General features: G+C 45.6%; 9 protein-coding genes across 22 annotated transcripts; 5 read left to right on the top strand and 4 right to left on the bottom strand.

Annotated features, from left to right (window-relative positions):
- Window positions 1-17636: 17636 nt before the first annotated feature.
- Window positions 17637-40620, bottom strand: LOC126543981 (uncharacterized). Its single transcript, XM_050191158.3, has 4 exons — window positions 39937-40620; window positions 24218-24446; window positions 20995-21459; window positions 17637-18839 (listed from the first exon to the last, which is right to left on the bottom strand). Exons 1-4 carry the CDS (start codon window positions 40374-40376, stop codon window positions 18324-18326), a joined length of 1650 nt encoding a protein of 549 aa, XP_050047115.1. The 5' UTR covers window positions 40377-40620; the 3' UTR covers window positions 17637-18323.
- Window positions 40621-47027: 6407 nt separating this feature from the next.
- On the top strand, window positions 47028-90823 carry nSMase (neutral sphingomyelinase). 2 transcript variants are annotated; one of them, XM_050191161.3, is made up of 10 exons: window positions 47028-47348; window positions 47431-47476; window positions 51670-51766; window positions 53685-53761; window positions 56256-56439; window positions 75498-75716; window positions 80340-80460; window positions 83101-83217; window positions 85294-85544; window positions 88085-90823. In XM_050191161.3, the coding sequence occupies exons 2-10, from the start codon at window positions 47433-47435 to the stop codon at window positions 88325-88327; spliced, it is 1353 nt and encodes a 450-aa protein (XP_050047118.1). In that variant the 5' UTR covers window positions 47028-47348; window positions 47431-47432; the 3' UTR covers window positions 88328-90823. The 2 variants fall into 2 exon arrangements, with proteins under 2 accessions (XP_050047118.1, XP_050047117.1); XM_050191160.3 differs by having other exon boundaries at window positions 47029-47476.
- Window positions 90824-97835: 7012 nt separating this feature from the next.
- On the bottom strand, window positions 97836-118335 carry LOC126543984 (very-long-chain 3-oxoacyl-CoA reductase-like). The gene is made up of 10 exons (XM_050191162.3): window positions 117910-118335; window positions 107910-107956; window positions 107745-107820; window positions 106440-106550; window positions 105870-105934; window positions 105333-105377; window positions 105106-105222; window positions 101877-101942; window positions 99960-100109; window positions 97836-98429 (listed from the first exon to the last, which is right to left on the bottom strand). The coding sequence occupies exons 1-10, from the start codon at window positions 118106-118108 to the stop codon at window positions 98241-98243; spliced, it is 1065 nt and encodes a 354-aa protein (XP_050047119.1). The 5' UTR covers window positions 118109-118335; the 3' UTR covers window positions 97836-98240.
- A 605-nt stretch (window positions 118336-118940) lies between these two features.
- On the top strand, window positions 118941-125552 carry kud (oligosaccharyltransferase subunit 5 kud). Of its 2 annotated transcripts, none has more exons than XM_072284889.1 (4): window positions 118941-119010; window positions 119545-119657; window positions 121751-121905; window positions 125373-125552. In XM_072284889.1, exons 1-3 carry the CDS (start codon window positions 118993-118995, stop codon window positions 121875-121877), a joined length of 258 nt encoding a protein of 85 aa, XP_072140990.1. In that variant the 5' UTR covers window positions 118941-118992; the 3' UTR covers window positions 121878-121905; window positions 125373-125552. The 2 variants fall into 2 exon arrangements, with proteins under 2 accessions (XP_072140990.1, XP_072140991.1); XM_072284890.1 differs by having other exon boundaries at window positions 121751-121915.
- A 2520-nt stretch (window positions 125553-128072) lies between these two features.
- On the top strand, window positions 128073-160758 carry LOC126543982 (putative E3 ubiquitin-protein ligase UBR7). Its single transcript, XM_050191159.3, has 11 exons — window positions 128073-128287; window positions 132653-132786; window positions 133471-133534; window positions 136841-136936; window positions 139824-139877; window positions 140656-140791; window positions 140860-140976; window positions 153051-153328; window positions 153574-153739; window positions 155895-155956; window positions 160396-160758. The coding sequence occupies exons 1-11, from the start codon at window positions 128093-128095 to the stop codon at window positions 160486-160488; spliced, it is 1395 nt and encodes a 464-aa protein (XP_050047116.1). The 5' UTR covers window positions 128073-128092; the 3' UTR covers window positions 160489-160758.
- Window positions 160759-164784: 4026 nt separating this feature from the next.
- On the bottom strand, window positions 164785-182054 carry LOC126543980 (zinc finger protein-like 1 homolog). Its single transcript, XM_050191156.2, has 6 exons — window positions 181757-182054; window positions 181375-181486; window positions 180402-180607; window positions 172476-172653; window positions 168446-168572; window positions 164785-166704 (listed from the first exon to the last, which is right to left on the bottom strand). The coding sequence occupies exons 1-6, from the start codon at window positions 181856-181858 to the stop codon at window positions 166485-166487; spliced, it is 945 nt and encodes a 314-aa protein (XP_050047113.1). The 5' UTR covers window positions 181859-182054; the 3' UTR covers window positions 164785-166484.
- A 159-nt stretch (window positions 182055-182213) lies between these two features.
- On the top strand, window positions 182214-189126 carry LOC126543978 (UPF0415 protein C7orf25 homolog). 4 transcript variants are annotated; one of them, XM_055062424.1, is made up of 4 exons: window positions 182214-182290; window positions 183096-183393; window positions 185233-185526; window positions 187114-189126. In XM_055062424.1, exons 1-4 carry the CDS (start codon window positions 182229-182231, stop codon window positions 187747-187749), a joined length of 1290 nt encoding a protein of 429 aa, XP_054918399.1. In that variant the 5' UTR covers window positions 182214-182228; the 3' UTR covers window positions 187750-189126. The 4 variants fall into 4 exon arrangements, with proteins under 4 accessions (XP_054918399.1, XP_050047109.1, XP_050047112.1 ...); XM_050191152.2 differs by having other exon boundaries at window positions 182220-182312; XM_050191155.2 differs by lacking the exon at window positions 182214-182290 and adding an exon at window positions 182319-182513.
- A 1862-nt stretch (window positions 189127-190988) lies between these two features.
- Window positions 190989-209124, bottom strand: LOC126543977 (selenoprotein N-like). Of its 2 annotated transcripts, none has more exons than XM_050191151.3 (7): window positions 208636-209124; window positions 207478-207818; window positions 205164-205315; window positions 203365-203561; window positions 199336-199545; window positions 196837-197012; window positions 190989-195548 (listed from the first exon to the last, which is right to left on the bottom strand). In XM_050191151.3, the coding sequence occupies exons 1-7, from the start codon at window positions 208951-208953 to the stop codon at window positions 195458-195460; spliced, it is 1485 nt and encodes a 494-aa protein (XP_050047108.1). In that variant the 5' UTR covers window positions 208954-209124; the 3' UTR covers window positions 190989-195457. The 2 variants fall into 2 exon arrangements, with proteins under 2 accessions (XP_050047108.1, XP_054918398.1); XM_055062423.2 differs by having other exon boundaries at window positions 208830-208943.
- Window positions 209125-209341: 217 nt separating this feature from the next.
- frtz (WD repeat-containing and planar cell polarity effector protein fritz) lies at window positions 209342-272878 on the top strand. Of its 8 annotated transcripts, XM_055062414.2 has the most exons (27): window positions 209343-209535; window positions 209717-209789; window positions 209885-209935; window positions 210030-210074; window positions 210164-210234; window positions 213122-213181; window positions 213351-213471; window positions 222818-223017; window positions 225253-225353; window positions 226390-226452; window positions 226570-226669; window positions 228303-228339; window positions 228417-228487; window positions 229787-229837; window positions 232484-232555; window positions 233946-234037; window positions 235573-235677; window positions 238219-238324; window positions 239579-239693; window positions 239996-240119; window positions 247600-247663; window positions 250104-250206; window positions 253934-254079; window positions 257426-257757; window positions 266480-266550; window positions 270134-270159; window positions 270850-272878. In XM_055062414.2, exons 2-27 carry the CDS (start codon window positions 209729-209731, stop codon window positions 270889-270891), a joined length of 2430 nt encoding a protein of 809 aa, XP_054918389.1. In that variant the 5' UTR covers window positions 209343-209535; window positions 209717-209728; the 3' UTR covers window positions 270892-272878. The 8 variants fall into 8 exon arrangements, with proteins under 8 accessions (XP_054918392.1, XP_054918390.1, XP_054918389.1 ...); XM_055062417.2 differs by having other exon boundaries at window positions 209342-209789; window positions 235579-235677; XM_055062415.2 differs by having other exon boundaries at window positions 209342-209789; window positions 270853-272878.
- The last annotated feature ends 13544 nt before the right edge of the window (window positions 272879-286422 follow it).

The following is a 286422-nucleotide window of genomic DNA, read 5'->3' as shown; positions in this document are numbered from 1 at the left end:
CGGGTGCCCCAGAACACCAAGCATACACAGCAGCTAGAGCAAGAGCTACATGCAATTGATCTCCACCGACCTTTCTTAGATACAGCATTTCTGGGTACTTTACCGTCGAGAACAACACAGCGAAAAGCATTGAACGCTTATCAACCTTTCTTCGAATGCACAGGCATACTTAACGTGTACTAAGCTCTGCATGGGATAGGTTACGTGAGCACAATCCGCTTCCATTATTTGTAATTATGTGCGCTTGTATACTACGCGCGTTATAATCAGTCTTGTGCGTCTTGTTCGATGAAACCCGATTTCGCATGTCGTATACCTGTGCGTCTATTATCTCATATACGAGTGTGTATTTTCTTGGCCTGTGCACCTGCTCATTTCAAACCGCATCACGAACTCGTGTGCAGGCTTGCAGCTCTAAATTTGCCTATACGTGGGGACCCAGTGTGATGCATTGGGTCCTATATATGTGCATGCTCCTCTGTGCCTATGACTTTACGTGACTTTCATTTACTTAGTTAACAAACTCAGCTCCCTATGACGCTGCTCCGTCTTTTTTCAAACATATGCCATTGTTTCACATCTTACACTACTTCTTTATATTGTTACCCCTATATGAAAAGGAGTAGCCGTCATTATTACAAAATGACGAATGTTTTCTTTTGTTCTCATTTTAAAAAGAAATAGCGTGTAAAGCCTGGCACCTCCCGATCTCAGAATATTTATGCTTGCAAAAAGATCGTTGCGCCAACATTGCGGATAACCCGCCGTGGTTGCTCAGTGGCTATGGTGTTGGGCTGCTGAACACGAGGTCGCGGGATCGAATCCCGGCCACGGCGGCCGCATTTCGATGGGGGCGAAATGCGAAAACACCTGTGTGCTTAGATTTAGGTGCACGTTAAAGAACCCCAAGTGGTCGAAATTTCCGGAGTCCTCCACTACGGCGTGCCTCATAATCTGGAAGTGGTTTTGGCACGTAAAACCCCATAATTTTTTAACATTGCGGATCACTTTACACCGTAGCAGCTCAACATACCCCCACACTCATGCTACTTTATGGATACACTTAAGCATGTGTGGAACATATTACCATTTACCCGTACTGGGATTTTTCAGTTCAACGCTTTCCTCAACTGTATATTGCGTGTCGTCCTTTTTAGTGGTTGTGGCTCTAACACAGGAAACCATCTTCACGTCCACTAGTCCGGCCGAAATTTTCTTCAAATCGAACGGAACGTTCACCTGTAAAAACTAGAAAAAAAACACGCTAGTCTGCATTTCAATGTACAGAGAACGGGCTGCAATGCAAAATACGAAAAGTACTTCATTTATACAAGCGGTCATGTAGGTTCGCTATCAATCTACCCATGCGTGTTATATAAGAAATTCGTGGGAACGTGAGTTTAATACCCCATTCAGATGGACAAATTTAGTGACACATTGAGTAAATGCACTTCGGCAGCATGGTGCTAGATGGTAAAATGATGTGTGATTCGTGATTGATTACAATGACGGTCCATGAAACAAATAGAACCTGATATGATTCTTGGCATCTTTAGTGTTAGGAAGGGTTACGGCTTTGTTAAAAAAAGAAAGGCTTACTTGCAAGAACATTAGCAACAAAAATATTTCTGTACTCATTTTGAGCCAAAAGAAGCCGAGAGCGTATCCAAAATCCTGAAAGTCAAAAGGGCGCACTCCCAGTCGCGTGACATGACGGGTGCCGAAAATGAATGTTTCCAGCTTGCTTTGGCTTCCTTGATGCGAGAAAGAGGCTCAAACAGCAACCATGATCCACTGATTGTCATCCTATGTCATTCGAAGAGGGCCGTAAAGATCAATTCAGACGTGATCGAAGGGTTTGGTAGGGCAGGCAAGCGGTCGCAAGGTGCGAGACGTGCGTAAAGGTGGCGAATTGTGACGTTGACAGTCGGGGCAGCACTGAACGAAACTTGCGTACAAGTGCACATTCCGCACCAGTAGTAGCGACGGCGAATACGTTCGTACGTTTTAAATACCCCGGTGTGGCCACATTAAGGATAGTCATGAAAAGAGGCACAGCTTTGCGATGTTAAGTGGCGGGGAATAACCAGCAGGCATCTACGGCCTTCGGGAGCGTAGTTAAGTCGCTGGAGCAGCCGATCGCGTATGGCGAAATGAACAACTTGGCGTCGGAGGGACCCCAATACAGGGATGGTCGATGATCCAGAGAGATAGGCGAGAAGAGAGGCGATCCCCTGGTCACGGCGTTGTTCCGTGCCAGTGGAATCAAGGTCGAGAGATGGCATGAAGTGTGTGCAAGTGGTTCCACAGGCCGAGTCTGGTGGTAGAGGTGAACGGGGACAGGGCGTCTGCGTCAGAGTGCTTGCGTCCGCAGCGGTAGACAACGCAAATATCGTGCTTCCGGATTCGGAGTGTCCAGCGTGCTAGGCGGCCAGATGGATCTTTCAACGGGGTGAGTCAACAAAGCGCGTGGGGATCGGTTACTAGGCCGAATGGGCGGCCGTATAGGTATGGGTGGAACTTGCCAAGCGCCCACGCTAGAGCCAAGCTCCCCTTTTCAGTCACGCTGTAACTGGTTTCTGCTTTTGTCGCCCCACGACTCACATAGGCAGCGACGTGTTCGGGGCAACCGGGCTTTCGCTACGCGAGGACGGCGCCAAGACCGACCCCGCTGGCGTCTGTATGTACTTCAGTTGCAGCGGTCGGGTTGAAATGGCGAATATGCTGGGGTGTTGGGGAGTTAAGACGACGCAGCGTAGCAAATGCGACGTCCCGTGCAGGAAAGCAGGAGGAGAGGTGCGCACCACCACGTAGGAGTTGGGTCAAGGGTGACATGACCGATGCGAAAGTGTGAACAAATTGCCGGAAATATGAGCATACACCCACAAAACTGCGAAGTTTTTAGCGAAATGACCGATTGCACGAAGTTTCGCAGGGTCGGGTTCAACGCCGTGCTTGGATACGATGTGACTTAAGATGGTCAGCTCCCGCGTGGCAAAGCGGCACATTTGAGGTTGAGTTGCAGGCCAACGTCGGTTCAACGCGCCAAACATGCCTAAGGCGAAGTAAGTGGGTCGGAAAATCAGGAGGTAAAACTACGACATCGTCGAGGTAACATGGATACATAGACCACTTGAGGCCACGCAGCATATTTTCCATGAGTCGTTCAAACTTGGCAGGCGCGTTGCAAAGTCTAAAGGGCATGACATTGAAGTCATATGGGCCGTCAGATGTAGTAAATGCAGTTTTCTGGCGATTGGCTTCAGCAATTGGTAATTGCCAGTTACTGGAACGAAAATAATTCTGCTCCTTGAAAGCTGTTAATGGCATCATCGATGCGCGGCAAAGGATAGACGTCTTTGCACGTCACCTTATTTAATCGATGGCAGTCAGCGCAAAAACGAATAGACCCGTCCTTCGTGCGAATAAGAATGACAGAAGTTGCTCAGGCACAGTAGGATGGTTGGATCCCGCCACAGCGTAGCGTATCTTCGACTTCGTCTTAATGACGCGACGCTCTCCGCCAGAGACGCGGTACGGTCTTTGACGCAACAGCTGGTGTAAACCAGTTTCAATGCAGTGATGCACTTCTGACGTGCGGCCCAGTTGCGGCTGAAAAACATCGAACGAATTTCTAAAGTTCTGCAAAAGCTGCAGAAGCTCGGAGTGTTCGGCAGTGCTTATGGTACCGCCGATGTCCCTCGACGACTCTTCAAGCGTGGAAAGGGCATGCAGTTCGTTGAAGTCAATATGGCGAGATTTCTCCTGGCACATTAACAAATAACTAAGGGCCAATGTGTTCCACGCGGCCGACACATTATCCGACAAGCAACGTAACAGACGCAGAAAGGGGATTGTACACATATACATTGCTCAGGCCGGCGACAATGTCGATTGTTGCGAAAGGCATCGGAATGCCACTTCGACTCAAGAAGATGGCAAACGGTGTGACAAACACCGTAGCATCGGTGACGGCATCGCAGAAGACTGAGACAAAGGCAAAAGAGCCAGGCATAGTGTACGTATCATCGAGCCCGACCAGTTTAGGTAGCCAATCAAGGGCTTCGTGGTATGGTGTGTCACACAGCGGCGAAAATTCAACTCCAGCGCGTGCACAATTAATGACGACATTATGACGAAATAGGAAGACCAACCTGAATATTACGTCATGCGAGTAGGCAGAACGAACAAGAAACTCGACAATGCGCATAATGCCTCGCGTAAGTACACGAGCAGTACAGGCTGCGAGAGGTGTAAGGTGCTGCGCGCTTGCTTTGTGCAGCGACAGTCCGGAGAGCGGCGTGGTCATCTTGCACGGTGAATAGCAAAGTTTAGCTGCTATAACAGAAACGGCTGCGCCGGTAACCACAAGCGCAAACGTAGAAACATCATATTGCGACCATGTTAGCCGGGGAGGAGCGATGATTGCGAAAATGGTGCAGTTGTCTCGTGAACTGCGGCGCTTAGGTTTCCTGGTCGTAGGGTGCGGGTCGGCGACGTATTCGGGAAAGCGATCGTTGACGAGATGTTCAGTGGTAAGACGGAAATTCAGGGAGGTCATTACAAGCATACCACTGTGAGGGACCAGGAGTTACTGTGATCGAGAGATCGCCGAAAGCCACATGGTTCGTCAACTAGTCGTGCTGCGGTTTGTCCCGGAGTTCAAGTAGTAGATCCCCACTGGCTATCTTGGTGGCGTTATAGCCACGCCCAATGGTCTCTGTGAGGCACTTTGAAACCAGGAAAGTGAAACCAACCTGGCTGTTTTGTCGGCTTTTTAACCATGAATGAGGTCGAACTTGGGAAAAGTCTCTATGTTCTTTGGGAAAAATTAAAATGGCGCATCGGTGCACCCCTTTTTGAGGGACGATCAGTCGACAAGGAATTCGAGGTTCCCATGAAGTGTGTATGTAGTCTATTCGGTGACAACGCCAGTCACCTGCCACCCAACAAGGGGACACGGCAGGGTATATGGTTAAGCGAGCCCTGCCATGCCAACCGTTATTTAACACTGCAATCATATATGGCAGAACCACAGGGTTGATTATACCATACCAGGTTAACCCAGACCGCCCGGGGAAAAATAAAGGAAACGAGGAAGGCAGGAGTCGGCCGGATAGACTATATAAAGAGAATAGGAAAGTGAAGTGTCAATTAAAAGATAGGAAATGGAGACCAGCCGATTTCCCCCGGGTGGGTCAGTCCGGTGGTGCCGTCTACGTGAAGCCGAGGCCAAAAAGGTCTGTTGCGTCTGCCGAGACGCCATAAAGGTCCATGCACTCAGCGTCGGCTCAACTCCCCGGGATGCCAATTTCCGCGGGCAGGCCTAAGTCACGCACGGCTACACCGGAGAGGGTCCAACCCACATGTGTTTGGGTCCGTGGTGTCGCAGCACACCAAATGCTTGCTGACGCAGACGCCCCTGAAGGTTTTGACGCTCAATCATATACAACTCGAGTTTTCATCAGCCTTCCAGAGGAATGTATTTTTATTGCGTTGTCTAAATAGCTTGAGATATTCTATCATTCTATTTCCACATTATGCGTTAGCAAACCGCGTCGAAGTAACATTAAGAATCCTCCATGCCACCCCTGTCGTTGAAATGTCATAGGCCCATAAAGCACGGCGGTTTCTCAAGATAAGTGCTGTATCCTCCCTGTAGGTGTTCTCTCTGGCATTTGTGCGTCACCCGCCATACGGCCATTTTGCTGCCTCAGCAATTAAAATGAGTTTAGCGCCATATGTTAGAGTCAGCGCCGTTATCTTGCCACAGCGCCTCCACAACCTGTCAAACAATTCCCGAAAGCGCCTCCTGCTATTAAAGCAATTATGAGCTAAAATCAGATGTGGCTGTCTGTTTTCTCCGTGGCGTGGCTTCTTAGAAGATGAATTCAGCGGCTAATATCGCAAGTGTAGATCAGCGCAGCAATGGGGACGCTGCGAGGAAACGAGTGGTCAGGGCACTGTAAGAAGGATAACTGGATAACTGCAAAACTAGATAACTTATAAAAAATCTCTTGCATTTAATAGCTACAGAGTGTCCAAGACATTTGCAAAGGAAGCTCCAATAGGTCACAAGAAATAATAGGTGATGCAATATTTGGTGTAGATTTCTCAAATAATGGCGGGCACCAATAAGAATTTATGGACATTCGTAGTATAGCGAAATACTCTGAGAGTTATATCTTACAGAGGGTGGTGAAAAGATAATGGAACCTTGCCAAATGTTAATTGGCTATGTGGTTACTCCCTTGTTTATACAAGATAATGTATTGTTGTATTAATGTTGACACGCGTACATTGCTGATTACCTGTTTACCCTTTATTCCGGGGATTTCTTTTCACCCACTCACAACTTTAAGGTTATCCCTCTGCAGAAGACGCGTCCGCATGCAGTGAAAATTTTTCGAGCATTATCGGTGATTCTATCTGCTGTGTGTGTTGTAACCGAACTTTGGGTAATCAGATTGTATGAGCGAAGGGATTAGTGTAGTACTTTCTGGAAGGCGCGCGGGCACGAGCGATTACACTAGAAGTTTCGACATATTATGTGTAGATAACCGACGCGCTTGACCCGCAGTGTACGTGTTCGGAAAGCTGATGTTCGGTTTTGCCATACGCGATTGTCCAGATCGCGCCGATGTCGCTGCACAGGCCAATCTAGGTCAATCGCGTGAGACGAAACCGAACGTCGGCTTTTCGAACGCGTGCAAGATAGCGACCCAGCCTTCGACGATTGCCGTCTGTGCTCGCCGCTATTGTTGAGATTTGAGTGGCGCTAGTTTTTCAGAGGATAGGTTCGCCTAAGAATGACTTAACGCTTCGAAGCCATGGTTTTTCGCAGCTGCTTATTCACGCCCTCACGACAGCGCGACAATATAACAGTAGGGGTGCCTAATCAGCCGTTTACTAAAATACAGCCACTTAGTGTGTTTAACGCTTTTCACGTGAACTAATAAATGCATACCCACTGCACGCACCTGGTAACCGTCCATTCTCTGTCCGTCGGTGCCCGCCGAACGAGCGGAAACTTCACATGTTTCAAGATTTCCAGCTGCGAACGAGCTAAGAATGCTTGCGCACAAAATGACGAACTCGACAGCAGCCATCCCGACTTCCGAGGCTTTGCTGTTTGAACAAACTCCAATTTTAGCGGCCTCCTCCACTAAAGAAGTAATTGCTATTACGACCTTTATGAACCCAGAGCATATTGTGAGATAACGTAATTGAATTATTCATTATTCAGTGCTCCGACAGCTCAGTGCCGCAAAGCGTTTTATTTATTTATTGCTGTAGCTAATATAAATTAAGATATAATAAACGAAATTATCAAATGCAGATTAGTGAGCTTTTACGAAAATTCTGCATTAATTCTCTGAACAGATGGTTCGACTTCAGCCAACAGTCCTGCCCGAGCTTGTAACTGTCATCCATAATGCGCCATACGTCATGTGACACGCGCCTGCCTCTTATGGTTTCCTGATCACATCATAGTAGACATTTTTTTAATTACCACAAATCTTGAGAGCGGTATTTCGGGCTCTCCTTAGGAGCAGCCAATTATCCGTATTGGCGGCAATGCTAATCCGTGTCACATGCTTGATATTTCAAAACGCGCTTATTTTGGCTCCTCTCGCATGTGACCTATGAGGTAAAGATCGATTATTTCTTCTGTACGCCTAAAGGACGCTGTACCGTATCCTGACTATTTCTCGTCTGACGCTGTTCGCTGCATTGCTACACGTATGCGTTAGTTAAATTGGCACAATACATTCTGTTGCACGCTTATACGAAATCACATTCATTATGCAATTCATGCACGCCTGATCAAGTCTCCGAAATTGTACTTCTTTTTTGAGCGTTTGGTGGGCTGTATCAAACGGTGGTTACTCTACATAGGCTTACCTTAACTCGTTTTCGAGCTTTTTGGCAGTCTCCCAGTTTCTGCCCCGCATTTCAGCCCCGTAGCATGCATTGATTGTAATTATAACGGTAAGCTTCCAGTCAGGATCTGACAATGACTGCCGAATGCTCTCCAACCCATTTTTATTCTTCTGTGAATTTCCTTCTCACGATCAGGGTCCCCCGTGAGCAATTGACCTAGATAAACGTACTCCTTCACAGACTCTAGAGGCTGACTGGCGATCCTGAACTCATGTTTCCTTGCTCGGCTATTGATCATTATCTTTGTCTTCGCTATATTGATATTCAACCCCACTCTTATACTCTCTCTGGTAAGGTCATCAATCATTTGTAGTAACTCTTCCCCAGTGTTGCTGAACAGGACAATGTCATCTGCAAACTGGAGGTTGCTGATATACTCGCCGTTGATCATTACTCCTAAGTGTTCCCAGTTTAATAGCCTCAATGCTTCTTCCAAGCATGCAGTCAATAGCATAGGAGAGAATGTGTCTCCTTGTCTGACTCCTTTCTTTATATTTATCTTCCTACTTTTCTTGTGGAGAATTAAGGTAGTTGTGGAATCTCTGTAGGTACTTTCCAAGATATTTACGTAAGCGTCCTGCGCTCCTTGATTACGTAATGCCTCTATGACTGCTGGTATCTCTATTGAATCAAATGCCCTTTCGTATTCTATGAAAGCCATATAGAGAGGTTGATTGTACTCTGCGGACTTCTCGATTTCCTGATTGATGACATGGGTCTGATCCATTGTAGAGTGTCCCTTCCTGAAACCTCTGTTCCCTTGGTTCCCTTGGTCCAGTTTTTCCCTTATTCTGTTGGAGATTATCTTGGGGAATATTTTACACGATACTGGAAGTAAACCAATTGGTCTATTTTTCAATCCTTCAACGTCTCCCTTTTTGTTGATTTCTATAAACGTGGCATTCTTCCAGTTCTCTGGGACCCTTTAAGCCGATAGACAGTTCCTATAAATGGCCGCTAGTTTTTCAAGCATTGTCTCCCCTCCATCTTTCATTAAATCAACTGGCAGTCCATCTTCTCCTGTCGCTTTTCCCCGTTTCATATCTTGCAAGACCCTTCAAACTTCATTGCTAATTATAGAAGGAGCCTCTGTAACCTGTTCATTAATACTTCGAATGGAGGTATCGTGGCTGCTTTGGTTACTGTACAGGCAGTATAGAATTCTTCCACTGCTTTCGCTAATATTGCTGAGATTCCACTAAGATTCCACCTCGAGATTGCTGATGATATTAAACTGATTATCTTTCAGCGCATATTTCTTGGTTTGCCCGATGTCAAGTTTCCTTCTCACTGTTTTCAGGTCGTGTTCATCTTTTACTGCTTCCTCAGTCTTTCTCCCATTATAATTTCGAATATACCTTATTTTCTCCTTGTTGATGAGTTTTGACATTCCTGCCAATTCTATCTAATCTCTTAAGTTGGACACTTTCATTCTTTGTAGTCTTTTTATTAGGTCCTTTGTTACTTGGGAGAGCTTACCTCCCTGGTTGCCCTGGTGCTTTACCTTTCCTTTCAACTGTTGCTTCTAAAGCCTGCCTAGTTATGGTTTCATTCATTGCCTCTGTGTCATCTTCATCTCTCTATTCTAAGGCTACATATTTGTTTGCAACTGCCAACATGAATCAGTCTGCTTTTACGCTTACTGCGTCTAACTTGGCCTGCTGCTCCTTGACCAATTTTACTCTCTCTCTCTCTCTCTTCAAATTGAGATAAACCCTAGCCCTCACTAACCTATGATCACTGCACTTTACCCTACCTAAGTTTTCCACATCCTGAATTATGCTGGGATCGGCAGAAAGTATGAAATCAGTTTCATTTCTTGTTTCGCCACTAGGGCTTTTCCAGGTCCACTTTTTGTCCCAACGCCTCCTGAAGGAGGTGTTCATTATTTGCAGCTCATTCCTTTTCACGAATTCTACCATCTCTCCTCTAGTGTTTCTAGAATCCACGCCATACTTGCCAATTGCTTGTTCACCAGCCTGCTTTTCACCACTTTTGCATTGAAGTCGCCCATGACTACACTATACAAAGTTTGCGCTTTTCGCATCGCCAATTCAACCTCTTCATAAAACTATTCCATTTCTTCATCCTTGTGACTGGAGGTTGGAGCGTAGGTTTGTACTACCTTTATTCTAAATCTCCCATTCAGCTTTATTACTACTGCTACCCTCTCATTAATGCTGTAGAATTCATCAATGTTGCCCGCTATGTCCTTATGGATTCGGAATCCTACTCCAAACTGCTTCTTATCTGGTAATCCTCTATAGCAGAGGAGGGGGCCATTTATCAGCACTGTATAAGCCTCACCCGTTCTTCTAACCTCACTAAAGCCAATGATATCCCAAACAATGCCTTATAGTTCCTCAAAGAGTCCTGCTAGGCTAGCTTCACTCTAGAGGGCTCGGGTGTTGAACGTCGCAAAGGTCAGTTTTCATTGGCAGCCTGTCCGGGTCCAGATATTCTTAGCCCCCTCTGCTGCGTTAGAGGTCTGACCGCTGCCTTGACCAGATGCTCCGCAGCTGCTGGGTAATGAGCACCATTAATTAATCGAATGAGTCGTGCAGAGCGCGCGATTTTGCGCGCTGTGCACGAGGACATCTGACTAGCGGTACAAGTCAGTGCTACACGAATACTCAGGCAGACACAAGCGGATAACAGAGCGTGATCCCGCGCTGGAACACAGTAGCAAACGACATTGTTTCGGTGTCTGCGTGCGCGGCTACACGACGTGGGAATGAGCAGACCAAACGGAAGTACATCTCTCTTGCTGCGGTGCGAAGTAAAACAAAAAACTTAGTGCCCTTCCACTCTGTTATGAAGGATGACCAGCCAAGCCGTGTACGTGGGCTCCTTGATGGCGAACTGCACGTCCGCCGCGGGTCGCCCCGGCATTGCACTATCTTCGGGTTCGGCCCACTTATGGGGGGTGCTTAACGCCTGCCTCACCTCCGCCGGGGGTCGGCCCGGCATTGCACTATGTTCGGGATCGGCCCACGTTTGAGGAATGCTTAACACCTGCTTCACCTCCGCCGCGGGTCGGCCCAACATTCCAGAGAGAGAGAGAGAGAGAAAACTTTATTTGCCACTGCAGGGTAGGAAGTTAGGGCAGGTAGGCCTAGTGTGGCTCCCAGGTGGGGGTGACGTCTTGGGCCCACGAGACGAGTGCGAGTTGCGTTTTCTTGTCTGCTCTTGTCAGCAGCTGCTTCCAACCCTCCTCGGAGGGAGCTGGCAATAATGATTGTAGGGGAGGGTTACTCTCTCATCCCCAGAGAATGTGTGCCCGAGTGGCGAAAACTCCATGGTCGCACTTAGTACAGACGAGATCGTAATCCCCGCCAGTGATTAAATACAGCCTAGAATGACTGAGAATGGAATCTGTCTCCAGTCTGCGAAGCATGGTGGCTTGCGCTCGGTCGAGGTCAGGATGGTTGCACTATCTTCGGGATCGGCCCACGTATCGGGAGTGCTTAACGCCTGTTTCACCTCCGCCGCGGGTCGGGTCGGCATTGCACTATCTCCGGGATCGGCCCACGTAGTTGGTAATAAAATTGGCATAGTGTGACAAGAATGTATGGGGAACATAAATGATAGGTCGTGACATGAATATCACGATATGTGTGTCATGTAGGTCATGAACCAGCCGCCTACGTCTTGGTGGTTTCATGGTCGTTTCGTTAACATGTTGTTCACCACAATCGGCGTGGTAAGACAACAGTGTAGACGAACGTGAATGATGGTCATGACATGAATATCATGACATGTGTGCCATGCAGGTCATGAAACAGCCGCCTACGTCTTGGTGCTCTCATGGTAGTTTCGTTAACTTGGTATGTACCAAAATTGGCATAGTATGACAAGAGTGTATGAGCAGCATAAATGATAGGTCATGGCGTGCATATCATGAGATGTGTTTTATGTACTCATGAAACAGACGCCTTCTTTGCTTGCAAAAATGACACGACAATTTCCTTGGACGGTAGAGGTATACAGCTTCGCTGTAAGACATGGAGACGTTCGCTTTCTGTGTATTATTATTTCTCTAAGCTTTAATTCGTCTATTCAAGCAATATATTTCCCAAATAAAATTTGTTGACTTGAATAATTCTCGAAGTCGCGTTTCACCACGAGCGACGTCAAAGTGCAAACACGTGTACTAGGCGCATTAGCACGTGAACCTCAACCTCCGGCTTGGAGAGCGGTGGCCACGAGGAGAAGGGAAAACAGCGTTCGGTTTGAAATTTTAGATCTTTCTGCGGCGCCTAGCGATGTAATACTTTGCAGACACGATTGTTATAGCGCAATGTATCTTCTGCGCTTGTCAGTTCAAAACAGCCACAACTGGTGAGGGCGCCTTTAAGGGCGTTGCATGGGAGATATTGAACTAAAAGGCTTGCGCTGCTACCCCAGCGGTTCACGAAGACTTTTCTGGTTCTCTTGTTAATCATACAATGACAAAGTATTTATCAGAAGACTACCAAAATTGCCAGAGTGACTGCAGTGGTTATGAGCGATAACGTGTAGGCTTGGGCGTGTACTATTCGGCTCCAATGGCGGCGGGACTCCGCGCACTGATGCCGCGCATAAATGATTGGATCGAAGCCGTGACTGTGCCGGCACAGCAGCGCAATGTCGAAACCGTACGCAGGCTTCTCTCATGCCGACGCCAACTGCAGTCCAGCAACTCTATATAACGTAATAACCTGTATAACGAAGGAACAGCTCCGTCCCTTTTTTTTTTTGCGTGAGCTGTGAGCTGCGCGACCTCTACATTGAAGTGACCTGTATAACAAAGAATTCCGGAGGCCCCAAGTACTTCGTTATACAGGCGTTCGACTGTATCACACTTCTTTGACACGACGAAGACGTATTCGTGTTCTTGTGTTCCCTTGCGTGCTGTGAGCACTCGTGTTCACTCTGGCTTCCTTTCATCGCGTCACGAGCGGGAGCGTGTCAGTTTTACCCATTCTCGCCTCGAGGCAGCTGACACTTTGGGACACTGTGTTAAACTGCACCGCCACCTTCGGGATGGGCTCTCATACCCCAGTCCTCTCCTTGAAGCTGAATGCTATATACGAAGTTGCTGCGAGACGTTGTACCGCCTTCGGGTTCGACCCAGGTTGTACCGTTTCTTTCTGGAGTAAAAAATTCCCGGACGATTACGATACTCTCTAATGGGAAATCTATACGCGTTTTCATTTCGCGATATATTGGCTGGCACGGACAACCTGTCTCGTGCGCACATTGAAAACGGAGCGAAGTGTGGCGCGGCTATCTCACTAGTCGGAAGACCACGAGAGGCAGCGTGTGGCTGACGCGTGGGTGCAATTCGCAGCAGCCGCCGCAGACAGACTTCCGCTCATGCAGTGCTTTGTTTCTACGCTTGGTATCGGTGGACGCGCTCTCCGCGTGCCATTGGTGAACACACAACGGCGCGCTACTCTGGCGCCATCTCGTAGCAGTCGTCGCCGCAGAGCCCGCCTCGTGCGGCACTGTACGCTTTTCTTCTCACGCTTTCGCCATACCTTCCTTCCCCGCTTTCCTCCTCGCGCTCTTTTCGCTATCGCAGTCTTTCGTGCCCCACTGCGCTCCGCGTTCGCCCTTTCATTTATTGCTGTGCTCATTCGATTGGTTACGCCAACGCCGACGCTCAACGCAGGAGCGGGCGCATAAGAGCTCCGGTCTAATATTATGGTTAAAAAAAGGAGACGTACGTCTCCCTTTTTTTTTTTTTTTCTTGAGCTGCCTCGTTGATCGCGCTTGTGTCGATATCTTTTGCAATGCTTCGTCATTCTTAATGTCTTAGAAACAAGCCCGATCTTCAGTCATGGTCTATTTCGCACATCTTAGCACGACGAGAGCCGCCGGTGGCGGCAAGTGCAAGCACGCCGGTGCGTTTGCGCTCGCCGTCGATGCACAGCAAACAACCATATAACGGACGCAACTAGAGTTGGGAAGCGCGAGGAAGGGAAATAAACCCTAAAAGGAAGACTGATGCACCGATAAGGCGGCAAAATGGTGACTACAAATCTCAATGTTCGCCTTCGTAGCCCAAGCTCCGGAGTCGTTACAGCTGCGGAGGCAAAGACAGCCAATTTTCCTGGGACACGAAGCTCTTGCGTATGAACGGCTCCTTTATTAACGTTAGAACTGCTAGACCATAGCAAAGCAGCATCGGAAATGTTCAGTGATCAGCGAGTGAAATGAAATACTCGACGCGCGCAGCTGACACCGTCTTTTTTTTTTTTCCTTTTGCGCCACAGGTGAGCACTAGGTGATCGCCGTGAGACCTAATGCAGTCAGAATGTGTGACAAAAGTTTACTGTATACCATGGTGCACCAGTTTGATGTCTGCAGCACTCGCAGTCGGTGCAAAAATCACCGGTGATCACGTGCTTCGAGTATCGCGTTTCAGATGGTGAGCGCTATACGTACTGTTGCCTGCAGACCGCGCGTATCCAGTCTTTCCGCCGTCCCATCTGGTAAGGCCGCGTTGAAAAACGATTGAAGTGAATGGCCTAACCAGCTTCCGTCATGTTTCAGTAACTGTTTGTGCACCCGAAAACGCAGTACGTTTGATCAGATTTGTTTTCACTTGGTATTTTATTTCGGCAACGCAAAACAGAAAAAAACGACGGAACATATAATATCAACTTAGCTGGCGGCAGCGCCTGCGGAGCCCGGCCCGGCCGTAACATGCTGCCGGCCCGGCCGTAAACTTCTGCCGCGCCTGGTGCCCATAGATTGTATCGAGTATCCGAAGTGACCAGGACTCCTTAGCAAAGCCGATGGGTGCGTGCCCTTGGAAAAAGGTTGTAAGTGGTGCCACGCTTTCTCGCGTTAGTCTCCAGATTTCGGTCTGTGCGTGTGTCCTTCCACTAGGAACCTTCGTCGTCGATGCATGCGCAATGGTCTCTCGCTTCGCCGATAGGGACTCGAGCTAGGAAACACGTCTTAGTCGAGAAAATAACAGGGATCCGACGTGCCTTGTATGCAGACGACATCACGATACGGATGGTCGGAGGTCCGTAACAGAACAAGAGGCATTGCAAGAGGCAGTGGACGTCGCAGCAAGATACGCACAGACATGCAGACTGCAATGCGCGCCGGAGACGTCAGACTCCTCATAATCGGGAAGCGCACACGAGGGCGATCAACAACCCAGCCACCAACAATCCACCTGCGAATACGTCCTAGAGAAATCCCTAAGGTGGACAGGACAGACTTCGTATCCTCAGCCTACACTTTCATAAATACGGGGGTGGAGGATACGCCACACAAAAGCTACAATACACGGCGACGCAGATCTTGCACAGGATGCAACGAATTACCAGTACAGAGAGGCGGCTCAAGGAGCAGGACCTTATCCAACTAGTGCAGGCTCTGATTGTGAGCCGCACTGCGTACTCGGAACCATAGTTAAATTTCAGCAATGTGAAAGGGGATGTACTCGAACGGCTTATACGCAAGACGTATGAGCAAGCGCTCATACTCCCACCCGGAACGGCTACTTCTCGCCTCGAGGAGACAGGGGTGTACAACAACGCACGGGAAATTATAGAGGCCCACCTGGTAAACCAGAAGGAAAGGCTGCAGCGCACAGCAGCTTGATACTGCGTCTTGAAACGCCTTGGGTATTTCGTACGGAAGGCCAGCGCACTGACAAAAAACGAAACACGAACACAGGAAACTATGCACGTCTCACCAATTCCCAGAAACGTGCACACGAACTTCTACATCGGACGGCGACATTCCCGCGCGCGGGCGCTCGCGAGGAAGTGTGAGAACCACCCCAACGTTCTGTACGTAGTCGCGACGAGCACGGCACAAATCATTGCATTTGTCACCAGCGTAGTGGACAATCACGGTACCGAAGTAAATGCGTCGTCGGTTTCCAGAGCGAGCGCTGCAGAGGCAGAGGAACTAGCGATAGCGTTAGCCATCACTACGAGACCACACTGGGAGTCAGTCATAGTTCTGGTGAACACTCGGACGGCATGCAGAATTTTTTCCAGGGCCGCTACGCTCGAGCGCATGCACAGCAGGAGCCGCAAGGGGGTCACGCCGAGCAGTTCCACCCCGAGCCCATACCATTAACCTACACGCACATCCTACAATGCTATCGCCTTTCACTAAGAGCACTACCGCCGCCTCATAATGCTCTGACGCGACAGGAAGCCGTTATATGGCGAAAACTCCAAACGAACACATATCATCACTTGAGTTTCTACCGCGCTGGGGTGCGATTCCTATATATGCCCACACTAGCTGCGATCAATGCGCAACGCTTTACCCCGTGGTATGGGCTTGCGCAGGCCCACCAAAGCTCACGCCCGTAACACACCCCACCACAGGTAATGGGAGGAAGCGCTGTGGGACCAGCTGAACCTGTCCAGCTCAACCTGGTCAAACGAGCGAGAAGGGCTGCGAAGGCCGCTGGGCCCCTGGACGGATGGGACCACCCATTGCACAGCGGAAGAGCTACCTACGCTCGTGTGCCCTTTTCCATAAAGTTTACACTCTCTCTCTCTCTCTCTATCTATCTCTCTCTCTCTCTGTCTTAGTATAATAATAATCTGCCCATTTTGCACAAAGAGTGTATGTGCGTGTATGTGCGTGTATGTGTCTGCTTGGATAGCTTTTGTGAAGAATAAAAAACGGGTTCTTTAGGCCACACTTTCTGCCGATGCACCTGATATTTTGCGACTGGCAACTTATATTATTAATGTGCAAAAAATGAGCAGCTTCGCGCTTACGCAGTTGGTTGACATGGGAAAGCTTTACGAACTGCTCTTGTTTTTAATTTTCTGAGAAATATGTTTTGCTGGAACCGTTGTATGTAGGCTCTCATTTTAGAGCTCTCGCGGCTGATGTATCGGTGCTTTCAGACCACTCTCTGTTGTACACATTACTTTTTTTTTGGCAGTGCACAGATCTGTAACAGAGCTGTGCTTGCCTCTAACATTGGTGCGACTTGGCTTTCATTTGTTCAGAAAGTGTCGGTGGCAGCGGCAGAAACGTTCTGTATCATTCAGGCCTAGGGGCTTATATAGCTATTGACTTTTCCTGTAAACGCCTTCATTCGCCGTTTGAATAAGAACGAGACTATAAAAATAAAGACGTGTGTCTGTGCCTGCTGTGCTCCGTACTGCAATTTACACCGTTAAGGGTGATCGGAATAGCTTAACATCCTCGTGTGACCGTGCGACTCTATACGAAAGGTTTGTACCATTTTGCGCCATCTCAGATTTCTGCACAGAGAGTAATCGTCCTCAATATGTATTATGCGCATTTTTTTTATTTAGCACTGCGGGCGCAGTACTTCCAATTTAAGAAAGACATGACATGGCGTTCAGCACGGCATGGGACCACCTATTGCAGGATAGCAGTGGGCGCAAAGTATTCAGGAAAAGAAACGCAAGCAAGCATGATGACGAGTATTGTTTGGGGCCAAAATAAGCACCAGAGGGTCTAAGCTGTGAGAGAGTGCACAGTAACACACCTAATGTTGTATAAACTGCGCGCCCTCGCAATGTTGAGACAGGGTATCATATTTTTTTAGCAGCATATATAGCAACAGTCGCCAAAGGCTGCCAACAATATTTTCAAACACGCCCTCACAAGATTTTTGAAGCGGTGCTACTGTTCCTGTCTACGTGTTCCACCAAACGCCCGCACTTTTCTGTGCGAGAACACGCACTCCGTTGTGTTTAAGGGGAGTAATTGAACGTCAAACTCGCAGTCCAATAAAATCGCGAATGGGTCACACGATGCTGTTGACTGTAAACACCTTTATTCACGTTTAGGCAAAGGAGAAATGAAAAAAAAAAACATGCTCAACGTGTGCATATAGGTGCTACAATAGCCATGAGGGGTAGCAGCTGCATTCCATCTCAGCACACAGCCTTAGATATGCGCAAGGCATCACGAGACCTTGTGGGTCGCTTTTGACCCGAACCCAATTACCTCGCCCTTTCGTTCAAAAGTCTTCAGCCACCGTTGTTCCTCTGGACCTAAGCTGTGGCAATTCAAGACCTCCTGCAGTACTTTATGTTCAAGTGATTTCAAGTGTTTTCTCGTGTAAACAAAACGAGAAGCCGGCCGGCGAACTGCAGACACTGAGTGACACTCTTCGTGCGAAAACACTGGTCAGACCCACCCACATTCCAAGTTGCGTTTTGTTCGTTGTTCCGGTACGCCAAAGAAAAAAAGAAAAGTACATTCACTGTCGGTCACATTCGCTCCTCGAGCACGGCAACCGCCCACAAGCTAGTGCAGCGAAAACGAAAGCGTTCACCAGTCAGCCGCGGATTAACCGAGGCTTAGCGGTCGCACGTCACCTGCACTGCTTGCTCACTCTTTGAACACCGCATTCGGACACGTCACGTCTGCACCTTGAGCTGGAAGTTGAGCGCGCACGCCGATCCGGTGAGGAAGGCGAGGTCATCCACGCTCAGCGCTGTGCAGTCCTTGAGCGTGAGCGACTCGAGGACTTCGTCGAGCAGCACCAGTTGTTGGATACCCAGGATGCCCACCTTGCGCTGGTTGTGCAACTCGAGACGCGTCAGGCGCCTGAAGAGTCCCCTCTGCAGTGCCTCCATGACGAACACGTCGTCGAAGCTGTCGCAGCAGCCGAGCACGAGCTCCTTGAGGGCGTACGACTCGTTGAAGAGCAGGCCCAGGTCCCGCGGCTTCATGGAGTGCGGGCTCTCGGGGTCGAGGAACAGGGCCTCGAGCTCGCCGAACGGCTGGTCCCTCACCTTGACGCCGTTGCGCTTCCAGCACATGTTGATGGCGATCAGCTGCAGCGTCTTGATGCTCGGACAGGCCGCGTCCACTGCGGCCAAGTCGACGTCAGGCATGACCAACTTCAACGAGGTCAGTCTGAGTCCGGCTTCCTGGAGGAAGAAACGAGGGAGAAACTTCGAGTGTAGCGAACATTTGCGTGCACGGCTGATCACGGGCAAAGACGCAGTTGGACTTCATCTACGTCTCTTGGAGCCTAGACCTAGAGTCCCTGAAGTGTCCACTCAAATATAACTGTAAATATGTACAACAAAGTTGGACTTGCAGAATTCCAACTTGGTACCGTATATATGGCGCACTTAATTCTGGAGTGTTTACGTGCCAAAACCACTATATGATTACGAGGCACGCCGTAGTGGGGGACTACGAATTTATTTTGACCACCAGGGATTGTGTAACATGCACGCAATGCAGGGTACACGGTCGTTTTTGCATTTCGCTCCCATTAAATGGCGGACGCCGCGGCCGGAATTTAATCTCGCGCCCTCGGGTTTAGCAGCGCAACCCAAAAGCCACTACGCCACCACCGCGGGTGATGGCGCATTTAGGATGTGCACTGAAGATAAAATATCATATTCCTGAAGGATATCCAAAACGACACAATCTACGTATTCAAACTTGTATTCACAAATGTTATCTTGCGCGATTGCCTATCCCCTGGGGTCTGCAGTTAGCCAGTATTTTTTCTGACGGGACCGGCTACTGGTGCGACCAGTGGTGTAGGCAGAAATTTGATAGGGCAGGGAGGGGGATAGAAAGGGGAGAGAGGGGCTGGGAACCCGGCATACTGACAAAAATTTCGGGGGTAGGTGGAGGAGGCAAGTTGCCCGGTGTGCCACCCCCTGGCTACGACACTAGGTTTGACCCCAACACCAGCACTCCAATGACCGTATTTCCAATCCTACCTCAAATAATCCGCATTGCAAGTGGTCTATCAAGCGTTCAGACTACTCGTGGATTAGTTTTTCCTTTTTTTTTTATTTTCAGCTTCCTACGAGTCCAAGCACGTCCCCGGCATTCTGATACGTCTGATCGCGTGTCCAACGTATGAAACTGCTGCAGGGCGTCAAAACAATTGAAATTTCAAACGAAAGCCTGTGTGCCCTTTCTCTCCAGGTAGTCGCGCTTAAAAGACATGTTTTTCTTTTTTGCCGCAAGTTAAAACACACACAAAAGGAAGACACATAAAGACAACACGGGCGGCGTATAATCAAGGTCACAAACTCCTCTACACCAGGCGCACCACCTGCAACGTCGCTGATGTATGTCAAGTGGCATTAGTAGTAAATGATTCAGTGAAGAAGGTGCAAAACAGCCCATGGAAGTGTGTCGAGCAGCAATAAAATGGAAAAGGATTAAGGTGCGATTTCAGGCGAAGACCTGACGTAGACCTGGCGTAGGCCTCTGGCTATGTCACTTGCTAACTCTATAGTCGAGGCAAAGAGAGAGAGTGTCTCCGCTACCAGTGATGCTCGCCTCCTGCAGCAGCTTGATGACAGGTGATGTTAATTCCCCTATGGGTAGCAATCCATACCGCAACAGCACTACATCTCTTGTGTTATCTTTGTGTTTCTTCTAATAACGAACCAAATTGAAAACAATATATGTATTATTGCACTAAGACGTTCCCTAGACGGCGCTTCAGAACTTCCCGCGTATAAATAGAATTTCCTATGGGGCTCGACGATGGGTCCTTTAACTAAGGAATGAATGCATAACTCGAACCACGAGGAAGCAAACTCACATGGTCCTCAAACCGTCGACTACGATTGTGAGCGTATATCCGAGCGCTTCTAAAAATCCGTTCGCTCTATTTGAAGGGATGACGCGCTTGAAGGCGTAGTACGTACGCTGCAGTGAGGGTGTATAGGTTGCTTTTGTTGTTCAGTCGCGTCATTCCGTAGAGAACGAAGCGTACGTGTGGAAGAAAACTGCCATTATCCGCTCACACATCTGCCATGTGACGGAAGGAAGGGTGGTTGCAGAAGAGTAGGGACGACCTTACCGATGGCTCTACCGTAACACGTAAGCATTCAGAAGCTCCAAAGCTCTCGCGCGAGCGCACGCGCACTTTGCATCGGCGCTTTTGCAACGCGCTGAAAGTCGGACCACTGACCACCGACCACAAAAGCGGGCGAAAGAGACAAAGAAAGCCCCAATAGCGTGATTCATCAGTATACGTGATACCAACTCGCTCGACACACTGCACTTCAAAGAAAGCCGTTCGCTTTAGAACGGCTTCAGCACCTGGAGGACCGGTTCCAGCTGCGTGTAAAAGAACCACTCGGAGGTGGACTCCGCCGTCCGGATGGACAGCTCGGTCAGGCCGGACAGCAGCCTGAGCGGGGAGATGTCGTCCGAGGTCTTGACCTCGATGTCGATGGCATGCAGTCGGGGGCAGAGCTCGATGCTCTTGGCGAGGAACTCGCGCATGGTGGGCCGTACCGAGGTCTGCACGCTGAACACGTTCACGTCCTTGTACTCGCGCAAGGCCAGCTTGAAGTCCGGAGGCTTGATCTCGTTGAGCACCACGAGCGCCTTGTCCAGCGAGGGCAGGTGGATGGCCTCCAGGTGGGGCAGCTTCTCGAGGAGGTACACGACGCTTCTGACGGTGACGCCGACCGGTGCGCCCTCTATCGAGATGTACACCAGGTGCCGGCAGCCTCTGGTTCCGGTTTCGTCGACCAGGGACCGAAGACCGGCGTCGGTTACCTGCGGGACAGTTCCACGTACGCGGCAAATGAAAAAATCATGTGAAAAAACGGCTTCCGTAGCGCTGCCAGATCTGCTCGAAGGGTTTACTCGTATATACCCTTTCTCTTTTCCGGCAAGCAGAATTACTGTGGGGAAGCAAGGATTCCAGCTGGGAGGCCGCCGGACTCCGCCTGGTGAAATTCATGTCAGCAACATAACCAAACGACAGCCTGTCATATATACAGCTGAGTTATACGGCCGGTCCAGCAGGGACTGTACCCAAAAGAGTATGTTAATTTAATGTGTTACCTAGGCTATTATGCAGATGTCCTTATTTTGATTGCACTATATTTTATTGCCAACCTAGAGAATATATCACTACGTCATGCTTTAAAATGTTCTGCATCCCGAATTGGGCCAACGTTGTCATGCCTGCTATAGTTGCCTCTGATTTATTCTCACCACAGATTCTTAGGCAAAAGTTTGAATTATGGGACTGAAAGAAAAACGTGTGGGTACAATACCAATTCGAGCAAAATACATGCTCTCTTGGAAGTTTTAATGACATGCATTGACAATGGAAGTATCTTCTTTAGTCCCACAATTTAAACATCTGCATAACAATCTGAAGTGACAACAAATCAGTAAACTGGCAGGCATGGCAATATCGGTCCGATTCGAAATGCAAAATATCTTGAAGTAGGACACTGTAAATTTCCTAGGCTGGCTATAAAAATAGAGTGCAATCAAAAAGAAAAAGATCCGCATAAGTAGCTGAAGTAACCCCTGAATTTAACTCGTATATTAGGGGTTACATTTGCTTTTATAGGATGTTACGGCGTAACCACTATACTTTAACTTTTTCAAGGGTAACAATGTAGATTATATATTGTATTAGTTACAATGTACCTTATAAATGCGAATTTGTGCACCTATACTAAGGGTTACCCAGCTAAGGGTGTAAAGCTCGCCTGAATTTCAACCTCTCAAGAATATTCAAAAATACTTTTTCTCTCAAAGGAAGCAAAAGAAGTTTTACTTGAATTAAATTATGAGGTTTTAGACGCCAAAAACACGATCTCATTATGAGGCACGCCAGTTAGTGGGAGAGACTCGAGATTAATTTCCACCACCTGGGCTTCCTTGAAGGGCCCCTCACCAGATCCAATGCAAAGTTTGATTATCTGCCAGAAGTTGTAGGGCGCCAACTAGGGATATTACGGATACCCCGTAAGTCGAAAAACCCAATTCTGTAACTGAGAGTCACGCGTAAGTGCGCTGCCTATAAGTCTAACTGGAGAAGGATTTCGATATTCCGCGCAGGTTTGGATTAGTGATTTTCTTTTCGATCGTCCGTCATCGGCCCTGCTAGGCAAGTGCAATGGTACTACGCCTCACACGCACTTGCTGCAGTGTCAAACACCAGTTTCCAAGAATATCAGCTGTAAATCCAGTAGCGTGTTGTTTTCTCTGTCGCCTATATAGCCGTGTATGCTGGCTTTGAAGGAGCAGCAAGGAGAAAAATAATTTTCGGTGTGTTAGTAAATAACTGTCTCCAATGCCAAAAATATTATCTTAGTACATGAAAGAGGCTTGTTAAGACAGACACGACCCAAAAAACAAATGGTAGGTGGCGACACTGCCTTGGAGTTCTTGAACAAGCTGGCCATAAGGTCATGGATTTCGACAGTCTCTCTTTAGACCTACCTAATTTTTGTCCATAAAGAATGACACTGCACTTTAAGATAGTCAATGACTGAACTTTTTAAATTTAAGGAACGTTTACTGAACCACTGTGCTCAAAAAGAAAAAAGCTTGAAATTCATGACGTATGACACTGAGGCCCCCATTGTGAAAATTACACTTTCACATTTGTTTTCGATTCTACTAGCATTTTCTATTCTACAAATCAACGAAAAATAGTGTTACGAAGAAATATTTTATCAGTCCAGACTGATTTATGGTAGAATCTCGTTAAACTTCAAGGCACCGGAAACGTGCTCTGCATTAAGAGAAATTCCCTTTACTGAGAAATATATGTGCAGAGGCACCGCACTACGGATAACATCAGTTTTTATAGGGAAGCTTTGCTAATCTCGCGGGGTTTTGTGATCGTGACTGCGGCCTGGTTGTTCTCTTGCCAAATAGGTCAACCAATTACAGCGAAGCACTCGCCCCACGTGCGCCCCTGGATCCCTTGCACCATCACCACATGGCGCTCGCCTCCACGCATCCGCGGCAGCGGCGGCGCCAGCCGTGTGAAGGAAACAAAAAAACAGATAGCTCGCGTTCGCGCATCGCGTGTTCGCGCTTAACGAAAGGCTCGGTATAGTGTGTGTGTGTGTGTGTGTGTGTGTGTGTGTGTGTGTGTGTGTGTGTGTGTGAGTGTGTGTGTGTGTGTGTGTGTGTGTGTGTGTGTGTGTGTGTGTGTGTGTGTGTGTGTGTGTGTGTGTGTGTGTGTGTGTGTGTGTGTGTGTGTGTGCGCGTGCGTGCGTGCGTGCGTGCGTGCGTGCGTGCGTGCGTGCGTGCGTGCGTGTGTGTGTGTGTGTGTGTGTGTGTGTGTGTGTGTGTGTGTGTGTGTGTGTGTGTGTGTGTGTGCGTGCGTGCGTGCGTGCGTGCGTGCGTGCGTGCGTGCGTGCGCGCGCTCGTGTTTCGACTCTCTATGCACTCACACAAAGCTTCGCTGCTTATAGATTTCAACTCGTTTGATCTGCTGCAGTTTTTGTTTCCTATTTCAATGTCTCTTTAAGCAATGCGGTCGGCGACCTGTACCGACCTGGGGTGTCTCGCAGAGCGTGAGCTTCTGCAGCTGTGGGCACTTGTCCCCCAGCGTCTCGAGCACGCGGTCCGAGAGGTTCTCGAAGGCGACCAAGAAGTGCCGCAGGTTGGGCAGCGTCGCCAGCATGGCGCACAGCTCGTCGTTGTTGCAGGTCAGGTAGAACTCGAGCGACAGGTCCGTCAGCTCGGCGCCGAACGTGCTGATGCGCCGGAACATGCGGGGGAACCTGCGACACGGGTTTAAGACCTCCTGAAGATGCACAGTATGGGATGTATATCCGATGGCCTACGAGAAGGGTCTCTCGTTTTCGCGCTTTGTACCTCCTTTTTATTTCTGATGAGTCAGCATTAGTAATGTCAAAGTGGAAAAAAGTGTATTTATGTGAAGTGGGGTAGAGGTAAAGAGGTGATGGCAGAGTTTAGAAGAGCGTGTATGTATCTATTTGTATGTATGTATGTATGTATGTATGTAATGTCACGTGATTTATTGACCTGTGGACGTCAAATGCGAGCGTCAAGCGGCCGAAAATCCGGGCAAGCGCAAGCTCGGGTCGCGTGGCTACACCACCAACACTTTGGCTTGCTTGCTTGGATGCTTCGTCGTCGTCTTGCCTTCTTCATTACATTGGCCCCCGTTGAATAGCGTAGCCGTCCTGGCGACTTAAGGAGTCGACAGTATAGCGGGGTCTTAATAGGGCTTGAGGCGACTCACATGAACGATTTCTCGACCACGACGACACAAGTCTTCGCACCGTGTTAAAGACTCAACCTCATGAATGACTGGAGATTAAGCGGTTAAGGCTATGGTATCGGGACAGTAATTTAGACACAGGCACAGGAGCACTCGGACGAATCCAAAGCCAAACGAGCCTGTCGCGAAAGTAGGGAGAGGTCGGTCGGTATCTTGCCTTAGCTGCTGGTGACCTTGGTCCTCGGTTGTCAATGAGCGGGCCAATTGTCGACAATCTTCGGCGTACCTGGCAACATCAGAATAAGGGAGTATTCAGAGCAGTCAGATGCGTACCGAAGCATAGTGTCCAGCGTGCATGATGGCTCGCTGATGGCTCGCGTCCGCACAAGAGAAAGAACGGCGAGAATCCTGTGGTCACTTGCGTAGCAGTGTTGTACGCATACGTGACGAATAGAAGGACAGTGTCCCAATTGGTTTGTTCCGATGCGGTGTACATTGTATAACACCGAGAGTGCGGTTTAATCGTTCAGTTAGCCCATTCGTTTGCGGATGGTTTGCAGATGTCATGCGGTGAACGATGTTGCACTGAACGAGCAAGGCTTGAATAGCAGCAGACAGGAAAACACGTCCTCTGTCGCTGAAGAGTTCACGGGGAGTACCGTGGCGTAAGAGGAAGTTGCGTAAGAAGAAAAACGCAACGTCTCTCGCTGTAGCTGCAGTCTCCGCGTAACGCGTGAGGTGGTCCACGCCGACAATTATCTACTTATTCCCGGAGGTGGTCGAGGGAAGCGGGCCGTATATGTCGATACCGACGCGGTCAGATGGACGGGCTGGTCAAGGGAGAGGCTGAAGTGTACCGGCCGGGTGTTGAGGTGGAACCTTGCGCCGCTGACAGGCAGTGCAAGCACATATGTACTTGCACACAAATGTGTACATTCCGCGCCAGAAATATCACTGGCGCAGACGTTTGTAGGTCTTGAGACCGCCGGCGTGAGCGCTTTGTGAGTCGGTGTGGAAAGCAGTGCAGGCTTCCGTGCGCATGTGGTGGGGTACCACTAGCAGCCACATCCCGCCATCAGACGCGTAATTTCGCCGATAGGGGAGATCGTCTCGAATACTGAAATGGCCGGCTTGGCGATGGGGAGTTCTTGAAGCTGGATAAGCTGATAGATCAGTTAGAAAGTTAAGGAGTTGACAAATCCACGCTTCCTTGCGTTGCTCCGACGACATGCCGGCGACATGTCCGTCGCCGAGCCGCCACGGAAGAGTAGGTAAGCGGCGCAGTGACGGTTGGTTGCGGAGGCATCGGCGGGAGGGCCTCAGCAACCGATGTCCGAATCACGTGCTGAATGTCCGGAACCAAAGGCTGCGCAGGCTCGTGCGTGAGATGTAGTAATTAAAGCTGACGCGCTACCTTTTCACGGATAAAGTCCTTGATTGTGGAGAGTAGCGGCTGTTGATCGGCCGAGCGGGTAGCTAGCTGCATAGTGCGTCGGGCGTCGTGAGGGCGCGGCGGGCTGCCTGCGCGACTCGTCAAAGCTCTGACACACTCAGACGAGTGCAGCGACCGTAGTGGGATTTCTGGCGAGCAGCATCTGGAAAGCGTCGTCCTCGATACCCTCTTCAGGATGTGCTTGATTTGCACCTCCTCAGTCGTGCTGGGGTTGGCGCGATTGCAGAGATTGAGCACATCCTCGATGTGGCCCGTGAAATTCTAGCCGGGATGCTGCGCACGTCGACGCAAGCGCCGCTCAGGGCGAAGCTGTCGGGCCGTAGGCCGACGAAAGACGTCCGTAATGGAAGTCTTAAAAACGGGCAAAATGGGAATGGCCGCCTCGTGGTGGTGATACCACAGTACCGCCATGTCCGCAAAATAAAACATGCCGTGAGTCAATTTCGTTGGATCGTCCCATTGTTGGCGCTGACGCCCTCGTTCGTCGACCACCAATCTTCAACACCTGAATCACCTGAGCCGTTGAAGATGGGCAGATTCCGCTGATGGTACACGGCGCTGCATGCAGGTGGCATGGGCGGCCGAAGGGTCAGTTTGAGTCGAGATGTCGTTGGCCATGATGGGAGCAGGAAGAGAAGTGAGCATCCGGGAACGAATTTCCAGGGTGGTGCGGGAGACCGACGCAACCTCCACCAAATGTCACATGATTTATTGGCGCGTAGACGTGAAGGAACGGCGAGGAGCGTCAAAGGCGAGTGTCAAGAAACGGCGGGCCATATATATATATATATATATATATATATATATATATATATATATATATATATATATATATATATATATATATATATATATATATATATATATATATATATGAGGGCTATGGCAGGAGTGGGTTTAGATGCGAAGAAAACTGATTATGATATGGAGAAACAAGAACATAGAAATATAAAGATGTGAAGGAACTATACATCAGCAATAGCATTTTAAAAATTGAGAAATGGGTAACAAACGAAATATAAAAATTTGAAGGAACTATACATCAGCAATAGCATTTAAAAATTGAGAAATCGGTAACAAACGAACTTCGGCAGGTAACAAATTCCACTGTTCAATCATGCGGGAAAAAAACTGTATTTGAAAGTGTTAGTGCGTGGATGGAGTGGTCTGATATTAGAGGCGTGATAAGCTCTAGTTGAAGTCGGGCAAGCAGGCATTAAAAGGGAGGGATCTGATAGGTGACAAAGAGAGTTCTTATAAGAATAGAAAATCTTCAGAGATTCTATGTGCCGCCGCCTAGAAAGAGACTGGAGGCTTAATTCCGTAAGAGCAGCTGACGGTGAAAAGTCTCGGTCGAAGCGACGGTAAACAAAACGAATAGCCTTCCTCTGGACAGACTCAATACAATTAATTTCACATTGTTTATATGGGCTCCATACGGAGGAAGCATATTCTAAAATTGGGCGAATCAGTGTTTTATATGCTACTAATTTAGTGTCCCTCGGAGCAGGAGACAACGTCCGGCGGATGTAACCAAGTTTTTTTAACGCTTTACTACAAATGTAATCTATATGTTTAGACCAAGACAAGGTGGGTGTAAAAATGACGCCTAAACATTTGTATTGAAAAACTCGTGTTAGTGGTACACCGTTGCATATATAATCATAACATACGGGCATGTGTCTGTGAGTAAAAGACATTAGAACAGTTTTATCAAAATTTATGCTCATTTTCCAAGTCGCACACCAGTCACAAAATGAAACAAAGGAATCTTTAAGGCGCTGATGATCAGCGAGTGAGTCAACTGGGCTGTACATAACACAATCATCTGCATAGAGGCGTATTTTAGAAGTAACATGGTCTGGAAGGTCGTTAATAAACAATAAGAATAGTAGAGGGCCAAGTACGGATCCCTGTGGGACTCCTGAGGTGACATCGGCTACCGACGAATCCGCAGAATCATAGCACACGAATTGGGAACGCAAAGAAAGGAAACTGGAAATCCAAGACACTAACTGAGGGTTATTTAGAATATTATGGAGTTTCAAAAGCAATTTAGAATGTAGTACAGTGTCAAAAGCTTTGCTAAAGTCAATGAATATGGTGTCAATCTGATTACCTAAGTCGATGTAATGGGAAAGGTCATGAGTGAACTCCGTAAGTTGTGTTACAGTACTAAAACCGCGCCTGAAGCCGTGCTGAAAGCTGTTCAATAGGTTATTATTTTCAAGGAACAGTATTATATATATATATATATATATATATATATATATATATATATATATATATATATATATATATATATATATATATATATATATATATATATATATATATATTACAAACACAAATTGTCCGGAGCAGACCGCCGTCAGTTCACTTTGCTCCTCGAAGAGGCATGGTGCGTATCGAGTGAGCTCTTGAACAACGCCTTGCAATGTGGTGAACGTGGTTTAAATCACAGATCCGGGGCCTCAGAGAGGTTCGACGTAATGCTAACGCACTTACCGCTACATCGCCATTGATTTTCTTTAATTCGGGGTGTCCAAACCGGGTGTTGCTTTAAGCGTAGCTTTCTTTGCGAACCCTGCTGGACTTTCACGACAGTGGCTGCTTGGTGCTACCGTTGTCTTGCCGAAAAGCTCACACTTCAAAAAAGAAATCGAATTACCTGCTCGATGACGGAATCGAACCAAGGTCTCCCCCCGGAGCAGCCCGGCGCTCTGACCATCAAGCCGCAATAACAACTGACGTGCCAATGCAAACTATAGCCGTTAGAGATTATCGCCGCAGGTATCACACTATGGCGTTGGTGCGCGAAAGCGCATGCGCGCACGCCAATTTCATTTATGCCGAGGACGCAGGAGTAAAATGGGCCAATTTATAACATTTGATTTACCGCTTCACGAAAGCTTTGCTTCACATGAATTCCAAGATGTGCGTTGGACCTGCGTATATTTTAAAGGGGGATACCGGGTACATATTGTTTTTTTTTGGTCCGGCATTTGTATGGCACAAATTGCACCGGCTGCCCCTGAAAGGCGGTGGTCTGGGGTTTGAGTCCCGGACCAGGACGATTTTTCCTTCAACTGCGAGGCTTTTCTTTCGGGGAACCCGTATGGGTTTCCTCTGTTGCATTTGCTACGAGAGGGTGGATGTCTCATTTTCCCTTTATAAATTGTTCCTTTGTCAAAAATCCGAAGACACCTGAGCACTTTTCGTGAGTTGTGGATGCGAAAGCACGAATGTCCAATCGAACGCCGCTGAGGGGTTTTTCTAGTTATGAACTCCTCGCGCGAGCACGTTGAGAGGCTTGGCGCGTTTTGATTTGTCCTTACCTAGGCGCAGTTAGAACGCAGGCAAGGGCATGCGTGGACAAGGAACGGGCTGATCACAAATTGCGGCCTGGGCCGGAATCGAATCTGAGCCTCCAGGGCGCGAGACGAGCACGCCTCCCTGACGCCGCAGCGGCTCCACGATTCTGGCTGACCAGAGGTGTGCCTGTTGCGTGCGTCGTTGCACACGTCATGTCGCAGTCATCTGGCTGTCTAAACGTGCGGCCTGATGCGTGCCTCATTAGGCACGTGATGGCGGGGCCAATGGGGAGGAGGTCGCGCCAGGTCGTGAGCGTGTACAACGAGCGCGTTCGTGAAGTTCCGAGGTCTACAAATGGTATCATGCTTTCGGATTTCCACACGCAATCAGCCTTAAGTGTCTCTGCATGCCCAATTTCTCTCTTTTTGGGGGGGAAGTGGTTGCAAATGAGCAAATTATTAGGCAAGAAAGAAAAACGACAGCGCCTTGTTTGCCACTTGTATTCATCTAAACAGCAGCGTTTACGAAGCTATAGTGAACAACTTAAACCATTGTGGCATTGATCGTTCGTATTGATAAATTTCTCAATTGCACTTAATGCGTTTTGCACACGCTATATTGCATCTCGAATTACAACACTGTGGCGAAGCTTTGCGCCAGAACTTTGATAGCATAATACAATGAAAAATTATCTCCCCTTCAACCCGATGATCAACTCGGCTTTTATTTTCACTTAAGACATTTTTTAAAGAAATTCGACATCATGGCTTCGTAAGTATACAAGCATTATCAATGGACATTTGTTAATTGTGTTCAGCTTAGAAGCTTATAAGCTTGTTCTGAGCATGAAGAGGCACAATTCTCAACGCGAGATCGTCATGCTGATTCTTGTGCTAGTATTTTTTGCAACTTTGGACAGATTTGAAGATGTGCATCATTCAATATTTTCATTACTTTCATTCTTACCTCCTTCGTTTATTTTTATTTCGTTCCATAGGTTAGGCGCAAATTTGAGCTTTCTCTACTAAAGTTTTAGCTGTTTTACAACCGTTTTGTGTCTGTGCATGCTTGCAGCACTTGATGCACCACTGTGAGCAGCGAAAGCGTAACTTATGTCCCACTGGGACATGCCGGTAGAGTGCAATACAGCCTGTTGCGCACAATTACCATGATGCAATAGGTAATGAAATGAGAATAATTTGAACATACCTCCTGTCACCACTCTGCATCACCGGTGTTCTTTGTAAACTCACTGAGGGGTCTTCGCAGCTCTGTGTTCAGAATAACATCTCACAAGGATCTGCAGGCTTTTGCTTAAGCTTCAGTAACAGCGACCGTCTAGTGAATGGATTATTTTTCAACTTCGGATCTGGCAGATCAGTTAGGTAGACGTAGTCTTTCCTCTGCTGTACATTTCACTGTTCCAAGCCTCAGGGAACATTTCGACGATGCCGCTGCATTCCTACAGTTAACAAACCACCACTTTTCACTTATCTGTTTCTGAGAAACTTTGCTTTACTGAAAAACTGTTCTTTTTGCACGATTGCAAAGCTGAATTTGTTCATCGTACTCATAGTCGTCATGGGGGCGTTGCCATGTTAGTTTCATCTTCCCCCTCATAGAGCAGGCGTGAATATTTAAGCATTGAGGTGAGCAAATGGGAGTCATTATGGCTAGAAATTGAAAATTTGTTTTCCCACTACAACAAATAGAAAACAATATTGAGCACTGTTAAGCGATCCCCTTCGTGCTCAGCTGCTGACTTCTGCAACTCTTTCGCAACAGGGGAAAATATATCGTATGAAAACAAAAACGCACCAATATTACGGGACTTCAATGCCAATTTACTTGATGAGAAATGTCCGGGCTATGAGGAGTTCACTAACGGATCTAATGCATTCGGTTTTGAGTCTCTCGTAAACATAGCGACTCTCTGCGTGCCGGCCAGTACATATTCTCTGCTGGACACTATTCTATCTAACGTCGAGCCGTCCCCAAACGTTGGAGTTGCAGAGATCAACATCACTGACCACTGTCCAGTGTTCTTTTACTTTGGCTTGTGTACCAACGACAACTAAACCAATTATATCACGACGAAACTTGGTATGCAGGCTTACAATGATGAAATAGCACGAGCGGATTTCTCAACTCTTCTTGCTAGTTCGGAGGCTAAACTGGCCTACGTTCGATAAGTTCTCATACGTTATAACAAGTGCAGTAACGTCCTGTTCAAAATATATAACGACCGATACAGCGTGCCTTGCGGTTCCTGGGTTTCTCCAAGCCTACCAAAATTTCTTTTTTATACAACTTGCATAAAAAAACGAAAACCGTTTAATATGCGCCTTTTGCACCGTTACAAGCTTCTATCTGAGAAAGTAAACCAAGCTCTTAAAAATGAAAAAAAAACATGCTTTTTTAAAGAAAACCTATTGAATGTAATGATGATGATGATGATGTGTGGTGTTTTGTGGCGCAAGGGCCAGGTTTGGCCAAAGAGCGCCATGACAAGTGGTAATGTTGAAGATGTATTATGGGAGATGTGACTTGGCTGTAAAGTGGCCTAAAATTAGTCGCAGTAAAGTGCGTAAAATCTACGTGCTATAAAATTATGGCGATGACTATTGAATGTAGTAATGATGCCAAAAGAAAATAGAAATCGATTAATCAATTCTTAAACGGGAAGACTACTCAACAATCTATTAACACTATCATGATGGATGAAGCAACTCTTAAAGATCCCCTAAATATATGGAATGCGTTTTGTGATTTTTTTTCCTCCTCTGAAACAGTTGCGTCCGTTGAAGCTCCTGTACTAATCCGTCAGCCACAGTCATCTTTCATGAGCGCTTGCACGCCCCATGAAGTCCAAGATGTAACAAGCAATCTAAACAATACAGGAGCTGGATTACACAAGATACATTCGTCTCACACTAAAAGCATGAAGCACATTATTTCCAAACCTCTATGTGACATTATCAATCTAACCTTTGAGACAGGAGTATTTCCCAAACCATTAAAACTGGCTAAGGTAGATCCGAAATTTAGATCAAGATATTTGGATATTTTGTGCCGTGATCGTGTTTTATATGAGTGCACGCACTTTTTTCCCTGAAACTTGCATTGGAGTTTTATTGCCTAAAAGCTGTTGGACTTGCATATCAGCACTTTTTTTTCGTCCACAGTCTAGAACAGAACACGGAATAGCTCTGAGTCACGTATATATCTCTGTTGATATAAACTCAGAATGCCAAACAGTACTTAAGCAAGGAAAATATCAGAGCATAGGAGTGCTTATACTTCCAATGCCAACTTTTATCCAGTTTTGAATAAACTATTTTATTCTAAAGCTTACACTGTCCCTTTTACATCTATGTAGATTTCACTCCGGACCTTTTGTAAGATTTGTGTTCTCAATAAAACATTATAAACACATTCCTTGAGACTGGTCGGAGTGCGATCTAATGTTACCGTCGAGATTAATGAGTGCTGCATTTGGCCGGCCTACCTAGCATACTCAGTTCGTTCCTAAGTTATCAGGTCAAAAGTTTCGTGATGCCTCAAACGAGCCCCAAAAAACAACTCATAATATTCGTGCCGCAACTAACGCCGCCCGCTGCGGAGAGCAGCATCTTTTTTTTTTCGATTTTTTTTTTTGGGGGGGGGGGAGACGGTGTGACCTAGTTCGCCGCTTTGATACGCTCTGTTTGCAATTAGGCGGAAAAGCGGTTCACAAGCAGTAGAAAAGTGCCTTGGTCGATTGGCTTAATATGCTATTCATGCCGCTTGCAAAAAAAAAAAAAAACGGAGTGCGGCTTCGCCGCATAGCTTTTGGTTGCTTGACAGGTAAGATGGCGGACCTACGCGCAACTCGCTACCTTTGGCAAGGAGGTTTTTAAACCTCCCCGACCTTTGGTGGCATGTACGTTTGGCAGCACATACAGTAACTGTATGGCTGACATTCAAGTGAGAAGGGGAAGAGACGAGCTAAAAACAAAAAGGAAGCTGAAAAATACGCGTGGCCTAACAGGAAATTACTTCATGTGACGTAGCCATGTGACGTGTGGAGCGCGGGTGTTTTGAAAACGAATGTAACGCGCCGACGAGCGCTAGCTTGTTCCCTGCATGGAGGGCTGCCTGCGAAGTGTCCGGAATAACAACACGTTGTTTTTGCTTTGCATACTGCACACTTGTTGCTCGACGATGGAACGACGACAAAGTGGTGACGAAGGTGGAATCACCGTTACGGCGGCGTGACGACAATGCAATTGCTACGACAAAAATGAGGTCGACGGAACGACCCCGACGTCATGACAACGACTTTGTGATGACGACGCGATGCAGACAATGGCACGACGACGATGACGACGACGATGATGGTATGATGACGATATGACAACGCAGTTACAGCAACAGAGCAAATACGATGGAAAGATTACGATCGCACGACGACGAAAGAAGTATCGCAATGCCATGAAATAGAAATGACGACGATGACAACGTGACACTGACGTCACGTTGGAGAGAGAGAGAGAGAATAAACACTTTTATTAGGTAAATGCAGCTTGGGAGAGACGTCCTCATTCCAGACAGCCTTGAGCTCGGGCCGCGCCCTGGGCCCTCGCAGTGAGGCGTTGCTCATCCTCGAGGTCGGAGCTGGCCAAGGCTCTCTCCCAAAGCTCGTTGGTGTGGTAAGGGTTCGGAGGACTTAATGGTGCCTCTCTGCAACTCCCTACTCTGTGTCTGAGGGACCCGGGTTCTGCGCAGAAGTGGCATTGCGGAGAGAATTGTGTAGGGGCTATGAGATGATTTCTGGTTGGGTGGGGGAATGTATTAACCTGTAGAGCTCAGAGGAATCACTCCTGCTCTCTAGGTAGTGACTTGTGTGGGCGTGCATATGTTCTGCGGGTTAGCTTATAGTGTGGTGTGATGTCTTGGTACGAAACTAGAGGGTGCACGCGCTCGGGTTCAGATTCATCGGCGTCGGCTCGGTGGGTCAAATCTCGAGCCACGTGGTTGGCGACCTCGTTGCCAGGAATGCCGTGATGAGCTGGTTGTAGCCCACGTACATCACTTGACGCCGCCGGGTCGCCTTAATTCGCACTATTTCCGGTGCTCGCTTGCGCAATTTTCGGTGTTTTTCTTTTTTTCGAGCTGCACTATGTCCGGGATGGGCACTACGTCCGGGACGTCCGGGATGGATAGCGGCGACAAAATTGGCGCGTCCTTGCGCATGACCTCGTTCGGACCACCTTGGCTCCCACTATAGGCAGACAAATGCTTCGCATTAAAAAACAAAAACGGGACACGGCTACACAACACGGGTGCCGTTATTTCCGCGCTGTTCACAAGTATTCAAGTAAATACGCGCCAACAAGCTCAGTTCGCAACCCTGCTCCGACAATGCACCCCATTTGATTCCTGTACGGCCCGATACGTTAACTGTAACGACAGAGTATGCTGGCTCTGATTGCACCCAAAATTAATGGGCTTATCAAGAAGCACGATGACTCTCGAAAATAGAGCTAAATGTTACGACCAGTATTTCCGCCAAACGGAGTTGCCCGTATTCGAAAAGGACATTTCGTTATGAGACGTGTATACTGCAAGGCATCTTCCTCGCCTTGCCATAGCGGGTTGCTGGGTGAGCTGGTGAACGAGAGTGATAGTACGTGGAGACGTTGTGATGGCTTGCGCTTCGGTGCGAGTGAGTGTGTGTTTGTGCGCCGTGTTTATTTCTTTAACAGCCCTGTGTGTGTACATTCGTGAAACTGTGCCTGAAGATACAGCACACCAAGTCGCGGTTTGCTGCGAACTGCACCCTTCTCATAATTGGTTCGTACGCCGCGAGGCGACGGGTTTTCTGCAGGCCAAAGTGTCTATAATAATGCGTTTACGCGCAGTGTGTCTTGTTAGCAAAGGTAGTATCTATAAAGTATATACATACGATGATGTCCGCTAAAGCTGTACGTGCCAAAAGCACGATATGATTACGAGGCCCAACGCAGCGGGGGACTCTCCGCATTAATTTCGTCCAGCCAGGGTTCTTTACCGTGCGCCGAAATCAAAGTACAAGGGCACTTTTTTTATATTTCTCTTCAATCCGAATGAGGTCGCCGCGGTGTTAAGAACGGCCCTCTGACGTGCAAGTTTTGCCGGCCAGTTGCGACAGCGGGCGTCAACATTTCCTGGAGCGCCGCCGCAACCCTCTAGCCACGGCGTGACTAAGTCGACTGTGCGTTGAGAACAGTGCGCGCGTCCTCGGCTCTCCGTTGCTGGAGCCAAGATGAGTGCGACGAAGCAGGCTTTGTGCCTGAGCCCGCCACCGCCAACCTGGTCTGCTGTGAACGAGGGAGTCCCCGAGGGAACGTAGTTCAAGACCCCTTCCCACACGCCGTTCGAGACGAAAGACGCGCTGCGGGGGTCAGCTTGGGGAATAAAGGGCACCTTTCCTGACGTGGGCCCCGAGTTCGGCGAAGACCGCCTGACCTCGGCTGAGGACCGTGAACCTCGCGCAAAGAAGTGTGTGTGTGTGTGTGTGTGTGTGTGTGTGTGTGTGTGTGTGTGTGTGTGTGTGTGTGTGTGTGTGTGTGTGTGTGTGTGTGTGTGTGTGTGTGTGTGTGTGTGTAATCCCTCGCGCAGAGAGGCGACTTGTTTACGATGACTGGTCGAACGTTGCCCTCCCCTTGGGATCGAGGGAGGACCGAGTGTTTATAAACCGCTCTTGTGCGGCTGCTCAGAACTTTCTCTCGCAGTCATGATAGACTGATGAACTGCAACGTCCTTATGTAGATACTGTAAATAAACCCATATTCCTCGTTCTCGATGGGAAGCAGTCCTTCCCTTCATCGACGTCCTCAGCGTGGATAAGTTGGACGACGGCATGGGCCAGCTACCATCTAATTCATGCCCGACTCCAATCTTGACAACTGGTTACGAACGGTGGAATTGAGCCCCCAATCCTTACAGCGGCCGGTATCGAACACGGCGTCTTGCGCTGCGCGCGCGGCGGAAACTGCGTGTTGCCGAGAGGCGCACAGCCGTCGTGAGCGTAAGCGGATTGGAGGTTTTTTTTTTTTTTTTAACATACGCGCCTACGCGACGTTCGGTACTGACGCATAGTGCTCACGTGACTATAGTAGTGCCAGACAAGATACGCGGCGAGGTGGAACGAGCGCATGACTATGCGTTGACAACCATTCAATTCTTTTTTTTTTTTTTAAGAGAGCAATTTCGCCCGACAGGTGAATAGAGGTGTGCACCGAGACATCGGCGCCCCGCCGCTGCCGATGTTTCTTGTCGGCGAGATCGGCGCGCCATTGAAATAGGAATAAAGTATTTCCAGCTTCGTTTGAGATGTTGTGTTGTCTTGCTTAATTCTTGCGCCTGTCTCGAGCATAGAATCATGTCCAGCAGGGGAGCAATGCAGCAACGCAATACAAACAAAAGCAACCACGCGTCTGCGCATGCGTGTCGTCACAAGTCAGCGCCAACGTGGAATTCCGAAACTTCCCCTCCAAAAGCGTAATATGGTGCAACGAGAATAAACAGCGGCCTCGGAAAGTCGGAATCCCGGCTTGAGGTTCGTGGGCACTGCAGTTGCGTGCAGAATCGGCGATATGCCCGATAGCGTCATCAATGCGAGAGATGCAACTTGTAGCAAGATAGAAATTCCTGGCGCCGACGTGTTTAAGATGCCAGTTGGAAGTTTTCGCATTAATCCGGCCGTTGCATCGGGAGTTTTTCTAGATTTAAAAAATATTTTACACGTCTAAGGGATGGTACTGTCTCTTTCAAGCATTCATATAAAAAATGAATGAAACTGACACCGATAGCTGCACTCAACTATAAAACAGTTTCGACGTGTAGGTTAAAAATATTTTTTTTTTTTCGAAATAAATGTGCATCCGAGCAATGTTTGCATTGCTACTAATGCACACTTCGTTCATTCAACCTGGTGACAGCGAGTTAAAAAATCGAGCATATTTGTTTTCTACCGCATCATAACATATATCTCAGCTGAAAAAAAGAATGTTTCACCTGATGCGGAAACAAAAAGTATTTTGATTCGTTTTTCTTCAGGGAAAAAGGACGCCATCAGAAAAGTTACATAAGCAAATGGTGATTAATATTCAGAGCAAGTGACTTCACTTATTTTCCAGTCAGTAATGTGCATTATAACATCTGCTCATTGGTTGGCCGCTTAAGGGCTAACCCAGCAAACGTTGGTCACAGAAAATGTTTTTTTTTTTTTCGGAAAGCATACTGCATGAACACAATCTCATTCAGAACATGTGGAAGCAAGGTTAACATATTTAGAGAGTGCCACGTGCGTCAGTCCTCGCTTAGAAATTCTAGACGAATTCACCGACTCTTTGCTCAATGGAAAAACCTGATATAAACCGATCGAGGCATGGCAAAAAAGAAAACAATTGCGACTACGACACAAAAAAAAACAGCATGGCTGTCGCTGCATATTCGTGGAGGAAGGAATATACAAACACACGCAACATAGGCGCTTTCAGACATATGCCTTTTCTTTATATGTAGGCTGAAAAGCAAATGACTTACAAAACGTTTTGCATTTATCTCACTTTCAAAACCTGCGTATTCGGTCCTCTCAGCTCTTAGTATGAAAAAGGCCACAATTTCAACCAATTTAGACAAGAAGGATGTAGCGAAACTTGTGGTTTCGGTTTCCACGCCACCGGCGCCGCTGCCAACGAAAAATGGCCGTGCGCCGCTGCCGATGAATACCGGGTGCCCCACTGACGCCGCCGACGCCTCTCGAAACCGCACGTCGAAACCGCAGCGTCGAATCGCGCTAGTACCCAGGCGTAGGGAGATTTGATAGCACCGCCGTTCCCTATAGTTCCCTAGCGTGACGAGCGCCGCCAGCCTAGGGTGCGCATCGATGACCCCCTTGCCAACGGCGTCGCAGGCACTACACCTCAACGGTGCGCAAGATGAGGCAGACGGAAAACCGTAGGCGTTTGTATCTTGAAGTGCATACTGCCCGTTCCGCTCAAGACCTCTCTATCTTCATGCACCACGATGTGTTACGCACACAGCTTCCCAGCGAGAACGCTACTGTATAAGCACGCACAACGGTAATGCCAGCATGGGTGACGACGCTGCGCTGACTCTGCGGCAGAGCCGATTGAGCGAAGCGCGAGGAGCCGTGCACTCGGCTGCGTCGTTTTTGCACCTAAATTAGCTAGGGGGCACGGCGCCTCTCTGGCGCACCGGAAGACCTTCTAAACCTCCACGCGTGGGCCCCTGATACCGTGACAGCACGGCGGCAACGGCGGTAGCTCGAGCGCGCCTCGAGTGTCGATACGATTGCTATCGCAGTAAAACAGTAGCCGTTCCTGCGGTACTTAGCATGCACGAGTGCACCCCGTCGTGCAAAAAAAGATGCAATTCCGTTGTACCCCTATAACCTTCCTGTCTCTTTACCTCCGATTATTGACAGTTCGCGGCACCGTCACGACGGACAATCCTGAGTTTAATGCGTTAAAGCACGGCCTCTGAGATCGACCGGCGCGCGGCGTGTGATCTCGGAGGCCGTGGCTGAAATCCCGCGTCACACACAGGCCCACCTTGGCGCTGTCAAACAATAGAGCAAGTGACACAGTTCACCTCTTCTCTCCCTTTCTTCGCGATAAGTAACGACTATGTGTTACAAGCAAGGTGACGGGTTGGCGAATGCTAGTTTTCATTTCAGTACAAAAATAAACAGCGCAAGCACAAGCAGACTGGGACGTAAAGTACAGAAAGCCTGTGTCCCTTCCATTGCCCATGCATAAAAAGTAGACTGCGCTATGCTATTGTCATGTCAAGGCTGCTACTGACACGCCTATTCATTTTATACACGTGGGCACTAATGACCATATTTGAAGTAGTAACTTAGGGCGAATAAATACACGGAAACAAGAAAGACGGACAAGGACAAGCGCTTTACCGCCCGTCACAATCGCAAGCGACACGTGGAGTAAAAGGCTGTACAGTGCGGTCCACTGTTAGAGGGAACACGTGAGTGTGATTTTCTTTTCTCTGGCAAGCGTACAATCGCACGGCTTTGCAGCAGACGACTTGTGGCTATGGCACTTTTTTACACACCTGCATCGACACAGCTTCAACAGACTCTGGCAGCTAGATGCGCCAGCAAAGTGGAGAGAGCCGCACGTGACACATCATTAGCGAGTGTACCGCTTAACAGCGGACCGCACTGATACATTCCGCGACCGCAAATCACCTCAGTGCGTCCTTTCGCGCCAGGAACTCGGAGGTGAGGAAGAGGTCGAGCTTCTTGACTCCCGCGCGGCACAGCAGTATCTCGAACTGCAGGCTGGTCAGGTTGAGGTGGCCGCGCTTCTTCTGTAGCTTCTCGATCAGCGACTCAATGATGGCCGGCTTGCAGGTCGCGAACGGGTTGTGGCCCTCGGGCAGGGCGTCGTCTACGCAGCTCCCGTCGGCTTGAGCCAGCACGACGCGCTCTAGCGCAGGTAGCACCCGAGCCACGATAACGTCCGTGGCCAGGGCCTCGAGCGAGGACGGCCTGCACCGGCGCGACATCAACGCGGCCGAGGCGGCGACGGAGGAAGGGACCACTACCGGGGAGGAAGGCTTGTCGTCGACGGCATTGTGCAGGACAGTCGAGTACATTCTCGCCAGCCTTGGCGCGCGGCCGGACATTTGTTTTTTTCTCTTCGGCTGACCGTGCAAGCCGTGTTTGGGACGTCTTCGTCGTCGTCTTTGATTCCTCTCTCTGCACAGTCGCTTCGGTACCGCAATGTTAGTCTGAACGTCGTCAAATTCCGTCGTGTTGTCGAATTCGCCATGTTGTCGTCTGTGATTGGCTCAGAGGGCTGCTACGACTTCTCTGATTGGCTCACAGCGCCGCCATTGCAGAATTGTACAGTCTGGCGGAATTTGACGATGTACACCCCTGTAATGGCACTTATTAGCGCGCGTTGATGAAATTAAATGAACAGTGACAAGAAGCGATAAATGGGTCGACAAAGTGTTCTTTAGAAACTCTGAGTTTCCCTACTTTTTGTGATAAGACGTTGGATATAAAGATAAAGCTGAAGGCCAGACTTTTATATTCCGAATCTCGCGACCGAAACCCAAGCGTCGGTAGGTCAATGTGGTGTCACGGATTTCGCAGTAAATTTTCTCGTATGTTAGCAGTTAACTGTGACGGAGTAAATGTTCTTGAAGAGTGCTAAGTTCAGTATTTGACTTTTTTAGAAAAACAATGCAATCTACCTTTGCCAATAAAAAAGTTAGCTAGGCCCGAGCAGACGCCTTCAAAATCTTTGAAGTCCGGGCAAGCTTGTGTGGGAACTTTTTCAAGGCAGCCTCTCGCCACACTTCCTTTACATTAGCGTCTTTTATTGCGCACAAGTTTGCTCATACGGCAAGAGTATAATTGTTTGGTATTAAAGACAATTTCCTTCACAGGTCGACTTATCATTTTTCGTTAGAGGTCCCTTTAAAGGGAGACACTAAGAGAAATATTATTTCAGCTGTGTTGATAAATAACCTTGCCACAGTTTCCACCTTCCCGCGAGAAGACAGTTCGTTGATGATGATGACGATCATGATGATGATGATGATGATGATGAACCTCTGTTATGGCTCGCACCCACTAAGAGGGATAGGCAAAGAATCAGGGGAGTAACGAGAAATGGCGCGAAAAACAAAAGACGGGTGGCGACACCACCTTTAAATTCCCACACCAGCCCACCGTGACGTCACAGACTTTTATGCCGTATGTCCGGACCTAATTAAGCTTTTGTCGGTAAAGATGGACTACATATTACTCTGAAGGAGCCAAAGAGCGAAATGAACATGGAAAGTTTCAAGGACTAAAACTGAACCACGACGGCCGAAATGAGAAAGAAACGCGTTGCAATACTCGACGTCACAGTGACGCACCGACCCTATTGTTTCGGCGCGAACTTCAAAAAATTTAAACCTTGGACGTCATTTTCTCGTTAATAACCAATTACAGCGAAATCAGCAAAAATCGAATTCTTCAAGAATACGTTATGAGTCTAAACTGAGTCACTGTTTCCTTCAGTGCCCTTTGAATGTGCTTTCGTTGCCGCTCGCGCTGTGGCAATGATAATCATTTCAGTATAGAATTCCTCAGTGCAGATCAACACGTATGTGTATACGTGTGGATCGCAAAGCATTGAATCGTTGCAGCTCAGGTGTGGAGGTCGATCTCTCTGAAGACTTTCCGCTTTTCTGCCGGTGACTGTTCCTGAAGAAGTTTCCCAGGATACTTACTTGTTCATTTTCGTATATTTACATAGATAGATAACACACTCAGTTTACAGCGGCAGCTATTACATGTATTTAGGTAGCTCGTATATGCCTGCAATCGACGTCTGCAACGATGATTATTTAGTAATCGGTTTGCTGAACTATTGACAGCTGGAAAACTCACTCCAAGGTACCTAAAACACCGCAATGCGTGAAGTTTTCCGGGATAAATGAAGCTTAATTTTTGAGGTTTCAACTTTAGAGTGGTATACATGACATGTTGGGCATGACAGGGTATAGGTTCTAGGCGCGACCTTGAAAAGGTAAGAAATTTGTTTTCTCCGCTGATAACATGCCCCTTTTTGCAAAACAAATGCAGATTGAGTTTTGGAACAAATATTTGAACATGCAGGCTAAAAACCAACTTTGTTTTACTCTATATGGAGTGCCTACTGCCGTCACTCCATTTCCGGGACGTGGTGTGGCTGCTAGGAGTGTCAACCCCCCTCCTGCCCACTTTCCCTTGCAACTCCCACCTATTTCTTGACGTCGATTTTGTACATTGAATGTGAAATCATTTAAACGGTCAGCGTTCCTATTTTTGCCTCCAATTTGGCCTTTACTTCTGTGAAAATAAAATATAACGACAATATGGTGGCTGTTTGACGTGTCATATTTTGTAAGAGTTCTAGAATTTGTGGCGCAGGATATGCGAGTCGCGTAGCCAGGATTTTTTTTTTTTTTTCGGGGGTTGGGGGAGGTGGAGGCGGCGCTAACGTTGCATTACTCACTATTAAGTTTGCCATGCTTGGTGCGTAATAATGCAACTATTCCTCGAGCATGGCCCTTGGTCTGCCTAAAAGCCGTGTACCATCTTTTACTTGTCCGGGGCGGGCGTTCGAAGGATATGCGCCGTTGTTCATAGGCGATGTGCGAGGCATAAATAATGTAAGGGAGCAGATCGCCAGTGGGAATAATTCCGCCGGGGGGGGGGGGGGGGAGGGGGGTGCTGAAGCCCGCTCAGCCAGCAGCTTAAATACTATGCGCTAAAACGACATAAGGCTAAATAATTCCCTGCACGATACAAACCATAGTTATAGAAAAATATACGATTCCTTATAATCTGAAACATTTAGTACCGACCGCAGCACAGCCGCTGCTCAGCGGGCTGCACCGTAGGTGGTCCACCTCCCCCCTCTCTCCCCACCCCCTAGTGACGCGAGTACAGTGTGCCCAAGAAAACATTCATTCACCCGCTTGCTTGATGACCAAAAAAAAAAATTCTGGGGTTCTACGTGCCAACACTTTGCTCCGATTATGAAGCACGCCGTCGTGGTGGACTGGTCCGTGTTAATGTTGGCCGCCTGGAGCGTCTTTGCATTTCGTTCCCATCGAAATGCGGGGCGACATCGAATCCGTCCTTGCTGGCATTACGTGTACCGGAGTTGACCTTCCGAACACTCTGAACGCCGCGGGTAAACTTCCCGAATGCGATCGGTTTTCGCCTGCCCTTGATGCTTATACTCGCTCCAAAGCATAACGTCTGACACGTGCGTCGTAATCGAGATGCCTCACCCTTGAATTTCATAAAGTATATGTACAGGACGTCGCGTGTGTAAATCACTGAATTACGGCGTCTGCCGCAAGGATTGCGGAAACTTGCCCCCTTCGCAGTCACTGTGTGTGACTCGGTCACGCAAGCGGATCGAGGCTTAATTCAACCTTGGGCCCAACGGAAGGTCCGCTCAATTCGCATTTCACTCGGACTTCCCCGAGTCGTCAGTATTCTCGAAGGGCACGGTTTTTGCGGGTATCGTCCGTATAAACATGCGTTGACTGTGCGGACACGAAGCTACTGCGCAACATGATGCTGCAGGTTTTCATCCGTAGCTGTAGTCGGATACAACTCAAGTTTGCAGTGAAGCCACGCCCACGCCCTCATAACCGCCAGCCACTGTTCCTCCGCGCGGCTGCAAATAGTTCGCACTTCAAACTTTTCCTGTTACCTAAATAAGGCGTTAAACTCAAAAATAAAATTATAAGCGCGTAATTTTGTACGTTTTCACTCGTCTGTTATAGTGGAACGGTGAAAGCCTAATTCTTTATTAAACTGAAATAAGACGCTTGCTTCGCTGCAACTATTTATTCTCAAGCTTCACTTCAGTTGGCAGTGAAGTTTCATGAGTCAAACGGGAGCAGCAGTGAAATGAACTGTACCGCGGACTTTTGAAGAGTAAAATGCTCACACTCCACACACTTTGTCCATGTCTGTTGCACACCTTATCGCTTCCGCCAGTGAAAAGGCTCTTCAAGAACAGCAGACGCTCCGGAGGTATCAAGTACGACGCCATTTTGAAATGGTCGCATGACGACGATATTGTTTGCCTCTGTGATTGGCTGGCGGAGTAATAACCCCGCGCTATAGTGAAGTTCACTGTACCCGCGCGGTCCATGTGCCTTTGTTGCCAACTACTGTTCTGTTTTGAGTTGTATCCTACCACAGATGACACCGTAGGTCACAAACGTCTACGTTTGAAGAAGCAATCCGGAGCGAAGAACTCGCTCCCCAACTCTGGGCCGTCCAGCAGGTCCACGACGCCGCCAGGAAACTCAACCTCCCGGTTCCGTCGTGGGAGACGCCCACTCCATGAGAGCCCAAAGCTCTCGTGGCCTGCAGGACCTCGAATAAGGTTGATTGCCTTCCTTCCTTCTGCGGGCCAATCAAATTTGCAAAACGAAGAAAAAAAAAGCGACTGCCTTAAATTTTTCATTTCAGTTTGTGCTCTCATAGATCTGCAATATATATTTCAAAGCAGATAATGATACAGAAGAAGGTATCACAAACAAAAGTCTGAGACCTTGAGCTTGCGCATAAAAGATAATGCGATGAACAGTAGCAGTTTTTCAGAAGCTAGAATTGCGCAACACAAAAGAAAACTAGCATGTACAGAACAAACACATTACAATATTAATAAACTGTGGGTAGCATAAATATTACCAAATTACAGTTTTGTATAGTATACATAATCTATATCCAATAAAACATACACACACATATATATATATATATATATATATATATATAGGGTGTTTTATCTTGACCCAAGATTTAAAAATTTTTAAATGCCACCTAATTGGACAGAAGCAAGGTAATATTGTATGCCGTCGCTTGGAATACTCGGATTATTTTTTGCATTCCTCCTAAATACATGTCTTAATCAATCAACTTCTTAAACGGTATAATTAGATGAAAAAGTGTAAATGAGAAAATTCTAGAGCAACATGAAAAACTCCCGAGACAGCTTTCTGTAGGGTGTTTTTCAGAGCGTGAATACACGCTCTGAAGACCGCGAATACACGCAAAGGGCCCCGAGCGGCCAGTCGCGGGGCAACATACGTGTGCCGCATTTTCTGAACCTACCTTTAAAATGTGGATATACGAATGTATATATATATATATATATATACGTTTGAAAGGTAGCCTGAAGAAGCCCCCTTTGCCTACTACTATATATATGTATTTATATATATAATCTCAAACATATAAGTATTTTAAGAGAATTGAGCGTTCATGTATGCACCGTAAAGAGTTGTGAGGAGCTTTGCTGCTGCTTATCGCACATGAGACATTGCAGTTTGTGTTTCCCCATGTGCCATGCGAATTTTCGATCACCACCGTTAACGGTGGTGATCGCGTTTTCCATATCCAAGAGTTGATATGAATTGTACGAAGAGCTCGCTTCAATTTGCCGATTACGATGAGCTGGCTGAACTTCAAAGTGAAATTCAGTTATTTTGTTAATGATGTTAATTTAGTTTTGTTAATTAGCAACTAATTTTCTCGTATAACGCGTCACCTCGTGGTTGCTGCCGCTCGCCGCACGGCTTCAAGGAAACCATCCTAAATTTAAAGAACGAATTTCCAGACGGTTTATGTATATTACTAAAGTCCTCATAGAAACACCATGGGCATGTAGTTTTCGTTTTCTTCCTTCATGCATATATATGATATATGCTCATCCTGTTGTGGTTGTTTTTTCTCCGGCAACAGTGGCGGCAGGGCAGATGTTACTTGTCGACTTTGCTCATGGCCTCCAAGATCGGGCGGCGTAAGCGCGCGTAACCCAATCTCGAAGGCCATACTTTGCTGCACCGCAGCTGCAGTGGAGCACACATGTGCGTGTGCTGCACGTCCGACTGCTGTACGCAGTATGTGTACAGTGTACTAGAAATTCTAGTACACTGTATTGCGTGCGCAAATGCACCTTCGTCGTCTTGTGACGGCTAGCAACTTGTCTGAAATAAAAGATATATCTGCTCAGTGCATGATGCGCGAATTATTGACGCGTTGGGACTTTTATATTAACACGAATATACATATTCTTTTGCCGCCTTTTCCAAGCGACTAGCCTTACAAAGCATTTCCAGCTTCAAACAAAACACTGGACCACAATAATTTCTGCCAGAATGTGCGACTACAGCATAACTTGCAACACCACGCGCAGGAGCGCGTTTGAAAAGCGCAGTGACGGTCACTGGTTCGGAAATGACCTTGGCGCCGTAGAAACACACAGAGCCGCTCGCTGAACATGTGCACAATATCATAAACCAAGTGAGGTCGTTGGAGGACGAATCGCGGCTTAAACGCTGAATATACATTACGGTCGGTCTACACGGGTGTGCTTTCGTGAGTGCCATGAGTAATGAAGCGGAATGGAGCCGACTCCGCGTACGCGCAATCTAAAAGTGTTGGAGAAAAAGCGAACGACTTAAAAACCGTCGCACCGTGCTGCAAAAGACTCCAGAGTGACGCGCACCAGCCGTAGTGGAGTGTCGCGTGGTCGCTCGACGTCGCCTTGTGTGTGAAGCGTGAATTGAGTGGTGTACGCACTTTGAGAGAAGGCTTCAGAGCTATTTCGAGACGTTCTTGCGACGCGTGTGAGCATGCTGTAGTACCACCGCGACAGTGACGAACCAGGACAACGCGCGCGAAGCGTGAAGTGTATTTAGAACAGGCCGCGCGTAGCGGCGGCGTCCCTGTTTTTTTTCTTTCTCTGTCTTTACATGCGCGTCGCCGGGTTTCAGTTTGCCGCGCGTCGCCCGCTCGCCTCTCCTCAGATTCAGTCCCTTTTCCTGCAAGAAGCCTCCTTCGAGTCTCGTGCTGCTGCTGCTGCGTCGACAACACGTTAAAGTGTTACAACCAATGCCGTGAAACGTCAACAAACACAGCGTGAGTCGCGCTGGTGGCAACGGAAGCACGAATTTTGCCAGCCGTGATTCCGCGATCCACATGACTGCGGAAGCGATCACCAGGAGTTCCGCGATCGCTCAGCTGGCGTCGTCGTCTGCTTCTCCTCTGGCTTATCGCCCGCCGCTTGGTGTTTGATCCGTGTAAGCGCCTCGCTTTATTTTCCAGCTCGAAGCGCGCTGTTGCGGCTTCATGACCAGTCCTCTTGTGAAACGCATCTCGCAGGAATGAAGATGGAAGTCGAAGTGCGCGTGATGACTCTCAACTGCTGGTAAGTTGCTTTTTGTCCGTGTTGTAAAGCCCTGCCGTCACGTCTGCTTCCGTAGAGTTAGGCCTAATAAACCCATCGCTCTGTAAGCTGAAAAGAATAGAATTGCGGCGCAACGTGTCTCTTGCTCTTTTTCCGCCGTGCTGTGAGATATCTTTCTGGAGCTCTTTTTCGCTGTTGAGAAGGAACGGGACGCGTAGCAGTTGCAATCGCTGTAGTGGAGGCCGTCGCGTGATCTCGTTGAATGAATGGCTCTTTCGTAGCTTCTCGACTCCGTCAGTTCGAAACCTGTAAAAAAAATATTTATGCGATAATCTGTCGCGCTAAATGCAGTGTTTTCCGCGGCGTTTCTTCGTGTTGTCCATGTAGGAATTTGTGAAAGGTGCCGCAGGACGTTAAAATACGCGCGCGCCATATGACTGATCATTTGCAAACAAATCTCGCCTAATATGACTAATGACTTGGCGATAGCGTGTGGATGCGCCCCTTATAGACACGTTGTCGTTTGTGATCAGCAGCTGATAACGTGTGACTCAGCCCTTGTAGAAGTGTATGTTTGCCGCAAAATAATAAAGAAAGCGCTGGCTTATTTTAACAGTATATAGCGCATGTACTTGTCGGACTTTAATTTTATATCTGCATGTAACCCGTCGTTTACTCAAAATCTCTGGAAACAGACAAAAAAAAAAAAAAAGCCGCTGCGCCGAATCATTGTATCGCTGTATCGCTCGCGGAAGAGAAAGTGAACGGGCGCAACGGATCAAGAAAACGAAAGAGGCGGAGCGCTTCCTCATTGCAACGTCGGGCCGTCCTTTCGCTGCCGGCATCGATTCTCTTTTCTTTTTCTTTCTTTTTCGTTTCCTTTCTCGTTCGTTTGGCGCCCGGTGTGCGCGCCTGGCACACATATCCAGTCAACGCAGTGTACCATTCTCTGGCTTGCTTTCGGCGCTAGCCGCTTTTTTTCTGGGTCAGCTCAGGCCCGCTACTTGCTATATATAGGTCCTTTATTGTATGCGCATATACTTCAATTGACATTGCTGTGCGTATTTGCTGTGGTTGTCGCACGCCGATTAAGGGTTTGGGCCTTCCAGACGAGGGGACAGAAATGCCGAGGGCCCACGTGTGCAAGCTTGCTCGTACGGCGGAAATTGTACGCGTGCACGCTTGAAGAAGAGTGTTGTTTATGGCAGTGGGTCAATGACCTCCCCAAGAGTTTGACTTATGAACACGTTGTTCTCCGCTTGTGGAAGCTGTTTGCATTCGTTATGTAGATGCATGTGTGTCATACGTACGTGCATGATTGGTATTACCTTTGTGAAGCATGTAGGGATGCAGAAGAGGCACTATGTGGTGGCAGAGTGACTAGCTGCCGGCTTTATATAGTAACAGTATTTTTGTCCCGGCAAGCTCTTGTGGGTTTGGTGTTGAGTCATCGTGGCAGAGACAATTACACCGTGCCACTTGGCTGTGGTACTGACTTGATTGCTTGATGGAAGTCACTGTCATGTTTATTTATGCCTGTGGTCAGTCACCCAGAGTGGCTTGCCTCAAAACAAACTCATATGTAACCGTGAGAGCTGGTTGTTTGCACATAAACCAGTCTCCCTGAATTTTCTTCCGCTCTTCGGCATACGCTACTTCAGATAGCGGCAACAAAAAGCTTGCCATGCTTGTCTTCGGACAACCTCATACTGGTATGTTCACTGTGCAGATTTTCACGTGCAACCTCGTCTTATGATTCTTGCGAGTAGAATGTCTTGTCAATGGGCTTGTGTTTGTTTGTCCCATTTGTCTGCGCTGAAGCATGGCCTATTAATAAATTATAATATTCCCGAGACATTGCACATGTGGAGTTTGTTACTGATTGCTTTGACTTTGGACTGATTGAAAATTATCGTAAGAGCTGTAAGTGGGATTGTTTTGAGGTAGCGAATATTGTAGCATGCAGTGTCTATCTGTAAGGATGCCGAATCACTTCACATCTTGTAAATGTCGTCCATGCCAACCTCTCAGTTTATACATGGTATTGATTTGGGCAAGCTGGAATGACAAATCCACTACAGGCAACCAGTGCAAATATGGCACAAGAAGTCGAGAGTCATTGTTATTGTCAAAAAAGTAATGTGTACAAATACATACATGTAGATTTCCATAACTCATGCAACTGCAAGAGTTATAATGGGTGATCGTTTAGTAAGCATCAGTAATAAGCATGCAATGGGTAAATTCATAGTAGCAATAAGATTAAAAGAGTTCCTACGCACATTGAGTTACCATGAAGATACGACAATCAAATATTTTACAAGTATTTCACCAAAGGGGGATATTTTACAAAGTAGACTGGAAAGGTTGTGTGAGCACAGCACTGTCTTTCGACTAATATTTACTTGAATCAAGCATCACACATATGCATATGTTGTATGCATGGAAGGGTAAAATTAACAGGGCACCAAAGAAATGAAAACAAAGTGCACAAAAACGTATGCAGCAGCATATGCAGAGGTGATCTATGGCACAGTGCCACCTATTGTACCTTTGTTATTGTGAAAGGAATTCACGCCCCTTGTCAGTGAAGTTTCCTGATGACATGCACCCAGCTGCACTATCTCTCTCCACTACCTTGATAATTTCGTAAGTAGCCCGATCTGCATTCCTCACTAAAACACATTCCTGGAAAAGCAGTTTGCACCTGTAGTCACATATGTAAATGCCTAGGTGGCCACACACAAAGCTGTAAACATGCATCATCGCATATGTGAATGCCTAGGCAGCCGGCTACAGAGCTGTAGACGTATTGCTTGGTCACTGATTGCGGCCGCAGGTTGTTGTTTCAGGAATCTATTGTTTTGGCAAGAAATGCCTCTCAAACTACGTGTGAAATTATTCAAGGCAGTGGAGATAGGGTGGCTGGGCAAGTTGTGGCCTTTATTCTTTTTATAAATTGCAAAGGCATGATAGGATTACTGCAGAACTGATTTGCTGTTTTCAGTGTGCCATTGCTTTGAGTTGTCGGTTAATTTGGCCTCGCTGTGCGATCTTCTTGCCTCCTAGTTTCTCAGATTGTAGGGTTGACTACACAGGAAAGGCTTTGATCTCAACGTTAATTCTTCGACTAGCATGGATTTTCTTCAAATGTGAAACTTTCTTTTCGAGAAACCTGTGGGGGGGTTTCCATTGTAGCTCTGTGCTCCTTTCTGGTGGATGACACTTATTCCCTTCCCACTGGAGTGCACAGCCTAAATTTACAGGCCAGACAGAGAAGTGGCAGCATGACATATGGCTGACTTGCAACTGAAATTGTCATTAACTTAACTACCATGAGAAATGTCAAAAGATCAGTGAAAAATGCAGATTTTATTAAAACCTATAATTATCTTACCATGTTTTTATTTAAAGTGTCATACCTGGAATACCCATAGCACTTTTAGTGCTATTGTTAAAAAATACAGCAAAAGACATTGTCTATTGTTTATTTATACATAAAAATTGCATGGTAGTACAACCTTTATCATGATAATCTAACTTGTCATCGGCAGTTAAGGAGTTAAGGCAGAGCAAACGCGTATGTGTTGCCTCGCTTATGTTCCATCTGTAAATTCAGGCTTTAAGCTTCAGTAATTGCGAACCAAGCAACTCGGAAGAACGAGTCATTGATTCTCTTCCCAATTACTTTTGCCTTTCCAAACCCATGACAGGGAAGTGTTATTTGTGATTCAAGTAAAGGTTAGTTGGAAGACTGCGTTGTGTTTGTGTCTCTGTTTCAGTGTGCTTTGTGTTGTGTTTGTATTGGTGTCCCTCCATAGATATTCAAATTCTTCTTTTTCTTTTTTTTCTTGTACACCAGGTTCCAAATCTCTTTGACCTTTCTAGGTTATGTCCGATCACTTCGTTTATCTCTTACCAGCTGGATGAACCAGTGTTATTATTCGAACATTATCAGTGCACGGGTGCTTACACACCTATGCCAAACATACATCCCATAAATGACCAATTTCATTATAAGCTGCACCACTTGTCATACTAGTGCAAAAGGTCTTAAGCCAGCAGTGGTTACTGCTGTGTTTAAGAAACGCCAAAGTGTCATTGCCCAGGATAAACAGTCCGGTTATTTTTTGTAGCCCCCCCTCCCCCCTTCGGTTTCTTTTGGTCACCTGCTGCCGGTGGATTCTCCTGACTGTCCTGTTTTTGCTTCACAGGGGCATTGTTGGTATCAGCAAGCACCGCGTCGAACGCATGACGGCCATCGCAAATTACCTCGCCACGACCGAGTACGACTTCGTGTTTCTTCAAGAGGTGAGCATGCGGGACTATGTGCTGCCGCATTCTCCTTGCAGCAGCTACTATCCAAGTTTAACCCTTTGTTTGAGTGCTGGGTGGTTTTCGAAACTGCTTCATAAATAATGTTTTTAAGTAATATATTGCCAGGCCCGAAATTCAAGTGGTGTTTATTGGCTATACCTTGCTGAACTTTTACAAATTCCTAAATCCGAAATTTATATAATTTAGATTTGGGTAATTACTTCATTTAGAATAATTAATGCTCCTCAGGAAAAAGGAACTCTTCATTGCTGTTATTGTCCCTTGAATACACCTGATAATTCACATCAACATCTTGAGTCAAAGTTCATAACTTTCTAAATTTCTACATCAGTCAAAAAAGATGTAAAGGTGCTTGCATTTTGTAACACACACTTTCGAAAAAAATCAGAATGTGAAATTGAAGCTGCCATAAGAAACTTGATGTCATGAAATGCCCAAGACACATTGCATATGTACTGTATTGTGTTAGCTTAGGTTTGTTTCAACCCTACATTAAAGGGCCCCTTACCAGGTTTGAGCATTGAAAACAGACAAGTGTAGCATGTAGACCACGCAGCTACAATGGCATCTGCAAGGTATCGAACACCTGCACATTGCGATAACAACTGCACTTTCAAACAGAAGCCCCCATGCCTTTTCTCTCGGGCGAAGCCCGCTTCCATCCAGAGGATCAAGGTCACACGCACAAATGCTTCTACATAAAACACTGCTTGCAGTGTCACCGATATCGACACGTGACCTCGGTAAATTGGCCAATGCAGGACATGCAATACTGCCACCGGGAATGCCCTGCACAACGAAAAGAGGGAGAAGGAGACAGTGTCTGGGTTGATAGTGAAGCACACGTACTTGCAGCATGGCAATGCCATATTTCGATGTCTCCTGCATCCTCTAACAGTAAACCAGTTAAAAAAAATTCTTCTTGTAAGGCACTCCCAAGACAGCACCCTAAAACTTCTAGTGTATAACCAAAACTTGCAATCGGGCCCGGGTGAAGGGTCCTTTAAGCAACGATATATTGATGTGGGATCCAAGATTGTGCAACTTTTCGCAACTTGCTGTTGTCATGTCGTCTTTCTGGCTTAGGCGGCTTGTTTTATTCGTGTATGAAGGCTTTGGTTATTCATTAAGTGACCAGGTGTTGTTACAGCAGAGACTGTTTTACATCCTCATTGCTGCCCTGTTGGCTTTCTGGCCTACATGCGCTTCCATTTCCCATTTTTCACAACTACCCATTCAATTTCTCACTGTTATGAATTGTTTACCTTCACTATAGTAAAATGTCACCAATTACATAATATCTGTTAGTTGAAGGGGCTTCCAATCATTCTCACTTAATCATTGTTACTGAGAGCAGAGGGGCCAGCATGGTTATAGACACAAAACCAGAGCTCTCGACACACATTTCAACCTAAAATTCGTCTGCTTTGAAACATTTTACAACCATGCAAAAGCTGTGTGGAACTCTCCTTGCTTGACACACTCCAGCACTGAACTGTACCGCAAGGGCGTTGCATTTGCATTGTGCCCACAGCTATCTCACTCTCACAAGGAAAACAGCGCAAACCAGAGAATACCTGCAGAAACTTTTTTTCGCTTTTCGCTTGCATGCGAAAAAACGAAGCCATATGCAAGCTTTGCACATTTTGATTGCAAAGGCTGCCCTTTACTTTGTCACCTGTCAGTGTTTCCAGAGCGCTGTACAATTCAGCTGCAATGTAAAACATTCAATTATAAATTTTCTGCAACACCCATAACATGGCCAAAGTTTGCCAGCTTGCCATGGGGCATGTATGGTTTAACATGCAGCCCATAATTCAAGTGTCGGGGCCCCTTAGAGAGGGCCGACTTGCTCACATCATGAAGTGAGGTCATCTGAAATCTTACGCAGATCTGGAGCCAGGAAGACTTCAAGCGCATCCGCAGGAAGGCCAAGCACAACCTGCCTTACGGTCACTACTTCTTCAGGTGGGTGCTTTGCATGAACGCAACTAAAACCTACAGTGCGAAACCTACAGTACCAGCGATTTTTTTTTCACTGATGCACCTATGCGCACTTTCATATTCCACTGCACTGAAAAAAACAATGGCAGATCGCACACATATGTGGGAATCAAGGATAAGTGGAGGTTTCTTTGATGTTTACTGAAATGTCCTCACTTCTCTGTAGCTCAGTGCTCCTCATTCACTGCACACTCTGGACCCCTTCACTTCTTTCTCCACACTCGGCTGCTCCTGTTCCTGACTTCTCCACTTCACTGCAGCCGAGTCCCTCAGTTTACTGTTGCCAGCTTCTTCAATTCATGTCTCTCGTTCTGCTTGTCTACTCGGGCACCCACACAGTGGCACGTACACATTCCGGGAGATTGGCCAAGAATGCATCATCAGTGACCACGTCATCGTATACCTTTGGGTGCATACCGTGGCACATCAGCAAGACGGGCTCGATGCTTTCTGCATTACTTCCACATCCTACTGAAGAATAGTCATTACTAGCAAGTTCCTCCCTGTAACAGTGCCTTCAAACAGTGGGACACTTTTCCCTTGATTTCATTGTGACAAGTCCTCATCTCGAAGAATTTCCTCTAGCGACTTGTCGGACTACAGTCAAAGACGGCATCTTCGGTTTGTTGTGCGTATTTCGGGCGTCCACATTTGTCTTCTTTTTGTGTTAAATAGCAACTTGGACCTGGGCAACTTTGATTTGTCACTCGGGATAATCAAGCTAATCGACATATGCTGCCTCGTGACATCAAGGCTGCCAAAGTTCAGACCCCCCCTATGCAATGAGTGAGAAGGGTAACAGCAGCCCCTAATTCTTTCCCTAAATGGCATCTGCAAGGTATTGAACACCTTCACATTGCGATAACAACTGCACTTCCACATTACTTCCACATCCTACACAAGAATAGTCATTACTAGCAAATTCCTCCCTGTAACACCTAAATGTTTCCACATTTAGGTGTTGTGTCGATGTACATCTTGCAAGTATTCATTCTTTTTTGTATATGAATGTTGTGAGGTGGAAACAGGCACGAATATTGTTCACAGATGACAGCAGCAAGAACAACACAGATTGTTGAGATTCAGCTTTTAAAAACGTGGCCTGTGCAGTGCTTTGACCTGACCAGGCAGCCTTTCATGAGACAGCCTCGTGAGGTACACTGACATGCCTATAGTCGGTCCACGTGTGATGCCGTCTTGAAACTATGGAAAACGAAGCGAGTTCTTTTTGCACCTAAGTTATCCGCACCATAAGAGGGCACTCGCATCAAAACACTCGCACCATCTCTCATCGTAGCTTCCTAACTGCAACACTGACTTCATCTGCAGCGTGCGTGTTGTGCGGGTAAGCCAAATGGCCAGGAGGCATCATGCGGGAAGAAATGAATGTCTGGGGACGTGAGAGAGGTCGAGTGTCACTGCAAGTTCCAGACGTAGTTTTCAAGAAAAATGTTAAATAATCGGGTAACAAGGGTGCCTGCAATGAAAACAAAGCATGAATCAGACAACCAACAAAAACTTAACTAACCAGAAGTCAACAAACACCTGGCAGTGCAAAACCAAAGTAAAAACCAATAACATAGGAATTGAAGATGGTTGCACTTATACAAAACGAGCAGTGTGTAAGCTAAGGCCTTGTCACAAAATAGAAAACAGAGGTAAAACATTGTGTGTACATTTGTTTGTCAGTATATTTAGGTTTTGCTTAGGCTATCGTCAGGTTTGGTTTGACACTGTCTAACATTGCACATTTTGTGTGATTTAATGTGAAGCAAGTGTTTATGGTAATCCTTGCTTGAACCTCTTGGTAACGTATGCAGTATGGTTGCTTATAAAGTCAGTGACAGTAGTGCTGTAGTTGAGTTCAGTTGCTTATTCATTGTTTCAGATAATGTGCTGTTTTGTATCACAGAAACAATATAGTAAATGAGGTCATAATAGGGGCATACACTTCGCATAACTAATGTATGTTTGTCACTGTGTGTGTGGTGGATATGTACCATTTTGTAGTTGTTTTCTGTAGCTATATAACAGTTTCCACTGTATTGTATGTGTCTCCTGGTCTGGCATGTTTTATTTTTTTTTTTTTCGGAATCATGATATGATTGAGGCACATAGTTGTGGGGATTTCCAGATTTGTCTTGACCATCTGTAGTTCTTTGACGTGTACCTAAATCTCTGAATGGTAATTAATGTGCGCTTTCATTATGTACCTAAATGCTTGGAAGTAGGTCTTCTTTATTGTTATTGTGCCACTAGACAGTGCATTATTGATGCTGTTCGGTGCCTTCTTCGTTTTTTTAAATATATTTAAGAATTAAGTTGTAGGTCTGCACTTCACCACGCTGCTTTTACATTTCCTTGCCTCCGTCTTCACGTTTTCGCTCCACCAGTTAAGCTTCATCTTCGAAAATGCTGATCCGATGGCCTTCCCTCTCTCATTCATGTGCAACTGCAGCGGTGTCATAGGCAGCGGCGTCTGCGTGCTCTCCAAGAGCCCCATCGTGGACACTGGCCTACTCAAGTACAACCTGAACGGCTATGCACACAAGATCTTCCACGGCGACTGGTTCGGCGGCAAGGTGGTCGGCCTCTGCAAGGTCCGCCATCGGGGGCTACACGTCAACCTCTACGTCACGCATGTGAGTGATCACGACCCGAGACGTTTCTGAACTCACTCCACAGTGGTGGCCGCATTCAAAGCTGATCATTTTTAATTCACCCATTTTCTTTTGTGCTTATCAAGTTCATGCCGCATTCTGGCCAAAGAAATTACCCAAGTCAAAGCACGCTGGCAGAACTCGCTGAGGGTAGCCAAATAAGTGCTTACACCTTTGCAGGTAGTCAAATTTTTTTTAAAAACTGTCCCCTGTGGCCAACTTTAATGTGTAAGCATTCTGGGCTATTTCCCTTGGAGATTTGTTTGTCCATCTGTCTTTAATGCATGGCAGGATGTGCTCCTTAGATATACATGGGGTTCTCCGAGGATATATACAAATATCTGAGTAAAAAAACAGACTGAGCAAACATTGCCATCGTACAACTAAACGCGTTCGGATATGTCAGAGACGTGTGTGTAAGATGAGCGACCGAAAAGAATGCTTATGCACTATCTGACAAGTCCCACTAGGAAGTTCCTGCAGTAATATTTTTATATCGCAGTTTCTAGTAGTAGGAAATGATTAAAAGCTAATGAATACACAACAATTTATTGTAAGCAATAGTTTGTTTCAAAAATGCTTTACTCGCACCAACAGTGTACACACGAATACGCTATACAGTTAAAAATGGAGAAAATTGTCTTGCAGTATTTATGCTTATCAATTTGTTGTCCCAAAAACACGTTTTCTCAGAAGAAGAAACTCGTCAGAAATGAGTCAGTAGAAGAAACGTTTGAGCAGTTACACCAGGAAGAGGCGCTGGGTGTGGCCACACTGAAATTATGACTGCGTGCACCCTAACACAGGGAATACGCGAACCCCAACCGAAGGCAAAGAAAGAGAAATCTGATTGCTATCTCTGATCTTTGGCCACGCCAGGCTACTGGAAAAGTGATAGCTGTGGCTGTAAAAAAAAAATAGCATCTCCTCTAGACATGCCTTGGAAGTAGCAGACGATACGCATACCCACGCAATCGAGCACCTGGAGGTAGACAAGTCTAGTTGTGTGCACCGGTGAGTGTAAACACAATTTCAAATCACTGTGGCCAACTCCAGAGAGATGGCAGCACCTCTCAACAACCAGTGATGTTGAATACACACAAAATATCGAATACAAAATCAGTGCCCTACATATACGTCAAAAACAATGCGGGATGGATCAGCAGTGCCGTACATGTATGGTAAACACCCTCAAAGGACTAAACGGGTCATTACGTGGCCGTCCAACTATTCTCAGCTTATCATTGTAACTGATAGTGGAGGCGCCAATATATTTATGCACAAAAAAAACTGGGCTATTGGCATACATTTTAACTATGAAGTTCAGTTTGAAATTTCTGCTCTGAACCCCTTCCAACGACAGTGGCTGCTATTTTGGCATGGCTCGTGCAACATCTAGTAGAAGTGGGGACCGCTGTCGTCTGCTGAAAGCGTTATGCACACATCGTATCGGACCGTCCTTGCTCTGCACGCTTTGGTACCCAACAATGCAGCAGGGGTGTAACTGTTACATTGTTCCTGCAAGACTTTCACAAGTGCAATAGGAACGGCACACACGAGAGAATGCCTGCAGACACTGTCTTGGGCTGACCACCGAAACGCGCACGCGACGCCGATACTGGGCATCAATAATGTCCAGTGTGCCAACATCGAGGATGTTCAGTACATCACCAAACTACTATTATACAATATGTTTTTCAGCCACTAGAAACTAGAAACGACACAATGTGCGTGCGAACTAGAGCAGTAGCTGCCTATGGTGGCAGCTTCTCCACAGTACTCACTCGTGTCGCATAGAAATGCTGACGCGCACTCTGTTCAGAAAATCTCCAGTATCAGCAAATCTTCTCGCGGGACTTACTGTGTTGCATTCGTTGCTGTTGCTACACTTACAACAGTTTGTTCAACAGTTACGATGATGGTGTTGAGAAAACAAAAGCCTTTGTCCCTAAAGAAACATACTGGCGGTTGTTGATTAAAACTTGCAGAGAAAACGCACAGACATTTCCTGTCAACATGTGCAGCATGATACACAGTCAGTTTGCCCCGCGCACTGTGTAGGTGATCACGTGATCTCCTGTGGGTGCGAGGCCAGCAGTGCTGCCGACCTCCGAAGCCAGTTCTCCCTTTACTCGAATGAAAAATTTCCTAGATTTCTGTAAAAAGGTTTCGTTTGTATATGCTTTCTGTAAGCATAATATGTTGTATTATGCAAATGGAGTGCACATTTTATGTTCAAACCTATTTCTAAGCTCAATTTTAAAAATGTGTAATTAATATGTCGCTGTACTCAAGCTGAAATCATGTTGCAGTGCGTGTTGTTAGGCTAACACAGCCTCACCTGAAGCCATATTCGGAGAACACGTCAGCATGTTTACATTTTGCTATCCGCGCCGTGCACGCCGACGGACGCGCCACTGGTGGCGGCCTTGCGCAGAACACGCGAGAGAGAGCCTGGCGCGCGCCGTAGTTTGTTGTGTCGTTCATCGTGCTTCTCTGTCTTATTCACGTTTTCAGAGCAACATAGGCAACACCATTCGCACATGTGGGGTGGCCAAAGCTTCAGGGAATGTCGAAGAATGGTTGCAGGGTGGGGGGCCCAAATACCGGTGAAAACGTGCCAGCGATACGGTTCTAATCATTCCCGGCAAAGCCTCATCAGCGGGAGCAACGGTAGCAAAAGTCACTTCGAAGGGAAATTTCTTGTTCTCATCCTTTCCTTTGTCTCGTCGGTGTTTTTTTTCCACTCGATCATAGTTAGACGCGTGAGCAACAAAGTTCGTTGGCAGTGCAGCATGAGGTTTAAAGGCATTTCGCTAAAGTTCGGAATGCTGTTTGCCGCTTATATTGTTTTCCGCTTCTTTACCGCATTGCGCTAGCTAGGCAGCACGACTGCACGAGCGCATTGCGTTGTATGTTAAAGCTACTGAAGTTTGCAAGAACTGAAATTGTTGGTTTCACGTGGCGCGGTAAATCCTCGCACCAGCTGTCGCACACTTCATGTTTTTACATCTATTTTATGCGTGGCTTCGCACATGTTTAACTGTTGCTACTCGCTCCATGCATAACTCTTGTCGATTCTTTTGAGCTGCAAAGTTTTCACCCTGCCTTGTTTGTAAAGGATATAAAATCGCGCTGTGTCTTATCGGAATGATACCAAGGAAGTGCTTCTTTAACAGCTTTATTCTTTTCGCCTGAGGGCATCTTAGATATCGTTTGCGTTTTTGGAAATGTGTTTAGAAAATAGGTAGTTCAGGGCGAGAATTGCTAATAGCTGCTGCATATGGACTGTTCATCACCGCAGCAACCTCGCATTGACATTTGCAGTTCTTGACATGCCCAGTGGCACTGCATCCTTGTCTGCGACGAATCCGTTGCCAACTCCCTCAACCTTACTTCATGGAGAGTGTATAGGCACAATTCAGGTATTCGACGTATCCTCCATCTTCTGCCTTGACGACACACACAACTTGCTACTCAGTGCCTTGACACCTTCTATTCGTATGCCTGATCACCCACCTTTAAATATGTGTGGCTCCGCCATCGACGATGAACTTGCAGAGGCACATCGCAAGAAACTCCTTGCACTGCTACACCAGTTTTGTTACTCATTTGATTGCCAGAAGGTATCATTAGGCTGAACGCACACTGTTTTCCATCCAATTGGCACTGGCTCCCAAGCGCCTTTGTGACAGTGCCTTCACCGCATATCCCTGCTGAGCGTCGTGTTACCTCCGAACAAGTTGATGACATGCTTCAGTGTGGCCTCATTCAGCTATTCTGCAGTCTGTGGTCATTGCCCGTTGTTCTTGTTAAGAAAAAAGACAGCCCAATCTGTTTCTGCTTCGGTTACCGCGAATTAAACAGTTACACACAAAGATGTATATCCTCTATCACACATTGCCCTGAACTGCTTGCAGGGAGCCGAATTCTTTTCATCACTAGTCTTATGGTCCGGTTATTGGCAGGTCCCTGTGGCACGATCTGATCACCCAAAAACGGCCTTTGCAACTCCCAGTGGGCTGTTCGAATTCAGTGTTATGCCCTTCAGCCTATATAATGCCCCTGCAACATTTGAAAGGATGATGGACAGTGTCTTGCGTGGTTTAAAATGGAAGACATGCCTGTACTGCCTGAATGACACCGTCATTTTCTCCCCGGATTTTCTATGGTCAGCTCCGTCATCTTTACAAAGTATTGATCTGTTCGACGCATGCGGAACTTCAACTTAATATAAAGAGGCGCTTGTTTGAAGCTCACCATCTCACTGTGCTGGGCCACATAGTCTCGAAGGACAGCATCCTTCCCGATCTGCAGAAACTTTGTGCTGTTGCTGAATTCCCTACACCTACCACTGGGAAAGCACTCTGCAGCTTCCTTAGTCTGCGCTCATACTTTCGCCGCCTTGTAAAGAACTTCGCTTCCATAATAGCACCACTGACAAAACTGCTCACCGGTGATTGCTATCTGTCTGGTTGGTTGCTGGCGTGTGCTGAGGCTTTCGCAACATTACGTCGTCTCCCGACTTCACCCATTTTACGTCAATTCGATTCTATCGCTCCAACCAAGGTACACACAAATGCCAATGGGATCGTACTTGGCGAGGTACTTGCCCAATGAAAGCCAGGCTTCTCTCAGTATGTAGTTGCATATTCAAGTTGTGCTCTCTCTAAGCCAGGGTCCAGGTACTCAGTTACCTAAAAGGAATGTTTGACAATTGTTTGGGCATGACAAAAATTTTGCCCTTGTATGGCCATTCATTTCATGTCGTCACTGATCACCATTCACTCTGTTGGCTAGCTTCATTAAAGGATCCATTGGGTCGACTTGGACGCTACATTTACAAGCATTGGATATTCACATCCTTTACCGCTCGGGATGCAAGCATGCCGACACCCACACACTTTCCTGCTCGCCCATGCCTTCTGACATTGCACCTGCTTCCCTTTCTGCAACTTCCTTCGCTGACATCAGTATGACTGACATGCGTTCAGAACAGTGCAGGGATCCTTGGGTAACCTTTTTGATCAACATTCTCTCTATGCCTTCGGCGATACCATCCCCATGGCTCCCTCATGCCCTTCGTTGCCAAGTGCCTCATTATGCACTCCAGGACACCATGTTGTACCACCACAACTATCACCCAGATGGTCGCTAATGGCTTCTTGTTATACCTCGCTATTTGCACTCCAACCTGTGCATGCATGTCCATGTAGACCCATTAAATGCACACACTGGTGTCTTGAATATTTATGATAGACATTGCCAGCAATTCTTCTAGCATGGATTGTACACACACGTCCGCCAGTACATTCGTTCCTGCATTGAATGTCAATGCTGGAAAATAATTTGTCGCATGCCTGGCCCATTACAACCTTTGCCATGTCCAGCTCGCCAGTTTGATAGAATCGGCACATACCTGTACAGGCCCCTTCCTTCCACCCCTGCGGGCAATCAGTGGATTATTATGGCCGTCGACCATCTCACTTGCTATTCCAATACCGCTGCTCTTCCAGCAGCTTCAGCTTGTGCTGTTGCCTTGTTTATCTTGCGCAGCTTCATTCTTTGCCACAACATGCAACGTGAGCTGCTTGGCGACCGAGGCCACAAGTTTCTTTCGCAAGTCGTCCCAAGAGCTTCTGAGTCAGTGCAATACTATTCACACCGCTACAAGCTATCATCCGCAGACTAATGGCTTGACAAAGCACTTTAAGAGGAAGCTCTCGCTCAGGCTGAACTCCGACGTGGCCTATTGAAGTACATGTAAAACGCAAAAACGTTTTTCTGAGATAACCCCTGGACTGATTTTAATGGAATTTGTTGCATTTGAGATAGAAAGTTCAATTCTAGTGACTGTTGAAAGCGGAATTTCAATTTAGGGGCTGAGTGTTTCAAGAATTTCAAAAAATACAGAAGTATGAAAAAAATAGAAGCACAAACTTTACAAATGAATAGCTCTGCATCAAGAACAGATATCGCAGTTCTGTAAATGGTATCCATTAGATCATTGAAATAGGGCAAATTTGATGTGTCCTGTTATTTCTTACGTGAATTTGTTATGTTGTTTACGACAGTTCTGCAAAAGTTGTAGTATTTCCGTATTACTCAACTTTTTTAGATTCATGTGTAACATATCAATTTTGTCTGCTTTAGATGTACTATTAGATGCAATTCACAAAATTGTGGCAACATTTTTCGTTGCTGAGTTAGAGTTGTAAACTTGATAGTTTCGTTTTCTGAAAATGTTCAATTTTTGCCAATTTTAATAAAAAATTGACAACCTAAATCAAAAACTCGAAACCAACAGTCACTAGATTTCAACTAGCGCGCTTATTTTCATCCGTGACACAAGGTCTTCAAAAAGAATGCCTTGACCTGGCTAAACCTGCCCCTACCTTCCCTGTTGGCTCATTCGTCTGGCTTTCAATTCCATGCCAGGCCCCTGGTCTCTCCTGCAAGTTTGCGGCAAAATATCATGGTCCATGGTCCCTACCACATTGTTCAGTGCACATCGCCAGTGAACTTCATTGTCAAGCCTGTGGCACCTCCCACCGACAGACGCTGCCACTGTCATGAAACAGTCCACGTTATCCATTTAAAGCTCTACTATGACCCTCTTGTGCTCACGTCACCTTGAGTCGCCAGAATGGCTCCTCTTAGCTGCCGGGGCCATTGTAGTGCAAAAGAAAGTCGGCAACTATTGAGAGAAGACGACGAAGTCCAGCGGCCTGGAGAGCATGAAATAAGGACTGATACTCTTGGGCCAAGGTTGTTTTTGCATAGCCCTGCTTGTAAATAAACCCCCTTACACTAAAGATGTGTCTTTCAATGTGGAATAGTTTCCACGACTTCGACGAGAAGTGTTGCAGGGCCCCTTTATGTGCCCAGAAATCAGTAGCACAGTGGTGCAATAGCAGTATTTTGTCAAGGAACCCAGAACAGCCACACCCTGTCATTTCCTGGGCACTGTGATGCACTACAGTACAACTTTACTTTGTATGGTAATGCAGAGGTAATTTACTGTACCTGAAATTCAAACGTGCCCTCAGAGCTGTGGTTCCACATAGCAGGTGGGCGTTGTGGCATGCACGAAATTTCTTTAGATTTGGAGAAAATTCCCTATTTCCCTAAACAAATACAAAAATTCCTCGATTTAGAGAAACTTCCCTAAGGTTGGCAGCCGTGGAGGCCATCATATGACAGGGCACTGAGAGGGCTGGTGTGGGCTGGTCGCTTGGTGTACACAGTCTTTCCACATGCCAAATGTTGGAGATCACGCGATTAGCACTACATGGTTGGCACACCATGTGTCGACGATGATGCAACGGGTGCCAGGGTGAATGTTGAGCAGATAAAGCTCGCAGCTTTGTGCACATTGTCTTTCTGTGCTCTCTATGTTGGAAGTCGTGTGATCTGCTGAGTACTCGAGGCACGGCAGAGTTAAAAAAATTCCAGCAGAACCCAGCTGACAATTACTTTTGACGGTAATGCGTTAGCGTTCAATAAATATCACAATGCAATGTATTGCCACTGCCGAAACTAGTTATGTATGAAACGTGTACTGCAGTGCGACTCCCTTTTCACGCTTCCCTAAGAATACTGGCCGCCATTTAGTGCCACTGCCATGAAGCCTGCATGTGGCCTTCGAAATGCATGGTGCCTCCGTGCGTATGAACGCTGAGAAACGCATCATGTGGTAACTGGGCTCCTCTCTTGCGCTTATTTCTGGACACATTGCACCATCTAGTGGCACTACCAAGAAGTCTGCATGTGACCTCTGAGATGAAAAGCGTGGCGTGCTGGTGCTTGTGAAGGCTTAAAATTGTTACCTTGCTTGCTGCACACTGAGGGGCACATACTCAGCGACCCAAGTTTGCGGGACGTTCATTGAAGAGCAGCACACACCCATTGCATTCATGGCACTGCTTGCAAAAGTGCTGGCATGAAAGGCATTCATTGAAAGCAGCACATATCCAGTGTACCTATGCATACATTGACGTATACCCAGTGACCCAAGTTGGTCTGATGGTTGGTTTCAAACCCTGTTTCTTTGGCACAGCAGCCTGATACGCTAACCATTCAACCGCAGACTACCCAGTGACCCACTTGGCGAGAAAACAGTTGGATGCAAACAATATACATGATACATAGATACAAACAACAGGGTGTCTGCCAACCGGGAAAACCGGGAATTCTCGGGGATCTTTAATAGTCAGGAAATACTCAGGAGAAACTCAAGTAACTAGTGCTTCTATCGGGGAAAATTAGCTGTCATTTTATTGTAGGAGAACGAAAGTCGCCCTAATGCTGGCACGAGTAAAAGAGAGGAATCGTAACGAATTGTCTTTGACGCCATGTCGTCGGCTGGAGGAGTTGCCAGTGTACAGTCGACGACCGATTTTTCGTACGCCCTATTTTTGGGACATGCCCGATAATGCAGACGGCTTTGCAGCATCACCACGTACCCCATAGAGTAAATGTATAAAAACGTCTGAAATTCCGGACACAAGAAACCTTCGCCGTCCGGCTTTTCGGACTTCTTGCCGTGACCGCAGGTCCGAAACGGCATTAATCAAAGCCAACACCGCGATGTTGATTATCTTGCCGCCTCGAACCGGCGCTCTCGTACGCAGATCCGCTGGCAGCCGTAGCCACCACCGCGGAAACGCGAGGCGTAGCTGCTTCGACGTTCGCTGTTAAATTCTTGCCGTTCGTTGCCGCGTTTTTTCATTGAAATAATTCGCCGCTATCAGCAACGGCACCGACTCCGCCTCTGTAATCCTTGCGATTGGCTTCGAAGCTTTGAAAGCACGGCGCGTTGCATTATGCCGGTTCCCGAAAGGTAGCTTCGCCTCCGCACAGCGATGTTACGCGGTGAAGCATGCGTGAAGTATTGCGGGGAAGCTTCACAAGCGTGGGAAGGGGCAATTGTCGCGGGATACAGTACACATTCCATAATTACACACGCGTGCACCCGCCGTCTCCTGTCACAGTACAAGCCCCGATGTACCTAATAAGTGTACTGGCAGGCCTTCATAGCTTTTTCGGACGTGCCTGTGGCTATTTAAGTCCTTAAGGGCAGTAAAAGACATGCATTCATCTTTTGGGACTGCCCGATTTTTCGGAAGTTTTAGCAGCCCCTAGCGAGGCCGAAAAATCGGACGTTGACTGTACAACTGACCAAGAAGATGCTTCGAATAGTTCGTGGGGCGAACGCGTGGTGGAAGGAACACGATAACAGAAGGACCTACGCATTGAGGAACGAATGGGAAAGGAAGCGCGCCACTGCCTCTTTGAAGGAGCTTTAGCTCAAAAAACAACATGTTGGCTGATGTTGAATTGCAGGTGTCCCTCATCGAAACCAAAATTAAATCTTTAAAGCAGTGAAACGCAACACTGAGGAATTGTGCATGGGCTGAGAGTATGTCAGGACAGTTGAGGTTGGCTTTCCAGCTGCTGAGAGAATCTCACTTGTGACAAAGTTCGGGCCTGATACCAATGAGCTTGCTATCAGTTGATAGAAATAGCTCATTTTCGAAAATATTTTCTGCTGTATGCATCTCTTTTTATTCGTATTTAAAAATGTTCGACTCGATTTGCAATGGGCTTTACCATTTTTTTTTCAAAGATATTTTATTTGCTGTGCATTTTACTAACCCCTCCCTTCAGTCTTCTATTTTGAATAAAATAAACATTACTCCTTACTATTGAAGCTGGATTAAGTCGTGTTTATTTTAACATGCTTACTAGAGAGTGATAGCATTGGGCGACACGGTGTCAGCCCGTCTTGATATAAAAAAAACTTCTGTGTCGCATTCAGAAGCACTCCTGGAAAACCTGAAAAACTCAGGGAAGTTAAAAATGTCACCTTGGCAGACATCCTGAAACAAAGGTCGATAACATAACCACTTGAAAGTGCTTGAAGTATCCAAAGAATGCGAACACATTAAATTAAGTTGAATTGTGGTAGTAAGTTACCCTTCTGCAGTACTGAAAAGGGCACTCTTTCGGTAAGATAAGGATTGGTAAGCCAGCAAAGAAGCAAAAGTGGAAGATCAGAGTGGCGTCACTGCTAAAGTTCCAGCACTTGCCTGTGGTGATGCCATAGATTTCGACGGTGCCTGATTAGGCCTAGTTAGTCGGTAGAGATTAACAATGTTGTATTCTAAAGGAAGCATAGACTGAACTCTTCAGCAACCTTTTGACAACCTTTACTCAGCCACAAACGCCCATATATGAGAAAAAGAAGCTTAGAACAACAGAAAAATGAGCTAGTTGGTAAGGATTCATTATGCAAGAAAAGGTGAGTGCAGACAGGACACAAGAGAAGTGGACAACACGAACGCCGACTATCAATTGAAGGGAGCACTGAGGCAAAAAAACGAAAGAAGACACAAAACTCAACTGCGCGTTCGTGTTGTCCACTTCCCTCATGTCTTGTCTGCACGCCTCACCTTTTTATGAGAAAAATACTGTAGAAATGAGTGACGTCACACTGACATGTTGGCGGTGAGGTTTCTGACCAGGAAAGGGCCTTCATTTTAATTTTTATAGATCGGCTGATCCTGAAGGTAGTTTAATGCAGAAATGTGGGCTGTTCCCGTGGGTAATGTACAGTGCAAAAATGTAGGCTAATCTGAATCTACCTCTTCCTGCTAAGTTAACGAAAATATACTTTGAAAAGAATACCCTATTGGTCTAAATTGATTTAGTGTTTCTCTTATTAGGAGCCACTTCTCAAGTATGCATGAAATCGAAATGCCTTCATGTTACACAAGTGTTGCCTTCAGGGTTGTCTGTGGCACCTCCAGGAAATGCTAGACATTTGAATGTGCTGTGGAGCCAGGGTGAAGAGCTATGTAGTTTCTTTTTTTATTTATTACACTGTGTATGCCAGTCTGCAAATTATTGGCGGACTTTGTAGATTTGTCGCGCAACCATCAGCATGTTTTGTGGATAGCAACTCGGCTAGCAGGCATTGATCTATGAAAGGTGCAATAAATGCTGTTGCGATTGTTTGCACTACTGTGTTGTCGTTCCTTTGTCCCAAGAGCACAGGTGTGAGAATCCCACATCCTCCAGGTCATCTTCAAGCTGCGCAGGCGCTTTGACAAGCCGCGTTTCTCCAGCAGTTGCTAATGGTGGACGCCTTGAAGTTCCACCAAGCTCCTGTGAGCATTTCCGCTGCCTGACGAATATTGATTGCAGTCAGCTGCTTTAGGCGGAGATTGATAATCAACCACTGCACAAAGCACTTACAAAATTCTGCTTTGACACTCTTTATAATGCCCTGGTCTAGGGGTTGCAGCAAGGACGTGTGCTTTGGCAGCAGAAACTCCGGCAAGCAAACATGCGTTAAGCGAGCATTCACAGTGTGAGCAGAGCAGTTGTCGACAACCAGTAGAATTCTTCGGTCGTCCTTCCTCTTATTTGGTCGACGAGTTTGATGAGCCACTCGGAAAAGATTGCTCTGGTCATCCAGGCTCTTTTGTTGGCACGGTAGTCGTACGGTAATGACATGACGTTTTTCATGCAGCGAGGCTTCACGTACTTGCCGATGACGGGCGGTTTAATTTTCTTCGTGCCTGTTACATTGCAGCAGAGCAGGACTGTCAAGCGAAGATGCGACTTCTTCCCTCCTTTGCACTGCTTCCCTTTGAAGCGCATTGTCCGGTCTCGCAGGAGCTGATAAAAACATGCGGTCTCATCCGCATTGAAAATATTGTCTTCAAAGTACGATTCAGCCACCTCTAGAAAACGATCATTGCGCCAGGAATCCGCGCCTTCTCTGTCAGCAGCCTTTTCCTCGCCCGAGACTACCTGCCAAGTTATTCTGTTCCTTTGGCGGAAACAAAAAAGCCAACCCGCACTGGCGTCAAACCCAATTATTTCAAGTGCATCGGCAAATTTGCGGGCTTTTTCCTGGAGCATTGGACCAGACACAGGAACGTTTTGTAGTCTGGCATCTTTGAACCACGTGAGAACAGCTTAGTCCACATTTTGAAAGTTTCCCAGTCGCAGCCATTTCCTCGCAGGAGCAAGTTGCGACTCCCAGTTAAGCTTGACAATCTTGTCTGTCTTTCGAAATGATTGTGGCGGTCGATGGGGCAGTGCCACGGTGTCTGCACACATCGATTTGCTTTTTCCCTCCGTCGATTTCCTGCAATACGTCCAATTTGTCCTGCAGCGAAAACTGATTTCGCTTCTTCTAGGCGCCGTCGCTAGCTGCATCCATCGCTGGATCTCATGTAAACATCGCCATACCCAGCCATACCATTGTCGTGAAGTTCTTGGCGAAGTTTGTGGTGAAGCAGTTGGCACTCGACATGGTGATGATGATAGCTACTACATTCGCAGTTTCTCTTTCACGCGAGAGTTGTGGCGCTGTTACTTTTAGCCGTATTCGTAATACTGATGTTCCTCGGTTATAAAGGAGAAAAGAAACTACGTCCATTATTCTGAAATATGCGCTGTATTGAAATTCAGTTCTGAAATATTTTTTACATTGAAAATATAGGCAATCTGGCGGAGACATTTAAAATATTCGTAAATTTAAGAAATTCGTTAATGTGGGGTTCATAGTAACGGGATTTGACTGTAGCACTTTATAATGTCAGAAGAGCTGAGCTTTTGCCCACAAGAAAATTATGTAAATGGAGGAATCTATCATCACCATCTTTGTGAAAGTAACCAACCTGTTCCCAATGAGTTTACGATTGACAAATAGTAGTCAACCACTTGTAGTAACAAGGTAATTACGTTGCATTTTGACATTAATGAAAATGTGCTTTGTTTATTTTCTTGTTCTTGCAGAAGAATTCTGATATTAGCCCTTCATGTCGTTATTTGTGGTGTTGTGGTGCTTTCTCTGCATAAAATTCCTGTTCTAGATGTGGATGGCGTATCTTTACATGTGTTTTTCAGTGGTTTAAGTTGAGAAAGAAACCTGCTGTCTGCAGTTAATGGCGATTTTGTCATTGACTTTACGTCATCTCTTTCCGCCAAACAAATGCAGGCTGTGACCTATTTGCATTATTTTGCCAATATATTCCTTTGGGGTTCCCCATAGGAGGTTTCCACGAGAGGTGATCAGGAGACGGATTACTGTTGGCATCTTTTTTGGCGAACTTCCACTCTTCAACCTAAACGTGGCCAGTCATTCTGAAAATAGTGCACACTGGAACTTCTGCTCTCCGCTAGTTGTGTGGAACAGAAATGCTGTTGATTTTGTCCCAAGTAATTACTCTTGGCACCGTGGTCAACTTGGTCTCTCAGTGAAGCTATCGCAGTGTAACAGCTCTTGCACTCTGTTCAGGTAGTGTCTAGGGTATGTTATTGTTACTCCTATTATTAGTGTAACAGCCCGAAAATGCACACTGGGTTATAAGGAATGTGGTAGTGGAAGGCGCTGGATTAGTCTTTGACCACCTGAGATTCAGCATGATAGCATTGCCGACAGGAAATGCTATCATGCTGATAGCGGGCTACAACAATCGTCATCTGTCTTGCTTGCGTTTCCTTTCTTGAAAGCTCTGCGCTTGCTACTTTCCAGTCGAGAACGCTCTGTCATGCTGATAACGCGCATGCTGTTCACGACTTGGAAGTAGCGCGCTCGCAGCATTAAAAAAAAGGAAATGCGGGCAAGACAGATGATGATTATTGTTGTGTGGCAAGATACAACCCAAAGGGTGTCATTTTGCTTAAGAGTGCTGTTGTAGGACAAGATTACACCCAAAAGGGTGCAAAATGTGAGGCACTCCAAAAATAGCAGCGCTTCGCCCAGCATGGGGATTCTATATAGTTGCACGTGTTCGGAATGCATATGGCCATTTCGCGTCTGTTGTTGCAACCCTTACCATACTTGCAAGGTTCCATACGAGCACATATCGAGGCCAACACATATCGAAGTATTCCCGGCAAATCTCGAAAATTCGAACGTCGGATAACGTGCGTGTATATTGGGGGCGAGGACTTACGGGGTCGCCATCTGTCGGAAGCGCCTCCCTTGCGTAGTATGAGGGATAACGAGGCGCGCTCCTCACAGGTTTCGCTTACGGCGCTCAATAAAAACACCACGCGGCAGCCCTCCTAGACAATTCTGTAAGTACTCTCAAAACGAGGGAAGTTTTTTAGTATCGAAATAATAATCTTGGGCAAACTGAAAGCACAGAATCGTTCACAGACTCTATTTTCTTACCGAATACGTACAGTGAACGCCGCTGCGCGGAGTCGCCGCGATGGAGTCTCCCGAACCGGCTTCTTGCACGAAAGGTAGTCAAACACCGAGAGCAAACTATATGAAATATGTTCTTATCGTGGTCTGTCTGTATAACCAAATGGAGCATAACAGAATGAAGCCTCAATGCAGCGATCGCACGGCTTCGCAGTGACCGACTGCGCGCCTGCATGCATATCCGCGCACAATGTTTCGCTTTCGCTGCGTGCGCGTTTTCGCACCGTGCCGTGAGCTTTGGTTCGCAGAATATGAGCATATGACAGTACTCGAGCAACCATTGTTGCGTGAACACTATCAGAACTATTCAAAAATAATTCCGTTATTGAAACTTCGACGGCTACTGTGATGTGCCGTCACGACGATTCAATCTTTTCTTTTTTCGTTTCTACTATATTCTTGGACGTTGCAATACTATTGCTCAAGTTGCGTCGCACTGTATGTTTATCGGTCTTCTCAGCGTGCGACTTCCCCGCTTCTTCTTTTTCGTAATCCAATGCATTAATACATAACACAAACATGACCATATGCCATGCTTTTTTTTATATACTTCCTGCCACTCCCTTTCCATTCCAGTGAACTTGCCAGCATCTAGCATCAACAAGTTCATAGACCAAACCGTCATGACATCAGCCGGGCAGCGGGCGCGGGCGAGCGTCTCAGTGCGCGTTTTCTGCTACTCACCGAATATCGCGCAGTCCCGGCGCCGTAGCAGAAATCTTCCTCGCGTTTGCGCTTGCTGCATAGCCGAGTTGAAGCCGACGGCTGTCTGCCGGTTCTAAGTTTCGCGAGCCAAGCATCACGCATTCTTGTCCTGCGGCTACGTGTGAATAAGGCTGACACCGGGCTCCGTTGCGTACGTCCGGCACTGCGGCACCGAGCAGTAGCCTACCACGCTGCACGCCTCCAAAGGCAGCCACTACCTATTATAGTGCTTTCAAATGTTGTCAAGCGGACACCCAAGGCGGGAAAGCCTCACCACTTAATCAGAACCGCAGTGCAGGTGGGACTTTTAAACTTTCGTTTTCAGCTCGCTTTGGCGCTTCCGAAGCAGCCGACGCGGCCGCTGTGTCCACGTGGTCCCTCATATTACGTCACGCCGACGGTGGCGCCAGCCTTTCCAGTTTAGAACGACAGAAAGCTGAGCTAGTTGGTAAGGAGTCAATATGCGAAATAGAAGTGAGGCGTGCAGACAGGACACAAGAGTCCACTTCTCTACTCTTGTGTCCTGTCTGCACGCCTCACTTCTATTTTGCATAATGAAGCCTTTCCAGTTGTTTCCAGTGGTGGAGCTCGCCCCCAATATCCGTTTGCGTGATCCACAGAGGTAGTGAAAGTGCGCATATATCTTCTTTTTTTTTAATCTCTATTTAAACGTCATTTCGGCGCGGTATTGTCTTTAGGTTAGATTACAGCTAGCTTTACTCCTTACCCGTCTCGGTAGCTCGGGGGATGTATGGCGCAGCGCTGCTAAGCACAAGGTCGCGGGTTCGATACGGCCAGCCGCGGCTGTCGTATTCCGATGGGCGCGGAATGCAAGAATGTTGTTCGAGTGCCGATGCATTACAGGGTGCACGTTAAAGAACCCGAGGTGGCCTAAATTAATCCGGAGTCCACCTTACACCGTGCCTCGTAATCAGGTTGTGCTTCTAGCACGCAAAATTCCGAAGTTTATTTGTTTTGTTTTCTTTTCTTGCTTTCTTTTAATTATCTTTTTAAACATTACTCTTTCAAGAACGCTAAGGCCGCCCTTATACAGCCCGTTTAATGTGTTGTTGTGAAGGTTTCAAGCTCGCTCCTTCAACGTCCTTCCTGCAGACGCGCCAAACGGTCTTGTTCTCGATGATTATCATCGATGGTTGTCTCGCGCGACCCCGAAAAACGAAAGCCAGAACAAAAAAAAAAAAGAAGGCCGAGACGAAGGTTAGCGTTGCACTTACTTCACTTTCCCTTGTTGGTGTGTCGCTGCGCGCGCGATACGCGAATGCCGGCGCTGGCGGCGCGCGTTATATCGCTCCGCACATCTCGATGTCGAGGTCATCGCGGTCCGCGCGTTGTCGCACTCCGCGTTCCTCGGTACAGCACCGCGAACGCTGCGTCTGCGTAGTAAGCTCACCTTAGCTGATCCAGCGCACATCGCTGCCGCGATCTCCAAGCCAAGCTGCGCCATGTTTTTTTTCTTTTATTAGTTTCTTTGCCGGTCATTCGTAAGGAGTTTTCGCATCGATCCTTTCTTTTATCGAGCCTCTTTGTTTCGTCCTTCGGCGAGGTCGGCGCGATCTGCGAAACGCCGATATCGTAGGTATAAATCGGCGTCGATACGGTCGTCTCACCGCGAAGCTCCCAATATATATATATATATATATATATAGCCATTGATGCCCTTAGTTCTGATACCTAAGCCCAGGCCGTTAGAACACGGCCTTCCACGACAGTGGGGCGCCGCGTTACTTGGCCTATTAGGCGCACCCAAGTGCGAGCAATGCTGAAGCTTAAAACTTTTTTTTACGTTCGTTTACTTGTTTTTGTTGCAGACTTTTGAAGTTTTCTTTCCTGGTGGGTGGAGTATGGGGACACAGTCAGATCGAACCAGGTTCACTTATTTCTGAGATAACGGTAGATACAGATCGCATGCAGGTTGGAGATAATGTCACAGTAAAGTGTACATTTAAGGTCAGATTGAATAAATGGCTGGCCAATGTCATAGATCTTATGCAATATCATCATCAGGCATCTCATCTCTAACGGCAGTTTCCAGAGACTTTTATGGAGTGTCTTGCACATTTTTGGTTATTTGTATCACAAGCACTATTTTCATGTATAAATAACCCCCCTTTGGGCACTAATTAATTCTGTCCATTGAAAAGTCAGCTTCACCATTTTTTTTTCTTTGTTAGAATCATGAAAAGAGTACTCCTGCAGAGCAGATTAAGCATTTTCCACTTTTCGTGTAGGTTGTAAAGTTCACAGAATGCAGACTCCGTGCAAGAAATCTCTACAGGGACATGAGATATGAGAACATAACGATTCCGTCTAGCGTACTTGGGAAGCACCCAGCCAGCCACTTGAGATATTCACCGCATGTGAAACAATGTGAGAAATAATGAAAGAAGTCAGCCCACTACATGATGACATACTGGTACCGAGAGCAAACACCCAGACATCTACCCTCCAACTGATTTTACTTAAACATGTTACACATAATGCTCAAATCTACGGCACAGGTCTAATTGGAACTGTTTCAAGGCATTTGCAACACATTTAAATATATTTTTCTCTTGGTGCACTCTTTCATACAATTGTGCACACAGCGCGTGATTAAGTGCAAGAGAGTTGGAGGGGAGGAGTACAACAATGAAAGTCAGACCCCGTGAGTACTCGATTTGCCATTTCCCTTAGAAAAAAAGAAAGTAATTAATACACCTACAACTTCACTAAAACAGTGGAACGAAAGTAAGCCCCGTTTTGACCAAGGACTTACATGTCGAGGCGGTGTGTGCATAGGAGTATATTTGGCTTTGGTGTGATGTCGATAGCATATAAAAACACATTGCTTTGTAGTTTAAACTGTTGGCACTCTATTCCTATAAGTACTGACATGACTGTCTCTGACTTGTACTGGCAAATGTCGAAGCATCGTAAATAATTTACTATGATGCCCATTTCTATGAATATGTCCTGGTACCCAGGAGGTGGACATGTGAGAATGTCATGATACATTGGCTCGCTGGTTTCCTGTGTCCTGCAATGAATGTGGCTGCCAGAAGAAATGCGCCCAGCACTCAAGTTAATTTTTTTATTGGTAACATTGCCATGCTTATCCCTATAGCTACAGAATGGCACCAAATTTTGCTCTGTGCCAAGCCGTGACTATCAAGGACAACAGGTACTGAACTTTGAGGCCAATTTCGGGATCACATTAAAACGACTTGCGTTTACGAGCATTCATACTCGCTGTGTGCAGTCCTTTTACATACAAGAAGTATGTAGTAGAGTTCTTAATTCAAAAACGTGTGTCAGTATGTCTTTAAAGCTAAGTGTGCAAATGTGTTGCGCGTGTTCACCAGGTTTGGGGAAGCAGTGGGGGCAGGCAATGCACCAAAGTGTTGTGCGTTTGCCTGTAGCGTTTTTCGTTTTACGTGTGAGCTGCGAGTTGCACATGAATGTCGTAAGCATGTATTAAATGTGTTCAGAGGTAAAGGCATTGCATGTTTAAAGCGCCACAAAGAAACTGCTTGTGGCATTCACTGTGTGACACATTTAATCAACTCCTGCTCTACTTGTCGACAACTTACAGTGGGTATTATGAAAGCAATATAATGTTAACTAGAGAGACACTTATTTACGACAACGCTTACCTTTGACTGCTTGTTAGTGTGGAGCCTGTAAACTACCCTATTGTTGCAGTTCATGAAAGGTGCTTTAGTCCGTACATAAGCCAATATTGGGTTCAAACACTGGCAGTGACATCCTTTTTTTTTTCCTTTCTAATTATATTTCGAAAGCTTGTTTACCAACACTTCTTTTTGCTTCTTCCTGAACTGCAGTCTAGTTCTCGCAATTGAATTTAATTGTTTATTATTGTTCCCGAGAACAGTGTGCAATCCTTCTAATATGGGGTGCAATGAAAATGGGAAACAGAAACAATAAAGATATTGTGAACAAAATACACATAGCTTAAGCTATATTTTAAAAAAGGGGGCATTGTATATATATATATATATATATATTATATATATATATGAAAATGTCAGCATTGTCATGATGACAGCCACGGTGTTAAAATGCTTCCCATGTTGCAACTCAGCTCCACGCAGAGTACAACCGCAACTGTGACACGTACCTGTCCCACCGCATCTGCCAGTCCTTTGAGCTGAGCCAGTACGTGAAGCATACGAGCAGCAATTGTGACCTGGCCATTCTCGCTGGCGACTTCAATACAGAGCCCTTGGACCCGCCCTACAACATCATCATCTACAATGCCGACATGGTGGATACGTTTGTGGACCAGGAGAAACTCAATAGGGTCAGTAGTTTGTTTGTTTGCAGTTGAGTAACATTCCTGTTGAATAGATCTCGAAGGTGAAACTGATTAACCAGCCTTACATAGTTGAAAACTTTTAATTGCATTTTCTTGTTTCTATGCTGCTTGTTTTGGACTCGTGAAAACAAGCCTGATCCACTAGACCTCAGTCCATTGTCTTCAAACAATAGTAACGTTGTGCTGTTCTATCATTTGGTGCATAATATGTACCTGTGTGAATGACATGCGACCCATGAGTGCAGAGCAGTTTTCAGGCTAGAGAAAGTAGCTTTTTCTTTCTTCTTTTTTTTTTTCTTTTTTTTTTTTTTGCTCAGCACCCAATTTTTGTGCTACTGCAACACTTTACGTACCATGAAAAGAAATAAATCTGTATCTGTTACAACGAATGCATTGTGAAGTTCTGACACTTTCCAACGTCATTTTTTTAAAGCCATATTTTTGAAACAGTGAAGATTTCTCATTCAAATGCTGAATATATCCCCAGGCCCAATAAAATACAGCCAATGGATTTGAATGATGCAGACATATTAAACATATGCATATTATCTATATTGTGCCACGTATACGCAAGGTGTCTACCAACCGGGAAAACCGGGAATTCTCAGGGATTTTTAATAGTCTGAAAATACTCAGGGAATTTGGGCTTCTATCAGAGAAAATGAGCTGTAATTTTATTGAAAGGGAACAAAAGTCGCGCTAATGCTGGCTCGGGTAACAGAGATTAATCGTAACGAATTATCTTTGGCGCCGTGTCGTCGGTTGGAGGAGTTGCCACTGTACAGTCAACGACCGATGTTCCGGACACCCGATTTTTCAGAAATGCCCGATAATTCGGGCGGCTTCGCGGCACCACCACATGCCCCATGGAGTGAATGTATTAGAACGTCTGAAATTTCGGACCCAAGACCCCTTTGCTGTCCGATTTTCCGGACTTTCTGCCTTGATCGCAGGTCCGAAACGGCATTATTCAAAGCCACCACCGCCGCCATTTTGATTTTCTCGCCGCCTCGAACTGGCGCTCTCGCACGCAAATCCGCTGACAGGCGTAGCCACAATGCGGCGGCGCTAGGCCTAGCTGCTTCGACGTTCGCTATTAAGCTTCTTGCCGTTCGATGCCGTGTTTTTCAAAGAAATCGCCGCTGCCGGCAATGGCACCGACTCCGCCTTTGTGGTCTTCGCCAGTGGCTTCGAAGCTCGGAAAACACGACGTGTTGCATAATGCCGGTTCCCGAAGGTCAGCTTCGCCTCAGTATAGTAGTGTTACGCTGTGAAGCATACGCGAAAGTGTTGCGGTGAAGCATAACAAGCGTCGGAAGGGGCGATTGTCGCGGGACACAGTACCTATTCCTTAATTATACACGCTTACACCCGCCGTCTCCTGTCACAGTACGAGCCCCGATATACCTAATAAGTGTACTGACAGGCCTTCAGAGCTTTTTCGAACGTAAGCACCTTAGGGGACTAAAAGACTTGCATTCATCTTTTCGGACGCTTTCGCGGCCCTTAAGGTGTCCGAAAAATTGGTACGCTGACTGTACAACTGACCAAGATGCTTCTGATGGTCCGTGGGGCGAACGCGCGGCGGAAGGAGGACGAGAACAGAAAGGAACGACGCATTGAGGAATGAATGGGAAAGGAAGCGTGCCGCCGCTTCTTTGAAGGAGCTTAATTGAGCTCAAAAAACAGTGCTGGCTGACGCCGAGATGCACGCGTCCCTCAGCCAAACAAAAATAAATTCTTTAAAGCAGTGAAACACAACAGCAGGCTGAGAGTATGTCAGGACAGTTAGGGTTGACTTTCCAGCTGCTGAGAGAGAATCTCACTTGTGACAAAGTTCGAACCTCATAACAATGAGCTTGCTATCAGTGATAGAAATAGCTCATATTCGAAAGTATTTGCTTCTGTATGCGTCTCCTTTTCATTTGTAATTAAATATGTTCAACTTGATTAGCAATGGGTTTTGCCTTTTTTTTTTGGAGGATATTTTATTCGTGGTGCATTTTACTAACCTCTCTCTTCTGTTTTCTTTTTGAATAAAATAGACACTACTCCTTACTATTCAAACTGGATTAAATTTTTTTTAACATGCTTACTAGAGAGTGACAGCATCTGGCGACATGGTGCCAGCCTTTCTGGACATGAAACAAAGTTCTGTGTCACTTTGGGAATATTGCAAGGGCACTCAGTGAAAACCTGAAAAACTCGGGCAATTTGGAAATGTCAATTTTGTAGACATCTTGATATGTTAAACAAGCAATATTTCATAGAGATTGGTTTAGTAGATCTTAAGGCAACCTAGGAAGTGTACTTTATTGCATGACTGCAAGACATCCTATAAGCATAAACCTTGAGGGTAGTGGTTCCAGCAATAGGCTAAGTATCTCTGCTCGAGTTTGATTAGCCCAACGTTATAAAAACAAAAAACGTAAGCGGCCGCGTTAAACCTTTAACTTTCAAGGAAAGTGATAGCGTATTTACATATCCAGCACCCAGCCCTTTACTATCCTGTGTGTAACGTAAGGAGAAGACCTTGTTGTGAGGGTCACTGCTTTTGTATTGCTTGTGTCTGTGTCTCCTAGCCTTTCTTTGATGCTGTTTCTAGTTTCGAAATTGAAAACCGACTTGCCTGTAGTAGGATCAGTTTTAGCTTGGCAGGTTGGTTTATTTTGACGTTGTTTTGGAAGTAGCGCGAAATATATGTCAGCATGGAAAACTGGCGCATCAAGACCAGTGCGTTGGTGCCTGTAATGCTCTTCTTTCTGTGCTGTGCTCATTCCTTCCATAATGGCTGACTATACCATCCGACTTGTCCATTCAGCCTACTAACATGTTGTAGCTACGTCTTGCTCCTTTTATGTCAAAAACATTTTTGTTTACTGTGAGCCATCTAGTGGAACTACAACAAGCTGGCACTGATTTTAAAGCTTTAAAATTTATGTTGATGGACGCTGCATATTTTCTCTTCCGTGTTCCTTTCTTACATCTGCATTCTAAGCTTTTGTTTTTGCGTTACATTAGATGTAAACAGAAAGGAAGGTACAGTTAAACCTCGATATAACGAAGTAGGTGAAATCGGCAATTTGCTACGTTATATTAAAATTTCGTTGTATTGTAATTCGACCTTTTCTGCTAATAATTTAGTAGAGTCGCCGATCGATTTTTCTCACTCTGAAAGGAGCCGCAGAATCCTCCGAATTATCGGGCAATCGAAAAAAACAAATTTGAATGAGAAAATAATTCATTTTGATGAAACTGGGAGTCTGCGACGCCCATGATGCGGTTTCATGCGACGTCGACGATATCGTCATATCGGCGGTACGAATTAAGCGAAGCCAGCCACGCTTTTGCGTGCACTCCGCCCCCGCGGCTGATAGCGTCGCCCTCACTGGGACGACGCTATCGGGAAAAGCGCCGGCAGCGGGGAGCGAATGCTTCGTCTGCCTCTCGCTCCAACAGGTCGCCGAAACTTGAGATTACGCAACCTCCAATGCTAAACGCGCGGGAAGATGGATGGCTGACGTGATGCCACACGGTCTCTGCTCGCCCACTCTTTGCACACGTGGCAGATTGCCTCTAAAGCAGGGTGCGCGGCTGCGTATGCGCTCAGCCGCACTTACAGCCATGCGCAGCAGCGGCCGAGACGTGTGCCTAAAATTGCGACGTGCGCCAACTCTCCCCCCCCACCTACCGCGTTACCGCGAGCGAGCTCCCCTCCCCCTCTTTGCTCGCGCGGGAAGGTGACAGTCGTGAAGCCACGATCTTTCTTGTCTCACCCTCGTACAAACTGCGCGGGGCTTGACAGGACCTTGTCGCACTTGCACTTTAAATGGAACATGATACGAATCCACTTCGGCGGTCGCTCTTGTCACGCTTCGGTCGCTCATGTCGAGCCGCAAACGCTTTAATAGGTGAGTTTGCAAGCACCCGCTTGTAATTCAATCGCTTCACCATCTGCGTCCACGGAAGTTTCCGTTTATTATCTCTGGATTCGTTTGTGGCAGACGCGAAATTTTGTTATATTGAAATCGCGTGCAAACACACTTCGTTATATTGAGGTTTGAAACACATGGTGTTCTGTGGACAAGAGGTTATGAAAAGTTATATGCTTCGTTATATCGAGAATTATGTTGTATTAAAGTTCGGCGTATCGAGGTTTAACTGTATATAAGAAAGAACAACATTGCTACCGGTGTGGACTGAGCAGACTGTTTTCACGTGTCGTGCTACAGCCACGAATGCTACAATTATGGCTGTTGTTCTCTCTACTACCATGGATAGTTGTGTTTCTGTGTAGTGTTTACTTACCTGCACTAAAGTGTGTTAGCCGGTGTCACTACTGGCCAGTTAGGAACACCTTAATTGACATACGTTTTTCTTGCACATTTTCCTATCTTTCTCACGAATTGGAGGAAGTGTGAGAACCTTTAGTTTTTTTTTTTATTATTATTTACAGTAGATGTCATTCCAGTACTTCGCCTTTGTGAACTGTGTGGGACTTTTTGATGGTGATCTTTGTTTATTTCCTGCATGCTCAAGAGAAGCATGCAGTTCTCTTTTGCCCATGGTTGCTTTTGCATGACCCATGTGTTGCCACGCATGTTGCAGGACAGCATGTGTGTGGGTGCAACGTGCAGCCATCCCGATAACAAGTACACCACGTCGTACGAGAAGAGCACCTGCCCAACAGGAAAACGGATCGATTACATCATGTACAAGGTCGGGCGAGGTGTGTAGTCTTTGCTCCTCGTTTTCATACCTCCTGTCTTACAGATAATAGAGTGTTTAATCACGGTGTTACCGTCCTAACACTACTGTTACTGATACCAGCTACCACTGCTGCACATGCGCATATATTATCGGGCTTGCAATATTGCCGGTGTCAGTCAAAAAGTTTACCAGAGCGTCGTGTACAAAACTGGACAATACAAAGAGGAAATCTGATGTACCATTTTGCCGAGACAAGTCGAAGACAAATCACCACGTTACAAACAGCTGGTCTCAATAGTATTAATAAAGCATTGCTGATACTTTGTCCTCGGCGTGAGATCAGACTAAGCGAAGGTCGATTTTACCTTTTATTTCTTATTGTCACAATGTGCACCAAGTAGCAAATTTAAATACAGTATAACCGCATCGATACGATCCCATTCTGTACTATTTCTTGGTGCCAACATTTGCAATCAAGAACACAAAAAAAAATGACCCAATTGGGCTGTGCTAATTCTTTACCGGCTCATACGTTCCCAGAAAACACAATCTTTTGGCACCAATGTTCAGGACGTTGCCAAACTGCAACGGCATAATATGTTTTCCAGCCGCTAGATCACATGTAAACAAGAAGGTGCGCGATCGAGAACAGTAGCCACCCGCCACAGCAGCTTGACAGCAAGGCTCGCCCACCCGTCTCACTTGAAAACGATGGCGCGCACTCGGTTTCTTATTCAGGCATCAACCAATCTCCTCGCGGGTCATTGCATGCCGCACTCGCAGCTATCGTCTCTAACCCTATTGTGATTAGCATCTGCACCTGTCCGTATTACAGTGCATGGGAAACTTAGTGCCAGCGGAAGCGTACTGCATGCTTTTAGTAGGCGAAAACACAAACTTGCCACCATTTCCTGCTAAAGGCAGCGCGGTACGAGCATCACATTTCGCTCTGGCGGCAGCACATTTCGATGCCACCCACCAGCTCGATTTCGTTTTCATTTCCTGTCGCAGTCTCGGAATAGTAAAACAAGAATGTGTCTTGGGTTGCCAGAGCCACAACAGCTTGATGCGCATCGGCGTCTTGTGACAAAACGCATCGCGCAATGGTTTGCATTACGTAGATGTAAACTAATGTTAAGTGTCAAATTTCTTAGTTAACTCGGATCATACATTTTTCCAGTTAGTACATATCTTCCTGCATTTTTTTTTCCCACACAGCATATGAGCGAGGTTATACTGTATTAAAGCAAGCAACCTGGGCGCTACTAGGTTGTTTTGCAATCAAGGTGAACTGTAAAAGCTGTTAAATGTGCCAGACTAGCCAAGAGCTCGTTAACTTCATGCATGGGTAGCCGTGGCAGTCGGTATTGGTAACGGTAATGGTAAGACATTAACACTGTGCTAAAGCACTCTTAATAGCCATGTCAGGTTATGTACCACTACCATGCCTTTCATGGGACAAATCAATGGCAACAAAGTATTGACTGTGAGACATACTTCGTTCATACTGTTCTGACATACTTAGACCAAGATCTACCTGCATTGTTTCATGCCTCATTTGCAAAGACACCATTGGGTTGACTGATATTTTCCATTCTTCTTTTGAAATTGCGATCATCCATTCAATCTGGAGCTCTTGTGAGACGGGGATCATGACAAGACGTCCATTGGGTACTGGGAATAAACTGCTTCTTCTTTTAAATTATTTCGCGGGCTCATGGCTTGGCCCAGACGCTCTCAGGTTGCCAGTCATGTTGATGGTGCTGCTGCTACAAATCAACCAGTCTTTATACACTTTAAATATGATAACCGTTATATAGCTGCATATTCAATAATTTGAAGGTACAGCTGTGGCATTTACCAATTGCAACATCCTCACTGGTTCAGTTATTATGAGTTTTTTCATCAGGCCTAAAGATGACACCAGTTGGAGCCAGATTTACAAGCAAGAGCCATAGGCAGCTTCAATACCAGACGTCATGTTATTGCATGTTCAATATGGTAGCTAGTGGTGAAGTTATGTTCATATCACCTCTGTAAATTTTACTAACCCTGATGTCATCTTCGGACCTAGTGAAAAATAACTAGAACATCCAAGCAAATGTAATTCTTGCATTCACTTAGGTAAACAGTACTAATTACGTACCTTTCAGTTGTGAAAATATGCACCTTCGCTAAAAGTTACTGTGCTTAGAATATACCGTAGTATGAGAGGGACTGCAGTCAGAATGCTACAATATGTAACTTGACTGAAAAAAAAAAGAGTAACAATACTAGTTTAATGTTCCTGAACCACCTGTTCGGGACTGATTAAATGTTTATTGGCAAAGAATGATTGTATATTGCATTATAATAGAATCAACTGTTTAACCAAGCAGACCCTGATGACTATTTATGCGCTAAATTTGCTTTGATGCACAGAAATCCTTTAAAATTTGCGACATCAAACTGTCTACCAGGGGCAGAAGTCTGGGCACGGAATTTAAGAAAAGGGTAGTTTTACGCTTTTCTTTTTCAGCGAAATAAAAGCAAGGGCAATACTTTGAAAGAATAGGTTGCCACTCCAAACTGATTTTGAAGTTAGTTTTGGAGTTGCGCTTTCGTTGTCTTTTCTTTACCCTGCTCTTCTTTCTCCGTGTGCCCCACCTTGCGCTTGCAGGTGTCAACGTCGAAACCAAGTCATGCACGACGCTGAAGTTGAAGACCCCCTCGGGGCTCCCTTTTTCGGACCACGAGCCCGTCGAGGTGGTGATGCGCATCAATAAGTCCAGCGAATGTGAGTCACCAGGCTTGTTCGCCGCAGCTGTTGCTGTGGTAGGGTGTTCAGCAATGCAATGTCATTGTGGTGTGGTCAGCGGTGCCTGGTCGACTTCCACTGATTCAACACTGATGGGACCAACGAAATTTGTCGAATTATGCAGCAGGCCAAATTAAAGAAGAGGCAGAAGAAAAAGCAGTGCCGATTCATTTGGCAGTATTTGTCCCAATTCTAAAAGGCCACAGAATCAAACACACAACCACTTCTTATGTGTTCAAAGTAGAAAGCTAACATAAAAATGGCATTCGAACAAACAAAGTAGGAATCAAACAGGCACCAGATTTTTTAGCAGGAAAAACATAATATGCCTTCGATTGCGTAAAAAAAGAAGTAAATTAGAAAATTTTCTCTTCATAAAAGGAAGCTTTATTTATCTGATAATTCATTGTCATCCCTTTATCACTGTCTGTAAAGAACCACTACATCTCGTCCTCCATACGGTCCAGAGTGCGTTTGATATTCTGTATAGCATATATCAAATGATTCTGCAACAAACACCAATACTAGGATGGCTGCCCACGCCTAGACTGCATTCTATGATGCATGCGATTCTCCAGAATGGCAAGAACATGTGACACGACTTCTTGCCACTAGCTTAACATGTAGGATAACTGATCGTTTGAACGGCTTTCGTAATCTGACTGAAAGTGGCACGTCGTCGTCCTCGTCGTTGTCAAGCTGCACACGAACTCGCTCTGCCACCATCCAGGGTTGCTATCTTGTAATGGCGATTATGCTGGCTAGAATGGCTCTGTCAGTAGGCTGTAGCAAATGGGGTTTCGGTTTTGCCAGTCTCTAGTTTCATATTGGACTGCACCAGCCAGGCAATCTTCAGACAAATTTACGTGGAGTAAAAAAAAAAGAATGCACATTATAATCGGGCAAATACTGTAATAGTTTGTGAGCCACCATTTTGGGCTTGAAATCTTACTGGGGCCGGCCGAAAACTGAACCTTTTTGACAGGAGCTGACGCACGTTCGACGCATTTCCTGTACTATAAGCGCTGCCAAGACGTATGCTGCACTGTTGACGTTGCCACTGAAGTCATCACTGGGCTCGGGCATGTGATGACCAGCGAAGTTCGAAATAACAGGCAGGGACCGTCAATCGGGATCAAGTAAACCAGAGTCAAGTTGGCAGAAGTCACGATAAATCACGAGTCTACCACTTCATGAGAAGCCAGCAAACTCTCACACCAAGGACAACATAGGGGAAATTACTTGTGCTTAATAAATGAAATAAAGAAACGATAAATTAATGAAAATGAAAGTGGATACAAAGAAACAACTTGCCGCAAGTGGGGAACAATCCCACAACCTTCGCATGCGAAGGTGCGTTCATAGAAGTTTCCATTTATTGCCTTGGTATTCTTCCTTGGCAGCAGTGGCATTCCGTTATACTGAAATCATGTACAGACGCACTTTGTTATATTGAGGTTCAAAACACATGGTGTTCGACGGACAAGAAGTTATAAAAAGCAAAGTACTTCATTATAGTGAGAATCGTGTTATAATAAAGCTCGTTATATCGAGGTCTAACTGTATTTGCACTTGTTATATTGTCACGCATGCATTGTTTTGCTTTTCTAACAGTGCCTGTTTTGACTTACTAACTACCGTTCGAATGTTCTTGCTTGGTGTGAGGCACACACCTACACGAATTTGAAATTCCCCGAGTGTTGTCACTGGCTCCATAGTAACAGTGTTGTCTAATCAGATTATGCATGCAACACAAATAGTGCTACTACACGGGCATGATTAAATGCAAGATTAGTTGGGTATAAATAGTGGACACATTTGACTCGTGGAATCGCACTGCCAACCAACGATGGCGTTCACCACTATCATTGCACTCGAGTGTTGCTCGATTTTCTGGGCACAAGTTCGCCCCATGAGAAGTTAGATTCTCGATACTGTCCCTAGGCGACAGTGTCGAGGTTCCCCTGCACTGAGAGCAGCTGGTTCTCCAGCTGTGTACGGGCAGCCTGTGACTCAAAACTGGTCGTCGCCCTTGGGCGACGCACCTTTGTGCAGTGGCAGCTTGCGCCTTCTCGACGACAATGACACCGGTGTTGAACTTCCACGGCGAGAGCGGTGTGGCCAGTCCGGACCGCACCAGTATCAACTCGCAGTGCCCGAACGGTCTGCTGGACGCCCTGCACCGTGGCCAGGAGCAGTTGCGGGTGAGCATAGACGGCCTGCACCTGGACCGCATCTTCTACGTCGTGGCCGCCTGTTTCATGGGCTGCATCCTGGCTGCCACCGTGCCCCTGCACCTGCCGCAGGTGAGCGCTGCAGCTGGACGTCACAACTGGCGTTTGTGTTCAAATTCTGAAGCAAACCTCTCATTGCCTCTTCCCCGGGGCACTAGTCGTCATCGTTTCCTCGCCAGATACATATGTGGATAGTATATACAGTAAAACCTCGTTAATTCGAATTTCACGGGACCGAAAGAAACATCCGAATAAACCGAATGTTGAATTATCGAGGGTATCGAGAAAACAATAACCAGATGCTTACTACATCAACACGCTTTTATTTACTGAATGAATGAGCCAATCCTGTTTCTATTTTGCACAAAAGCAGTGCGGAAGCTGCAATTCTCGTCATCTTGTTGCTGATAAGCACTTGCAACTGATAAGGCCTTGCAACTTCCTTCAGAGCACGGCCGTGGCGCACGTCCTTGTTTGGTACAGTCTTTTTTACTACCACGTGTGCATCCCGGTTATTTTTTCGCCGGTGAGCTGGTCGGCATCCATCACGATGTAGCTGGTGCTCTTCATCCTCCAGAGCTCGTCAAAATGAAACTACTGTTTACCGCAACCGCTGCCGCTGTTGACATGATCATGGACGGCAACCTCGCTGTTCTGAAGGAACGCAGCCAACGTGGTGCTATGCGCAGCATTTGAAGCAAGAATAAAGGCTTTAATGGCACAAATAGGCACAAAGCATCCTGGCATTGCTGTCATTCACGTACGATTTCCACCAATGACTATGGCAATGCGGACTCTGCCGCTTCGTTTCCGTGGGCGCTAATGCAATTTTTTGCTTTTGTGTCGCACATTTGCGGCACTCCGGTGCTCACTTAGGCTCCGAGAGTTGTCCGAATGTACCAATGTGCAGCCAGATACGTCTGAATTAACAAGAGTGTCATTGCATTAAGTAGTGCCTGACGTGACCAAAGGACGAGTGCAAATTATCCAATTTTCTGAATTAACGAGGGTCAAATGAACGAGATTTTACTGCATAGACAACTGGGGTCACTGGGCATATGCTGGGGGCAGCCTTGCCAAGTGGGCAAACTGGGCCATTCTTAGCCAGTGTAGAATGGATGTGCCACTGGGACACATAAGGATGAAGCCTTAAATGTATTAAACATACTATGCCATACATTGCCTCCGTCCTCGTGACGCAGACAGCTAAATAGCTACAGGCAACGAGGACTACGCTCGTGTCATCAGCTGCTTCTGCCACCTTGCAAACTTAAACAAGCTTCGCATCATTTAGATCCCAACATGGCATCAGATCTGCGTGCTTTTCCAGCCAGATTTCTGCAGCTACAGGTCTTGTGTGAACCAACCCACTTCTGTAATTCTCTTCGCCTTATAGGCGGTAGCTGTGCAAGTGTTTTACAGGCCTAGGGATGCCGACAATGTTCCCACCACAGTGACAGCCATCTGTATAAACAAATAAGTGAACAAATATTAGTAAGCATTCACATCAGCTGCTGTCAAACATTGCAGTTGTGAATTTTGAGATTTATGTGAATAATTGCACCGTCGCTACATTGGGAACTTGCATGATTGCAGTTGTTCACTCTATATACCTCGCAGAGGTAGTTTAACATTTGTGGTGTCTTGTCTAAGCAGTAGCACTTGAATGGCAAACACTAAAACCGGCTGTATTCCACCCGCATTGGAATACAGCTACCATGACCAGGTGATCGAATCCGCAAACTCGCGCTCAGCAGCAGGACGCCATAGCCGTTAAGGAATTATGGCAGATCATTCAGGCAATCAATCAATCACTCAGTCTGTATGGATGTGAACCGAGTTGACTGTTTGAGTGCTGTGCCTTCTCTTCTTGAACAAGTCCCCTTGGTGAAATGTTGGCTTCGACCATAAGCATCCCTCGTTCTTTAGCCACCCTTGATAGCTTCAAGCCTCTATTTTCCTGTGAACATCTCTTGTTTGGAACTGTATGTATACTCGATACATAGCAAGGAACACTGCTAAAGCTGTGCATTCCATTATCTGGGCTTCAAGCTGTCACCTGCTCAGCTGTCTGCATAGACTGTCTCTGACGCTGGCCAGAACTGGAACACACCCAAAGAAGTTTTGCGGTGCACTTGTCTACGAGTAACACTTCTACAAAGTAGCTGCTTCACATATTAAAACTACAGCTTGTTGGCGCAAGGTTATGTCAGATTGCGTATTATTTGCGCATGTTTTGTGCTTCCAGTATACAAGGTGCTGCGCTTTGGTCACAAGTGCAAGCGCAGTGCTGTGACCGTTTGTCACAGAAGCACATCATTCCACTCACTAGGTAATAAGTACGTTCAGATCTGTGACACCTTCGCATTTGGCGACGTAAAAGCACAGGACAATGTTGCATCAAATTGCATGAGGCATACCAATATTATTGTTTCCTACGGTGACCCGCTGTTTTTTTTTTTTTTTTTTTTTGTTATTGCAAATGCCCGCAGTGAGAGGTGTCCCTGTAGTCTTCATGGTGTTGCCTGCCATGTATGAAATGTAGTGCAGAGTGATAGCGTTTAGCTGCGTTAGGTCTTAACCTTTCCTTGTATTCCGCCCCTGGCTACCAGATCTACCACTGGATTCTAGTGCTGAGCCGCACGATTGCCGCGATGCTCCTGGGCTTCTGCTTGATCATGGCGTTCTTCTGGACCGCCATGGAGAAGAGCTCCTTGCTGGAGGCGCGCAAGTCCATGCGCCTCTTGTGGAAGGCGCACTCCTGCGACGTCAGCAACACCATTAGCGTGACGCCCGTCTCGCGTGGCTCAATTGCCTGCGAGCCACTACTGCTCCAAGGGGACCAAAGGGTCTGACAGGACCCTCCCATCGCGGCGCCAGCTTTCGCGACAGTGGCGACAGCATGGCGGGGCGACAGCTTTCACGACAGCACAGTGGCGGCGTTGCATCAAGGACCAACATTGGTGTGACCCTGAACAACGCTCTCCTGGTTGTGCTTTGCATGCTGCCGGCTGCTTTCAAAAGGGCACGCTGCTGGTGGTGCCGGGCATTAGGGGAGCTGACTAAACACAACCTTTGATCTAGCGTTCCATGCTGATGCATCGGCGGTCGCGCTACTGTAGATATTTAGTGTCGTGACCTAGTGAACATTCCTGTTATGACAAGTTTGTCAGCGTTTGGATGAGTCATCTGGAAACAAGAGGACTCGGTGACGCCAAGTTTCGAAGCCCTTTCTGTGGTTTGCATAGCACGCTGTATTTTGCTGCGAAGGAGTGTGTCGTTGTGGCGCCCAGCAGTTCGGGTTTGCAAATTTGCTCAAGCGACACTATTTTTGGGACCACATGTTTTGACTGGTCTTTTTATTTCTGCGAAGTGTATTTCGTGCGTGGCGCAATCTGGGAATGCCAGTTGATGTGCCACAATTCTTAGTGCATCCCGATCGTTTTCTGCAAATGTACCGTGTGGCGGTAGTCACAGTCTGATAGCGTTCAAAGGCATGACTTGCTTGACCTTCCGCATGATGCAGGTTTTGGACCGGCTCGGTCACCAGCGCTCATGTACTGCGCAACGCGTCGGCTCACTTTTGTCTCCGCGGTGACCTTAGCATGTACAAGCGTTGCCCCCCTTTACACGATGCTCTTGGTGCTTTTTATGGCACTGTTGATTCGCTGTGCGACCCACAAGTCACGCCTGCACGTTTCTGTGCAAGCGACTGTGTCGTTCTTGCAAACAAAGGGTGCACCACTAAAATAGGCCTAACGATTTCTATTTTAATGAAGCACTGGTGTAGCACGCATCTAAAATCACTGGCGCTGCTAGAGTGTAGTCCATAGCTTAGTCACCGATTGTTAGAATAGTACTTCAAATATTGCTCAGCAATTTAACTAATGGATGGAGCCAGTGTCTGACGATCCTTGGCTGCATGATAATATTGTTCTTCATTGTTATCACTGTGCTGGGCAGACGTCTTGAACGACTGCCGAATTCTCGTGGTGACATTTTTTTCTCTATCAACACGCTCAATTACGTATCTATACCTTGATGCTCGGGGGTATGAGGCAGTGAGTCCAAATAATTGCTTGAAATGTGCAACTACCGATGACAGACCGCGTGTGGGTACACTGCCTAGTACATTTCTTCCCTCTCTTGAAGAGGAATGTTGCTTCTAAGATTGAAGTGATTATATATTTCATAATTACCGAGTAGCATTACCGTGTTTAACCATTGGAGGAGGATGCTTGGAATGAAGGTGACCAACCTTGCGTGGCATACGTGCACATTCAATGCATGAGCATGCATGTGGCCATGGTGGTGAAGCCATACTTAACTGGAAACTGCATAACAGTAATGGTATAAATGTTTATTGTGTAGTTGTAATGCATAGTTACACAGTTACAAGAAGTGCACCGGGTCAGGCAGTGGTCCTACAGTGAAATGGTTGTAGAAACCTGTTGTTAGCCAACAAATCGCTCATTGAAAGGTCGGCCAGTTCAGGAACCAGCAGTTTCATAAGGCATAGTACAGGTGCAGTTTCTTTTTTTTAATCGTGTGACTAAGTGTCAAATGCATTTTAACTTGAATAACTGCACAACTTATACCAAGGAAACTTCTGCCATCAGCTGAAGGCCAGCTGATCGATCAAGCCTAGTCCATTATGTGTTTAGTTTTTAGCTAAACCTTCAGGTGTACAGAGCATTTAAAAATGTCATTGATGTTATGTATACAGATATGTGCGTGTAAAACTGTCACGTTTATGATTGGTGACATGCACTTCAATGTTGCTAATTTCAGTATGTTGCGTTTATGGGGTCTTGCTCGCGAAATGTTGCACAGTTTTATGTCAGACTTCCAAAGTCTTGGATACTATTAAGTTTAGTAAAATAAACCTCCACAGTGTTTGTGTGTGTCGTACTTTGAACACTCGGAAGGTGCTTGGACTTGTGAGATCTTGTGATGAATTTGTCTACAGACCGGAGAAGATAGTGGTTGGCACACTCTACCGAGGTAGTGTTTCTCTTGTGGGCTCTTCGAGGTCTAGGGAAATGTAAGGTCTAAGGAAACGTGTGCAAGTCTGCCAGTGCCACTGTTCAGTGCTTCAAAGAAATGGAATGTTCCTTTTGAACAGTGAGCTCAAGGAACGTGCATTGACGTGTACCTGTTAATGCTGGCATGCAACCATTGTTTCTGTTGTGAGATTTTGTTGACCGAGGCGAGCAATGCCCAACTTTGTTAGAACAGAGTTCCTAAGCCACCGATGGATTTCTACCATCGAAAGTATGGGTACTTTTCTCTTGTAAATGTATGCTTAAGCTATAGGTTTATTATGGAAGTCATTAAAGGGTTCACAATAATCTATTGTGTCTCATTGCTGGAGTGTTGAACTGCAGTCACGTTTGATTACACTGTCATGTGTATGTACCCATAAAAGGGCTGCATAGACAAATTTGTGTTTTTCGATCTCAGTGTCTGTATAGGAAGCCAAAGCAGAATTTAGCTAGGTGTGGTCTCGCCATGATGACAAGAGCGCCAGAGAGAGAGAGAAAGCAAGGACAGGAAAGGCAGGGAGGTCAACCGGAAGAGCAACCGGTTTGCTGCCCTACACTGGGGTGGTGGAAAGGGGAATAGAAAGAGAAGGGAAAGAGTAAACATTGAGTGCGTGTTGGAGGGACACTATACACAGGGACATTACAAACGGTCTCTTAAGCCGGTGCGCTTCAAGTATTGCACTAGTGCACGAATCTCTTTTCATGCCAGTGACGGGTGTAGCCACGGTCTGAGACTCTCTGACTCGGTAAACGGTCTAGGGAGAAGAGCGCCAGACATCACCATTGGTGTCTAGGGACGTCTAGCGCAGTGGTGTGCAACCAAAGTGAGTTGATACTGCTACATTGTGCGGCTTCTTAAAAGCGGGCAATTGGCCACGTTTGTATTATCACTGAAAACTCTGTGCCAGGGCTCTGCAACAGAAAAATAAAGCCATGCGGGTAAGACTACTTTTTGTGGAAGGTGCTTTGGCTTTGGCTAGCAAGATTACGCCACACTTCTAATGTACATAGCAGTTTGCCTAGGTCTGGTGTCATCGCACTTGTTGGTCTTCCTCTGGCCATCTCGCATTGTTCTGTAAATCGTCTTGTTCACAAACGAGAAACCCTTCTCACAATTTCCATCATCATCACCACATTATTCCATATCCACTTTGAAAACAAATGCCTCTCCCAGTAATCTGCAATTACCTCTCCTGCCATGTGTCAGCTGACTTAATCCTGGGCTTGCAAACTTTCTCTGCTGGCTTCGACTGCACTTTCCTTCTCATGGTGCCCATTCCATCGTTTTAAGACCACCGGTTATCTGCTCTACACATCACATGACCTGCCCAACTCCACGTCATCTTAAGGATGGACACTGGCCTTGCAGGCCTAAGATTCGCAGAAAACTTTTTTAGTGGGGGAGGGAAGGATTCTATGATGCGTTATGTTGGAAATTTTCGTACGTCTTGGATCAATATATTAATTGTAATAAGAGTTTTTCTCAACTAGAATATCAGCTACACTAATTTGTTCTCCAACACATACCACTGCCTTCTTGTCTCTTCATGTGCCATTCAATTGCTCACTGCTCTGTCCTGGACCTCCATGCCCGCTGGTATCTCGACTGGATCGAACACATTTTTGCAATCTGTGTATGACCACATAGAACAGTTGGCCTGGATTCTGCAGTCTACCATATTATTTGAAAACGTGGAATTATCGATGTGATCCAGTGTTGTATTGAACTAGTTCCAGGAACATGTTACCCAAAAACATGGAATCATCTATGTGATCCAGTGTTGTACGGAACGGCGTTCCTGGAACTAGTTCCATTTGGGAGGAATGGAGGAATACCACCATTCCGTTAAGGGTCGGTGGAGCTGCAACGGTAAATTGTTAGATTTACAAGGGAATGGCAGAGGGAGCAGCATTCCTTCTGTAAACGTTCCACGGCATTGAAGGGACTGGCATATTGTGCTCCTCCGGCAAGCACGGTTTTCGCCAGGATTGAAAAGAGGTAAGCAATTGCACCATCTGAGTTTGAATATGCGGCTTTTCTAATGAATTGTTCGGGATTGTAGGTTTGGACACCTCAAAGGAAAGCACGAGCTTGTTGTCGTCATTTGCTTAATCCCACGGTTTAAGCTATCGTGGATCCCAGACAGCGAGACCAGGCGACTCAACATAAAGAGAGAACTGGCTGTAGTGAACAAACGAGCCAGCGCAGATGTCGCCACCTCGTCTGCGCCCAAAAATTCTTCTCGTTCAGGCACCAAGCCCTTCCAGCCGAGGCACAGGATGAACTCTCACAGTAGCTACTGGTACCAGTGACATTTGTGACCTGCAGTCACAAATGAGGAACTTCGAGGGACTGAACCAACTTTTCCCCAAGTACAACACGGCAGTATCCTCAAGCACTTTGATGGAGTGGCTCAACATTGCCTACGAAGTGCTGATGAAAGAACGGGTTCATCTGTCAGACACCAACATCGAGATGCAACTCTTGCCGAGTTGTAACAAGGGACTTTACTAAGTTGCGACTATGTATTCTGGACTTTTTTTTTTACTCGTACTGCAATATTGATTCAGCATTCATTAAACACCTGTGTATTGTTACTTTTGGCGCGGTTTCTTGGCAAGAAATTTAATTATATTGGTGCACGTGAGTAGCTTTCTGTTTGCACATCTGAAGCGCAGTATCGTGGCTGCACATTTGAAGACCGAAGTGTCTAGGAGCGTTTCTTTGGATTCTTATTACCTCCAGATAATCTGCTGCCCGCAATGTTCAAATTCATATAATATATGTACTTTGACGTGAGCTTTAATTCACTCACTTTATTTTGCCTCGGGATTATCTGACACTATATTTTAATTTTAAAAATCAAATGTAACACTAGCGTAACACCACATTCCAGCGTTCAAAGTGTAACTGGAATGAGCCTTTTGCATTAAAGGAACTTGTAACCGGAACTCGTTTTGAGATTGCGAAGGAATAAGCTTTCATTCCTGTTTTAGAGGTACACGTACAACATTGATGTGATCCATCACTGAATGTCTCTTTTTCAAGTCGGACTAAAGCGCAGGCTTACAGAAGTCAACTGTTGCTCGCATTCTACTTGAGGCAACCTTAATAAGTACTTTGTACAACACTGGAAGTAAGCTAAAGGACCTATAACCCTTTAATGTCTCCCTCTTTGTATGGATTACCATTACGACAGCATTCCAAATCTAGTGCACTTGAATTCTTGCGCATTAACAGTCAAGTCAAGGCATCGTTTCTGCACAATTAATGAAATTGGTATTCTTGGGGCACTTCACCCACTTTTCGGGAGCTGTCTCTACCCGTTTTCCCACCAACACAGGTCACTTGATATGTGCCTCTGTTCAATGAACCTCTTTGATGCCAACTTAGGTTACTACGTATGTGCTGCTACGGGGACTTGCCGCTCTTCAGTGAATCCCTTCGAGGTCAACTTGGGTAACTGAGCATGTGTCACTGCGTATGTGGTACACTTCAAGGACATCAGTTAGGCCATTTCACGCCAACTCGTGCTTACGTGCTGCTCTTCAAAGAACCTCTGCAACTTCAACAAGGGTCACCAGATATGTGCCACTTGGTATATGGCACAAGGTATAGTACCACTCTTGATTGAACACGTTTTATGCTGACGTTGGTCACTAGCTAAGTGTAACCGGATATGTGCAGCTCTTAATGAAACTCTCTGATGAAAACTTGGGCCACTGGATATGAGCCACTGGGTGTAAGCTGCTCTTCAATGAGAAATTAATCTTGTTTGAACATACATTCACACACACTGCTCCATGCGGCGAGGTGCTAGATGGCTTAGTACGTCTGGCAGAAAGCGCAAGGGTGCAGCCCAGCGGCATACACACTTCATGCGTTACCTGTTTCGACAGTTGCAATACGGTGTGTTGATGCTTTGCACCAATGCTAATCGCGCTAACGTCGACATCCGTGGTTGGATGTGTTCTGCTGGTTTGTCTTGTCTGGACGATTCTTTCGACATTGAGCAACGGCACTCCTGGTGTCTGCCTTCTCCAGTGTTCACCGGAATTCAAGTTCGTTGACCTCTGTCCGGTGATTGGATGGAGGTCAATGAACTCTATCGACACTTTCCCAGCACAACATAAAAAAATGGATATCGAAACAAACTGCAGCTCTGTTTCTCAACATCGAACGCCTCGGACCCCAGTTGAAACTCTGCCAGAAACGTCTTGACATGCGGCACCTTGTGCAACCTCTGTTCGAGCGAGCAGGAAGGTGTTTCCGACGGGTTGGCGAGTGCTCGATGTTCCAGCATCGTGCTACGACAGACAAGCCACAGAACAGGATATGACGGAGGTTTGGTGGTGGTATCATTTTATGCCAGCAAGAAAGAAAGAAAAAAAAGACTTTACCAGCTCTGCTGGAAAACTACTGAAAGCTGTTTGTAAGTTTGTATTCATTCATGGCAAAGCTGCAGCATGTGCATGCACGCCAAAAATAAACATGCGAAATGACACGCCTTCCATAGCAAGTGCACAGATATGTGCTTTAGTGGGCCATCGATTGTAATCGCAGACAAAGGATTCGTCTTTTTCTAATACCATGCGACCTTTTAAAATTTGTTGCTGGTTCTCTGAGTAGCTCAGCACATGCTCATTGCAGTTAGCCGGGGTGCAACATGTACGATCTTTTCCTAAAGTAAACCGAATTGAGACAGTCTGTGCTTGTTTGTGAACTTACCATATCCTTCATCCACTGGGCGCGCTGCAGTTTTACCGTGAATAAACCCAGCGACTTTCCAGAAAAGGCTGCCCAGTCCTTTCGTTCTGTTCCCGAGTATTCTCGGTAATGTGCCAACAAGCTCGGTTTTCGACCCTCTTGCGGGATGCGACAAAAGTTCCTGCACTCTCCAGGAATCAGTTGTGAATAAGCCAAATGGCCTAAACCGAAGGAATCTCTGAATGTTTCATCGAAAGAATTGTGAAAGAGAAGTTGCAGAACTACAAGGTTCAGAAATTTGATTGACAGAGCACATGAAAGGGACCAGGGTCATAAGATCTTAAAGGACCTGCTCAAACGCTTCAGTATCGCAGAAGGCCCATGCAGTATTCTCTTCACAGACAAGGCAATGTTCAATACCAATAAGTTTTTAAAGCACCAAACGATAGGGTATTGACAGGAAGCCTAAAAAGAAGCCAATGTCAGTGGAAGGAATGTTTAGAGAGCTTCTTGCCCTCAATCGGTGATGGTTTTTGAGGCAACCACTTCTGATGGAAAGATGCCACTAGTTTTGTTGAACAAGGAGCCCAAGAAACCAATGCAAATCATTTGGTAGACATCCTGAAGAAGGAGATACTGTCTTGGGCCGAATCGCACTTGTGAAACCCTCGGTGGACGTACGTATCAGCAGAATTCTGCTGCAGCTCACAAGGCAAAGGTGGTGCAATGGCGTACAAAAAAACACCCGATTTCAGTTCCACTACAGAATGGCCCCCAAACTGCTCGTATCTAAGCCCGCTTGACTGTTCAGTGTTAAAAATCAGTCTGCTCTGCTCCTTACTGCACTCGGTAATTAGAAAGAGCATGGTGTGAACTAGATGTACACGACATCTTTTCTGCCATCGATGCATTTCCAAAGCGGCTCGAGGCTTGCATTCGCACAAAAAATAATGCAGACTTCTAAGAAAGTAGATTTGGATTTGTGAAAGTGAACATCGAACAGAAAGTTAACATAGAAGTGATGCCAAGCCTGTACTGGCTTCAATTTTTTTTTCGAAAAGAAGGCTCAGTAGTAAATAAGGTCAGGTTTTTAATTTTTTCTTGAACCTTAATGTTCATGGCGATGAACATTGAAGAAACTTATTTCACTCGGGTAGTTATTCGAGGTGTTTTGTCATTACAAGAGCAGAAAGTATAGCGCATTGCGGATGAGGACAAACAATGAAGTTGCAAGAAGCGTTAAGTGTGTGTTGGGGGGGTCACATCTCCATTTGCCCTTGTTGGCAATGTGCTACGCATAGACCAGATTCTGTTGCTCTCGGGCACATTTCAAGTGAGCATGAGCGCACCTAATCTCCACCCGGGTCACCTTCCATTGGTGCAGCCCACACTGGGTGGCCAATTGGATGACGAGGCAGCAGACAACAAAGTGGCGAGAGAACATCGATGACAAGCATGCTACAACAGGCTCAGCATTATTGCAGTTCTTTCACTCTCCCAGTTACCCGGCAGAAGATGCCAGCCCCCTAAAAGCACTGCAAATTCTGGTCTATACCTACCTTTCCCTGGGTATGGACAAGATTACTCTTACGTGCATTGCGTCTACAGTGCGCATCCGCACATTGGACAACGTGTATATAGTATCTCACTGTACCATAACAATCACCCGCCACCTACCTTTCCCTGTATTTCCCACTTCCCCTTTCCCCAGTGAGGAGTAGCAGGCTAGAGACAGAGGGCTAGCGCTATTTTCTGCAACCCATGCGGGAGCACGGCTCAGTGCCAGCAGGGTGGGGGGGATGGGGTTAAAAGAGACACGCGCTCTCCAGGCCGACCTCTCCTCCTTTCTGTTCATTAAAATCTACTCCTCCTCCTGGTCTGTACTGGCCAAGTCAAGTCATATGTCCAGTCACCTGGTTTTTTTCTTTGTCTACACTACATCCCTTTGTTTACAAATGTACAGCTTGTCAACATGGGCTAGTTTGTCACCACTGGTCTAGTGTTTGCACTACCTGCTGCAATATTCAGGCTCATTAAACTGCTTCAGATTGCTCGATACATATGTGCCTGGTTCATTCCGATCTCCGTGCTGGAGCTTGAAGCGCCTGGAGGTGCTCTCGCCATCAAGCTGGGATTGCAACCAAGATGTGACAAGAGTTCCGGCACCGTGGCTCCTCCGATTACTCTGGGAGCAGGTGTATATCCGGCTCGGGCAGGCTTCATTCAATTATCTTGACTTGACACTGGTTTCGTCGCCAGCTCTTTGGCATCGTAAAGAAGACTAGCCGTGAATGGCATTCCACAGCTGCATGCTCACCGGTGTGCATCCTTTGTTCAGAAGGACCGCCAGGCACAACAACGCATAAATCGTCTGCTGCAAATTCGGGCGATTTCACACTTGCCAGGGGGAGAATTTCGCATGCGCTCTACACTTGCCTGTCCCTTTTTGCAGTAGACAGCACTGTATCATTATAGTTTCCCATATAAGGTTAATGCACCGACTGCGCAAGGATTTGTGCAAGTTATTTGTACCTATCAAATGCAAAAGCAAAGTTTTATTCTGTTTCATGGGAATGAAGTAGCATGAGAATCCGAGACTGCATACATGTATACAGTACTTTTTACAAAACCTTTATTCAATTTCACAGAGTGACAAACTGAAAACGCCACAAACAAACAAAAGAAGAAGAAAGCACGGCACATCTCTGTACAAATGATATATGGAATGCAAGGCACTGGAACATGTGACAAGGTCTTCTCAGAAATGTCCAAACACGAGACGAAAATGCAAGAAAATAGCAAGAATCAAAATGTGATTGTAAAAAAAAAAAGTAAAGGACAAACGTAGAACCTCTCTTATTCATAAGTGGTAGTAATATTAACTAGTAGCACACCCTTTTCCCGTCCGAGCATTCATTACAGGTGAAAAAAGTGATGACCACTCCGTGCACGTTGTTGTCGTGTGCCGACGTGCACCAGAGCAGCAGGAAAGACTGACAACGCCTTGGCTCTGTTTCACTGGCTCTTGATCTGCTCTCCTACGTCGCCCGCTGCATTGGCTGAGGAGCTGCGCTTTCCCAGGAAGGTGTCCTCAATTCCTTTCTTCTTGTAGTAGAGCTTGCGAATCTGGAGCAGGGACGCTTTCGAGATGTTCATGAAAACGCTGTGGGGTAGGCACTCCATGAGCTTGCGTTGAACCAGAGCCTGAGCACGAAAGAACGATGGAATTTGTTGTTAAACTCCAGCAAATATCTTGCTCAATCAGTTGTCTTTTTCTTCTTTTTTTCTTTAGTGGGCCTTTGAAATTTAAGTGGAAAATTTAATTCATCTGCATTGGAGTAGCCATCCCCAATAACTCAGCTGAAAACATGCATGTCAGAATGTTGGGTGAAGCTAGACTGACGGGGAGATCAAAGACATGCAAATACCCTAGTTGATCAGTAAACTTTACCAGGAGGGCCCCTAAAACCACCCTGAGCTTGAAAATTTGTTATGTTGTGGCAACAATGCACCAGTCCACAATGAAAGTACAGCTGCAAGAATGTTTCTCGAATGATGCCAAAATAGCAATGCTACGGGCATTTGTTGAATGACTACGCAACTGCTTGCACCTCCTTGGAGCGTACCGCTTACCATTTCAGTGCAGTGTAGCAAAATCTATGGGTTGCATCAAAACAACAAAAGAAAGGCTCCTGTACTGTCTGCCCCTAATTGCCCTCAGTGCAATGCGAACTGAATGCAAGCTTCATAATAGAACCAGTGGCACACCCCGGCCAAACCCTCCCTCTTTCCTCAAAACATGTGGCCAGCTCTTGCCATGTTGGCGCTCTTGTCCATCATCAACCGACCAATTGACAACTTTTACCCTGGTGAGGTCACACGCAGAACTGCAGTTGTATCGCCTTTTTTTAAAAATTATTTGTAGCTCCCCTGTGGACCGTAATGCTGCCATGTTTGCCAACGATCATTGTGACAGCAAGGCACAAGGTTCTTGTTTATGCAAACTATATTTCAAAATGTCAGAGGTAGTTTGGGGTCAGTACAAGTTTTACGTGAGTGTAACAGAACAAGTCGTGTAAAACACGAGAAGACAGTGAACTTGAAGCAACCATGCCAAACAGTGCAGTACGTCACAATAAGCATAACTGGCGACAGAAGTGAGAAAGCATACATTGCTATGAAAGAGAAACTCATTTAATTTGAAGGTGAAAGCACGCCACTTTAGTTAATTCAACCCTACTGGTGCCCCTCATGTGCACAGAGTTTACAAAAAGCTTGAAAACACAAGAAATTCAGCAGAAGGAGTTACTGCTTTCTCTTATTCTTAACTTATATATCCGATGCTCCTTCCACCCATGAAACCATCCATTCCCGTTTGTTTCGTGTTGATGTCACGAGAGTGGCTGATGTCGAGGATGGGCTCAATGCTGCCAAACATTTATTTTCAGCCCAGCGCTGAGGAAATGTTCAAACATGTTGGCGCTCTTCACCGCATGTGGGTTAGGTTGCTCTCCACGAGGAAGAAGCAAAAAAAAGACATCACAGATTACCTCAAACAATAAAAAAAGATCCAAGTTAATTCATTGTGCTACTGTTTACTAATTCAACCTTTCAGATAATTCGACCAAATGTTGCGGTCCCACAAGGCTTGAATTGATGGGAGTCGACTGTATTGCAATTCTAGTTGCTTTGGGGGAGGGGGGGGGGGGAGATGTCAAATTTGCGGGACCGTACCCTGAACTTGTGCGGACCATAGCCATAAGTGGCGTGCTCGATGCCGACAGTGTCGAGGGCTTCCCGGACGTAGGTGGTGGCTGTTGGCACCATGTAGGTGGCCTTGCGGATCTTGGACATCTTCGTGGACACGTAAGCCGGCATCACAGACTGGAAATGGAAGAAGGCAGCAAAGGTGTTGCATCAGCTGTTTCACACTGTTAGAAGCCATGCGGTCGTTGCACCTTCCAAGCAAGCAGCCTCCATGATACAGGTGTACGAGTCCACCTCAGCCTTTCAGCTTTCACGGTGGCCCAGTCATAGCAAAACGACGCGGCTTAATCAGTTTCAAGCCTACGACTGGCTACGGTGGGACCATCGAGCGGGCGAGACTGATATGTCCCTCACGAATGCTGCAAGTTACGACAAGGCGTTCATGCCACAAATGGAGACATTTCGCAGTAAAAAGATTAACTTGCTGCAATTTGCAGTAAGTCTGCTTTTTTAATAAGCAGTATATCTTGTGCACAGCATACCTGCAGGAACAACACAATGAGTGGCGTCAGCAGATAAGTGCTGTTGGCTATTAGATGCCGCAGCTGCGACAAGAGACTTAATTTTGGGAGAGAAAGTATGACAAGTCAGTGCATATCCCTGATGACAGACAAAGCACAGAAAACACAAGGACAAAGAAACAGACATCACAGGCATGAACTAAAAGCTCAACTTCATTTCACAGAACCTAATAATGACATGCACAGACAGACACAACCAGTGAGAACTAAGGGGAACAGAAATGAAAAAAGTAAACAGGTGATCTCAGAAAAAAAAAAACAAGCCAATAAATTTAGATTGACAAAGCCCGCGTGACACTATTAAGAGCCACCAAAAAAAACTTATCTCATCTTCCGACAGAGCAATCAACATTGGGCTTACACACATGCCACCATGTTTGCCGATAAGGCTGGCTTCAACTAAAATCTCGTTGCTTTCTGCTTACATTGTCTTTTTCAAGCATCCCTTCGAGCTGTGCCCGTTTATCATGAATAAGGTAGACACAGCAGATCAGACAAAACTAACAGGACTGTGCTATTGACGCAACAAGTTGCACCACAAGTACTAGTAACAGGGGATACTGACGTACAGTTCCAGAAGTGAACAAAAGGATATGACATTTTGCATTTTGGCTCCCCTGAGCTAAGCTGCTCACAAAGTTGGTGCTGCATTGTGCCAGACCGCAAGCCTTGCCTAATAGTCTCTTGAACATGCACTGCCATTTTGCGTTACTCAGACCACACAAGCCCGCAAAAATGCACGCAATTGGTGTATTCCAAGAATGTATTTACACAGTATGTGGCAATAGATGTGTGCCGGTGAGAAAAATTTTAACAACTGTAGATGTTGGCCAAGTGAAATGCTTGGCAGGCTACTGCAGATTTAATATGCCATCAGAGGTCAAAGATGGAGAGACAATATTAAAGAATGCGCGCACAGCCCCACCAACTAGGAAATGTAGGCATCAGTGAGCCCCACGAAATGAACAAAGTGGAAAGTGGAGCTTTAAAGCACCATCAATAAACAAAATGTAGCCTATCTCTGTCCCTTTGGCTGCAACAGCAGGCAACCTACTCGACATTATAGGGGGAAAAAGAACAGCAACTAATAGCTTAAAAACGTGGGTAATGAAGTTTTCACAGGAAACCACAATGTCCCATCGCTTTATTCACTACTGTATGTGACTCGCAACTACACTTACAGACGACTGAGTGAGTTTCGGGACTCGAAGCACCCAAAGCTGCGCATGCCGGAAAACTGGTGCAACCAAATATAGGCTGAACAGACAGCGACATTACCACCAGTTTTGGAAGCTAAATACTTGAGCCACACTCAGCAAGGATGGTGGTTCAGAAACAACCGTAGTGCCACTTGGGTGCTTACCTGAACGTAGATGCCACGATCCTTGTATTCAGCATGAAGTCCCTGAGACAGGTTGTCCATGTAAGCCTGCAAATTGAATTTCAGCGTGGTAACAATTACCGCAAGGACAAAGAAGTGAAGCACTCATTTAACAGTGCACAAGAAAAAAAAATGCTTTTTTTTTCTTTAACAGTGACTGTTAAAGAGACTTGCACAACCGTTTTTGTCTGGCGATGACGTGGAGCTCGGTATCAGACGTCGGTCAAGCAACAGCCAGGAAAACAACCTGTGTCGCAATCCCAAATTTTTACTTTGAAGCGTGATTATCAATGTTTACACAATAAAAGTTATCTTGTGTATACATTACTAACATAGACATAATCTCTATGCATCTTTTCTTGGGGGGGGGGGGGGGGGAGGGGGCAGTAATAATTGTTTCTTGTGTCATATTTTACAGGCTCCAAGCTGGTAATCAGCGAAGAATTTGTACTGTTGCAATGGCAAAAGCCGACGGCATGGCCCCACAACGTAGCCTGCATGGAAGCCCTGAAGCAGCCATATGACCAGAGTGTTGGTGAGAACGCGCAGGCAGCGCTGGTCATTAACACCTTCCTGTTCGCGTCTATGCCTATCGACAGCCATTTATCAATGGTTTCAACTTTGAATTTTGCCACACTCGGAGCGGTTTTGGACAATTAGCGGCATCCAGCGCTTAACTCCTTCCGTACCCTCCCATTTTGCATTGTTAGCCCGCTAACGATAGTTCGAAACGCCGCTTTCGTTTCAAGGCCTTCTGCGCCACTCATAAACGCACTTCGCCATCGGACGTGAAGCAGGAGAACTATATTTTTGTTTTCTAAGCAGTTCCATTTTTTTCCCCTAGAGACAGTAACTTTTAAATGCACTCCGAAGCAATCATCAAAGTAGGAAGCAAAAATGGCTGCCTCCGGGAGCGGCATGCGCGCTTCAAAAGCTCGCAGATCTCGTGATTCTGCTGCATCTGCGTCTAATTTAACGATGGATCGAGCAGCAGCTAGTCCGAGGATGCTGCCTTTTCGTCGGACATAGACTTTGTAAGCGACGATGACAACGCAAACCAGCCCGGAACATTGACGGCCGCAGCCTGGCAAGCCAAACTGTAGTGCCTGCACTTAAAATTTTTGTAGTGAAATACCTGTTCAATGGAAAAAATTTTATTTTTCCGGAGATAGTGCTATCAGAAGGCAATACATTTCGTATGTCTCATAATTTTGGTTACATATTTTTCATAGTAGATACAAGTGTGTCTTTACAAACTTTGTTCTACGTTATCCCACAATCTTGACTCTGACAATTTATATCATTTTGTGTGACATACATCTCGTTACTAAAACTTTTATGCGTGAAAAGTGCATTCATTCTGCTTTTTGTTTATGTATTACATAAAATATTCAGTGCAGTAGTTTTTTAAAAAAAAAAAGATCTGGTGTAACTTACAAAAGCCTCTTTTCCCCAAGGTAGGGAAAGAGTTAAAGAAGGAACTATTTTGCATGTTTCGCTTTTGTGTTTCTTTTTTTCACCATGGAGGGGGACATCTTTATAGTGGCTCTTAGTCGGGCATGACGAACGCTCATAGCTTCTGACATGACCGTGATGTTGCGCGCAGCTGCGCTTTGGAAACAGCAAATTTCAACGGATTTCGATGAGCCTGCATCACAAATTTTTTATGGTGGTAGCAGCACAGACTCGGAAGACGATTTCGATTCATCGGACTTCAGCACGGATGGCAAAAGTGCATCGCATAGCCCCAGTACGTCAACCAGCATCCACCGGCAAGTTTCATTTTCTACTTCGAACCTTTTCGTAGCCGCTGCACCCAGGTCTAATGAGATCCTGTGTGTTCTAAAGGTCACGATTCTTATGTGGAGGTTGTCAACGGTGTCTGGGCAGGACCACTTGCCGGTGGCAGTGCAAATAGTACAGTTACGCATGAGAAAACAGCCGGGAAAGAGGTTCATAAAAGAGGCCGCACGGCTTTTATGCACTGCCAAATAGCCACTAGGGCTTACGTTTTCCTTTGTATATGAAGAACTTCTACAGACTGTTTGCTTGATGTTTGCTTGACAATAATACCAATAAATGCACATTCCTTCTTCTACAAATTCATACCATGCAGCAGTAAAAAAATTGTTTACTAGACTACCCAAAAATTGCCTATTTTCTCATAAACAGGAAGTGTTAAGCATCACTAAGAACAGCCAGCAAACAGGCCACTAGTACTTTCAACAAAAGGTGTGAGAACTCTATCATACAGCTTCACGTTCTTCAACGTATCAGTTGCCGAGATCTGTGAAGGTTAAACAGACATAGGGAGGCATGCAAATGGCACACAAACATCCTTTCAAACAGGTTTTTGTGCATCTAGCACACCTTGTGGCTTCACAAATGAGGTAAGCAGTCATACCGAGACTGGTTAGCGGCATGATTCCACGATAGGGGGCATTGGCACACTGCAACCAATCTTTTCTGCAGAACTCCAGGGGAGATAATGTCTTCTCCAAAAGTTAGTGTTTCATTTCGTGCACACCATCACGTGCTGCAGAAAGCCTGGCTCACAGCAAATGTTCAATATCCCTCCTTAACTACAATTCTCACGTTAAACAGACACTCTAGAGGCAAACATTGCATCAATCTAAACTGCTGTTAGATTACACCTTCTATAGACCCCACAATGTGTGTTCGTTGCATGGAAAGCTAGTTGACATAATCACACAATCCCGTTCTTAAGTCTCCCACGACAAACAGGTCACAAACCTCGGCTGCACGGACAGTCTCTAGATAATTCTTTGCAGAACACTACCAACAGCTTTGACTCAAGTGGCTACACATAGAAGATGACATAACGCCACAAATATCACCAATATAGCAGTGTCATAAGGCAGCTTCAGTTGGTCCTTCATTCGTAAAATCCATTAGAATTCCACAAACTGAATTTTATTTCACAGTGAAACAGAAGGTAATCGGCTCCTGTTTATTAGCAATGCCTGGCTACAGTTTACCCGTAATAACCAGGACATGTTACATCGTAAGAGCTGTTACTGCAATCTCATAATGGCGCCACCACACATGCCCTAGGTTTATGTCATTTTATCACTTCGAAAGGTTTTCCTTTGTTAAGAGTGATGCTTTGGACACTTTGGAGTACTAACATGTCACTTCAGCTTGGCTTAATATCGGTGTATCTCTAGAAGTCCGAGAGAGCCAACTTTACCTTGGAGGCCGCATACGTGCTGAGCAGGGGCAGTGGATGCATGGCAGAGATGGAAGACACGTTGATAATCACTCCACGGCGGCGCTCGTCCATTTGGGGTAGGCAGATGCGAGTCATCTGAAGTTTTGGTAGAGACAAAATGTTCCAGCATAGTAGTATCAAAAGCTGTGACGATGATGGCGTCGAAGATATATACCAAAACAAAAAGGAGTGCAATTAAGTCTTACCATGGTTCCAGCAACACAGTTGGCCCGGATGATGCTGTCCATGACCTGAAATAAGGTTAAATTAAGGTTAAAACAGGACTAGACGACCAACTATACTGTAATACGCTATCACAGGCCCGCTAGAATGAACATTTGTTCCACTGTTCAGTGAAGCAACCTTAAACCACAATACTACTACAGCAGCATGTAACACTAATAATTAAAACAGCCATTGCAAAGCTTGTTAGGTTACCTTTCACAAGAATATGTTAAGAAGTGAAAGAGTTCAGGGCACATAGCTTTCATTGCATTTTCACTTTTGTGACCCTACAACAGGATACGACAGCGTCAAATAAGCTTCCTTACATTAACGTTGAGATGCTGTCCAATGATCACTGGTTAGGAAAGAGCATGAATGAGTACATCAAATAAAACAATCACTGCATCTTCTTTTATCTGAATCGAATTACCTTTGTGGTTCACACGCCGGCATGCTATGAACAGGAACTCGGGACATTTGCCATAAGTCTGTACCATTTTGAGGAATGAACAACTCACCTTGTCGCCATCAGGAACAACACTGAAGAACTCGGGGTAGACGTAGCTGACACCAACATTGTTCACTGTTAAAAGACGGGAGAAGCAAATTGTTGGCTTTCAAACAAGCCAGCTCCCTACACAAGGTTCAGAAATAATGATGAAAACGATGGTATACAGGACCACCTAAAGTTCTCACTTCAAAATCACTTGGATGAAAAAAAAAAGAAGACTAGGAACAAAAAACAACAGAATAATAGCCAAGTAGGCACGCTCACAACAACGCACTTCATCTACGCATAAGAGCAGGAAAACAATGCTATTTTCTATATCGTGGAATGAGTTGCCGAACAGCTATACTTCAATAAATGATTACCATCGCTTGCCTATTTATTTATTTATTTATTTATTCCATAGCAATACAAGAGCAGAAGGGTTGAAAACTGAGCTTGTTGGTACATTTCGAAACTTATTTAGTTAAGCACTAAACAACGGGACAAGGAAAGACAACACAAGTGCACCCTTCTGTTCATCTTTTCTTCTCCGAAATGTGGGAAGAAGCGGGGAAGCAGGCTACGAAACAACGCTTACCAAGCACTCCAATCTCCAGACCCTGCAGTTCCCGCCGGATCGTGTCGTAGATCTCGCCACCGGCAGTGAAGTCAACGGCAATCACCTTGGTCTTGACATTGGACGCCTCCTCTGCAGTTGCAGGGATTGAATCAGTTAAGGTTGGCAAAAGCTGACCTCTTGGCAGGCAAATTATTGCCTAGTTCTATCAAATGCATGTGCTGGCAACTTTGTGTGCTGCACTGGCTTCTTAAAGCAGAACATTCTGTGCAAAGGTCGGTTATCGTAAAAGCCTGTTTGGCAAAAGTTTAAAATTTGGCCCGTGTGCCCGATGAACATCGATTAATATTATGGGAGAGGCACAGACAGCGTTTAATTTATGTGACAGTGTGCCCATCGTCACTGACTGATGTCAGTCAGTACACAGACCGTCACAGGTATACAATCCAGAATCTGACATTTCTTCAAGCACCCTTAGAAGGAAGGCCAATCATTACATTTTCAAACTTCTTTTTTTCCCTGTAATACAGAGGTCCACGTATTTCTTTTAAACCATACAGAAAAATACTCGCAAAGATCAACTTTCCCTAAACAATTTACTATTAATTACTTGCTTCTGCAAACCACTTTCAATATGCATGCCGAGGAGGTGGATAGTGTGTCATGACATCATGACACGCTGGCTCACTCCATTCCTGTGATTGCTATGACTGCCACATGGAAGCGCAGAAAGTATAAATGTGCACAGCACATCATCTAGCCTAACCTTATTGCCAAGTGATGTCAGCAGATATTGCTCTGTGTCGCGACTTGACAATAACGTTAACGATGTCATGTCTGGCGTTTCGAGACCCCAACTTTAGTATCAAAACTACAATATCTCGTGAGTGTGTTGCTAGTTTCGCACTTGCTAAGCGTCATCATTTTAGGCACAACAACCACGTACCGCAGTGCCAAAATTACGTGTCCATACTCTTGACCGTTTTTCTTTTTTTGTGCAGAACTGGCCGTGCCCGCACAGCTTGTTTCCTGCACCATACTGCCTTGTTCCATTAGCCGCTTCTTCAGCACACTGGCTCTAATTCAGATTATTGGAAGAGTGCTACGAGCAGCCACATGTTGAGACATTACGTCAACTGTCATCACGGAGTGCACAAGTGGCTTCACCTCTCCTCCCCACCATTCCCCTCCCCATACAACAGTGCCATTTTAAAATAAAGTTGGAAGTTGGCACTTGTCCCTGTCCATCCTTTCGGCCCCATCTTTTCCATAGTGCTTCAAGTCTCCTAGTAAGCCCTGGCCTGAGCAGCCAGCAATGAGACGTACCAATCTCGCGAGCCACTGCCTCGAGCTTCTCTAGTGTCCGGCTAATGAGCACAATGTTGAGGCCCCGTGCAGCAAGCTGGAACAGAAAAAAAAAAAAGTGAAATGACACACATCACTAAGGAACCATTTGCAGAGATTGTAGAAGGGTGGGAAAAAATACCGTACCTCTTCACAGTAGGCACGCCCAATGCCATCTGAAGCACCAGTGACAACTGAAAAACAAGTTCAGAAGCCATGAGCTCAAAATCAGTTATAACGAAATAGAACTGTCGACACAGTGTACTGACAGCAGAGTATCCATGTTCAAAGACCACTAATCTTTTTATCCTCTATTGTCATCAACATAGCTGTGGGTGCTGTCTGCGAGACTCCAAAATGGCACTGGTAACATTATCAGCAACTGATCCATCATGTTAAAAATATTGAGAAGTCACCTAAGCCGCGTCAGTCGGCTACAAAAATTATATTAATGGCCTATCAGTTTGAGTGCAAGGTGTAAGCCAGCTTAGCACTTATGAAGTAATAAATAACAAATGCATTACACTGTTCATTAGAATGCAAGTAGACAACTCTCTTTGCACTATCGTCCTGTTTTTTTAATGCTACGCCTATGATTTTTTTATTACATCTCTCATTGTACGCTTGCTAACTACTACTCAATTTTCTTTGTTATCCTCCAATATTTACGCCATAGTTTCATCATCATCATCATCAGCATCATCATCAACCTATTTTATGTCCACTGCAGGACAAAGGCCTCTCCCTGCGATCTTCAATTACCCCTGTCCTGTGCCAACCGTTTCCAACTAGCACCCGCAAATTTCCCTATTTCATCACACCACCCAGTTTTCTGCCGTGCTGTGCTTTCCTTCTCTTGCTACCCATTCTGTAACCCTAATGGTCCAACGGTTATCTAACCTCAACAATACATGGCTTGCCCAGTGCCATTTTGTCCTCTTAATATCAATTAGAATATTGGCTATACCTGTTTGCTCTCCAATCCAAACCGCTCTCTTTCTGTCTTTTAACATTATGCCTAGAACTCCTCGTTCCATCGCTCTCTGCACGGTCCTTAACTTGTTCTCAAGCTTCTTTGTCAGTCTCCAAGTCACTGCCCCATATGTCAGCAGTGGTAAAATGCACTGACTGTACACCTTCCTTTTCAATGATAATGGTAAGCTTCCAGTCAGGAGCTGACAATGCCTGCCGTATGCAATCCAAGCCATTTTTATTCTTCTGTGAATTTCCTTCCCATGATCAGGGTTCCCTGTTATTAGTTGACCTAGGTAAATGTACTCCTTCACAGACTCTAGAGGCTGACTGGAGATCCTGAACTCTTGTTCCCTTGCCTGGCAATTCATCATTATCTTTGTCTTCTGCATATTAATCTTGTAGCCCACTCTTACACTCTCTCTGTTAAGGTCATCAATCATTTGTTGTAACTCGTCTGCAGTGTTGCTGAACAGGACAATGTCAGCGGCAAACCGAAGGTTGCCGAGATATTCGCTGTTGATCCTTACTCCTAAGCCTTCCCAGTTTAATAGCTTGAACACTTCTTCAAGCACGCAGTGAATAGCATTGGAGACATTGTGTCTCCCTGTTTGACCTCTTTCTTTATAGGTATCTTCCTACTTTTCTTGTGTAGAATTAAAATAGCTGTGCAATTTCTGCAGATATTTTCCAGGGTATTTATTTAAGCGGTCTGTATTCCTTGATTACGTAATGCCTCTATGACTGCTGGTATGGCTACTGAATCAAATGTCTTTTCGTAATCTATGAAAGCCATATAGGGAGGCTTGTTGTACTCAGTGGATTTCTCTATTACCCGACTGACGACATGGACGTGATCCATTGCAGAATATCCCTTCGTGAAGCCAGCCTGTTCCCTTGGTTGACTAAAGTCTAGTGTTGCCCTTATTCTATTGGAGGTTATTTTGGTGAATATTTCATAAAATACTGGGAGTAAGCTAATGGGCCTATAATTTTTCAATTCTTTAACGTATCCCTTTTTGTGGGTTAGTATAATGTGTGCATCCTTCCAGTTTTGTGGGACCATTGCAGTCGATAGACACTTCGTATAGAGAGCCACCAGTTTTTCCAAGCATTATGTCTCCTCCATCTTTGACTAGATCGACTGTTATTCCATCTCCTCCTGCCGCTCTTCCTCATTTCATGTCTTGCAAGGCCCTTCTGACCTCATCGCTAGTTATAGGAGGAGTTTCTGCATCCTGTTTATTACTGTTTTGAATGGAGTTATCCTGAGCCCTCTGGGCAGTGTACAGGTCAGTATAGAATTCTTCTGGTCTTTTACTACACCATCGAGATTGCTTATATTACCCTGCTTATCTTTCAGTGCATACATCTTGGTCTGTCCTATGCCAAGTTTCCTTCTCACTGATTTAAGGCTGCATCCGCTTCTTCAGTCTTTCTCACGTTATAATTTCGAACATCACTTATTTTCACCTTGTTGATCAGTTTTGACAGTTCCACGAACTCTATCTTATATCTTGAGTTGGACACCTACATTCTTTGTCGTTTCTTTATTAGGACATTTCTTACTTGGGAGAGCTTGTCTACTGGTTGCCTTGGTGCCTTGCCTCCCAATTGGTGCCTGTGAAGCTAGCCTAGTTACGGTTTCATTCATTACCTCTATGTCACCTTCCCTCTGTTCTAAGGCTGCATGTTTGTTTGCAAGTACCAGCCTGAATTTGTCTGCTTTTATTTACCCTTACTGCCTCTAGGTTGACCTGTTTTTTTTTTTACCAATTTTACTCTTTCTCTCTTCAAATTGAGGTGAATCCTAGTCCTCACTAACGTATGATCACTGCACTTTACCCTGCCTATGTTCTACATCATGCACTACGCTGGGATCAGCAGAACGCATGAAATCAATTTAATTTCTTGTTAGCTGTTGTAGCAATAGCCCTAGTTTAAGTTTCATAATTATTTTTTATGAATATAATTGCAGTTTAATAATATTGTACAAGAGATCACACTACAGTCTCTGACTATGGAACCTCCTTCTGTATACTAAACATCCGCAATATTACTCAGCCTTTAGTAATAAAAATTCTGATTTTGACTGGTAGAATTAATTGTGACAATACACTTTTCTTGGCTCAGGTATGACACGATCGGCCCATTTGGCTTAACCAAATGCAAAGGGATGTACAAGACAAACTGGTTCTCTGCTTGCTACAGAAAAACTTTAGGAAACCAGGACAGGAGTATTAAGGAGCTGAAGTTCCTCAAGGCTTGTCACAATGGGCAATTCTTTTGTGTTCGAAAACAAGACTGTGAGAAAGCCATTGTTCTGCCAAGGAAGCAGCAATGTGTGTGAGTGTGGGTGTGCGTGCAAGTGTGTGCGCTTTTAACATAAAATGAGAGTTGAGTTCACTAAACCAGCATACTTTGCCAAGGTCTGGGATGTGCAATTGTCAAAATGGACAACAGCACTAATTGTTTAATCAATGACTGTCCCCAATTATTAAAATCAGAAGATTAAAGCCAAGATGATAATCCATAGTAGCTTATAGTCATAGCAGCAGCAGTCATCAAAAATCGTGTCATAATCACTAATCAGCTCTTTCAACAAAATTCACTATTTAGCATTTTAACTGCAGTAGTACTTCAAAGTTGGGCAATTTTATGCTGATTCATTCTCGGTAAAGCGTGAAAAGGCGGGACATGGGGAAGGAAAAAACATCACTGGGCAATAGTGCACCCCCCCCCCCCCATCGCCCTACATATAGTTTCCTCTCTCTAATAAAACTTCTGTTGATAGTCAGCGCTGTATTGTTTTTTCCTTCTTCACATTCCATCCTGCACTTTTCCAAGAATTAATGTTTGAATTATTAACTTCAGCACACATTGCAATGCTGTAAAGGAAGGCAGCTCACTTACTGAAAAATCCAGGGACTACAGCACCAGTTTTGAAATATCCGTCTCATAATGTGATGCAAAATGCACTGGCATTACAATTATTTTCGTACAAAGCATTCTATAACAATAGCAATGCAGGACATTACACATGTGTTCATTGCCGATTTTCATTGCTCATGGGCTCTACTAAGTTGACATCCCTGCAGTGCTGATTGGCTTCGATTGTGAAATTCTCTAATTGCACAATCCACTGCACAATTTCTGGTGTCCAGCCCCCCCCCCCCCCCCCCCCCCCCCTCCCCCATCACTATAAATTTAGGACAGCAATCACGCCACTTTAATTCTAAGAAAACCTGTATTTAATAACTCGGGACAGCATTTGCTGAAACATCCCTAGTATGTCGAGAACAAAAAAGTAAAGTGGCAATCCTTTTCATTTTAAGTGGCACAAAAATTTGATGTACAGTCCTCGTTCACAAAGCTATGTAGTGACCGTCTGTCACTATATGTTGTCCCCCCTTCTGGGAAGTCAATATTACCTCGCCTTGCCTCCACGTGGGGGTCATTGCCCCCTGCTATTTCTTGGAAGTGAAGTCGCTGCTAGACAGGGGCATCACGACAGCCACTTGACAAACCTGCTTTTGCTTTTGATTAAAGCTAGCTGACTCTCTGTTCTCAACCCGTCAAAAAGTGTATTACTTGCCTCTGCTAAACCGAGCTCCCAACAAGTGGCGACACCCAAGCGGGCACAATGTACAGTGACGGACAGTCACTACAGCTACAACTGCAGCTGCTGGCAGGTCTACCAGTTTGCTCACATGGCAATAGACGTGACAAACAGTGCATTCCATAGAGTTTCCTACAGATTTTACTCAAGGGAAATCTAAAGCTGGTGTCCACAAGAGGTAGCAGGCGTGACGATTCAGTCAGCATGGTAATAGGCCAGTAGGTTAGTACATGAATTTACCTAAATTTTGTGCTTTTGGCTTCAAACGACTTTGTGGCTTTGCAAAGTGACAATCTTAAACAATATATTGCATGAATAAGTGTAAAATTTTCAAATGACTATTCATGTGCAGAGATCTATTGCCTTTATGCATTTAGATAAACATGATTGTTCAGAAATTTATTATAAAGTGAATAAATAAAGCCACAAGACTCCCCTCCAGTAATTTTATCAAGACAACCCTACCGTGCGTTCAACCCTTTTCTCGATCTACAGGCGAGATCAACATCGTACTTGCATCAGTACACAGAGGCACACGCGCATAGGGGCGCGGGAAGGGGAGAGAGTGAGTTGAGGGGTTTAGGATTCGTAAACAAGAATTCCGGCGCGACGCGTTTTCAAGCTGAGAAAACCAGGCATTCTCATGCGCGGTTTTTCCTCGCCAAAGAAAACCCGGCGAGGTTATGGCGTCGATTCAGTCCGGCGACGCCAGCCAGGTTGCTAAATTACGCTTCCTTGTTCGCGTGAAGGAAAGAAAAAAAGAGAAAAAGAAAGGATAAAAGGAGCGAAAAACGCGCGATCCTCGCTGACGTCATATCGTGCAGACGAAACCCAGGTGGTTTTCGTCACTCTTTCCTTCACTTTCAAGGTTAAAAAGAAAGCGGCATATCTCTCCCACGCTGAGCCAACGTACTTCAGCTTATCAGCGCGGCGCAGACGTGTTTTCTTTGCCTTCTCTGTTTCCCGATACGTCTGCTTCTCGCGGTCGCAGCGAATGGCCCTCTCCACCCTTCGCTTTCTCAGATACGTTTCTATATTTAGTTCTATACCCACGTCGGCGCACCACGTAACGAGCTTTAATATCGCCTGCTCAAAAAACAGAAATCGCTCGTAGAATAATGAACTGGGACGCATTCTCGGATGATCACTTTCGGAGTTATCATCTTCAGTGCGCGCTAATTGGCTGGTTCAGCACAACAAAAAAAAAAAAAAAAAAACGCGCTCGAATGATCTAACGCACCGCGTATTACGTCACGCGAAAGTGATAGCACCGCCGAAAGTTATCGCCTGAACGCACCATCGACGCGAGAACCACCGGGATCACAGTCATCATTAATACGAAAGGATACCCCTCATTTTTCTGAAACGTCCGTAGAGGCTAAACACACATGCCCTCCATAAAAAGCGTTCAATTATACTAAATGTTCATCATGAAAACTTATTTTTATGTATGAAGGTCCTAGATTTTAACGCATTCATCGCGTGTAACCGTCGTATTATATAAAAAAATATCGCCGTTCGATTGTAAATGATGTTCACGCGCGGAGTACAGAAGGAAAACAGTCATTTCATAAATGACCTGTATCAACACTACTGCTAAGACAACGAACCAACCACTACAGCATCTATCTTCCAATTTGTTAAACAGTTCCTCGGGCCCTAAAACTCGGTTCTCATACTTGACTGCAGCTGATCTCTTCCAAGATTCTTTCTTTTTTACAGCGAAGGGCTACTTCCCTCAGGATCGTGTCCGTGTTAACACGAAACTATCATCATCACGATTGGCTCCAGCGTCGTCCTCTTCTTCCACAGCTGGCTCGTTGGCGCGCAACCATTAATTAATTAAGAAACAACGACGTAACCAATTTTACAGCGAGGCTGTTAAGGGCTAGTTCCCCTAGGATCGTGTCCGTGTGTAGAAAGAAAACTCCCCATACGTGGGTCGATCCCGAAGATAACGCAATGCCGGGCCGACCCGCGGCGGAGTTGCAGTTCGCCATTAAGGGCCCCACATACACAGCTTCGCTGCTCATCCTTTTTGACAAAATAAAAGAGCACCGAGTTTGTTTGTTTTTTAATCACACTTCGCGCAAGTTGGCCGATTTGGTCAGCAGCTCTAATCAAATCGATCACATCGGCGCGTTAGACGATTATACTCACAGGAGGAGAATATGTACTGTAATGGATCGTAACAAAATAGGGACAGGTAATTTAAGTTGTGTGCCTCAAGACTTTAGCCTAGTGATTTCAGTTAGCTCCTGCGGTTTTTTTTTTTTTGGGGGGGGGGGGGGGGGGGAGAGTCCTTTTGTAGACATACGAGAACGTCTTGGAACAAGGGGAGAAGTGGGGCTCATGTCTAGCGAACAACAGCACACAGTTTAGCCTCACCATCTGCGGGTACGTCATTGATATTTTTTTCTATATATGTGCACGGCGTCACTTCTTCCTTCTCAGAGCGACCCTCCTATTGACCCTCTTCGCGGAGCAGTTTGTTCTAGAGAAACGAGATGGCGCTTTCGGCGGCGCGCCGCACGTCGCCTCAACGACAGCGCACGAATACGAAACCATTACCGCTTCCACCTTGCTTCTGTGCGATCAGCTGTCGGAGATGCAGCTGGGTTGTCGCTAACGCACTGTGCTCCAATCATACCGGATTGAATCGTGTGAATTGAAGACGTGCGCAGTAGTTGGCTGCAAAAACAGCGACTGGCATATTAAGGAATGCAATGAATCTGACGTGTAGTCCTCGCGGACCGTTGCTGGAATTGTCCGTACATGTTACCGGTATTTCGAGATCTACGGCTTTCTTCGAGGATACAGAAATTTGCTCATCCGCCAGCGTTGTATCGCTAACCTTCAAAGTGTAGCAGCCCCGGAACGTCGACAAGTGTGAGTGCCGCTCGTTAAACAAAGGGAGTACTAGCGCCGCTTCATGTCATAGTAAGTTTCACACACGGCATCTACACACATCTACCCCAACTGGCACAGGAACTTACACCCACTCTATCGCCAACGTATCAAGAAGTGCATGGGCACACACTTGAATCATATACGCACAATAAATGACAGACTACACCGATAGCGCACGAATGGTCGAAGCTGAATTTTTTGTGACGGTCCACAAGAGCAAGCGAGTTACTAGCGATAATACACCTTTGCTACGTGATATTACAATGTACGAAACCGCTACGTTTCAAGCCCTGCGCGCAACAAGAACAAATCTATCGGAACTGAGCACACCTGCGTGCGATTAGGCAGAAAATAATCAGATAGTGACCGCACCAAAGAAATATACCGAGTCAGAAGTGTGACAAGCCGCTGCTTCAAAATATTTGTCAACTAAAGAACTAAGAGCAAAAAACACTAATCCTGATTCAATACAAAGTTTCGATAGCTTGGAATACATATTTAGCCTCGCTGTTAAAACAAGCACCCTATACGCTGCTCAGGCCGTTTGGACATAGTTTAATCAGCTTCCAAAGCGCTTTTACATATTTTCTAAGGCTGTGGTCAAAGCTTCGTTTCGTCCAACCAGTCACCGTCTACGATATCTCCGGAAACAGAGGTAAGCCACACCGGCGTCATACACACCCATTAAACGCAGAGGCAAGAAATGGACGCGTCACCACGTGATCAAACATGGCAGCGCCCACGGGGTCGCCGCGAAACCGGCCAATAACTCAAACGGGGCTTTACGTGCCAAAACCACGATCTGATTATGAGGCACGCCGTAGTGGGGAGCTGCGAAATAATTTGGACCACCTGGATTGGGATATCGCGCACCTAAATTTAAGTACACAGGTGCTCTTGCATTTCGCCCCCATCCAAATGCGGCCGCCGTGGCGGGGATTCGATCCCGCGACCTCTTCACTTTATTTCCAACACAAAGTTGGCGGTCCTCTAGCCAAAAGTCATAGACAACTTGAGGGGACCTGGGGACCATGCAGACAGCAGGCAAAGTGATACATGTCGTGCTTAGCAGCCTAACACCTCTTTTCAACCCTTTTAAATGAGCTGCTGTCGCCGCCATTTACTCTTCGGCAACACCATGGCCCCACGAGCAGAATGGCGCATGTGATTACCTGCGGACTACAAAAAATCTACGCGTCAAACCACTTCACGCGCAGCCGCCCGTGTCGCCTGTCAGAGTGCCCCGTCATTTCATGCACAGAGCGCACTAACGGCAAAACAAGGGCGTCACCTTGACGCTCGCTCGATGATCAGAATCCCAACGGTACGTGTCACCGTGTTTTTGCTCTCGATGCCGGAAACACACGAGTATGCACTTCGGCGAGCAGAGACATCAGGATCACTGATGAGCCCATTTGTGCACAAGTGCACGCAACGTTCATCCATCCTTGCGGTGTTGAACGCAGGCGGAAAAAAAAAATTTGCCGCTGTACCTATGAGGAAATAAAAGACCACCGCTGTACGCGCAGGTTGGCGGAAAAAGGCGCGGACAAGCAGAAACGCCTGTCGGAATTAGCACGGAAACTCGTACTGCGGCTGTAGTGCGCAGTACGTCTCCTTCGAAATCCTTTGCAAACAGTGTAAGAAGGGTGCACACTGCTCAGTGCCATCAGCAGACGATATCTCTTGTCAACCATAATCCCAGGGCTATCGTTTTTATATCGAGCCCACATATAGCGGTGCTGGTTGATTCTCGCTTATAAAAAGAAATATGGGAGAAAAAAATATTTCTCGATTTTCCGCGCTAGTAACCCGACCTCGCCACTTGACCTATCCAAAGGCCTTTTTTTTTTTTACTTTATCACGCCCTCCGCATCGCTGTGCATATCACGAACCGAGGTCTCCGCGGCGTTTTTGAGTGGCCTCGGGGTCTTGATAGCGGTACTGGTCTATCACGATCCGTTGTTTTTCGAGGTCTGTGTGTCGCACAATGCACAAGTCGGCCACCGCCATAAAACTACGTAGTGCGGGCCAATAAAAGCTTTTGCTTCATCGGATAGCGGTCGCGAAAACTCGATCCGCCTCTACACGTATCGCTATCTCAAACATCCCAGCGCATCTGATTCGAAGTCACAGTCAAGCGGACATCATCATCATAAAAACTTTATTGTAAGACTGATGAGTTTGGGGCACGCGACTCGCGCTAGCCCGCAGACCAAATTTATAGGATTGCTGCAACATAAAATTGGTCGTCGGTGATCTGTGGTCAAATTGGCAGCAAAGGCGGCTCACTCGACGTAGTAGTAGAGGTGGCTGAACGTCACCTGTGTGGGTACGTCTCGGTTAAGGTTCGTAAACTCTGCAGCAAGTTCAAAATTGGCAAAGCGCGTGAGAATTAAACTACCTTTTCACACGCTCACTTTCCCTAAGGAAGCGGCCCAAGGTCCTGCGTGACGCGCAGGAACGGCCTCTACGGCAAAGCTGGCTAGAAGCCGCATCAAACGAATTATAGTACGCGCGGACGAGATCGGAGGTGCGAAACTACTCCGAAACGCGATATGACACTGGTGCAGCACGAAATGACACCGGGTCAATCTTGGTTCGTGTGGCGCGCGGGAGGTTGATTCGGTGCATCAAAGAACTCACCAGCCCATTCGCCCATCTTGCGCAAGTTGATGTTGTGGCCAAGCCATCGGCCGAGGTAACAGGAGTAGAATCCCTGCCATGACGCGTACAGGATGCGGCACAGGAGGTACACGAGGAACAAAAGTCCTAAGTAAGCGAACACGGTCACCGAGTACGGGATGCCGGCGTCGGCGAGAGGGCAGTGGCCGTCCTTAGCCATGGTCGGTGTGCTGTGCAGTCACCGTCGGCGCTCCCCGTAGCACTAAGCTTTTCTCAACACAGACTGACAAGCGATGCGAGGTGGACGGTTCGCCGCGTCGAGCACCGACCGGAGATTCTGTCGGTCTGCGGCGCTGTGTTTTCCTCTTTCGGCGCCGACGCGAACGAGCGAGGAGGAAGAAGATGGTCGGTCGTACGAGCGAGCGACCTTACAGAGGGAGGAGCTTGTCGAACTTGACCTGAAAATGGCCGCCGCCCGCCGACGGCGAATTTCCTCATGGCGTGAGGAGCAAGCATGGGAAAACATAGGCTTAAAATACATAGCAAAAGTCTCAGTTGGCCCTGCAAGCCTCTTGAACGGCAATTTGTGCATTTCATAAACCTTCGTATCGTCAAATCATACGTGCTACATTAACCAGAAATAATAAACCGCTCTCGGGTCCACTGATTTGCTTCCGCGAAAAGTTGCACAGTTGCTTTATTTGTACGATCATGAAGAAGATATCATTTGTAACGCCCTTAATATTCAAAGCATGAGCACGTCGTCAAGCAAAGCGTCTCTGCCTATCCGTTTTGCTATGAATTTGCTAGCAAAACAAACAAGTGAGTGCTTAAGAAACTCGTGTGAAAAACGAAACAAAAGTTGCACAAACATGGCGGCTGCAAATAGCGTAACTGTCCCTTGAGTGTTGTAACATACACTTCGTAAATTATATATGTAAGATCAGATACTATGCCACTATTTATGCTGAAAAAATAACTTTCTATAATTGAATGAATGTAGTGTCATAAAAAATACTGGATTTTATTGACTCTGTTTGTTCCAACAGAAGCCAATGTGGCGCTACGTTCCACGGCTACGTCGACGTCACTCAACTTGCAGACATGGCAACCATCGGTTTGGTAAGTTGTTCGCTTTGCGTTGAAATATCGTGGTTTGAGCGTTCTTTGTCAGCCTATAGCTTCGCTCTGAATTTAGGAGGAGGCAGAAGTAATCGGCAGACGCAGAAAAGCAATCACTTTATCTTCAGATCGTGAAGCTATGGCGTACACGTGGCGCAGGTTTCGAGACGCCGTCTACATAAACACGGCATCAAATGAGCCGGCATTTCAATACTGGACAAAAATACCGCAAGATAGTCGTATTGCACTGGCAAAATATGTATTTGTGATTAGTCCTTTGTGTATGTCAACAGTCCAAACTTGATCGGAACGCTAATTTTGTCAAAAAACGCTGCTTGGAGCATTTCTCGCCCCCGTTATCAGCGCTGAAAGTTGAGAAACCATGTCCACGTAGCTTAGGCGTTTCGCCGTTCTCTATAACATAGTAGCTCTCGTTTGCCAGCGTTCTAAGGTTGTTTACTACCTCTTATTTAAGCACGGATGTATGTGTTGCCTGCAGTGCGTGACGTTGAATTCTTCGCTTCCGTGTTTCAGTTGGGCATCGAGCACATGTACAAGTATGTCAGCCCGGTCAACCCGGCTGTCTACCCGCACCTCACGCTGGTGCTCATGGGCATCGGCCTGTTCTTCATGGCCTGGTTCTTTGTGTATCCTTTGCTGCTTATGTGTGTCACGGAAGTGATACGATGCTTTTAAGCCGTAGGTACTTACAACCGATGTCCAGTGACTACCTTTCTATGAAAACGTTAACATCCACAGCAGTTGACGCGGGAAAAGCGATTGGATTTTTTTTTTCAAATATAATTTTTCTATTTGCAAACTCTCAATTAAAGTTCCGTAGATGCTGATGGCAATGATAGGTAATAACAAACTGTGAAAACTGGTCCCAGTGGCAATATAAACACCATACAAACTAAGCAGTGATGCTTTGGCAAGAAATAAACAAATTCCCTAACATAGGAATGCGCTTGAGGTGCTGGCACATCTTCACTGCACAGTGCACATTGTAAGATATTTAGGCAAAGTGAATTGTATACGTACAACAGCACTCTTATGTGTCACCATCCTGTGAGGGCATGTAGCACAACTGCCATCATTCCATTTGCTTGCACAGAGGCATTGTCTCATACCAGCAAAAACTATTTTGAGGTTACAAGAACGCATTCAATCACGCGAGAGCCTGCAGGGGTAGCAAAGAAGCACATTTTGTCGAACTGCAAGAAGTGTGCTTAACAAGAACCGAAGCCTGGTCATTTTCATGGAGTGTTCCCTCATGTCATGTCACCCAGCCTCCTTTAATATGGGTGTTGCCTAGCGCAGTTGTGATTGCGACCGAGCCCGTTCCGGATCGAATTTCTCGGTCGTGATTGGCTCCTTTGCGCAAGCCGCAAGATGGAGCCAGTCGCAGTCGAGCATTTCGTCGATTGGGTTCGATCGCAATCAAAAGTGTATAAAACACCAGTATAAAACATTGGTTTTGTGTAACAGACCAAATTGTGTTTGTTGTCATCGTTATTAAACATTAAAGTGACTTCGCCAATACAATATAAGGCACATTGCGCATGATTACTGCCTGCATGAAGAGAGCTGACTAAGGCATGATGCAAGGTTGTGGTGAAACAAGGTCGTGCTTTATATTGGTAGGATTGAGTACAGTTTAAGCAGCTGGGTGCGATATTTTGACTTGAAATAATTCAGAAAGTCATGTAAAACTAGGCGAAGTAGCACCATACTGCAGTGCTTCAGTACTGTTCATGCTGAAAAGGAGTGCCTTCTGTCATGTCAACGAATAGAACTGGAGTGGCCCTCATTGTACATGGGCATACAAAAGTGGGTTGGTAAATGTGTGGATTTTTTTTTTTTTAGTCTTTGAGCTTCAAAACGTTATTAAACCATGTCGTGAAATGGAAAACGCGAGTCGCACATAGTAGTGTAATATTGACTTTGTAGACAGCTTGACCAGAGAAAAATAAAACAGGTCTCAACAAAACCACATATGTATCTTGGAGAAATGATTCAGTTCTGAAGGCACGAATTGTGCAATGACTACCTCCAATAAGCAGCAGGTTAACTTTTCTTTTCGTTATTGTTCCATTTCCTTTCAGCTCCATTTGTAACCTGGTGCACAGTTGCTGCAGTGCACAAGTCATTAGAGCAATTGCTTGAGCACAACCGCAATTGGAAGAAGTCATGAAAAAAATTTGCACAACGCTTTTCATGTGACAGTCACAAGATTGGGTGTTCTGGGTGGTAAACGTTTCCTTCCCATATTCATCTTGAAAATTGCCTGTCAGTTCCTTCAAGGCTGTGCGCATAAGTGAAAAACATGAAGCACTAAGTTATATGTGTTGCAAGCCTGCTACAAGTATTCTCAGTGAAACATGTCAACGGTTTTGATTGGCTTGAGACATTTCTGGCATTGTTTTCTGTATTCGAAAGTATTGCAGCTTTCTCTTAATTAGAATGTACAATATTACGTATGGATCTGTCATTAGTGCCTCGTTTTACAGCCGTCTCGGATTCGAAGTTCAGCCTCTGGAGGACAGCATGTCTTTCCATGTGCCAATTTTGTTTGAAACTGCCATGCCACTTAGAAGTGATGCATTGAACACATTGGCCTCATTGATGCACTAATGATATTGGATGCCATGAGGATAGCTTTCAAGACGCACTGCTTAGCATAATCCGGCATCGTTGACTGGCGGTTTAAAGTGCATCCTTGACTCTTACGTGCGTACAGCTACGAGGTGACCTCGACAAAGTTCACGCGAGACCTCTTCAAGGAGCTCATCATCTCTCTAGTCGCCGCAGTGTTCCTGGGCTTCGGCATTCTGTTCCTGCTCCTCTGGGTTGGCATATACGTCTAGCAACGTGACAACCCGTGGTGCCTTGACAGTAAGAAAATGTATAGATTTTCCATGCATTTCCTGCTTTGACCCAAATGGTTCATGGTGACTAATCAGTGTGATGCTTAACCTAGTACTGGAGACAGTAAATGGATTATGCCGGAAGGGACACTCGTACTGATGTCGCTGCCTCAGCACATGTTGTTTGGCCAAGCCAAAGAAATCTGTGCAGTGAGAAGAGCTGGTGGCAGAGCGGATTCGTTTTCAGTTGACACATTGGTGTTGATCAGTAATGAGACACTGCTCCAGACTTGTTTCTGGACGAAGCATACCTGTCAACGCTCTCGAATTTGTCATAACATTTACGAATTCGGGCTTCTATGAATGTGGCAAGTTTTTCTAAGAATAGATTCTGTTTGTGAACATGTTTCAAAAGTGTTGAAGGGGCGAGCAAGATTAAAGGGAAAAAATGCATGCAACAAAGAAGTTGCAAGGGTGCCTGCATCATCCCCTTGTGATCACGATGCAAGGGGCTAAACAGAGGACTACTTCATTCAAGCATGTTTATTGAGGCAACCTACTCAAGCAGGCTACGTTGACGAAAAGCAGGCTATGAAAAAGTCAGGCTCTGTATTGCTCTTGTGTCTTATCTGTGCCTAGTTTATTGCTGCCTAGGTGCTGTGTCCAGTCGTAAATAAAGTCCGTATGCATGCCAAGTCTGTGTCTTGTGCCAAGGCCAACATAAACACAGATGCATTCTGCTCCCTTCTTTTGTCATGTCAACGAGTGTTTTTACAGATTTTAAGGTTCACAGGTTGGCAGGTGTGGCTAGAACGTTGCCGTTATTAAAGCGTTAATTTCATATGGAAAAAAATAACTGTCGTGCCATTTGTCACTGCTATGGTGAAAGGTGGCACTTATCGTAGTGCTTGCTAAGACACAAGCTTCACGTCCGCCTGGTATAAAGTGAAAAGCACCATGCAAACATCGACGGCAGCAAAATCAAAATTTTTTTTAGTGCTATTGCTGCACATGACTTGCGTTCAGGCCTATTCTTAGATGAAACGGAGAAGTAATCCGTTCAAACGTGCTATCAAGCTGAGCCCACTGTGAAATGCTGCCCATCTGTGAAATTTCAGCACATACAAGCCACTGGTGCAACTTTAAACGTCGTCTGTGCCTTGATGTATTTAGACAACACAATGTATGGAGCTTAAAACCACACGTGCCATACAGCACAATGCAACTTCTTGTGCTAGGTTATTCTCAGAAGCAGACATTGTTTGCCTGAAAAAGAAAAAATCTCCATATTTTGCTACTACCAAAGTTTCTTTAACTCTCAAACTAGTCATTGCTTTATGACACATATTGCAATTTAATAATTGCAGCTGGTGACTTCGAAGGTCATATTCACTTGGAATGAATTCTGAGGATGACACTAGTTTCAAGATATGCATTCTCAATGTTTGCAACAAAATGCATTGGTATTCCAGAAACATTTTAGCTTCGATGCGCAAAAAGGCATTTTGTTAAAAAGTAAGTGAAACGACAGCATTTTCATCACAGCTTTGACACATCTCAAAACTGGTGCTAGTTTCAAAATTTGTTCTAAGTGGATGTAGATTGCCTAGGGGGATCATTGCAGTGGTGGGAATGCTGCGACAATTGCTCCAATCTGCTACATTCTGTTAAAGCTGTTACATCCGTCCTACATGAGAGAAACTGCTCCAGGACGTGCCGCACACTCTCAAAGGCCACAGCGAAGAGGATTTGTGGTGAACATCAGGCGGTGGTTGCCACCACGTTATGCGAAGCATGCCATTGCATCTCCAGCCATTCATAAAGCTAAATGACCTGAAAGGTCACTGATCTAATTCAATCCAGTGCGTGCTCGTGCATGTTCGCGGTCAGCTATTTAAAAACTCTGTGCACCATATCTGTAGATTGTGCATGGATTTGGATAAAGTTGTGTAAGGCCTAGTAGTAGGCCCATTACGTGTTGTTGGCGTGTCTTCGTACCAGTGGTGTAGTCTCGGTGGGAGAGGCGTTCCTAAACCAACGATGCAAACTTTGCGCATTCAGCATGGCAGCTGTGTCATGGTACACACAGCAAACTGGAACTTGCCCCCTTGCATGTTACTGACGGCTTTGCCGTGTCGCATTTATCTGTATCTGCTTGTAACACAGGGAACTTGTAGCTCGGTCGTTTTTAGGGGTGTGCGAATATTCTAAACTTTCGAATAATGAATCAAATAGTGTCCTATTCGATTCAGTCTTCGAATCAAGTAGTCACTATCTATATATGCGAACACTTTTTGAATATTTCAAAACGTCAACTGCGCCCAATTAAACATGAAATTGGAACAAATGTACACTAAATTTTCACCCCCGTGGGCATAGTATAAACGTAAAACATAAGAGATTGTTGTGGAGCAGGCTATGTCACTTAGGTAGCCATACTTAACATAGTCCTGTTCATGCGAAAAAACTACTTGTTTTGTCCTAATGCTCCATATGTACCTTTAATAAACACTTCATACATGCTATGTAATGGCAAAAACATGCAAACTTTAAGAATATTAGGATGTGAGCACTGTTTTATATTAATTGTGACAACGGCTGTTCATTATTCAAAAACTATTCCGATATTCGATTCGCTTCTGGCAGGATTCAATTTGTATTCGATTTGCTCTCAGAAATCACTATGCACACACCCCTAGCTATTTTACTAGCTAAGCGTCTTTAGGCCTAAAATAAAAGTGCTAGAATTGCCAACCTGCATGCCATGTGACTTTACTGCCATGAGCTTTTTGTGCCTTTGTGTGATTCGTTGGGGACGTACAGCATTTTAATTTTCTAGCATGATGGTTGATTAAGCACAGGAATAGTGAAGCACAGGCCGATAACAATTCAGAATAGTCATTTTTAATGCTACAAAAACTGCTCCAAAACGCTCTTGGCCATTTTCATCGCTGTCACTGGCTTCAATCTGTATATTGCAAAATGTGCACTAATGTAATTAATTCACAATTTGATAAATGAGAGTTTGTTAGTTAATCATCTGCGCATTTTGATTTTCATTGTAGTTCATGTCTCCCTGTTCAATTGATCCAACTCAATAGATTTGTGCTGTATGCCACAGGTGACTTTTAAGAATTCTGTTAGCGTTTGACAAGAACACCCGGCAGATAAGCCCAGCTGTTCACAGCTGTGGTGAAATTTCATCATGTCTCTGTAGTTGACATCAGGCTGCACTTGTAGATACATGTGGAAGTCTAGATCAACTTGGTGCTACTGTACTTTATATTTTCATGAATAAATACAGTGTAATGACCATGAATTATTCCATGAATTACCGATTGGAAGCTATGTTGGCATATCCAAAATAAATGCATTGGTGTCGGTGACTGCTCTTGTTACCAAGACCCCCTCATTTCTTGATTCCTTTGCATCTTGGAGGCAGGAAGAAAAACGTTTAATTTTGTAAATATTTCGTTTTCTCTTTCTACAATGCAGATGCTGCCTTTTTTTCTTGGGTCCTGTTGGAATGAATGGATGACATTGGTTGCTCACAGTGTATAGCAAGGCACCTCATCATTTCTCCTCCATCACCTTCTCCCCTTCCCCCTCCTTTTTTTTCTATTTTCTAATTGTTGTACATTCCTGGTGAATTGAAGTAAATGAAGTTCGTTTTCAGTGGTCTCCTGTGTGTTGCCTGATGACAAAAGCTCCTGGTTAGCCTGGAGAAGTCGTTCTTCTTTTTTGGGGGGAGAGGGGGAGTGGGGAGTGTCTCTGTCATGGAGGAAGGAAAAAGGTTGCAGCCAAACCTGGTGGCCCAACATGTGATCGCACGTCAAAGTGCGCGGTTGCTTTTAGGGTACCCGCTGTGCAGGCAGAGCTATGTCAGGGCAGCTGAACAAGCGCGCACTGAATAAGAACTACTGGCATAGCTACTGGAAACCAAACCTCTCAGCAAATCTCAATTCATGCTCCGTGATCTCGACGCAAGAGGTCTCGTGCCGGGCTACCACTGTGGCTTCACGGAGCGTTCGCTTGCCAAGACTGGCTGCATGACGTGATGCTCCCTCCGATAACTTTTTTGCCTATTTTTTTCCCCTTCATGGTCTCGGTGACTACTGGTCCAGTTTGGTGTAAACCTACCTGTTCCTATGGTTGACATAGTTCACTTTGCGTTTACCTGCAGTTTGTGCCATCGCACACTGCTAGAGGTTCCTGTGTCCACATGGGTTTATTCCATTCAACCAAGTTTTTCTGCACCTAGGACTTTCCCGAGGTGCAGCGGTGCACCCAGGCAAGGTGCCTCGGCAGTGCAACTGCACCTTTCAACCTTGCAGTGAGCGGGTGCTGCCCAGCCCACCACCTGTGCATTTCATTTGTGGTGCTGCGGGCCGTGCCGAATTACTGAGTGCGCTTGTTGCGATACAGAAAACGGTAGTTGCAAAATTTCAGAAGGCTGGAACATTCTTTACCAACATTAATTTGAGTACTATTGTACACTCTTAAACAAATGTAAACAGTTTAGGGTGTATATTTGCCACACAACAATAATCGTCGTCTCTCTTGTTTGCGTTTCCTTCTTTGAAAATGCTGCGCTCGCTACTTTTCTGTCGAGGATGCTCTGTCATGCTGATAACGTGCATGCTGTTCGTGACTTGGAAGTACCGGGCTCGCAGCGTTAAAGAAAGGAAACACGGACAAGACAGATGACGATTATCATTGTGTGGCAAGGTACGACCCAAAGGGTCAACTTAACTTACGGGATACAACTTTTTAAAAAAAGTTGGCAACCGAGGCACACGGACTGCGTGGCATTGTGTTACTTCGCTAGCCAATCACAGAAGCAAACAAAATCATCGTCATGCGCCGTTTTCAAAATGGCGTATTACTTGATACCTCCGAAGCATCTGCTGTCCTTGAAGAGTCTTTTCATCGGTGGAATCGATGAGGTGTGCAACAGACATGGACAAAGTGTATGGAGTCTGAGCATTTCACTCTTCAAAAGTCTGTGGTACAGTTCATTTCGCTGCTGACACCGTTTTACCCGTGAAACTTCACTCCCAAGTGAAGTGAGACTTGACAGTAAGTAGTTGTAGCGAAACAAACATTTTATTCCAGTTCAATAAAGGATTAGGCTTTTACCGTTCCACTATACTAGACAAGTGAAAACATAAAATTACGCGCTTATAATTTTATTTTTGTGGTTACTGCCCAATTAGGTAAGAGGGAAAGTTTGAAGTACAAACTACTTGCAGCCTAGTGGAGGAACAGTGGCTGGCAGTTATGAGGGTGTGGGTGGGGCTTCACTGCAGACTTGAGAGGAAGCTTTAGCTCGGGCCCAACTCAGACGCGGCCTATTCAAATACATGTAAAACGCTAAAATGTTTTTCTGAGATAACCCCTGGACCGATTTTAATGAAATTTATTACATTTGAGAGAGAAAGTTAAGTTCTAGTGACTGTTGGATGCGGAATTTCGATGTACGGCCTGAATGTTGTTAAAAATATTTTTAAAAATTCGAAGGTTTGAAAGAAATATAAGCACGCAGTTTACAAATTAATAGTTCTGCATCAAAAACAGATATCGTGGTTCTGTAAACGGCATCCACTAGATCATTGAAAGCGGACAGATTTGATATGTCATTTTATATCTTATGTGAATTTGTTAGGATGTGTACAAGGGTTCTGCAAAAGCTGTATTTCCATATTACTAAGTTTTTTGAGATTCATGTGTAACATATCAATTTTGTCCGCTTTAGATGTACTAATAGATGCAATTCACATAATTGAGGTATAATATTTCATTGCTGGTTGTGTACCTGATAGTTTCGGTTTCTGAAAATTTTCGATTTTTGCCATTCTTTAATAAAAATTGACAACCTAAATAAAAAATTTTGAACCAACAGTCACTAGATTTTTAAGTTCTTTTTTTGAATGGAACAAACCTCGCCAAATTTGGTGCAGTAGTTGCCGAGAAAAACTAATTCTTCTTTTACATGTATTTAGATAGGAGTACCCGAGCTAAAGCTTGTATCTGATTTATACCAGTCGCGTTACCACAAGAGCATTGTGGTAACGCGAACCACGGTGACCGCAATCTCGCAACCACAAGCGACGAAGTAGTCTAGCGGGGGCGCTAGAGGTTAGTCGAACTCGCACTACGCGCGCCCTCCATCGCTCCAGACCGCTGTTGTGTGAGCACATCTCTCCATTCGTTTAATGGCGGGAGCGTCTGTGGCGGGAGTTATGGCGGACGACGGAAAAATTTCGGAAAGTGCGCCTTCAACGTCGATTGACCTGCAGGATGAGAACAGTGTCACACTGCAGGACGTGCTCGACGAAGCGCAGGAGCTCGAGGATGATGCTGACGCCGTTTTGGGTGGCAGCGACGACAAAAACTGCACCTATGACCAGGTAAACCATTGGGCAAACGCACCGTGTTGTAGGCCTAGGTTGCCCCCTGTGCGAATGGCCTGGGCTCTAAACCCAACGTTCGAGCGAAACTTGATATTTTATGGGGTTTCTACATGTGCCAAACTGTTGGCGCATGTACCACCGCCGCTGCGCAATCATTCCAGACGTTCGTTTGTGTTGGATGTCTTGGTGATTTGGTAGTTGTCATGGTGTGGCACGATGGAGGCGGCTCAGCTGGCTGAATGGCCGACTGTGCAACAAATGTCAACAAATTTCGCCACGGTGTAATACCGAAGTGCTAGCTGCCTTGCTACGTGTAACTAGTGCTAGGCAACGACGGTTTGCGCAAAAATAACACAATACTCCTCCTAGATTGGCGCGTCCGCTACTGCAGCCGTGACGAAGCGCTGAATGTCGTGTGGAGGTTTTCCGTTGGCCTTGGTCGCTAGATTAGCTGCAAAACTGCGTTAGCAGTCTGAGTTGCCTTCGCTTTTCCTTTAGCTTTTCCTGCTCCTATTGTACTATATCCTGCGTCCGCGCCTTGCACGTACCTTAACATTGGCCCGGAAATGTTGACGGTAGCGACTTGTTGGTCCGTGGCCTCGGGTAGTTTCGGGCATGTAAGAAAGCGCGCCAAATAGATTTCGCGCGCACGCGCGCGTGCATGGTTGTGATCGTTCAAAGGGGACTGGCGTGTATATCTGCTCGGAACTCGTGTCGTCGTCGTACTATGGCTGTGGGCAACCGCTGCTACTCGGTTCGCGTTTCATAACTTTTTCGTTATGGAGCGCGAACCGAAACCAGCGGTATAATCTTCCTGCCGCCCAAAAGAGTTCGCGAATGCGACACCTGCATCAGCGTCAGCGTTTGTATCTCGGGAAAACACTGGACTTGTATTCGCTTTATAGGCAGGTTGCGAACGTAGTTCCCGCGCCTACAAGGGCGCCCCTCGCGGCGGCGCGCGCGGAACCGGCAGGATACGACCGGCGCGCTTGCGTTCGGATAGCCTGTCTGCGCTCTGTTTCGCGCGTAACTGTTGCCTTTTCTGAGCAATGGCGAAGTGCAACACGAGCTGTTGCGTAGTGGGCTGCAACAGCACGTACACCAACTCACGAGGAACAAAGTTTTACAGGTTTCCAAGCCGACCGTATGAAGCAGAACGGCCTCAACACTGGATAGCGCTCCTCCGACGGCATAAGCTGTTTTATGTTCCGGCGTTATGCCAAGCGCGTTAACGCTGAATTCTTTGCTTTTACAGCAATGATGGCAGCAACGGGACACCTGCAGTGTGTACCAGGATATGCAGCAAACAAAGTAGTTTGTTCCCACACTGTACCGCAGTAAAGCAGTGGAACTCTTTCCCAATCCTCTCCCATTTAAAGAGCGCTATAGGGCTTGTTGAGAGATTTGAGGAGGGGTTGCAGCTCTTTGAGCTGGCATACACCCTTCTGCGCCCAGCATGTCAACTAAGGGGCAGTTGAGATGAAAATTTTTGACGGCATGGTTTATTGGAACCTCCTTTGCACGCACTGGAAAATCGCAACATAAAAGTATCGCACTTCCAGTAACTTGGGCGAAAATATTTTCCCAGCGTAATCTGACGCAACTGGTAAGCTCCTCCCACTTTTTTTGTGTTTGGGGAGAGCAACGTTAGAATACTTACGAGTCGTTGGTACGAGTCGGTACGGTCTTACGAGTCGTTGGTACGCCCCACGTTCTTGGATGAGATGTTTTGGATTCGTATTTGCCGTCCTGTATGTACAGGGAAACTACCGCGGCGTCCTTGCACTTCCCTGCGATGCCAGCACGGCAATCGCAGCTCTCCGCTAGGATTTGTCTGCTGTCGCCGATCTTCAAGAATCAATGTCGCCTATAATTTCATGCGTCCACACCGTAGATTATATAACGAAGTAACTTACGCTGAGCTTCACGCATCTCGCTGGCGCGTTATTTTTCGTTTGCGGAATACACCTAGCAGTCACTTCCGATCAGTGCGAGTTCAACACTTCCCTCACGTCATAGACGTGCCCCACTTCAATTAGACGACTTCCTTTCTGTAAATTCTTTTCATGGGAAAAGCTGTGAAGATCTTGTAATTCCCGAAACCCGGCTAAAATTAATATCGGCACGCTGTTTCGCGCCATCGCTACCGTTTGACAGGGCGCCAAACACGCAGCGCGGGCTGCTGACGCCGTGAGTCATCCTACCGAATTCGCGCAACTATTCGTCAGATGGCGCTAGGGGTCGGAAAGACAGGGCGCCGCCTAGCACTTGCAACGTGCCCATGAGGACGGTCGCGCGTCTGACGCCCTCTGACTGTGAACGTGCGGGCTCTCAAGATAAATTGTATCTTCATCATTTTGTTGCCGTGAAGTTTTGCTTTATCTTGGTCGACGCGCATCGCCTGCTTGCTTGCCTTGCGTGCACACTAAGATGCTTCCTTCCCCTGCTAGCGTACTTGTACACGTGAAGCATGTACAGTGTTCAGAATGTTCTAGAATGGTGAAGCAGCTGGTTGATGATTATGAGCGAATTCCCCTTTGAAACGGGGTGGTGGCATCTGCCACCACACTCTAGCGTAGCATTTAAGTTCGTAAGTAACTTTAATGTCACTGAACATGTTTTAATTTCCATTCCTTGCTGTGTATAAGCATGTCATCACACCGTCCCGCAGTTATGCACCAATTTTTATTCAATGCCACTTTCGTTCTTTTATGCTTCATGCATTGCTAATCTTCCAAGCATCTTGTGCGTATGCTTGCTGTGCCATCGTTTACTTCCTCATTGCTGTCTGTAAATCGCAGAGCTTTGTGGAGACTGACGGCATTTTTATCTACTGTGCATTGTGGGATCAATCATAGTCGAGGATTCCTTGTTAATCAAGTAGAGTTTCTGTAATTAAACTGTAGTGTGCATTTCATTCTGTACAAATATTCCCACCCCTCAAATGAAACTCACCTTGCAGCTTGGTAACATCTCCATGCACTGGAAGATCTCTTGTGATTCCACAAGAATTTTCATAATCCGCACTCAAAAAATGTGACCCTTAATGATCCGAGTTAAGTGTCAGTCCAGACTAACCGCCGCCAGAAGGTTGACGTCCCTTTTTCTCGCATTAATTTTTTTTAATGTTTATTCCTTCATCTCGAAGATAGCCAATGAGTGCTAGTGCTTGCCGCCCCCCCCCCCCCCCTTTCGTTGTCACCATTTTCAGTACTTCCACGTTTAAGTCTACAGTTGAGGATTGTTGTATGTACTAACTCTATATGTGCATTTCTTTTCCTCCCTCCCCTCTGTGATGACTTGGGGTGCTGAAATGAATATAAAGAGATGTGATTGACATTTTCGAAAAATACATGTAAATGACTCAGCACTATCTTTGCACAGTTCTCACGTGCGAGTCATCTCGGGTAAACCTCCTACAGTTAAAACTCGATTTAACGAAACCCGATTTTATGAAATTTTTGAGCTAACAAAGAAATTTCCATTCCCTGGCAGATACCTATAGGGTTTGATGCTGTCATTAACCTGAATTAACGAAACTCTATTAATGAAAACCATATTTCGTGAAGTGTTTTGTGAAATAAACGTGTAGAAAAAGCAGTGATTTCTAATATTGACACCGATGGGTTTTCGTTGAATGTGTGCTCTAACGATATCGCGTTAAAACATCCAGGCGCCCAGTCACGGCCCTAGCTTTATTTTGGCGATGCTGCACACCGTGCATGGAAACACGGACTCGGCAGCCCGTAGCACTCTTACATACCAAATGGTGCTAGGAGACAGTGGTGGTTGCTTTAGTTAGTGGAACAGACACTGTAAGCTCTAGAGCAGTAGGCATGTACAATTCTGTGTGCTGTGTGACGTACGATGAGTCAAGCCAACTGCCCCCTACAGGTTTCAGACAGATTCTAGCAGCTGGAGCAGTGATCTTTCTTATATGTTGCAGTTGTATTAGATGCCAGCTTATACTGTGTGTTCCCTGCCTAAGTCAACCTGTTTGCGATAGGGCTCATTCTGTACGGTCTCAGTGTGCTGAGTAGTATAATTGCACTTTAAATACCAAGCTTCCGTCTCTGAATTTCTTAGGCTGTCACTGTCACAATGACGATCTAATTGCATAATGGAATAGATTTTGTCTGCCTCACAAGGTTGGTTACAGTTTATGCCGCAAACACGTTCGGGCAGTGTTTTGGGGGGGGGGGGATGTTCAATGAGCTGCCCTTGGCAGGATATTGCACTTCGACTGCAAACTGAGTTCTGATAGTACCAGTCTAAAGTGCTGTGACATTTATTTCTATCGCTCAAAATTTTCCTTCGCCACGAAGCTTTGCTTATTAATGTTATTGCTTCACGTTCTTATAGGGCTACATCAAGCGGCAGGCCCTGTACGCATGCGGCACATGTACTGGACCAGATTCCCAGCCAGCAGGCGTCTGTCTAGCTTGCAGCTACGCATGCCATGAGGGACACAACCTCTACGAGCTCTACACCAAGAGGTGGGTTTCCCTGCCGGCCACAACCGCTTGCAGTGCAGTCCTTTGCAGTGTGGTTGTCGAACTGAGATGCTCATTCCTAAACCGTGGGGTTTTACGGGCTGAAACCACGATCTGATGATGAGACAAGCCACGGTGGGGAACGCCGAATTAATTTTGACCGCCTTGGGTTCTTTAATGTGCACCTAAATTGTACTCAGGTGTTCGGCTTAGCAGCACAACACCAGAGCTACTAAGCAAATATGGCGGGTAGAGGCTCATTCTAGCTGTAACGTTTACCTCACACTTGCTAATCTACAAACCGTGCAAGGATATTTCAATTTATGATCTGTTTGCAGTGATAGTCGGCTCATATTTGATGCAGTTCACGAAATGATACACCTTACTTCACAGTTGACAGTTCTGTCTCGTTTGTGGTTTTTTTCTCCTCATTTCACCTCCTGACGCAGCATGTCAATTTGTATCATTCGCTTGGGACGAGTAATCAGGCAAGGTCTCGTGCAGCTAAGTGCTGTTGTAAGTGCACGCACCAGTGTGTAGCAGACGTCGGTGTTGTGTGTTATTTCATGCTGGGATAGGGCTCATTGTTGACGCGAAGGGAAAGCGTCAACTCTCGTGAGGATTGTGCCTGCTTTATGGCCAGTTATGTAAGGACTACTGCTGAATGGATTTCCTGCCTGGTTTCAGGAACTTTCGCTGTGACTGCGGGAATGCGTCCTTCCCCGCAAACAACCCATGCCGTTTGTGCCCGGTAAGTGTCAACTTATAGCTGCCTGTAACTTGAGGATCTCTGAGCACGTCTCTGTACCCCGTACTTGTCAAAATGCTGTCGTAGAGTTTCGTGCAAAAATTTATTGAAAGGAACTCTGGCGCTGTGGTCGTTCAGCTACCATGGGGATGGTGGGTTGTGCAAGGATTTGTCTAAAGCCTCCGTGCTTTTGGCTTCAGATGTTCTTGTGGCATCTTTCATTGCAATTTTTAAACTTCCATCTAATAATAGCATTCTAAAAAAGGCAAGGCAGCACGTTTCTCTGCACATGCATAATCATTGTGAACTGTTGCACTTATAATGCAACATATTTTCTAGAAGATGATCAATATTGGAAAGTCACAGTCATTTGAAGCCAGAAGGACTGTGTTTAGACAAATCCATGGATGTGTTCCAATTCTGGCCAGCATCGGAGACAGTCTATGTTAACAGCTAATAAGACAGCTTCGAGCCCAAGTAATGGAAGGCTCCTGGAATCAGCTGGAAGATGTCACTGCGACATGACGCCACCTCGTGTTCATGAGGAAAAGCACATGTCATCTGTACTTTGACACTTTACCTGTGCAAACCTATGAAAAATGCAACGTAGCTTACAGTAAGCGCATAGCAAAGCGTTACTACGTTTTCCTGTGTGCAGAGAACCCTCCCATCGAGTGTCTAAACTTCCTGCTCAGCTGCTATCGTGTTTGGCAAGCAGAGTAGCCTGTGTTGTTTTTGTCTTCCATGCTCTCTTCGCGAAGCTGTCTTTTTATATGGCTTCATCGAGAATTGGACCGTGACTTATATGGTCGCTGTCCGCTTAGCTGTCTACTTTGCCATCTACGGCGAGTATTGGAACACAGCTTGTGTGTATTACTTGCACATCATTCTTGTGTTGGCTGAACTGCCATAGTTGCGTAAAAAAATAAACGGGTACATTTTGCATTTAAGTCTGCTTCATGGTGCAAGCTGCTGTATCATAGGAGCACCATTTACTCTGACACAGATTGATGGCCCCTGTCTGCAGAGACATTGAAAATGGTGTGCAGAAATAATACTTGCTCAGCAAGACTACCTTTTTACACTGGTGTTTTGCAGGGGACCGTCTTATTTATTTTCTACCTCATCTTAATAATGTGATTGCTTTTGTTGACCCCCGGTAGTAACCTGTGAACATTGATTGTTTGTTGTGTACACCAGTTCATTCTGTTTCCAGTGGTGGAACAGCTGCGCCGCGTGCGGTACCTTGCGCCATCCGGCACCAAAGCATGCATAAAAGCGAAACCCTCCCTCCTTCCGTCGATGCTAGCAAAACTGAAATCAGAACGAACAGCACATTATCATCATCATAGAAGAAAGCAGAGGCCCGTCCACACGGTTTCTCGGTATATTGACAAACTCTCTGTGCCTGTCGGAGTCGTCCGGTTCGTCATTCACACATTTTCCTCTGATGGACATATAGGTTCATACAATAAATCTGATAGACATATAATGTAGTGCTGCTGTACAGTCTTGCTGGTGCTTTATTTTGGTGTTCATCAAACCAGCGTGGTACTGTGGAGTTTTCTAAAGCAGGATGTAACATTTTAACCTGTTTATGGGTGATAGCAGCGCTTTCAAAAAGAACTGCTGCAGTCATCATCACATGTGGTGCATAATTAAGAATGGTATTAACGAATGGGGTAGACTATGGTACAGGGGCCATGACGAGAGCCACCACTTCGATGGGTGCCACCGTGTTCATTAATGCAAAACATTTGCGTCGAGTTTGAGTCGCTGCATCATTTTGGTGAAATAGTGTAGCTGACACAAACGCGAAACCCTCATTAGACAGTTTTAGTATAGCGTGCGCTATACCATTGCGTACGCTAAAAAATAGCGGGTCGCCACTGCGCATGCGCTAAACGCTAAACGAAATAGCGGGTATAGCGGGCATACGCAACGCAAACGAGTTAGCGTTAGCGTTTTTGCATGGTTTGCGGGAAACATAGCGGCGGTCCCGGCTGCCCGCTTCGAATTGAATTTGGCGTTGTTTTTGTAAAAATGCACTTCGTTCGCAGCAAATGACCGTGTAAACGGCTTTCGCTTAGTCTCAGACCGCTTCGACAACAGAGTATTATGGATAACCTCGTGGTGTTTTCGAGATCGCTTCTCGTTTCGAACGAGTCGAAGCCTAACGAAAGAAACATTCGAGATGTCAGCGCCACCTATTGCTACAGGCGCGAAATAGTCGCAACAACGGCATATGGCCTCTGAGATCCAAAGATATCGCCGGCCAACTAATATTGTTGAAAACGTGCGCTGCTTAGCGTACGCTGTATTATAGCGTATAGCGTACATTATAGTTGCAAACGCTAAACTAAAACTTTCTATTGCGTCTCGTGCATGTGCATTGCCACTGTCACTTTTTTTTTTCTTTCTTTCGCCCTTTCTTTTTCCCTGACTGCAAAACCATTGCGGTCCCTATTCGAAAGCTCCCTAATGTTCGTGGCATGATACGAGTATATTGCATGATGTCATGTTCAGCGCAGGCGCGCTTCCCCAATCGTTCTTGCGGTGAGCCTTTGCCCACTAGCCGTGACTGTCGTACTAGGTTGCATCCTGGGTTAATGCACATGTGTTTGTTCACAATCTGTCTGTGGTGCCTTCTCTGCTCTGTATGGATGAACCCGGCCATCGCGTCCTTTTACTGCGCTTGCAGGGTAAGCCTCGCGCAAACCCATCTCCACAACATATCGACCATATCAGTTAAAATTTGCATGGTATATGTTAAGCATACATGCGTTGGACCCTGTGCCAAAAGGTGACATGGCTGTTCCACCACTGTGCTTCCCATAAGCTCTTGTTATATATGGCTGCATGAAAAATGTTAATGTTCACATGAGTATGGAATTTTTTGTAATTAAAAAGTACTGTGAACTATGTGCAGTTGCAAGCCAAGTGAACACAAAGAAACATGCTTGAAGGATAAAGAAATACGTGATGTTTAATTACATGAAAGTGACCAATTTTCAAAACAAATACAAAGGTCCTCTTACCACAAAGAAAAAGGAAAGAAAAATCATTTTCTTTACCTTAATCATTAGCATTTGTACAGTGTTGGGGTGTTGTCGCTAGCGCCGTGGTCCCATCTTTGTAACAAGTACTTGACGTCGCTCACTTTCCAATTGTAACGGTGACTGATGGTTATTCCAGGATGCACTACAATGATTCATGTGTAGGAGGTTAACACAGTTGCTCGACGCAATGACTGCCGCTCGCGCTGATCGCACGGCTGCTACAGCTACTGAGTCGTGCTTCCCTTTGCAGAGAAAGGCCGTCCGCAATGACGAGAACAAGTACAACCATAACTTCCACGGAGTCTACTGCACATGCAAGAGGCCGTACCCTGACCCTGACGATGATGTGCGTACCTCACAATTTCATCATCCAAAGCGTGGTTGTTTTACCAGTTTTCTCCTCTCAGGCATGCTGATAAATAGTTGTGCAGCATACGTGTCGCATCGTTTACTGCATTTAAACATTCGCGCACACCGTATTGCAAAAGAAGTCAAGGCCAGCTTTGCATTGCCGACAGTGGCTTACGATCCTGGCACTCGACGCCAAGTGCCAGGATTGTAGAGCTTCAAGGCATTATCGAACATGGAACTGCCTTCTCCTTGGCAGACATCACAGCTCTCTTGTCGCCACAATTACGCTGCAGGCACTGTAGAATTGCACTGTGGTTGTAGTAGTTGTAGCCTGGTAGACTTTATCGTCGCAATCTTCATTTTCCTGACCCTCATCGAGATGGATGTATAACACAACCGACACCAGCTGGAAGCCTTCTAATACCGTCACTTGTGAGTGGCGCCAGTCACGCCAATCACGGTGTGCAATGTCTGATTCTCGCACATGGTATACTGCCCTCGCATCATGGCAAGTAACTTGTGTCATAGGCTCATGCAGGGTGTCTACCAACCGGGAATTCTCAGGGATTTTGAATAGTCTCGAAATTCTCGGAGAAAATTCAGAGAATTTGTGCTTTTATCAGGGAAAATAAGGTGTAATTTTATTGAAAGGGAACGAAAGTTGCACTAATGCTGGCTTCAAGTATCAGAGAGGGACCATAACAAATCGTCTTCGACGCCGTATTGTTGGCTGGAGGAGTTGCCAGTGTACAGTCGACAGATTTTCCGGATGCCCGATTTTTGGGACATGCCCTATAATTTGGACGGCTTCGCGGCACCATAGATTCAATGTATAGAAACGTCTGAAATTTCGGATGCAAGAGCCCTTTTCCGTCCAATTTTCCTGACTTTTTGCCATGACCGCAGGTCCAAAATGAAATTAATCAAAGCCATCACTGTCGGCATTTTCATTGTCTCGCTGCCTCGAGCCGGCGCTCTCGCACGCAGATCCACTGGCAGCCGTAGCCAACATCGCAGCAATGCTATGCCTAGCTGCTTCGACATTCGCTATTGAGCTTCTTGCTGTTCGGTAGTATGGTTTTCATTGAAAGAATTCGCCATTGTCAGCAATGGCACCGACTCTGCCTTCGTAATCCTCACGATTGGCTTCAAAACTTGGAAAGCACGACGCGTCGCATAATGCTTGTTCCCGAAAGTCAGCTTTGCCTCATTACACAAATGTTACACGGTGAGGCATATGCGAAATATTGCGGCAAAACTTAACAAACATGGCACGGGGCAATTGTCACAGGACACAGTATGTATTCCTTAACTAAACACGGATATACTTGCCGTTTTCTGTTGCAATACGAGCACCGATATGCCTAATAAATGTACTGGCAGGCCTTCAGGGCTTTTATCAGACATGCCTGTGGCGATTTGAGCTCCTTCGGGGCAGTAAAAGGCATATATGCATTTTTTTCTGATTGCCTGATGTTCCGGACATTCTCGCTGCCCCTAGGGAGTCGGAAAAATCGGTTGTCGACTGTACAACTGACCAGAAGGATGCTTCAAGTGGTCCATGGTGCAAATGCGCAGTGGAAGGAGGGTGAGAACAGAAAGGACAGATGCATTGAGGGATGAATGAGCAAGGAAGTGTGCCGCCACTTTGAAGGAACTTGAGCTCAGCAAAGTGTTGCCTGATGCCGAGATGCAGGTGTCCCTCGTGCAAACCAATATAAGCTCTTTAATGTAGTGAAAGGCAACACCGAGGCATTGTGTGCGGGCTGAGAGTATGTTAGTACAGTTAAAGCTGACTTACCAATTGCTGAGAGAGAATCTCACTTGTGAGAAAGTTTGGGCCTCATTCCAATGAGCGTGCTACTATCACTTGATAGAAATAGCTCATAGTTGAAAATATTTGCTTTTGTATGCACCTCTTTTTATTCGTATTTGAAACTGTTTAACTCTATTTGCAATGGGCTTTGCCGTTCTTTTTTTTTTTTTTTTTTTTTTGCGAGGATGTTTTATTCACTGTGCATTTCACTAAGCCCTCCCTTCTGTTTCCTTTTTGAGTAAAACAAACACTACTTACTATTCAAACTGGATTAAGTCATCTCTTTTATTTTTTAGCATGCTCACTAGAGAGTGACAGCATCGGACGACATGGTGTCAGCCCGTCTTGACATAAAACAAAGTTCTGTGTCACTCAGGAAATTTTGCAAAGGCACTCGGGGAAAACCTTGAGAACTCGGGGAATTTGGAAACGTAAACTTGGTAGACACCCTGCTCATAGGACGATGTGCGATACCTACAGTCCACTCTCTTCAGACTGGTGTATATTTACAAACAGCACAGAGCTGCTCATGGGTAGCAGTGAAAGACATCGTCGACGTAGCCAACAACTGTTGGTCTCTTGGCAGGAAGGTGAAACATGATTTGGAAGGCTTGCTCGTGAGCAGTGGCCTCAGCGTCGCTGTCAGATTCATCGCTTCACGAATCCGAACTTGAACTGTCACATTCAGAACTGTCGCTCTCAAGCAACCAGAACAAATATGCACAATGCACACCACGATATAATGGGGTCCGTTGCGTCCCTAGATGCCGGTGTAAATAGAGGCGTGCTGTGAACAAACGGGGAATATGTCCGCTGAGAGTTCCGGTCCGCTCCACCGATAGCCCAGTAGAGCGATGCTTTGCTCACTATTTGTGGGACTTGTCAGAAATAGTCGAAAAAATGTTCTCTCTCTCTCTCTCTCTCTCTCTCTCTCTCTACCCTTTTATTTATTTATTTATTTATTTATTTATTTATTTAATAGTACCATTTTTTTTCCTTTATACTGTTGGGCGCTCATACGTAATGTGTGCTTTCGGCTTCTGCTTTTTCCTTTTTTTTGCCTCAGGTGGAAGATGAAATGTTACAGTGCGTCGTGTGCGAGGACTGGTATCACGGACGGGTACGTGTCCACTGTTTTCATAGACCATCTGAATAATTTCTTCCATCCTTTCTGCTCTCCCGAAGACTGGTACAATCATTAACATGGCTGACTGTGTCAGCATCAGCAGCCTTTCAGTGTGTGTGTGTCTGTGAGAAGGAAAATAGGTAGTACTGTAGGTGAGGCTGGGCAGGCCGCATGCGAGCACAGATATTTCGGGGGGGGGGGGGGGGGTGAGGAGGGGGAGGCACTTGCCCTGTGTGCCTCTCCCCCACCTCTCTTTCATGCGTGCAGGACGTTTTTACGAATTTTGAAGCTCACAGGTTGGCAGGTGTGCTGTTACCGACTGCATAAGCGAGTCTCCGCACTTCTGGCGCGTGCCACTAGATCTGTATGGCTTTTGGCCAGGAACATTTATTTTGAGTGACCTGTTTCGTGATATGAGAACAACAGGAAAGTAGAAATTAAGAGTTTAGATGAGGCTAATCGTGGGCAGAGAGCACATTTGAGGCAACGATATCATTGGGTGTAAACAGTAACCCAGAAGGTTGCTTTCGAAGCCAAAAGGGAAGTGGTTAAGACAAATCCATGTGTAGTATCCATCATTCCCATGCTGGAGGGAGTGCTGTATTGGCGGTGTGCGTGGACACTAGGGCCGCATTTGCCTCTAGTAATATTGGTGCAAAACTCTATGGGGTGAGGAAACTTGCAAAAAACAGTGGCACTTGGAAATGCGATGCATGGTTAAGGTTACGCGCTCTTGCATTACATTTGATCTGCCTTCTTTGTTTCCCGCCAGCACATTGGAGGCGAGGTGCCAGCGAACCAGGACGACTCCGTCGGAGGCGACACGTCAGTGAACCACGGCTACTGCGAGGTTGTATGCAACGGCTGCATGAGCAAGCACCCTTTCCTTCGGTGGTACTTAGCGCACGGTTAGTTTTTCTACTGCTCGATTAACAGGACTGCAATTGTTGAAGGCACGCCTGGCTTCCCTTTGCAGAACTGTCGCTCTTGAAGAAGGATGCAAGCTTGTGCGAGGATGCCATGGAAAAGAAGCAGGCAGAAGGAAGTTCATCGGCTTTGGCATCTACGGCGGAGAACGGGGTCAAAGTAGAAGGTGCGTTCATGACTGCTACTTTGAAGATACACTGAAGGGTTTTGTGCGCACCAAAGGTTTTGAAGTTTATTGTCATTCTTATAAAAGTTGAACAGATACTTCTTTTGATTAGAGCCATGGCCATTGAAGCTAGTACGGGTTGTAGTAAAGATGGCAGTAAGGGGAGCTCTAACCGTGGTCAGATGGACAGCTTAGTGACAGCTTGGGCAAATGCCTTTTTGCCAACGCACTGCTGCACTAAAAAGGAAAGTGTCATTTGGAATTGCTGTTGAGTAAATCAGTAAGCACACTATATATACGTGTGTGTGTGTGTAGGCATAATTTGCAAATTACAGCAAAACCCTATTATAATAAAGTGATATACAATGCTGAATAGCTTTGTTATACACTATCTGATATGTCATAATAGTATACAGTTCAACCCGGATATACAGTGCAGTCCACTTATAACTATATCGATAAAGACGAAAAATATGATCGTTATAACCGATGATCGCTATATCTGGACTGCAGTTATCAAAAAAAAAAATTTTTTTAAACGCGTTTGCGCTCTTTACCTTTGCAGCTCTGAACTCGAATTCGCTACTTGCTCTAAAGAATAGATGATGTATACAGTAGGCCGTGAAAAACAAACTTTATTTCTAGCGCCAATGACCGTGTCAAGGATTAGGCGCGCCGAAATAGTCCGAAATCTGCACTTGCTTTTGCGGCAGCTTCAGCTTCACAACCGCGGTGTGCATGGATTCCAGCTGCTGCGCGAACACTGGCGGCAATCCTTTAGCATGCATAAAATCAATTAAGGAGTCGATCGACGACAGTGCACTTTGCGTGGACATCGTGGTCGAGGTCAAGGAGCCACTGTCGATCTCGTTGTCACTGTCGCTGATGCCGTCGCCACCGTCGCACAACTTTGCGTCTGTCGAGACAGCACATCTTCGGCGATCGCCTCGTCGGTGACCTCATCGCAGAACGAGGCAGCACTGTCTGCAGTCAAAAACTCCTCCTTCGACACACCACCTGTGTCACCAGTAGGAACGAGCTCCCAGAGCTCGGTTATGTCAGCGACTTCCACTGGGTCGGTCTCAGCGGGTTGGGGAAGTTCATCCTTACGCACAAAGCCCGCCTTCTTAAAGCCATTGGTGATGAACCACTGGTAAAGCGCCTCTTCAACATCGGCGTACAAGGGGTCTCTAACCCCTTTTCCGCTGATCGGAATGGCCGCTGATAGCTCCTGCCTTCACAATCGCGGTGCTCCCGGTTTTCAAGATGGTTGATATCGTTAACTGGACGAGCTCATACTTCTTCACGAGGGCGCTCACCTTGAAGCCGCATCGAGAGTCCTGCAAAATATCCATCTTCGTGTCAAGCGACACAGCTTTGCGCTTTGTCGGCGCCATCTTCGAACTGGGTTGAACCGTTAGTTGCACGCTGCTTCGGTGGCGTCAGCCTGCTATCGCGAGAGACGCGGGACGGGCGCCACCGCGCCGCTTTGCTTGTCGCTTCTTTTTTTCTTTCTCTCTCTTTCGGAGCGACTCTGGCCGACGCGCATGTAAAGCCCCTCAATCTCCCAAAGTAGCGCCATTCACTTCCCTCCTCCTCCGCTCGGCGCGGCCTCGACGGTGGTGGGCCTGCCGTAGCAGACGACGGCCAACACGCTACGGGAGGAAATCCGCGGAAAAGTTCGTTCGAGCCCTGCGGAGCAGTTTTTTCAATCGAGATCTTTCTTCGTCAGTCGGTAACTGGCCTTTAGAATTTCGTGCTGGAATTGCGGAAGAAATAGAGAAAAGGACCATTATTCAAGACGTATTTAAGGCGTAAAGCGCGCGACGTTGAGAGTTCGTGTTGCTGAAACACAACGCAAGCATGCGGTGTACTCAAACACGCGCGTAATTAGTAAAGTTTCGGGTGTTGACAGCGTGAAAGTATGTGTACGTGGTTTCGTAGGTTCATTTATGTACCTGCAGGATACTTTTGTTCGGCCGGCGCGTGAGAGATTGCTGACCGCTCACAGCCGGAATGGCTGTGTGCGGTCAGCAATGCCTGGCAACAGGGCCGTTTTCTTTCATTGCGGGGTGCTTTGGTAATCGTGACGATATATTATTTTTTTACAAGTACTGCTCCAGGAGGGCACATAAATGGCTAACGGAGGCCTCTGAAGAGCACGTGACATTACAATAATGCAGGCGTCGCAGGGAGTGTTCGCATACAAAATTGGCTGTCCGCGATCTTATTCCCCCTTGGCATGCACAGGCTTCGGCGAGCCCCATCCGGCCCTGGTTCTAGCTTTGGTGTTCCCGTTGCCGCTTTGGTTCCCTGGAGGCGCCGTCAATAATACGAAATAATGACAAGATGTTACAACTAATAAATAAAATTTATTGAAGAAATACAATCGCGCCGAGGCGCCAACTTCTAAAGCAGCGCTAGCGCGCCCGCGCGAGTATTATGAAACGCCAACGAGGAATTTACCAGCCCACGTACGACTCTACGATCAACGTGCACGTTAAACATCCCCAGGCGAGCTAGATAAAGTTATCCGGAGCCATCCACTACGACCTACATCCTAGCTTTAGTCGCTTCTTAACGTTAAAAACGTTAATCACCACAAACCAAATCCATACGTGCGGGCGTACATTCGAAGCTAAAAGACTGCATAGTAAAGCCTGTTTCACATGATGCGATTTTCGTCGCACCGGAAGTGCGATTTCCGTCGTTTGCGATGAAAATCGCAGTCGCAGTGCCGACCCCCCGATTTTCGGCTGCGACCAACCGGTTGGTCGCACCGTCGCACCGATCGCTGCGATTTTCCGTCGAAATTGCGCGGAGAGCTGTCAATGGAGCTATTTCGCCGGTTTGTTTTGGAAAATGGCGTCTCGTACGACAAGTGCAATGCGCGCAGACGTGGATCGTCGAATTCGGTACGTACGCGCAGGGAGAATAAAAAAACTTGTACCGCAGATTGCATTCTCCGATTGCTATGCGTTTGTTGACACGCTACACAGCAAATGAAGTGCATTTTCACGTTTGCTTCGTACGCCTTTGCGAGTTGTCAGTGCTAGGAGGTGTTCGATCCCCAGCAGACGACGAGGTCGTCACAATGTTCTTTTGTAAAATCGCGCTTACGGAGCAGCTTGAATTATTTCAACCTCGGCAAGGGCAAATGACAAGACAGCAAAGCACTCGAAGTTTCAACGTTGCGCTGAACGCGGTACTGTTCAGTTGCATTTTCTTGTCGGTTTTCAAGCATGAATTTCCCGATGCATCTTGAAAGCTTATCTTGCCTCTTATTAAATTTGACAGAGCAAAAGTGTAGGCTATCGTAATGAATTTGCTACGATAGCATTAAATTCGTGGTTTGAATAAAATATTACGTGCATGTTAAGTTGCACCTCTTCTCTGGAGAATTTTTTTTCCTTGCACAGAAACCAATAAACATAGACTATGTTGCGGACTTTGTTCACTTGCTCTGCAAGGTAATTAACTGTACAGCTAGTAGATTAATTAAATTGCTTGCTATAGTGGCAAAGTGACGACGTACCCTCCTGCACAATTATGTAGAACTCGTGCAACAATGCGAAAAGCAGGCAAACGGCCTGTTCTTGTGGGGATAAACCAGTACAAAACGACACGCTGAAGAAAAGTAAATCAAAACTGTGCAGTGAAGTCAGCCAGTACAAGCAGTTCTTGCATGTTCACAGCTGATCAAGTGTGCAGAAACATTCATGCCTTACATGTTTCTAGTAAGTTTCTAATAAGTTTGTGATCACATATATTAGTGTGTAAACCCATATAACGATATCCGCTGCGATTACTATCTTTATAAGTAATGAAATACCATGCTACTTGCAAGAACATACATCACCTGAGGATTTTAGAACAAATTGCTGCATTTCAACTATACACAATCTGTGGTTTATTCAATAAAGGACCACAAACTGGGCTTTTTTTGCAATGACAAACTTATTCCAAACTTTACTTACATACAGGCAAGAAAAAGAAATTATAGACAGACATATCGTTCTTCAACTTGTTCACCTGCCACTGTGGCTATAGCATTCTGCTGCTAACACAAGGTGAGGGGTTGATTTGCCAGCCATGGAAGTCGCATTTCGATGGGAGTCATAGGTAAAAAAAAGCTCTTGCACTTAGATTTAGTTCACCACCTTATATTGAACCCTTAAACTTCAAAATACTATTGCATAGGGGGGCATACTTAAGCAAAATCTAACACCAATAGAAAGCAAAGGGCAGAATTGTAAAACAACCATCTTTCATGATAATTCGAGTGTGTAAATATTCATTGCATCAATATGTATTGTTCAACAGCACTGCACAAATAAGCATGATCAGGTATAGCAAGTACTCTGTCAGGAAGCTGGTTCTACAGATGTATAAATGTCAAGGCATGAATGCTCATACTACGTCGCACACATAGCACAAAAAAAACCTTTTTCAAGAGTTGTCCCTTCTGGCAGATATGAGTGGGCCATAAGCAGCAGAAACTTTATTGCAGGACATTGTGTAATACCGCTTATGAAAGAATGAAGAGAGTGAAGAGGCTTTTAACAGCAGTAGCTCATGCTGCTCTAATAAGAGGAACGATGAGCAAAAACATTTCTGGTAGAGCACTTAAACAGTAACTTTCTGAAAGACAGAAAATTCCAGGTGAGAGTTGGAGGTACATTAGGCCCACACACACCAACAACACAGGCATACTACAAGAAACACTACAGCCTATGGTGTATTACAGTCTATGGGAAAGCTATCTTATACAGAAATCAAGAATGATGCAACAAGCCCTCGACAACACTGCAGACTTTCTTGGCCAGTCTGGCCTCGCTTTCTGATAAGTCAGCTCATATCGACGTTGGCAAAAAAAGAAAGACTAGAATCAAGAACTACCCCAGATTGCACATTGTGATCCACATAGCTGGACAAATATGCCCGCAAGTCAACATCCACAAATCCTCAGCTAGTGTAAGCCCATGACGGCAGAGCCAGCACGTGGGTGAAACAATTATGCAATGCCTGGGCGCAACTTCCACACCTGGCGAAAAGAATAATCTTGAAATAATGGGGGTGGACGAGTGGATACTATAGAAAATCACAGATGCTGTGCTTGTGTCCAAGGTGTGGTACGGTATGCATTACCAGCAGCACACAAAAAAGACAACTCATCGAATACAGGCATCGGGTAGTAATAACAGGTCTTTCCAACTGTACCATGCTTGAAGACCTCCATGAGAAAGAGCTAACGAACAAGCACCTAGACAGAGTAGGGTTGCAGCCTGCAGCACAAATTCTTTGTCTCAAGAGCTCAGAACCTCGTCCCAAGATACTATGCCAGCTAGCATATAAGATGCAAAGACGGCTACCCCTCCCTTCAGAAACACAACCTCGGGAGTACCTGAACTTGAAACATAACAGGCCCATACCGTGGAATATGGGGGCAAACAATTAGGCCAGGAGACTGTATGCAACTGCCAAACACACAGAGGAGGTTGCTAATCATGAAGATGCAAGCAAACATAAGGCACATATAGTACACTGATCTGGCAATAGCAGTGTAACAGTAGTATGACACTACATAAACTTAAACCCCATATAACGTTTCGACAAGTGGACTTGTCTTCTTCAAGGTCCACGTGTGGAAACGTTGGCTCCTACTTTCACCTTGTTTTCATGTTGCTCATCGTCTTGAATTTCCATCTCCTGCCTTCCCCGAGTTTTCCCCAGAAAAAGAAAGACATCTTTGAAGGATAGATAAAATTGGTGCTTGATGCAGCCAAACATAAATAAATATGCTACAGAAAGAAAATAGAGAAAAATTCCAAGTGCAGGAAAAAATCATTACAATTGCCAATCCTGCATGCCGGCACCTTTCAAGAAACACTGTTGTTATTCCAATAGACAGACTGACAGCTTGCTTATGCAAGCACATTCTTCCACTTCCATGCCATTGGGAAAAAAATGAGTTTCCTGGAGGGTAATCACATGCACACTTGGTGATCACAATGTTTTTTTCCCCTGGACTTGTATATCTATATGTATTTTCTCCTTTTCCCGCTTTTATGTTTGGTTTCATCAAGCACTAGTCTTTATCAGGTTTTATTGCTGTACTACTTTGTGGTAACCTTTATAGATCACTGCATTTTCACAATAAACCTTTTAATTAGAAGTTAGCATACCCTGTTCTTACTGCTTCACACTGTACATTCTTGCTACATTGGCCAAATAAAAGATTTTATAAGGTATCATGAGGGCCATTAAAGTGACTTGTTGCGGTCTAAAAAAAAAATGAATAGCCTGGCTGCAAATGGCACCAGAGAACACATAGGACAAACAAGAAAACCGAGATGATCTAACAACCAAAAGTTTAATGTACACACCAAGTAAATGCTCGCTTACAAGCAATAGACTGAACATACACAAAAAGGAGAAGCAAAAATGCATGTGCGTTTCCTGACAGGAAATGCATCCATTTCTAAAGGAGGCCGTGCTGACAAGATTAACCCAGCATTTTTAGATTTACAGCTTCCGTAATTTCTCTAGGCAGCCGATCTGCACAGAATGCTAGCTTCTTCCTCTACAATGCACGCTCAGATGTGGAGAGTGCATTGTTGAGGAAGAAGCTAGCATTCTGTGGAGATCGGCTGCCTAGAGAAATTATGGATGCTGTAGATGCAAATACACTGGGAGAATCTTGTGTCAGCATGGCCGCTGTTACACTTTCAGAGATGGATGCGTTTCCTGTTGGGATCTGTATGGACACACATCAGATCTTGCTTCTGCTTTTTGTGTAAATACGATTTATTGCTTGTCGAACAGCATTTACTCGGCATGTTCAATAAACTTTCATTTGTTAATACACCTCATGATTGTCTTGGTCTCTAGCAGAAAGGCGTTCATTCTTTTTACAGTGAAGCTGTATATGCCTAGGCGAAACACTCATGGTCCGATCCCAAAAACCCTACTGTAGGGGTATGAGCCATTGTTTAAGGGGGTGTGAGCCATTGCATTCGCCTTGCATGATGGACGGAGACATTTCTTGTTGGGTAGACATAGAAATGCTTATGCATTTCAAACATACATTATATCTGCGTATTATTGCAGGGAAGGGACACAGAGGGGGATGGGGTTAAGACAAGATCATGATGTCATTATTATCACAGCAAAGGTGTGGTGGGCCATTGGCTAGACAGATAGTGACGTCGTTTCTCTCTAGCAGCAGTCTCTCCGACTTCCCAATAGGTTCGAAAATGTGTCCCTGTATTTAATTAAATGAAATGTGCAGCCCCAGTGTGTCACTTCGTAACTACAGTGCATAACTGAGTCATAAACATTATGATTAACGCATTACAAAATACAAGTGCGTAACATAATTCAGAAAGACTTTGACGGACCCACTGGATTAACACAATGAACCACTCCATTGCACTTTCTATGATGGTGATCTTGCAAAGTGCAATGTGTGGCATTCCAAATAAAGAATGTGATAAACCCAAGCCAAACATGTGCATAACCTCATTAAGAAACGCAGACATAACCAATAATACAGAAAGACTTGAATAAACCATTGGAATTAACCCAGTGATAAACACCGGGGCTGCACATTTCAGCTTTGCTGGTTCACCGTCTCTACAGGGTGCATGGGCAGTAACTTTTTCTGTTATTGTTTGTTAAGTATTGTATAATGTTGTGCCAGTAAAACATGTTGGGCTAGTTCGTGCAATGTATTGGTACTGCTTTTTTTGCTGGTTTTTTTCTTAATGTTGTGCCCTTCTTCCTTTTGTAACAACTTTTTTATTCCCCCTTGCATAATACTCCAACCTTGCAGCCTGCGAGGTATATAAATAAATAAGTACATAAGCACGTCATGCATTCATTTTGTGCGTGGAACAAAAACGCATTGATAAGCTTAGACATATAGTCATTGCTTCACACTTTCGAAATGAATAATTATAGCTTGCTATCGACATTGAAGCAGCCTTTCGACAGCTAGAAAAGGAATCAGTTTTTCCAGCTCTGAACATTGAATTGCAGGAAATGCAAGCAGGCATAAAATTCTGCCAATGTAATCTGTTTAGGAATACCAAATTGGAATAAACATTGAGGCTTGCATTTGTACTTTCTCTGGCTGAGCAATCTAGTTTGAAATGACTCCCATAAGCATGTCGTAACAATGTTGATCTAATACAGACTAAATGCATGACTAGCTTAAGAAATCTGGATGATTGCTATATATTACAGTGAAGAAACTATAATATCTAATAACATTAATAATATAATAATAATATTTATTTCCACAAAACAGGCTAACCGTGAGAGGCGTGCGAGGCTGAGCTGAAAGCTGAAAAATTCTACGGCAAGTGCGCCTGCCGTGGGCCTACGATCCTGCATTACGAATAGCGCGTATTGATATGGTCTTCTTGTTAGAAGTTCCGAGTATACTACCAGCGCGAGACACGGGACAACAAAGTGGACGAGAAGCGTGTCTTTTAGAATGCTATGTTACAACGTACAGGTTTCTACAAAAGTGACGGTAACTGCTCGAAACATTTGATGCGTCGGCTTTTGCGCCTTTAGAAATATTTAGAGAGGGCTCCCATATATATATTCGCAGCGCAAGCACGGCGATGGACGAACCAGGCTAGCGCTAAGGTTGAATTTCACAACACGATTTTCATTCCACGTCGTAATCACACAGATCGTTTGAGGCTTCGTTCAGGGGCACACGCGGGCGTTAGGGTTGGTGCTTCTTGTTGCGTTTGGCGTAAGAATATGGCTAGGAGCAGGTACCACATATGCGCAATGACGGGCAATATACACGCATCATTTCTCCAGAAGCTGACGCCGAGCACGGGTAGCGCAAGGATCTTGTTGGGCTGACACGACAACTTCGTGGCAGCCGAATTCCGAATACTGCATATACGGTGAGGGTAGCTATATGAACTTGTCGATAGGTCATCTTGTAGATTGTTGTAGCGCAGGCAGAACGAAACGGTCATAGAATGTAGATAAGACAACACACAGCGCTGAACCACCTGCGAACAGCTGTTTACGTGCGCGATGTCGCACTGAACTACAGAAACCGCCGTCGCGCACCCCAAGACAAATCTTAACTAACGTTTTTAAATTAGTAAACGTACATATTATTTGTTTCTAATCAAGAGAAGTCAATAATATTATAGTGTAAACGTTTTATTCACTACAATAAAAGAATTATGCAGCGTGTGCCACGAAGCCGAACGAGACCCTGGCAATAAGCAACCCTGGGCGTCGCACCAGTCGCATTGTTGAAATCGCAATCATGTGAAATGAGCCCTCAAAAAATCGCATTGCGACGCGTGCGACAGCACCGATTTTCGTCGTTGCAGTCGCAGCATGTGAAACAGCCTTAAGTCATATTGAGCCTTGCAAAAGCGTCGAGCATGTGCCAACTTCTGGTAGAGCTCAAAACACACCCTGAATAAAGTCGCTTTTATGTCACAGGCCAGCTGCAGATGCGTGCAATTCACCGCAAGACGAAACTACATGAAACAAAGAGAGCATATACGAAAAAAAGAAAAGTCATACAACGCGCTGAAAACCACGCAGAGCATGAACACACACTTTTTCGAAGCGGAAGGCGTGAACTAGGCTCGAAATAAGAGGTTGTGAGTAGCCGTGGCCCTTACTTCACTAAGCCGTGCGTTCTTTGCCACTTCCTCGAAGTCAGCCCGCCAGATCCTGCGAATCCACACTTCTTTTTGCGTTGCGCCCGCCGGACAGTAAAGCAAAAAGCTTTTTGCCCTCGCTGTGTCTGTTGCGGCAACCGAAGGCGTAGCAGCATGGCATCGCAATTAAGTTCTCGGCCCGAAACATTCTTTTACGCTAACGCACTCCGTCAGTTCGCCTGCCGTACTTTCGTCGCGCAGGCCCAACAATGGAGGTCGGCGCGCGCTGGAAAGAAAAAATATACAAAAGCGCGGCGCCTGCTTCCACATGACACAGATTGGCCAATGGGGGAGCGGAGGAGGCTGGGGCGACAGGAAGCGTGGAGGAGGAGGCGCCAGGGTGAGCGGGGTGGCGGAAAGATCTAAGAATGGCGCTACTTTTGAAAAATTGAGGGGCTTTACGCGCATGAAGCAGCTAGCGCCATCTTGTGGCGCGCTGCGCCAACGTTGGCTGCGCCTACTCGTGCGCGGGCGGGGCGAGACGCGCTGCGCGGTAATGGCGGCAGATACGAACTTACGGAGGTAAACATCGCCTCGTCTCGACATCGTTCGTTTCAGGGAACTAAGCAACGCAAACGTTACGATTATTTGGCACGGAAAACGCCGTCCAGACTGCAAAATTTTGATCGTTATATCCGATATGCGGTGAATAACCTATCGTTATAAATGGTTTTTTTCCCCATAGACCTAATGCATAAAATGACACTCTCATGTCGACCCATCGTTATAACCGATATATCGTTATATGTGGTATCGTTATAAGTGGACTGCACTGTATGGGACTTATATATCAATAATTCAAAATATAAAATATGCCTACCTGATGTTTACCTGCACTTGTCAGACTCAGGCCATTTCCGGAAATAATAAAAATGGGCACTTTCCCAGTTTGTATCTCCAAGGCCATGTCAGACACAAAAAAGCTTGCTTACTTTTTCCACACTAACACCACAAGTCAACTCTCGCTGTGGAATGGTCTTTGATGTACCGTATTTATTCGAATATAAGGAGAGGTCTTTCGTTCTGTAGGTCATCATTGTATCGGTCACTTCGTTGTGAAGGTCGCGCACAGCACCGCTTGCAATAGAACCAGGTTGGAATTATTCCTTCGTTATACAGGCCATTTCATTGCAGACGTGTGTTCTTTGTAGATGCGCTCGACTGTATTATATCTGGTTAATTTCTGGAACTGTTCAATTCGGTCTAAAAATTATTATTCACATATCCCTACCCTGTGTTGCTATAATTAGAAGCAAGGGTGGTGCTACCCTCTGTGTGGGTTTCTGCAGAGGCGCATCAACCAGCGTGAGATTGGCGGAGACTCCAAGCACCAGATCTGTCCCGTTTAGCATGAGATGTGACTGCAGCTGTGTAACAGCCCTTTCTGGCTACAAAAACGTGGCAACACATTGCTAATGCCTTCTGTCGTGCATTCCATACAAGAATGTTACAAGAGACACTGCTCTTTTGCATTGGCAGTATTTACAAATTTCCAGTGGTTTTTGTTGTTGTTGTTGTTTGTTGTTGTTGTTGTTCATCGGCTTCACACATCAATTCAGTCTTTGCGTTTCCAAGTTTGCTGCTGTTTGCTGCTTACGTGCTGCATCTCTATCCCCAGAAAGGAAATGTTTGTCATCCGTCCCTCCCTTTTGGCGTGTCTGCTGGATTTTTACTAAAGTTGATAGGTTTGCAAGTATACAATACTCCTGTAGCTGCAGCAGTGAGGGAGTGGCTATCTAACCTTACCACAGGGAATGACGAAAACTAGTCCAAGTTTCCCAAAAGACTTTGCAAAAATGCGTTGTGCAGGCAGCCATGTCTCCAGTGCAAGTGTTCAAGCAGTCCAAATAGAGAGAAACTATGCACAACGCTGCTAACATTCATAAGTGCTGCCATCTAGTGGTGTCGAAAATTCCAATTAAAAGCAACCATATGGTACACTAGTTGTTGGTTCACACTGCGAGGCAGGTTTCCTCATGAGGACTATATTTGTAGAGGAGATCTGGATTTGCAAAAGTGAGATGTCATTACCACTGTTGCGTGGACGTGAGAATTTGACTAAATTAAAGTTAGGGTTTCAGTCGGCATCAGTGGCACTCGTGTGGCCCAGTTTCGACATAACTGAAGGACCACCTGTCGGTAATGGTAACAAGTTTAACTACTCTTAAGATTTTATCTGTTACAAAAATGAAATTATTGGTTTTCCGTTTACGACACCTACTAAGCTGCATCAGTGTGGCTTATATGGCTGTAGAAAATGGTGATCAATAGTGATCAAGCCTCGCAGTTCACTTCTTTTGCGTGTGACCTTATTCGAGGAAAGCCTTGTCAGCAATTCCTCACAATTTCTCCAAATTGCAGGAAGCGTAGAAAACGGCGTGGCCACATCTCACGAGAACGGCACCGATGCAATCAAAGAAGAGCGTCCCAACCAGCCAACCGAGGGATCCAGTGGCTCTCGTGACGAGGTCAAGGTCGAGAAGCCGGCCGGACGAAGCGGCCTGCTCTCTTCAGTGTCGCAGTGCATCCTGGAGCGCCTGCGGAGCAGCGTTGATGATGTGAAGGAGGAGCCTCGCAATGAGTGTGCCTACTGGCCATCCGGATGGAGGTCACGATTGTGCCACTGCATACAGTGCTTGGTAAGCGTCATAATCCATAGTCCATGACCATGAGACCATAGCTGTAGTCCTTGAGCTGCGGTGGCCTTCTGCTGCTATTAAGGGAGGTCGGAGCGAAACGGCAAGGATGCTAGTATACCCAGATTTAGGCTGCCTGTTGACACTGGCAAACTTCTGCTATAGCAAAGAACAAAGCCTGTTGGGAACAGAATTCTTGGTTTGCTGTCCTTGTTGACCCCAGTTTCATTGTTTTGTTTGCCTCGTAGGCCATGTACAACGAACAGCACTGCCTGTTCCTGTTGGACGAGGAGGACACGGTCCACTCGTACGAGGAGAAAGGGAAGGCAGCCCGTGCACAGGCACCTGCTGGTGACCCCCTCATGTCGGCCCTGGGGACGTTGGGACGGGTCCAGCAGATCGAAGCCATTCATGGTACGAACAAAGACATCGTGCATCACGACTGTAAAGAGTATGCTGCTGTTGGTATGCTCATTGCAAGCCTTGTGCCTTTCTAAGTGTACATATTTTGCGTGAAGGTTTGAATGTACAGCATTCAAAAATGGGGCTATTAATTCATAATCCATCATTAACAGCGATGTTAATCAGTAAGATTGCTTCAACAATGGAGAGGTGCAGCTTGAGTGAGTACCTTTTTACTCCGCTGTCTTTTGTATTATGTTGCTGTGATTCGTTTTCTTGTGAGCACTGCGTGAGTACAGGGCGTAAGCCTAGGCATGAGCCTTCAAAATCTCGGGTGGAGCAATACACTGCCTCAGATATCAGAGGCAATGCTAAAACCAGCTGTGCAGAGGTTTCCCTTTCTTTCTTGCTCTTAACAAACTGTGGGATTAGCTTTACAATAAGCCACCCGTGTTCGACGGCCAGATCCACGTTCTAGTCATGGCCATGATGAGATCCATTTTAGACTTGAAACTGATGTGCATATACACACATATCAATAAGACGAGGTATAATACAGAACAAGCAGATATTTGTCAGAAGTTGTGTACACTGCAAGGACTCAAATTCAGCTTGGCTTCTTTTAGACTTTTTTTTTTTTCTAGAGAATGACCGAGTTGCCGAAAGGAGCACAAGTCAGTGTATTTGAGCAGTAATGTTATCTATGCTGCAGTTTGAGCACAACAGAAATTAAAGGGAGGTTCAACTGTTAAGGCCTAGTTTCTCCACAAGTAATATGTATTTTTCTGGCAAAAAAAAAAAAAAAAGAATCATTCAGAGACCTACTAGAAAGTACTGCATGATTCTAGTACTAACTGTAGCAGAAATTAGCGTTTCACTTTATGTGCTGTATGGTTCACTCCTGAAGCGAACATCAAAATATGTTGAGGTAGACTTAACTCAATGCCTCTCAGCTTATTGGAGAAGAAGGGTCTGATGTATCCTTGGTTATTGGATCTCGGTTCATTTGAAAAAATCGGTTAGTTCATAGAACCAGGGTGTTACCAACCGGGAAAACTGGGAATTCTCAGGGATTTTTAAGTCTGGAAGTACTCGGGTAAATCTCATGGAATTTGTGCTTCTATCAGGGAAAATTAGCTGTAATTTGATGGAAAGGGAACGAAAGTCACGCTAATGCTGGCTCAAGTAACGTAGAGGAATCATAACAGATCCTCTTTGGTGCTGTGTCGTCAGTTGCTAGTGTACAGTCGACAGATATTCCAGACACCCAACTTTTGGGACATGCCAAATAATTCGTACAGCTTTGCGGCACCACCACGTACCTCATAGAGTCAATGTATACGAACATCTGAAATTTTGGATGCAAGAACCCTTTGCTCTCCAATTTTCTGGACTTTTTGCCATGACCGCAGGTCTGAACCATTTAATGCCCCTTCGGACCTGCGGTCATGGCAAAGTAACGCAGCCGCCCATGGACGGTAGTGTTTAGTTAATTATTTACTTAGGTAGCGCATTTGCTTGCTTTCTTCATGGCGACCAGTTGGCTTGATTATCTGGTTTCTGAGAAACCTGTGTGGGTTTCCTTGTAACTTCATGCTATACTACTCACATGGATGGCAATTTTTCCATGTCATGAGTTTTGCTTGCCTTGCAGGTTTCCGTAGAAGTGATGTGCCGTAACCTAATAGTGTTACACAATGTCAAATAAGGAACAACTTTCCTCCGTATGCCTGTATTTAACTCATATTGGCCTTTACCAAGCTGCTCCAAAACGCGCGTTTATTGCTCCAAGATAGGCAATTCCTGCTCCAAACCTGCTCCAAAGTGCAAAATTTGCTGCTCCCAGAGATGCTCCAAAGCGTCCTTGGTCGCTTCCGTCCCTGTGAAGTGACAGTAGAGGCCTGACCTTATGCCAGGGCGAGTGCTGAGAACCACAGTGGAGGAGAGAACGGTCTTCGTGGGGCAACACGCTCGTGACAGGGATGAGGCGATCACGCCCACAGCTGGAGCTTTCCTGTGGAGAATCTAGACAACACCGCTGATGCTGTTTGGGGAGAGGGAAGGGGGGAGAAGGGAAGACGGTCATTCTGGGGAGTCCTAGGCGGGAGTGCATATTCAGGCATACCCTCTTCCAGCTGCAGCTGATGCGTGTGTCCTTTCACTGCAGGCTACAACAATCTCAAGACGGAGCTTGTGGACTTCCTGAAGAAGTTTGCGGACAACCGGAAGGTGAGCCAGGTTTACAGAATACGTAAAGGTGCAGTGGGAAAGCTTCAACTTCTAATGCTGTCTCGCTCAAACTGTAATTGAGAAACTTAGCATAGTGAACTACTCGGCAGCCTTCGGTTTCTGGGTCCAGACATTGCTTGCAAGAATATGCCAGCTCCCTCCACGCATCCCTCAGATTCAGTCCTTTAAAAGATTCTGCAGTAGACACCCGTTGCTGCGGCTTAATGGCTAAGGTGTTGTGCTGCTAAGCACGAGGTTGCAGGATCGAATCCCGGCCGCGGCGGCCTCATTTCAGTGGGGCCGAAATGCAGAAATGCCTGTGTCCCGTGCGTTGGGGGCACGTGAAAGCTCCTCTGGTGGTCAAAATTAATCCGGAGTTCCCCACTACAGCATGCCTTGTAATCAAATCGTGGTTTTGGCATGTAAATCCCCACTATTCATTCATTCGTTCTGCAGTAGACATTACAATTCTTTCACCAAAGATGGAGCCTTTGAACAACTAAACCATACTTTGTGATTTCTTTATGGATCCACGTTGTTTCCGTAAAGAAACATCCATTATCATTACCAACGCATTGAACTTTGATCAACTGTAATGAATAATTGTTCATCTGGAAACCCAGCTGCGGAGGTCGTCATCAGACTGTTTAGGTTCCCTGCAAGACGGAGGCCCTCTCTTAGTGATATCCAATTACTCCTGTCTTGAACTAGCTGACCCAATCCTGTGCCCAAAAATTTCCTAATTTTATCACGCCACCTACTTCTCTACAGTCGTCGACTGTGCCTCCCTTCCCTTGGCACCCATTCAGCAACTCTAATAAAGTTCTCGTGTCCGCCCTAGGCATTACATGGCCTGCCCAGCTTCATTTCTCTCTATTAATGTCAACTAGAATATCGGCTATCCCCATTTGACCTCTGATGCACACTGCTATCTTCCTGTCTCTCAACTATTTCGCTAACGCAAGAAAATGGTCGTTCTTTTATAGGTCTCGGAAAAAATTATTTACCACTACAAATAATATTCCAGCACACTTTCCAGTATAGCATATTGTGCATAATGAAATGCTCTTTCCAAAAACATACGTTGCCGAACAAAGGAATTTATTAGGTAAAACATAAAGATACTAGAAAGCGCCATATTTGCTGCCAGTTGACAAAAACAATAAAACATATCTACAAAAGGATTAATATCAAAAGAAAATTCAGAATATACATTTCAGAGATAAATAACTCAGGAATAGTGTCTGAAAAAATAAATGCTCAGTACACCGCCGTTCTTCAGATACAAAGAAGAAACTAAGACCGGCTCATTGACACATGCAATGCAGTGAAGCAGTTCCTGGATTTTGTGAAGCATAGGTGCACTCCGCATTTTCCCCACAAGATATCTGGTTTTTGTTCAACTTTGTAGCCCTCGTAACACATTTTGCAGTTCCACCTTTTCGGCTTCTTCCGAGGATGGTTCGATGAGAAGTCCAAGTAACATACTTCACCAGTTTGTCTAGAGTCGTGCACCTTTTCCAGGACTGGTCGCTCTCATCGTAGCTGGGCAACTACAAGATTGTGCATCCAAGCATACCTTTTTGCAGATTGTCTTGATCACCTCTGCAGAGAAGAAGAGTAGAAAGAAATCCCATGCCATTGCAAACTGTCTTGCGCTGACCCGTAGTGCTGGGCCAAGATGTGCTATGGGCAGCATTTTTGGCGTTAACGGAAGTTTCTTTGCTGCCGATGGCAGCACATCATAACCATGCGAAGTGTGCACCCTGAAGATAATTACTAGAGCTCTTAGGTTGTGAAAAAGAGCGCCAGATAAGCGCAAACAAGGAAAGAGACCGCTAAATGCCGTAAAGGAAAGTCGCCGGTGAACAGCTGTGGATGTCCCATGCTGACTCAAAATATTGTCGCCGTCAGAGCTTGAATCTGCTTTGCTGTCACCTTCGAAATCATAACTTGATTCCTCATCACTAAATTGAAGTGTGGGTGCAGCATAGTTTCGAGCACAACGCTTTTGTTGCGACGCAGCCGCGCGGGACGACATAATGGCATAATGGGAGCGACTTTCGATGACCGCACAGCAGCACAGTGACACCGGCAGCACCTCTTGCCTGGATTTTACAAGAGAAGCGAAATTGAAACTCTCGGGAAACTTGTTGGAAATGCCAGGTCCACATGTTGGACATTCGGCGGCCCTTCAGCAACACACTTTGGCGGAATAAAACAACTGGGACTCCAAACCAAAGCTCACTAGTGATCAGCTAGCATCATTCTTGGTTAATTATCACCGCTAGCACTGTTGGACGGCGAATCCGGCAGCATAATTTGATCTTTAACTTGCTGGGAGTCATTTCATTACAAAATTTTGATGTTAGTGCAGCGTAATCGTGAGCGGCATGCTTTTTTCTCAAGCCTGGCAGAAGGTAACAGCCACACCTCTTTTCGCTACAACATACGCGCATTAGTACGCAAATCGGTCCATCAAAAATCACATCTCGAGAGCGTTAAAACTTAAACTGATTCTGAAAGTTCAGTGCCTCTACTAACTACTGGGTGGCCTTAACTCTTTCTTTACCATGCCTATTCACATCGGTCACTGATGATCGATGCTTTAGATAGCTAATTTCGACATGTTGGAGCCGTTTCTCATCCACTTCAAGCCATCCAATAAGTACAGGCACTGAACTTTCAGAATCGGTTAAAATTTTCATGCTCCGGCAACATTGTGATTTTTGATGGACCTTTCCGCAAACTCATGTGCATATGTTGTAGTGAATAGAGGCATGGCTGTCACCTTCTGCTGGGCTCAAGCAAAAAGCGTGCCGGTCGCGATTATGCTGCACTAGCATCAAAACTTTGTAATGAAATGACTCCCAGCAAGTTAAAGATTAAATGATATTGCAGGATTTGCCGTCCAACAGCGCTAGCGGTGATAATTAACCAAGAATGATGCCAGCTGATCACTAGTGAGCTTTGGTTTGGAGTCCCAGTCCTTTTATTCCGCCAAAGTGTGTTTCTGAAGGGCCGCCACACATCCAACATGTGGACCTGGCATTTCCAACAAGTTTCCCAAGTGTTTCATTTTCACTTCTGTCGTAAAATCCAGGCAAAGGGTGTGGTGTCACTGTGGAGTTATTGACAGTCGTTCCCATGGGGTCGTCCCGCGCAGCTGCATCCGCACTTCAATTCAGTGATGAGGACTCGAGTCATGATTCTGAAGATGACAGCAAAGCAGATTCAAGCTCTGACGGCGAGAATATTTTGAGTCAGCATGGGACATTTACAGCTGTTCACCGGCGACTTTCCTTTACAGCCTTGAGCGCTTACCTGGCTATGTTTTTGCACGACCTAAGAGCTCTAGTGATTATCTTCAGGGTGCGCACTTCACATGGTTATGATGTGCTGCCATCGGCAGCAAAGAAACTGCCGTTCACGCCAAAAATGCCGCTCGTAGCACATCTCGGCCCAGCACTACGGATCAGCGCAAGACAGTTTACAACGGCGTGGGATTTCTTTCTACTCTTCTTCTCTGCACAGGTGATAAAGACAATCTGCAAAACTGCGAAAAGATACGCTTCGACGCACAATCTTGTAGTTGCCCAGCTACGCTAGGAGGGATCAGTCCTGGAAGAGGTGCACGACTCTAGACAAACTGGTGAAGTACGTTACTTGGACTTCTCATCGGACCATCCTCGGAAGATGCCGAAAAGGTGGAACTGCAAAATGTGTTACGAGGACTGCAAAGTTGAACAAAAACTAGACATTTTCTGGGAAAAGTGCGGAGTGCACCTATGCTTCACAATATCCACGAACTGCTTCACTGCATGGCATGTGCCAATGAGCCGGTCTGTTTCTTCTTTGTATCTGAAGAACAGCGGTGTACTGAGCATTTATTTTTTCAGACACTATTCCTGAGTTGTTTATCTCTAAAATGTATATTCTAAATTTTCTTTGATATTAATGTTTTTGTAGATACGTTTTTATTGTTGTTTTTGTCAACTGGTAGCAAAAATGGCGCTTTCTAGTATGTTTGTTTTACCTAATAAATTTATTTGTTTGGAAACATGCTTTTGGAAAGAGCATTTCATTATGCACAACATACTAAGCTGCAATGTGTGCTGCAATATTATTTGTAGTGGTAAATAATTTTTTTTCAAGACCTATAGAAACTACAATTTTCTTGTGGTAACAAAACAGTTAAGTGGGTAAGAAACGGCTCCAACATGTCAAAATGGCGATCTAAAGCATCGATCACTGGCGATCGATTTGAATAGGTGCAGTAACGAAAGTTAAGCTTACACCTGGCATTTTTCATGCCATCACTTGTTGCATGCTTCTTAACTTTTTCTCAAACTTCATTGGTAACCTCCAGATTTCTACCCAGCAGAAGTACTGGTGTTTATTCGTTTTTTGTACTAAGCGTGTCCTTCTGCTAATGCTAGGTCGTGAGAGAAGAGGACGTTCGGGAATTTTTCAGCGGAATGGAAGCCCGCAAGCGCCGGAAGACATCTGCAGTGCCGTATTTTTGCCGGTAGATGGGTGCCTCATGTGGACTGCACTCTTGTGTTCATTTGTGACTGATGGCAACACACTGTTGCTTGTTCGTGTAACTCTCTGTTCATGTACATGCGTTTTATCTTTGACATTGAGTAAACCCCAGGACGCTGCTGCCCGTAGTGCATGTTTCTGGGACGACAACTGTATATTTGCACCAGTGCATGTCGTGCACGAATGCATGCGACAAAACGTGGCTGTGGCTGTGTATAGTAGGATGTCTGCAGAAATAAAAATGTTGTGTGCAAAGATTCGCAAACTGTTATTTGTGCTTGTGTCTTTGTTACATTTACTGGCGTCCTTGGTTGTCATGTAAGTACTGCTGTGAAGCACCAGCTACAAGATAGAAAAGTATTTGAACTTTATTTGTATCTATACAACGTACAGATAGCAGGGGCACAGACAAAAAGCCATAAAATCGGCTTGGCTAGGTCTGTGTCCCTTATTGGTTTCTTTGGCATCACGTAGCAATGCGTGCACAAGTACAAGATGAACAATAAAAAATATAAACAATATGTGGATAAATGGGACTATTTATACGAAGTTACTTCGCACTGCGGCGAAAAAATTGACATGAATGCAGATATAGTATTGTCATACAAGTTACGAAAAACACGAACAGGAAAACAACAAAATGCAGACATTATGAATCTCTTTTCATTTACGGGTTTATTGCTTCAAATATGCCTCATACAGGTAATTTTTCATTGTAATTTCTGGAAACCTCACGTTCTTGGTCAAAGTAGCAAACGTGTGAATTATCTGAATGATCGGCATCGCTTTGGTGGCCTCGAAAGAGGCCTTTTAAAAATTTCAAGAAGGCCGTCGCGGCAGCCTGTCAGCTTGGAGCTGATGCTGAGGAGAGATTGCCACAACCATCTCGCCACGTACTTCTCACTGGCTTGCACGAGAATAGCCTACGTTCATCAGCCATGCGTACTTTACGCAAAGCTTGCCTACATCCTCCAAGGCATCCAAGTGCTCCACGTAGTGCAGCGGAAGGTTTCTCGCGAGAACGAAGCCCCCAGAGGGACTGAATCGTCTGCCAGGCCTACTGTGAGGACAACATTGATGCAGCCTGCCCTACTGCGTCATCACTGCCGTCGTTGCCGTCGCTTTCTGATGCAAGCATGCTCGCGACAATCGTCTCATCGGTTAGAAGTTTCCAAATCTATAGCCATGCCCTTTCTTTTCACCGGCAATGTTATGCATTGCTGATGGTCGGCGGGCGGATCAGCAATTTTCTGCTTCGGCGGCGAGTCAAGCGAAGCTGAGAAACCACGTGGCCAGGAACGTCTTCGATGCAATCAACAAAAACGTACGCAAGCGATTAAGCTGTTCACAGAACTGCGCTGAATGAGGAGCCAGCGAGCAACATGTGAGCAATCTGCTTGTGGCGCAGTTGGCACAGTCCATTGGTGTTCTGGAAGGTGAGGCAGCATAAACCTATGGGCATAGCCCATTCGTGTTCGGAGGGGAGGAAGGGCGGCAGGAGAGAGTCCTACGTAGAAGGCTGGAAAATGAGCGTGCGGTGGCAGTGCAGCATGCAGCTGCTCGAATTTCTCGTTTTTTTTTTGTTTTTTTTTTCTTTTCAAGGATTTCACTACCTTTCGGCACGGACACCCAGCAGCCAGACTTCATTGTTGCAACCGATAATGCGGCATTGTAGTAGGCAGGTTATTTCACCATGGAAAACATACAAAAATCGACAATGCCGCAGCTTCTCATTGTTATAACTGATATATAGTTAAAACTGGTATCGTTATAAGTGGGTTCGACTGTAGTTGAAATTTATTTGTCCCCTCTATATATAACATAGTGAAAGCACTGAAGGAATATATGTTTGAGCCATTATAAAAATGCAGAGTGCATGTGTAAACGACTTCATGAACAAAAGGTTTTCATCGAGAAGCTATTATAGCCTAGAATTAAGTAAGTTCGCAGTATTGCTTATTAATAGCAGAGCACCTCAAAAGAAAATCTGCTCTCGCTTTCAGTTTATTGTTGCTGTCTGCATTTGCCATGGAGAATTTCTACATAGTTCCGCTTGCGCTGCGAAAGTAACTAGCAGTCACTGAAGGTACAGTACACACTGCAACTGTGTCCGAGCACAATCCGTTTGCTCCACAACGACAATGTTGGCGACGTTTTGTTCTGGACAGCACACGTTGACTATGCGCACAGTGTACAGTTGAGCCGTCCATGCATACTGTTGACCGAGTAAGCTGCACCAAATTAATGCAAGAGGCATCGCCTCCTCTCTTAGAAATGCAGCAATAATGACTCTGGCCTAAACCTGTGGTCGAACTGGTTCGGATAGATTCCTCAAAAAGTTTCTGTTTGGGTTCAGCTCCAAGATGTTGGAAAAAATTGTGGTTTGGTTTACTTCCTGTCCAAGTGAAAATAAAAGTTCTGTTCCGGTTCAGTTCGACACCATTGTTCATTGCCATTATGGTTAAACAACAAGTTTACCCCTGGTAATTTTAGTATTAGTCTGTGGTGGCAACATGTGATTGTGTCTAACTGGTGTATATAGAGTCTATTTCACTCGCCTGCTTGTGTAAGCACATCAGGGATGTAAATAAGGTGTTTCCTCTAACAGCAGGATGACTCTATAACCTGAAAATAGTATGTTCTTTTTGTCTAGGTAATGGCATAGGTGTCTTGCCAGGTTAAAAGAAGGCTCAATGGTGGTGCCATTTGCGCCATTTTGCTGCAATTCGACTTGCCTGCTCCTGGCTGCACCCACTCAAGTGCCATTTGCGTCAACTGCACAAAAGTGAGGCGTTTTCACGGCAATGTAATGCTTTCGGTAGGGTTGTGCAACTACAGTCAACGACCGATTTTCTGGACGCCTTCGCAGCACCACCGCGGTACCCCATAGGTCAATGTATAGAAGAACGTCTGAGATTTCGGATGCAAAAACCTTTCGCCGTAGCCTTCACCACAGGTCCGAAATGGCATTGATCCATGCATTCATGGAAGCCACCACGGCCGCCTTACGATTATCTCGCCACCTTGAACAGGCGCTCTCACATGCAGATACGCTGGCAGCCATACCTACCACCGTGGCAATGCTAGGCATGGCTACTGCGACGTTCGCTACCAAAGTTCTTGCTGTTCGGTGCTGTGTTGTCATTAAAACAATCTGCCGCTGTTAGCAATGGCTTCGAAGCTCGGAAAGCACGACGTGTTGCATAATTCCGGTTTCCGAAAGTCAGCTTTGCCTCAATATAGCAGTGTTGCACAGTGAAGCTGCACACCAAAACGCAATTGTCACGGGACACGAGTGTACCCGACGTCTCCCGTCACAGTACGAGCACCGATATGCCTGATAAGTGTACTGGCAGGCCTTCATAGCTATTTCAGACGTGCCTGTGGCAATTTGAGCCCTTGGGGGCAAGGTAGCGCTTCGAAAGATTGGTTGGGTATCGGCGACAAAAGTTTGGTTTTATGCTGAATCAACTTGTATCTATTCGCAGAGGTCACATGACACACTGGAAGCGACAAACTGCCACGCAACGAAAGCAAGTATGTGGGATGGCACGAACGTTGTTCTCAGCCGCCATCGCAATCTTTGCGACACACCGTACAGAGGAATCTCGTATTTCGGCGTCATTCATAGATGATTAGTCTCTTGTCAAGCTTCTAGCATTGTTATTGGGCGTAATAGTAGGTGGGATGGTACGAACGTTGTTCTCAACCGCCATCACAATCTTTGCGACACACCGTGCGGAGGCATCTCATATTTCGGCGCCATACATAGATGATTAGTCTGTCAAGCTTCTAGCATTGTTATTGGGCGTAATACACATTTTGTCTTGTCAAAGCTTATCAAAGCATCTGTTATTTGGAATGCACACAAGACATTTGCCATCACTTGTCTTGTGCCTGATGGCGCAAATTGTTCTAGCTCATTTGTAATTTTATGTCTGTCTAGCGCCCAGGCGCATATTCTTGTTCTCATTAGCGTACGAAATTTTATTTAAATGTTTGCAAAACCAGGTTCCTTGCCCACCCAAATAAAGATGTCTGCAACATACCGCGCATGGTATACTGTCTGTGGGAAGGCAAGTCTTGCTTCACTCTTGAGCAACACTTAGTGATTGCACAGTAATAGTAAGCTTCGCCAAATGGCTACAGATTACTGCTGTACTACTCCAAATGTTCCAAGAAGACCAATTTTTCTGCTCCGGAATTGCTCCAAAATGTTGGTGTGGCTGCTCCTAAACTGCTCCAGAACAACATTTTGTCTGCTCCAAAAATTCCTCCAAATTTTAGACGACCACCACTGAAAGCTGGCCGAAAAATCATTTATTTCAATCCACAGGCAAAAAAAGAAGCATCACTGATTAGAACACAGAAACATGGCTTGTAAAGACCACACTTTCGGCATACACGGTACAAAACAAGCAGTGAACTGCAGGCAAATGCGCCAAGTTTATCTTTTTCTGTGTGGGTGTGCGTGAGCGTGAAGCCCTTGCTGTTGAGCAGGACCCTAAACAGAATATAACTAGCACGTTTCAGGAGATTCAACACGTCAAAAATTTTACTGGACTATATCGGAACAGATATTCTCAAACCCTTTAATATACAACAAAGCTACCTAAATGAAAGAGCTGGCAAGTAAGTGCTTGCTACTGGGTACTTCTGGGATTAGCATTTTTTTTTTTTCTTGCAGTCCTTGGCCTCTGTGGTCATCCTGGTTAAAGAGCCATGCCTAACTGATTTTTTTTTTTCTTTTTAAGCCTAACCCTTCACTCTTAATAAAGTTTGCCCCCCTTGGGGTGCATCTTGCCCCACAACAATAATCGTCATCTGTCTTGCTTGCTTTTACTTTCTTTAACACTGCAAGCCCAGTACTTCCAGGTAACAAAGGGCATGCCCATTATCAGCGTGACACGGCATTCTCGACAGGAAAGTAGCGAGCGCCGAATTTTTCAAGAAAGGAAATGCAAGCAAGGCAGATGACGATTATTGCCATGGGACAAAATAAGCCCCAAAGGGTGTAAACTTTTTTCAAGAGAGTTCCAAGTGCTCATATAAGATTACTTTCTCGCCCTCTCAAATTTGCACGCTAGCAAAATGCTTGCACAAGAAACTCGTTAATTTGGTGTCGGCGACAAAAGAAATAACAAGAGTGTGTTGCCTAGACTACATACTGCGGGGTGGCAAGGTGTGCGTTTGGCCATAAACGTGTGTAAATCGGAACAAAAATTCGCATTGGTTGTCGAACTCGTGTTCTGCAATTTGCTAGCTAACTATATATACAGTACTTTAGTGGGTGCGAACACAATTGCACCTCAAGCCACAACAGATTTATCAAGGGTAGTTTTGAAGCAGTCTAACACTGAACCTGTTGTGAACAAGTGAATTATCTAATGAAGAGCAAGGGTGGCATCCTAATGTTGTTCATCATAAAATTGTTAGAAAAAATATAAACACTCACACTTTAATTCATTACGAGGAGCCATCACTGAGCGCATTTTCTTCTTTAACTAATTTAGCAGGACTCTGAACTCCATGATGAAATTTAGGCGCGAGTTCTGCGATTCTCAAAGACAAAAATCACATAGGTATGTGCGCTTGCGCGCAGGAGGGTCTCAACGAAATTAGTTGCATTTGAGCCGATCCACGGAGCGGCAGTTTTGGAAGCACTACCTTAAACTGTGCCGGAGTGAAAAAGTCGTCATCCAGCACGCCCATCACGTGGTCCAGAATCGACACCTAAGGCCACGTGCTCGGTCTATCGCATTTTATTACCCGCTGACCACACACACACTCACTGAAAGCACTGTCCACTACCCTACCCCCCAAAAAGCACCGCCAGTTAGGCTTACAAAGACCCGGTATATACATTTCACGGTGGCACTGGCTGGCCGAAATGCACAGACCGATGCTGCCTAAATCCCCAAGCTCTTTTATTTTCCCGCGACGACAGAAACACTCGCGCACGGCCTACGCCGCTATGTTTCCTTCAGCGCGGCTCCACGACGCGAGGCTCATCGTTGACCCTAATGTCCGGATTGAGCCGGGGATCTAGCAGCGGATCCGACTCTGCTGCCGCACGGCCCCAGTGCAAGAGGAAGTAGACGACGGTGAACAGCCCGAGGACAATGAGGATGGACAGGACGACCCAGCGCTTCAGGAACGTGTGCGGGTCTCGTCTATGACTGCCCGCCATTATTGTCCGTGATCTAAGGGAAGAGGCAAGAGTGTTTTCAGCAAGAATGGTAATTCAATTCGACTTGATCTTTACAGTTCTTACAATGCAGTTATAAAAGCTGTTTGGACCCACAGCCAAGAGCTTTCTACTGATTTTCTACGGATTTCTACGGACGACTTTCTGTGGGAGTGAAAGAGGAGCTATGGAGGCAACGCACATGCAAGAAACAGTGCTTCTTAAAACAAAGTCCCACATTCTCATTCACGTTAGTTTAAGCTGGAGAAAAGAGATAAACAAGTTACATACAACAGGAATACGAGACAAAATACACCGCAGTGTGCTAAATCTGAGTTCTCTTTTTCTGCTTTTGTCTTCTAGGTTCGGGAAAATGTGAAACCATTGCGCGTGGAAGCTACACTGCTGCAGTAGCAGTTCTAAAATATCAAAAGCACTGTCATACGCGGCCATAATATTTGACATGTGCACAGATGACATGTGCAGAAGCTCCGCCCATGTACCTTTCCCTTCAGCGGCACAGAAAGTTGTCACAGAAAGTATAGTAACGGGTTCAAGCTAGAGGTGCAATAGTCCCGCAAGTATTCAATGACGCTACACTTCGAGTTGTCGATTAATTCAGCCTCTGACGGTCTGTCTGCTACCCTACCAGTTAGCTTGGGTGGCAGACCAACAGCCTCAGGAAGTCGCTGGTCCTGAGTTCGATCCACAGACCAGGATGAATTCTTATTAAAGTGCGAAGCTTTTTTTGTGCAGAAAAAACCACATTGGTTTCCTTTGCATCTTTGCGCTACAGCCCAGTGGATGGCGTTATCCACCTAGCGTATTTCTGCAAAAGTGGTTTGCCAACAATGGACAAAATGTGCTCAGTCATTCCCGTCACTGTTAACACATGCATTGGTCTCCGCCTTAAATACCGCAACTAACAGCTTTATTTGGTGCACTCGGCACCAGTCAATTTTATGAACATAACACGAACGTAAGATATGGGATTATTTTTCCACACTTCACAATTTCAACATACCTTTTCATCAATCAACATTTAGTGATTACCACTGGTTCCATATGAAAGTGCCTTAAATATTCCCAAATCATTAAATCTCCTGCACTAACTTTTAATGCTTTTACTAGCATGTATTTAAATAAGTGTCTTGCAGACCATCAATTTTAAAATCCTTTTCAGATATATACACAGGAAAAGCCGACTGCTGTTCTGGCCTGCAGCACCAAAAAAATTGAACTTAATTATTTTTCTGCCTCGGCTTTGAACAACCCCTCCTGCTGGCTGCAGGGCACAACGAGGCCCTTACTTTGCCTTCTCTACCGAAAGTAAGAAAGAAAAAACAGTTTGCAGTCTCAGTAGATCACTTTCATGGATACAATCACGTTCATGGGGTTTCACGTGCCTTGCCGGACACTTTCAGGTGACAGCAATGTTCACACAGTGCTAGGAACGCTTCTGCACATAGAGGCCGACATGTCTGGTGCCAAGTCACATAAAATGCTGCGAACACAACTGCATCCCTGAAAGTGATGGACTGAGAATACCGTACCAGCCCTCGTCCCACAGCACACCACCATGCACATGGGCAGCAGTGAGCCAAAAACCATGCAGAAGTTAGACAACACTGGAAACTGTCCACTGTCTTAACTTGTAAAAGCCAAGAGTTGCGCACGCTCTCCCAAATTATTGGCAATACTTTTCAACTTTTGTAAGACAAAGTTCCGGCATGATAGCAATGAGCATGAGCACGTACTTGATCCACCGTGACAGAAGCTCGAATCCGGACCGTCGTTTGTACTTGTCCTCATCGTAGTCCGGGGCGGACGTGACGAAGTTGCCCTGAGTTGCAGTGAATATCTTCCGTGATGATGTCATGTTGCCTGTAACACAAATGGTAATCACGAAAGAAAAATTACACGATTGAAATGGTATCGCTCAACACCAGAAGCAACCAACTTTAAAGAACCCCTCACCAGGTCTGGCCACATTGAGCTGACAAGCACCATGCATACAATGCGCGCTAACGATCGTGCTTGCTAAGTATGCTACATGCCGCGAAAAGAGCTGAAATTTCAAACTGAACACCATTTCCCCTTCTCCTCGCGGATGCTGCGCTCCAAGTCGGAGGGCTGACATATACGTGCTAGTGCGCCTACATAGATGTGCCTTTGCTGTGACGTCGCTCTTAGTGACTCGTGACTTCGAGAATTATTCAAGGCACCATCTGTTATTTCTTTAATCTGTTGCTTGAATAGACAAATTAATGTTTAGAGAAATAATAAAATACACTAACAGAATGTCTGTGTGTATTTGTTTCACTTCACACTGCAGCAAGAGAGATGTACTTTCGTTTCGTATGCTTGTTCCCATGTCGTGCAGTTGCGCGTGCTGACACCGAAACTACGCCATTTTCTATCGTGTTCCAGCGTGCGATCATGCTCTGTGATCCGCTCGTGTCTGCCTCAGTGTTCGTGTAGCACTGACTTATACCGCTAGTCAAGTGTCCTCGTGTACAGTGTGCAAAATCGTGTGCTGCGAGAAATGAGACAAACAGAACAGCTCGCACATGATGCCGTCAGCAGAAGTGCGCTGTGCAGCAAAAGAAGCGAGAACCTCTGTCACACGGCATGTGTAATGTCATTCACTGTAAATGACATTCATACCGAATGTCATTGCAGTCTTGTGTTCCCTGTCTACACGGGTGTACAAAATGGCATTCGCAATTGATGCCAATGTTTATCGGCACCTGGCGCAAGCAGGCACTTGGCAATCGACATGTACACTTTCAGGTTGCGCTTCGCCCTGCACAAATCAGTGAGGTGGTCTTCCCACACTTTCAGCAGCACGTCCCGTCGTTGGTCCAGTGCACTTTTCACTTCTCATTTTTTGCGGATGAAGCTGCAGAGTTGGCTTCTGTGGTTAGTGAATAGGCTTTAGTGCGGCAACACTTTGAAAACAATATTCAGAAATGAAAAAAAAAGCACATGAGCATTTGTAAACATGGCCGACAAGAGGTGCTAGCGTCCTGTCGAATACTGGGAACAAGAATATGGCTGCACAAACGACTTTAACGATCGTGCTGTACATCATAAAATTATTCAGAAGTTCCTAACAGCAATTATTACAGCCTTTATTCTGATTACATTTCGTTTTAACTTATCGATTTCGTAATATTTCGCCAAGCCCCTGTTATTGAGATTACACAAGTCGCTCTTGCATGAGTTTGAGAAACTCGTTCAATGGTCGAATGCCATCAGCTGTAAATGTCATTCACTATGCCCATGTAGCAGCAACAAAAATGGCATTAAAACATAATCACATTCACTGCAAATGACATTACATGTGCCGTGTGACAGGGGTATTAGTTTACAAGCTATGTGAAATTGTTACAGTACTTACGAGGATGTTGCAAAAGTCCTGTTCACAAATTTGTGGTACGTTTCAGAGCAACGTGGAGATACATCATTTTCATCTGCTTTAGATGTATTAATAGATGCACCTTAAAGAATTGCGGTGCCACTTTCCAATGGCGAGTTACAGTCGTAAACCTCATGTTTCAGTTCTCTAATTTTCCAGTTTTCTATAACTTTTACAAGAAAGAAAAATAATGGTAGTCTAAATAAAATATCTGCTTCTTACAGTCGATAAATTTTCCGTTATTCCTATAAATGCAATAAACTTTGTTAAATTTGATGCAGTGGATGCCAAGCGAAACTTATCTATTTAGATAGCAGCTTGCCGAGATAAACGTTCCTTTTAATGCAGTGTCAACTGGACCATCATTATCTATAGGCAAAGGTTAGTTTGTTGACATTCAGAGTAGACTAAAACAGTGCAAACTAAGTCGGGACGATGAAGCAAACGACCACCAGAGGTAACTTGTCCCGTGGTGTATTCTTCCTTCATCCTCCTTTAGTTGCACTGTTTCACTTTATAGAATATCATATCGTGATAGCACAGCACATTAAAAATACATGTCCTTTGTTAAACTGCTTGCAAGAGATTCTAATTATCCGGCTCCACCGGAAAGTGTTGCGCCAATTCAAATCAAGCACGCAGCACCACCTGTCTACTGAAATTAAAACTTGAGTTGAGCACTGTTGTGCTATTATGGACAAAATAAATTAGAACAAGAATTTACAAAGTAGAACACCTGTTACAAGTTACTACTCGAGAGGAGGATTTATCACCACTACTCATCTGGTAAGCAAAGCTGGCGTAGGCCCCAAATCAAGCACAAAGGCCAAACAAATGATGCCAATACTAATTACAAAATTACACAAAGTGGCAGTAGTGGAAATGGAGGAATGTGTTATGTGGTTAGCTATAGCTTGCTTTCGTCTCATTTGCCCACGACAGTACGTACTACCATGTCCCATGCAACAAAACTTTCAGCTGGCAATCAGAAGTCGCATCCTGTGTCCACCATTTTTCTTTTTTTCTTCGGGCCATTTGTCACATATTTTCGTCACAAATGTCAGTGGGTACGCTGTCGAAGCATTACAATGGTGGCAGCCGGGCAAATGTACAAATACGTTGCTCCGCTCAATGCTCTTTAGTTAATATTATCGGCGGAGTCTGACAATTGCTTCGTAGATTGTAACTAGCACACTGACATGTGTACTTGTTTATACGTTTTCTAAGGACCGCATTTCACCCGCTAACAGCTTAAAGTTATTGCTCAGCATGCCTGCATGATTTGCAACTTGCTCAAATGTTGTCGTTGATTCTATCTGTTGTCTACGCGCTCACCAAACCTCGTGTAATCAAATTGTGTGCGCAAATGAAATAATGGCTGTACTTTCTGAAAGGTATGCGAGCACTAGTGATTACTCTGGAACCTTCGACGAGTCACGTATAAAAGCCGACGCGCTTTACCTGCAGATCAGACTTCCAGAGATCAACGAATGCACTCGCCGCCATCGTTGTGCTACTTGTTTTGCTGGGCACCGGTTTACCCAATAAACAGTCCGTTCTGTGGCTTGCATTGTGCCACGGTGTTTGTTCACCATCACTACAATGTGACAATTTTGCATTAAATTATGTATCACAGTGCAATTTTTTGATGTCGCATAGCGCATGCCATATTTTTCAATTGCTAATGCAGATTGTGGGAAGAGTTGCCCCAGCCTCCGCAGTGTTACCTGCTACATACATACCTGCCAGCCTGTATACATTCTAAGATTAGTAAAAATCCCACTGGCATGACAAGAATACATGGCATTGGGATAGCAGCATGCATTCTTTTTAATTTTGCACTGAGCACACGCCGTGTACTTTATGTACAATGATATACAATGAGTGACCTTTAGAGCGACTTTGCTGTTGCCCATTTCGCCTACTTCGGGAACCTGTCTGGATAAACTTGCTCGTAGCAGGTACTCCTCTCATCTAATGGCAACCTGTGCTGCCACAACAGGAATGCGCAGGTACTACGTCACAATGTTTTTTTTTGTATGCATTTTTTGCAATATTGCGCCAACCCATCCTTTAACGCCTTTAAAGCTTTGTTTGGAGCAAAAATGTGTTTTTTTTTTTAGAACTTGATGCAAGATTTGTTAAAATTGTACAGGGGTACAAATTTACTAGAATTTCCAGCTGGTGAATATCTGTCAACGACTCCTTGTGTTTTTATGTGCAGGCAATTACGTCAGCCCAAATTCAATAAACTTCACTAGAAATTCTGAGGAGCTGGCAGGTGTGCCTGTATGAGACACAGTGCGGAGTGTCGAACCGATAACAAGGTCTCGAAGCGAGGAGTTTGCGACGCCTGGGCCACGTACTGTTGGCGGTGGTGCCGTAGTTGACGCTGTTTTCGGGAGCCATACTCGTGTGCTGGGGTGGTACTGTGCTGGGTGCGATGCCTTGTGCGCGCCATGGTGGAGGTGCTGACTGGGATAACGACATTGCGGGGCTTGCGCTGGCCTGGCGGTGGTCGCCCTGTGGTCCCGGAGGCTGCGCCTGCAATGCGACAGCTCCGTTTGTGACCAGTTTAAGCTTTTCCACCTCCACATCAAATCAATCAATCAATCAACATTTATTCATGTCGCAGGTATACGAAAAGAGTGAGAAATAAAAGGAACAGTTTAGGCAGCCTGACAAGTTCTCAACCCCATGACATGAGCAGCAGTTACAAACAGGAACATAAAATGAATACAAGGCAGTGAACATAGCAGGATATACAGATATCGTAGGTACGGTGTCTGTGTGTGGCAAACAGTGCACGTTGGTGTCCGTTCACGACTACTAAACATTCTTTTTGGCAAGTCCCACAAAGACACCACTGTGAAGAAGGGTAAGAACTTGACATGATGCACCAAGCACATATGCGATGCAAGAGTTCAGTAGCAGGCGTGTAACACAAAAGCTGTGCTTTTCTAGTTGACTATATTTTGGCTTCCATTTATGTCTAGCATTAGTATATTCACATGTCTGTAGTCTGCACAAACGTCTGCTTTACAATATCTTTTGTGGTAATTATTTTTCGGTGCAGGAGGGGAGGGTTTCGCACAATAAAAGGTTGCCAAACTGTGCTACCATGTTGGCGATGCATGTTCAGCAAATTTCTCGGGCAGTCTGTAGCCTTTAATAAACACACACCTGACAACCCATGAATTTTAAAATTAATAAGAACATCACACACATGACAAAGGGGGGGGCGGAGTGCACCCATCTTTTTATAGTTTACCTAGAGCACAAGCTTTTCGAGGAATACATGCACATTTTATTTATGATGATTCACTGTTTTAGACACAGCAAACAAGCAGCAGCAAATTTTGAATAGAAGAGAAAGCTACATACAGATCTTAAATCGCGGTGACTTTTTCAGTGACATTGCTTTTGCTGATTTAGCCTACTCCAAGGACTTGTCTTGACAAACTTGCTTGAAGCAAATACCCATCTGGCATATTGTCACGTGGTGGTGACGTTCAAGAACACAGTAGCAATACTGTGAAGAACAAAACTAACTTTTATTGGGCGAACCTGTGCCCACAAAAACAGGCTACACTTATAGCACAACGATAGCGGGGAACACTGTCGGCGATCGTCGAAAATCTGATCAGCGGGTCAAGCGCGTCGGCTTTTATACAGCAGTCTTCGAATGTTCCAGACTAATCGCTGGGACCCGCGCGTATTCCACAATGTTCTACGCCATTCGCGTCAGGCGATGAAATCAGATAACATAAGGTTCGGCGACAACAGACAGCCGCGTAGAAGCATCGATAACTTTCCAGAAACGTCAGATACATGCAGGCGCGTCCGTCGCTGTGCGATTACAGTTGTTAAGCGGCGAAACGTGGTCGCCCGATAAAGATAAGTACACGTGTCAATACCCCCCTCTTAAAAAGCATCGACCCGATGCTGCAAACAAACGAAGTTAATAAACAAAAGCACTCGTAGCAAAGAAAAGAACAAAAATGACGAAGTTCGTCAGCGTCCGTAAAAGGGTTTAAGGCGCACCACGTGGACCACTTCAGATCGTGCGCGGCGCCGCTGTGAATGCGAAATGCCGTCTGGCACGACCTCATAGTCCAGAGCGCCAATACGTCGGATGACCTTGTAGGGTCCGAAATAGCGTCGGAGTAGCTTCTCACTGAGTCCTCGTCGGCGTATCGGGGTCCAGACCCAAACACGGTCGCCAGGCTGGTACTCGACAAAGCGTCGCCGGAGGTTGTAGTGTCGGCTGTCGGTCCTCTGCTGGCTCCTGATTCGCAGGCGGGCGAGCTGTCGGGCTTCTTCGGCGCGCTGGAGATAGCTAGCGACGTCAACATTCTCTTCGTCAGTTACGTGCGGCAGCATGGCGTCAAGCGTCGTCGTCGGGTTCCTACCGTAGACCAGCTTGAACGGCGTGATCTGTGTTGTTTCTTGCACCGCCGTGTTGTACGCAAAGGTTACGTACGGCAGGACCGCGTCCCACGTCTTGTGTTCAACGTCGACGTACATTGCTAGCATGTCGGCGAGGGTTTTGTTCAGGCGCTCCGTGAGACCATTCGTCTGCGGATGGTAGGCAGTTGTCCTCCTGTGGCTTGTCTGGCTGTACTGCAGAATGGCTTGGGTGAGCTCTGCTGTAAAAGCCGTTCCTCTGTCGGTGATGAGGACTTCTGGGGCACCATGTCGCAGCAGGATGTTTTCGACGAAAAATTTCGCCACTTCGGCTGCGCTGCCTTTTGGTAGAGCTTTAGTTTCAGCAAAGCGGGTGAGATAGTCCGTCGCCACGACGATCCACTTATTCCCGGATGTTGACATCGGAAACGGCCCCAACAAATCCATCCCAATCTGCTGGAATGGTCGGCGAGGAGGTTCGATCGGCTGTAGTAATCCTGCTGGCCTTGTCGGTGGTGTCTTGCGCCGCTGACAGTCTCGGCATGTCTTGACGTAATGGGCGACGTCGGCGGTCAGACGCGGCCAGTAATACCTTTCCTGTATCCTCGACAGCGTCCGGGAGAATCCAAGGTGCCCAGCGGTTGGATCGTCGTGTAGGGCGTGCAGTACTTCTGGACGCAGCGCTGACGGTACAACAAGAAGGTAGCTGGTGCGGACTGGTGAGAAATTCTTCTTCACGAGCAGGTTGTTTTGTAGCGTGAACGAAGATAATCCACGCTTAAATGCCCTAGGGACAACGTCGGTGTGCCCTTCCAAATACTCGACTAGGGCTTTTAGCTCCGGGTCCCCTCGTTGTTGTTCGGCGAAGTCTTCCGCGCTTATTATGCCAAGGAAGGCGTCGTCATCCTCGTCATCTTGCGGCGGTGGGTCAATGGGGGCGCGGGATAGGCAATCGGCATCTGAGTGTTTTCTTCCGGACTTGTATGTTACAGTGATGTCGTATTCTTGTAGTCTGAGGCTCCACCGCGCCAGCCGTCCTGAAGGGTCCTTTAAGTTAGCTAGCCAACACAACGCGTGATGGTCGCTGACCACTTTGAATGGCCTGCCATAGAGGTAAGGGCGAAATTTCGCTGTAGCCCAAATGATGGCGAGGCATTCCTTTTCGGTAGTAGAATAATTGCCTTCCGCTTTTGACAGCGACCGGCTAGCGTAAGCTATCACGTGTTCATGTCCATCTTTTCTCTGGACTAGGACGGCGCCGAGGCCTAGGCTACTGGCGTCAGTGTGGATTTCAGTATCGGCGTCTTCGTCGAAGTGTGCAAGTACCGGTGGCGACTGCATGCGTCGTTTCAGTTCTTGAAATGCGTCGGCCTGCGGCATTTCCCACTTGAACTCCACATCACATTTCGTTAGATGTGTTAGCGGCTCCGCGATGCGTGAAAAATCCTTGACAAAGCGCCTATAGTAGGCACACATGCCAAGGAATCTGCGCACTGCCTTCTTGTCGATTGGCTGCGGGAACTTTGCGATGGCAGCTGTCTTTTGCGGGTCGGGGCGTACTCCAGATTTGCTGATGACGTGGCCTAGGAATAGAAGCTCATCATAAGCGAAGCGACACTTTTCCGGCTTCAGAGTGAGCCCTGATGACTTGATGACCTCTAATACCGTCCCAAGCCGCTTAAGGTGATCGTCGAAATTTCCGGCGAAGACGACGACGTCATCCAAGTAAACAAGACAGGTCTGCCACTTCAGTCCTGCTAAAACCGTGTCCATAACGCGCTGGAACGTTGCAGGCGCCGAGCACAGTCCAAATGGCATAACCTTGAACTCATAGAGGCCGTCTGGCGTGATGAAGGCGGTCTTTTCGCGATCTCTTTCGTCGACTTCTATTTGCCAGTAGCCAGACTTGAGGTCCATTGACGAGAAGTATTTAGCATTGCAGAGCCGATCTAATGCGTCGTCTATCCGTGGGAGGGGGTATACGTCTTTCTTCGTGATTTTGTTCAGTCGACGATAACCGACGCAGAAACGTAGAGTTCCGTCCTTTTTCTTCACTAAAACAACTGGAGACGCCCACGGGCTTTTCGACGGCTGGATGATGTCGTCACGCAGCATTTCGTCGACTTGTTGTCTTATAGCTTCGCGTTCTCGCGTCGAAACTCGGTAAGGGCTCTGGCGGAGTGGTCGAGCGCACTCTTCGGTTATTATGCGATGCTTTGCGACTGGTGTTTGTCGAATCCTCAACGACGTCCAAAAGCAGTCTTTGTATCGTCGAAGCAGACTTCTGAGCTGTTGCTGCTTAATCACGGGGAGACTTGGATTTATGTCGAAGTCTGGCTCGGGAACTACGGTCGTCGGGGTAGATGCGACAGAATCGGAGAGGACAAACGCATCGCTGGTTTCCTGAATGTCCTCGATGTATGCGATCGTCGTGCCCTTGTTGATGTGCTTGAACTCCTGGCTGAAGTTTGTCAGCAACACTTTCGTGCTTCCTCCGTGCAGTCGAGCGATCCCTCTTGCGACGCAAATTTCACGGTCGAGCAGTAGACGTTGGTCGCCTTCGATGACGCCTTCTACGTCAGCGGGTGTTTCGGTGCCGACCGAAATAACAATGCTGGAGCGAGGCGGGATGCTCACTTGATCTTCGAGCACACTCAAGGCGTGGTGACTACGAGGGCTCTCCGGCGGTATCGCTTCATCTTCCGACAGCGTTATTGACTTCGACTTCAGGTCGATGATTGCGCAGTGTTGGTTCAGGAAGTCCATGCCGAGAATGACGTCTCGTGAACACTGTTGCAGGATAACGAAGGTGGCAGGGTAAGTCCGGTCATGAATGGTAATTCTTGCCGTGCAGATTCCACTCGGCGTGATGAGGTGTCCTCCAGCGGTCCGAATTAACGGGCCTTCCCATGCAGTCTTAACTTTCTTCAATTGGGCTGCGATGGGTCCACTCATGACGGAGTAATCGGCTCCTGTGTCTACTAACGCGGTGACTGCGTGGCCGTCGAGAAGCACGTCGAGGTCGGTGGTTCTTTGTCTTGCGTTACAGTTAGGCCTTGGCGTCGGATCACGGCTGTGTCGCGTTGACCTGTGGTTGGTACGTGGCGTCGTCAGGTGGTCTTTCGTCAGCGTGTTCTTTCCTGCCAGACTTCGTCGGGACGGCGGTGTGTCGTCGTTGTTATGTCGTGGAGATAGTCTTTTCGGCGTCTTCGTCGGCGGCGGAGGATCTTCGTCAGTTCGACGAACAGCAACCGCACCTCCATCGGTTGCTGCTTTTAGTTTTCCGGATATGGGCTGACGGACCGGCCTCGGACTGGGCCAGTGTATGGTCGGCGCTGCGGCGACAGGTAGCGGCCTGGTGACGGCGAACGGGATGGTCGTCGAGGGCTCCACTTAGTAGCGGCGAGGTAGTCGGCGATGTCACGAGGGCGTTCACCTTCCCTCGGGCGCTGTGCGTTGACGGCGAAGCCTCGCAGTCCCATCTCCCGGTATGGGCATCGGCGATACACATGGCCGGCTTCTCCGCAGTGATAGCAGAGCGGGCGGTGGTCGGGGGCTCGCCAAATGTCCGTCTTCCTCGCGTAGGTACGCTGGGTGACGGGTGGGCGTGCTGGCGGCGGCGGCGGTGGACGACGGAACTGCGGCGTGACAGGGCCCTGGCGCGGTCGCGGCGGGGGACCTTGACGGCGTGCGACGGCGGCGTAGGTCATCGCTTCTGGCTGGGGCTGCGGTAATTGTGGTTGCAGCTCGGGAACTCCAAGCGATCGGTGCACCTCTTCTTTGACGATGTCGGCGATCGAAGCCACTTGGGGCTGCGACGAAGGCAGGACCTTGCGCAGTTCTTCGCGCACAATGGCCCTGATGGTCTCCTGAAGGTCGCCGGAATCTAGTCCTTGGATGGCGTACTGCGGCGTGAGCCCCTGGCGGTTATATTGCCGGGTGCGCATCTCCAGAGTTTTCTCGATCGTCGATGCCTCTGCTGAAAACTCAGCTACGGTCTTCGGCGGGTTACGAATAAGTCCTGCGAAAAGTTCTTGCTTGACGCCGCGCATCAGGAAGCGGACTTTTTTCTCTTCTGACATTTCCGGGTCGGCGTGCCGGAAAAGACGGGCCATCTCTTCCGTGAAGATCGCGATCGTCTCGTTTGGCAGCTGCACTCTGGTTTCTAGTAGTGCTTGGGCTCGCTCTTTTCGCACGACGCTTGTAAACGTCTGCAAGAAGCCGCTTCGGAACAGGTCCCACGTCGTTAAGGTGGCTTCTCGATTCTCGAACCAGGTCCTGGCGGCGTCTTCCAGTGCGAAATAGACATGCCGCAGCTTGTCGTCGCTGTCCCAACTGTTAAACGTAGCGACCCTCTCATACGTCTCTAGCCAGGTTTCCGGGTCCTCAAATGTTGATCCGCGGAACGTCGGAGGTTCCCTGGGCTGCTGCAGCACGATGGGGGACGCTGGAGCTGCCATTGGGGTTGCCTTGTCCACGATCTTCTTGGTCTTCTCAGGTAAAAGTCCGTGCTCCGGGGGCAGCTGTTGAAGACGGCGGCTTGCTCGATGCTCCGGGACTACGTTGGTGTTCTCTTTGAGGTCCGGGCTTGGATCACGGCTTGTCGGGGGCGTCCGGTACATGAACGAAAAGCACCTCCACCAGATGTCACGTGGTGGTGACGTTCAAGAACACAGTAGCAATACTGTGAAGAACAAAACTAACTTTTATTGGGCGAACCTGTGCCCACAAAAACAGGCTACACTTATAGCACAACGATAGCGGCGAACACTGTCGGCGATCGTCGAAAATCTGATCAGCGGGTCAAGCGCGTCGGCTTTTATACAGCAGTCTTCGAATGTTCCAGACTAATCGCTGGGACCCGCGCGTATTCCACAATGTTCTACGCCATTCGCGTCAGGCGATGAAATCAGATAACATAAGGTTCGGCGACAACAGACAGCCGCGTAGAAGCATCGATAACTTTCCAGAAACGTCAGATACATGCAGGCGCGTCCGTCGCTGTGCGATTACAGTTGTTAAGCGGCGAAACGTGGTCGCCCGATAAAGATAAGTACACGTGTCAATATGGTTTCTTGCGCTGTTCTAATGAGGACGACACAGGTACCACCACAACTTCTCTAACATTCTTTTTGCAATCTTGTCCTGCCCCATCTTTCAACTTAGAAACTTTTTGAAAAACGGCAGTCAGTTCTTGTAAAAGCTGACGCAACATTCGTGAAATCACAGAACAAGTCCGAATTCGTAAGCCTTACGAAAAATTTGGGATAGTTGGCAGGTATGAGAAACATGTTTTTTCGTTAGTGAGGTTTTCTGTGCTACACTCGCAGCCAACTTCTTGTGCCAATGAAGTGAAAGCTAAAAGGGCAGAGCTTCTGGACATTTTGTTCAACTTGCTTGTGACAACTTCACATTCGCGAAAGTGCGGAAGGGAACAGCAAAAAAAAAAAATTCAAATTTAAGACCAAGTGTTGTATTTTATGTTCTTACTCTACTACAGTAAAAAAATTTGATATAACGAGTTCTCATGTATAACAAAGTAGATCTAAAATATTGTTTGGCAATGTCAGCGTATAATGAATATATGCTCACAATGGATATCTAACGTAACGAAGATATCTTCCATGTCATACACGACATTGTTATAGAGAAGTTCAACTGTATAGTCGGCAGCAAATAAGATATCCATGTTTCCTGTATACCAGCTTAACCTAACGTGAATGAGATTTTGGGACTATTTTCAGGAGCACTGTCATGTGTGTGCTTAATTCTGGTAGCCTTTCCTTCACTGCCGCAGAAAGTTGTCCACAAGTTTATAGTCTACCACTCTAGCAAAGTAGGACATTCGTCTGTGATGTCCTTTTAATGCTGCGCCTGTTTGTTACCTGCTGTGGGATCTCCGGTACGGAAGGGCTGGCATTGGCCCAGGAAGCAGCCCTGAGCAGCACATTCAGCGCGTCTGCTACGGGCGACTCGATGTTGCTAGCTGGGACGACAGCCGAGCCGCACGATGGACAGCCATAGCCAGCTGGTGCAGTCGTCTTGGGCATCCGCTTGCAGTAATCGTCCAAGCAGGCCCAGTGGAAAACATCTGAGAAGGCAAATTGCGCACGTGAGAGGAGCGTGATACACAGGCCATGTGACAGGTGAGTTAAGGCAAATGTGCCAACGTTAGCACATTAAAGACGTAATCAATGGCGGACATGTAGCATAACTAGGAGCCACAAGAATTGGCGATCCACGCGTGTTTCTGTTATTTTTCATTTTCTGTTCTTTCTGCACTCCTTCATTGGCTCGTATGAAGCTGTGCCCCCCCCCCCCCCTATCTAAAGAATAGACCACTCAGGAGGATAAACGATAAGAAATTCATAGAATCGAAGAAAAAGGACCATTACAAAATACAGCTCCTCGTTATCAAATGATCCCCTCTCAAGACTGTGAGAAGTGTCTAAGCATAGCACTGACATCTGCACATATGCAAAAAAGTGTGCTCTCAAAAGGGTGCTCTCATGCAAAAATTTTGGTTTCAAAGTGACAGTGTGGTTTTAAGAACGATGGCTACAAAATGTTTATGTGTGCTTCCTGTGCAAGCTCATGAGAAAAAATTGCTATTGCTTTATTGCTTATTGCGATATTGCTATTGCTGTATTCAAAAAGCGCTTCGTCTTGTTGCCCACGTAAAAGTAATACGAAACTTCAGTTACGTCGGGTGACTTGTGATCTCCCGCTCCTGAAGAGTATTGGCTGCCGAAACTTCGACGTCATCAATGACGCGCATGTCAACAATCATGTATGTGGGCGTGGCCTGCGAAGATTTACTTCGCTCCAACCGCAAATAAATTTGCCGACAACACTTACGGTAGCATAGGAGACGTGTGCATGTCCCGTTGGAGAGCTCCTTGCGGCAGATCTGGCATATTGGGTCGTAATCGCTGTCCTGCAACCACTGGAGGTAGCTTTGGACTATGCACTGCAAATACATGTTCGAGATGGCTCCTTCAGCACGTAACATTTTTATGCACCATGCGGAAACGTAGCACGAACGTCTCAACCTGCTTTACTCTTTTTTTTTCTTATCTAGAAACACACGGGCTTAAAAGACCTGCAAACAAGCGCATTGCATAGTGGAGGAACATGGCTTGCGTAATTAACGCGGCCAAGCGGCTGCCAGCTGGTGCTGACATCGCCGTCCCCGTCTTTAAAAAGAAACGCAGTTAACCGCAGACGAACATTCGCTCACCGTAGGGTGCTGGGCCACCATGCAATGCTCGCACACGTTAACGCGGTGTTCGTAGCAAAACTGGTTGGTCACTTTCTTTCTAGGGCACTTGCACAGACCCATGGTGGCGTTCTCCCCAGGGTTTAAACGCTGCTCCGCCGAGACGAACTTCGACTAGAAGTTCATAGATGACGGGCCAGGGACTGCGATTATGATAATAATATTTTTTTAAAGCTACATTCGTGGAAGGCCGGAAACAGTCGCTGTCATAGCTCGCACTTTGCCACGACTTGAGCTGGCAGCGACCGTGCAGTTTCGGTGGCGCCCCGATGTTTAGCCACAGTTAAGCACTCAGATTTACAGTTCTCGCCTTAAATTACCTTGCCTAAAAGCGTTTTAAGGGCACATGAATACAAAAACATAATTAAAGGTGTTTTACAGATAGTTTTGGCCTAAGGATTCTCGTTCAAACAAGCAAATCTAAGCTTGTTGAATGGAGTACGAGGAAGTGGCTCTAGTTAATCGACATGAGTTTTGTTTCTGTTTTGCAAACAGGTGGGATTCCAGCGGCGAATGTGTATGTGCGGTTCTACGTGAAGAGATTTCTTATTAACAGTGGCATTTCCCAGTGTCTGCCTTTGTCAGCTGGCGTTGCCGCCCTTGACGCTTCGCGCAAATTGTCGCGAGTTCAATAGCCCCGTTTTTCTAGACGCTGGCGTCGCATTAACGGCGGGAGCTCAGGTCAACTGTGCGGGCAGTTCTCCAAGACAGTCCGCTGGTAGCTGCTTCAAGGCTATTCCTTCCCCACATCAGTAAATAGCCTTCCAGACTGTGCATTTATGGCGGGCGCTCTTTGTTGTGTTTCGCTGCTGGCTAATAGCTTTGATTAATTTACTAATCTCACTGTTGTCAGAGACCCCTTGCCGCTAGGCTAACTAGCTTTACAGAGCGTAGAGGTTACTTACTCTTGAGATACAGCAGAAAGCTCCTCACGTAAGTGTTTCGTTTTCAGACAGAGCACCGAAACCGTCCTGACTTTACTGATTGTATTCGAAATCGCGGAGGCAGTTACCTGCAAAAAAAATGAGAAAAAAAAAGGAAGATCGACTCTTGAGGACAGCAGTTATTCATATTCTGTTCATTATGTCCTAAACGTATTGTTCCGTACGAGTTTCGGATCCAGAGGTTGCGAAAACGTAGTTGCATCGTTTTTTTTTTTTTTTTAAGTCAAGTTGTCAGAGCACTCCAGCTGTTCGCGAAGTTTATGTAATCTCTCTTCCGCGTAACTAACCGCTCTTCGCAACGAGCTTTCCACCTGACAGGCAGTTCTCGTTAACCTCGTCAAAAAAACATCTCACAGGTTGGAAGACATGGTGCTGGAGCAAGGCAGCGCCAGGGAGAAAGTGCTCGAGAAGATCGACGATGCCGAGAAGCTTCTGGCGCAATGCGACTCCCTGAGCGCGTGTCCGGGCAAGAGTAAGCTGCAGCGCAAGATCCAGGCCGAAATCAAGTTCCTCCGCAAGCTCTGGAAGACGCCCGAGGGAATCAAGGAAGAGCACCTGCGCTGCACCAACCTGGCCTACCTGTCGGCCGTTGTCACCTGCTCGCTGGCCGTCACAGGACTGGTCGACGTGCTCAAGCCTTTCTCGCTTCCCGAGGTGAGATATGTCTCTAGATCCATTCGATATATTCGCCCCCGCACTTAGTGAGCAGCTACTTTGCACTGGTTCAGCGCCACCTCTTGCTCGCACGGAACCGGCCTGGCTCGACCTGCACCCAGCCATGCGTTACTTCTCTGACAAATGCCAGGGAATGCCGCGAACTTGTCCTGCACCGAGCACTGCGCCGTGTGAAAGGAGTGGGCACTTGCAGACGACACCGTGTCGAACTGGCGAAATGAATGGCGATTTGTCGAATGACGCAAAGTCCAGCACCTCCTGAGCTAGTTGAGAAAAGTGCAGGCAAATTGAATGGACCTTCTGCACCTTGCACATACTCGATCATCGAGCACTGTACAAGTCGTTATATTGGCCTTCCTGTTGTGTGGCGCAGGGTAAATACCGACAAAAGGAGCAGACGGGACAACACAAGGCGCCTGTGTTGCCCTACCCTGAGCTGCATAATATGAAGATCATGTACCAACAAGCTCAAATTTCCACCATTTTTATCATGTATTGGGCTGTTTACATTGACTAGTTTAAGCAAGCAAACAGAGTCCTGACTGGTATTCACACTATTCAAGCTGTGCTTAAAGTGCGCTTATCTATGCCAAATAGGCAAGGGGGACCTGGACCATGACAACAACAAAAATTTCCGGATGAATAAAAATAGTGTGAGACATAATTGCCTTGAAAAAAACGCACACAAAAGACAGTGATCACAACAACAAGGGTGACACTTCCAATGCCGTCATGATTGCTTTCCTTTGTGCCTTATATACTTGTGCCACACGGACACAGAAAATGACATTAACTTGCTGATGCCTTAAATTTTAATGCCATTTACGGGGTGCCACACAGATATGCTTAGTGGCATTAAAACTTGATGCCATTCACGGCATAGTGCATACTCCTAATTCACGTGGCCATCAAATGCATACTCTCGTGCTTCGTGTCTCCACATTCTAACGATGCTAAGCGAACTTGTTGCAAAAGACAATCTATTCTTCACTGTTCTTTAAAAAGAGATATTTTTTCGCACCGTGGTGTGTTCTCATAACTGTTGCAAGTCGCTTGGCCAAATGCATTGAAAGCTTTGGCTTCAAACAGTTTACGGCTGGGTGCAAATATGACATTCCTGTAGTAAACTACACAACGTATGCCTATTAATGTTTTTCACGCCATTTCTTAAACGTTTGCTGCCTAAATAGTTTTATTGTATTACGATTGGCAAGCCAGCTCAGTCGTAGTTATGTCTCACAGCAAGTTATTCTGAAGAATAAGAATAGGTTGCAGTACATGCAGCAGTCATTCCCATGATCCAGAGAAGCTTGCCTATTGGATAACTGACACAAAATGTGCTAACCCATTGCTGCAGTACCTACATCACGCAGGCTGTATGCGTTGATTTAGTGCCCTTTTGTTCATTTCTTTTACTGCATATGTCTTGCAACAAGTCTCCTAGAAAAAGAAAAAAAGAAAATGTGTTGTTCATGGCACAGCGTCGTGTGTTTTAGAAACACTGAAAGCACAAGAAGCTAGCCTTGAACCAAAACAAAGGGTAACCACATGTGTAAGGCCTTCGAGCAAGAAGGCCAAGCAGACGTGGCATACACCTAAGCGCTCAATTCAAAAGCATGTGCCTCCGTTACCGCCAGAACATTTTTGGCACCAGTCCTGGGAAAACCACGTGTGAATCAACCATAGCCTCTGTGTACCAGCTAACCAACAATGTCTCCTCCAATGTGTACATTATTGCTTCCTTTTACAAATGCTTGGAAATGTTAGGACTAAGTAAAAAAAAAGAATTGTACAGTCACGTGCAAAACTTGCTCGCAGAGTGATGCCGACTGCGAGAGGCAGAGGCGCTGTGCCGATCGGACGGTTGTGGACGTGGTGGCCAGTCACGGGGCAGCGTGGATCAAAGTGGTGGCGCGTAACCCTGACGCCCTGCTGACCTCGTCTCTTGGAGACGGGGAGTACGGCCGGCGGACCATCCTGGACCAGCTCCAGGACATGGTGGAGTGCGCCGGCTTTCACCCGCACCTCTACAAGGCACCCAAGGTCAAGGTGTGGACCGTGCTGCCCGTCTGCAAACCACTCCGGGATATCATTCAGGCCGTCGGTGCAGAGGTGAGCCCTTGAGTGGTTGCGTTTCAAAACATTGAGCTTGGCTGCCATGGGCACTTGTGGCCATGTAGCAGGAGGGGCTACTTGGCAATCTGTCTTGCGATTGCCATGCTATGCCATTCTGTGGCATAGAATTTGATAGCCATTCTATGAAGCACAGTTAAGTCTGTGTTTTTTTTTAATTTATTTCAAAGTACCACAGGCCAGATCTTCCCCTACCAGGAGGGCACATTCCTAGCCCACTAGAACACACGTTTACGTTAACCTTGCAAACATGCTTGTGAAAGTAAAGAACAATTCAAACAGTGAGCTAATTAGAGAAAGTACAGATATATTGTCATGAACTTCGGCTTCAATTTCCCCAGAACAATCACAGACTGGAATAGTCTTACTAATGATGCAGTATCACAAACTTCACTGAATATGTTTGAAACCTACCTTTAATTACCTTACAATTGTTTGGAACTACAATATACCCATGTGTTGTGACTGCCATTTCTTGTATCTCTTTCATTTGTGTTCCTTGATTGCTTGATTTTTGAATTTACTGATGACTTTTGTGTTGCGCTTGCTTTTTCTGTATCTTTCATTTTCCATTCATTTCCGTTTCTTGATTGCTTGATTGTTGAAATTGCTTCATTGCTGATTGATCATACACTTTATGGGAGCAAGAATTAGCATGGTAAACATACCCCACATAACATGCTATGTAAACTTATTTGGAGCCAAGGAAATATTGAATAGTGATGTACTGACTACATAGCAAGAATCAGTTATCTAGTCATTTTTCAAGGACACCTTGCGCTACAAATGCTGCCAAGAATGCAAAACGCTCTTAACATGTGCATACATAACGGCCAGATTAATATGAGAGAATCTAGCCATTAAATAAATATAGAAGAAATAGCTTATATTTATGCATTGATCTATATAAACAACACAAGGGTGTACACATTCTAGATGTTTTGACTGGTGATTTTGGCTGGATTTTGACTTGACTAGATGTTTTGACTGGAGCGCTTACTATAAGCATAAAAACAGTAGCTTATATCTTTCCTACAAGAAATGTGTGTTATATATTTTTTAGGGAAAGAAAGACAGGAAAGACACGAGGACAATAAGTAAAGGAGATCAATACAGTGTCGTCAATTTCATGATTGGTTCATTGATTCAAAGCTGCACTGGGAATTTGAGAGATGGTGTAGCAGATGGCTTCGGATTAATTTTAACCATCTGGGCTTTTAATGCGGCCCAATTCCAAGTACGTTAGTGTCTTTACATATTGCCTCATTGGAATTTGCCTATTATGTTAATCTTTGTTGCGAGTTTTCTTTTTCTCCAATAAATTAGGCCATGCCTTTTCTCACATCTTCCTGTCCTTTGTGTGTAACATCTTTTGTTTTGTTGTAATGTCTGATACTGTATGCCTTTTTTGCGATGGCTGTAACTGAACCATCTGACCAGAAGTATAAATCGACACTGAAATTTCTCAAACCAATAATAGTGCTACCACATTTTCTACATCTCTTTGTATTTTTGCTAATCATTGACGTTGAGAAGACCTTAATTAAACATTTTTATTGCACACAGGTGCTCAACCAAGAGGATGTGCTATTGGCTGGCGATGAGGAAACTCCCGAGGCTGCAGCAGACGACAGCGAGGCGGGCATTGACGACTGTGCGGAAAACTTTACGGCGTTGAAGCTACACGAGGTGCCCAAGGATGCCGTGCTCAACCTCGACGTCTCCACGATGATTGCATGCGCATCTGCACTGACCAACGGCCGCTGTCACTTCCGATTCCGTGAGAACGTACTCACCGAGCAAGCCGAGAGTGAACGCCGCAGCCCAGTCCGGCCGGCTCTAGATGAGCTGTTCACGAGCCGCAAGCTTGTCTGCTGCCAATCCGCCTACGACGACTTCTCGACGATCGTGAAAGTCATGGCCGGACCATGTGAAACCGAGGCAGCACGTAGACTGTTCGAACGACTCGAGGTCGTACCGGACTCTCCTTCCGAACGTGCTTCGGCGCTTGCTCTCCGCGGAAAGATCAGAAAACGCTCAAAGATCATCTTTGGGACCGGCGACCGACTTAAGGCAGTGACCGTGACTGCGAACAGCGGGTTCTTGAGGGCTGCCAAGGCCCAGGGCGCTGACTTTGTTGCGTTTGTGCACGAGTCGCGGGCACTGACGGAGGCGAAGGAAGTCAATGCTACACCAATCTAGGACGTCTTTGGAATTTTAAGAGAGCTTTCCATCTGGTGCTAGCTTGCTTTGTCTTCCCATGACGCTGCAGAGATGCCACTAGGTGAGCGGTGGCTGACAGTCGTGACTGGAGGCAACAGGGTGTGATCACTTTTGTGAGATAGCCAATGTCTCACCTGGTGTATAGTCTTGTCCGCCATTATGCTGGTCGTTATTTTGTACTGACCGGTGACTGGCTTAACGCTCTTATTGAAGACTATTTTCGCATTAAGGGTGCAATGTCATGCTGCCTTTATAGCTACTGTACTTTAAATTAAAGCTGCTCATGTGTACGTGTTTGGCTGTTAGTGTTTTTTTGGCAACCACTTCAACATCAAGCAGGAAAAGTCTGATCACTTATCTTTCAAAAATGTTTATCAAGAATTTTTGACTGGCTTGCTGGTCGAGCCACTGGAACTTTGTTCTTCTGTTGTGCACGTAGGTGCTGTCAGCTTAAATTTAAACGTAAAAAAAAGAAGAAGAAGAAGGTAACAAGAAAACGTCTTGTGCGGGATTACATGAACATGTAGCGTTGCATCTCTCTAGGTCCTATCGCTAAATGTTGGGCAGTCTCTTACCCATCCTCCGGAGGACTGATCTCGCACATGTCATAAGCGTTTGCTAATGCAGGATCAGAAAAGCTTAGCTCAATCTGTTTAGACTTGTTTATGTTGATGGCCCTTACCCACAACGACTTCAGAAGCAAAAGTCTACACCTATTATATTGCCCTTGTGTTTGGCCTTGTGAAAGAGTGGAATAAATATTGTTCTGGCCCTTTAATTTCAGTACAAAGGGTATTATATCACTTACAAGACATGCCCTTTTTATAGCTATATTTTGGTTCTGAGCCGTGATGAAATGAAGTTGCTGCACTTCTTGATTGACTAGGCTCGCAATGATTATTTGTTATTGGAGTACTTTATTTACGTTTGTTGTTCACGCTGAGAAGAAGCATTTGCAGTTCTTCATTGAGTATTTTGCTTATGAAAACACATGAACTTCCACAGACTTATGATGTCATACTTAAATAGCCTCGACTATGTTGACTTTATGGCACTACATGCACGTGTTTGTGTTTCAAAACCAGTGACTTGGAATCCTGTGGTCATTAGGAAATCCATTCGAATCTCTCCCTAATGTCCTTTGCTCTAAATGACCTTGTGCTCTTCTGCTACGTGGTGGTTTTGTGAATCATTCTGACGTGAGTGCAATTTTTGCCACATTCTGCTTGACAAGTGCCTGCTTTGATACTGGTGAGAGATTGTCAAGAAGCAAGTTGCTTTGTGCGATCGGGCAATTTGCTTGCTCAAGACTTTTCTGTTATTGTGTGACGCAGAAATGAATTTCTTCTGCCTACATGTCCGTGTACTTGCGTGTTGATAATCAAGAGTTTCTGCATTGGACTGAGCTGCGGAGAAGAGGTCACGAAGCCAAACATGGATTGAGAAATCCTTAAGGCATTTTCTGATGGCGCACAACAAACTCGCGGACGCTACCTGAAGACCTCTTACAAGCACAGTTCCAATTCACTCTCAAGTAAGTGGGGGACATGGGTCTTATAGACAAAAATATTGCTAAAAAATTTTATTTTTCATTTGTTAATATTTTTCTAATTGACATATTATGACGCACCTGTTTCTAACGGACTGGCTCAAAACGATGTGTCGTTGAAAAGAAAAACAAACACATTTGTTCTACAAAATGCTCCGCTACACCCATGAAAGTGCCAAAAATGACCCATTTTGTCCTGTATGTCCTTCCAAAACCACTCATCAGAGCCCTGCCATCTTTGTCTCGTTTGTAAGCGACTCTTTCCGACTTGCTCTCCTGCCAAAACGAGCCTTCAATGCTACTTCAGAAGAAAGCTACACGAGTTTGTAGCTTGAAATATATGTTTTTGCACTCTTTCGGGTTTTTTTTGCATTTTTCTCAAATACTGATTTTTGCAAGCGTTACATTTTGGAGTCAGCACTGTCCCTCTGCAAATCAAATTTTTTTTTCCTTGTATGCTAGAGAGTTGTAGAAAGCAGAAGCACTATGATATGGTAGGACATGGCAATATTTTGAAATGTTATCGAAACCAACAAACATTCACCCTTACAAAGTTGAAACTTTTTACTGGAACCCCTGTCCCCCTTTAGCTTAGAGTCCCAATTCCATGAACTTTGAAACTTGAATATGATAGCTGGAGATTGAAATAAGGACGAGCACAAATTCGGCTTGGCTGGACGCATTGCACTAGAACCAGTGTTGACATAGGTGAACAACCATTGTCCCTTGAGATGTCTTGCCATTGTCGTGGCGTCCTTACCGGACAGCATCAGGCTTTCTTTAGTTGCACACTTCAAACAGCCATAGTTCCTCCTGGCCAATGCTGGTTACATGCGACATTTGTCACCGCACTGATGACCAGCACCTAAAGATTTGTCGGCGTAGTACCGAATTGCTGCCTGGCAGACAATCGTGGGTGACGTACCAGCACTAGTTCTCTCAAGTGATCCACTTCCTTTAGATTCACAGCCATCCTTGACTTGGAATGCTTCAGCAAATAAATCATGCCGGTAGATTTTCGTCGCTGCAATCTGTCACCCTAGACAGATTTCACTTCTGCTATGAACTCTGCTCTCAAATTATTTGGACATACATCGACGTTATACTCAGTTCATGGAAGAAGTGTATCGGCGATTGTCTTTTCAAGAACAAAAACTGAATTTTCCTTTTTTCATTATATAACCTCTATACTCGTGTTCTATAGCACAAGAAAGTGGTTAAGTTGAACAATTGAAAAAAAAATAATTTGGAGGTTTTGCGTACCAAAACCATGATCCAATTATGAGGCACGCTGTATTCAGGGGGCTCTGAATTAGTTTTCACCTTCTGGGGATCTTTAATGTGCACCCATAGGATTAAACTGAGGTTATTTGTGGTAGCTCCGTGGAGACCTGAAACTGTTAGTTGTAACATGGCTTTGCAGTTTTGCACGCTATGTACTGCTTTCTTTGCTTCACTCAGTTGTATTCATGGGGGGGGGGAGGCACTCCTTGATTAAACAAGTAAGAGAGTTCTGAAACAGCTGTACAAAACACACAACTGATAATAAGAACACATTTGCATGTCGCTGTTAAAACTTCAGAGACCTTTATGCTTGCCTTGTCAACTGGACCATTGACAACTACTCCATACCCACAGTGTCTTCCCCAATCTAATGAGAGAGAGTGCAAATTGTAAACACAACATCCTTTATTAAAGCCACACAAAGAGCCTGCATAAAGCATCCATCATCTTTCACCGTCACAGACGGTTTTGAAAGACAACTTCATAAGGCAGACAAGCTTGAGTGTTTTCCTTCAGTATCTCTATTAGAATAAAAAATATGCAAACTGAAAAGAATTGCGAACCACACCAGCAAAAAGCTTGGACACAAGGTTGCATTCTCACATTTTCGTTGACAGCGTGCTGGAAAATTAAAACTCTGCCCCGCAGACTAGTGAACACTGGCATTCTTGAACACATTTTCTCGTAGAGCAGATTTCTGAATTACGAAGGCTGCTGCTAAAAGAAATCCGAGACATTCACGAGTAACTTTTTTCTCCGGTGAAAGCACGAAAGGAAGGGGTCAAAGGGTGGAGATTTGAATTGAACAAAAGTGCGCAAATGAAGCATGCCTAGAGCCAACGTTTCAACACGGGCACTTGGCTCAAGCCAGCGCAAGGCATTGGCTTGAGACTTCTCTTGTTCACCCACTGCTGACCCATTCTTCCTTATTGAGTATAACGATCATGACAAGCATGCTAAGGCACATTCTGCTCTATCAAAAATGATTCCATATTGACACTCCATGTCGTTGCTCGATTGTCAACTATGGCGGCACATTTGTGGAGACACATTAACGAAGATAGTTACACGGCAATGCATAAGCCGTTCTTCGGGGGAAAGCACCGCTTATCCCTTTGGAAGGCAGCTGCTCTCAACGCACTCGCAATTGGATTGCGCGAGACTGATTGAGACTGAAATGACACAGCACTCTTCATAATGCTACCACGTACAGTGCAGTCAAACGTCAAAGGGAACGCACTATATAATCTTCTGGTTCTCTAGCTGCAAGTGCCGACATGCTATGTCAGTGAACTGTGCAGGTGTGCATAGGGACCTGCTGCAGAGCTGGTCAACTGTCCTAGGGAAAAATTCGCGTGTGTTCCCTTTAACAGTGGATTGTACTGTACATTACTCCAATTAGCAGTGATAGGATCAATGTTGAAGGAAAAGCTACGAGCCCTTCCCATTTTATTTACCGTCGACCAGTACATTAAACCAATCTGTCACTGGGCTAGCTGCAAGATGTGCGATTACTGCCAAGATATTGCAGCCCCCCCCCACCCTTCCCAACTAAATTGAGATCAGGCCACTTAACTTAAACAGAGCTTTAGCTCCAACATCAAATTCGACTGTTCTGAACACCTGACTTGGGCTTAAAGCAAAGACACCATTGCATCAACATCATGAAAGATCTTGGTGTGCTGAGGTTCAGGAGAACAAACAGGTGAAGCTCTGTGCGCGGCGTTCTGAACATAAATGCCGCTTTAAAATGAGCATGCGTGTAAAATCCTAAGGCACTGCACTGCATGCTACATCTTGTGTCCTGTGAGCAAAAAGTGTTGCTGACTTACACAAAACTGTGACAGAAATATGTTGTGATAGGTAGCAGCTGGAACATCTGTGCTAACCTACTCGGAAAATTCCACTCTTTGTCACACCAGCATGAACTGCTTTAAGAAGCAGAGGCTTCTTGCTTTTGTTTGTTTGTCTCCCTTCTTTTATTGCTGCATGGCATACTTGCCAGAGGACATTCTGTGCCCTTTGCATTTCATCGAAATTTCTCGTTTCCCACACTGCTGCCTGTTATTTGTGCTGTGTGTGCTACGTGTGCTATGTAAAAGCATCATACATGTGTTGTCGTCTCACTGGTAGGCTTTCGAGCTAAACAACACATAGGCTTTTTTTTTTAATCTTCAGTTGCTTTCGCACCATACGTTGGAGCAATACACTGCAGACATGATCCTTGCTGCATGATCTAAGCACTACACTTATCTGTTTATAAGACTCAAACCTGATGAGAGTCCTTTAATGCATTGAAATTCATGCAAAGATCTCAGGTTGGGCACAATGACAAATTATGTGTGATTGTTTCACAAGTAATATCTTGATAAAACTTCTTGTGCGCAAGCAAACAGGGACGAAGAATAGGAGCAACACAAGGACGAGCGCTTTCCTTGTGTTGCTCCTATTCTTCGTCCCTGTTTGTTTGTGCACAAAAAGTTTTAAGCTGGATCTGTTCCAACTAGGCCGACTTGCACTTATAATATCTTGAGTGATAAACAGTAGAAAATATTGGGTGTCTTGCCTTGGAATATCTTGCTTAAGTACAGTAAAACCCTATTAACTCTCCAACGCCAACTCTTAAATACTGAACAAGATGTCGAGATAAGCGGAGTTTCAAGATAACTGAAATTGCCAAAATCACGCATGGACCACAGGGACTTACCATTATGGCGCCGGTAACAGCTAACTTAGTGGCAAAAGCTCAGTATACTAGTAGCAGTATTCTCAGTCGATCACTTTTGGTAACACAATCACTTTCGCGAGATTTCACGTGGCTCGGCACCAAACACGTCGGCATCTGCAGACAACAGCGTTCCTAGCACTGTGGCGAGGCAGTATGCTTGGCACTGAAAACCAGTAACAAACGTGGGGGAAAAAATGACACCGCAGTGAATTCCATAGAATTCCACTTGGAAAACTCAACCAGAACTGTGAATGTGCTGGAGTGACGTTATTGTTTCCGCCACACAAGCATAAAGCGAGTGACCTTGCCAAGCCTTGATCTTGCGGAAACTGAAACTATGCTGTGGGCTCGCACGCTCGCCTCATTTAGCTGTAGCGAGTGGTCTGACTGTGCCTGCTCAAGAGTGTGGACTGTTTCCCTCAAGGTCATAATTAATACGCCATAGCCGTCCTGATGCACCACTGACAGCATCCTCAATGAGAAGAAAAAAAAAAAAGCAAAGCTCTACTCACATTCACCGCTTAAATGAGAGCCACAGAGAGGTGGCAGCAATCAATCGTGTGCGAGCGAGAGAAAGGGAGAACGAATTTGCAGTGCGGCGTCTCGCTGCGCTAGCTAGCATGGCGCAGCACAATTGCTCGCTGCCAGATGAAAAGTGCCGGAAGCCATGATGCTCGGCTGTCAAGGAAATCGACACATTGGGATATTCATAAAATCATCTCCCTTTGCAAAAGAGACCTCTACAATCCCCGATGCATTGTGAAAGGTTTGGCGGAAGTCGCTTGTCGTTTTCACATTTATCGGGCAAACAGCAATGGTTGCTAAGCGGGTTGCTCTCTCTGACGTGACCTTGGTCGGTGCGAAGGCGCACTTCGCCAGTGGCGATGCCAGGCCCTCTCGTGCAAGGGGTTGATAAGCACGGTGCTACCCGAGCCACGGGCGTAATGGTTTTAACCTCTCCATCTAGCCTCGCACACCACTGAGAGGGCACGCACACTTTTTTGTGCAAATAAAAATTAAGGTAAGGCCTAGGATGGTTCACACCATTCATGGAAAGTCGCTGTGGCCACAGAATTCTCATTTCACTCTTTGGCGATATCGCAGCTGTACACAAAATATGGAAACCTTCAAGTTGTGACTCTTCCCAGGCAGTATTGCAGTTGAAATTTTGAGATATTCAGAGTATGCAGCAAAAATTTTTCGAGATAAGAGGTGAAAAATATAGAGTTGACATTACGGTGGAAAAAAATTCAACTTAAATAATCGTTATTTCAAGATATAATACTTTGAGCTAACGAGGCTTTACTGTATAAGGGCTTTACGACGGAATAGATGTGATGTTTTTGCAGCACTTGCATTGTGATGTTACAAAAGAAAAAAAAATATGCTGTGATTGGTGGAGGTGGTTGTATCACAGATAATCACAGGAAAAGCAAAAGCTAATAGGTGTCAGGTATACACGCTTTGATTTTGCATTCATGCTAAGCTTCAATTGACAGCAGCATTCATGCTAAGCTCGAGTTACTAGCAGTAACACAGCTGGTGCAGTTTATGTGTACATTCCAGAAGTTATGATAGATGAATATTTTGATATGTGACATCTACAGGCACTGTAATAGCTCAGCACAGTGTGACAGTTTCAATCACAACTTGTTTGCATTCATAACATAGCTGTCACGCTTTGACTGCAGTTGAGCCTCAATATATCTGAACACAAGTATATAATTCATCATATAATATATAATGTAGTGAATCTGAAATATGACTGGCCGTGCTTCATTTAATTGGAGGCATCATTATTGTTTACACTCAACTGTGAATTTTCGTTTTCTTCATGCTGATGCCAGTGGGTATGCTAATAACAAATATTGGATTTAACGAAGGTATCCTTGTGTTGGACATGTCTTCGTTACAACAAAGCTCAACTGTATTACCATGAATTACCATGAAGCAACTGGACAGCACGTTCTCAGTGAGTATGTGACTAAGCCCGAGACAGGGCCAGTTAACTAAGGCCAAGTGTAAAATATTGTTTTGATTTCATATGATAGCTACCGACGCTACAGTGAAAGGCACTTTCGTGTATGTTTTGATTACGGTGCAAAATTCTTGTGACAGACGAAGGTTTAGGAAACCTCGAAGAGATGCTTGGTGCGGGCCTTCATAATGCAGGAGCTGAGGAACTGGTGGTAAGCCATTTCGATGGGGTCAGTGAATCTGAACGAGAAAGAAAGATATATAATTAGGCGGAATGAACGTTTTCAAAATGGAGGCTTTCGAAATGTAGAGATGGCCAAGAACAACGGACTTCTGTCATCGCCCTTTATTATTCCTAACACACAATGATCACCAATTAATCGGTCGCTAAACAAGCGAACCTCAATTAAAGGAGCGCGAGAAACAAAGCCAATCATAGTAACAACACATGCTTCTGCAAGAGCAAATAGACAGAAGTGTGTAACAGCTCGTGCTAGTCATTTTTGTGCATTGTTTACTCAAGATGAATCAATTACCCACAAAGACCATGTTCTGTTTTTCATCTAATATGCTCCCTTTCATCTAACTTCTGGAGGTCCCCATAGCATAGGTTGACTCACATAGACAGTGCATGATACGCACAATGTAAATTAATGTCAGTTAAGCACTTTTTGTGAAGAGAAACTGAAGCATCCTGCTTGTAAGGCTAGCCTTCTGTGGGCTGCAATTTTGTTCCTACCTTGAGTGACTCTTCAAATAAATAAGCATGCCCAGTGTAGTTGTCATTAGATGACATAGTGTACTGTGGAGAACAATTTTAAATTGCATTGTTGATAACTATTAAGTTTGACATCTGAAAAAAATAAACCCAGCATAGCCCTGTATTCTTAACTGGAAAACTAGCCTTAGGCAGTATCGTGTAAGGCTTGCTTTCTTTCGATCCCATTTATTATCACCCATTGCAGTGTGCGCAAATTCATCTCGTACAGCGTGCACATTTCCTCCTTGTTCCGTACCGATCCTTTATCCTGTCATTTTATCTCTGAACACATCTATAATTTCCTTGTCCATCACTTGTCATGTAGTCCTTAGCTTCCCTTTAAAATTCCTGGTTATCTTTGATGTTTCAGTTCTACTCTGTGTCTCAGCTAATGTGGGCCAAGCTGTTAAAAAAAAAAGAGGGGGGGGGTGGCTGCGAGGGCTGCCCTTTTTGGCTTTCAATTGCATTCTAAAGGAACCAATAACTCGGCAAGCTTCAAGAGTGTTTATGGGGTCACAACAGCCCAAGTACAAGAAAATAACTTGAAATCCCTGACGCCACATTGACGTATGGCAGTGAAGTTACAGCAACAAATCCACAAAATGAAAGTTTTACCATTGCTTTCTCTTGTATCTACCAAGCTCTTACAGCAAATTTAACTAAAATAGAGTTTTGAAACAATACTTTATCAGCTTAAACAGATTCAGTGTTTTTCTTTCATGTCTCTTTAACTCGGCTTAACTATACGTACAAGAAATTAAAGCCTACCCTTGAAGTTCCGCTTCATCGACGTCATCTACGGCGAGAAGGTCATTGGCGCAGATGCTGTCGACTACTGTTGCGTTCGGCAGAAGGCACAGAATCTGGACGGGAAACTTGTACTCGGTGAGACAGGCAGCAGCCATTTTCTTCGTTGCTTGATCTGTTTCGGAGGCGGCGTAATCCTTGAAATGAACACCACATGGTTACCATGTTAATTTCCAGGATTCCAGCTCAGCCGATACATTCAGCAATACATCATACAATACAAACGTTTGAAACATAGGGCATCACATTATATAAAACGTAGGCTCGGGCCTGCCAACCTTAGAATATAAAAAAATATATAAAGATGAAATGCACACGGAAATGCAGGATATGAGGAAAGAATAACAATAAGAATTGGACCAGGCATCTGGAAGGATGGCCTCTAGCTTCTACAGTAAACAAATATTGAAATTTGGTGAAAAACATTAACAATCGTTTTTATTTGAAGGTGTTAACTGTTTATACAAAAATTCACAGGCTTTGTTCTGCGAGGCCGCTGTGAACACGTACTCTAGTGTAATGGAGCAGCTAGAACGAACTTTACCAGAACCAGATCAAAACATTTATGAAGTGTATTTATGAAATATTCATGTAGCAGAACCTGAAATTGGTGTGTGGCAGGGCTGTGGGTAGGTGTGAATACTGTATATACTCGTGCAAGGTCCGTGCTTTTCTTTCTCTAGAATCTTGGCTGGGTGTAGCGCTTACACGAATCAGGCCGATGACAGCCCGCAAAAGGTTCGCACTGTTTTCGCAACTGTAGCAGACGGTACGAGAGGCGCAAATGACATAACGCGACAGTAAACTACCTCAGATGTCGGCTCACCATCCCTGATCAGATCTCACCCAAACAGGACTCCCTTCTCTACAGGTGAAATTCTACCACTCTGACTGTAAATACTGCCAACAGAAATGAGACGCCACGCAATGAAATAATGGCACGAGGGTGGCAGCCTGAGTGGCGTCGACGCAAAAGCAGCTGGCATCATCTAGCGGCAACGGAACTAACTTTGCTTTCTGGCGACACGTTTTGCATTCTTCCCCAAAATTTCGCCTTCCAAACCAAAGTGGGGGTGCGGATCTTACATGAGGGTGGCCCTTACATGAGTATACAGTAAACGGTAATTGGGCTCTCAAAGGCAACAGGCGATGTATTCACTCACACTTGTTGGCACTCATTCACGTTCCTACTCACACCCGCTCATACACACCAACACTCACTCGCATTCATTGTCACTTAACTTAAAATCACACTTTAGTCCCTAGCAAAGCACTTGGTGATACATGTCTGCTTTGAACGATTTGGAAACCACGATCATTGGGTTGGCACTAAGAAGCTAAACTTAATGATTGGTTTGGAAAAGTATAGATGTTTTTGCCATTTCGTTGGCTTATTCTTGCACGTCCACTTATTATGAATAATCAGCTATAACGAATGCGTGGGACCTATAATGTCCGTTATAAGTGGGCTCGACTATGGTGTACTGGAACAGGCCACAGTGTCACTTGACGGCAAAAACGTAGTTTTTTTAGTTTTTTTTTTTTTTATGTAAATTTGCAATGATGACCTGGGGTGCTAGAGCACACCAGCCTACTGTAGCGTTATCTGCCACTGCAGCCTGGAGTCACTGCTGGCAAGCAGAGCCATAAGGGCGCAACACAGGGCCTCAGAGATCGGCAGTTACGGTTGTCGCAGAGGTCCCGCATGCCCGTGCGAAGCTCTCCGATTGCTTCCTGCGGTTTTTCCTGCCTCATTTCCACATTCTTTATGTGCACGACAAGCGCTGGCTTTGTAAAAGAATGTTTTTTTGTGTGAGTGTGTTTGTACATCATGGTTCTTGCACAACAAGAACAAATCCGGGATTTTTCAGATCGGGCAAATTGACCGTATTCTTGCTCTGTAATTGACCGTATTCTTGCTTTTGGGGAGCGAGATGTCCAAGCCATAGTGGCAGCATTCGTCACAGAACATTTTTTTTTTTCTTCAGCAAAACCTGGCGACTGCTTTTTCGGCTGATGCGGTGTGAAAGGAATCCCGTGCAACCTACCTGGCATAGTGCAGGTAGTTGCTCCTTCCAGACTTCGATAACAAAAACATGCGTGCTGACTGAATGGGATGAACAGACGAGCGTTTGTTTGTCTTCTGCAACCGAAACACTGAGCTGGCGATCAGGAACACTACATGATCTGTGATTGGAAATGTGCAAGCTTAGACGGCATCATTAGTGTATCCGAAGTTTGTCTAACAGTTTGTCCTAGGAGTTTGTCAAAGTTTTGCAGAACATATCTAAATTTTGCGCACTAGACACATCGGTTGATTGCAGCACATGTCTGATCGCATCATCGCTGAACCGACCACGGTTCTCCCATTGTTTTGCTATATGGACGACACACTGCCCCATTCCAGTACACCATAGCTCGACTGTAGTCAGGTGTCCACCAGTGAATGCTAGTACATACATGTAGTTCAGCTGTTAAGCTCCAGGAGCTGACAAAGCCAGCCTGCAGGAGCTTTTGAACTGCAGGCGAAGCCAGGGGACCCTGTCGTAGGGTCCGAGCGCTTCCTCAGCAGGACTGATCATCCAGCGGACCCCAGGTGATGATGGAGTGGACTAGCTTCTTGTGGCGCCTGGCTTCTGCTACCACTGAACTCAGGTTGTGGTATGGCACCTGTGTATTTGTTGATGAGTTGCATGATCAGGCAGCCTGTTGGCACAATGGCCTGAAGGATGCAAAAAAAGCATCTTGCAGGTGCAATATAGGTGTCAGGAGAATGCAATCACTACCGAGGCAGCCAAGGCACCAGTTCCAATGCAGGAGGCTTCAAGAGAAGGTTACAATGAGACTATACTACTACTACTACTACTACTACTACTACTACTAAGAGATTGCTACTACTTGGTAGCTTGAAATATGCATTGCTGATGGCTAGTAATGAGGGGAAGCTTCACTAACACTGTTTAAAAGGCACAAACAAAGGGCACAGTGTCATGATGCATGTAAAGTGTGCATGTTTGCAGGTTTAAAAAGGTCGTTGACCAATCAAAGTGCTTCTGCTGATGAACGCATTGTTAAGGCGTCAGAAACGAATCATTTTAGAGAAAACAAAGGTAGCAGATTGGCGTGCATTCCCCATTGAATAATGAGGCAGCCACTATGCCCTCTGAAATGTCACCTGTGAATGACACAAATTACTATGCAGATTCAGCTGACAGGTTGAAAGGATACGTTAGTTTAGCTCCTGGAAAGAATGAAGACCTCTCGATTTTGGAGGAAATGAGTCGCGAGACTCGAAACTTGAAAACGTCATTCAGTTCCGGCAACGTAAATTCGTATGAGTGGGCTAAGTTCCCGAGTCCTGTCATGCGGAAACACAGCCGTTCTCCTCTCCGAGATCCATAAAGTGGCATCAGTCCCATCCTCCAATAAGAAGGTAAAACATAGCATTCATCTGATCTGGGACAAGATAATATGAGAGAAGTGATGAATCACTGGTTGCCATCTCAATATCTTTGACCTTCGACTGAACAGAACTTCTTTCTTTCAATGCTGAAATTTATTTTGAAATTGCGATTGTTATGTGCTGGACGCATAACGGATGCTGTTTGTAACATTTATCATGTGTTGTGGCGGACTTGTAGAACACTGAGTAGCAGTTTTCCTTTTGATGGAAACACTTTTCAAAATGGGGGCTTTTGTGATGAGTGAAGTGCACGAGGTCGAGTGCAGTGTATGGAAAGAAGAAAAGTAAGATAACAGTGAAGGGCGCACACACAGATGCAAGTGCAGCCCAGTTTCGATCACCTGTCATTTAGAATCTGCAAGTGCAGCCGCTACTATTTATTCAAGAGCTCATGATATATCTTACTACCAGCGGGACATTGAACATATTCTGCACATGAGAGCGAAGCGTTCTAGTTCACTGAAAGCGTTCGCCAAAAGTGTAAACTAAATTGGTGTGCCACCATTCTGTGAAGGTCTTGACATCATGATCTCAGCATTACAGCTGCATGTCAGCCACAAAACAGTCATAAGATTCTGTTATCGATGTCACTTCAAGCGGAAAAAAAATTCAATATTTGAAAGCTAAAACATCACTGCAAACTGTTATCAGCAATGGGCAACGTGTATACGAAGCACTGCCAAACCGTGATCTCTTGATAATGCCATAGTAACCGCTAATTCTGTGCAACACTGTGTGGCAGAAGCGCGTGATTCAGCGTTGTTGCCAACTGAGGCCATGTCGACAGGAACGCTTGAGCAGCCATTGTTCCCACGGTGGAAAGACGTAGAAGGTCGTTTGAAATTGTTGAAACAGGCGTAATGCACACATATATATGGAAAATTGTGTAAAAATAAGGGTGATGTCATCGTGGCATCCAATACTGCACCGGAGCATGCCCTGCGCCATGTGATTTATACTGTACGCGGCACGCCTCCGCCCTGAAGATGTGCCTTGAAATTGCTTGAGCAGGCGTGACCTTCTTCATGGCTTCTGCAATCCACGCAAAGCTGTCGCTCACTCATCTTGAAGGCCGTATCATCGTCATGTTTGGACCGGAGCGGGGTGCATGCTTCCATGCTTTGGCATTCTGTGTGTGTCTTCTTTTTACCCCGACCAGATTTGAAGCGTTTGTTGTAGCAGTATGTAGCAGCATGGTGATATAAAAAACGTTCGTTATATATCTCGAAGCAGTTTTCATAGCAAGGGTTGGGAAATCGTAAATGCACTGAAATGTGGTCGTTATAACCGATAGAATGTTATATGTGGGTTTGACTGTATGATGACGATGGCATGTCGGCAATATGATGACGTTACTGAAGTGATGATGACGGTAAAACAACAGTGTGGCAAGAACAACATGACGGCAGTGATGTGACGACGGCGGCATGACGAGAGTCGGATGACAAAGCTGGAATGATGATGATTGAACGACCACGGCAGTGTCAAGAACACGAGCACATAACAGTGGCCCAAGCTATTAGGCAACTTGGGCCACTTCGGAGTAAAAGGTGCGATGACGACAGCATGATGAGAGTCAGATTGCGAAGCTGGAATGACAGCAACTGAACGTCCAGGACGGCATTGCGATGGTGGTGTGACAACGAATCTATGACAACCGTATGACAGTGAAGATGACGACATGACGACAATCGGATGACAATGCTGGACGATGATGCAACAACCATGAGCACGTATCTAGTGGCCCACGTAGGTAGACAATTTTGGTGACTGGGCCGGTGTAAAAGGACGGATGGCCTTCCGTCTGTTCATTTGTTCGTAGTAGGCAAAATGTCCGTCATGCTGAAGTAGGCAAAAATGACCCTCCTGCTGCTGAAATAGGCAAAGAATACTAATCACATTAAAAAACAGAGCTTCGAAGAACAGTAATCATGGAGAAACGCAAAGTCATGAAAAGATGGAAAGGGCACAGCACGTTGTAGAACTAGGAGGAGTTCCAGGAAGCGACGCACGAAGAAGGTCGGCTACTAGACTGGATGCCGAAGATGGGCCGTCAAAGTTCTGGATGCGAGCCACCATGACTTCAACTGTCCAAGGCTGCCAGTCAAGGGCTGGCCTATGCATTCCTGCACTATGTGACTTCACCTGGCCAAGAACTTCTACCAAGAGGCCTGTGGACACCCGTGCCCATAGGCAGAGCATGAGCAGTCGGACTGTAAGCCAGAGCTCGCGTACAGCTGCCTGACCACGATGTTCCAGTCTCCTGCTGCTTCCACCCTCGAGGTTTCTGGTGCTGCGCCTGTTTTCGCTCGGCCAGCCTCGCCACTCAAACTGTCTCTGCCTTGGTGAGCTCGACACTGCTTACCTCATCACCTCGCCAACTGTCAATCAATGCGAATGTTGCGGTTGCTGCGGTGAACATCCTGCACGCTCCCTCACGTGATGTGCCATAATCCTACTTAGTGTGCCAGTACTGTTCTAATTTCAGTTGTAATTGCCTCTTGCTGTTAATATTTCATTAGGCATTTATTACCTGTTTTTCCTTCCTGTGCAAATGAAATGTGTGTTTTCCAGGTACAAACAGCTTTGTCCTTACTTGGGTGACCTCAATGACTCACTGCAGAACTAAAAGAATCTGCATCACAAGGATGTTATGAGCCACTACCTTGGCTAACGCTCGGTTATATTATACACTAGGGACATTGAAAGGCTTGTACTAATCAGCGAGAGGAGCAAGAGAAAGCAAGGGGTTTCATTTTTGTTAGTCACAGTCACACGACGTCACTCGTCACTTCTTATGACTGTCCTAATGAGACACATACTTCAGGGGCCGGCTACCCACAAGCCTGGCTAGCAACCATACTGAAGTCCTAATGAGGGCCCGTATCAATGCAAAATCTTTAACGCAGGACACCAACTGTGCACTGTGAGCTTCACTTGCACTTTAAAACACGCCCTTGCTAATGGCAACAAAGTGTTTCCAACCACCTTGAAGTCAAGTGTTTCTGGAAGTGCTTCAAACCCACCTTGAGGAAAGGAAAGAACATCTGATGCAGCTTTCTAAGTGCCTTGTCCTCTTCATTAGAGCTTATAGATGACGGGCGCATTTCCGTAGGCAGCCCATTGGGAGTTTCCAAACTAAGCACCATCTCAGCAACTTTTCCAATGTCCACTTCTGTGGTCGGGGCGTCACCGCTATACCGTTGTGATAGCCATTCCAGATCTAGAAGCAAGAAATAAATGTTTGCACTGTGAAACTTGCGCTAAGGCAAAGCTTTGAACAGTGCACAAAACTGGTCAACAAATTTGATATTTTAAAGGGTGTAACACTCGCGAGTAGTTGAATACTCTGTGATGTGTAATAGTAACCAAACCATAGGAGTAGGATATACTGAGCTAGATGGCACATGTTCATGTTTAAAATTCACTGAATTTTTATCGCCCACCAATTTTTTTTTTCTTACAGTACTGTTGGAATCGCACCGCTGGCACGAGTTGTTGGGGTCTCGGTGTTGACGCCCGTTATTGCCAATGGGTCGCAAGCCCCAAGGGTAGCGTTGGCCTGGCGGCCTGGGGCACTGGAAGCATCCGAAGGTCCCGGCAAAGCAAGAGAAGACTGGTAACAGAACAACTTGTTTATTCTAACATAGCAAAAGAGCGGCCGGTCAGGTCGACCGAAGTGGAGAGACGGGAGAGCACGTAACTCAACAGTACAAATCGGAGCCTCTCTCCTGGCGTCCGGGGGCAGCTGCTCTTATACTCTCGGCGTCGCGGTCCAAAAGGGAAGGTCACGGGATGAAGGTCACGGGACGGCGGAGCATGAGCCCACGACGGCGCGCACGGTCGAGCCGAGAGACCTGCTGAACCGAGTGCAGTGACGCATCGCCAACCCCCCCACACGACGGCGCGAACGGTTGAGCCGAGAGACCTCCAGGCTCCTCATTCGGGGAACTCCGCTCCCCGGCTGCCGCGCTTTGACAAGCGAGGGCACACACACACACACGCACACACGAAGACACGTGGCACTGAAACACGCCTGGACACGCTTGGCGGGTAGGCGTTGCGGCGGCGTCGGACGGGCCAAAATGTCCGCCGCTTTGAACAAAGCCCCGGCGTCCGTTGCATCCGCGCCGGCATTACCGCGCGTTGTAGGCGAAACGTAACAGTACTAACTAGAACCACAAGCTACTTTCCATAACTGGTAGTGCAGCTAGCTCTCCTTCCACCTCCTCCACTTTGATCATTTCCCAAAGCACATTTCATTAAAGCTCTAGGACTTGTAATTTTGGCCACACATTAGTCTCATCACACCCAACAGCTCCTGTAATCTTCAGTACAGTGACTTTTGAGTCCTTATATACCTAACTGTGGCCGTTTCTAATGTTGCACTTTCACCAACTAAACAGTGCCTGTTGCAGGGCTGTGTTTGCAAACACTGCATTGAAATTACAAGAAAAGCAAACTATGGCTTTTCTTGTTTACACAGATTTTTTATTTATTTGCTTGTATATTTATATCATTGTACAGTATATGAATAGTATCCGTCCCCCTACTCTGTCCTCTTTCCCTGTCTACACCCCTTCCCCCACCTCGACCCTGCGCCCCCCCCCCCTGCTGACCGGCAGTTCAGGTGTCAGTAGATGTAGCTAGTAGTAGACAGTTACAGTGCAGTCAGCAGTAATTCTCCATTTATGTAAAAAATAAGCAACCAATTACTGCTACTTTCATGTTGACATATTTTAGTGTTTGTATTTTTGGAAAAGTGTAGCCACAATAACAACTCCACTGTAAGGAATAGAAAATAGAGAACCAACGCTGCACACACCAACGTTAAGTTGCCGGTCGGTGGGCACGTGAGCCTCAAAGTGGTGCAGGACAGAACCGTCCTCACTGATCACCACTCGTCCTTGGAACTGAGCAGGTGTGAACCAAAGTGGCCTCTGTGGTGGCGTGCTGATCTGGAACTCAATGTGGGACCTGTCGGCACAGAGATCAGGGGCCGTGTTCTCAATCAGTCACTTTACGTAACATAGTGTGATCTACATATAGCATCTGCACAACACACCAACTATTATACCAGTTGTATGTGGGCTGACCCAGCTCACACACCTTAGATATGTGACGCAGTACAAGGAGTATCGCTATAAGTGTTCAGAATTGTAATGCATCACTGTATCACTTTCTGCCTGCAGGGATTGGCTAAAGAAAGAGAATTAGACATGATGGATAAAATGTGCCTGCGGGCATATACTGCATCACTGCTGTTTTCACATTGTTTAATTGCCAAATGAACCGACACTATGGACAACACAGAATTGTAGCCAAGTCAACAAATGCCTGTTGCTACAGTGATGTGACTGGACATGGACCTTACCTTACATGAGGGCAAAAGTATAGAGAACTGTTTCAATTAATACACAGCCCAAATAAGCAAAATGTACTGCACATTGGTTTTGCATTGCATTAACAGAGGCACTCACATTATGCAGGGTGTTTCAGCTTGTTGTGCAAACCCTTAAACATGACCGTAGTTCACAAACGAGCAAAAAGTAATTAGCTATCTTAAGCACTGACTTCAAGAGAAAACAGTCACTGTAAATGCAGCAGCATATATTGAGAAACATCCCACTAAGCTGTTTCCATATAGACAGCTGTCGTGGGTTTAATTTTTCCAGGTACAAAGCAAAATGCACTACACTTTCTAAAGTGCCAGAAGACTAGACGCTTGCACAGCGTTGCCTGCAAACCATGAAGAAAACTATAGAAATTCCAGTTAATGCTACTCAAGGTGTCAAATTTAGTCACTGTTATCAGCAATCAAAGCCAGAGTACAACTATAATTACAGCTGTCATATATTGCTAGCAAGCTCTGGCTCAGTAGATAAGAGGGATAGTAAAACGTCTTTACTGCCCACAATGTTAATTGCCAGTATGTTGTCAAGAATATCCACAAAAAGCCTATATAACAGACTCAAAGTCTTCATACCTAGAAAAGACCCAGACAAAACCTTCAAATGTCACAGCAGCAACTGTGGTCCACGAACAATACTAACTCACAGAAACAGAGCAAGATAGTTTTGCATTCAAGCCTGTGATGAGCTTCAGCATAGCATGTATTGCAATAAGTACTTAAGCGCTAACATTTCCTTTCAACTTTACGACAAGCTTCAAAGGCATTACTCTGTAAACTACTCATTTACAGTTCGGTAAAACGAATGGTTACTTCTATAATTACTTTGGGTGTCACAGGGCAACATGCAAACAGAAATGGATATGACAGATTTCTTGGATTCAAGACATATTTACTTTTGTATACAGGCTGAGAATTTCTTTCCGACTACATTACTTTACTGCACGCAGTGGTACAATACAAGTTCTTTATATTTCACAGTAAGAACATATGCTGGCTCCAGCATACCTGTTACTGTATTCTGGTCTTCTCAGAAAGCAACAGCTAACATTAACTCCTGAAGCGCTTCGGACGAACCTAGCTCGTCAGAGCAGTCGTAGTAAACTTTGCTTTGGACACGTTCAGGTTGTCCACGGCAATGTTCCCATTTTCGAAGTGATTTGGACGAATCGAGTGCAACCACTTAGTTTCTTTTTCTACCATAAAGATGGCAGCACTTTGTCATAGCTCAAAGACAGTATTCTTGAAATTGTGCTCTTTGGGCACCTTTTGGCAGGAGCTTTTTTCGAAGATGGCGTCTGCCACTGACAGCTCGCACATGGGTCGTGCTGGGATCTGGTGCAAGCCATGCGGCAAAGCTATGTGCGCCGTTCCGTGCTTCATGCAATTTCACGCACTTTGCCACCTGCCTTAGCGGAGGAAGAATGGGGAGAAAGCTTTCTTTGGTACTGAGCTTTGCTTCACATCAGTTGATGTTGAAGGACTGTAATATAAAGCCTTTTCCTCATTTCTGACTGCACTGTTTATGGCAATGACGAGTACAACTATATTGCTTATTCAAGGGATATGAAATGAGGTTTGCACGCACAAAGTGTGAAGTTGGTTTAAAACGCCTTAAAAGTGTTTTGTAGAAAGTGAAATTTGAAAATATGCCATAACAAAACAAGCGAAATAAGGTCACTTTTTGTCAGAATGATAAGAAGTTAACGAAAGACCGGTGTATACTAACCTGAACAGGATATCCAGTGTGCTGTTTCTGCTTCTTGTAACGACCGCAGCTGTTCCAGCAGGCGATGCTCTCGTAAAGAGGAAGACATTTTGATGAAACATCCCGAAAAGCTCTCCAAGCAGGACTTCGGCTGGTGTTCCGGGTGTTGGTGGTTCGTAGACATCCGCCTCCACATGTCCATCGGAGTTTCGCGAGTCTTTTGCTTCCAACAGCCACCACGGATTACCGTGAATGTTACCATGAGGTGGCAGAAAAGCTGAGAATCTGGACAGTGGCAACGTTTTGACATGCTGCTGAGCTTCTCTCCATGACAGGAGAGCCTGAAGATTGCTGTTGGGGTTCTGCAATAAGTGTACAACACAATTTAAGTGCATAAACCACTGCTCGGCCATAACTAACAACGTTTTAAAGCTAAATTATGTGCTTTCTCACAGATACAATTTCAATTTCTCAAACCGTGTGTCCTGCTGTGCTCGTTTTCTTATTGTGCGCTACAAGTTTACCAATATGGAATACCTTAGCACGATATTACCTATACACTTTACTACAGCATGGCAGTTAATCGAGAGGCTGCCCTTAAATAAGAAACATGAATTAAGTGTGTGCCATTTACCAAAGGGCTTTTGTGCTGTGTAACCCCCTCATGCCATGTACAGGGTGTCCCTCTCTTGAAGGATTTTATGCCTCCATACAGCGGTGAGGCCTCATTGGCATGTTCTCGGCTAGGGTGCTCAGGTGAAGACTCAATGGGCTAACCATAACCTAGTTAGAGATTTTAATTGTTAGAGACACCAATCTCATGGCACTATCTATCAACAAAAGTACTTAGATAATAGGTTATTCTGAGGCGCGCACAAAACAATCGAAGCAGCAATTCGCTGCTTATATAGACGGAGTCGGGTTCTTCAGAGGTAAAACTGAATCAAGCAAACAAAAGCTGCCAATGACAGACAACACAAGCGCAGTGTCACTCGCCTAAGCTGGGAAAATGGGTGTAGAGACGTGGTTCTAGCTTTCGTGAGAAATTTGAAGTCTTAGAGCTCCGAGGAAAGTCACAGGGAAAAGGTTGTCAACGCAGCAAAGCATATACTGAGAAACGGTAACGATCTTAAAAATATTTACATAATGCCGTCGTGCTACAAGAGCGATGACACTCACCGACAAAACCTCATCAGTAATGTTTTTCGTCAGCGAACTCGCATCAATACCTCGGAAGGAACTTCGTATCGTGACGTTTCGGCTTTCCCATCTTCTACCCTCTCGACTGAAACCTATTGAAGCGAGCAACGAACCAACGTTCGCGTATATAAAGGCGAACTCCGATTTCTTTAAGCGATCAATAAATACGTAACAGTTTTCCAAGCCGTTGAGGGGCACATCACTCCGGTACGACAGCGAAAAAATCACTGTGGCGACGGCGACAAGCGTTGCGGAACCGATGACAGCGGTTGGACGTATCTGCCACGGCGTCGTCATAGCCGCAAACACCGCGGTAACTTTCTACATGTCGCAGCAGCCAGCAATGCCGGTGAATTTTCGATGCTGTTACATGGGAATTGTTTACCAACTTCCCAGCTGCGCCCATCGCGCGCACGAAGTTTCGAGTCGCGTCGCGCACTTCGTCCAAAAACCCAAACTAATAAGTAAGCTCCGAAATCGCACTAGTTACAAAACACAAGATTGATAAATTTGTTTAGTATAAAACGTTTCAAATAAGTTTTAAATAGCTTAATAAAAATACAATTTGATAGAAATTAAGCTATACATGAATCAATTGTTTGTTTAACGCTTGCGACTGCAGCGCTCCAATGTTTGTAGTAGTTCTTTAAAAAAAAATTGCGAATGAAGCGAAACAGGAAGTAAGCGGTATTACTTAAAATTTCTTAAGTTCTGACGTAAAGTTCAAGGCGGTTCAAAGTTTGTTGTCGGCTAGAGTACGGGAGATCAGAAACTTCTGACTACTGTGCTTCAGACGTTGATACACTTCAAATGCGACTCCGTCTGTAGCATTGCTGTTCTCTGCCGTAGGGGTCGTGGTGCTGTGTTGTTGACATAGCTGTAAGTGATGTTTTTGTTAGTTTTGGACAGCGAATATACAGTTGCTGTTGTTGACAGCAAGCAGAGTTTGTCAAGTCCACGTCGAAGTCGTGCGTGTGTGTGTTCGTGCGCATGCGTGTGTGAGTGAGAAAAGTTTATTAGTTTTATTACTTCTCTGTACCATTGACTCTGGTCTTATCAGGAACACGTCACGATGGTATCCTTACTGTGTGAGCTGCAATTTTGGACCATGAAAGATGATGTTGAAGTCAAAGGTATGTATTTGGTGGGGGGAGGCAATTTCTGACCACTTCTCGCACTTTGGCTGTTATGCTGTTTGTCTGAAGTGTTTCTCATTGTCCTACTTTAGGTAGTGATTTGGGCTGCTTCAAGCTCTACGACAAAGGTGATCTCGGTAAGTGTAGTGGTTTGCTCTTCACTTGTGAAGCTTTCGTCTTCACTTCATGCCCTGACTATTGAGAAGAGTTTAATTCACATACCTATGTTTCCTACAGATCCAGAAGAGCTGTACATAGACGCAAAGGAGGCATATGCTAAAGGTATGTATACCTGCACTTGCTGTAACTAGTTGCATTCCTTATGCCATGTTCACTGTATTGAAATGCAACTATCGCTTTTTCATTGAAAGCCAAGGGTATCATGTGGACTCCATCCAACAAGCGGCCGGAGAAACTGCGAGAGTGCATCTGGGAGTTCGAGGTAAGCTAAAGAGCAGAGTCGGGCAAACCTCAGCGATTCTTCTGGCCCTGAAGTGTGACAGCAGCATCCTCTCTCGCTAGATACTGCCATCTTCTCAAGAACAACTTCCTTGCTGTGTACACAAAGTTGTCCTCGACTGCTGCAGTATTTTCTGTCATGGCTCCTAAATTCCACCGCAGGTGCACAACTGTCAGTTTGCATGAGGGGCAAAACCCTGTGCAAATTTCGAGGCATAAACATTGTGCGAATAGCTCAGCAATTAGCACACTGCTTAGTGCCACAGGAGCACAAGTTCAGTCTCCACTGGCAAGATTGTTTTTCTTCGCTGTATGGCAAGGATGAATATGAAGAGATGGCCTGAGGACAAGGCACCATGATCATGGCAGTGTAACGGACAGGACGGACACGGCAAACCCTGTTTTCAGCTTCTAATTGCTGTTGCAGTAACATCATATTGTGTTGCTGCTCAGAAAATAATTCCTGTTCAGACTCGAGCTTTGTGCTGGCAATTATTGTCGCCAAAGTTAGTTGTGCTCAAAAGTAATCATTCATGGCCACAAATACCGAATGTTACCTAAACAGAGGCGCCAAGTATACGCGATTCTTCTTGTAAACTCCTGACTCGTTCTCACTAAAATTGCATGCCACACATTGTGCCTGCCATGCACAAATAACCAGCAGCAACATGAGCAGCTTGGAGGTTCCAGTAAAATACAGACTGAACAAAACCACCACTGGGAATGTGCCATGCTACAAGGAAGGCAGATAGAAGTATAGAGAGCAAACACCATGTTGACCCGTTTGTCCAACATCAGAGCAGGCAGAGGAAGAAGAATACCATCGCTTGCACTTGCTGGTTGAGGCAGTTGGAGAGGACCTCTAATGGGGAGAGGGTGGCCCACCTCGCACCACTACCTGGCAGCATTTAATTTGATCCTGGCTTCATTATTACTGGACCCTTTTGGCAGAACACTCCTTTTGTGGTGCTTTACAGCTTCCAGTTTATAACCAAAACACCTGAACCGTTCTGTTGTGTAGTTTGTGCTGTTTCTGTACCGTGTGCACCATAACCACCCTCGGTTTGAATTGTTCAGCAGAAAGCTAATTATCTGCTGTGGAGCACCAGGTCGACCAATAACAATTGGCTTTAGGGTGCTGTGCTTGCTACTGCCAAGTTGGAGGAATTCTCAGTGCTGCGGTTACGCACTTTATTTTAGCTATAAATACTGCGATCTTAAACAAGATCTTAGCAGCGTGGTACACGAGTAGGTTTACAAAACAAAATAAATACAAAAATGTATATAGTCCAGTAGATGCTGCACTACCTGCTGAATGCCCATGAGATGCAAACACTTGTGATATCTTTATTGCGTTTTTTTACATGCTTTTGTGTCCGGCTGGACGATATTGTTGACGGAGTGCAGGCTTGAACGAGCTGGTTATTTTTCTTTTTAAACTTGCAAGAGGCACATATAAATGGACATATAAAGAGCAATGCTGGGTGAATTTAGTGCAATGAAGTATTTCTAATGTGAAGCATTTTTTACCTCGTTTGTGGCACCTTGCAATAAGTAGTTAGGTAGGGCCCTGTCTCACCTCTCTTTAAAAAAAAAAAAAGAACAAAAAAATGTTCGACTGATGGTGGAATCGAACCTCTGCCATGGAGCACAGCAGCCCGGTGCTCTTACGACTAGGATATGGTCAGCTGGATATTCAGCCAGCTCGCGCTTTGAGGCACTATGCTGGACTGTTGGGACTGGCCCACTTTCTACAGCAGTTTATGCTATGTACAAACTGTGTAACGTTCTGCTAACTTCTTAATTGCCCAAGCTAACTGTGCTTTTACACTCTTCGCTGTAGTACTAATGCCATTGTCGTTTTAACATGCACCACATGACATAGACATAGGTACGCACGAATGTATAACACGTAGTCGCTGATGATTCCACAGTTGGTGTTTCTCTCGTTTACACTTCTCCACTACCCACGTAGAACCCAACAACTGTCATGTCGTAAGGCCACGCCGAACGGCTGAAGTAGATACCATGCCTTTGATGCCATGTGATCATGTCCAACGATTGTTACTGTTTGAGAGAAGTTTTGTTTTTTGAATGTCATTCCTGAACTGCAGCACTGATATGTTACTGTGATGTTACACGTTTCGAAGTATTATCACGTGTTTGAGCATATTTGTTTAGAAAGAGTTCTGAAAACTCACTAAATAGATTCCTTGATTTCATTTGAGTGCTATGTAATCCTTGTATATTGGTAAACTTATTAACTAGTCCCTAAAGTATGCTGTCTGAAATACATGATGTTCCAAGAAACTAGCACGGCAGCTTCAGGCCTATCATATTTGTTTCTGACATTTCGGAAGTGTAACTTACTGATCCAGTCTAACATTTCCCTTACGTGCCTCTTTAAGACTGGACAGAAGTAAAAGTCACGAACAGTGTGCCTTGTGTTGGTTTTGCTTCTGTTTTATGTTAAAGTGGTACTGACAAGAAAAATTTTATCCTGCTTTTCTGCATTTTATTAGCTAGCTGCCAACGCCATAATTCCAGTATGGAGCTTCTCTTTCTCAAGCGCACAATACACCAATTGTTATGTAATCTCATAATGCAACCAGTTCAGAATGCTCACCAAGTGCAGCACTGCTTCAGGTGTGAAGCGTGTTATATCACAAAAGAGCTGAAGGCGACAGTTGTGCAATACCTCAAGTCACTGACATTTGTACCTGTCAGTTCGATGCAGTGGTGAAAAGCAGCATCATGACTATGTCACAGAAATATAGAAAACATATAAAGGCCAGCTGGAGGTGATAAGGTAGCATGAGAGATGTGCACGAGCGTGAATATGTTAGTGTGAAATCCACTGACTTTTGCAGGATATCATGAATGCCCAAAAGTGCATCAGCGCAAGATGGATTACGTCTGGACTGTTGGAGGTACGTGTCCATACGCTGGCCAGCTTTGCTCTGGTAGTTGCTGTTCCTTTGTGTTACTGGCCTCATTTGTGTGTTTTGTGTGAGTACGTTGGAGTGATGCTTATGCTCACCAAGTGCAGCAAAATGCATGCACATTATTGTTCCTTTTCTTTTTGGTTCTTTTGTGCAGTTTTTCTTTCAAAGTGGTGTCTGCATCTTTGTACAAGTTGACCCCGACACGTGCAAGCTGCGGAGGGTCACCGTTGATCGATATCTTGTTGGCCGACTTGCTTCGGAACATGTGACAGATGGTAAGGTGCCCTTCTTTATGTTATTGGGAATTTAGTTTGTAGCTTGTGTGGTTAGAAGGCATTTTGGATTGTTGTGTGCCGTGCGGTTGTTTAGCGGACGATTGTCACGCTTGCAGATGTGCAGTGCGTTGAGAAATGACACGAGAGACGCGGGTGTCATAGCAAAGCACACAAATGTATTTTCAAGTAGAAAAATGAAAAGCGACAAAATACGCACAAGAACAAGCACAGCAAGCGATTAATCCAGCCTCAACCACTGTGCGAAGTTCTAAAGTTCCCATGCCAACAGCTACTGTAAATGCTAAACCCTAAGTGCTAACACAATGTTCGAGTCAATCACAGGGCGACGCTGTCACGGTGCTGTTGGTCCGCGACGGCTTCAACTGGCAGGCCCGGCAAAGTCAGTGCTGTTTCGTTGGCTTCGGCTGGTGGAGGCTCCCAGCCTCCACCAGCCAGCGCCGTTGGGCCTCTGCGCACTGGTTCGCATTGCGCGAGCACGCGGCCTAGTCACCATACAACTTCTATGTCTTTCACGCACCATACCTGCAGCACACTGCACGTGCATGACTAAAGGCTGTTTCACATGGTGTGATGTTCACTTAGGAACACAGCGAATTTCGTCGCTCAGTGACTGCTGTGATGTTGAGGGCTCTCTGCGACTGGATTCCAACGAGTTGGTTGGGCTGTCGCTGAGTCGCAGCGATCGGCGCGATGTGAGTGAGGCAGTGAGTGATGTAACAGCAAGCGCCGTCGAAATAGATGCTTTCCAGTTTTACCGCGTGTTAGAAGCTCAGCGGAGCAATGTTGACCGCCAGTTTCAATGGTTTTTTAATCAATGAAGTCGTGATTAGGCCGCTTTTGTGGAATGCCGCACTTATTGAGTAAAAGAAGACCACAAACAGGTCTGCGTTGCGGGAAGAAGTGCTTGCAGCAATGAGGACCATCGACCCTAACGGTATGTGTTCAGTCTTTTTATTTGTTCCTATGTAAGTAAATGGACTCCTATCCAATACACGGGAAAATAGTAATGGGTTTTCTCGGCAACACCTCCACCGAATTTGATGAGGTTTGCGGCATTTAAAGAAAAAAAGAGTTAGAATCTAGTCACTATGGCAAGCAGAGTGTTTATTTGTGTCGTCACTTTTATTACAAAATTTTTTTTAAAAAGAAAAATTTTGGAAGACGAAACTAGAAGTTTACCACTCTGCAAGGATAAATGATATCAAAATTCTGGAAGCTGCACCTAATAATACATCTGAAGGGGAAAAAATTTATATATCATGTACCTCTCTGATTTATACTAGAAGAGAAATTTGGGCGAGTTGGTGAGGATTCATGTTTCGGAAATTAACAGCAGAATACAGACAAGGACGAAGGAAAAGAAGAACAGAACACTGGCGCTGACTCACAACTGAAGATTTATTTTGAGGAAAATCACGTTTATATACACCGGCCAACACAGGCCAACATGTCAACAACTAAGCGAGTGTGCATGCGCGTTAGGAGCCATCCTGGTGACTTGTCGAAACACACATGGAAAACATCAGTGCATCATTACGTGAATAAAACCAGTGCATCAAAACATGAAAAGACCGTAAACCCGATAGAAAAATTCCCCGTCAAACTTAATAACAATCTACCGATTTATATATCGGTAGATTGGTGTATATCACTACTATTGATTTATATCACTAATTTGTAGGATTTTGCAAAAGCCCTGAAAACATTGTAACTTCACGCAAGCTGTAAATAGCGCTTTTAGATGATTGTCGCTTGCTGATGATTATGATTTCTGTAGCACAAACCCACAACGAGGAATCAGCCACAAAGAAGTGAAGTGATACAAGCCAATATAAGAGTTCCCTCTGCTCAGCATGCCAAGCTTAGACAATTACACTTGTTCAATTGTATGTGAAGCAATGCAGAATGCGAGGTGTCAATATTTCGAGGTTCCCTTTTTAGTTTCCCAGCTATTTTTCGGACCACCCACTGAAGGATGCGACCCGGTGCCAAGAACATTGAAATGCGATCATGAATCAGCTGACGGCATTGTATTTAGAGAGTGTGCTACTTATCAGGTGACACGCGTATACAGAGATGAAAGTTCTGCATGTATTTGCTGTTTTTTTACATTTTGTTATATTGCTTCAAATTTTTTCAGTGGTCATAGACGAAATACAAAGCCAATGAAGAAACCTGTAGGGCACACTTCGGGACAAATTGAAAGATTTTAAGGATGAGCACAGGAGTGGCACAGCTGCTATGAAGAAAACCAAATCCAACAATTGGCCATACATGGAAATGCTGAGGTTCATGTCAGGTTTGTTTGAAGCATGTCGTTAAGAGCAACTGCATGTGTAAAGGTATGAGTGCTCTTTAATAAGCCACATGTATATTATGCAGGAGCCACAGCGATGTTTCACCTAAGCAACACGATTATCCAAAGAAGAGTGCCGCCGCTTGTGAAACACCGAATGTGAAACAGAGGAGATCTTCAAGGAAATGTTTGCATCGCCTGGTCGCTCCCTGGAAACAAACTCATCCACAAGCAAGGAGTCATCCGTGACCTTGCCTGAGTCGACAGAGCGACGGGCACGGAAGAGGCAGAAAATTATGAAGGAAACCGAGGCAGTCGATTTGAGAATTGAAGCAATAAGGGGCACCTTCGCAGAAAGTCAGTCAATGGACGATGTTACCCATTTCGTGCTGCCTCTTGTGCCAGCAATCAAGGAAGCACCTAAGCACATGCAGCAGAATCTGTGGTTAGAGCTGCAAAATATTGTCACATCCTACGGCACCGGAAAGCATCCCGATCCGCTTATTACAAATTGCAATTAACCCTTTCACTGCCGCTCCCGAGATAACTCGGGCAACCACACCTGCGCACCCCCTGCCTCTCCCGAGTATGCTCGTTTTGGCTTTTTAACTCACTCCCTGCCGCTCCCGATAATACTCGTGTAAAACAAAATGATGCAAGCATGTCGCACCATCTATGGAGATGCCACATAAATAACATAAAACTTGTAGGATGATTTTTCAACAGGTGGACCGCATGCTTCTACGTCCGCGCTGCTTCGTCTTCGTCTCAGCAGAGCAGCCATGGCGAGGCAGCGTTCCTCGCGTGTCTGCGCTTTGACGGGTGAAGAAATTCAAGAACTGCTTATGAATTTGGACTTCAATGACAGTGACAGCGAGGAAGCAGCCCATCTAAGTGCCTTGTCGAGTGATGACAGTGATGAAGAGCCCCTACCACCGAGAAATCAGCGTAAGAAGGGGAAACCTGGCGAGTGGGATTTCTGCTGGAAGAAGAAAGAGTTCAAGCCCCAGGAGCATGCTTTCGATCCATCTCACTCGGGAATCTGCGATGACATCACAGCGGCTTCCAGTGAGCTCGGGATTTTTTAAAGTTTGTTTACGCCGGACATTGTGGAAGCAATTGTGGATCAAACGAACATTTTCCAGTGCCAAGTACATACTGTCTCCATACCACTGTACTGTACATGCTGTACTATACATGCTGTCTCCATACCAGGATGTTTGTATTGACGAAAGCCTGCTTCTTTTCAAAGGGCAATTGGCATTCAAGCAATATATCCCATCCAAACGAAGCAGATTCGGCCTGAAATCATTCATACTCTGTGATGTGAAGACAGGCGTAGTGCTGGACATGGTGTTGTACACCAGATCTTCAACTGAGATCAACAACTCTGAGATGGGATATGGAGCCTCAGTTGTTATCACTTTACTGGACAAGTACTTGGGCAAAGGGCACGTCCTCTGGGTTGACAATTGGTACACCAGTCCCGCCCTATTCACCTACCTTTTCAAAAAGAAGACCAATGCTTGCGGTACAGTCCGGAAGAACAGGAAGGGTATCCCACGCGACGAGAAAAGACTGGAAGAAGGGGAAACCAGCGAGATGTGCAATGATCAGCTTCTCTTCGTCCACTGGAAAGACAAACGTGAAGTGCTCATGCTCACAACGAAGCATAAGAGTGGCATGGTAGAGTCTGGGAAGGTGGACAGGAAGACGGGCGAGAGCAGAAAGATTCTCCTGTGCGTCTCCAAGTACAACTTATGCATGGGCGCTGTAGATAAGGTAGACATGGTTGTGACCGTGACTGGCACAGTCACAAGGAAGTGCATGAAGTGGTACAAGAAGTACTTCTTTCACCTCTTGGACATCACCATCCTCAACAGCAATTTACTGCAAATCACAGCCTCTGGTAAAAAAAGAAGCATGGCAGACTTTCGACTCGAGCTTGTCCGCCAGCTAATCGTGAAGTACCACGAAGGAAACTCAAAGCCAAAGGGAGGACGCCCGTCGAAGGGTGAAGATCCAGCATGGCTGACAGCGCGCCACTTCCTGTCCCTAATACCACCGACTACCGCGAAGCAGAACCCAACACGAGTCTGCCGCGTCTGTGCTAACACACAGCATCGACCTAAGCAACGAAAAGAGTCTCGCTATCTGTGTTCTAGCTGCCGGGTGCTGCTTTGTGTGGTGCCTTGTTTTGAAGAATACCACACCAAAAAAGTTTTCTAAACACCTGGACATCCTAATTAGCAGATAATTATTGCTAATTAGTTAAGTGTCAATTTCTTGTATTCAGTAAGACTAATATCTGTAAGATAATACTGAATAAAAATGTTTACATGACCTTCAGAGCATTGTAGTGTGTTACTAGCATAAGATTTTCAAGAAACTAACATGTAAAAAAAAACCTGGCAGGGAGTGTGCAGCGGTGAGGAAAAAAACCCGGCAGGGAAAGGGTTAATACAGCTGCAATTAACTGAACTGCATGAAAGGCAAGAGGGCAATAAAAAGATTTCCCAGCTGATCACGTTTGTTTATTCTACTGCAGAGATAGGCTCTACAACATAGAAATCGTTAAATACATTTTGTCAGTGTGCAGTCCAGTGGCAACATAACAAACCAAAGCAAATGAAGCTTTTAAACATGAAGGAAATGGTTTTCGTTTTTCCTGTTAATTGAGAATATCAGAAATGAAAGCAGTGGGGTAGGGGGTTGTAGTAGCTCCATTTGCTACTACAAAAAAATAAAACGCAATTGATCTGCACTGTTAAACATTATTTCAAACACAAAGTGCGACGTAAAGTGCGGCATTATTCCTTCAAACAGGAGGAGCGCACAAAGGACGAGATTCACCTTTTGTGGTGGGGTTTCAATAGCCAGCTACAGAGGTGTCTTCTTTTATTTACATATTTATTGACTTCTGCGAAGTGTCACTGTGCCGTACATCAAGCAAGAAGCGGCTGGTAGACAGCACGGCCAGCAAAATCCCAGTGGCTACTTGCTTTGTCTCTCACGGCCACAGACCAGCAGATGCCCGTTGCCAAGGCGCAGAACCCTCTCCACTCTCAAAGTATGAGCAGAAATGGCCTCTTGTTTCCGCTGCCATCCTTGTATAATTGTGCCCAGAGGGAGGTTGCAGACTGGGCATTGCTGAGGTGCCACTGTCCTGGTTGGTGCGCCACTGACCGCTGGTGATGTTGCCATAAGCATCTTCAATGTCGACGTAGTTTGTCGTCATTTAGATCGCGTCGTCACACAAGAAGTTGTGTAGGTCACGGCATGCCACGAGATTGATGGCATGCCGAAAGATCCCGAATCAGGAGACTGTCACTCCAAAAGCGTTTTTCAACGCACCTCCCGCAAGTTTAAGTAAAAAGAAACTGTTCAACATAAGCAAGGGCAAATTTTGTGCTTTTACTTACCGGACACTGCTTGGACGGTAATTAAAGGTGGGCTTGTTTTCATCCTGGCACCTCCCAGAATATAGTCGCAGAGAATCCGGATGAAGTTGAAAGGCTCCGTCTCCAGCAAAAACGTGAGGAGGAATGATGTTTGTGCCAGGCAGCTGCTTCGGAGGTGGAAGGCTGAGCAAGCCCTCTCTTTAGTGATTTCCCAAAGCGGGAAGCAGACAATGTGCCGCCATGCACTGACGTCCGTACACCCCAGCATCAACACACACGACTTTCAGATTGCTGTCCAGAGTGACACGATGGAGTATGTAACCTGTAAGAAAATAAAACCAACAGCAGATGTTATGGAAATGTGACCTACCACATTAAGTACCTTGTAGTTGTAATACAAGCTGCCTGAATCAGGAGGGGTTTGTGTCTGAGCATGCTTGCTGTCAACAGCACCAATACAGTGAGGGAAGTTCCATTTTTCACCAAATCCTTGGGCTACTTCTTGCCAGGCTTCAGTTGTCGGCACCTTACACATTTTAAAAAAAGTCGCTCTTAGAAAAAGTTGTTCGATAGAAGTGTACCCGAAGCAAGCTAGTTCACGCACACGGGTACTGCAATAAAACTAGCTGCAGGAGTCTACGTTTGTAACCACACTGCAAGTTTCGGTAATAAACAGCCTTCTTGTACAGTGGCTAAGTGCATACCTTTAGGTGCAAAGATTGTAGTGTCTCCACAGCAGATTGCGTGTGCGATGCGCAGTGGTCGCCACTGCTGAGATGCCAACCCTGAAGCCAATAGCAGCAGCTTACATGTACACGCCAGATGGGTGGTACCTGAAGAACAAAGTGTGAAAGATTGCTGAAACTCGATTGAAAAGGAAATATTAATGAAAACTTACATTCTTTTGAGCAGCACAGGAGAACAACGGACAAAAATCACAGCATAAGACACAATGTCCACTCTGTCAGGTGTTCAAAGAGTGACTGTCCCTCTCTCTCACAAATGCAGACACCTGTGTGCATGGTCTGCCTCCCTCGTCATTGGAACTTCACCCGACTTCCAAGACGTAAACACAACAGGGGAGATGCCCTGCTCTTCATCAATCACTGAAGGCAAAGGTTGCCTCCATCGAGGTCTCCACTCTCCATTCTGGCCAGACGAGGGGCCCACTTCGCATTCTCCAGGAAAGGTGTTTGGAATGTGCAAAGGAGTGTGCAAATTAAAGCAAATAACAAGAATACAAAAATACAACACAAGGTTTTATGAAGGTTTGAGCCGCATTTCGTGTTCTGCTTTGTTTTTCTATTGTTTACCAGACGAGAATAACGTATGTAAACTGCATGCATAAATGACGTAGCATTTCCTTTGCCTATAGATGCAACACAGTATGAGGCACATAAGCGCAAAATTTTATTTTTTGGCCGCTTTTCAATATTTCTTCCCAAAATGAAACGGAAGATTTAGACAAAGAAGATGTCAGGTATGTTTCTGTGTCCTTTCCTGAAGATCACTAGCAATATTTACAGCAGCAGGATGGTTAAAACAGTAAGGTGAGATAACTACCTCGGAAGTGGTAACAGGCACTGACTGAGACCAATGCTGCTTAGCTTTAGCATGCTTACCTGAGTGCTATAGAGAGCCGTGCACGTGAGTGCAGTGGTTCAGGCACGACGTGAAGCCTTATCAAACCTGCTTCTACAAGTGAGTGCACGGTTTCAAAGCCTTCCGGTGACATTCCGTAATACTTTTTTGAAGTATTCCATGTCTCCCAACATCAGCAGGGGCATCTGCACAACACATCATGGTACAAGTCGAGCCACACTTAAGAGGAAGCTTTAGCTTGGGGCCAACTATGATGCCGCCTATTCAGATTCATGTAATACGCAGAAATGCCTTTCTGAGGTAGCCCGTGGGCCAATTTAAATGAAACTTGTTGCACTTGAGAGATAAAGTTAAATTCTAGTGACTGTCAGAATCAAAATTCCGATTCAGGCTTGGAACCTTTTTCCGAAAATTGCAAAAATTTGGCAAGTTTGACAAACATAGAAGAATGAAATTTACAAAACCTTAACTCTGTACCAAAAGCAGATATCGCAGTTCTGTAAGCTTTGTCCATAAGAACATCTGAAATGGACAAATTTGATGTATTAGTTCATATCTTACGTGAATTTGGTGCAATACTTATGAGGGTTTTGAAGAAGTCCTACTCGTGTATTATTGGTGTAATTAAAAGCCATGTATAACACATCAATTTTCTCCGCATCAGATGTACTGTTACAGGCAATTGACAGAATTGCGATTTCGTTTTTCATTGCTTTCATTGCTGGAAACCGATAGTTTTATTTTCCGAAAATGTGCAATGTTCAACAATTTTTATAAAAATGTTGATGGCCTAAATCAAAAATTCTCTTCCTACAGTCACTAGGTTTTCGCTTTTTCTTTAAGCTGCAACTTACTTCATTAAGTGTGGTGCAGTGGTTGTCGAAAAATAAAAACGATTTCGCTTTTTCTGCTTTAAGATAGGAGCCCCCAAGCTAAAGCTTCATTTAACTGTACAAGTTCGAACTCAATGTTGTGTTCAATTCAGGCTCCTGCTCTTGGTTCTCCCAGATAGGGCTTACCCAGCAGTGCCTGTGGCTTGGGAGCTTCATGAACAACTTTTTTTTCTCAAACTCGCATAATTCTGCAGAAGAGTACGCATTTGGGCTGGTTGGTTTGGGCTATTGCTCGTAATGATTACGAGCAATAAAACAGCACTAAACAACAGGACGAGGAGAGGGACACAGAAAACAACACTGTTGTCTGTGTCCCTCTCCTCGTCCTGTTGTTTAGCGCTGTTTTACTGCACATAATTCATTTGAAAGGAGAAGCTGCACGCTATCCAGGTTGGGAGCAGACGCTGCTTTTGACAGGTGGCACGTACCCACTTGATTGTCACTGTCGTCAACCTCTCCAACACTACAAGTTGTGCCAGCTGCTTGCACATGCACACTCAATAACAGCTTGTTCTTCTACAAAAGCAACTACTCCTCCAGGAAAAGAGTTTTGATTTCCACAGTACCGCAACAGCAAAACTGGAATGTACAAAACAAAGCCACCCCACTGATGCTGCACTAGCCGCCCGCTCATCTGCATTACACTGGGGGGGGGGTAAACCTTATCAACAAATCAATCATGTTTAATGTAACTCTAAGTATTGAAACACGAAGAGCTAAAAAGAGCACTTATAATAGTGAAACTGCAAGTTTAGCAGCATCTGGAGCTGTGAAGGGATAAACTTGATTTTTGGTGGCACATTTTGTAGTTTATTGGGTGTGACAGTTGAGAGGTTCCTTTAAGCAAGGCCAGGATAGCCCCTTTCTCAATCTCAATTGTAAACTTACCTGTTAATTATGCTTGCATTATCAGCGGTCCTTTCCTCAATGCTTTACAAGTTTGTTCCAATCTACAAGTGAGGCCCTAACTGCCCCTTGAATTGTAAAACTGTGCATTGTCTGTCTACTGTTTCATGGCAATGGAATCTATGAAACATTTTTATGACATCTCGGTATATGGCTGGTTTGGTTAACCCACCGTCCGCATTTTGCATGAAAAAGATTGTGTAATAATCCAAGCTTGTTCTTTTCAGCCATCCTGGAAAACCACAGCTTGCTGATCTCATACTATGAGCCCAAGATGACGTACGCCTGTTTTGGGAAGCCACTGATTGGAACAGATGGCGTGCGCAAGCTGTCTTCGGTCGACGCCAAGCTTGTCACGTTTGATATCCTGGGATTGGCGGGGCGGCGACTCGAACGGAAGCTGAGCCTCAATTCGTTGAAAGACTGGGTAAGGCAAATTGCATTCGCTGTGGTGGTATACCATTATGTTCTGGCATGACGTCATTTGTGCCTTATGTCTCGTCGCTTCAGTGCATGTTTGTCTTTAGCAGTGAAAATAAAAGTATGGCCAGCAAAGGAGAGTGGCAGTTCGTGACATTTCCAGCACTTGTTGGAAAAGGAAATACGCGAGGAGAGAAAATAAGAACGGGAAAAGAAGGGCGCTGCGCAAAAATGTACAGACGCCATCTACAGGTGGTGAAGGCAGTTAGATTAATTAGGGCTGATGCAGGAATAGGGGGCGGTAAAGGCCGCACAGGGCCCAGTGTTACTAGAAAGTGCGGTATTGAAAGCTGAAAGCCGATCCCTTCAAGTATTTCTTTTTCCTAGAGGCACAGGAAAGTGATGAATGTTTAGGTTCAGGTAGCCTAGCTTTTAGCTTTAAATAGAGAGGCAAGAAAGCACAAACTGGATGGGGACAATGCCGGACTAACAACTGAATTTTACTCAAAAAGATGCGAGTGGTTCAAGGAGGTTAGGATAGGTGCAGTTTCCTTGTCTTTTTGCTTTTTTTGTACAAAGGCAAGAAATTTATAGTGTAATTGTCGCACCACTTCACGGAAAGAAAACAACAAGATTTCATGCCTGTTAGAATGCAGTTCAGTTGTTAGTCTAGCATTGGCCTTGCCCACTTCGTGCTTCCTTGTCTTTGACTGCCCATAAGGTGTCACTATGGAAGGTGTCATTCTGGAAATGAATTCCAAATGGATACGCTATGCAAGTGCACTGGATACCATTTGTTAATTGCAATGTGTACCATCAAGTAATTAAGATTGTAATTAGTATTTTTAATTGGTGTAATATGTGTTTTGATGTCCCATGCAAGTAATGTCCGCCTGTCTTAATAAACCAGCTTAAGGACTAAAATTATGTGACCTGCGACAGGCAATTTCGAAAATTCCATACAACTTAAAAATGATCATCCCGTATAAGTTCCATTATAATTCATAGAACTTCACCTCTTGTCACGTGGTAACCAAGTGGTAAGAAATAGAGTAAAAATAAGTTTTGAAGCCAGCATTTAAATATCTGTTTGCAACATACCGCTTATCATACATGCAGCTTTTGACTGCAAGGAAAATTTGTATTGCACCTGCTATGGCTGCAGAGATATCAAGGCAGGCAGGTTGCAGGCAGGCAAAAAAAAATCTTTGAAAATTGCGAAAACATCAGTGACTGACGATATCATTTATTATTGGCAAAGAAGGGCTGCATTTCATTCTAATTAAGCAAGCACTAACCTAGCTAGTTTCTGCAACTTTTGTTGCACTAAAATTCCCTAATACAAGAAATATAAATTGAAATCTATGTTGCAACACTGGCGTACAGGCACTGTGGTTCCAGCATGAAATTCAGAAGCTTGACATTCATTTTCTCGACTCGCCCTTTTCCTTCCAAACGGATAGCAATAGAGTTGTCACAGAATACTTTGTGAATCTAATAAAATTTAGTGTTGTTTTTCGTGTCCCATTGAATAAGCAGTTTTATCTAAGACTGGCCTCGAATGGTAGTGTGGTGTTCAAGAATTTGTTTCTGTTTCGAGCTTGCATTTCATTGAAAAGTTTTTCTTTTCCGCACAGAAGAAGGGCTGAGCTCTTCAAGAGTAAAGTCAAACTTGTCTGGCAATGTTTTATTTTTCCTGTAGCCCTCACGATGATTTGAGCTCATCCCTTGCTTTGTGCTTGTTGTAAGCAACACCAAGTGGCACAAGGAGCCTGTTGAAGAATAAATTTGTGAACATTAATCTTTTTTTTTGTTGTTATTATCGTTGAGTCGTCAGCTGGCTCTTTCAGTATGCCATCTTCCATGGGACGACTGAACATTTCAGTTCCTGTTGAAAAAAAGAAAGTGGGGTATATTGGGGAGCTCAGCTTTTTTAAATGAGAATGATGTTGTGGTACAGTCAGTAGGGGCTACTGAAATGTGTAAGTAAGGAATGCCAAAATGTGCATTGAAGTGTACTTTGTGAAGCCCATCTTCATTACAGTGTAAAAAAAAATGTAATTTTCAGCAACTTTGCCTTTATGACATGAACTTATTGCTTGGTCTTGCTATATAATCAGCAGAATTGTTTGCATGTAAAAAAAAAGATTGTCTTTTTTGCAAGTTTCTTGCATTTGTTTATCATCCTTAAATGGTTAAATTGTGCATGCTGTGTGATTATTTTGTGCTACTCCATATGCAGGTGTTAAACTGGTGGTCGGTGGGCGATGGAGAAGTGTGGCCCTGGATGCCTTCGACATCCAATCGTGAAAGGTCAAACATGGTTGTCTATGCTCTGAATGGGTGAGAACTTGTTTTGCAGTAGGGTGCAGTCAGTATACCACCTCGTTAAAATGTGTTTTGAGTGGTTACTGAGAATCTGTAAAGAAGAGTGTCATTTTGTTGAAAGGTTGATGGAACGCTCACAATACCTGCCTACCCAGCTACTTTGTTTTGAAGGAATCTTAAATCCCTTGCAAGTTATTTCTTTTTAATGCTATATAGGGCACCAGCTTACAGCTGCTCTTTTCTTCCGATTCTTGCACAGTAGTTAGTGAAAACCTCCTGAAATAACCAAATTCTGGAGTTTAACGTGCCAAAACCATGATATAATTATGAGGCATGCTGTATTGGGTGACTACGAATCAGTTTTGACCACCCAGGGTTCTTTAATGTGCACCTAAATCTAGGCATGTGAGCTTTTTTTTTTTCCCCTTTCTTTTGCATTTTGCAATCATTTAAATGTGGCTGCTGCGGCCAGTATCAAACCTGTGACCTCAAGCTCAGTGGCACAATGCTATCGTCACTAAGCTAGCGTCGCGTGTCATGAAAATCTGTTCACAGCCTTTTAATGAAATGCCACATATTGTGAAAAACAAACAGTACCGGGGATTTTAGTGGGAGCAAACTTATTATAGACCTACTGTTGTAGACACCACAGTACTGTCACACCAGCAGAATTACTTCAAAGATGTGAATGCTACTCACAAGACAACTTGCAGAGTGATGTTAGCTAATTAGTAATATTTGCTACTTTGCAATAATTCACTTTAGAGTACATGTTGCAATTGCAGCCCAGACAGTTAAATGATATCTATTTAGCAGAAATTCTGCCCTTAGCACCATATTCAAGAAATGTGTCCACAAAGGTCTGTGGCAAAATGCACTGATGTTGCATTTAAAACTTATCAACAGTCCATTTTACACAATGCCGATAAGTGTATTTCCGTCAAGGTGACCCAGTATACAGTTGTAAGTAACTGCATAGTCAAGCGCAGTTTTATAACAGGAGCTTTGAGTATTGCGGCGACCATGGCTCAGTGGGTTTCATCACTTGCAGGCCCAACATTGAGTTACTAACTTATGGAAGAATCGACAAGGTCCCAGTTTTGGTGTCATTCAGGTGAGCCTCTCGTTCTCACTCTTGCTTCATGAGCACCAACAGGAAGCTCAAATCCTGCATAATTTTATTGGCTGTATGCTGAACACTGATTTCATGTTTTCTGTCTTTACAAACCAGTCAGTATCAGTCGAACAAACTCCTCATTGTTGAAGAGGATGCTTCCCGTGGCGGCAGTGTTGCCGTTGATGTCTGTGTCTACGAGCTTGGCAGAGGAAAGGTGAGTCGTCAGTGACTTGCTAGTTAGCTTATCGCAGATAGCTTATCGCAGCTTATTCATAAGTGGTCAAGCAACACTGCGTGCGGGGCGGAGCGCCGAATGCTCCGCCCCGAAAAAAAGTGAAAAAGTTTGAATAAATGGATATTCTGGATAAAGCAATTTTTATGTAATGAAGGCTTACCACTAATGTGCAAGGTAAACATGTATACGACATTAAAAGGCCGACTTATCTATATCTGAAGCACTGAACAGCTTCTTTCATTGTTTTTTTGTTTGTTGTTATGTTATTTTGTTTTACTGATAGATCAGGGTGGTAGAGGATGAGGTAGTGTGATGAGATCAGGAAATTTACAGATGTAGGCATTGCCAGCAACGCAATAGACTGACAGAAAACTGGGAAGGCTGAAAATCATCACAAGAGGCCTTCATTCAGCCTTGAGTGGGCTGACGCTCAATCTAGCAACTAGCTAGTCACTGTACTGTAATGTGTTGAAGAACATGGTGTAGTGTAATTCAATCTTTCTGTCATGGTAAGCTGCCGGAACTTATGGTACGGATAACGGTGGTTTGTGCACAATCAGGTCTATATTGCTACTCTCTTTGTACACTTTAGAACTGTTTATTTACTTGTTTATTTATTTATTTATTTCCAATACTTTTAAGCCCTTATGGGCTGTTACAGAGTGGGAGAACATTTTAAAGACAGTTACACAAAAAACATTTCCAGCCTCTGTTGAAACATTTCGGCTGAGTAGCATCCTGTGAACACATTGGCATCGAGTCTGTTCCATTCAACAATGGTTCGAAGGAGACATGACAATTTGAATGTATCAACCCTTGGCGTGTAAGGCTAAATGGCATGAAGGTAATTTGTACGAGCTGATACTCGTACTGGACGTCGTAGATATAGGTCTGGATCTATTTTCAACTTTTTATTATAAAGCTCGTACAGGAATTTGAGCCGCGCTATTTTTCTTCATTGAGACAAGGTTTTTAGACCGGCCCTGTCAAGGAGCACAGTCACGGATTGTTTTATGTCATAGCACGAAAAAATTAACCTGGCCTCTAGCCTTGGGACTCTTTCTAATTTACTAATTTCAGTTTGACTGTGAGGGTCTCAAACGATACCTGCATATACCGGTGATAGCCTTACTGTAGTTTTATATGCCGCGAGTGTAACGTCAGGAGTTAGTTGAGTCTAATAAATAGTGCTGATACTTTGGTTGTGACAGACATTCTAATTGGTGTTAGTTTCATTGTCATTTTCACATTAGGGCAGTGTCACAATGAGCAACTTGTGATGCTGACTTCCGATCGCAGCCTAATTAATGAATTTTTAGCTGTGATCCAGGTAGTTTTTTTTAATTGATTATTTCTGCTATCATAAGAACACATTCATTATAGCTTAATGTAACTTCTTGTGGATGTTGGTGGGATTTACTCAACATTGTTTTTTGGTGCCAGATGGGACATATAAAACCAAGGACACGCACAGACAGTGTGCCATATCTAAGTGGTTCTTTGTGCGTATGTGTGCCCTTGCTTTCATGTGTCTTATCTAGCACCAAAAAATAATGTTTAGCAAATACATTCTTTTTTTTCTCTTTGTTTACTGATACCTCTCTATTTGCAGTTTGAGAGAGTTTCCATGATATCCATCTCTTTACAAGGTAAGCTGGAAAAAAATTGTTTTCCTCTCATACCTGTTGATAGAGCACTTATGCTTAGTTCCTTTTTTTTTTCATAGGCCGTGTTGTCACTTCCCAGTGGAACAATGCAGAAGACAAGCTTGTGCTGCTTTGTGACGATGCATCCTTAGTAAGCGAGTTCTGTGACATCTTATAAAAAAAGAATCTTGATAGAATGCAATAATAATGGTGACTGCCTTGGTGCTTTCTATCTTCTATAGCATGCCGTTTCAAAAATTTGCAGATTGCTTCTTTCTTACGAGTGGCAAATTGAATGATGTGGGCATTGTAAGCAATGAAAACGAAAACATACAATAGAAATTTTATGATGTGGCTTTTGGAGAATAAAGGAAATGGGAGCGGTAATCCTTTCTTGTGGGTCAGCAGCCATTATTGGTTGTGTGGCTCTGAGCTGCCTATTAGTAAAAATTAAATTCTGCAGCTTTAAATGCCAAAACCACAATATGATCATGAGGCACGCCATAGTGGGTGATTACGAATGAATATTGACTACCTGGGATCCTTTAACGTGCAATCAATCTAAGTGCATGGGCGTTTTTCCGTTCCGCCTCCATTGAAATGTGACCGCTGTGGTCAGGATCGAGCTTGCATTTGGAGCTCGGCAGCACAATGCTATAGCCACTGGGCTACCTCAGCAGGGTCCACCTTTAGGAATATGCAGCTTTGTTGAAATACCGAGCTCTACTACTACAGGAGTAATTATTCAGACTCCTTTCATTCAGGTGAAAATTGCAGTAAATTTTCACAATTCTTGCAGGTGCTTTGCAAACATTCTACTTATAAATTAGTTGTATATTTCCGAGGAGTGTATACTATCTGCACCAATTTTATCCACTTTAAATGTCTCAGTAGGTGGTGTGTACAGAATTGGGATATGGTTTTTATTTTTAAGTTATAGAGTAAGCTCAATGTTTTTGGTTGTTGTTGACGGGTGTGTGTGTACGTGTATGTGTGTGTGTGCATGCCTTTGCGTGGTTTTCATCATCCTTTGTGAAAAAGAAAATTAGTGACCTACATAAAATTTCAGCTACCTATAGCGAGTAGATTTTAGGTCGCTCTTTTAAATGACAAAAAAGAAACGCCTTATCAAATTTTGCACAGTGAATGCGAAGCAAAACAATTATTTCTTAATCTCATGTGTTTAGATAGGAGCTCCCAAGGTAAATCTTCCTCCTGAAGAATTCACGTTTCCCAGATGCACTTATGGAACAAATGCAAGGAAACAAAATGTTACAGCATTTTTTCACAAGTATTGGATTACTCCCTGAATTCTTCTAGTTGAGCTGTGCTCATTTTGCTTCTATGGAAACTTTCAGGAAATGGAGCTTTGCCGACTTGCACCAGTACTGGCTGCAGTCAAGAAAGTGCCCTCATTTGTCGAGCCATCTTTTCATTGTTTCTTTCCCAGGTCCTCTACGATGCCGTGCGCCAGACCACGCACTTCACGACAACTTCTTTTGTGAGCCTTAGTCTTTTAAACTTTGGTTCTTGTCACGTTTGCTCTTTTGGTGGGTTATAGTATTATGAATGATCCACATTCTGGTGCTCTTTGAAATCAAGCAAAATAGAATGCCAGACTAACCAAGTTACTAATTAATGCTATGTCTGACACAAGTGCTCAGATTTGCTTGTTATTAATTACAAATACTGCCACCTGGCCTTAAAAGGACACCAAAGAGAAGTGCTAGACCAGTTTAGATCAACAAAAGAATTATATGGAAGCTCTACTTTTGTTTGTTTCTTTGTAATAAGTTGATTATTAAAAGAAGAAATTAAGTTGGAGGTTTAGTCTTCTTGAAATTCTCATTGAAACGCCACTGGCAGTACCTCAGTGCAACGTCATGGATTTTAGAGTAAATGTTTTCACGTTTGGCCCATTGTGGCCCAGTAAATATTTGTGAAACTTGCCAAGTTCAATTGTTGGCTCTTTTAGAATACAACAATAGTCCATGTTTACCAATAAAATTTACCTAGGCCTGAGAAGACACCATCAAAATTTATGACATCATGATGATGTGGTATCCAGGTGGCATTGTGACCAGTTTTTAAATTTTTGCGTCCTTCCTGGCTCGCTAAGTCTCCTTTCACCACTGTAATATTGGGTTTTTTGCTCTTGTTGAAGGGTAATGTATAAATACAGACCGAATAATTTTTCTCTTTAGTGTTCCTTTAAGCACTAAACCATGTAGCAGTATCTTGCATGTTGTGTAGACATGTGGAAAACTATTTTATTCGGTGAGTGATATTGAACTTGCATGTAATGAGTGGTCTATACTATATCTGTTTCCACACTTCATCGTATGTGTCAGTGTCAGTAACATCTGATGTGAACTTAACCGAATGTTTTCTCTATATACGTAATGACACATTGCATGGGTTATTAAACGTTGTAGTAGTGACAGTAGGCTTAAATGCAGCCAATACAGTGGAACCCTGGTTATATGTCCCCGGTTTTGCAACGACTCGGGTTTTATGACGGATTAGTGCAGTCCAGGCGAAGCCGCCATAGAAGCAATGCATTAAAAACCTCAGTATCTGACACAATTTTACGCCTGACCCGCGTTATACGACGACCCTCGCAAAGCGCGGGACGGAATGGCGGACAAAAGAAAAGTGCCACAGGTCTCTTCGCATGCGGTGCGCTTGACACCGCTCGACCAGTTCTCTCTCCCCCTACCAGAAGCCACCCGCAACGCCCGCTGTGCTGAAATAGCGCCTTTTCTTCTCCACAATCACTTTCTCCCTCTCTTCTCGGCGGCGTCACCTCTCGTCGCGTTGGGGAAGCGTTTCTCTCCTTCCAGTTTTTCAGCAGTAGATCGCCGACAAGGTAGCGCGGAGAGGCCTAGGTTTATCGCACGTGTTCTTCGTTGTAATTCTAGCAACCAGCATTCAGCGAAGGTATTGAGCTGTGTGGAGCAACGTGACGCAGGATGTCCTGAAAGCGGACAGTTCTGTCACTCGGCCAGTTTGTGGAACGCCAGTTCATGGAATGCAATGTCGCGATGCACAATTGCTAACTCATTCAACCACTGTGGCTTTAAGCGAGAGACTGCCTCCTCTGCTGGGGACGCAACAACCTCGAGGCCGATGCAGGCTTCACTGACGACAATTTCGAGGGTTTAAACCTCACCACGACCTTCGCCGAGTACGTGGAGGCTGACGACAATCTTTCTCTATGCGACAATGTTGCGATCTGCGGCGAGGTGTCGCTGAATGACGCCATCGAGGAGGCTTTGCCTAGTGCCGACACCGCTGCAACATCGGACGAGGACAACGACGACGCCACAGATGCCATGCCTGTGCCTACCGTGTTTGCCGAGGTGCTACGGCACATAGAGGGCATCCAGAACTTCATCTGTTCACGCGACGCCGCAGAGGACCTCTTTTCGGACGTTGCCCAACTCGAGTGAAAGCTTTTGGTTCACGGATCAAGCAAGGTCCAAAAGAAACCGACTTTTTTTTAAATTCGCGCGACCTGGCGGGAATTGCGGCAGTGGGCAGTGGAGTGCCGTAAAGGTTCGTTTGAATAAAGCATGATTGGTACCTGTACCGCAGCATTAATTCTTATCGCATTTACTTTTTTGGTAATTTGGGTTTCCAAGCCCTGTAGAGTATGTTAGTAGTTTACATTGAAGTTTCTCGTAAATCCGTCGCACAAGATTAGTAGTTCTTTTATAGGCATAATTTATGTTCAGATTCTACGACACCCGCACTTTACGACGCTTTTTCGCGGTCCTAAGAAAGTCGAATAATTGGAGTTCCACTGTACATGTCATGGCGTCTATTTACTGGCTTTATGTCAACTGAAATTCCGGCTGGCTTGCCTTAACTTAGCAGAGTATGAGGGGCCTGCTTGGGAACTGGAGGACCCTACACTGGCCATCACCGATATGGCCATACAATAGTCTTGTAGTGTTTTAAATAACAACAGCATTTTTTAAAAAGACGAAAAATTTAGCCATTTTGATTCAAACCCAATGCCCAATAATGTTTCTTCGTTACTGGGAGGACAACTAACTTGGCCACAGTGACTCAATGGCCAGCTAGGAAGGCCATTTGTCAGGGAACTTTGTGCGGGATAATGAGAGACTGTTGTTTCTTCTAGGTTGGGACAAAAGTCACCTGGCATCCTAGTGGCTGCGTCATGTTCTTCGCCTCTGAAGAAGGTCAGCTTCAGGTAAATCTTTCTTCTGGCCTCATTATTTACCATATGTAATTAAATCCTGCCTTGGTGCTATGACATGGTCATTGGGCACACACATGACAACTACTGACATTCCACTAATAGCAAGTTCAGTCATCTGCTGCACTGCTGCATTGGGCCTCCCAACTAGTATCTGTATAGGAGGCAGCCAAGTTTGCTAGAGTGAGTGCCCAAACCTCACGCTCTCCTCCCGCGTGACCACTTTCCGCGTCACGACATCGCGCAATCACCTCCTGGAAAACAAAACTGAAACTGGCTGTAGGAATGCTGTTATATCAAATTAGTTCGGGCGCTGTGACGGTTGCCAGTACATTTTCTAGGGTATAGAGGTCTTGCACCTACATTTGATGCAAAAGATCTGACGTGTCAAAAATATCAAGTCAGTCACTCTAGCTCGGGTACAACTCTGGTTTCTCTATTCAAATGCATGTGGGGTGCTTAATCGCTTTCCTCACACGACCACTCAGCCAATTGGAATGTAGCATTTAAAGGGGCTCTCTCCAGATTTGGCCATTTTAGACAGACAAGCGCAGTACATACTTCAGTGGCTGACGATCGTGTCTGCAAAGTGTCGTGTCCATCAAAGTACCAATCACTGGTGACTGTGGAAAGCGTAATTTTGATTTAGGGCATCATAGTTTTTACGAAAGCTGCCGACAATAGTTAGAAAAAGAGAAGAGCTAGGCACAAAGTTTTCAGCTCCATGTCTGTGCACCAAAAAGGCAAAAACGCGTGTCACAATTATGCCAATTGCGCCTGTTAGATCGTCTGAAACATGCGAACACGACACGTTAGCTTGTAGTTTATGTGAAATCATTACATTGTGTACCTGAGCTTTGCAAATGTTCTGTTTACAAATTATCACTATAATTCAAAGCAGCGTACAACATATTTGTCTGCTTTAGATGTCCCGATATCTGCACTTTACAGAACTGTGATATCGGTTTATTATTGCCGACTGACAGAGTTGCAAACTTGGTCCTTGACATTTATACATGTTCTGACTTTCACCAAATTTTTTAAAGAGAACTTGACAGCCTAAACTGAAAATCAGCTTCCAAAATTATATTGATTTTAAAGTTTTTTTGAAGTGCAGTAAATTTCATCAAATTCATTGCAGGACATGCCAAGCACAACAATTTGTTAATTCCCGTATATTTAGCTACGAACTCCTGGGGTAAATCTTTCTCTTAACTGCAACCTGTTGTTTGCTTCTGCATGCTAGAGAAAAATGTTGCTGATTTTTTTCGAGACATGTGTTAGCTTTAAAGAAGAAAGAACTTGCAAGTTAAAAAGAAAAAAGAAAGAAACTGATGAATATTGCTGCACGAGACAGAGTTGATATCTTTTCTCTTCAATGCAGTGCTTCGACGCAGCTCTGTCCACAATACAGCTGAGGCTTAATGACGAGTCTGCGAGGGCTGCACCAACTTTGAACATAGGCTCCTATCTGAGGTATGTTCTAAACGGCTTTGACCTTGTAGCCAACCTAGGGCTGCATTGTCTTTCATTAGGTTTTTACTACATTAATTTTCATTTTCTTGCGCAAAAAATTAGACAAGCGCATTGTTTGTGCCAAATATGCCTGAATAAACCTCTCTTTTCTAAAGAAATGCTTGCTTGCAATTTTATGAGCCAAAGTTGTTGCATATCGTATATGATACATAATTCAGTTACAAATATGCTTTATGACCATGGAGAAGGATGTATCAATTACAGAACACTTGCAAAAAAATATCAGAACCATTGAAAAAACATGAAAGATTGCTTTATAAAACTGGGGTGTACTTGTCACAGCGCGAGCTAGTGCAAGTTTCTTTGAAATTTGATGAGGTCATCCTTTACTGATGAATAGATAGCTTCAATAGCTAGGCCGGATCATTTATAGACCTTGGCATTGTGTCAATATTCGCTTTGGGTAGTTGTTAGGAGCTTGATCCAATCCAAAGGAAAAACCTTCTTCCTCTTCCTCCGAGAGTTATCTGTTGTTTCAACTGTTGTTATTAGCTCTTAAAATATCACAGGCACAACGCTATTTTTACCATAGACACTGCTGGCATTTTTGATTTTCATCACCAGTGATGTTGCTAAGAAATGGCGAGGAGACAAATCTCTCCTCTCCTTCAAAAAGCAACCCATAACTGCATGCCGCAACATATATGATGCAGCAATTAATGCTTGCTTCACACTACCACCAGAATGTCTTTCCCTATCAAAACTTACTTTTGTGCTTCAATGCAAAAACAGCGATTCCTCAAAGGAAGTAACTGGAACGCCAATGCCTTTCGTCGGACACTATATTAATATCTCGAAACAGATAATATCTCGAACTGAGAATTTCCTCTAAGTGGATATGCCTTTCAAACTCACATGCTATGTTTCTTAGATTTAGGCATATGTCGCAATGTAATTAAGTAAAAAGCTAATTTGTGTAATTATGTTAATTGTTTAATGAACCATTTTGATTTCTTGTTGAACTGATGGCCGCCTCGTCGAGTAATTTGGATCTAGGGTTAGAATTGATCTGTCTGCCTCAGGCAATTAAAAAAAATTTCGGACCTTCGGAAAAAAAAAAAGGAACCGGTATATGGGTGTGCTCCAATAAAAATTTCAGTTGTGAGTGAAGCACTTTCCTACTGTTATTTTTTTTTTTTTTTTTTCAATTCTTACCCACCTTTGCATGTGTCGGCTGTTGCACTCTAAGAAAATTCTTCACGCCGAACATTGCCCAACAACTAGGTCATCTCTCCCTTTCGCTGCTATATACTGGTATATTTATTTTATGATGGGCGCCTTGCTCACATGACTCGAATTAGTAAAGGTAAGGCACAGAAGATCAGGACTGAAGAAGAATACAAACGACAGGACCGGCGTGTTCTTCTTCTTGAGTCCTGGTCTTCTGCGCCTTACCTTTACTAATTCAAGCATGAACCAACTAGCCCAAGCAAGAGTTTTACTTGATCACATGACTCCCCCACCCCCATTTTCAGCAACAGTGGTTCCTTGCATCGGCTGATGTGGCAGTCAAACGGTGACGCCGTCTTGCGCTGCCCTACTGCTGCAGTTTTCAACTGCGCCGCCTTGCTGTTTGACGGGTGAGTCGGTGTGAGGGTTTTCACTGATTTGTGTGCTCTCACTTGCGCCTTCATTGGTTAGTCGGAAGTGGTCGAGGCTCGAGCCCCCTTGCAGTGACCGCTGTTTGCAGGCTCATTCATGCGATGGTTGCTGGTTCGATTCCCAGCTGCTGCAGCTGCATTCTGATGGGAGCGGAATGCAAAAATGCTTGTGTACTTAACTTCCCATAGGAGTAGACGTTATCCGTGAGAGTTATGGTGAGGTTGAAAATTTGCTTCTTTTCTTTTGACACAGGCTGTTTATACCTGCTAGTTATCTTCTTAATGCCTGTGATCGCTCTTTTATATTGACAAATGTTTGCCGTTACCATAGTTATTTACGTGTTTCTTGTGAAATCGACTATGAGTTCTTTGTACTGTTTTTTCCGCACAGATTAGTTTGTACTGACATTACTGACGTTACGTCTCATACTTTTTGAAATCTTTGAATATTATTTAGCATTTCTGTTTAGTTGTGCATTGTTTCTGGCTATGTAATGCCCGTAAGAGCCCTTAGGGGAAAGAAAACAGACAAAAAATAGAGAAAATTTGATACTCCGTTTGACATTTCATAGATAACACTGTGAAAGCTACTAAATTAGTCCGGTCATGAAAGCATCACTCCGCATGTTTTGCAATCCAATGGTTCTTGATATGCAACACTTTCTACAGAATAACTACTTCACATGACACAATTTCAACTTGCGTACATAAGGTGATATCAAATCGTGTATTATTTGTGCATCTTTGTGGTGCTTCCGGTATGCGATGTACTGCATTTTGGCTGACAGCGCAAGCAATGTACTGTCGCTGGTGATCATAGAAACATGTCACTGTGCTCGTATGCTGGTAAATAGGTTCAGATCTGTAACACCTATGTAAGAGTTACATCATATTTTGTGACATAAAGGTATGTGACAATATTACATAGAATTACATGATGCATACCTCATTTTTCTTTCGTATGTGACATTATCTTTTGGTTGTGAATGTGATCAGTAGGAGACATCTCTCTAGCCATCGTAGCATTGTCTAGTATTTATGAAACCACGTATAGAAGCATTTTAAAGAATCCCAGGCAGTTCACGTTAATCTTGAGCACTCCACTGTAACATCGCCCACAGCCCCAGAGTTGCTTGAGACATTAAACATGATTGATTGATTGATTGATTGATTGATTGATTGATTGATTGATTGATTGATTGATTGATTGATTGATTGTCAATAACGTCATCAATTTACATCCATATGGATGATGATTGATTGGTCACAGATCACATGTTTGTTTGTAAGACCTCTATCTTGCGGGCTGAGAGCAGAAAAAAAAAAGCTAGTGGTCCAACATCACTAGGGAGCTTGATTTCTGGCCTTCGATGACCGTGCCACCAAGGGCCTGTGACTGCGGAGGTTAGCAGGCTGCGAAGTCTGACGTATGTGACACTCCTAGCAGACAAGCCTCCAAGTCTGGAAGAAAGTAAAAAGGTAAAACATAATTGCTTCTGTTCGGTTTCTGAAGTTTCAGATAGCCAGCTATTCTCCAGTCCTGCCATGCAACCCGAGAGCACCTCTGGTCGTGCATGATGTGGCTGGCCTGTGCACTTCTTGCAAAGGCTGTGCGTGCTGCTCAGACATGCACACACACACTTTCAGCAGATTGACTCGTTTACTTTGGCTCGGCACAAAAGAACCTCTTGAAGAAGCAATAAAACATTACTGGCAGGCTCCAGTGATTTTGATTCTTTTAACTCGGTTACTGCGGACAGCAAAAATGAAGCATTTGTTTGCGGTTTTCCTGGTCTGCTTCATATTTTGGCACTGCTGCACCATCATCTGCCTGGTGTTATTGAAGGGCAAGCATTCAATCCCGAGCTGCTTCTTGTTTTGGGCTCCTGCCTTTCTGGGGCCTTTGTCGGTCAATACGATAGCACCGGCCGTGGCTGTCCGTCTTTCAGTTTGTTGACGAGCGCCTTTTCTTGTATGACGCAGTGAGTGTGAAGCCTTTTCTTTTTCTTAAACTCTTCTTCGATCTCGCACCTACCATTATGCAGAAGCCTTTTTGTCTTCCTACTGCACATTTTTGTTTTGCGCAGCTCGGGGTATATTCTCGGCCAGGGATGGACATGTTCAGCCTATTTCATAGCTTTTAGTGGTTCGCCACAGTACGAGAAAATGGGCATTGAGTTGTGGTTAGAGCACATGGCTCGAAGTTGAATGAACCCCGGTTCGATTCCCCAAACCATCCTGGTATGTTTTGTAGTAAAAAAAAAAAAATAGAATTTCGGTATTGTAGTGCTGATATTATGGCCACAGGTTGAATTTGTGGCAACATTACGAGGTTCGTTCAAAACAGTGTGTGAAAGGGGAAGTCTTACTGATGAAGATGTATAAATGAAGCACCCTGCACTGTGGTGCTATTGTTTCACAGTGGCCTGTGTTGAACATAGCTTGTGATAGACCAGATAAACCGTTAGGGTCAATAATCTTTTGAACAATCTTGAGCCATATTTTTTTCTCTTGGTGCAGTGGTCCACTGGCCATCCTCAAGTTACCACTTGGCTTGCTCACCAGAGGGCAGCTGGGACCACTTGAGCTTGTGTCACAGTACTTGAAGCACTTGCAAGTAGATGAGGTATTGACTGCTCCTGGCTACCGGCAGTGATTCATGCATAATTGGCATCACGCAGAAAGGTTGCAGTTTTGTTGCATCTTAATACAGAAGCTATTAATTTGAAGGTGTTTGCTTGAAGGTGTTTGAAGTGTTTGGAAAGAAAGCTGGGGTTTGTTTTGAAATGGAAATTCATATAATTTGGGAGGACATTCTGTTTGGAACAATACAATCGCAGGAATACAGTCATAAGCTCTGCAGGCACAAAGGATGATCTTATTGAAGGAATGGCACGATGACTTATTGTTTAACGCCTTTATCAGAATGGGGACAAAATTATTTTTTCGTTATATGGGTAATTTCATTGTAGAGGTGTTCGTTGTACAGGTGCTTGACTGTATTGGAAGCATCAGGCATCGCGGATAACTTCAAAGTGATAAATTTTAAGCGCCATTAAAATGTGACAACAGCAAGGAAGTGGGCAGGTAGGCAAAATTTTACCATCGATCCTGCTTATGTTGGATGTGGGTATATTAAGTTCTTTTGACATGTGGCACTGGCAATATCCTCCTTGTACCTAACCATCCAAAGATTGGTCGGCTACGGACACTTAAACATGATGATCGGTGCCGAAACATGGCCGCCACTCCATACTTGCTCAACACCATGGCTTGAAGGCTGCGAAGGCATAGCAGGGGCAACATTCAATTGCCGTTAACTTGGCTTGTACAAGGAGTGTGTGAACAATTTTTAAGAAAAGTGTTTGTGAGGTGATAGGCTTTACACCAGGTATATTTCGCAGCTTTCTTAAAAGCTTTTGCAGGGCTCCTTTACATTCACTTGTGAGGCAATGCTCACTTGTCTATTCTGTTCTTTGTGTCCTGAACTCCTGGCGAGATTTCTTTTTATTGCATAATATCAATTGCCATTCTGCACCTCCTCATTTCTACTAGGTTTCATATGAATGCACAACTGAATTTGTCTCACAGCGCCTTGTTCTATGTTTTTTTTTCTATAAGCCTAGTGTTGATCACACATAGGTCCCGAGTCATGCATGTGAGTCTCCCAAGCCTGTCTAGACCAAGATGCTGTGCTCATGTATGTTTTTATATGTACTTACTATTGCACCATAGCTGGTAAGTAATTCTAAGAATTTTAGTATCGTGCATGCACATTGGGACATTATGTGCTAGGTTAATTAAGGGTTAGAAATTTTTTTCGGCGCCAAATTGCTGCATTTATTCTGCCAGCGTGGTCTTTGCTTTGTCGACATCGTAGGCCGTTCACCTCCTGTTGAGCCTGGACTGGGGTCGTGTTGCAGAGCTGTCTTTCGTGTGCCTCAGCAAGATAGTCAACTACCTGCTTCGACAGCCCCTGGATTCCAAACTTGAAGGTCTGTAGTGTGGCGTTGTAAATGTATTTCTGTGTTTTACTTGTATATCAATAGGTTTAATCGGAGTTGGGGCCGAGCTAAAGCTTCCTCTTAACCCGATGCTTTCGGAAGATGCAGTAGTGCCCCGTGAACTGGTGAAGTGGTTCTGCACGTTTTCCATTCACATCACCAGGGAGGAAGCACATAACCACAGCAGCGTGTGAGGCAGTTGTAACGAGATGCACAATGCTGTGATGAATGTTTCACCTGCCGACCCGCAGTATGCGAGAGTCCCGAATAACCCCAAGTCTCGTCTTTTGCAGTTCAACTGGAAACGGCGCTGGGAAGCTTCTATGGACCTGCCCAGCCAATACCAGAGTCGGTGGTTGCCGAATATGGGGCACGCATCAGCCACTTGGCAAGGCGGTTTTTTCATCACCTCCTAAGGTATGATGCTTGGAGCGATTCTGCAGGCCTCTCTTGTATGCCGTGGCGTCATGCAAACGGCATTATGGTCAGCAACGGAAAGCATTATGGTCAGCATTACGGAAAGCTGAGCAAGTTGGTGAACTTGAATTGTGTTTGATGGAAGTGTAGCCAAACAATAAAAAAAAAGACGGCAGATCCCACGCAAATGGGTAAATCAGCAATAAGTGAAGCTTTCTTCCATGTTTACTAACATGTTTTCACTTCACTTTTTCTTTTTCGCTTCTATGTAGATCAACTCTCCTCGATCAATGCACGCTTTAGACCCATTTTGTTCTTTTCACTTCTTCATACTCGGCTGCTTCTCTCTCTCACTTCTTCAATCCTTGCCTCACGTTGTGCTTGTCTATTCAAGCACCTACCTAGTAGCACACGCAAACCCATTCTGGTGGTCGGGCCAAGAATGCTAACTTCCACAGTGCCACATGCCAAGTTTCACTTGCTTGGTGTCCCTAGCTGTTGCATACTCACCAAGAGAGCAGCTACCAACCAGCAAGCAGCCAGTACTTGTAAAGTTAGGGGGGTAATGGACAAAGAAAGTTTCACTTTAAAATCGGCAGGTTTCAACGATTCCTCTGCCTCTGAACTCTACTGTGATAGCAGCAGGATCTTGCAGCTGGCATCGCAGTATTCTGAAGAACAACTTTGTCATGGTGCATACAATGTGGTCCTCATTGAGTGTATAGAATGTGGCAGTAAATGGGAGTTTGTCGTACGCATAGTACATCGCTATACTTTTGCAGGGTGTTTTCAAGGGGATCTTACAACTGTTTGATATAAACAATAATTCCATATATCTGGGATTGACTGTATATCTCTATATTTCTGTGTTGTGCTTTCATGGCTCTGTATATATGAAAAAAATCTTTTTGTCAGAAATATTTAGTTGTGGATCAGGGCTGTTGCGCTGGTCATAACTTTTTTTTCTTTTGTGTGTGTTCACTAGGTGTGCTGCTGTAAAACATAGTTTTAATGCAGGTAGCATATTAACAGTGTGAGTGAAATACAGGGATAAAGTAAACGACAGGACGAGCGCTGTCATTTTTTTTTTGTCCTAGTCATTTGTTTGCACCGTTAATCTGTTACCATGTGTTACCAAATCAATGATTTGCTCGAACCTAAGATTTCTAAGCTTCACACTCACATTGCTGTGGTGCTACCAACCATGAAGGAACCGCGAAGTGCTTCACTAAGGGTAAAATGGGAATGTGTTAAACACTTTTCCCCCCAAGTGTGTAAGAATGATCAGATGGTCAAGGCCCCATATGTCGAAAGCAGCCTTTTACCTGAATGTGGAAATTTGTGGTCCAAAGCAGCTGGTGGACTCACAGACTCACATATAGGCTTGCAAGTACAGGCTACTCCCACTATTTGACCCTCGCTGGACCGCAAGTTTTGGTCGATTGAATTAACTAAGGGCAGCAGAATAAACAGCTTCAAACGTACCTTTTTTTATTGCTTGAAGTATATTGTTGTCGTTGACAGTTTACTTAAAAACAGTATCATAATAATTATACATGTCGAAGTCAGTCAGTGGCTAACAAAACTAAACACTGTCATCAACGCTTGACAAAATTGCCAAAAGAGACGCATCCTGAGGCAGAGCGCAAGTAATCATCACCGCAGGACAGGTTGCAGCTGCGACTGTCATCACGTAGGGAACCAGTAAACACATTGTCTGCTGAATTTCTTGTCTTTTCAGGCTTTTATATGTTTCAGAGAGGTTGAATAAATCTAAGTGACATGCTTTTGCGTTAAAAAATAAACGAGTTTTCTTTGATAGCATGTATGGTTTCTCACTGGGACCTTCCAATGTGTTCGAATCAAGCTAAAAGTTCAGTCAACGGTAGTCGACTGTACGTATTAACGCTGTCAGGGTCGAATTTCTTTCACAAGAACCATGGCCTGTGGTCAATTTCTTCTTTATCGCAGTTTCCAGTAGTATGAAATGATTGAAAGCTCATGAATATAACAAAGATTATTGCATGCAATATTTTGTCTCGAAAACACTTTACTGGCACCAACAGTATGCGTACAAGTATGCTATACAGTAAGAGGTCGAGAAAAATGTCTAGAAAAAAACATCCAAAATCAAGAAGTGGGCTGACAGATGGAATAGCACACTGTGGTATAACGCTTGTAAACAGGGATAAGGTGCCTCAGAAAGGCTCACCAGCCTTTCTGAGGCACCTTATCCCTGTGTACAAACTTTATACCATAGAAAAAAACATGGCTGTCAGTTTGTTGTCCCAACAGCACATTTCATCCGAAGAAGGAACAAGCCAGAAACAAATCGGAAGAAGAAATGCTTGAGCAGTCGCTGTGGGAAGTGGCACCGCACGCGGCCATACCGAAATCTTGACAGTGTGCACTCCGGTGTACGGCAATAAGTAAACTGCAAGCGAGGGCAAGGAAAAAGATAGCTTAATAGTATCTCTGAACTTCGGCCACACAGGGCTATTTCCAAGCTACCGGAAAGACGATAGCAGCAGCCGTAAAGAATGTTAGCATCTCCTCATCGCACGCCTTGGAAGTAGCAGACGATGTGCGTGACTGCATCAGTGAGCGCTCGGGGGTACAACAACTCGAGTTGTGCACCCCGGCAAGCGACAATTCAATTTCAAATGACTTTGGCCAACTCCATAGAGATGGCAGCACCTCTCAACAAGCAGTAGTGTTGAATACATGCAAAATATCAAACATAAGTTGGAGCACGGTAGAAACATGTTGAATTTACTATAAGTTTAATGAAAGGGAAAAATTGTTTTCTTTCTGAGAATCTCACATGGGCTTCCTTCATAGCTTCAGAAGAATGGTTTGTGGGGCGAGCTGGCATTCCATTCTTGAGGGCAAGCGGCACGAAAAGCAGCGTGTTTGTCTTTATATTTTGCACTGCTCGCCTCCAGATTGGTAAGGTTAGAGATGCACTGGGCTGAACCACATCAACTATATGATAGGTGTTTGCTAGATGAGTTTGCCAGCGATGTTTACCTCCGTTTTTCAATAGGGAGCAGGTTTATTGCTGGTTTTCTGCTACGTACACTTAGTGACAAGCATTCTCAATGTCACTTCCTGCCAATTACCGTGCTCCTTGGGTGTCATTGGCACAAAATTGCAGCAAGAATGCCTTGAAGCCTAGCCTAACCAATATAATTGATGACATCATAACATATTTAGCATGGTGTCCTTATGCTAATTAACATATTTCGGGATGTCACAAACTAATTAGCATTAAAAAGATTAACAGCCATAGGCCATGGCTATGCCACTGTCAAGTTCTCTTTTTGGACATGCAAAGGCATTTATTTTTCTAGATTGTTCACTTGCCTTTAGCACTTCTTTAGTGTTGTATGGTGCATAATAAATGTAAAAATTGTCTTTTTTTCCTCGGAAGCCTTTGACTTGCGATACTGACTCAATTCCTTTCCTGCTTGACTCACAGAGTGCCGCGGTGTGAACTCTTGGGCTGACCTCCTAACCTCTTTCGGTACGGCTGCATGACTTCTTCCCAGGAAAGCATGTCCTTCACTTCACTGTACTGACCTTATTCCTTGACCTTTGAGCGTCTTTAAGGTGCTCTGAGCATGAAACATGTCATGTATCTGTCTTCAAACACAAGATCGAAGCTTCGATCCCTGGTGTGGCAGTTTAATTATGATAGGCAAAATGCAAGAACACTCGTGTACCAGCTTTTGGTTCCTGGTGAGCCTCTGGTGATTAGGATTCACCTGGAGGCTAGTGAATGCAGAACTATGGCACACTTGATGGCTAAGGCATGGCTTTGAAACAAAAAGCGCCATGATTTAATTTCAATTTTTAGCTTGAGGTCACATGCTGTTTGAAACACATGGGTTTATGTTACTTTCAGATGTGTAATGTTGCATTTGATGCCATGGTTACATGTTTCATGACCAGGGAGATGCTCAAACATTGCAGTTCATAGCAATGTCTCGCAGAGCCATCTCATTTATGTTGTGCAAGAATCGCCTTTGTGACATTGCCCGATTATGTGCGTTGCACAGGAACTTCAATTCGTCCTTGTCTTCACATTAAATCATGACATCTATGCACGTTAATGACTGCTGTAGATTGCTGTGGCCACATGTTCCCTCAAGTGCACCTGCTTAATTTGGCCCATCAAAGGGTAGCTTTTAACGAATGTTCTGAAGTCCCAAATTGAGCCTTTAGCTTGAAAATTATTTTTATTGGGATAGCAATTATATGGACACTCCAGGCAAATTTCCGCCGAGGGCATCCCGTGACATTTAGCATAAAGTCCCAAGTGCAATAATATTGCGGCCTCGCGCCGTATGCCATAGGTGCGAGTGAGAGCTTGCGAGGGTGAGCTGAGAAGGAGGGTGGCTTGATGCGGCGATGTCCTCTCACGCCTGCAAGGGAGGTAGTTGGGGAGGGTGTGCGCCCTCTTGTCAAGCACGCGGGGGGGGGGGGGGGGGGGGGGGGGAAGAGGGGAGATGTGTGCATACTAGGAAGGAGTGAGGAGGCAGGTTAGTGTACAACTCCTCTTCTACGTCGACTGCGGCGCATGAACGCGGCTGTGCATGTCCTATCTTGGTGGCAATCTGTGCTGGGTCTGAAGACTAGCCAACCATCACAGCTTTTTGCACACATTTTGTGAGCAAGCTTTGTTAGTGTTTTCTTTTGACGTAGGGAATGCAACCAGAGTTGAATTTAGTGATTATTCTGTGCAATAGATGGCACCATTGTCCTCAGTGCCATTATCAGCTACGCAGCAGGCACCCTACACGACCCACAAAACTGCAACGTGTCTTTAGATGTGCACCTCATCTTGCAGCTGCAGCAGGTGTCTGCCCAAAAAAGCAGTGCCCATTTCAAAGATTGCTGTAGCTCCCTGGTTAGTTGATAATGGCGGTTAGGCTAGATTATGTATTCGCTCTGATAGTACCTTCACACTGTAGTCACAGTATTGTATCAAATTGGAACACTTAGAAGGTAAAACACTAACTATGGCAAAACTGGTTTAACATGGTCAGCTGAGACATTGAATTTCAGGTGGCAGGCATTGTCGTCTGTTTGCTTTCACCTTGCTTTGGTTCCTTCCCATGCATCTAGTGTTTCAAAAGGTGGAGCAAATCAGTAAGAGCAGAATTTTTTGTTTGGCTATACTTCTTTTCACAAATGACAACCTGATGTTCTAACTTGCCGTAGGGGAACGTGGGATATTTCCTCCAGCACCATCCTACACTGCACCCTGAATCCTGCTTGCATGCACATTTGCACACGCTGCCAACGTACATTCTCAGTATAGTGGCAGGTCTCGCATGCTGCCACTGTAAACGCACTTGCATGGGCACTACACTTCCTGCACCGCGAGGACGCTGTAGCGGTCTAAATGATGGGGTATGTGGAAAGGTGAATCAACTTTTGCAGGCCTTTAGCAAGCTGCTTACTGTAAAATGCATAGATGGCTCTGGTGTTTAAGTAAACGTTTCTGTATGTCTCTCTTGTTATATAGCACCCACAGTGTTATTGAATTCTTTTGACCGTGGCCAGTAGCTTTTGACCAATGGCTGTGGTGAATGTGCCCTGCCCCTGAGCACGATGTCATGGGTTTATTGTTTGGCTACAGCGTGAGATTTAAAATTTTTTTTTTATGGGATAATATTCTGAAAGGGGCTGTGCCTGCAGCTTTTGCTAAAATCTTGACTCTAATGAAATCCCATCTGGTTGAGTAAGGTTCTATGAAAGAAAAAAGAGCACTGACCAAGGCTTGATTTATTTATTTGTTTATTTATTTATTTATTTATTTATTTATTTATTTATTTATTTATTTATTTATTCGAATCCCGGCCACGGCGGCCGCATTTTGATGGGGGCAAAATGCGAAGACACCCGTGTATGTAGATTTAGGTGCACGTTAAAGAACCTCAGGTGGTAGAAATTTCCGGAGTCCTCCGCTACGGTGTGCCTCATAATCAGAAAGTGGTTTTGACACGTAAAACCCCATAATTTATTTTAATTCATTCATTCATTCATTCATTCATTCATTCATTCATTCATTCATTTAGTCAGTCAGTAAGTCAGTCATTATTTGGGTTTAACAAACCAAAGGATCTCAGCAGCTATGAGAGACTAGTGGACAGCTCCAGATTAATTCTAACTGCCTGAGGTTCTTTGACATGCACCTGAACCTAAGTGGATGAGAGTTTTTGCATTCTGCAATCTTCATAATGTGGCCAGTGAGACTGGGAATCAAACCCACGACCTTGGGTTCTGAGCAAGAGAGCGTCGTAGCAACCGAGCTACCACGGGAGGCCTCCAATGAAGGCGGGAACAATGCCAAGTTACATAGTTTGGGGGTGCTCAACTCTTGCGTGTCCTCTGATATTGTTTTCCCTGCATAGTTGTGCACTGCTGCCGGTCGGTGTAGTTGCAGAATAGTATGAAAGGGCGCAAAATGGACTAGTGTCTTCCTTTTTGGCTTGGGCTCAGTGAAGCACACATACTTGTTGTGCACCTGGTGGGACACTCTGTGGGACTGTCCCAAGAGAGGCTTCAGAGTGGTGCACCGCGATGGACAAACGCGATAGTTCGAACAGGCCACCGTTCATGTAACTGTACATGCGAACAATTAGGCGTTGGTGTCTGGCATGGGGTGAACATATTCGCTCAATATCCTGTCGTGGTGAGTCGCACTCCATCGATTTGTCGCACGCACATTGGCATATTTCATTGCTTTTGATTCTTCTAGCTGGCCATATTGTGTAAAAGGCATAACAAATGCCCGTTTGTTTGTTTGCACTACTGTGTTGCCGTTCCTTTGTCCCAAGAACACATTTGAGAGTCCACAATGAACAATGCAAAGGCGCACAATCCTTAGCGTTGTTCCCACCTGAATATGAATAATCAACTAACCAACGCTTCCACATTTATGATAGACTCCAGTGAAGGTCAAGTTTGAAAAGGAAGAATCAAGTGTTGTAGCTTCCTTGTGGCGCATGTCTTCTGCTAAGTTGAAATGCCTTGCTTTTTTATTTTTAATTAGTACTTAAGTTGGTGCACTGTTTACATCATTATCATGTCTTTTCCTTAACTGATGATGTTACAATGCATGTTGATGAACTACAGGCAGTGCACATTGAATTGCTGCTTGTGCTAAATCGCTTTAAATTTATTAATTTGACTTCTTTGCTTGCGGCTGCCAATATATAGTGAGGAAAGATACGTACGACTACAGAAAAGGACGTCTGTCGTGGGGGCTGGATAGTGGGGTGTCTCCGTGTGCACTATGTTTGTTTGCTTGGGCTGACTACAGTTTCATTTCGCACTGCCCGGCACAAAATTCAGTCATGGAGGTGGTGGCATGCTTTTTTCTTCAGTTTATATAGTTTCTCTGTAAGGATTTCAAAGCACACTCATGCAGTCATATCACTCATTGCTCTGGCGCTCATTGATTCGCCAGGTTCGACAGGCTGGAAAAGGCCTTTCTTCTGGCCGTTGACTTGGGATACTGGGATCTCTTCATGGTAAGGCTGCCTATCTTTGTCCGGGGTGAGTCGGCATGGCATCTTTAGGCATGGGTGACCAAATAAAATTGGGCCAACAAGCAGCTAACCGTCTCAAAACAGGTCTGAATAAGTAGTAGCAGATCTTCTGTGCCATGTGTTATGCAAGGATTCAATGCCATGTGCCAAGGCATTGTAGCAATTGAGCTTTATTCACAAAGGCCATGTAACAACCTTTTCTGGCCAACTGTACCTGTTAGTGTTGTTTATGTATGTAGTATCTAGGTGCTTCTCATGTATTTCTGATACTTACATTACCTCGGCTAATAACATTTTAAATAAATGCAGTTCGGTGAATAGACAGAACTAGAAACCAGCTGGAGGGCTGGTGAGATCACACTATGGATGTAGTTTGTCTTACAAAGGTAACGTTGCTGAGCCTTCAAGGCAGAAAAGAGTAAAAGTGGCAAAACTATGCACTGAAAGATACTTTAGGGTCATTGACTACATGCTATGGTTACCCTGTGTGCTCTTCCAGATAGATGATCAGATGAAAGGTGCTGTTTGTAGGAAATGTACGGATTGTGTGGTGCTTCAGCTAAGCCTTGATATAACAAAGGCAGTAGAGTCAGCAGTTCACTTCATTATTCAGAAATTTCGCCACATTAAAATTTATTACCATAAATTAAAGAAGTACAATTTTCAACCAATCTTTCTTCTGTGTTAGGGATGCTTCTCTGCTTTCCTGGTCTTGTTTTGTCACGTGCCGCACGATTTGAAAGGTGCATTTGCAAACTACCACATGTTATTCAGCCATTTGACCACTGGCAACCATGATAGTTTGAGGCCTCAGTCTTCTTCTGCGGCAGTAGTGTAATTTCATTACATTGAAATCATGCATAAACACACTCCGTTATATTTAGGTTAAAAATACATAGTGTTCTACCAACATGGGTTTACAAACACTTTAGTACTTCGTTATATTGATGATTTCGCTATACAGTTGAACCCACTTATAACAATATTCAAGTGCCACGAAAATTCCATTGTTGTAACCGATAATTGTTATAATGGGGTTGCATGAAAAAAATCTAAGGGGATGACAGAGCTGTTGTGAGAAAACTATAATGGCGGGGACACCAGTGTCCCACCCCACCATCTTCCTCCATTCGACTTGCTGATTGTGTTGACTCGTTTAACTATTTGATTCCGCTTCCTGTGCACTCCGATCGCGTGTAACAAGACACAGCTGCAGTGCTATAACTGCAAATTGGAGACATGGCCTGCAAGTGACCTGCGAGTTTCGCCAAGGAGGCGCTTTGCTGGTCTCAGTAGGGGCCTTTTAAAAAATTAAAGAAGGTTGCTACAGCAGCCTCTCGGCTTGATAAGTCCAGGAGAAACGCTGGGGCGAGATTGCCACAAGCATCTTGCCACGTACTTCTCACTGGCTTGCACGAGAAAATCTCATGTCCGTCAGCCTTGCCTGCTTTACGCTGAGCTTGCCGACACCCTTCTCCAAGGCATCCGGGCATGCCACGTAGTGCAGCGGAAGGTCTCTCCCAAAAACGAAGCCTTGAAGGGACTGAATCATCTGCAGGGCCTCCTGCGAGGACAACATTGAGGCAGCCTGCCTCTACTGCGTCGTTGCTGCTGTTGTCGGCATCGCTATCCGATGCAAGCACTTTCACGACAATCGCCTTGTCGGTTAGAAGCACTTCGTTTCCAAATCTGTAGCAGTGCGCTTTCTTTTCACCGGCAACATCATGTACTGCCGATGATTAGAGGGTGGGTCAGCCATCTTCAGTTTCGGCGGTGAGTCAAACAAATCTGAAAGACAGCGTGGCCAGGAATGGCTTCGACGCACCCAACAACGACAAGCGCAAGCGACCTAATCAATTGGTAGAACTGCGCAGAATGTGGGACCGGCCAGCTATCTGGGAGCAGCACCATAGAATAAAGAACCAGCGCTGTCAGCGCCGTTGGCGCAGTCCTTCATGTTTCGGAGAGTAGCACAGCGTAGAGCTGTGGGCGCTGTCCATTCGTGTTCAGAGGGGTGTAAGGGTGATGTGAGAGAGGTGCACGAGGCTGGCAATGTGGAGAAGGCTGGAGCGCGCGGCGGCCGTCCCGATTGTGCAGCGGCTCTAATTTCTCCTTTTATTTTTTATTTTCAAGGATTTCGCATTCCATTACCTTTTGGCACAGACACCCAGCAGCCAGACTTCATTGTTATAACCGATAATGCCACATGGGAGCATTGTAGTAAGCAGGTTATTTCACCATAGAAAGCATGCAAAACCTGTCAGTGCAGTAGCTTCCATTGTGATATCCAATATATTGTTAAAACCGGTATTGTTATAGGTGGGTTCGACTGTACTAAAGTTCTGTTACACCGAGGTTTAACTGCGTTTGCAAAGTGTTCATGTGCAGCTTCAGCCACGTCACTGACCTTTTCTTGTGTCAGGACCTGCACAACATTGCAAAGAAGAAGGGAGAAACTGGTCTCGTGGAGGTTGCCCTGCGACGTGCCAACGCCCTGAAGCCAAGCCGGGCGCTGTCCGACTGCGGTGAGTGCCACAAAGTGCATTTCTTTCTGTTAGTCAGCTAGTCATTGCAAAAGCTGCCTTGCCCCTCCACCCATTTACCCCCATCATTTCCATATGTGTTTTATGAATACATGTATTCAAGTTGATAGGTTTGCAAGTATGTAAGCCTTACTGTGACTGTAGGGGTGCTGGCCTTATTGGTATCGTACAAGCCTAATTTAGTAATGCAGTGTTACATAGTATTTCTTTAGTGTACCTCTCATGTGGCTGCCGTCTCCCAAAGGACTTTATCAGGTTTTGACTTTGCCTGTCGACGTTTAACACAAAGCACACTTATCATAAAGCCCAGAAAGCATTCAAAGCTGCCACGTCTACTCCAAGCTGCATTGGCAAAAGCAGTGTGCTGTATACAGCAAATTCTCGTTAACTCAACATGTCGGGGTTAAAGCCGAAATCTTTCACGCCGTGATGCCAACTTTATGTGTATTTCACCCCGTATTTCGAAAATTCCCTGCACTGCATTCCTGATGTCTCAAAATTTCAGCTGTGAAAACACCGCAGAAGGCACTGCCCGAAGGATTTGCATGCTTTGTGCGCATCCGAAGTATCACCAACAAGTGAAAACAGAGATATTTTACTACAGCAACTTGCAAATAACTGCATGAACTAACCTTGGCACGAGCCTTGCGGTCGCTCTAGGTTGAGCATTCTCTGACAGGAGAGGCCCTGACGCCATTCCCGGAGAAGCTTCTCTACCTGCCCTTTTTCACTCAGGGCCGAACACACCTACGCGCTTGCCGCGCTCCGAGCTTATTGTTCTTTCTCTCCATCGCTGCTTTCGCGCACTCACTCGCCTACTCAGACTGCCGCTTCATCGTGGCCTCGCACAAGAGTGGTGAACTGGGAGTCAAGTCTCTCTCCCCTCTAATTTAGGACGCTGTCAGTGATGCATTGATGTGGTTACGGCGTATCAATTGTGAACCCCAGCAAGGTGATCGGCACTTTTTGAGTAGGTGCAATCAGTCCGTGCACTGCTCCTAAACCAGGTTACTATCTGAGCCCACAGAGCAGCTTCAGTGAGATTGCTGTGGATCAGTAGGGACATTCGCTTCATGCTCGCGCACTAGTGTGGCATAAGCAGATCGACACTGGTGGGTGCTGCTGAAGGTGTGACAGCTGTGCTTTTCCGTAATTGATTTTCGGTTTTCTAAGCAAAATTGTCTGGAATTCGCAGTGCTGCAGAAATTATCAACCTCAACTTTTTGCACATCTGGAGGCAGTTTTGAACTCCTCGGATTGTGGGCTTCCAATCTTGCATTGTGATCATTCGTCTGATTCGGGACCAAGCATGCTGTTTTGGCACGATAACAGTGTTGCTCCTAGGCGCCAGTGTGTCCTGCTCCAAGTCAAGCCAAACCGATCAACCGAGAATATTACGGCCGCCATTTTGGAAAAGCTCTGCGCAGACTGTGCATGGCCACCGGGTGCCTATTTTCGTGATTTCGGTTGTCTCGAAACTCGGCTTATCTAGAAATGTTTTCCTATTTTTATAGCCTTGAGTTAATGGGGTTTTATTGTATTTACCCTCAATACAAAAATACTTCTAAGGCCACATCTTTCCGTCTGTTCACTGTGTGCCATGTCCACGTATTGGGCGTTTCGTACTGCATGCTTATTCTGTATAGCATGAGGCACATTCTGCATGACAGTACAAGTGCAACAAGCATTTTCCTGCTCAAAAATAATTACTGAGAGCAGTAAGTGTGTTTAAAAAAAATGTAGCTTTAGCTGGGACACCAAAGAAGAAACACAGAGTGTCATGTGTGTAAAATGCTTCCATCTCACCTCTTGTGTTTCATGTTCTAGTGCTACATTTTTTAAACATGCTTTCATGCTTATTGGCCCAGAAACCATTCAAATGCGTCATCATTTGCACTGAAGATTAGAGATTTTATTTGGTTTAAAAAAATTTGGAGGCACGAGGATTATCCAGAAGACTTTTCTGTTGCGGAAGGCTTTCTTTTGCTGAGACGTCCAGTCACTGAAGTTGTTGCTAATACTGAATCATCATTGTACAGGCTGCCTGCATCAGTGTCTTAAATAAATATAGATCCATAATTAGCGCAGTCATAACCACGACTGGCGCCGTCATCAGCTTTGAATTAAAAATGTTGGCAATTCCTTCTTGTGAAAAGCCACCATTACGATTGGCTACCACTACTACTAAGGTGAATTCGGCCGCTTGCAGAGGCATAAAGTGGCAACAGCAACTCAGCAGTGCAGAGCGTCATTCGAGCCAAAACCAATTCAGACCATTGCTTCTGTAAACATTCAGCCAGTCCTGTGACCGGGGTTGGTAGGTCACGCAAAGCAGCTTAAGTTAATGCAGTCATACACATAAGGCTGTCGAGTCTATGGTCTTTTTTTTTTTTTTAGCTTATAGTTTGTGTGCTTTGGCTCACAGGTGTATATGTGTGCTCCTGACAGCAATCTATCATGTGCGCGTTCACTGTTGTTTCCCAGAGTGCAAAGGACTATAAAATAACTTGTGGGTCCCTCTACGAGAATACAGTCGGTGTGCCAATATCCAAAACTAAAAGTAAACAGGTTTGAGTGTGAAATTGGGTAAAAATGTCTTCTTTCACATTTCTGGAAGGGGGAGACGCAAGACATAAGTCTTTTGTATGTTCCAAGAGATGGCAGCACCTACCAATCGTCACTCCAAATATTCATAAATATGAATTCATTAATACTGTTGGTTGCTAACATGAGTATGCATTCATGTTGGCAACCAACAAATGGTTAATACACAGAAGCTTGATGCAGAGAGTGCAAACTGTACAAAAAACGTAAATGATGTAAACAGCTCTAGCATCCGACATTCACTTTTTCATTGTTTCTGTGTTCCTAGTAATGCATCTATTAGCATAAATTCGTACGCAAACAACTTAAATGCAACTGGATTGCAATTTTTCCAGATTTGTCTGCATGCATAACAGTGGTGTAATTTAAGTTCTAAAATACACATTTGGGTCTACATCATGTTTAGTGACCGGAACAGCATGTATTTTGAGAGGGACAAGGATGGAGACACGACACGGAGGAGCACTGACTTGCAACTGAAGTTTATTGCTTGGAACAAACACAGGTTTTAAGTAAACATAGTAACCAACTAACGCGTGAAATCATCGAAGCAGCGCACATCGCCTGGTCAAAAGACGCATGCGTCAGTAGGCTCTCCTTATCGATTTCGTCCAAAGAACTGGCATTTATAGCGAGGGGGGATATGATGATTACAGTTATCTCCTTGTTCAGTGTGGCATGTACGATTGACTGTGAATCTATGAATGCCTTTTTTTTTGTTCTTCCGTCATTTGGAGCTGTTATATATTCTTCGTTCCAAGCAATAAACTTCACTTGCAAGTCAGCGCTTTTCCGTGTCGTGTCTCCCTCCTTGTCCCTGTAAAAATAAACGCTGTTCTGTTTAAAATGGCTTACCAACTCGCCCAAACGTCTGTTTTAGTGACCGGCTACAGAGTGTTCGAAAATCAATCTCATTATGCTTAGCAGGTGTTCTGATTACTTTCTTTTTCCTGTTTGTGTTTCAGTTCATGGTAACGCTGCCTTACTGAAAATCATATTGTGTGAATGATTGTAATAATTTTTTTTCTTGCCCATCAGGCTGCATTAGGAATCAAATTTAGCTTAAAAGAACAACTGTGATTCTCCTCGCTTGTACCTTGTGCAGATTCAAATGACTGTGATTCGTCAAGCGAGCTCACCGATGACTGTTGCTCAAGCGACGATGGGACCCGCTGCAGTCCAGCTGTGGCTATGGCTGTGGCATCCTGCTCTGGGGCCACAGGTGTTTCGGAATCTGGTCGCCTAAGATTGGTACGCTTTTTTTGAACAAGACAGGATTTAAGTTCCTCGTTTATGAACATATTGGTTGTACTTGGGACAGACAAGCATGCACAAACCCCAATTAAAAACAGCAGGGAGGACTTTCAGTAGCAGATTAGATAAAAGGAGAGTTCATGTTATTTGAACCTCAAGTAAGCTTCAGCAGGGTAGGGTATAGAGGAAAGCAAGGAAAAGAAAAACAAAGTGTATGATATGTGGTGTAAGAAGCGATAGTAGTGCCAAATAACATATCCGCTTCAAAGTCCGTGCTTTCTAAATTAATAGATATAATTTGCTAATTTTAGATTGTTGCTATAATTACTGAAAGATACTCCTGAGCCAGAGCCCCTCAAAACGTTGAGCACAAAACAGGGAACACTGAGGAGGGGCTGGGGGAGGGGGGAGCTTAGGTAAGATCCAAAATTCAAGAGGGCAGCCAATACAATTTCTTGCCGAAAAAAATATTGCAGGTCTAAGACATTTCAAGACAAACCCTGCCCCAAAGCAGTGGCATCCTTGGAGGACAGGATCTGACCACAGGCTAATGTGGGACACTTCTAGGCTTGCCAACTCTCGAGTGGATGAAGTCTAGACAATGCTGGGGGGGCGAGGTGCGTTGAGAAACTGGTGACAACCGGCCCTGTCAATGCCAGGAGCCGCCAGGCTTTACATGCAACAAAGTTCATCAAATTGTTTTAGTCCTATTGTGTCACAATTTGCAGCAAGAAAGACGAAGTGTAGTTGCTTGACTAACGTGGCTACCATTACGGATAAAGTTACTGCAAACTGTTCGGGCCTGCAACAAAACTAGAATCAAAAAAAGAAATGAAACCGCTTTTACGTTTATGACAATGCAACAGGACGCACACAAAAAAATAATTTGCAAACGAGCTGTCAGGCATTATAAAAATGATATCTGGTCAACTTACTTTTATTGAGTAAAAAAGAAAAGCAAAAGTTGGGACATTTGGCTTTTCTGACTTGGTCAAATCGGGACACGGGACATTTGCACAAAAGTCGGGACTGTCCCGCTAAATCTGGTTTGGTTGGCAATCCTAGACGCTTCATTCGTCGTAGAGCTTCTCATATGAAGTTTCCATTGCGAGCCATACTTCTCTTAATCTTCCATCCCTTTACCCACTTCCCTAAACAGGCCTCGAACTATCAATCAAATTCTATATTAAAGGGAAGCTGAAGAGTCTGTCGAATTCAATAAGACGCTCATATACGGATGCGGGAACCTTATAAACCATGCAGGTAAAATTTTGAGGGAGATTTTTCACTTAGGAGCGACGTAATCGTCGGTTAAAATTTCGCTCTCGCTCCGCCCCCGTCGAGTGCTGCGCGCTGCTGCTGACACTAACGATGCGAGCGGAGACTGGAAACCACGGCATAGTGACATCAGCACTGGTGTTTCGTTCCTTCGCAGTCTCTGCGACCGTGCCTGACCATACGTGCCGTCATAATCTGCTTTGCTCGACCCTACATTGTTTGTGTGTATGTAGAGTGGTAGTTGACTTGCGCAGCATCAATTGAAGTGGTGGGCCGATCATGCCGGCGTTCTGTGCAGCCTACGGTTGCATGAACACCAGCGGCCGCAATGATGTTCCGATGTTCCATTACTTCCCACAAGACAGAAGCTTTCAGCTAAGTGTGAGGCTGCTGTGAATCAAAAGAATTTTAAGCGCTCAAGAACAACAGTGCTGTGCTCTAAGCACTTCCATGACGACCGATTACTACCAGAGTTTATCAACAATGCATGAATGAGGGAGAGTACAGCTGCTTGCAGGCTTTCTAAACGCAGTGCGAAAAGGTCGGGGCAACGAACACATAAAGACGGGATGAGTGCAGGCGGACGGATGGTAACTGGTCTTGGAAGACCTTATAAATACACGAACTCGTCCAAACCTGAAGTTTGATTTACTGCTAGCTCCTTCGTGTTAGCAGGCTGAACGGAAGGTGCATGCTTATCTCACACCCTTGACGCAGGTTTGGTCGCGAACCGCCGTTAATTTTCTATTCGCATGTGTGTTGAGAAACAGCCTACATGCAGCTACCATAACCCAGTGCAAGTGTAAAATTTGCATGTGTTTGAAAGCCAGCGCACGCCAACACGCTGTGCTCTCCCTTCTCTTGCGCACAGAGAGAAACCAGCCGTCCCACGTAGCCGACGGAATTCGCTGCCTTTACGGCTCCGGTTATGAGTAGCGTGCAGATATCGCGCTGGTGAATGCTCCGGCTCTTGCAGCACGGCAAGAGCCGGAAAACTTTTCCCGCATGTAAACCGTCTGTGTAGATTGCCGACCGCTTTGGGGCAGCGCGCAAATGCCGACGATCGCATCCCCGCTTACGTTCCACGAGGAGGCATGTTAGGAACAACCGTACAGTTGTTTGCCCGGAAACGAACTCACTGGATCGCTGAATGCAGCTTTGCAAAAAACGTACTGACCAAAGAACATTTCTAACATGAGGATATGCTAACACTTCGCTTTTGTTCCCGTCGAAACCACTGCTTGCTACCAGCATCTTTTGCTTCTTCGAAAGGCCGGCTCCTCGCAATCGGCTCATACATGTAGGGAGCAACGCCGAACTCGTCAGAGAAACACAAGCTCTCGAAATTTACCATTACCGCCTCAGCAAAACAACAGCGCCAAACCACCTTGCACCATGCTTCATGTGTAGCGGCAACGGTCGGTCCGGACGAACACCATTGTTTACGCCACAAGGCACCCGACCAATCACAGGCGCATACAAGGCGGGCAAGCTGCCCCAAGTCTGCTGCTGCACTTTTCGTGGAAATAAAATCTGTTTGCGCTTTCTTTCGCTCAATTTCGATGCGATATTCGAATTCCAAGAGTTGAAAACCATTACGCACAGCTATTCACTCATTTTTTCTGGAAAACCCTTCAGTTTCCCTTTAATCTCCCTCTACTCCTAAGAGCTTACATCAAATGCAGCATTTGATGGCATGCAATCAGGTTACACTGTACATGCTCGCGGAGGCGTGTAAAAGTGTCAATGCAGGTCTGTCAACAGGATGCACATATGCACTGGGCAGGCACGTAAAGGTTAGGGCAGGCAAGATGATATTGCATCTAGTGCTGCACATCTTGGAAATGAACACATCCCATCTCAGCCACTGTGGAGTAATTGGCATCTATATGTGCCCTAAGTACTTTTTATAAGTGCATTGATTCACAGATGGAGTGGTTAACCGAGCATCTCAAGACAACCGACCAACAAAGCCTCATAGCACCTAAGTGACACAGTTTTGATGAAAATGTTTCTTTGGCTTCAGAGTGTAAAAAACAGTATTCTCCTGACAACACCGTTTCAGCCTCCGCAAGGCCAGTCACCGAACCTGCGACCGTCCATGCCAACTGCTTTCGCAGCCAGTGGTGCCGGCACCAGCGGTTACCACTGGCCACCGCCACGAGCGGTGCCGGTCACGCAGGCGGCAGAGGAAGACCTCATTGACCTGAGCGACGACTACGAGTGCACGTCGGAAGGCGTTCGGGTCGCCGTGCCCATCATTGACCCTCTGGTTCCACAGATGTTAGCTTCTGCAACAATGCAGCAGTCTGTCATCAGACCGATTCCGAGGATCCAGCCAGCCGACCCAAGGAGAGCTCCGACAGAACTGAGCTCCATCGGATCCGAAGCCTACAAGTGGGTGTTTTCTGCGGTGGCAAATTTTTTCAGAGTTATGTATCGCCGCAGGCAGCATAGAAAAATGTGCACTCTCATGTCAAGGGTGACAGTCTAGCTAAGCTGTATACAAGTATCTTAAGGCGTAAGGATTGCCTGTGTTTATATGAGTGCAAACTATTTGGAAAAAAAAACGAAGTATGCAGAAACCAATAGGGAAGATTGTCAAAGTAAGCAAAGCTTATCATGTTTTGTACCATACTCTACTTGTCTCTGTGTTCTTTTACTTTCTTGTTGAGACTTTGTATTGTGCAGCTACTGCACAGCTGTGCACGAACTTTGTCGCAAAACGCACATCTCGCTTTTGTCATGTATAGTAGTGTTAACACAACACCGGGTGCATCCTTTCTGTCTCTGACGTAGACCAGTCCTTAAAGGGGCCCTGAAACACCCCTCGGGCTTGGTGAAATAACGTAGTCCGTGGGTAGCATAAGCTGTTGCGAACATCTCAGCCAAGTTCTGCTGTTGTACGCGGTCCGTGGAGCTTGCAAGCGGAGCGCGAAGTCACCTTTTTCTCAAACGCTCTTGTTTCAAAAACCCCATGCTCCTCGCTCTTTTTTGTGTGCTCTATTTCGTCATAAAGCACACTCCAATACGCAGCTGCTATTGGTCGCTGCGCTCGGCTACACCGCGGCTGCCGCGAGGTGCCACCGCGAGTCCAGTGGCTAAACGCACTGCGGCTCTCTGAGGACAGCTGCGTTTGGCTTACGTTTAGCGCGGCATAGCCACCAAATCGGAAATTTTAACTGCGCGCTATGGTGACATCTCCGCCGTAGCCTTCGTAGTGCAAGGCATTGGAGGAGGAAGGGGAGCACAGCTGAGGCCATGTTTGATTGCAGATAACTCCGCTTCTGCTGAACGCATTGAAGTACTTTTTGCGGCAAAGTGGTTCTGAAGTAGCCTATCTTCACTTCAAATGTCTTTCTCCACTTCGATAAAAAGTGGTTAAGGGCCCCTTTAAGGTGGTGCAATGTCGTCTCATGTTTCAAAGCCCTAGCTTCTGCTAGGGAAGAATTGGGAAGTGAGCGTGCCCTCACTTTTATTAGTAAATCGGTGCTATGCAATGTGACGTACATGCCAGGCATCTCAAAGCGCTAGCTTGTGCGAGGGAAGGAGTAGAAAGGTTCAGTGGGAAGCAGTGTATATGTTTCTGGTATGCAATGAGTAGAATGGGTTGGGGCTTGGACCTAGTTTTATAGCCTACCAATGAAGGCAGAATCATTTTATTTTTTATTGAGCAACGGCTTGTGTGTTTAACTTGTTGCCGCACAGTGCGCTTCCACACCTGTGTTTCCCTTGTTGGGGTCTCGGTGCTGACGCCCGTTATTGCCAATGGGTCGCAAGCCCCAAGGGTAGCGTTGGCCTGGCGGCCTGGGGCACTGGAAGCATCCGAAGGTCCCGGCAAAGCATGAGAAGACTGGTAACAGAACAACTTGTTTATTCTAACAACGCAAAAGAGCGGCCGGTCAGGTCGACCGAAGTGGAGAGACGGGAGAGCACGTAACTCAACAGAACAAATCGGAGCCTCTCTCCTGGCGTCCGGGGGCAGCTGCTCTTATACTCTCGGCGTCGCGGGCCAGAAGGAAGGTCACGGGATGAGCCCACGCGACGGCGGAGCATGAGCCCACGCGACGGCGCGCACGGTCGAGCCGAGAGACATGTTGAGCCGAGTGTAGTGACGCATCGCCAACCCGCCGACGGACAGACCTCCTGGCTCCTCACTTGGGGAGCTCCGCTCCCCGGCTGCCGCGCTTTGACAAGCGTGGGCACACACACACACACGCACACACGAAGACACGTGGCACTGAAACACGCCTGGACACGCTTGGCGGGGAGGCGTTGCGGCGGCGTCGAACGGGCCAAAATGTCCGCCGCTTTGAACGAAGCCCCGGCGTCCGTTGCATCCGCGCCGGCATTACCGCGCGTTGTAGGCGAAACGTAACAGACTGCCCCGCCGGGGGAAGGAGATCCCGATGGTCAGGGGACTGCATCCGCTGTCCGGAGGGATGTCGCTCGATGATGCTCATAACCGAAGTCGGGCGTCCTTTGGCGTTTCTTGAGCGCAGCGCACAGAGAAGGCCTCGTTCTCACGTTCAGGTGCACACAGGACACTGCAAAGTGACTTCGGGAGAGTTGACATTTTTGTTCTCGTTTCCGGCAAGCGTTAGAACTACGCCGAAAGTCAACCGCTCAGTCAGCAAGCACGGCACAACCCTCACTAAGCCCTGCCAGGCTCTTTCCCCTTTTATACTGCTGCCTAGTTCCTTACAGTAGTTTAGCAGCACTCAGAACGCGTCCACAAATCGGAAAATTGCACTAGAAAGCACATCATCACTTTGAAACACTACACGAAAGCAATAGGTTAAAAATCCTGCCTCAGGAAGAAAAACATCAGTAACAAGCAATTTTGAGGCTGATTCCCACGTTAGGGGCTTCGACTTAAGCCATCGGCGTTACCGTTGAGACTCCCCTTTTTGTAACGCACCTCAAAGGAATATTGTTGCAAAGCGAGGCTCCAGCGCAGGAGGCGGCCATTTTTGGGAGAGATGGTCTGCAGCCATTGGAGAGGGCAGTGATCTGTCTCAATGGTAAACCTCGAGCCAGCTAGGTAACATGACAATTTCTGAACGGCCCACACGATACACGCACACTCTTTCTCGGTGGCGCTGTACGCCTGCTCACGACTCGTCAGCTTACGACTAGCATACAGGACGGGGTGTTCTACTTCTCCATTTTCCCGTTGGCACAGTACAACGCCCATGCCTCGCTCATTAGCATCACACTGAACAACGAACCCTTTTGAGTAGTCGGGCGATCGTAGCACAGGCTGGCTTGTTAGGGCGCTCTTTAGGGCGCTAAAAGCTCTTTCCTTTGTCTCATCCCAGACGACTGTTTGCGGCTCTGTCTTTCTTAGAGCATCCGTTAGGGGAGACGCGATATCAGAGTACCTGGGGATGTACCTCTGATAGTAGCCGGCGACACCTAAGAACGACCGAATATCGGTCTTCGTGCGCGGTTGCGGGAAGTCTCGCACAGCGGCCACCTTTATTTCAGAGGGGCGGCGACGACCCCGACCAATCACGTGTCCGAGGTAGACAACCTCGGCCTGTGCTAACTGGCACTTGGGAGCCTTGACTGTCAAGCCCGCATCGCGCAGGCGGGTTAGCACTGCCCGCAAGTGCGCCATATGCTCAGGCCAGGATGCGGAGAATATCGCTAAGTCGTCTAGATACGGTAAAGCGAATTCTTGCTGTCCCCGCAACACTTTATCCATGAGGCTTGAAAAGCAGTATGGCGCGTTCTTCAAACCAAAACTCAAAACTTTAGGACGGAATGTCCCCATTGGTGAAATGAACGCCGCATACCTACTAGCCTCTTCTGTAAGTGGAACCTGCCAATAACCCCTGACAAGATCTAGGGTGGAAATAAACTGAGCGCTACTCACTCTCTCAAGGCGCTCCTCGATGTTAGGGATCGGATAAATTTGATCCTTAGTGATGGAATTAAGCCTGCGGTAGTCGACGCAAGGACGAGGTTCCTTGCCCGGTACCTCAACTAAAATCAAAGGGGAGGTATAATCACTCTCACCCGCCTCAATAACACCGAGCTGTAGCATTTTCTTTACCTCAGCCTCCATAATATCGCTCTGGCGGGGTGACACCCGGTACGCCTTGGATCGTACTGGCTCTGGGGAGGTAAGTTCTATGTCATGAGTAAGGACAGAAGTCCTACCAGGCCTCTCAGAGAACAGACCTTGAAACTCTTGTAAGAGCTGGTGTAGTTCGGTTTTCTGCTCAGGCGACAGCGATGCTTTACTTATTAAGTCACTAATGACTTGATCGGTGTCTTTCCTGTTCGTCACTGAGCCTAGTCCCGGAAGCTCGACCGGAAGCTCTTCTAACTTTCCCGCATCGGAAATTTCCTCTCCAGTATCTGGTGCCTTTAACGCTACAGGCTCAATTTTATTCAGTTCGGGCGTGCTCTGAATACCAGCTTGCTGCGCCTCTGACCCTTTCTCATCGTTCAACAACGTCGGTCCCGCAACTACCGCCTTTGCAGCGAGCTCCCGAACCTTCGATCTGGTTAAGGCCTGAACGCTAGCCTCACCAAACAAAAGCCCCTTCTCGCGCAGGAGGTGATCGGACCTGTTCGAAAATAGGTACGGGTACTGGGGGGGCAGCATAGATGACACTGCGGCCTCCGTCTCAAGTGCTCCGAAAGGTCCTTCAATAAGCACTTTTGCTACCGGCAGACACACGCTATGAGCTTCCACTGCTTGCTTGATCCATGCGCACTCGCCCGTGAACATATCGGGTTCTACGTAAGAGGGGTGAACTACATCCATCGTAGCTGCGGTATCGCGAAGCACTCGGCACTCTTTCCCGTTCACGAGGAGGTCTCGCATGTAAGGCTCGAGAAGCTTGATGTTCTCGTCAGTGCTGCATAATGACAAAAACACGACTTTTGGTTTTGTTTCTGGACACTGCGCCGAAAAGTGACCCGGCTTCTGACACGTATAACACACGCGCACTTGCCTCATCTCGAACCGCTTTCTGCGTTCGGCTTCGGCTGCCGCCGTCTCCTCACGTTCGGTCGGACACTGCGCCGAAAAGTGACCCGGCTTCTGGCACGTATAACACACGCGCGCTCGCCTCGTCTCGAACCGCTTTCTCATGGGCGTGAACTTCGGCCTCTCAAACTTGGAGCCAAATTCACCCTTTTGACCGTCCTTAGCTCCGCGAGCCCGACGCGTCACAAACTCCTCGGCTAACTCAGCGGCTCTAGCCACTGTACTAACGTCTGGCCTATCCAAGACCCAGTACCGCACGTTCTCAGGTAACCGACTATAAAACTGTTCTAGCCCGAAACACTGCAGAACTTTCTCGTGGTCACCAAACGCTTTCTCTTCTTTGAGCCACTCCTGCATGTTTGACATAAGCCTGTAGGCAAACTCTGTATATGACTCACTTTTGCCTTTCTCATTTTCCCGAAACTTCCGACGGAACGCCTCCGCTGACAGCCGGTACTTTTTTAGCAGACTCGATTTCACTTTGTCGAAATCCTCTGCCTCCTCTCTCTCCAAGCGAGCGACTACGTCGGCCGCCTCGCCGGGTAGCAAAGTGAGCAAGCGCTGTGGCCACGTTTCCCGAGAGAACCCCTGCTTCTCGCACGTTCGCTCAAAGTTAACCAGGAACAAACCAATGTCCTCTCCAAGCTTAAACGGCCGCATCAGGTCAGTCATTTTGAACAATACTCGTTCTCCTGCACCGTGTGCCTGACTTCCATTACGAGCGCGTTCCATCTCTAACTCGAGACGCTTCATTTCCAAAGCGTGTTGACGGTCGCGCTCTCTTTCTTTCTCTTGTTGCTCTCGTTCTATCTGTTCTTTACGTTCGCGCTCATCTTTCTCTTTCTGTTCTTTAAGTTCACGCTCCTGTCTTTTTGCCGTCTCCCTCTCCTCAATGGTCTCAAGGCATTCCGACAGCTCGTCATCCTCAGCTTCTAACTCAAGAATAGCCCTTAGCAGTTCTGGTTTTCTGAGTTTGTCTGAGACATCTAGACCCAACTCTCTTGCAAGCTCCAGCAATTTCGGTTTGCGCAACGACTTCAAATCCATGGCTGCTCTGAATGCTGCTTTCTCTACTGCCTACTATTGTCTTGCCGCAAACTAACCCGGCAGCAACGACAACCACAATTACCAGCTCTGTTCCTGACACTAACAAAAGCCTGGCAAAACTCAGAAAAAGAAAGTCCCGCACTCACCAAACCTCGCAGTCAAGAATTCAGCGCAGTCGTTCCGCTGCAGGCAACCAGTCATCACACAGGGCTCGTTGCACTGCTCCCGGATGGTCGTTGTGCTGCTCAGCATACAGTCAACCGCATCTCTTCGCTGCTGGCCTCCGTTGTCGCGATCTCACCGCTGGCAACCAGCTGTTGGGGTCTCGGTGCTGACGCCCGTTATTGCCAATGGGTCGCAAGCCCCAAGGGTAGCGTTGGCCTGGCGGCCTGGGGCACTGGAAACATCCGAAGGTCCCGGCAAAGCATGAGAAGACTGGTAACAGAACAACTTGTTTATTCTAACAACGCAAAAGAGCGGCCGGTCAGGTCGACCGAAGTGGAGAGACGGGAGAGCACGTAACTCAACAGAACAAATCGGAGCCTCTCTCCTGGCGTCCGGGGGCAGCTGCTCTTATACTCTCGGCGTCGCGGGCCAGAAGGAAGGTCACGGGATGAGCCCACGCGACGGCGGAGCATGAGCCCACGCGACGGCGCGCACGGTCGAGCCGAGAGACATGTTGAGCCGAGTGTAGTGACGCATCGCCAACCCGCCGACGGACAGACCTCCTGGCTCCTCACTTGGGGAGCTCCGCTCCCCGGCTGCCGCGCTTTGACAAGCGTGGGCACACACACGCACACACGAAGACACGTGGCACTCAAACACGCCTGGACACGCTTGGCGGGGAGGCGTTGCGGCGGCGTCGAACGGGCCAAAATGTCCGCCGCTTTGAACGAAGCCCCGGCGTCCGTTGCATCCGCGCCGGCATTACCGCGCGTTGTAGGCGAAACGTAACACCCTGTACTCGCATGTTGCCACGCCTCTCCCTTCTGTCCTGCTGAGCATGCTTGGCAAGAAACCCACTAGACACAAAGTGCCAGGGGAGCGGGCAGAGAAAGTGTTTTTAGAAAGTGTTTTTTAAAAACTCTCAGGGGTTGTTGCTGTCCAGCCTTTCTTTAAAAAAGAAAGGTATTGTCGGCCATCATGAAGTTCTAAAAACAAGATCAAGACTCTGCTTAGACATAAGAATGTCACGTCACCGAAGCAAAACTTTTGTAAGGTCTTCTGAACATATATATTGGTTACCTCCACCTGAAACACTTGCCAGGCTCTAACTGGGTATCTTTGAGCATAACCTGTAGTGTTTGGATTGGCAAACACCAGAAACGGAAGCAGGGCCAAAGCTTTCTCAAGTTGTGATTTTGCAAATGCATCTTGGTATGGTCACTTTCAGACGTGTCGCAGTCATTGATTATTTGAGGCCGTGAGGATGGACAGCATGGAAGAAGTTTGTGGGGACCTCTTTGTCATTGTTATTGCGTTGCTTCATTGCCCAGTGCAGTGACCAAATGGGCAGCAGAAGTTTTGTGACATCAGGGACAGTATTCTTGGACGATCACTTTCAAGGATACGTTCACTTTTCCCAGACTTCGCGTTCCTGCAGCAGGCTATCTTGGCACAGCGTTCCTGACAGTGCCACAATAGCCTGCTTGTCATAGTGTCAAGAATGCCGTCACTCGTAAACACTGACGCATCTGGCACTGGTCAGGCCAAATCTCGCAAAAGCGAATGTATCCCCAAAAGTGATTGTCCGGGAAGGCCACACCAGGTAGGCATTTTGCTTACAGTGAGGGGGTAGTGCGAGACCATTCACCACGCAGGAGTGAAGTTATTGAAAAAGTGATTGTTTCAGTATGTAGGGCCTGTTTTTTTGCTGTTCTGACATCACCATTCCACTCTGCACTTTGATTTGTTCTGTTTCTCTCCCACCCCTTTTCTCTTCTGACTTTTTTTCTGTTATTCCTGCTGTATGCACTCTTCAGCATCTTGCTGTTCTGTCACTTCTGGCCTTCCTGCAAATAAATTTTCATCTTTCTTGTGTCCGTTTCATGTTTCCTCTTTGCAGACTCTTCTTTTCTCCCTCTGCTGCCTTATTTGTGCCCTATATCACACGCAAATGAGCAATACATAGTTAATCTGATTTAATGACAAAAAGTAGGCTTAACGTCAAGAGACAGGAAGACATCAGTAGGAATAAAACTGGGAACGAGTGTAGACACTATTCTAGTTGAAATTGAAAAATAGTTTGGCAGATCACATAGTGCATAGAGCAGGCAAATCATGGACTGTCATGGTAACAAAATGAACAGCAACGGAAAGAGAGTACAGTTGAGGGCAGTGGGAAATATAAGGTGGGATGATATCAGGAAGTTTGCTCAACGTAACTTACAGGCGCACTTTGCCACAGTGCACGATTGCTCAATGCGTGGAAACAACAATCATCATATTTTAATGAGACAGAAGTGCCAACCAACTCTGTGTCCGTGTTTCCCATTAATTAACTTTATTAATTAGTTAAAGCTTACATGGAAAAGTATTAAGTAGAGCTAAATTAATACATTCTGCTATAATTGAACATATGTCAACATTTGCATGAGCAGAAGCATTGCATGGCCAAAACAATTGAGACAGGTGATAACACCACCCTAATTTTCACGTTGGCTTTCCTCGGTGTGGCAGATTTTCGTTGAATCTGACCAACCCTAGCCAATAGCTGCGGAAATGCGATTGTAGGAATGCGATTGTACTTGAATTTAGGTCAAAACTCAATTGGCCAACTTTTGCAGGCTTTTCCTGCAAATTTCGGAGCAAAAAAAAAATGCTGTGAAATGTGTGGCATCACCATGGTGCCATAGGCACTGCTGTTCTTTGCAATGTTCAAAAAGAAAGCACATCCTTGACTTTTCTTGCTAATAATAGGATAATAATGAGGGCTGAAAGAGTTCTGAAAGGCCAATCTGCCATTCTCAGTCTAGTGCACTTGTCTTTAATGCTGTGTGCTCCCTAGGAGCTTTGTGTCTACAACGACTACAATGAAAGATGTGGTGCCTCTCGTTTCAAAAACAGCCATCACAGAGCTGTGCCGCATTCACCTTCTGGAGCTCCAGCCGCTGCTGCAAACCTGGCTTCGCTTGACGGTATGTACGTGAATACAACAGACATTGTTGCGCACATAAAGCAAAAGACATTAGGTGCAGATGGTGCGTACATAAAGTCCTAAGGCAGCTCTTGCTCCTGTTGGTTAAAAGTAAAAAAAAAAATAGTGATGCTCTTTTCATTAGGGGTCTCGGCAACATCACTGTGTGATGACTGCAATTGTGATTAAAGGGAAACTAAAGGGGAACAATTAAATCAGTTTGGACTGATAAATTATTCTCTCAAAACATTATTTTCGCTATAATCTAATAAAATGATTATTAGGAGAGAGAATAAAGGTAGAAGTTTCATTTTTTGAATTTCACACCGGAGCCCCAGTACCGGCAAATCAGTGTGACGTTGTGGTTTTCAAGGTATATTTTTTACATTTTGGCCATTGTGGTGCCAGAAAAAGTTATAGAAAGTTGTCGAGTTCAGCCTTGCACTCTCTTTTAGGATACAGTGTTGTCCACCTTTATCAATAACAAGTTAATTAGGCCCGAACAGACACCATCAAGATCCGTGACCTCACATAAATGTGATGCAGGAAATCAAAGGCGGCGGCGCGACCTCTGTTTCCTTTTGGCATCTTTTCTGCATTACCAAGCGAGAAAACACAGTATGAGTGGCTTTTTTTTAAATTATTATATTGCCGAAGCGTAATTTACTAAAGCAACTCAAATCATCTTCCTCTCTATATGCCACTTTACTATTTATAAAGTGGCTGGCTTTTCAGAGGCCTTAGTACAGAGCCTCGTAAATTTCACCAAAGCCAACCCAGTGAAGCATCCCAGGTCCTCTCGACCTTCTGGTGCGGTGGCTTCTGTCAGCCACCCAACATTTTGGGGCAGAGTGAAGTGGGAATTTGGAGGTGAAGGTCGGGTGACAATGGGTCACCCGACCTTGGGGGACCCATTGTCACCCATGTGCATTGTGCTGGAGGGAGTCACTGGCAAGGCCGCATATCAGACCGACTTGAGCTACTTTTGGCAACATGTTTGTGTGCACCTCTTGAATTATCCTATTTACTTGAAAATAGGTCGAACATGAGTATAGGTCGACCCCTGTTATGTGTAACTCGGCGAAAAACAATAAATTATAATTCGAATACAGGTCAATTCATATTGTCACGTTGTAGTGACGGTGAACAACTGCAGTTGCACAACGCAAATCATGGAACTAACGGTTTATTGGGCCAGCCTGTGCCCAACAACAGAAGTAACACACTGAACAATGCTAGTGGCGAGCACACTGATCGATTGTCGAAATCTGATCGATGGGTCAGACGCATTGGCTATTTGTACATGGCTCACGGACGGTTACAGCGTAATCGCTGGTGCTGGCATACCTTCCAGAAAGTACACTATTTGCATCGCACATGCAATCCAATTATACAAGGTCCTGCGACAACATGGACAACAGACAGAATCTCCTACAACAACCGAGAATGTTCTAATATAGGCAAGCGCATCTAACATGTGTTATCCGGTGACAAGAAAATGATAAATATGGACGCCTGTCAATACCTTTTTAGAAAAACAAGAAACTTTGAACATGACCCACCTTTTTATTTGCCTTAATTAAGCTCGGCTACTAAATCTCGCTAGTAAATGCCACTAGCTGCGCACTTCCCCATTGGAACTGCCAGAGAAGTCGACCCTGTTGGATGCTTCGCAGGCATCCTCGGTGTCACACTGATCTCGGGGCCATGCGGATGTGCCTATGGCTCCAAACTAACAAAAAAGAACGCTCTTACAAAGTTCTGTCATGGTGCGTATCTCCAAATCCGATGTGCGTCAGCTCTTGGTCACCGTCAGTGCTCCCGCCGAATCCGCAAGTATTGCTTCCTTGGTATCGGCCGGCCAGCTCCTCCGTCTCGGATGCCGGCGTCTCGAACTTTGTGAGTGACGTGTCACTCAGGCCTGCCTGGCTAAGCCTAACACCGGGCTCCGCCGCTGCCTCTCCGAGCGCCGACGTGAAGCCCCGGGGACTATTGTCCGTGCTAGTCTGCCGAAGAAGGGGGATCCAATTCCTGGAGTGCCTGGCACTGCCGTGGGAGGCCGCAACAGGTCCAGGGAGCCTCGCTCGAACGGCGCCGAGGTCGACGGCCACACCCTGGGTCGCCAGCGTCACGGGCCTGTCCAAACCTCCATGGGTCCCGTCGCCAGTACGAAGCTGGCGCTCCAACCTTCTTGGCCCAGACCCACGTCGATAATACCACCTTGGCGCCGCTTCTCCGATCACACCTCGGGTCACGCGCCTTGAGGGCTCGTGCCGTTCGGACGGGTCGGCGCACATCGTCCTCTTCTTCTCCTTTTGTGCCACATGCCTCTTACATATGACACTCGGCATCCCAAATGATGTCGTCTTCAGTGCAGTCGAGTGTGTTAGATATGCAGCATTTCTTAAAGCCAGTCTGTATAATCTCCAGACTGGCTTTACAGTGGGCATGAGGGAGGAACTCTGTTAGCTTGATACTTTGCTAGCTCAGTCAATATATAAGTATAGTAACAAATTGGCTACTAGTTTGCACTTGTCCACGTGTCGTGTGCATCTTTTTCGTGCATTATTGCAACTTGCTAGCACGTTTCAGTTCAACGTGTACAGCCAACTTGCCCCAACTTGAGCCGTTCTAATGAACCCCGTCTTCGGTTTAGCTTGGCACTGATGTTAGGAAAGATCCTTCTGTCAAAGCTTTTCCATCACAGCAGAGGTGCGACTCCTTTTAGGGTGCTTAAAGAATGCAGGAATGGCAAGGAACATTGTTAATTGGTAACATGCAAGCATTTTAAGGACAGAATGCAGTGTATTAAAATTTTTGCACCCTTTGACAGGACCACAATCCTGCTGAAAAACGTTAAAGCAGATGATTTCATTGTACATTCTAGAGAAAGCTAGCACTATTTGGGGTTTACCCTGTCTTCAAACATCAGTCGTAATGTAAATGGCATGCTCGTTGTCAGCGTGACATAGCATTCTTCACAGGAAAGAAGCCTAGCAGAGAGTTTTCAAGAGAGGAAGCACAAGCACAACAGATGGTATGAGAGTTTTAGCGTATTGAGTATTCCGGTATCGTTTGCAGTTTACTGGGTTAGGAGAGGTGTAAACGTGAGCAACAATATTGGTGGTGCCACCTGGTGGTGTGGAGCTGAACCAAACAAACAGTTATTGAAGTAACTGGTTGTATCCTACTTTGTTTCTAGTGCAAATTTTCAACAGTGGCGTAATAGCGAACACATCGCCTTCTTAAATAACTTTTTGACAAACGCACTCAAGAAACACGAAAATGTACCTATAAGGCATTGTGGTTAGACGAAGCATTACAAGGATCGCCTATCCCAGTATTACTTAAATTTCGTTGCATATACCGATGTACTGGACACACTAAAGCTCTCTATTTATTGTTGTGTTACAAAGATACACCCTAGAGTGTTTAAACATTTCTAAGTGTATGCAGCCATTTCCATTGGAAGTATCGTTTGGTCAAGAAGCTGAAATTGAAGCTGCATTTTTCAGTGTCCCTGCATTGTCATTGCAGTGGCATTTATGAAGTTTTCTGAAGTGCACCAATGCCTTTCCTTCTAGGTGACGTATCCGGTGAGGAACTGTTGGTAAGGACTGTTGGAATTAATTTTATCTTTAATAACGCTGGAGGATAATGTTCCGAAAATGTAGCGGGACTTGTGGTGGAAGCTTGCATTTGCATGGTTTCTGTTTCCTTTGGCACCCCAGCTCAGTGCGGCAGCAAATGAAAAGCAATAATTCAAATGCGCAGCCTTCTGCATATGCTGCAGTGACAGAGGGTTTTTGCTTCAGGTGGCCGTCGAGAGATTCCTGAAACGGATTGTCTTTTGGGGGGGGCTCAGAACAGTTCATATCTTAATTGTACACCTGAAAAACTTCCCAAACTCAATATTCTTGAGTTTGGGAAGAAGTTAAAAAATAATGTAAAAAAGTTCCTAGGGCCCTTTCACTTTTACAAGTTTGCTGTGCTGACTGTTGGAAGTTTATTGCATCTTCAGATGTAATCTTCAATGTTTTTTTTTATATATATAACCAAGAGTATTAAAAGAACAATGATGTTAGTGAAGGAAAAAAACAACTTGTCGCTGGTGAGACTTTGTCACTCAATATTACGGAGAGCTATTCAGCTGATCCTTGAAACTACAGCAGAGCTTCGTGGGGATTGCATTGCGAATCAAAAGTTTTCTTGCTCTATTTTCGACATTATCTTTCTTGCTTGCTACTGATATGCCTAACACTTAGTACATTTGCACACAATGTTTATTCTTACTCCTCAGCAGGGTCAGGCCATTCAGTGCGTTCACTTCGGAGTTGTCTAGAAGTGGATGGAGTGTGAGGACCACGGCCACACATCATGACCAACAACAAGAACGCAGAAGCTGGTTTTCTGTGAAAATATGTGTATTTATTCTCATCTGTGTTACATGTACTGAAGCTGCTTTCATATGCAGGGTCAAGTAGGTTTGGTTGATACAAGAAGCAGCTCTGTTGATTCGGCCAAGCTCTGGGTTTTTCCCAAAGGGAAGTTGCTGGTGTGATGCTTCCGTCAAAGAGCATTGCAAAGCTTAAACACTTCTTTCCAGCTGCCAGTGCACCATTTATGATCCAATTTTTGCATTTAGAAAAGGCAGTAGAATTTTTGTGGCTGATTCTTTTCTTCTTTTATTTTTCTTTTGCCACACTCAAAATCATCATTTCGTGGTTCATTACATGTTTGTGCAAAGTGACTTTGCGTGCAGAATAAGTGATTATCAGTATTATGCATTGTAAGAATGCGCCCAGCAGACGACGTTATAGGCGCTTTCACACATTGTAAGCTTTGAAATTTTAATGGTATAGAAATTTCATCTGCCACTATTTTTTGCATGCATCGCAGTCTCAAAGATGTGTCCAAAAATTTTTCAGAGACAGTTTCTTTTTTTTAGTGTTTCAAAATGGATGGAGGCAGGAGATTGCATCCAGACCCAGTGTATTGTGAAGCAAACGTCCCACTTGTGCCATGTACCATGCAACAAGGCAACATGCATCGATATAGTTGGTGTCACCCTTAAAACACTAATAAGCATTGCAGAAGTGTTAAGTGTGTGACATGCAGCTGCTCAACAAGGGAAAATATAAAATGGCTGCGGCCTCTTGCACATCCGTGATGTCTGTGCAAACTGTGCTTCTGGAATTGCTGCTGAGTGCTCTGTCTTACACTGAGAGCATGCATGGCACACTGCAAAAACAAAAGATTTGCAGTAGTACCAGCTAGAAACTCTCGCGTCGGTTACCCACGATGTCGTAGATTTGATAGCATGTGGCATAGGGTAGCTAAAATAGTAGTGTATATAGAAAAAAAGGTGAGGGTATTAAATGAAAATTTGGGTCCAACACCTAATTGTGGGCCTTTCTTGTGTGGCAGGAGCCCATACATGTGAAAATAATACCAAGAAACTCTTGACGTAACCATTGCGTCACGGGTGCCGCAGTATGTGTGCAAAATCTAAAACAAGAACGTTGGCCTCTGCTGTGTCCGCAAAAAAAAAAAAAAAAAAATGAGCGCTTCCTGCTGAATAAACATGGGTAACGTTTTGATAATATAACATGGCGGTTTAGGCCAACTAAGCTTTGCTCTTTATTGTCGCTCTAAAAGATGGCTCTCAAAGACACAGCCTGCAAAGCTGATGTCCATAGTTCAGCAAGACTTTTCTGAATGCTCACAGCTCCCCCGTTCAGGAGTTCCTTAAAAGGCCCCTCACCAGGCCTCATTGAAAATTTGAGTTATGCGCATCTCTGCTGTCGGCGTCGCCATCACCGTGATGTTCTGTATAAAGTACAAGGGTGATAGCATCTTCACCGCACACTGTGTGCTGTATGTACGAGGGAGCCAACGATGATAGCTCAATTTCGCACGCACAAGGGAGGAAAGCGGGGAGGAAGCGCACTGTCTTCCGTTGCGCACACAGTATCGGGGGAGGGGAGTGAGAGGGAGGGACATTCTAAACCAGCGGCTGCTGCTTGAGGCCTATTATAGAAGCTATCGGCGATGGGGACAGTGTGCCGAGTGCTGATAGCTTTGTGTGCGCTGTGTTTTTGCCAGTTAGTCCGCTCGTGCTGCTGCTTAGAGGCAACACAGAGGTCAATTCGCTCGCAGTTACTACCACGCTTCCTCACTCCAGCATTTTGACAGCGTGTTTTTGTGGTCATTGAGTGAGATGTGTTCATGTTTGCTTGTGTGCGCGTAACACCATGCTTGCTAATTCAGTTAGTAAGCGAATGTTTACAAGTTTTTACGGTCTATAAAGCTACTATTCTTACTTTGTATACCTGTCTGATAATTTGCTGTCGCAACTGATGCTTCGCGTTTCGGGCGAAACTGAATTCTTTATTGCCATAGCATTCTTAGGTTACTTCACGCAGTTTCCATGGACCAACTATCCATGTTAGTTTGCATCTCTCCATGTATGTTTGTATCTAACCGGTTTCCTGCCTACCTGGGTCATTGGGTAGTCCGTGGACGAATGGGTAGCACATCAGGCTGCTGTGCTTAGGGAACAGGGTTTGAAACCAACCATCGGACCAGCATGGGTCACTGAGTATATACGTGCCACCCTTCATGAAACGAGCCTCTTTCACACCGACATGGATCACTGATTTGATTTGGAGCACTGGGTACGTGCCATTCGGTCTGTGCTGGTCTCCAAGGAACCTCTTTGATGCCAACTCGGGTCACTGGTTATGTTTGCCACTCTTCATGAGTGGCACACACCAACATGGAGAAAGGGGGTTAACCGAGGGGTCCGATTTTTATTAGTCATATCACAAGAAGCCAACAAGCACTGTCACCAAGGACAACATAGGGGAAGTTACTTGTGCTTAATAAATTAAATAGAGAAACGATAAATTACTCGGAAATGAAAGTGGATGAAAAAACAACTTGCCGCAGGTGGGGAACGATCCCACAACCTTCACATTTCGCATGCGATGCTCTACCAATTGAGCTACCGCGGCGCCTGTTTCCCCATCCACTTTCTTGGGTATTCATGTTTTCCTAGTAGAACCCTGGGAGTGTTAGCCAGCGCCACCACTCACAGACCTTGGCGTCGGATGTGGAACGTCCTTTCTGCCGCAGGCGTCACGAGAACGTGATCTTTTTTGGGCGAAGGCAACCGGTCAATAAACCCACACATGCTACCTGAAGGAATCAGTGTTGCCGAATTCGAGGCCCTCGTTATGCGGAGGTTGTCGGATCGTTCCCCACCTGCGGCAAGTTGTTTTTTTCATCCACTTTCATTTTCGTTAATTTATCGTTTCTTTATTTCATTTATTAAGCACAAGTAATTTCCCCTATGTTGTCCTTGTTGTCACTGTTTGCTGGCTTCTTGTGATATGACACACCCACATGACGCCAGCTTGGGTAACTAGATGTGTGCCGCTGGCAATGGGCCACTCTACAATGATGAAAAACATCCCTTAAATATCTCGATGCCGAGCAGAATTGAACCTACCTTACAAGGGTTCCTCAAGGACACAAGCCCAACAATTTAGCAGGTTGCACCCCAAATGCACTGGGTACATGCCGCTTTTCAGTGAATGCTTTTTACACCAATGCTGAGCAAGCAGTGTCGTGATCGCACTGGGTATGTGCTGCTCTTCACTGATCCTCTCGCCAACTTGGCATACCGAGTATGTGTCACTGGGTGTGTGGCAAGAGCGGAAACAATTTTCAGCTTTCGCAGGCACCGGCTCGCCACACTTCTCGCCTCTGAGGCCAAGCGCAAACTAATCAGCAGCATTACTAGATCGCACAGCATGCCTAGAAAGAAGTGCATGAGGGAGGTGCCTGGTTGCCGCATGACGCATTTCTCAGTGTTTGTGCGCACCTGTGCACCACGCATCTTGGAGTCCACACGCAGTCTGCGTGGTGGCGGCACTAGGTGGCGCTGAGTGTTGTTAGGGAAGTGCGAAAGAGGAGTCCCGCTGCAGCCTCATGCATGTTTCGATGGTAGCAATACACACTGATGAAAGTGCTGTGCCGATTGTGCCAAACTGCACCGCGAAAGAAATCCTGCTAGATGCTGCGCCATATTGTCATCGGTCTCAGGTATTGCGTCAGGCCTGCAACGACACGCACTTGCTCTGAATATCTGAATAATTGGGATTATTGCAGGCACGATAAGACACCGCGCATTAAGCCACCATCCTTCTTGACTGACCCTTACACGCTTTCCCTCGCAACTACAGCATATGGCGTGCAGCCGCGATCTTCTCGCACTTGAACTCTATATGGAACCTCACAGCGACATTGAAGACCACGGCAGAAATTCGCCTGGATTGTCCATATAATATATCGCAATTTTAATTATGTATGTAATTATGCTGACTCACGATTGTGAGGGCAGAGCTGCTCGATGCGCCTTTTTCGTGGTCACTTGGCAGTATGTCTACAAGTGTATAGGGCGCATTTTTTTTTTTTTGCAACTATAGGCATCCAGGACACAAAAAAAAAAAGATTGATAACGAGGAGACAAAGAGAGATAAATGTGGTGGGAAAGGCAGGGAGGTTAACCATAAGAGATTCTGGTTTGCTACCCTGCACTGGGGGAATAGTAAAGGGAAATGAAAGATTGAAAGTTATAATGGAGAAAGAAAGCAAAGGCACGCAAAAAAAAATAAAGGAGGTTGGGAACGTCTGCGAGAACTATAATTTCTCTAATAGGCTGTACATGTCTACTTCCTTGTCCTAAAAACGAGACAAGGAAGTAGACATGTACGGATTCACAAGCCACACAACACCGATGCTACTCCATCTATACCTGCGAGGACAACAATAAAAATGGTGTCCTTGTTTCTGTTCCATCTGGTTGTGCTTCTGATCAGCTACCAAATCACTCGGCTAGTAATTTCAGTTGTAGTGATATATAAGGTCGTTGTAGCACAGCAACCCAATTCTTTCACAATATCGCGTGAGCGCTGACCAGACAGTGCGTCAGTGCCTTGCAGCCTAATAATGTGTGAGGACATGATGCTCGCACCATATGATTGAAGAATTGGGCAGCTGAACATATTCAACAGGTGTAACGGATTAAATGCTTTAAAAGAAAACGTTTAGCAGATTAAATGGATAATTAAGCCAAGGACAGCTTGCAGGAAATAAAATGTTCATTGAAATGCAGAATTAATAGTGAATTAAGGTTAAACTTGCATTTCTCTTCATCCTTTTATAACATAGAGAATGGAACAGCAAGTTAAAAAATATACTTGCATCTTAGTGTAATACCTATAGAATGCAATGTTTCAGAAAGTACATACTAACTTATACAGAGCTTCCTCTTTACACTAGAACAGTAAGTTACTGCTCCAAAAGTATATATTTCAGCCCCGAATAGTGATTTTTCCAGTTCCGAAAGCTGCTCTAAAAGACGAGGTGTCACTTCCATCACTGAATACATTGTGTTCATATATTGATTCAATGCTACACGCCTTACAGTCTACAATCATTGTGAGATCGGTTCCGCTTATTTTTTTGTTTGTTTGTGGGATCAAAAACAGCATAATGTGTTGTTCCTCTGTTGGCTTCTAGCCAGTGTTTTATTGCGTTTGAGTTGTGCCTTGCTAGCAACAGAGCACATTCACTTAGCCCTTGCTTTGCCAAAGGGCAAGCTGAGCTTCCCATCAAAGACTGTACCACTGTTGTCAAGTGCGAGCCTGGTTCATCCTAAGGGCTACATTGCACACTTATGTTTAGTATTATAGACATGCATATAAAGGTTCTTTAAGTGTGCCATGCAGAGGCAAACCTTCAAAGCTAATGAAGCCACACTGGTTGGGCATTCATAAAACCACTTGTAGCACTCGGTTTTAGCTGCAGCAAGCATACCTCTTGGGCAAATCTCTTATTTAAATCTTATCCTTGCAGTGGAGCCTCCAGAGACTGCACTTAACCAGATCTAATTGCAGTTTTTTAATTTCGAAGCCTTCCTCTGAAGTAAAAAAGTCTCATGGCTTTTTCATCACATGCAACCTCATTGGACAACAAAAGCAATCACTATGCTTTGATTGTTCATGCAGGAAGTGCTCAGTAGAGAAGGGGTTAGTCTGAGTGTTTCAATAATTAATTTAATTCTGTCCAGCACCTTGTTTTTCTATTAATCAGAGGCAAAGTTTCTGCACTTTCAGAAAGCATTTCCTCAGATTTTACGTTCAGTTTGTGGAATGCAAAAAGGCACATTGGCATAGTGACATTTTATTGTCAGCTACTGCTGGAAAAATGTGAATTAGAGGAATGCAACTTCCTCGTTTCTAAATAAAAGATGGGCATACTTTGTCTCGTGCACTAGAAGGGCAGAAATCGTGCCAAGGGTAAAATTATGTTTGAATTACAGCGTAATAGTACAAATTAGTCGAGTGCCTACTATTTGTGCATTTTAACATGCAGACCAAGCTTTGGTGCTTAAAACATGACGCTGCAAAAGCATGCTGTTTGCTGAAAAGCCCCATCAGTCAAATTAATTTTTGTTCCTCCATCACATCTTTTGTGCATCATAATTGGGAGTGTAGTGATATGTCTGATACAAGTTATACATTCATTTTGGTAACAATTCTCACCATGACTAAATGTTCTGCATAGCGAAGGTTAAAAAGGAAATGTGCTCTTCAGCTGAATTCGGACAGTCAAAGTTTTTGTAAAGCATGTGTCCTGTATGTATGAATGTGCATGTACGGTTGGAAAACCACTGACACATTTAATTATTTTGATGCAACCATATGTTATCCTAAAGATGTCAAAGTGTGCAAAATTGCCAGTGAAGTACTAGTGCTACTTCGCAGCATAATCATCAGTGGTGCTCATCATAAATGCTTATGTTTGCGATAAGCACTTTTTCACATCAAGAATGCATACAAATAAAGGTTTGAGAAAAAAGGCATTAGAAAGCGTTTTGTTCTTTTTTTGGAGCATGCCATATGATGTACGTGTGCATGGAAACCATCGTCACGATCAGGCGCCTTCACATTAGCGATTTCCAGCACAATGTCCAACTAAAATTGCCAGGCTTCAATAATGTGTTTCTGGTGGCCAGAAGTGTGGCTGCTTATGAATGCATCTTGTCACATCATCTCCATCACTTCACACATGCTAGAACTGGTGCCCACGAAAGTGGCACTAAGTTGCTGTTGTTTGATTAAGCATTCTTTAAAAACTATTTTCATTCATTTTGCCATAGTACGTTAATACCCGGTCAGGAAACGAAGGTGAAAGTTCAGTTTTCTTATTTTAGAGCAAGAACCCCTGCATCGGTGTGGTGTGGCATCTTTGCAAGTATTGAATTTTGATAAAAGTGTTAGATTTAATTCCATCATTTACCAAACTCTTGGACCTCCCACATTTTTCTGGCACATTAGAAACGCTATTAAAAGACAGACAGAACATTAATTTACTTGCCTACCTAACCAGCTAGATGCCATTTGTGTCATAATATACCAAACTGCTTTAAACATTCAAAAGGAGGCAACCATAAAGCATTTGTTAATGGCTACATTTAAATCTGCTAATAATATTGCTTTCCTTCTCTGAAGGCACTTGTTGGCAAATATGATATTTTGCTGTCTTGTATGTAATATTGAACGCTAACTATTGTTATACAGAAAAACTATTTGCAATGATGTCCTTCGTTAAAATGTGTACATTAATTAATATGCAAGACAACTTTTTAGAGCGCAGCTCTTTGGCGTCCGTTCCTGGGTTTCGCGTCGTCGTCGGCGTTGTCGTCGGCCTCGTAACCAGCTCCGCCCCCCTTTCATCCCCCCAGCGCTAGCAGCGACCGACTGATACCGCTGGATGCCGCTGACGCCGCTAGAGAGTCAAGACAACGTGACTGCATAGAACACCGTCGCCGCCATGCAGAAAGAGGAGGAAAGGGTCCCCCCCCCCTGTTCTTGTGTGGCGGATAGGGTGCTCTTCAGTTGCCGACGCGCCGGTTATTTCACGTAGGCCCCGGCACGTCGACGAATACGTGACCACCTTCCCACGGCTAGACCTGGTTCTTAGCGCTGCGGAAGCGAGGGTATCATATTGTTTGTGTCGGCATCGGCGGCGTTGTCCCTGAAACCAACTCCGCAGCTGGGGTTGACTCACTATCGGCGTCAGCGGCATCAGTCAGTCGCTGCTATCTCTTCCCTCCTCCCTTTATCGTGTTGTCCGCTTGCTGCGCGCGCTTCTGCCCCCATCGTTTGCCGCTGGGTGTACACGCCGCCCCCCTCCCCCCTCTTCCTGCGAGTCTCCGGTTGTCAAAGCGCGGGCTCGAACTTAATTCCTTTCTTCGCTCCTCCTCCAATGCAACCCCTGTGCGGTGGCAATCAGAGAGCCAGATCGGTGGCGGCGGATCTGTATATGTGCACCGCCCGAGCCGAAATTGCCGCTGCCGTTCGCCCTGTGCGGTGGCAATCAGAGAGCCAGATCGGTGGCGGCGGATCTGTATATGTGCACCGCCCGAGCCGAAATTGCCGCTGCCGTTCGCCACTGCGAAATTATCTGCCAGTTCTTTCTGAGCCATGAGCGAGACGACCGATGGAAGTCCTCCGTCTGCTGCTGCTGCTGCTGCTGCTAAACGAGCTGCCAGAGCAGAGGCCCAGCGCCGTCGCCGTCAGAATCCAGAGGTGCGTGCCGCCGAAGCAGAAGCTTACCGTCGCCGCCGTCGAGATGATCCAGGAGTACGCGTCGCCGAAGCAGAGGCTAAGCGCCGCCGCCGAGAAGACCCTGCCGTTCGCGCCGCCGAAGCGGAGGCTCATCGCCGCCGTCGAGAGCAACCAGCAGTAAGCGAGGCTGAAGCAGAAGCTCATCGCCGCCGCCGAGAAGACCCTGCAGTTCGCGCCGCCGAAGCGGAGGCTCATCGCCGCCGTCGAGAGCAACCAGCAGTAAGCGAGGCTGAAGCAGAAGCTCATCGCCGTCGCAGAGAAGACTCTACCGTTCGCGCGGCCGAGGCCAAACGCAAACAAAGGCTCGCAAACAGTCAGGGTGCAACAAAAAAATTCTGTGATAGCGCATACATGTGTTGCTCGATTTCTTTGCCTCAATCTATCGAAAAGGTGAAACAGCTTATTTGCTGCGCTCAAATTTCGCATTAGGAAGTAACGTAATCGTCGGTAATTTTTTTTCTTTATCTCAAGTTCAACGCATTCTCGTAAGTTTTGATATATTTCACTTGTATCTGGTTTAATGTACGACATTGCCACGTGCGGTGCAGAGTAGTGAAGCAACTTGATCCTGCCGCGCACTTCACGTGCGTTATCGCTACCCCTGCAACCATCAATAAGGGAGAAGCGTTAACAAATTGCGCCCGCTCCCCTAGCGGTATTACGACGGCACTCCATAGCATTCGTCAAGACCGCATGTATCCCAGTGGCACCACGTTGCTCAGAAATAAACGCATCGTCCGTGCACAGAGATCACCCACACCGATTCCAAGGTTCTCAACTGCACTACGAGGGCATATTTCCATCATCGCAACCTCATGGCTCTGCCGCTTATCGGCTTTCACTCAGACCGCCAGCGTTCCGCTCCCCCCAACGACAGCAACTCTCCAAGTAATGCAAGTTACTGTTGTAAATACAGCTAAAATTTTGCCATTTCTGCTTTAATGCATAAAGCACAACAAAATGCATTCGATTATCTGCCTTCAGTTGCGTTTATCTCTAAATTGAAAAGTTAACTGCATAGGTGTCCCAATACGCAAATAGCAATGAACACAAATAATTGTAGCGTTTTTTTAAATGAGAAACTGGCGCGGGCAGTCACGATGGGGGTCACGTGCGGAACGGGAGGCGCGGTTGCAACACCCTCTAGAGAGCGGTTGCCGCTTTTTACTGCAGAAAGGAGGAACAAAGAAAAACAGACAGAAAAAAGTGCCGAGAGCCGCAATCTCGGACGGTCGCTTCGGGCGATCTCACTTTCAATGCGCGCTTATATCGCCTGGTTGAGCAAAACGGGATGAGTTGATTGGATGACCGAGTACAACGTAACACGAAAGCGATAGTATCGCCGAAAGCATGGTCGAAAGCGATCGTATTCCCATTCGCTTCAGGTGAGGTAGGCATGTCATTTGTCGCATCATTTGCGCTCTTTTGATCGCAACCAAGCCAGATCCAGATCGAATTTTACGAGGTCATGATTGGCTCCTCTGCGCAAGCTGCACGAGGGAGCCAATCACAGTTGACAATTTCCACTGGATCGCGCTTGATCGCGATCAAAAGTGGGCACCTGTAGATGACGTAGAGCGCGGGTGTTTTGAAAACGAATAATTCACAGACGAGCGCAAACCTATTCCGTGAGTGGATGCCGGCGAAGCGGTTGGCACAACAGCATGTTGTTGTTTCTCTAGTGCACAGAACAAGTCAAGCGGAAGCTTTAGCTCGGGTCCAACTCCGACGCGGCCTATTAAAATACATGTAAAACGCAAAAACGTTTTTCTGAGATAACCCCTGGACCGATTTTAATGAAATTTGTTGCATTTGAGAGAGAAAGTTCAGTTCTACTGACTGTTGGAAGCCGAATTTCGATTTAGGGCTTGAATTTTGCTAAAAGGATTTCCAAATACTCGACCGTTTGAAAAAGAATAGAAGCACGAAGTTTACACATTCATAGCTCTGCATCAAGAAGAGATATCGCGGTTCTGTAAGCGGCATCCATTAGCGGACAAATACGATATGTCATATTACATTTTACGTTAACTTTTTACGTTGTTTACAGTGGTCTTGCAAAAGCTGTATTTCCATGTTACTAATTTTTTTTTTATATTCATATGTAACATATCAATTTTGTCCGCTTTTGTTGTACTATCAGATGCAATTCACAGAATTGTATTATCATTTTAGTTGTTGAGGTACAGAGTTGTAAACTTGATAGTTTCGTTTTACGCAAATTTTCAATTTTTGCCAATTTTTATTAAAACATTGACGACCTAGTACTCAAAACTTGGAAACCAACAGTCACTAGATTTTAAGTTTTTCTTTTAAATGCAACAAACCTCGTGAAATTTAGTGCAGTGGTACGAGCACAGAACACATATATATACGAGTCCGTAAAGTCGCTGTGTAGAATGTCCTCGATATATTTGCATTTGGTGAGAGCTAGCGGTCGCACTACGGTGATATTCTTTAGGGGAGGCACGTATCTATGCATGGGCGCTGGACGCACACATAGTTTTTTTTTTCTTCTGGGTGGGGGGAAGGGCTTCCAATATGTAGTTTTGCCGCAGAGCAACAAGCGGCCAGATAACAGGCAAGCAATTATAGAAGCTGAAGTGCTAACCTTGTCGTGTCGCGGCCATCGTCAATGGGCGACGATTCTCAAGTGCAGGCTGCTTGTGTCACGACTTCTGCACATGAGTCTGCTCGTGGGAAGTTGCATTTAGGTCTTATTCACACCGGCAAATACTAAGCCGGAGAAGTCGATCGAAGCTTTCGATTGCGTGCGGTCGTGCAAGCATTTGCAAATGTTTATCGTTGGCCGTTGTACCGTCGCTTTAAATGCCAAGCACGGGACAGCGACCTCCTCCGCGTATTGCAAAGTGGACTACGGTACAAATTAATCCACCGTAGAGTACATGCAGGATCGTAGATGCTTTGCCCAAATAAATGTTGCAGTTGTCAGTCGTGCATGTTTTACGCGCAAATGTACGTGGATCGTCAGTGAAATCAGCGATGGGTAGTGTAAGAACGCAAAGGAAGCGGAGGAGGAAAGCGCATGGAGGTTGAGTAGTGAATAGCGATCCGGGGAAAGTGCGAAGGAGCGCGCTAGAGGCTCTAGAGGATAAATGGATGGATAGGGCTGAAACCTTTAAATCGGGCGGCTACACACGCCACGTATACCCGTGACTAATAATATATTTTGTACTTAGTGAAGGGTGAAATTTCACTCTTGCCTTGATTTTAGCCACCAATCAGACAACCTTTGTTTAGTTACTTCTACTAGCATAAAGTCTATTTGTCGTCCCTAAACCCCAATGCTTTGGAAAAAAATCCACCCTGTTGCTTTGAAATGTAGAGTGAAGCCCCTTACTGAAAAGTATCAGGTGTTCAGCCATTTCCTCTTACTTTCCACACGCACCGCCCCGTGCCTGTTTCTTTAACATTTTTCTTAACTGATATTTCTTGGCTTAAGCCAAGCAATTGCTTCCGTGGTGTTGTCCAAATATTTGTGTGACAGTTTTCTGTTTCGCTTTGTCCCTTTTGTGCCAACATTGCTTATGCACACGTAACTGAAAACTTTCCTTGCCCACCGCCTTTCCCGCAATTTCTCTCAATCGCTCCTCAAATTCTATCTTGCTGCTAGCTTCCCTCGAATGATGTCCATCCCATGTCACCCTGCACCTCCTGATTTGGTGTATTTCCGTATGCTCCCAAAGCAAGCCTATCTAGCCTTCGTTGCTTAATTTCCAACCTTGCTCGAACCTCTGATCTCATGCACAGGACTGCATTGCCGAAAGTCAGACTAGGGACCATCACCTCTCTCCAAATACCTCTCACCACCTCGTACCTATTGTAATTCCAGTGCCATATTTTTCATCGCTGCTGCATTCCTGCTACCTTTAGTCGTTACATATTTTTCATGTTCCAATATGTACTCAACCCCATTGTTTATCCACACCACACGCCAAGATATTTCTACTCATCCGCTACCTCCAGCGTAAACTCCTGTGTCCTATATGCTCGCTGCCCTGATTACGTTTAAAAATCGCGACTGATAATTTTTCATTGCCAAGCTTTAAACCTAACTTAGCTATGCCCCTCTTTACCGCAAGTGTCCATAAATCGCTGCAAATATTCCTTGTTGTCTGCCATTAGTACAATGTCATCCGTGTACATCAGCCATGGTAATGACTGTTCAATCCATTCTCCTTGGTTGAAAAAAGAAATGTTGAAGCCACGTCTACTTCTCCCTAATTTGGTATCTAATTCTTGCAGATACAACATGAACGACAAAGTCATATCATAAGAAGCCAACAAACACTGACACCATGGACAACATAGGGGGAAATTAGTAGTGCTTAATAAATGAAATAAAGAAAAAATAAGTTAATGGAAATGAAAGTGCATGAAAAAATCTACTTGCCGGAGGTGGGGAAGGATCCACCAACCTTCGCATTTCGCGTGCGATTCTCTTCCAATTCAGCTACCGCGGCACCGTTTTTCGATCCACTTTCTTGGATATTTATGTTTCCTAGTAGAACCCTGGGAGTCTTAGCCAGAGCCACCACTCAGAAACCTTGGCGGTGGATGTGGAACATCCTTTCTGCCGCAGGCGTCACAAGAACGTGATCTTTTTGGGTGAAGGCAACCGGTCAGTAAACCGACACGTGCTACCTGGAGGCATCAATGTTGCCGGATTCGAGACCCTCGTTACATAACGCCTACAACACATGCTAGAAAACCTCCTCCGTAGTGCAGAGTCGCATATTCAAGGAACAAAAACACCATTTTTTATCTCTCGCGCCCGCTCTTACTCGCGCCTGCGCACAAACGGCTGGCGATCCCTCAAATGAACGTCTCGTCTCCCGCCCCTTCCCTTGCTATCTGTGCATGAGCACGTGTGATTGTCGTCTGCTAGGTTTGACACTGCACGCATGCGTGTTTCTTCCAAGTTTCTTTCCTTTTTTGGCGCAACAATGTGTTCTTTATTTTCGCGGTGCTTTCTTTGTGGTGAAAGATTGCTCGTTAGCATGTAGGCTTGCATTTCGCGCCCTGTGCCAACCAAATGGATCCTCGCGTAAAGAAAGCGATGCAAACGCACTGCTTTGCGTCTCACGGCACGCCTACGTATCGTCAAGGAAGACGGGAAGCGTGTCACTTTTTTTTCTGTGCCAAATGACCCCGAACGTTTTGGAACGTGGCGGCGGGCTGTCCCCCGGGCTGACAAATTGCTCCACGAGAAATCAGCCCTCTGTGAGCTTCACTTTCACGAACGATACATTGTGCGTCACTTCACGCACGTGGTCAACGGCGAAACAGTCAAGATTCCCCGTGATCGACCTGTGCTTCCAAGAGACGCAGTGTCAACAATTTACCCAAATGCTCCATCGTACCTCTCCAAGAAGTGCGATAGAGCTCCAAGACAGCATGTCCTCACAATCTGTTGACAGGGGAGGACTTTTATATACGTTGTCGGGTTTGTAGTCGTAGGGAGGAATTTGGGAGGAACTAGGCGTACAGGGTTTATTTACATTAAACAAGAGATACATTCGACAGCCTAGCGTGACTCCCAACTGGAGCACGCAGACGAAGCATACAGCTAGCGAGCGCGAAGCTCCAAGCACCCAGCACACTGCTTGCCGAGCACGAGCATACAGCTCACGAGCACACCCTAGCAGCCGACAAACAGCTGCTTATGAACACTTCGTCCTCCCTAGATCCCTAGGTGAGGGAAAACGGCAGTTCACCGCCAATTCGTAGCGCCCAGCGTCATCGCAGTTGACCCGCCTTTTTGGAGGAGGAGGGCTCACACACACACACAGGTACCCACTGGTTTCACTGCCCCCACCAAGGTGAGACGGTCTTCGCAGAACTGTGTCTTGCCCAAAGGAGGCGCCTCTTATTCCCAGAACTGACCCCCGCAGCGTGGCCGCCGTGGTTCTCCATTGTCTTGCGTCTTGAAACGCGCGTGGGACGGTGCCGCCAAATACGTTCCCTCGGGAACTCCCTCGCTCCCGAAAGACCGGGTCGGTGTTGGCGAGTTCACTAACAAAGCCTGGTTCGTCGACCTCGTCTCGGCATTCCGGCGACGAAGAGGTGTTGACGCGGCACCTCGTGGTCCCTACAAAACGAGTCACCGCAGCGGGTGTTGAAGGCTTCCATGGTCTCTTCGGGGAAGCTCGCCACGCTCGCAGCTGCAGCTGGCTGAGAAAACTTTGCATGGCGGCATCTCGGCAGGCCGTTCCTAACAGCTCCTCCATGGCCCGGAAAATCTCGATTGGCCAGTACTGACAACCGCTGGGCAGGAAGAGAATGGCTGGCGAGCAAGAATATGGCTTTGCTCTCTGCAACCCCTGCGCACTTGGAATGTCTGCAACCATCTCACAACAACCGGCACAGAAGAGTCGATCCCGGCAACACAATACCACTCAGCGTGCAAACGCCCGAAATCATGCTGTTCACCCACCAGGCTTCCTATCAAAATTTCAATGTAAGCCGCTCAACTGGGAACCCAAAATTTTGACCCCAAAATTTTGTGCCGCCAAAGCGGGCGTTCACGTTTCCCCTGAGTTTAACCAGATCTGACTGTCGTGCAGCACAAGAGTAAAGATTTACGCAGAACTAAACCGAAGGCTCTCAACTACCAATACCCGAACATAACTTAAGCAGCCTAACTTCACGAACAGCCTGTTCTTACCCTATCGCAGTGGTGTACTTTTCGCACGTAGTGGTGCCACTGAACAGTCTGGTCAACTCCACAGGTACGTAATCACAATCGCGCTAGCTTTGTGTTCCCTATTCAGAACGCGTACTTGCGTCGTACGCAAACATTTCATCACGCTTACGTTTCTTCCTCTAGTCCATACCGGACACGTTCCTTAAACGAACAACTACCTTTGCGTAACTTACGTACTGCGCAGAACCATTAAAAATATGCATCTTCAAATAACTAGTTCTACGCACGCGTACTAGAGAAGTCACAACACGGCCGCCCTAAGCACACACGCGCAACCCAGTCATAAACCTTCTGCTTCCTTCTGTCCGCACAGGACACGCGCTTATGGAACTAAGAACGCTTTTCACTGTAAATTACGCACTTACTGAAAACCTACGCGCTTAACCTTAGAAAATTCACGAACACTTATAAAAAAAAGAAGGTTAACTAATACACACGCACGTTA

Source organism: Dermacentor andersoni, chromosome 10, assembly GCF_023375885.2.
Source record: "Dermacentor andersoni chromosome 10, qqDerAnde1_hic_scaffold, whole genome shotgun sequence".
Lineage (NCBI taxonomy): Eukaryota > Metazoa > Arthropoda > Arachnida > Ixodida > Ixodidae > Dermacentor > Dermacentor andersoni.
Note: the sequence above shows the minus strand (reverse complement) of the source record. Positions and strands in the feature narration are given on the sequence as shown.

Coding starts and splice junctions, on each gene's coding strand:
- LOC126543981 (XM_050191158.3), bottom strand. CDS start 40,376: ATGTCCGGCCGCGCGCCAAGGCTGGCGAGAATGTACTCGACTGTCCTG. Junction 24,447..39,936: donor GCGCGAAAGGACGCACTGAG/GTGATTTGCGGT, acceptor CCCGTGTCGCAG/GTTCCCCCGCATGTTCCGGC. Junction 21,460..24,217: donor CGCTCTGCGAGACACCCCAG/GTCGGTACAGGT, acceptor ACTGTCCCGCAG/GTAACCGACGCCGGTCTTCG.
- LOC126543982 (XM_050191159.3), top strand. CDS start 128,093: ATGGCGGGAGCGTCTGTGGCGGGAGTTATGGCGGACGACGGAAAAATT. Junction 128,288..132,652: donor AAAACTGCACCTATGACCAG/GTAAACCATTGG, acceptor ACGTTCTTATAG/GGCTACATCAAGCGGCAGGC. Junction 139,878..140,655: donor AGGACTGGTATCACGGACGG/GTACGTGTCCAC, acceptor GTTTCCCGCCAG/CACATTGGAGGCGAGGTGCC.
- LOC126543984 (XM_050191162.3), bottom strand. CDS start 118,108: ATGGCTAAGGACGGCCACTGCCCTCTCGCCGACGCCGGCATCCCGTAC. Junction 106,551..107,744: donor GGCAGTGGCTCGCGAGATTG/GTACGTCTCATT, acceptor CTGCAACTGCAG/AGGAGGCGTCCAATGTCAAG. Junction 100,110..101,876: donor ATCGTGGCATCTACGTTCAG/GTAAGCACCCAA, acceptor TTCCATTTCCAG/TCTGTGATGCCGGCTTACGT.
- kud (XM_072284889.1), top strand. Junction 119,658..121,750: donor TTCATGGCCTGGTTCTTTGT/GTATCCTTTGCT, acceptor ACGTGCGTACAG/CTACGAGGTGACCTCGACAA.
- nSMase (XM_050191161.3), top strand. CDS start 47,433: ATGAAGATGGAAGTCGAAGTGCGCGTGATGACTCTCAACTGCTG. Junction 53,762..56,255: donor TACGGTCACTACTTCTTCAG/GTGGGTGCTTTG, acceptor GTGCAACTGCAG/CGGTGTCATAGGCAGCGGCG. Junction 83,218..85,293: donor CATCAATAAGTCCAGCGAAT/GTGAGTCACCAG, acceptor ACCTTTGTGCAG/TGGCAGCTTGCGCCTTCTCG.
- frtz (XM_055062414.2), top strand. CDS start 209,729: ATGGTATCCTTACTGTGTGAGCTGCAATTTTGGACCATGAAAGATGAT. Junction 226,453..226,569: donor CCAGTTTTGGTGTCATTCAG/GTGAGCCTCTCG, acceptor TTTACAAACCAG/TCAGTATCAGTCGAACAAAC. Junction 266,551..270,133: donor AAACCTGGCTTCGCTTGACG/GTATGTACGTGA, acceptor CTTTCCTTCTAG/GTGACGTATCCGGTGAGGAA.
- LOC126543978 (XM_055062424.1), top strand. CDS start 182,229: ATGGAGTACGAGGAAGTGGCTCTAGTTAATCGACATGAGTTTTGTTTC. Junction 182,291..183,095: donor TGTTTCTGTTTTGCAAACAG/GTGGGATTCCAG, acceptor AACATCTCACAG/GTTGGAAGACATGGTGCTGG. Junction 185,527..187,113: donor TTCAGGCCGTCGGTGCAGAG/GTGAGCCCTTGA, acceptor TATTGCACACAG/GTGCTCAACCAAGAGGATGT.
- LOC126543980 (XM_050191156.2), bottom strand. CDS start 181,858: ATGGGTCTGTGCAAGTGCCCTAGAAAGAAAGTGACCAACCAGTTTTGC. Junction 181,487..181,756: donor TGGTGGCCCAGCACCCTACG/GTGAGCGAATGT, acceptor ATGTATTTGCAG/TGCATAGTCCAAAGCTACCT. Junction 166,705..168,445: donor CTTCTGTCACGGTGGATCAA/GTACGTGCTCAT, acceptor CTCTTCCCTTAG/ATCACGGACAATAATGGCGG.